Source organism: Alligator mississippiensis, chromosome 4 (assembly GCF_030867095.1).
Source record: "Alligator mississippiensis isolate rAllMis1 chromosome 4, rAllMis1, whole genome shotgun sequence".
NCBI lineage: Eukaryota > Metazoa > Chordata > Crocodylia > Alligatoridae > Alligator > Alligator mississippiensis.
This window is the reverse complement of record NC_081827.1, coordinates 126,629,831-126,918,188: the sequence shown is the minus strand read 5'-3', so window position 1 is coordinate 126,918,188 and position 288,358 is coordinate 126,629,831. Positions and strand designations below refer to the sequence as shown.

Genomic DNA, 288,358 nt, shown 5'->3' with positions numbered 1-288,358 from the left:
GTGCAGGGGGAGGAGGGAGGCTACTTGACAATCAGCCCAGTGGGGAGCTGTCAGAGAGCCCTGCAGGGACTAGCTTCCAGGCAGCTGTGTTCTGATTGCAGCCCATTAAAGCACCTGCAATAGGAAAGGGGAGCACTGAAACAGAAGGGGAGCATTTGCAGCCCTATAAATTCCATGTATGCATCCTGATGAGCGCGCATGTGCCTCTTGCCCTGTCTTAAACCCCTTTGAGACGGGGCAAGAGGCATGTGCAGAAACAAAAAAATGTTCCCTGTGCTGCAAGTTTGCAGTGCAGGGATATCCAGGGGTCTAAAAAAAACAAGGTTTAAAAAAACAGGGCAGGGCATGGTCCAGGACCATGCCCGGAGACAACTGGAGGCTGGGTCCTCCATGGAGATGCTCTGGCTGCCAGAGCATCTCTGTGGTTGGCCTCTTGCCATGGTGCTGAAATGCATAGCCAGCCAGGCCACATGTTCAGCACCAGGGCTCCAGTGCCTGTAAGTAAGGGGTTGAGGGAGCTGGAGGAGGGGGGGAGGGGGGTCCCCCACCAGTCCCGCCTGCTCCCCCGGCTCCCTGCCCTGTCCGGCCCCACTCCCCACCAGCTCTCCCAACCACTTTCTGGCCCTCCCCCTGCCAGCCTCCCTGGCACCCCAAACACTGCCCTGCCCCCCCACCCCTGCTTCTAGGGTAAGTAGAGGAACTTTTTTCCATTTCATTTCTTTTTTTCTTTAGAGTGATGGTGCCTGGGGTTGTGGGGGCAGCTATGGGGGCCTGGGCATGCAAGTGCAGGGTGGGGCTGGGTGGGGCAGGCATCAGGGGGTCTGCGGCAGCTGGTGGGGGATGGGGCCAGGTGGGGCAGCTATCTGGGGGCTGGGGTGGGGCATATTGGCCTTGCAGGGGGCTGGTAGCCCCTGTTGGGGGGGCCATAGCCCCTGTGTAAGGGCTGTAGCCAATGTGTGGGGGCCAAACCACCTGTTGAGGGGCCGTAGCCCATGTGGGGACCGACTCCCCTGTGGGGGACCATAACCCTTGTTGGGGGGCTGTAACCCCTGTGGGGTTAATACATGTAACATGTATTTAGAGTTTACTTTATTATTATGATAAGAGACTTGCTTTAACAGTGTAGATATATCAATAAAACATTGTCCAACTGATTGCTGTCTCTGTCTCACTCTGTCTCTCTCTTTCTAGTGGTCTTTTGTTTTACTTGTGGAGAAACATGGATTTGGGATATTTTACAGAGTGACTTTGGGGTTTTTTTTATCAGGGATTTTTCAGTTTTCCAATAGGGAACACGAGAATTCCTGCTAGGACTGTGCCTGCTCAGAGCTGGCACCTTGGACCCAGCTGGCTGTGGCTGACATCCTGGCCAAATGGGGCCAGGAGCACATGCTTTGACAATTCAAAGCAGGCCACCACACCTGGAACATCTTCTGGGTGATAGCTGCCCAGATGGCTGGGCAGGGGGCACACATGGCAGTAGTGCCACACAGAGACCAACCCTGCAGCCACAGCCCACTAACAGCTGGCCCAGAGGGGCAGATGCCTCTACTGGTTCTGCAGTCTCCATCTGAGTCTGGCAGGTGCACAGCAGATCACAGCCAGGCAGCAGCCCCCACTGCCAGACTGCTGTAGTGGGTAGAGGGTGCAGGGAACTCTCAGGGCTGCTTCAACAGTCCATCCGGCACAAGGGGTAGTATCCCCAGGTACCAATTGGCTGGGCTCCAGAAGCTCCTGAGAGTTAGTAGCCCTGAGCTACTTGCCAGGGCAGCTTTTTATACTGCTGGGGACAGCACAGGTGTTGGCCCCAAGCTCTAGCTCCCCCTGGCTGCAGATCTGGGAGGAGCCAGGCTGGGATATTTTGCCCCAAGTGGCACAATTTGCTCCACAACAAGGTGCATGTCCGAGCATGTGCACTGAGGCAAAAAGCCCCAGCTCAAATTTGCATCGCTTCTATTTGAGCTGCTGCAAGAGCATATGCTTGCATGTGTGGATGAACCCCATGAGGCCGAAGTTGGTTCCTTATTCCCAGTTATTTATTCCCAGTTCCCGGTTCCTTTTTCAAAGCTAATCGAGACCCAATAAAAACTTGTTATTAAAGAATTGCACATCCTAAAGAGAGAGGATTTCATTAGCTATGCATATGTACTAATTAATATGTAAAATAATATCCCACATCAAGTACAGAGCCCTAAATGAAGGTCAGATTAGGGTGGGATTATGGGGCAAAATACTTCATAGATTTCATAGATTTCATAGACATTAGGGCTGGAAGGGACCTCGGAAGATCATCGAGTCCAGCCCCCCGCCCAAAGGGCAGGAAGTCAGCTGGGGTCATAGGATCCCAGCAAGATAAGCATCCAGTTTCATCTTGAAGGTGTTCAATGAAGGCGCTTGAACAACCTCCGGTGGCAGGCTGTTCCAGACCTTGGGGGCTCGGACAGTAAAGAAATTCTTCCTTATGTCCAGCCTGAAATGATCTTGTAGTAGTTTGTGACCATTTGACCTCGTCATCCCTTGGGGCGCTCTGGTGAACAAATGTTCCCCCAGATACTGGTGGTCACCCCTGATAAACTTGTAGGTGGCCATCAGATCACCCCTGAGCCTGCGCTTTTCCAGGCTAAAGAGCCCCAGGGCTCTCAGCCTGTCATCGTAGGGTCTGCTTCCCTGACCTCTGATCATGCGCGTGGCTCTTCTCTGGACTCTCTCAAGCTTCTCCACATCCTTTTTGAATTGTGGAGCCCAAAACTGGACACAGTACTCCAGCTGCGGCCTCACTGAGGCCGAGTACAGGGGGAGAATGACGTCCCGGGATTTGTTTGAGAAGCATCTATGGATGCAAGCCAGCGTTTTGGTCGCTTTACTAGCCGCAGCATCGCATTGCAGGCTCATGTTCATCTTGTGGTCAGTGATGACCCCCAAGTCTCTTTCTTCCATAGTGCTAACCAACATAGCACCGCCGAGCCTATAAGGATGCTGCGGGTTTTTTTTCCCAAGGTGGAGAACCTTGCATTTATCGGCGTTGAACACCATCAGATTCTCATCCGCCCACTTGCTGAGCCTGTCCAGGTCAGCCTGGATCATCTGCCTGTCTTCTGGTGTGGATGCTTTGCCCCAAAGTTTGGTGTCATCGGCGAACTTGGCCAGTCCGCTTCTGACTCCAGTGTCCACATCATTAATGAAGATGTTGAACAGTATGGGTCCAAGGACAGAGCCCTGGGGGACCCCACTGGTCACAGGACACCACGATGAGTGACTTCCATCAATTACTACCCTCTGGGTCCGACCCCGGAGCCAATTTTCCAGCCAGTGGATCGTGGAGGACCCAAGGTGACAATTGGCCAGTTTCTCCAAGAGACGATCATGGGACACCAGATTGAAGGCTTTTTTGAAGTCAAGATATATGACATCAATCTCTTCTCCCTTGTCCAGGTGATAGGTCACCTGGTCGTAGAAGGAAATGAGATTGGTCAAGCAAGACCTACCCGCAACAAACCCGTGCTGGCTATCCCTTAAGATGTTGGCGTCGGCCAGTCCATTAAGGATGGCCTCCTTAATAAACTTTTCTAAGATCTTCCCCAGGATAGAAGTCAGGCTGATGGGCCTATAGTTAGCCGGATCCACTTTCCTCCCTTTCTTGAAGATAGGCACCACGTTGGCCTTCTTCCAGTCTTCGGGCACTACACCAGAGCGCCAAGAGTTTTCAAAGATCCGTGCTAGAGGCTGGGCTATGATGCTCGCCAGCTCCTTGAGTACCCTGGGGTGAAGATTGTCAGGGCCGGCTGACTTGAAGGTATCCAGCTTCTCAAGATGTTCCTTCACAAAGTCAGCATTAATGGAGGGCAGGGGATCACCCTCACCCGGACTTCCCGGCCCAGTAGCGGGCACGGGCATCCCATGGGGCTGATGAAAGACCGACGCAAAGTACCTATTTAATAGGTTGGCTTTTTCCTGGGCGTCAGTTGTCAGTTGTCCCATCTGGTTCAGCAGGGGTCCAACGTTGCCCCTGCTTTTCCTCCGGCTCCCCACATATCTGAAAAAGGACTTTTTATTGTCCTTGATGCTCAAAGCTAGCTGGAGTTCAGTTGCAGCCTTGGCTTTCCTGGTCTGCTCCCTACAGGACCGGACCAGTGCAGAATAATCCTCCTTGGAGGTGACTCCCATCCTCCATCCTTTGTAGGCCTTTCTTTTTAGCCTCAGGAGGTCTGCTAGGTCCCTGGAGAGCCAGGGGGGCTGCTGTGCCCTCTTGCTGCCTTTCCTCCGAGATGGAATAGACTTAGTTTGTGCATTGAGGATCGCTCCCTTGAGGAGCAACCACTCTTCTTGAACTCCCCTCTCCCTGTGGTCACAGTCCCTTAGGGCCTCACTGACAAGCCTCCTGAGCTTGTCAAAGTCGGCTTTCCTTGGGCCACCCCAAAGTTTGTGGCGATGCCACTGAGGGACTGTCCCATAGAACCCTGACCACAGTCCCGCCTGGCCCAAAGTACTGTTTGGCCGTGCCAGGCTGACAGCTAACAGCCCCCATGCCTACTATATTAAGTGTAATAGTTTGAATATGGAACTGGCTTTCGGTCTGGGATTATGGCTAGAAATTCTGCTTGGGCCACCCATCAGAATACCTCTGTGCCACCGGGGGACTTCCCTGGACACCTGTGACCAGAGACTTGCCCAGCCGAACGTGTGGTTTGGCCATGCCAGGCTGCCAACAGACAGCACCCCAGCCACTGTGCTAAATGGTTGGACCCGAATAAGGAACTGGATTTTGGGCTGGGATTATACCCAGAAATCCTTCTTTGCCCACCCCACACCATACCTCTGTGGCACTGCAGGACTGTCCTGGACATCTCTGACCAGAGTCTTGACTGGTGCAAAGTGCAGTTTGGCCATGCCAGGCTGCCAACTGACAGCCCCCCATTCCCACTGTATTAAGTGCATAGGTTTGAATAAGGTTTTAGGTTATAGCCGTGTTGGTCTAAGGATATAGGCAGACAAGGTTCCTTGGGTGAATTTGATATCTTTTATTAGACCAACCCAAATGGTTGGAAAATAGTTATTAAGCAAGCTTTCGGGTTCAAAAACCCAGTTGGTGTGTGCTCTTCCTGAATGGAATGAAAAGTAAAGAAGCCAGGGGCTGGGCTGGGGAGTCAGTTGCCAGGCAGATTGTAATGTATCAAAAATCCAATGTCTATGTTTAGGCCTTGATCTCTAGTATCCAGCAGGTTGATGAAATGGAGCTCATAGGCTCGTCTCTGGGATGTGTTGTGTAAATTTCCCGCACACCGGAAATCCATCAAAGACAGAAACACCCAATTACCGGTGGGGGCACATTTCTCACAGGAGGGCCACTCTCTCTCCAATCTCTCAGTCCTGATCCTCAAGGGAAATTTACACAACACATCCCAGAGACGAGCCTATGAGCTCCATTTCATCAACCTGCTGGATACTAGAGATCAGGGACTAAACATAGACATTGGATTTTTGATACATTATAATCTGCCTGGCAACTGACTCCCCAGCCCAGCCCAGCCCAGCCCCTGGCTTCTTTGCTTTTCATTCCATCCAGGAAGAGCACGCAGCAACTGCTGCAGCGTCCTTAGCCTGACGAAGGGTTTTTGAACCCGAAAGCTTGCCTAATAACTATTCTCCAACCATTTGGGTTGGTCTAATAAAAGATATCAAATTCACCCAAGGAACCTTGTCTGCCTAGGTTTGAATAAGAAATTGGCTTTTGAGCTGGAATTATAACTAGGAACCCTTTTTGGGCCACCCCGTGGTACACCTCTGTGCCACCGGGGAAATCTCCTGGATATCTCTGACCAGAGACTTGCCCAGCCCAAAGTACAGTTTGACCATGCCAGGCTGCCAACAGACAGCACCCCAGCCACTGTGCTAAGTATATAGATCCAAATAAGGAACTGGATTTTGGACTGGGAATATAGCTACAAATCCTTGTTGGGCAACCCCAGAATATGTCTCTGTGTCACCGGGGAATGTTCCTCAACATCTCTGATGAGAGACTTGCCTGGCCCAAAACATGGTTTGGCCATGCCAGGCTGCCAGCTGACACCACCCTCCCAGCCACTGTGCTAAGTACGTGGTCCTGAATAATGAACTGGATTTTGGACTGGGATTATCATTGCAAATCCTTTTTGGGCCACCCCACACCATGCTTCTGTAGCACTGGGGGACTCTCCTGGACACCCCTGACCAGACACTCGCCTGGCCCAGAGTGTGATTCTTTATGCCAAGCCCACTGCACTAAGTATACTGGCTTGAATAAGGAATTTCTTTTGGACCACAAGTGGTAGAGTCCTTGGATTGCAGCCATGGGTGAGACCACTACTTTGCCATAGCGGTGCACTAAAATGGGGGAGTGCACTGCTATAGTGAAGTAGCTGCCAGTCATGTGCAGATTCATGTGATTGCGACATTGCTGTAATGCATTGTATGGCGGTGTAGCACATTGATACGGTGATGTGTAGATGCACCCTAAAATGACATCTGCCAGAGTCCATAGCCATCCCAATCTCTTCCAAGAAGCCATTCACATAAAAACCTGTCTCTTTTCCACACAAATCTCTCTTTTTTTGAGATTGATAGTTCTAATTTTCCTATGAATACTATGTGATATAAGCAGGAACATAAAAGGCATAGTCCTCAAATCACTTGAGCCAGTCCCATGGAGTGCTTTTAGAATAATAACAAAAACCCTGAATCTGACCCTGTAGCCCAGCTGGGACCAGAAGAAACAGCCAAGCAGTGAACAGCTGTTTTTCCATTACTGCCTCAGCTGAATCCAGGAAATCCCAGAAGTCCAGGGAAGCCTCATCTCCAAGAGTTTAAAGCTAATTTGCAAACCAGTGAAATGTCAATAAACTACCATAATTCTACACATTGACTCAACTCATCACAAACCTCCAACCCACTGCTATTTTTTTTGCAGGTTTTTTTTGCACTCTTCCTTCTCTTCCATTTGTAGAATTGACTGTTTCTCACCATCTCAACTCCTTTGCAATTTGGATGTATGTGAACAATGTTATATGCACGTGAATCACAAGAGTTCACTCCTAGCTGCTGTTATACCTGTGAAGAACATGGCTGCTTTACATCAGAAATCCCATCATAACCCTACTCTATCAAAATAGATTAGCTGTTGTATTAATAACTGCATGCTACAGAAGAGTACCTTCATCAGTAAGAACAAGTTTGGTAGATGCTTGAGCATTTGTCAGACTTCTTATAAGTCTACTGAGATCATCTTAATCACTCCTGACAGAGCTTTTCCTTTTGTGAATGGTTCTTTGTCATGACTTGTTTACACAGTGGTTGCAGGGGCTGATCTGCATTTGCAAATACATGAGAATACATGCTTTGCAAGTCCATGGTATGACCTCTGAAATCCCACTGGTGCTCCCTTCCTTCATACTTCTCACAAGTAAGGGACTGCAGAAAGTGTTTCCTTCTATTGCTGGCTGATCCCACAGCTTTGCTAGTGCTGCTAATCCACTGCAGTCCTTGAACTCAGACAAGCACTATGTTTGCACTTGTGAACATCTCTATCTGGCAGCACCAGGAGGACTGCAGGAAAAGCTCTTTGCACTGTGCTGCTCTTCAACAGCCATGCACAGCATAGTACAGTTCAGCTACGACACTGTCGAAAAGAGTTGTTATATTGGCTACTTTAAGATAGAGGATGCCATCATGTAACTCAAGACTATATCACAGCTCACATGAATAGGGGCTATGTATAAGGGAACAGAACAGCTTGAGATTGATCGTAGGTACCCCTTAGTTAGCATTTTCTGACTTCTGAGCACTTAAGCATGAAGTTTTAACGTTCTGTTAGGACAGCCTCTTGATAGAATTATATAGTCCCCTAAACTGATATGAATATACCAAAAAAGGCCAGATTCTCCAGCCTGCCTCACTCATTTTAGGCTACTGTAAGTGCATGGACATAAAATGATGTTATGTTGACCTAAAATGGATGCAATGAGCAGAAAATCAGGTTCATTATTGAATCTTCAAATACCCTAGCAACTATTTTGACAAGAGCTTTCTGTAATTATGCCTCTCAGCTCTGGAGTATACTTAACATTGTCATTCAATTATCAGCCAATAGCAGCACTTAAAAGCCAGTTACATAAACAAGGCTGCTGTTTCTCATTGTTTCTATATGCTGATTTATATAGCTGTTGTATGAAATAAAAAGTCTATGAAGGTCTTTATTTTTTCAAGAGACCAGAGATAAGTGTTTGAAGTATGTAGTTATTTTGGATGCCTCAGTTTTAGGGTTCCTAGCCTGAGACAGCCTAGAGCGTCCTTATTTTCAGAAAGCATTTAGGACCAATTTTTTGAAAAAACAAGTCTTCTTAAAGATTTTTAATCTGTGAACCCAAAAATATTTAGTTCCAAAAAATTATTAAACCTTTTGAAAAATGTAAAGCTACACACTCCTTGCTATAAATATGCCAATAGCCACCAGGCATTATGAACTAATGTATCAAAAATTTATAATGTGTCATAGGGGAATACCAATAACACGCAAGTCTCAATATTTCTAGTGAATCATATATTAGGTACTCTAAGGCCATGATTCTCAACTGGGGATTAGGGTGTAGTGTGATCCTTTTAAGGGTGGTCAGTATTAGCACTGGTAGGTGTGCAAACACCTACACACAATTCACAAGCTCAGCCCAGCTTTCAAATTGGAATCCATAGTGTCATAAATATTCTGACTTGTCTTTCTGCATTCTTTGCAGCAGAAGAATTACTATATTATTTTTCTGCAGTTCAAAAACATGTGCAAACTAAGATCTGGCATCTTCCAGGGATGCTTTGAGTTTAAAAAGGTTGAAAACCACAGCTCCAAAGTTATGTTTACAGTACTGCAACAAAAAGCTCAGACTCTCCCCTGATGCAATAAGTCACATCCATCCACTCCACAAGTCAACAGAAATGAAGCATTAATAATGCTGTAGGGGTCCCCCAAGCAGCTGCTCTTAAGCATATGAGAAACCCAGATTCTGAGTACTGTGTTGAGAGCATCCTCAAAGCAGACTCACCACCTAACTTCCAGAATGAATGTGTGCCAAGGAAAAGTAGGTGGGAGAGGTTTATTACTTCAGGGCAAGAATTGATCTGCCTCTGCAATGCAAACATATCTTAACCCTGACCTGCAACTTATTTAGTTTATTAGCAATATTACTCCCTAATTCTTTCACTGGGGAGTGTATTTTTTATTCAGACCTTCACAACAATTCAGGTTAACATTCTACACTGATGGTCTAAAAACAACAGAATTATCTCAGAGCGGCCACATCTACAGGAGACGCTGACTGTGCAGTAGCTTGTTATTACTGTGCAATAGCATCGCGTGGCATGAAGCATGATACGACACTACTGCGCAGTAGTAACAAGCTACTGCTCAGTAGTAACAAGCTGCCATGCAGTAGAAACAAGCCACTGTGCAGTCAGCATCACCAAAAAAACTGTTTACAGATGCTACTGCGCAATAACTCCGGTTATTGCACAGTCATTTAGTAGTTGTGCATGCAAGTACTAGATGACTACACAGTAACAACTGCGCAGTCAGCATCACATGTAGACACAGCCAGTTACCTGGACTGCCAGCTCTGAAAATCCTAGCAAACCACCTGTTATGAACTCACCTTCATGATAAAGTTGCAGCATCTATACCCAGCATGTACCGCATCAACAAATGCTCATGCATAGCTAAAGCAGCAGTTCCTGTATACTGCTATTTCTCATGGCCAGCAGTCAAAGCTTTGGTGTAGCTATCAGGAAAGGAGAAGAGAGTGCAAAAATAAGTGTGAGGGAGGGGCCCTCTTCACTTTAGTTCTGCAGAAGGCAGGGAAAGGTACTACCTTAGGACATTTTAGAGATTTGCTCCGGGAGTGGGAGGGGATACTTTAATTATAGTGGCTCTAAGAGCTGCTTTAAGGTGCCCAGAGCATCATATGTATCAGCATCCCTGAGCTGAAAAATGGTAGTGGGGATGCTTTAACTAAAGCTCGTCAAACGCCATTTTTGCATGTGGGGACGCTGATACATGTGTTACAGGTCAGTTGGGTACTGTGAATATATTTAGTTGCAGGCTGACCACGTACTACAACTTTATTAGTCACTGGGCTTTTTGGTTTGGGATCGAGGAGGTGATGCTGGGAGGAAAGCAACGACAAGTTTTATTTATAAAAAAGAATAAATTTTATTTATAATAACAAACGATATAATTTGTACATATAACAATTAGTAAAAAGGTTAAGCTAATAAACAGATAACATAATAATAAAAGTTAAAATTGACAATGATAATAAAAACAGACAGACAAATTAACTAAGAGTTCCCACTTGGTTAGTAACTTGTCAATAGTCCCTCAGTGTCAGGTACACGTCAAGTTGATTCAGCGAGGTTAGGTGTTTCCGATTCACGCTGTCGGAGGAAAAACCGGGGGAAGTCCCTCAGTCAGGATTTGGTCCTCACTCACGCAGGGAATAAGAGATTCATGGGGGCATGGAAGAGTAATGACTCTTGTTTCATCTTTTTTGCGGGTTACTTAACGTGCATTTTTAAAATATTTTGTCTATGCTAATTTGTTGGCTTTATAGCCACTTACAATTTTATTTTATAGCTGTTATCCTATGGGGTTAAAAGGTGTTAGAAATTATTACAATAAGTTACTGCTTAAATTTGGGTTTATTTAATAAGCAAATTACACTACATTACTTTGGGGTCTGAGATTAACATGTTCCTACCTAAGTTCAACCCACTATGTTAATTACACTTTGTGGTTAGGTTTGTTAGTTTTACTGACTCTAAGCAAAAATTATTAAATTAGCTAAGTTTGCAGTTTTATTTTAGTTTTGCTTTTTAAAACTTATGCTAATCCCATGATCATTGCAACAGCGGTTATATTTCAGACAGCCCGGAAACATCTACAGGAAACAGTTTCATAAGCGCTATTTCAAATATTTTCAAAAAGCAGATTTTTTATTGCTATAAGTTGCTCATTAACCCTTCTGGTTCTGGCCATCACAATCCACCCCTTGCTTTTTGAAGTATTTGCTTTATAAATATGACTTCTGCCAGGTTGCATATGTAACATCAGTGTGAGCAATAATATTTATTTTGGCATAAGCACAAGGTCTTATTTTATAATAACAATATTTGAGGATTATAGTAAATAGTATTAGTTTTATGATTAAATTTATTACTACTGTAAACCAAGGAAAGGGAGCATTTTTAGTGAAAGTATACATTTGTACACTACAAACTACTTTATATTATTTACACAGCGGGGGAATGTTAGTAATACACTTAAGAATTTGCTCTTTTTTGGGGTTATGAGAGCAAGCTGTTTACTTTTTTGGGCATTTTTGAATAAATTGTTGATGTAGGCTGTTACTTTATTTTACTCTTTTAGTTGGTGCATGTATACATCTTGAATTTAGGATTTTGGAAGACTTAGGTTAAGGGTGAGACTTTCTAGCTGGGTTTTTGGCTACATTAAAATTGTTTCTTGGCCTTGGATATTTAAAATAGCTGATGCCCCTTGAAAATTTTTAGCTTCTGCACAACACCTGGTGCAGGAGGTCCAAAACATTTTGGTGGGATAGTACAGGCGGCCAGGACTTTCTTAACAAACCCGCTGAGCTAGGGTAACATAGGGAGTTGCTGGTAGGGGTGTTATACAAACCATGTCGGGGGGACTATTGAGCCACCCCCTCCATAAAGTTTTTAAGCTCATTAGAATGCTATTTACAGGGTACACTGGAGATTGAGCTAAATACTTGGGGCCTTTTGGGGTTATATTTTTTTAAATGGGACGATGCAAGTCCCAGTCCTACATACATCCTCCTCCCAGTCTTGTTGTTAAGAGATGGGTAGTGGACCATGTGCTGTTTGCTATGCTATGTACGACAAAAAAATATTTTGTCTTGGTATACTTTTCTCATCATGTGCTTTACATGTCTCGGTAAACTAACCATTGGGTTAAAACTGGGGGTAGTTCATGGCGTTCTAGGCCTGCAGGCTATTTTTTGTGTCTGAGATTCCTCGTTACTTGGGAAAAGTGAAAGTTAAGTGAAAGCTGCACTTGGGCGCACACAGTGCTCCAAGTTTGATTAGCATTGGCTTGAAAGGCTGCATGCATTAACAGGTAACTTATTTGTGCTGCTTCACGGCCCATGGTTGCTACTAATTTATCAGTGTATTTTAAGGCCATGTTATTAATTATACCCCCTTTAGTGCGAAAATTTATGGCTTGTTGAATATTTATGATTTCTTTGGTGTTTTTTGAGATTTATTTATGTTTTAAACTCTCATGGTTGAATTAAGCCTGTTCCACACATGGTCTAAGGTATCTCTTTTTTTTCAGGCACTTGGAGGCTGTTGGGTTGTGGGTTGGAAAACAGTTGGCCAAGTCCACTGCAACATTTTCTGCCAACCGGGTGCCGGCAGAACAGCTGGGGAATGCTGTTCTGATAAACCATTGCTCAGGGTTAAAGGTAATATGGGCATTAAACAAGGAGGCATTAAGAAGAACTGGAGCCCTGGTTTGGGACCTCCACCATGGGGTGACATTACACAAGCGAGGTAGCGGATACACTTGTGGTGGCTCTTTTTGGATTAACAACGTGTATCCCTGCTTAATGCAAAAAAGGACAGGGGTTCTCTTGTTTGGGTGCTTAACTATTTCTCTTTTTGTTTCTGGGATTGGTAAACTTTCCAGTGGGGTTGGTTTATTCGTGAGAATGCATCTCTATTGCGTACTTGAATGCACACTGTCTAGATACAATGATGGCATGGGTATCTTGTAAAAATGATTTTGGCACAGTGCCCCCCATGGGCTCGGCCAGTTTTTCTGGGTTAACTAGGGTTGTGTCTTGTAGACTTTCCCAGACTGTTTGGTGATATGCGGCTATGGTATATTCAATTCCGTGAGTATGTCCCCCTTTATTCATATGGTGGAACCACAAAATACCCAGACCATGGGACGTGTTGGTTTCCCATTCCGTGGACCACCACTTAACAGCATAAGAGCCATTTTTAAACTACTATAGTACCTTGCTATATTTGGAGGACCAATGTATTTGGTGAGCTGTACACCATTGTGCCAAAGTATCATCGGGTAGGAGAACTGCCGGAGCTATTGTTTCCCATGGAGGTGGGGTCGGAGGTTTTGGTCACCTCTTTGGGCTCTGGGTGGTTGTAGAATTTTGAGCTGCAGGTGGGGTTGCAGCAGTGGTCACGTCGGGACCCAGGGTGGGCAGCGTACCTGCAGGCAGAATATAACAGCACCAGGGCCATTGGAAGAAACCACAACAATTTCCCCCTGTTCCATATCTGTTTTTTTTGATTCTGGCATATGGGAGGAAACCGAGTAACCACCCTGTCTCACAGTAACATTGACAGGTTCCCCCTTGCCAGTCCATCGCTGATGACTGAGAGGCCAGTTGCACACTTCTTCGATTGCAGCTGGGCGTTCCCAGTATCCCAGTGTGTCTGAGACCTTGGCAGTGGGTGTGATCTGGGGTGTGGGAGCATGGGAATGCCCCACATTAGTCAAACAATAGCAAATGACTAGCAGTCCCATCATGATGGCGTTCTATGCTTTCATTGCTGGATGAGGGTGGCGGCATTGCTCTGGAGCAGGATGATGACTCCAGAGCACCCTGAGGTTGTTATGGCTGTGCCCGCGGATGGACTCAATCTGCAGGAACAAGGAAAAATGGAGTCCGTCTCCCATTAGATAGCTTTGACCTTGACACCCACCATGAGTTATATGTGTACCATGGTATTAGCACCCATTTCTATTTGTCCCCCTGCAGATGCTTAACTACTACTTGGTCTCCCTCCTGGAGTTTCCCCCAGCTACCCCTTGCCTGTTTCACTGCCAGCTCACGGGGGCCCACTTTGACCAAAAGCTTGCTGCATGGGGCTTCCTCCAGAGCGGGGCCGATTGTTGGCCCAGTTGACTGAGCGATCCAGGTGCAGGTCCCAGTCCTGGAGGGCTGAAACAGCGGCTATTCACAGATTGCACTTTAAGATACTGTTGGCTTGTTCTACTAGTTTATTAGATTGCGAGTGATCAGGAATGTGATAGGTCCATAGCACATAGTGTTTTGCGGCCCACTTATAGACAAGATGGTTGTGAAAATGTGAACTGTTGTCACTTTGCAGCTCTACAGGAGGTGGGTAGATGGCTAGCAGGTTTTCCAGTGCTGCACAGGTGTCCTGTGCAGTGGCCTTGGCAGAGGCCCGGGTAAACATCATTCTGGTGACTGTTTTCACTGCTACAAACACATACTGTTGCTTTCTGGGGGTGCGGGGAAGTGGGCATATAAAGTTACATTGCCAAACTTGCCATATTACTTTCCCATTATGTAACGACAAAGGGGTAGTTGAGGCAGGGGTTAGTTGGGCCCTGACTTCCTGGCAGGTGATGCAGGAGTTGACTAATTCTTGTGCTTCCCTTTTAGTTAGGTGAATGCCCCAGGTGGCTGCTAGGCAAGCAGTGCCATCGTGGCCAGGGTTCCCATGCTGTCAATGCAGCCATTCTGTGGCTAGTACTCCAGGGGTCTGCTGGAGGGAGGGGCCGGGCAACTTCTCTGGGGGTGGCTGAGCCTCTGCTTCAGCAACAAGGGCTTCTGTGTTGTTTTTGGCTAGCTCATTTACTTACAAGCTCCACTTTGTTTTGGGTCCTTTAGTTTTTTTGCTTTCATGTGTTGCACTAACATGTTGTATATGTAGGGGAAGGCCTCCCTGTGTCATTGCTTACAAAGACTTTTATTTATTATAGCTTTAAATATTTTTGCTTTGTTTTTTGAAGTTTTCCTTTTTCTACAGGGTAGTTACTTGGTGCAACCCTCTACTACCATCCATGAATCATAGTAGATATAAATGGATTTTCTATAGCCTGACCCTTGTAATAGTTTATAGTTGGTCACGTAGACTACAGTGGCCAGTTTAGCATATTGCACATTTTGGCTGTTTTCCCCCATTGTAAGTTGCTTATCATTTTGAACTTGTATGGCAGCACTCCTCTAGCTGTGGCCTTTGGCTGAGCTGTCAATAAAACAGACTATTGTTTTTTGATGTTTTTATGTTGGGTGAGAAGGGAGGTGCTTCCTTGATGGGAGATGGCTCATCAGAGCTTGCTGCATCTGAGGAAACGTTGACCGTGCTTTCTACGAGCTTTTCCACTAATGCTGGACGTCCCTTTGGGGTTACCCACTGAGCCTGACTTAAAATATAATAGATTTATTTTTGCATTGTTGTTTCTTGGGCCCTCCCTCTGGGTGGGAGGTGTCGGTCAGATAATGCCATTCCCAGGATGGGTACCGGAGTGGTTATGACAGTGGGAAACTCCCCACTCAGGGCCTCTGTGGCTTCTAAAGCTGTGGCTGCTGCAAACAGCATTTGTTCTAGCATGGTGTATCAGGCTTCAGCCCCCTTTCTGCCTTGGCTCCAAAACTCAAAGGGCTTTCCCTCTGCCTTAGGTGTATCTCTCTGCCATAAGCTCCAATGGGACCCCCCGTTGGACACATTTACATGGAGCCAGAGCTCCCCTTCTGGGTGTCATGCTGCTAGGGAGGTGTGGGTGGTTACTGCCTCCTTGAGGGCCCGCATGGCATGTTGGTGCTTGGGGCCCCATTCTCACTGTGACTTTTTCTTGCACAAATTATACAAAGGCTGGAATAACACACTAAACTCAGGGACATGCAGGCATCAGAAGTTAAGTGCTCCCAGCTGGGCTTGCAGTTCTTTTACATTGTTGGGGGTAGGAGTATATACCAGGCTCTGCAGCTCTTTAGCCAGTATGGTGGGTCCACCTTGTTGCCACTGGATTCCCAGGAATTCACACTGGAGCCCAACTTCTTGGATCTTTTTGCTGGACAGCATGAATCCAAATGCCTGTACCGTCTCCTTCATAATGATCCGGAGGCAGGATGATTCTGCCTCAGGCAGGGGGTTGAAAGAGATGACCTCTGAAGGTACCTTCCAGTCCTACTTCTCTATTATTTGTGTGATAATCAAGATTTCCCCAACTTGACAACACCAGTGGTTCATCAAATCCCATATCCTGCACCAGCAGGCCCCACAGCACCCCTCACACCATCTTAGGAGGCTAGGGGATCCTAAGCAGGTCCACTTCTAAACAGCCTACTGCTGCCAGCTCTCCTAGACCAGGAAGGAGGCTCTGGCCAAGGGGAACCCAAGCAACTGTGGAGCTGTTTTCCTGTCACATCTCTATGCATGGCTCTGGGCAGAGTTTCACTGGTCAGCATCCACAGGCTTCTTGGACTCATTCAAAGGGCAGTGGGCACTCGCTGGTATTCTCTGCTTGGTGTCTCCCTTGGCAAAATTCATTATTAACCTCTGACTCACACTCCTGTCCCTGTTTTCTCATTTGCTGTACACAGTACTCAATTGTTATGCACCTACAGCGCTTGTACATGTGACGGGGTGATAATCCTTAGTGTTGCATTCTATGCTTCCTAAATTGAAATGGTGAGTTTTTAATTGAAACGGTGCATTTTGTTTTTCTGTCACTGTATATATGTTATTGTCCGGGGAGCCACAGGTGCCTGGTCAAGGGAGAAACTACAAGGAGCCTGATTCTTTTTTTTTCTTTTTTTTCTTTTTTGGCATAGCCTGCCCACCTCTCCAGGTGGACATTAATCTGTGCCATTAATCTGTCAGCTCTCCCTAGCCATGGGAGAAGGGGGCAGGCTCCACAGAAAAAAAGAATTGGGCCCCTCACCTTTTCTACCTTCATCAGACTCCTGCAGGAGGCAGGACACCTGGGGCCACCTGGGAACAGGCTGGCTTGTTCCTGGGGAGGCGGAAGGAAGATGTTTGGGTGTGCTGGTGGCCAGAGAAGGTGGAGGGGATGGTGCACAGGATTCTGGAAGCCCAGGCAGATTTGGGGAAGCTAGCAGTCCACTTGGGTAGCCCTGCACCTCATGCACTGTCCCCTCTGCTTTCTCCAGCTGCCAGCACACTCAGACACCCTCCTACTGCCTCCCTGTGGTGCCCCAGGGGCAAGCCAGCCTGTTCCTGGGTGGTGCCCGGGTCACAGGAGCCTGCTGAAGGCAGAAGTGGTAAAGGATCCAATCCTTTTTTTCTGCAGAGCCTGCCCACCTCTCCCATGGCTGCGGGGGTGAGCTGACTAATGGCTGCAATGTTCCAAGTTCCAATATTGCAAACTGAACTACACCCTGATGTAGTTTAGTTTGCAACAATACAAACTCATTTAAGCCCCTCCCAAATTCACAGGCATGTAATGTGTGGCACCATTAAGCCACACAAAGGGAAATTTTCATGATGTGTACATCATGACATTGTCATGTTTACAAGTACCTCTAATTGCCTCCCTAACTGAGGGAGTGGTCATACATGTCCTTTATTTGCATAACATATAAGCTTGCTTCCAGCAGACACAGATACTAGATGCTCAGAAGCAGCTTATAATTTAGCATAGAGAGATTTGGGTGGGTAAAATTTCCAATTCTACATGCAGCTTCCATTTTTTTTTCAGTTTGGATAACATCAGCATTTCCTACTCACTTGCCTTTGGATTTTTGGTGAATATCTGTAAATAGGTTGGTGTGCTGGCTCCCACATAGATGGACTTTTTCTCCTCAGGAGCCCCTCAGCCAATCCAAACCATAGTCCAAAATACAAACAGAAACCTTTGACTAAATGAACAACCAAATAAGAAAAAACAAAACCTTTGTCTTTTCCCCAGGTCAAAGGGGAGGGCATGTCAGCTGTGACTCTCCCTAGAAGCAAACTCTTCTGAGTTTCAGTCTGTTTCTGGCCCACAGACTGCTTCTTCCCCAACTAAAGGTGCTTGCTCTCACCTTGTCTGAGCTTTTAACTTCCAGCTAATCCCTCCCAAATGGGCTTCTATCCCAGGGCTGGCTGCCCCACTTAAAGAGCCAGACCACCACATGAACTCAGCTTACATTTTTATTAATAGTATGCAATTTCCTAAAAATCCTACTCCACACCTCTTTTAATCCAGACCATCCACCTGTTAGCTTCTTTAACAAAAAAATTAAAATAATAAATTTCATTCTTATGCATCAGTTTCATATGGTTCACATCACATAGCGATCTGAAACCAGAAAATATTATTTCTATTCTATAGTATCCTGTATACTATAGCTAATCAATTATAAGAGAAATTCATTTCCTGTCATTGAATTCTGTCTTGTGTAATGCCCTATTACCCAAACTGCAAAAAAAGTCCCATCAAATCCCTAAAGTATTCTAATTCCCTTCCCCTTTTAAAAAAAAATTGAATTCAGTATAAATGGATGCCACACAGGAAATACCCCACTAGCATCCTTCAGAAGTATATCAAAACTGGTGTAAGGTAAGAAATATAGAATGGAATATCCAAAAAAAGAAAGCTGTGATTTTCAAAAAAAATCCAAGAGCTGTGCTAATTAAAGCACCTGGAGCATCATGGGTATCAGTGTCCCTACACTGAAAAATGGTGGCAGGGCACTTTGAACTAAATCCTGAACTAACTTAAGCTTAAAGCACCCTGCCACCATTTTTCACCACGGAGACACTGATACATGAGACGCTGAAGTCTGCTGGAGTGAGGTAAATGCCACGCTCCAGCAGACTTGATTAATCAAGTCTGCTCCAACACAGCATAATTACAGTGTGTCAGAGCAGCCTCCATGCACATGCATAGGAGCCCTTAGATTGTATAATTCTTTTTATATTAAGTTTCCTGGCTCCATTTGGGGAAAATATGTTGAAAGCCAAACAACTAAAAGTTGTTCTTGTGATAGTCTTGGCCCATATCAGAAACATGTAGCATTAGACATGTTATTGGAGGCAAGGCTTTTTTGTGATACCTTCCTCTTAGACAGATTTTCAGGCATCAGATGCTCTGACCTGAGGAACAGCCCATGATGCCCAAAAGCTTGCCTAACGGCTCTCCCAACTACATAATTGGTCCAATAAAAGATATCATAAAAAGCCTGGCCTCTGAGACATTACCTGGACCATCCCAGCTATAACACTGCAACCCTAGTACAGAAATGTTATGAAAGAGTTTGTTCTTACAAGACCTCTAGTCCAAGGATTTGATCCTACAAGTTCATATACATGCTCAACTTTAATAGGAATAAATCCAGTGACTACATTTTCATGAAGGAGCTGGGTATGCAGTGGCAGATTCAGACACAATATTACATAGTCAAGAAGATCAAGGTTTGGTTAAGAAGAAGGAATTCTGGCCTATACCTAAAGAGAATCTCAGAATCCTTTGATTTCACTAATAGTTAGTCGTTAGCTAATAGAGATGATTGACAAGAAGTCCTTTTTTAAATACATAGAGGGTAAAAGAAGGTACCGGGTAATGTGGGACCTCTGCAAGGCATGCTAGGAAATCTGGTCATCACTCCAGATGACAAAGCTAACCTATTTAACAATTTCTTTGTCTCCATTTTTTTGAGCAGGGACCGCCCCCACCAGGACCCCTGTAGGCCCCAGGGGAGATGCACCCAGGCCTAGGGTCAGTGAGGATCTAGTCAGGGAACTTCTGGAGATACTGGACATATTTAAATCAGCTGGTCCTGATGATCTCCACTCCAGAGTGCTGATGGAATTAGCAGAGGTCATTGCAGGACCCCTGGCACAACTTTACGAGCACTCATGGTGCTCTGGTTTGGTGCCAAAGGACTGGAAAAGGGCCAATGTGGTTCCCATATTCAAAAAAGGGAGGAAGGAGGACCCAGGAAACTAAAGGCCAGTTAGTCTTACCTCGATCCTGGGTAAGCTTTTTGAGAGAATTATCCTGGCACATGTCCGCGAGGGGCCAGCAGGGGAGATTATGCTTAGGGGAACCAACATGGGTTCATTAGAGGCAGGTCCTAGCAGACCAACCTGGTGGCCTTCTATGACCAGGTCACAAAATCCTTAGATGCAGGTGTAGCAGTGGACGTAGTCTTTCTGGACTTTAGGAAGGCCTTCAACACTGTCTCTCACCCCATTCTCATTAAAAAACTAGGGGACTGTGGTGTTGACATCTACATAGTCATTGGGTCACTAACTGGTGGGAGGGGCACACCCAGAGAGTGATGGTGGATGGGTCGTATACGACCTGGAGGGATGTGGGCAGTGGGGTTCCACAGGGCTCAGTCCTTGGGCCTGCACTGTTCAACATCTTCATCAGCAAAGTGGAGAAGTGGGTAAAAAGCACCCTGTTCAAATTCACAGATGACACTACGATGTGGGGGGAAGTGGGCACACTAGAAGGGAGGAATAGGTTGCAATCGGACCTAAACAGGTTACAGGGGTGGGCGGATGAGAACAGGATGGGTTTCAACATGGAAAAGTGCAAGGTACTGCACCTGGGGGGGAAGAGCCAGAAGCATACCTACAGGTTTGGGAACTCCCTTCTCGTCAGTGTAGAGGCAGAAAAGGATCTTGGAGTCATTATTGATGGCAAAGTGAACATGGGCCGACAGTGTGGGGACGCAGTCAGGAAGGCCAACCGCACCTTGTCATGCATCCACAGATGCATCTCAGGCAGGTCCAAGAAGGTGATCCTCCGCCTCTATGCAACAGTGGTCAGGCCGCAGTTGGAGTACTGCATCCAGTTCTGGGCACTGCACTTCAGGAGGGATGTGAACAACATGGAGAAGGTCCAGAGGAGGGCCACGTGCATGATCAGGAGGTAGCAGGGCAGGCCCTACAAGGAAAGGCTAAGGGACCTGAACCTGTTCAGCCTCCACAAGAAAAGGCTGAGGGGGGATCTAGTGGCCATTTACAAACTAGTCAGAGGGGACCAGCAGGCACTGGGGGAGTCTCTGTTCCCCCGAGCACTACCAGAAGTGACTAGAAATAACGGTCACAAGCTGGCAGAGGGTAGATTCAGACTAGACTTCAGGAGGTGTTACTTCACTGTCAGGGCGGCTAGTGTCTGGAACCAACTTCCAAGAGAAGTGGTGCTGGCTCCTACCCTGGGGGTCTTTAAGAGGAGGCTGGATGAACACCTTGCTGGGGTCATTTGACCCCAGTACTCTTTCCTACCATGGCAGGGGGTTGGACTTGATGATCTGCTCAGGTCCCTTCCAACCCTACCAACTATGAAACTATGACAATTTGAGGGTTGGGGAAATGTCCCAATGAACAAACTTAAAGATTTCCTCAACCCCCAAGAGATAGGATATTTCTGGAGAGAGGGTTCACAGTCTTTCTGATGGCAGCTGTGCTTTTGGATGCATATGTAAAAGTGTGCCCAAGAGCAATAAGCACTAGGGCTGTGTGAAGCTTCAGGTGCTGATTTGATTCGGAGGAGATTTGGCCCAATTCGGTGGCCAAATCTCCAATTCCAAATCAAATCAGGGGACAAATTAAAAGATCCAAATTGATTCAAAGCTCTCCAAAGCTTCAGAAAAGATTTGGAGAGCTTTGATGATTTGGGCAGTCCCCGGTGGCTGCAGCAGGGAGCTGTAGCTGGACTCAGAGCCGGTAAGTACTTGGGGCAGGGGAGGTGGGGCTGGAGGAGGGGACCATGCGGGGACCACTGCCAGGCCTCATCCCCTGCCTACTCCCCCAGCTCCCCAGATCCACGTCCGTTCCCCCAGCCACCCCATGGCTGCCCTGCCAACCCCAGCTCCTGGTGCTTTGAAAAAAAGCCCCCAATCACTGTGTGCTGCCGAGCAGGGAGGTGATTCCTATTGCCCCCCACTGCTGCATGGGGGACTCTGCCACGAGCCCCCAGCCCCCCCCCCCCACTCCCGCAGCCCCTCCATGGCTGCCCTGCCCACCCCAGCTCCAGCTCTTAAAAAAAAAAAAAAAAAAAAGGGAAAACGCCTAGAACTGACCACTCCTGCAGCAGCCTCAGGGCTTTGTGAGGCTCATGCAGAACCCCCCATGAGGCGTGGGGCAGTGGGGGGGCAGTGGGGATCGCCCACTGCCAGCAGGAACGGTGAGTCTGGGGTTTTCTTGTTTTTTTTTAATTAAAGGACTAGAACCGCAGGGGGCGGGGCAGCTGTGGAGGCACTTAGGGAGCATGGGAGGGGTTGGGGGCTCATTCAGAGCCCACCACGCAGCGTGGGGCAGTGGGGGGCAGCAAGGATTGCCCTCCCCCCAGCAGCATCCGGTGAGTTGGGGCTTTTTTTTCCCAAGTGCCAGGAACTGGGGTGAGTGGGGCAGACATTGCTGGGGCTGGGACAGTGTGTGTGGGAGGGGCCTGCATGATTCGGAGATTTGGCAGCAGTGAATCTCCAAATCAGATTCAGCCGAATCGATTTGGGCAAGTGATTCAAATCACCGAATCTAATCACTGTCCCCTGAATTGGCTGAATCCGGAGCGAATATTAGCCACTTCACACAGGCCTAATATGCACTGGAGTTTATTCAAGGCACATTAATATGCATGTGTAGATAAGCCCACTTTGTACTACCATTGTTGTATTATAGGTCACCTGTGGCCCCATTTCAGTCAGCTGATAGCTGGTCAATATTTCCACAATTTTAAAAGAAACCCTTGGCCTGAATTACAACTAAGGAAAAGCTATTTTAGGCTATAGAGTCAGTCAGCTGAGATAAAAATAATTGCATACATCACCTCACTTTACTTACTGAAATTGCACAGATACCTATCCCTGCATCCATCTTACTAAAGCCCTCCCTGACCAGGCACTGCTGATATTGACCTTAGTAATCTCATTTTTCTGCTATCAAACTGCCCTTACTGTGGAGAATGTTTATTAACTTCCATCCTAAATTGTACCGTCCTTAACCTCCAGACATTACTCATTGTCCTACCATCTTCTGAGGTGGTAAATTTGAGCATACTGCAATTTTGGATGTGCTTATTGACTGTAAGCACATGTTGGCTACCCACACTGTCTTCATGACTAATTCAGCTGCTTGGTGAAAAGTTAAAGTTATGAAGGAGACTCCCAGAAGTTTTATAAAACACAAAATGGTTAAGGGAGAGTTCTTTTGTATGCTTTTTTTAGGGCACACAGCAGTCAGCTCTGCCCCAACAGCACCTGAGGAGCTTTGAAGGTTGGGAAGATTTACTGCTGCTCTCTAATGGCTGGACCAGCAAGATGCTGAGCACTTTAGCTCAACTCTTGGATGTATGTGCTTCACTTTAAGTGCAGAAGTCGTTCATTTGGCTCCAATGGAACTACTCCCAGGAACAGAGCTCCCTACAGGCAGATTTAGCCATAATTTCCACTTTAGGGTTTCTTGCACCTTCTTTGGAGGCAGCTAAGCATTGTTCCTTTTGGGACAGCACATTACACAGACTACTGGCTCGATCCTCAATATTCAGGGTGTCAAAAATATGGCTCACAGTTCCTGGAGGGTCTTAGAATTTAGGGGCAGAGCTGGCCACTGTAGCCCCACTGTGAACATGGTTAGTGGTAGTAAGGCAAGCAACAGCCTTGTTAAACCCTGCAGCTCCCTGGTGCCACTCTTCCCACCTCAGGAGGCAGGTCTGGATCTGGCATGTAGGAGCCCTGAAATCTCGATCCAGCCCAAGGGGCTGAACAAATTTGACACCCCTACTCAATGGTATCTTTATTTTCTTGACCACTTAACTTGGATGTTCCTTTCATATAATTGCTTAGTTTGGGATACAGTTATATAGATCTATGGAAACTATATCAGCAAACTGGGTTTTTTTGTTTTATTATTTTTTTTAATAATCCAAGGATGTAAGAAATACTCTCACTGACTATATTTTTCTCTGTAACTTTCTTTCAGCATCAGACACCAGAGATCAAAGCAAATTCTTTTCTTATTATACTGCTATAAAATGTTGCTAGTTCAGGAACTACCCTAGGGACAAACCCTATTTCATATGGGCTTGTTAGCATTTAGAATTAGAGGCCTACACTCAAGTTCTCTCCCTAGCCCATGATCACTAGATATATATAACAGACTGACTCTCTGTGCACAACTTCAGGGTGAGCTCAGTGGCTATGGGCCTTGCCTATTTGGCATTCCAAGAACACAAGAAGTGAAATAGAGAAAAAAAATCAGGAAAAGGAGCTGGTAGGAAAGATTGTTGGTATAAAACCTGACACAGATAAGCAAAGAAAAAAAGGAGGCTGTGCCAAGAGGGGCTGCAGGTTCTGAGAGAGCATATGCTCCAGCACTGGATACTAGTAGAGTAACCAGCAGTGATTAGCACCATTCAATGGCCCTATATGAATGGGTTACTAGTGTAAGTGTGAGGCCACCTCTACCCGCACTACACGTATGCAAACTCTGCTATCACTATGCCACAGAATACAGAGCTGAGAGAGCTTAACTCATCCTTGACATAAGCATTATTCGATGACAATGAATCTAGCCTAATCAATATTGCTCAGCTGTAACTACGTTACACAAAAATAATTATATGGTTCATGCATTTAAGATGGAAGAAGGTAACTGGTCCTAACGGTCTCATAAAGGGGAATATTAACACCAATTCTGCATTTAATACCACATAACCTATAGACAGTTGCCTACTGGCCCAGCAAATTATGCATTGAATTTTGTCATTGATTTTAAAAGACTTAAGCAAACGTAGCAAGCATCCCTTTTTTTATTGTGCATTGTGATATCACTTCTCAGTTTGCTGAGAAATCAAACACAGGTTCATGATAAACAATAATCCTACCCAGCCAATACTGAGATCTAAAAGAGAAGCCAAGAGTGCATGCCCACGCGTGCGCGATAAAGAATTCTATGGGTAACAGTCTGAATCTTTTTCTGCAAAAATCAGATAATAATTTGTGCTTTTCAGGTCTTGGTTCAGCAACAATTATATTGGATAATGCTTATACAGGTCAGTAATCTAGCTCAGACCCAGAGGACTATATTCCTATCAATGAATAATGGAGGTGATCAGAAAAATCTGAAAGCTGTAATAAAAAAAAAAGAGTGGACAAGGTTTGAAAAATATATATTTTTTCAGTTTTCTGACTAGCTCTAGATCAAAGGGGATTCAGCTTTAGTAAGGTCTGCAAAAGAAGGCCCATAGTATCTTCAATACAAAGTATGCAAGAGTTTTATACACACTGGGCTCGTCTACACAAGATGTTACATCACCATAGTGAAAAGCTACGCAGCATCGGCAAACATTAACCATAACACCCCTGCTACTGCATAGTAGCAACAAGCTACTGCACAGTAGAGTCAAAAACGACCCATAAGCCTCTGGGACTGCGTAGTACCGGCACGTACTGCACAGTTAGGGGCATGTGTAGATGTGCCCATTAAGTCTCATTACAGCCTTATAAAGTAGGTAATATACAGTGTTGTATGTGCACGTATGTAAAAAATGTGACACTGGAATCATCTGTGAAAAGTGCTTTATTAACAGCACTGGGTCCCTCCAGTCCATAATAGGTCCATATCTGGGTATATGGTTTATATTCACGGAGGCCTGATTCATCATTCCAAAATAACAGTCTTATGGTGGTTATAACAAGATGTAGTGATGCTAGTATAAAACAGATGTATCAGTGACAAATCAAACCCTTGAATGTTTGGATCCAAATGTCTTGATTACAACTGGGGTGGATTGTATGGTTATAGTATTTTAAGTGGTTGGGAAATTCTGTGACACTGCATAGAAATGCAGAGCTGCTCTGCTGAGCCATCATGTCACAGTGGCAGGTGCATCCCTGGCCAGAATATGAAAGGTTTGAATAGCTTTTAGGGACACAGGGGGTCTTCAATGTAAAAGAGAGAGATCCTGCCTTCTTTTCAGGCTCAGAGAAAGGATAAATTAAGCACTGAAAGCAATGAAGGCTGCTGTTCAAGGCACTGGTCCATATGAATGAGTCTCTTCCAAATTAAGCCTGGTGGAGTGAAGAGGTTACTGGTTAAAAATACAAGGAAGAGTTTGGTGTTGTTGCCTCTGGGTTTGAGTATGCCAGCAGAAAAGAAAAGAGAGCAATTTTAAACACAACCCTAGAGAGAAGCAGAAAGACTGGCTTTTTGGACACAGAGTTTGTTACATGGCACAACTGTGATTTTCTAAACAAGGAAATTGTCCACTGCTGTCCTATAGTTTCCAGGGACTCAAGCAACAAGAGCATACTGTACTAAAGAATGTAACTGATTGACATTATCCACGGCTCTTTCTAATGAAAAGAAGCATGCAGTGCTTCACGCCAGTGGAACAGACTTTGAGAGTTACTATTAAAGTCAAATCCCATGAAAGGAAAAGTTTGGATTGTATACAATGGATGAAATACTGATCTCATGGGTACTAATGGCAAATTTCACATTAGCTTCATAGCAGAGACACCGTTCCATTTGTGCATGTGTGTATATTCTGGTCAGAGCAGAATGTTAAAGGTTTTGTCCTCCAGAAAATTAGAAGAGCAATCATTAAGCAAGAAAACTGGTGAGTTTGGAACAGGATTACTGAAGGGGGAGGCTGCTTATTTTGAGCCATTTATTTGCTTTCACTAGCAAATGAAACTTCTTGTTAATACCAATAGAAATTCCACATCTGGATTAAAGGAGATGTTGGGTCTTTCCCTGTGTTATAGAAAGGGAACAGAGTTCAGTATTGAGGGAGTAAGAACCTCTAAAACAGCAGTTGATTTTTCCCCATCATGGTGAAGACAAGGCACAACTCAAAGAAATGAATTTCAAGTACTTATCCCAACCACAAAGATAGTGATAATCCAATCAAATGAGCCCCATCATGAATGCTGACACCCCACTGAATTTACAATCGTCTAACAGACTGAGCTCTTGTGAGTGTTATTAGATGGGTTGATGATGCAAGCAGTGAGACGTCATGAGATTTCACATTAAATCTCAAGATCTCATGTGGCTACTGTAATTACTGCCTGCCACTAGTGAAGCAGATGCTATGTGTTGCTGCACGCCGACAAGCTGCAAACAGAAAGCATCATGACATTGCTTTCTTTTTCTTCGCTTTAATCTCTTGCCTGACTTTCGCTGCTTCAGAATGGGACACTTCAATGAACAAGACCAGTAACTGGATCTACCCGTTTGATTAAAGAGAACTCAGCTTTGGGTTTGCTATCTTTACTCCTCCACTGCCAAAGGTGACATTTGATGACAAGTTATACTTCAACAAACCCAGTTTCTAAAATTAAATATCGATTAGGAGAGATTACACTGCACTTAGAGTCAGCAATGTCAAGTATTCAGATTACCTGTTCTCACAAAGTATCTCATCTGCCAAGCTCCTGCTACAATTTTGATACAGACTCTACCAACCTACTTTAGAATGTTATACTGCTACCTGTTATGACAGCATTTAACATTTCATGTAAAATTAGAAGCAGTAGATTCTGAAAATAAATCTTGCTTCCTAAGAATGTCATGCTATAATTCTCTGTTTTCCACTTACAATTTAAGATAAAGTTTGGGCAATGAAAACGGTTTATTTTTAGATACTTTGAATATGAATTAAGCCTTATAAGTCAATGGTGCACTTATTTTTGGTGTACTTATTAGCTGTACTTAAAAAATATTTTTTTTGTTTTCATAGGCTGTGCTACGTTAAGAGAGATTCCCTGAACTTAAAGTGGAAAAGCTGCTCGAACCAGGAGGAGCTGTCATAATAGAAGAAACTTATAAGTGCAACTGCTGCCTGTTAGTTAAGTTAGAACATATGTCAGTGGCCCCAACTGATATTGAACCCTAGCATGCTTAAGCCCCTGCATATACACATATTGAAAGATGGACTCTGCATCCTGAAGAATGTAGTGTAGGTATATGCGACAGGCTTGAGTTGGCAGAAAGTAAGATTATCCCTATTTTTCAGATGAGGAATTTACACAAAGAAATTGAATGTCTACTTTATAATAAGACAGAAAGTATATGTCAGATCTAGGAACTGAAACCAAATCCCATAGTAACAGTCACAAACCCTATGAGCATAACTATCATTTTTCCCTTATGTGTTCACATGTAAAATCTAATTCACAGTGATTTACTCGGTACACTGTATATTTAATAGATCCTAGTCCTGTTTTTCCTGCAAGTTCCTGAATTCCTTCAATTCCCATTAGCTTCCCTGGGAAGGGAAGGTATTTCACACTTTGTAGGAGGTCTTTGCTACCAGGCAGAACAGGACACTATGATGATAGCAATGGCTTTTGCTAAAATATCTGGATGCTTTTCTTCAATTAGGAGTAATCCCAGTATTAAACACAAAACCCAGACAAATTACTTTAAAGTATGTAATTTTTTCCCTAACTGCAAAATGAAAAATACCTCTTCAGTTAAAAACTGCAACTCTTTGGAAACTTCTGGTTAAGACAACCAATAACTGTTAATTCTTGTTAATCAGTTGGTGGCTTAATAATTCCTATGGTCTTTTAAGACGTGGTCTTAGTTGGCCAAAATTAGGGATACTAGGGAGTGGTTAAAAACAATATGTGTCTTTAATCAGAACAGGCATAACCAGTCAGGACATGGATTCTTTTATGAGAATATCAAATTGTCCTGGTAGACAAAGATGCAGTGCAGTAGCATGGTATGAAGATCAACACAAAGTTAAATCTTATTTACCTTCCCTTGTCAGTATCACCTTCTATCTTTCCTTCCTGTGTCTGCTCTCCGTTCAGCCTGAAATTCAATCCAACATCGAGGGCCTCCTCTGTCAACTTTGACCTTATTTCCTTGGCAAAGCACTGAAGGAGAGAAGCCTACATTAGTTCCTGCTGGAATTAAAAAGATAATCTAATCATCTGTTTCACCGCCTTGTGTCATAATACTAACTGATACACAGTATCTTTTTTGGACAACTGGAAAAAAAATCCTCGATTGACATGGAAGAGCAAGGTCTCTCATCATGAATTCCTCTCATCCTGGAGTACATGTACAGGAGATACAAAATATCGCAGACAAGAAAAAGAGCCTGAATATAAGATGTTGCAATCACAACATTCCAGATATCACTAATGGGAAACTGCACTTCATGTTGCACTGGTATTGTTGTCTCCATGTATGTTATATACCTGTACAAATGTTTGCCTAGATATTTAGTCACTATAGCAGCTAAACAAAGTTTAACAGACAACATGTAAGCAGAGCCCAAAATGACACATTCTTCAGAGAACCCAAGGGCATATCACTGTCGCACATGATTTCCTTTGTGTCATGTCATCATCATTCTGCTCCATCTTGTAAATATGGATGGCCTATCACCAAAGGTGGTCCTTTTTGCATGCTCTATAGCATTTTTCACGGGGAAGCAAGCTCATTGAGTCTGAACTGTAAACTGTAGTGATGCATGGATAAAGCACATTAAGGCAAAGGAAGAGATCTTCCTTGAAACTACTATTAAGAAAAAAAATGGATGCATTTCAATACCATTTTAGCAGAACATTTTGGCAGTCTTGAACTCAACTCCTTTTACGGCTTATGAAGGACCGGACTCCACAAAACCTGAGACTGATCAGTAATTCAGAGGACCTAGAGCTAAGTGAGTAATTCAGGCTCATACTGTTTAAAAAAAAATGTATTTCATATTACTTCTAAACAGACATTTTACATGTTTAATCATTGTTGCTTATGGTATGCTAATAACTAATATGCTAAATTTAAGCTGAAGTAGACTATACCAATTCTTGAATCAATCAAATAATGTGCAATAATTTATATTTATTATTTTATTTGATATTGTTTTATATCTATAGATAGATATAGATATATATAGATATATAATCATATTAAATTATATTAATAGATATAATTATGAAAAAAACCCTGTGCAATAATGTGTACCCTGATAAATTATAGGAGGACAAATACTGTTATTACTATTATCATGAAATCACCTGGCAGAAACAAAGCTCCAGATTCTCCCTTACCTGGATGTTGTATAGGTCATTTGCACCAATGTGAAGGTGTCATGAAATGCTACAACATCAAAAGCATACACTCTGTACTAAATTAGATGGCTGGACAGTGTGCAGGACAAAATCTCAACCATTTTGGTTCTGACTTATGGAATGCAAGCCATTACGCACAAAACATGAGCAAAAAACTTTTATCAGTCTTTCAGATATAAGCACATGGAGCAAATTAATTAAATTATCTCAGCTGTATTCCACTGCTCAAAGTGCAGGTAGAATGGGCCCAAGTCATGGGCATATAATGTTAATTTAATGTTAGCATAACTCTACTGAATTCAGACCCTTACATGTGGGAAGAGTGCTCAGCTAAATCTGAGCGGTTGCAAAGCTTCCTCTCATGCGTGGATGACCTCTATCTGACACAAGAGGTCTATGGGCCAACGAGAGGTAAAGCACTGCTCGACCTGGTACTGGCAACTGGGGATGACCTAATCAGCAACCTAACAATCGATGGGAAGCTAGGTGACAGTGACCACGAGCTGATCACCTTCACCATCCGCCATAAAGCTGGCAAGTCAATCAGTAATACAGAAATCCTTGACTTCAGGAAAGCTGACTTTGACAAGCTCAGGAGGCTTGTCAGTGAGGCCCTAAGGGACCATGATCCCAAGGGGAGGGGAGTTCAGGAAGAGTGGTTGCTCCTCAAGGGAGCGATCCTTGATGCACAAGCTAATGCTATTCAGTCTTGGAGAAAAGGCAGCAAAAGGGCACAGCAGCCTGCTTGGCTCTCCAGGGAACTAGCGGACCTCCTGTGGCTAAAAAGAAAGGCCTACAAAGGATGGAGGATGGGATCCACCTCCAAGGAGGAATATTCCGCACTGTTCTGGACCTGCAGGGAGTGAACCAGGAAAGCCAAGGCTGCAACAGAACTCCAACTATCTATAAGTATCAAGGACAATAAAAAGTCCTTTTTTAGACATGTGGGAAGCCGGAGGAAAAGCAAGGGCAACATTGGACCCCTGCTAAACCAGATGGGACAACTAACAACTGATGCCCAGGAAAAAGCCAACCTATTAAATGGATATTTTGCATTGGTCTTTCATCACTCCCATGGGACTCTCCTGCCTATTACAGGACAGGGAGGCCCAGGTGAGGGAGATTCCCTGCCCTCCATCAATGCTGACCTCATGAAGGAACACCTTGAGAGACTGGACACTTTCAAGTCAGCTGGGCCTGACCATCAACACCCCAGGGTGCCTAGCATCATAGCCCAGCCCCTAGCATGGATCTTTGAGAACCACTGGCACTCTGGTGAAGTGCCCGAAGATTGGAAGAAGGCCAATGTGGTGCCTATCTTCAAGAAAGGGAGGAAAGTGGATCCAGCAAACTACAGGCCCATCAGCCTGACCTCCATCCCAGGGAAGGTCTTAGAAAAGAATACTGAAGAGGCCATTCTTAACAGACTGGCTGACGGCAACATCCTGAGGGATAGCCAGCATGGGTTTGTTGTGTGTAGGTCTTGCTTGACCAATCTCATTTCCTATTAGGACCAAGTGACCTACCACCTGGACAAGGGGGAAGAGATTGATGTCATATATATTGACTTCAAAAAAGCCTTCAATCTAGTATCCCATGATCACCTGCTGGCAAAACTGGCCAACTATGGCCTCGGGTCCACCACGATCTGCTGGCTGGGGAATTGGCTCCATGATAGGACCCAGAGGGTGGTGGTTGACGTAAGTCAATCATTGTGGTGCCCGGTGACCAGTGGGGTTCCCCAAGGCTCTGTCCTTGGACCTATATTGTTCAACATCTTCATTAATGATGTGGACATTGGAGTCAGAAGTGGACTGGCCAAGTTCGCCGATGATACCAAACTCTGGGGTAAAGCATCCACACCTGAGGACAGGAAGCTGATCCAGGCTGACCTTGACAGGCTTAGGAAATGGGTGGATGAGAACCTGATGGTGTTTAACACCAAAAAATGCAAGGTTCTCCACCTTGGGAGGAAAAACCTGCAGTATCCTTATTGGCTCGGCAGTGCTATGCTGGTTAGCAATACAGATGAAAGGGACTTGGGGGTCATAATTAACCACAAGATGAATATGAGCCTTCAACGTGATGCTGCAGCTAGTAAAGTGAGCAAAACGCTGGCTTGCATCTATAGTTGCTTCTCAAGCAAATCCCAGGACACCATTCTCCCATTGAACTCAGCCTTGGTGAGGCTGCAGCTGGAGTACTGCGTCCATTTTTGGGCTCCACAATTCAAAAAGGATGTGGAGAAACTTGAGAGAGTCCAGAGAAGAGCCACACACATGATCAGAGGTCAGGAAAACAGTCCTTATGATGACAGGCTGAGATCTATGGGGCTCTTTAGCCTGGAAAAACACAGGCACAGGGGTGATCTGATGGCCACCTATAAGTTTATCGGGGTGTTCACCAGGATCTGGGGAACGATTGCTCAGCAGAGTGCCCCAAGGGATGACAAGGTCAAACAGTTATAAGCTCCTGCAAGACTGTTTCAGGCTGGACATAAGGAAGAATTTCTTCACTGTCCGAGCCCCCAAAGTCTGGAATAGCCTGCCACCAGAGATGGTTCAAGCACCTACATTGAACGCCTTCAAGAGAAATTTGGATGCTTATCTTGCTGGGATCCTATGACCCCAGCTGAGTTCCTGCCCCTCAGGCAGGGGGCTGAACTCGATGATCTTTCCAAGGTCCCTTCCAGCCCTAATGTCTATGAAATCTATGAACTCTATGAAATGTAAACAAGCATATGTACACAAGAGGCTTACCTTCCTCTCACTGAACATAAAGGTAAAATCCTCATTGATTTCCTAGAGCACAAGATCAGACAGAAATACTGCACTTCATTAAATCATTAAACTAGTACAAAATAGCATAGAACCTGCCCACTATCATTAAAACATCATATGTGTAAACCTGTGACTTGAGCAGCATCCACTGAAGACTCTCCTTTGAGTTCAGCAGTTATTAGCTTAGCTCTATTCTTTCTTTTTCTTTTCTTTTCTGCTTTTTTTAATGACCAGTACAATTAAAATTACTTTTAAGTAGCTTCAGCTCTAAAAGGGCAACACCAAGTATTTTAACGGAGAGAAAAATTGCATTGTTTACACCAAAATATTCTGTTGGAATTATGTCCATCATTCTCTCCCCTTTCCCCTGCTTTCTCCTACTGCTTTCCTTTTCTCCTTATTTCATTTTAATAAACATTTTTATATTTATTCAAATTTTACATGCATAGCCTGTTAGTGACTTGGGATCACACACCATTTTATTAGAGTTTTCTTTTATATAGGAGCACGTCAGATCATTTCTAAAACATGGAGTCAGTGGGTTTGTTCATTGTAACCTGGAACATTGCTGCTGCAATACATTTAGTAAATACATTAAAAGAATATTCAACATTTTTGTAGTAATTCACGATCAAATTCATCCACATCATAACATCTGCATTGGTCAATTTTAACAGATACTTTTGTAGCTCCACTAGAATTTTCTACCTACTACCATTAAAAGGTTGCTTGAAAGTCTTTTTTTTTTTTTTTTTGCAATATTAAATTTGGGCAATAGATGTACAACGTGCAAACTAACATATCCTACATTTTATTTACATAGCCAGTACTGTGCCTGAGCAAACTCCATATATTTACATTCATATAATTTATAAGTATATGATGAGACTGAATAGGGGGAATGGAGAGATCAGAGAGTTGAAGATATGACACAGAGCCGTTTGAGTGCTGGATTAAGTTAATCATAGATTGGCAATGACTGAAAACTATCAGTAACTGATGACTGTTCAATGCCTATGTGAAACAAGTGATCTGCTCTGCTCTAACTGCCGCTGTCTCACCCTACACTAAATGGAAGCTAATCCATAGCAGCCCAGCTCACAGTGAAACAGGGATAAACAACTACAGGTTAACCTCTGCTAACCATGAGGTGAAAACATGCAGGCAGTCACCATGGCTAGGCACAGACATCCAAAAAGCCTGAGCCTGAATTGAGGTAGATAGACATTCCCTTTTCATTCCAGAAATGCAGGCATGTGCCTGGAGTTGCTCAGGCTAGAAGCCAGGAGGCACTAGAATAGCTCCCCTTCTCTTCTATAGTGCTGAGCTGGGGGGGGGGGGGGGGGGGTTATGGACAGGCCCTAGCAGGATGCTCTGATTAGGGAGGGATTCCCCCCCACCTCCTAAGCAGCTCAGTAGGGAGTTCATAGCACAGTGTTTATTGCCCCTAGCTCAGTGTTTATCAGCCCATTAAGAAAACAAAAGGATCTCTAATTAGTTCAAGCTCTTCTTAACCAATTTTTCCAAGGAAGGAATGGAGAGATGTTACCAACTACCTGTTGATTACCTCCAAAAAGCCTTAAACCAACACAGTCCTGTTTGCCTTTGTCCTATCTCCCACAGCATGGACTATAGCCAGCATGTAATATGCTAGGTAATGCTGAGAGGTGTCTGTGTAAGGCAGAGGGGAAGAGGGATTCCCTGCTTCAGCAGGGAGTGGTAAAGGGGTGGTGGGGAGCAGGAGGAAGCCAGACAGACCCTGCTGTACATGCAGTCTCTGCTGGAGCTCCAACCAGGGAGCAGAGGGTAGGGGCCAGCCCAGCTCTCTAGAGCAGAGAGCCCTACCCAGCCCAGAGAATATGCCAGGATGTTGGGGGACTCTGATTTAACTTAAACCAGGAAGGGATCTGGGACAGACACTGCGTAAACTGGTTTGACCCAAATCAGTTAAGTCTGATACATTCAACCAGGTTTATCTCAAACCAGTTTCAGCCATTTTCAAACTGGTTTATGTACACTGAACAACTGTTCTGTTACAGATTTAAGCCAGTTATTTATCACTTAAACTGGCTTAAATCTGTATAATGTCTATTCCTAGCCCATGAAGCAACTGATGCAGAATAAGGCCCTGCTCCATTTTACCATTGGTAAATTGTTAGTCGTTTGGTGACTTCTTATACTTACAAAAGTCAGAGCCAAGGCCATGAGCTTAAGCACAACTCTCAAGTTATGGAATATGGGAAGAACACATTCTAAACATTGACTTCCATATGCGTTTGTGCCTTCCGTCCATCTCTGCTTCTTTGCATTATTCTCAGTAGTCATGCATGAAACCTATTAATTTTTTTCTCTAGAGAATTTGGTTTTTTTGCTTTTATTGTTCACACTGGGTGCGTCTACACATGCATTTATGTCATCTTAAATTTACTGTGCAATAAATTACTGCACAGTAAGCGGGAATAGGCCAGTGTCTACATGCAGGCGTTAAAGTACATTAATGCTGTGTGTGGACTAACTTGGGACTAAAGATGGAAGATGGCACCAGTGAAGCATAAAACCAGTCAAGACAAACTTAATGAAGTATTACATGGTTGTGGTCCACTTAGACCATCTTTGGCCAGATATGGCAAAATTGATTACCATAGTGACATATGTCTGGCATACAGTTGTGAATTCACATCTATATGAAACAGCTTATCAAGTCCTCTGTGAATATTTCTACAACACCTGTCATCTGAGGATCATAAAGAATTTTTAAAATATTTAGTCTCTACACCTGTGAGGCAGAAAGGAACTCTCCTGGTTTATAAATGGAGCAGAGCTCAGGCTAAATGAGTTGCCCAATGTCAGATGTGACATCCACAGCAGAGCTAGAAACTGATTTTCTTCCTTCTGCCTTCCACCCTGTGTAGTTAGTATTCATGTTGTATTGAGGCATCAGCTGCAATCAGCCACTTCTATAGCAGTACTCTTTGGGCTGTTTCTCTTTTTTGATAATATGCCTAGGGACTGTGTTGTATGACAGCCTTGAGTGGGCATGTCAAAGTTCCCCTAAATTGAGTCTCTGTATAACAAAGCATGGCTCCTTTACTTAAGCTTTCATGAAGCAGGGCAGCTCTCACTGAAATTAATGCAGTTGGGCCGATGTACCCCACCTAGAGGTGTTTTCCCCCACAGACTATTAGTGGTAATCTCAATAATGTCTACACTGGAGTTCCCATTCACTGTGCCTCATATATCTTTTAATTTAGGATGGTATCTTTCACTGGTCCTCTCACCATTGGTCACAAATAGTGATGGGAGCTATAATTCAGGAAAATATACCTCACTTGTGTTGATCATGGTGACATAAGCTGTGTAAGTTTTTAAGTTACTTTTATTTAGGTTGCAAATATCTCAAAAGGGAAGGTTTTCCATGACATTCTAGCATCTCCAGTTCTGATCCAACTAAAGATGCAGAGAGAAGACCTTTATCACTGCACTGGTCATACTTTGCATTTCTAGACAATGTTTCACACAAGAAGCTCAAACCTCTTTACAGGTGTTAAAATCCTTATAACTTCTCTATGAGGTCTTATAACTAAGGAAATTAAGGCACAGAGTGACTAAATAACAGTAAGCAGCATAGCTGCCGATACAGGATCCAATCAGAGCACACAAACAAGAGGTTTTAACTAATACTCACTGGGAGCATCTACATGAGACATTTATTGTCAAGTTGCCTAATTAGTGTACCTGTAAATACAAGTACTGTCCTGCTACAGATATTTTTTTATAAAACACACATGTAGATACTGTCATAGTTGACTGGGGCATGATATGCACCATAGTTTATTGCTTGCAAAGCAATAAACTATGGTGCATATCATGCCAGAGTTTATTGCTCCTGGGCACTACCTCTTCATGTGCACCTGGGACTGCAGCACATTGAGCAGGGTTGGAGCAGCTGTGGCTGACAATTGACCTGGAGGGTCGACTTGCCAGCCTGAGGCTGCTCTGACCCAACTTAACATGTTGTGGAGGGGCAGGCTAGGGCATGAGTGTGCTTCAGTGTGGAGCTTGCAGGCAGCCCCTGCACTGAAGCATCTTCATGCCCCAGTCAACTAGGTCAGCATCTATATGTGTGTTGCTGCACATAAAAAAAAATATCTGTAGCAGAACAGTACTTGTATTTACAGGTACACTAATTAGGCGTCTTGACAATAAATGTCTCATGCACCCATCCAGCTGAGCCTTAAATCTAACTTCATGGAGTTGAAATTTTGCCCTTTGATTTGTGCAACCCTAAGTCCTAGAGACCTCAGTCAGAGAAGAGTTCATTGTAGTGTATAAGCACATTAAAACTTCAGTTTATGCTCTGAAAAGCTTACAATCCATTGCAAACTCAAAGGATAGCAATGCTTAACTGAACGGAGCTCCCAAGTAAATTGTCCCCCATCGTGCATACAACGCTCTGATCCAACTCCTTTACTGAAGCTATAGAAAGCTAGTAGTAGGTGGTCAGAGGCACAAAAGAATGTATGTTGAAAATTTAGAAATAAAAAAGAATGGAGCAGGAAATACTAGTTTTCTAAATGAGAAGGGAAATTTAGGGGTTCTGAGTCCTTCACAGAACCAGGGAAAACTAAGGCATCTCTGGCCTATCACATCTTTAGTAATTCTCCAGCAGAGATAATCATAGCAGCTAGCTCTTCCACTGGTGTAAATCATCTTGCTTCCTTGCTATCAGTGGTAAACTGAACCAAGGGTTAGAGTGTCCCTCATCTTTACTAGACTGCTTCAGGAGGAAGTCATACTGTCTCCTCAGCAACTAAAAGAAGTGTAGCTCTGTCTCCTTCTCTGTCCCTAAAGAACTCCACCTTTCAATGGTTTATGAGGTATTTCTATCAGTGCTAAATCAGGATAAACAGAGATGCTCAAATCTTTATTTCTGGAGTCTCAAAAACATTGTTCTATTGTCTCTGGAGCAGAACAAACAGGGTGTGTGCCCTGGACAAACTCTGCAGGAGGTGGGGAGGAGAGGGGAAGCAACAGGAGTCTTACCTATGCCAGGGACTCAAAAACCAACCCCAGCTGCTACTGCATAATCTGCCCAGTTCAGCTGCAGGGTGTCATGGTCTTGCTACCAGGGCTACCAGGGCACACCTCCAGTGGGAAGTGATTCGGATGCCCCCTAAGCACTTGGGGCTAGTGACCTGCTTGTCCACCCCTAGTTACACTACTGATTGTCTCAGAAAGAAAAGAGGAGCTATCATCATTTCCTGTGATGACAGAAGGCTGAAAAAGCCATACTGAAATGAATAGTATCTCTGAAAAGATTAGGGACAGAAATGTGCTCAGGTGAAGCAGTGAGATACATTTTGACTGAAAAAAGAAGAAAGCAATGAACCACTGATGTTCAAAGTGGCCTTTTAAAAAACTGCTTGTTTTACTTGAATAAAAAGCCCAGGAAAGCAGATAGAGAAACACCTTATGGAAAGGAATAAACCAAGATGAGAGAGGCTAGCTTGTAACCAGAGAAAAGATTGTCCAAGGATTTTGAGAGAGATTGTGAGTGATGGGCAGTAAGATACAGCAGCGTTTCCAAACCTTTGCCATTCCACGTCACACTTACCTGGCCTTTTCTGTCCCACAGCACACCAGCTGAACGTGGAGTGGGGAAGGGGTGAGGGACAAGTGGCCAAACTGTGGAGTGGGGGGAGGATATTGGCATGGGCCCGGCCGGGGCGCGGTGGCAGCATGGGGCTGTGGTGGCAGCACTGGCTGTAGCCATGCCCTGCCGGAAGCCATACCCCCCAAGATTCTGCGGCACACCTGGATGTGTCCAACAGTACACCTATGTGCCACGGTACACCAGTTGGGAAACTCTTGAGATATAGAACACCTCCATTGCTGCTGAATTCTGAAAAAACCTAAAGAAAAAGTACTGCAATCTTTATGAGGCCATATCTGACATTACTTGAAGTAAGAGCTTTGAGTGTGACCGGAGCACAGTTCTAAATTTTCAAAAGAAAGAGTTAATTTGGATGTATAGTATCACACACCATGACTGGGCCTGATTTTCAGAAAGCACTGAATGCTCAAGCCTTTGAAAATCTGACCCTGTAACGGTGTCTGAAGGGCACTCAGAAACAATGACATCCAGAGTCACTAGTGACTATTGGAAAAGCTAATACTTTTGGCTCCCATCTTGCTATCATATTCCATGCCACCAGACCAGTCTTCAAAACCCATGCAAGTGCAGGGTCAGAACCCTTTTTTCACCCTTTGTTTATATATCCCTGGGATTTTATGCCCACCCTCAGTAACACTGTGGATTAGTTCTGTTCAAATTTCCACAAAGGGCAGGGTTGAATGCACGCCACTGGCTAAGCTAGAAAAGGTGGGAAAAAATGAGTAAATGAAATGATCAACGTGAAATAAACATCAAATGCGAGCAATGAATATAACTATGAATGTGAGAAAAGACACTGGAAAATAAAAAGGAAATAAAAATTACCTGGATCTTTGGACCACAGAGAGTTAGAAAATGGGGAAAAGAAGAAAAAAGGAGTCACTAACATTTTCATTTCTGAAAATGAAGATATTTATTTGTTAAGATAATTAAATCCAAATTATAAATAACATTTTTTTTTAAGTTCCATCAAAATTAAACAAAACATGAGCCTGGTCCTTATGTGTGTGCTCATTATGAGTCCTCAGCTATGAACAAAGGCATGAAATTCTATAAAATCTGGATTCACCATTATCTACTTACATGAATTTATAAATAAGACTTCCCTTAAAAAAATCGCATGAAATGTTTATGGTATAGCCTGTAAAATGCAACTAGAAAAAGACAACAAAATGCAGTTAATAAAGAATAAGATCACTAACAAATTACTCCTTGGTATTTTGAAACATCTAGATGTTGTCTGGGCACACTCATCATCCATCAGAAGAAAGACATTCTTTAAAAGTCGCACTGCATGTTATTTGAAAAATAAATAGGATCTCCAGAAAGAATAGAAAATACATTATTGCCAGGCAAAAACCCAGTAAATCCAAGTCCTTGTAACAGTTTTAGCCATCAGCAAATATTTTGCTACATTGGAAAGGATTAGATTGAAGCTCTAATCACTAGACTCTAAACAACAATACATTTTGTTATGGTTAGACACTCCACACAAATACTTTTGCCCCTGAGCATGCTAAAATGATGCTGATGCAAGGAGATATTCACCCAAGCATTCACATCATTTTGGCACAGCATCCAGCCTGCAAAGGTTACATACATTATAAATGATACAATAAATATTAGATTTCAGTTGCTCAAGGTAAGATGAATCCATGGAATTATACAATCTCAGAGGTGTAAGTGCTTGCTTTTCCACTTTAGAATACATGAAATATTACATGATCATCATACCTTCCACTAAATAGGGTAAGATAGAAAGGAACACAAATTTTAAAACTATTGCAGTTGAAGGATTAAATGGACCACAGTTAATAATGTCAAGGAAATGGCCACGTCGTACAAGACCTTACCTTTTCCAGGATAGTTTCTGTCACTAAGGAAAGAGCCAGGAGCCATGATTTGCTGAGACAGCAAGTACTATAATTGTGCTTAGCCCCATTAAGGTGGAGGACATTTCTTGTATCAGTCCTCCTTGTCACTTGTTCCCCAGTACAGCCACACTGGCACAGATGAGCTCATTTGAAGCACACTAAGCTCCCGCTGACCAGAGATGCATGAAATTTCATATCAAACTTCAAAAATCTCACATTTAGTCTTCATTTGCATTTCACCTACTTTTATGCTCAATCAAGTATCACAAACAGGGACTGTGGTTGTTCACCCAGCTGGGAAGCCGGCAAAATTCTCTTTCTCTAGCCAAGTAATTTCATGGCTATCCAGAACACTCCATTTACAAATAAACCAAGCTACAAGCTGCTTCAATTCTGTTTCACAATTTAGTTCACAAAGCAAAATGCTGGAAGCATTCACACACCCCTACCACTCACCCCAGTGGACTTTGTGTGCTCATCAAACATAGAACTGCTATTTTGGTGGGAGTGGGTTGAAACCCTTCAAATTCAGAATTATCAAATGGGGTAACAAAGTCATTTTACCCAGCTTGATTCGAAGTTGGACCACTTAAAGAAAATGTTGGCCTTGTCCCATGCCACAGTAATAGCAACGTTTTTTCTAAAATCTTTACCAGGACTTATGCACATAAACTATCTATAATGAAAGGAGTAAGTTTTGCACTGTTTCACCTTTCACCGCAATTTCAAACTAAAAGGCACAATTTGCTGCCATCTGAATTCACTTATTCCTCATCATTACAATAGAAAATTAAATGCATTCAAATGCACAATATGAAATTGGTACTAAGTTACAGACAGAGGCCTAAGTCAAAATGTTCATATTGGTTCAGTATTATCTACTGTCAAGTTTGATATCATGATACCATCTCAGACAGTCTGGAGATACAAGAGGGTATTCCTTTTAGAGGCAGGAAATAAGTGTATTTACTTTCTGAATATTTCATCTGCTTTTTCTTGGAAGCTTATTTATGGTTATAATGAAAAAGATTTATGTTGTAATACACCAAAATCTTAGTCATTTTTACTAAAGAGAAAGATAATAGAATAAGGTGTAGAAAAGCACTTTTCTTTATCATTTCACCTTTCTTTTCAGTATTTCTACAAAGTGAAGCAGAATTAATCGTTCAGCTTGCAAACACAATGGTTTTGAAAATGACATGCAATCTTTTACATTCATTATCATTCACATGCTATATTGATTCATTATCAAATTAGCTTACCACTTTATTTCTCTTAAAAATATTCACAGCTAGGCACCTTTAATTTTCCCCTATTTGCTTTTCAGAGGAAACCAGTATTAAAACATTACAAAATGCAAGCATAAAGAATGTATATTGTATGTTAGATGCAACAACAATTTTTAAGGCCTGAAAAGTTGCAGACACATGCACATAATTTCCAAAACATGTCACCAACTAAATGCAGTAGGAAAGCTGGGATGATAGAAAATGACTTAGCTCAGATTATATTTTTCTCATTTAGGAATAAATGTTTTCCTTGAAATTGTAAACAAATAAAGGGAGTTCTCAGAATGGGGATTGGTAATATTTCTATAATATACCAGGCAGCATATCAACACTTTGACCGCACAAAGGACTTCCTGATTATAATACTTTAGTGGGTAAAAACATATAGAAATGATTTGAACCTTCTTCAATCCCCCTTGGAACAAACAAATATACATATTTGTGATTCAAACATGACTGATAGAACAACCCACTTAGGCTATGTACAGACATTCAAAAAGCCCATGGCAGATTTGATCTAAGTTATGTGGTTTTCTGTAAGCCAGATAGTTAAAGTTTCTTCAGTTTTGAAAGAGTCATGTGGTTTGATGATATTCTCCAAAGCTAGGTTTTCTGACTCAGTTCCAGTTCCATCAGTTTTGGCCTTTGTGGTGTAAATCTGGTCACAGGCAAGAAGTAAATCCCCAAAGTGCAAAGCTGGCCAAGCCAGCTCCTCTGACAATTGTACCTTCCCCAAGGCACAAGGTCAAGTATGAAAAGGGCAGGATGAGCCAGAGTTCAACTCTACTCTGCTTTTCATAACTAGCAAAGTATGAATATGTTAAGATCCATACTTGGTTGGCATAAGTCAAAGCATAGTTTCTGGGTACTCAAACTTGAGAACCAGGAAGAACTAACTGGCTCCTTATTTTCATTGCCAAGCATATCTTAATGGAGGGGGCGAATCTCGGCTCCCTTATATAAAAGGTGGAATAGGTTAATCTCTCTCAAATCAGAAATGTTGTACAGTGTGTCCACAGTATAAAGGAGGCATAAATTATACATTTAAGACACAAAAAAGACGTATATAAACTCATAAAAGACCACAGAAAAGTGTTCTCTTTCACATATTACACTCCATAGTAATAAATAATATGTATACATATATGGCATAATAACTATGTATATGAAACATATTCTCCATAGGACTTTACAGACATTTGCAAAAATAATTGTGAGCAGAAAAATAAAAACATGTAAGACAGAAAATGACTAGAAAAAACATGTCACAAAAGCAGGAAGGTAACTAGAATATTACAAACGGACATTACAGAAGAACTAGAGAACAGAATTACTAGAGAACAGAAGATTGTAAATTCTTGCCCAAGAAAGTAATTATGATAATGCAGAATAGCAGTGAACAATATTTTCCTATAACAGTAAGGGACTATTGTTAAGACAGGTTTATGATGGAGTCTTTTTTTCTAAATTGTTTGAAATAAACTGGAACTCCCAATACCTTACTGTGAATGCACTAAGCTTACCAGAAGCTTTCCTTATTTGACTGCATGTAGTCCAGAGCAAATGCCAAAGACTTCTATTGACATATGAACTATCACAGGTAATTTTTCATCTACTAGGAAGAAGTAGAATGCCCATGGACAAGTCCCATGGAACAACTGACACAAAATAAATCCCTGCTTCTTTTAACCTCATTGTAAGTAGTCTGTCTCAATGGCTAGGTCAAAAAGCTCGAGGGTGAATTGATTCAATTTTTGCAGGTTAGTGTAAATTGCACAGACTAAATTGAAACAGAAGTGAACAGACGTTTAAGAAAATGCAGCCACATGCCTGCAGAGGCTTAGGCCAGAAGCCAGGGGGTGCTAGAGCATGGATCTCTGGCTATGTGCTCACTTCCTCTTCCTGCTGCCCCCAAGGTCTCTGGGATTTGCAGCCCAGACTTACAACAGGAGCACTCTGCAGGGTTGCTCATCATTTCCTCTTCCTACTTCCAGGTGCCTCTGGGATTTGCAGTCCACAGTTGGAGCCAGCAGTAAGTTAGAGGGGGGTTTAGAACTGGCCCCCCACCCCATCCAGGGTTTAGCCAAGTGGGGGCAGTTCCCCCTGCAGACTGGGCTGCATCCCCAGCCAGGCTTTCCCCTTCCGCCCCCTTGTCGGCCAGCTGGGAAACAGAGGGGCAGGGCCAGCCCTGCTCTCTGGAGCAGACAGCACAGACCAGCCCAGGGCTGGAAAGCATGCTGGGAAGCTGAGGGATTCTGATTTAACTTAAACTAGGAAGGTGTCTTGGACAGAAGTTTCATAAACCAGTTTGACCCAAATCAGTTAAGTCTGGTACTACTTTCAACCAGGTTTATCTTAAACCAGTTTCAGCCATTCTGAAAATGGTTTATGTGCACTAAGCTTCTGTTCTGTTACAGGTTTAAACCAGTTTCTGATTGCTTAAACCAGTTTATGTGTAACTTCTGTCCCTAGTCCAAATACATTAAATTACAACCAGTCAGTTTTCAGTTTCTGGAGAGCTAGTTGGACTAAATGATCTAAAATTGGAATTAAAAACATAAATTCTGGATTGATAAAGTCAGCTACTGTAAATAGCAGTTCATTGCTTGTATTATTTAGACATTTTTATAGAGATCTGCAGCAATAATCCATCACAATTAATAGCTCTAACTACGCTTAGTTACTTCTCTACATTGTTATAGTGATCATGGGCAGAGAGCAAATATTTAAAAAAAAAACAACCTTTTCCTGGACAAAGAACTTTGGGTGTGTTTATACAGCAGAAATTTTTAAAAATTCTCAATGCAAACTTAACTTTATACCTATTAAAGTCAGTGGGAGTCTTACCACTGACTTCGTCAGAGAGAGAGTTAGGTGAATGATGAGTCTTTTTAAAAATCCCAGCCATATCTTACCATGCATTCAACACCCTGATCACAGTTGGATTATGACTCTGTAGCCCCTGTGATTAGGGTACTCCCACATGTTATGGGAGAATGAGGTCCAAAGTCCTTGCTCAGTCAGTCATAGCATAGCAGAGACTTCATTCTGGTTTTGGACACAACTTCCATCTTGAACTTGAAAACAAAAAATAAATTAAATTGGTATTTTTCAAAAGAAGTGGTTTTGTCAAAAACTTTCAAGTCACTCTGTTTTGGAAAATGGGACCTCTGCACAGGGGCTATGGACAGAAATTACACATAGCCAGCTGGCTGACTCCCCTACCCCACCCCCAGCAAACCCCAGCGGGGGTCTGGGCTAGGGAGGGGGGTTAAATTCCCCTTGCCCTGAGTATGAAGCTGCTCTGCCCTACTAAACTTACTGCTGACTGTGACTGTGGACTACAAATCTCAAAAGCACCTGGAAGCAGGAAAATGAAATGCTGAGCAAGCCTGCAGAGTCCTGCTGCTGTGACTGTGGACTGCAAATCCCAGATGCCTGAGGGGCAGTAGGAAGAGGAAGCAAACACACAGCCAAGCTGTATTTCATGCTCACTTCACAGGATTATTCTTGTTCAAGCTTTTATGAATTCAATGTCACTACCTTTCTCCCCACCCACCCCCTCCTCAGGCTGACCCCTTTCCCCCCCCCCACCCAGTTACAGCATAAGCTGGGGCTTGACCATTCCCCCTCAGTTCCAGCAGGGAGGGGGAAGAAAGCTTTGGAGGGCTTCTTTCTTCCCTTCCCTTTGGCAGTGGCTGGCAGGCATGCTCTAGCACCCCCTGGCTTTGGGTTTAAGCCACTGCAGGCTGTATTTCCTGAATCAAAAGTGAGTGTCTGTTCATTTGCTTATCAGTTCAATCTCTGCAGTTTAGACTAAACTGCAAAGACTGTATCAATTCAGCCTCAGGCTTTTTGACTGTCTGTACTTAGCCAGGGTGAATGTCATGGTACATGCCAGTCAAGTGTTTTAATTTCAAAGACATTAAAGAAATAAGAAGCCACTCATTAAGCATAAATATTTCGATGTTCTGCCCATAATATACTATAGTCCTATAAGGGATCAATTCCAATACACTGGGGAGATTAGATCACAGAACACATTCACCAGAATAGTTAGTTAAATACTTAATTTTAAGTGAGATGGATTTTGGCAGATATTTAAGCATTTTGCTGAATAGAGTCCCATTTAGCAGACAGGAGACTATTCAGACATGATACTACTTCAGTGAAACTTTTTCTATATTGAGCTACAACATTTAGGTTCAGTTTAAAAATAACAGAATTAGTTTTAGAGGGGGGGACACTGTGTAAATTGTAAACACTAGAAGAGCTCAGTCTGAGGCATCGCATGTCTTAGAGGAGTGAATGTTGAATAAGCATTGAGTTGAAGGGAGATGCCCAACTTAGTAATGGCAGGAAGCAGCAGCAAGCATTTTAACATATGGTTCAAACAGGTCTATTTGAGACTGAAGTGTTTCAGAGCTGTAAGTAGGCTGATTGTCTGAAGTGATGAGCTTATGCCAACACCCCTAATAAGCTCAGCAAGAGCTCTGTTTGCTCCGCTCTTTTGAAGGTCAGGACAAAAATGTATTAACTTTGCAATCACTGTGCATTTTACTTGACTTCAATTGTCTTCAGTCTTGAACAAAGCACAAGGAACCTGGTTTGTGTTCAGTGTGATTCATATGATGTCAACCCAAGCCATTTTATTTGAATATACTGTATCACAGGTTGATTTGGATAAGCCATTATTTCATGCTTTCATGTGTCCACCAAATGGGAGATGGTTCTGTCAGGGATCAATATGTGGAAATAATCAATAGGAATGGAGAGCAGTAAGTGCCATTCTGTTTTCAAGTGGGAAAGAAGGATATGTTTAGGTTAGAGAAGGTTTAGCCTTTTTCAACTATTTGTGCTTCAAGAATACATACTTTTATAACATGTATTAAATAGGTTAATAAACTTGTTAGTTAATTTTATAACCTAAAAACTACCAAAAATATCACAGCATTTTAAAGCTGTACAAAAACAAGTTTTTAGATCTGACACATTTTTTAGGCTGACAAAGAGCATTACTAGTGATAAAACATCCTTGCTCACACAATCAAAGCAATTTAAACAAATATAAAACATAAAAAATATCCAGGAAAATCCCAGAAGACACAGAGGTTTGTTAAAAAGTAATCACTATGCAACAGTCTTGATACATTCATTTTTAGGTCAGAATTCTCCATTAATTTAGACCCTGGTGACTACATTATCTGCAGTGGTCTACATAGAACTTGTGCTTTTCAGATCCAGCATTCTGTTAGTCAGTAGGACTCGTACCAGATTATAAAATCTCCTTCAAAAAATAAATTTTAAAAAGTATGATTTGGCTGATTTTTTAAACAAAGAAAAAATGATTTTGGAAAAATTCTCTCCTGACCCTAAGAATAAGGTAGAGTAATCAGGACAGGAAAACTGGAGGAATCTTTTAGGAAACCTTACTTCTTAGCGAGTCAAGATAAGCCAAAGAAAACTCTAGAGAGACTCTCAAAGAGAGATTCACTGCTTGGTATTCAGTGATGGAAAGTCCCTCTGCTAGCACAGAGGTCATAGCAGCACAATATATCTGCCACCACCAGGCCACAAAGATCCTTCCTGGCAGCCTACAGTTAAAAAACAAATGGATGGTAATAGACAACAAGGAAAAAGGCCAGGGCACTTTCCCTTGGAGGAATTACTGGGTGCAATGCAATGCCAACTCTCAGCCGTCTTACCACGGTGGAACATACTATAGTGAATCAAACTTAGCATGATTGTGAGGTTACGAAGTCATCATTGTTGCCTAACTACAGAATCTAGTAAGAGATGGCAATAAGCTAATACAAATACATTCCAAATGTTCTTTACAATGTGTGCTAAACTATTCTAGAGTAATGGTCCAAATCACTACAGCTTACAAAACTGATACTGCAGCATTTGGGGCTATTACTGTAATATTCATTACATGAATATTTTGATATCTAGGTGAAATGGAAAAGAAACAGATGGGAAACATAAGCTATGCAATGAAAAGCATTTTAAAAATATAAGACCACTAGCATACCTAAGCACTAGGGCTGTGTGAAGCTTTGGTCGCTGATTCGATTTGGCAGAGATTTGGCCTGATTTGGTGGCCAAATCTCCAAATCCAAATTGACTCAGGAGACCCTTTAATCTCTCCAAATCGAATTGGAACCCTCTGAATAAATTTGGAGAGATTTGATGATTTGGACACAGACAGCTTTAAATGCTTTTTCTACCTATCTTAAGGTACCAGACAGCTTGTGAATGCTGAGATGCTGGGGTTGATGGAGCATCCCACAGTAGCACCAGGTGGGTCCCCAGAATGCTCAGCAGTGGACCTGGAAGTGAACCAGAAACATTTCTGGTCCACTTCTGGGTCTGCTAGGGAGCATGTGGGGGACCCCCCCCCCGCCCTGGCAACTGGTGCCACCCAGGTCTGGGAGGGCACCCAGGGTCCACCCATGGCTGATAACCAAGCCAGGGGGTGCACATGGGAGTCCCCCGTGTGCTCAGCGGTGAAGCCAGAAGTACCTCTGGTCCACTTCCAGGTTCACCCCTGAGCATGTGGGGGGCCTCCCCACACTCCTGTGTGATGCTCCATCCGCCTCAGCATCGCAGCATTCACGAGCCGCACCTGGTACCTGAAGGTATATAAAAAAACATTTAAAGCTATGTCTACGGCCGAATTGCTGATTCTCTGAATCAGCATCTAATCTTCAGATTCTGATTCAGCTGAATCAAACTGGGACAGTGATCTGAATCAGCAAATCAAATCACTGTCCCTGATTCAGCCCGAATCCAAATTCAAATCAAATACAGCCCATTCCGCACACCCCTACTAAGCACCTAATCCAGTGGCAACTGTAGTCAATGAAATTAAATCCTTTGATTTTAGTGGATACTGGATCTTGTCCTTAGTAGAGAAATAATAGCTTTGCATACCACACAATGTAGGTTTATAGAGGTTAGTTAAAAAAAAATTATGTCCTCAGACCACACTGAAGATTTTTTTTTTTTTTTTAATCCAGAAAGTCAAACTCTGCTGCATATTCTGCTGCCAATTCTATATCTGGAATTTCTATTAATACCAATAGAGGAACTGTGTGTATTGTAGACTGTACCTTTTAAGGTGTCAAACCTTGCTGTGAGAAGCTGAGGTTTGCCACCTTCTACTAACTTCAAATGGGAGCTGAAGGCATTTCACACTTTGCAAGATACTCTGTCTACATTTTGGTTGCCTCTGAATGTTGTTGGAAAGTCTCAGGCATGACGTGAAAGCAAATTACACAGAGCTCCTCATTATAGAACCAAGACAAGAACTTGCCCTTATGCCCTAGTCTTTTTTACCCTATTTTTACATAAGCAAACTTTAAAAAACTCTAGATCTGCTTTAAAGATAGAAACAGACATCAATATGCATTTAGAACAGTATATATCTGAACTCCATGTAAACTCCCCCCACACCTCGCCCACTGAGTACTAAGATATATAATCAAGAGGCCCTCATTTTTCTAACTGATGTGTAGCAAACTTCTACAAACAAAAGAGCCTTTACTAGATTTAAGTACAGCTTGCCTCACAGACATACTGTAGTTGTTTACATGAAGGGAGGAGGTGCTCTCCCCTACCCTAGGGGTCTTCAAGAGGAGGTTAGATAAGCATCTAACTGGGGTCATCTGAACCCAGCACTCTTTCCCGCCTATGCAGGGGGTCGGACTTGATGATCTATTGAGGTCCTTTCCGACCCTAGCATCTATGAATCTATGAAGACTGGAGGTGATGAAGAAAATACTCCATCTCCCTAAAGCGGTGGTTTTCAACCTTTTTTCATTTGTGGATCCCCAAAAATTTTTGAATGGAGGTACAGACTCCTTTTAAATGTAAACGTGGGTATTCACATACTTTTGATCGATCATAGTCATCCTTTGCAGCGTCCTTTGACATAGTCTGTGGATTCCCAAGGGTCCACGTTCCACAGGTTGAAAACTGCTGCCCTAAAGTATGAAGCTGCCTTGGGTATGGAGGCAGGTTTGTCAGGCTGAAAATACATGTTGGGAAGCAGAAGGGAACTGAATATAGGTTCCCATCAACATCTTCATTCTGTCATAGTCTCTCTCTCTCTCCACACTCCCCAAGAACCCCACCCCCAGGGTGGCAGCCACCACATTTGCTTCACAGAGTCTGTGATAGGGAGTCTTTTGAAACACCAATACTGGCAGAGCACAAAAACAGCAGCTGCTTTTCAACCTGTTTGGCTGTTGCCACTGCCAACAGTTCAGGCTCTGACACAAACCCACGTACTGCTCTCTCACCATCAAGTTCCAAAAGGAATCCCCTGTTCTTTGGCCGACACTACCCTAATCTGAGCTTCCTCCAATCTTTCTGAATCTATCACTCCAAGAAGATCTGGAGATCCAGAGAGGCAGTTCCAAACTGATATAGTTACCATGTGAAGGGTTCTGTCTTTCTTCATATCATAGTATCACGTAAAAAAATCCCAATTATTTTACCCAGTATTAACATAGGCTAAAGGATAACTGCATGACTTAGACCAGGGGTGTCAAAGTTATATGGACCTCAGGCTAGTTGAGGGTTGGTAGTCTGGTCTGGGACCAACCCTCTATGTACCACCTGCACCTTGTGCCAGTCCTTTATGTCATGTGCAGCACTGGGTCCAACCCACATGCTGTAGGCCACATGTATTCATTGCTGGCCATGCATGCCTAATGTACAGCAAGCCCTGGGGCCAGTGTGTGTTGCATATAGTGCACAGTACTGCAGTGGATGCACGCATTGCACACAGCAAAGGGGGCTGGCACAAGGCATGCTCTGTATGCAGCACACACTGGCTCTGGTGTGGCCTGATATGGACCAGCCCTGGAGTCACAGCCCAGAGCTGAGCCAATGGGGTGCTGCATACAGTACCTGCCTTTGACTGCATTGTGCAGGGACCAGCATGTGGGGACGGTTCAGTGACCCACAGGTTGGATCACACAGGTCCACAGGCCAGATCCAGCCTGCGGCCTGTTTGACACCCTTGTCTTAGACTGTGTTAATATACAACAACTATGTACCCACGTAGCTACTAGGTGCAGGGCCCTTCATTGTCTTCCAACTTTACCAAGCCACAGAACAATACTAATTTTAACATTTTCTTAATAATGCTTTTAAATCTGTTAAAAAATCTAGAGAACAATTAAGCGCTCTGTAAAATACAGAAACAAAGCTTCAACCCTCAAGACTCATGTTAGACATATGTAGCATATTAGATTCTGCCCAAACTAGACAATCTTCATTCTAATACAAGTCCAATCACACAATGTGGCATGGGATAAATTAAGCCACAGTCTATTTCTCAGAGGCAGGACTACAAAACAAACAAAAAGCAGTGTTTTTATTTATTTTTCACAGGTACACAAAAAACTTTTTTGTGATTTTAGTTTGCATGGTGTCTCTCACCTGTCTCTATATTTGAGGGAACTCTCTAGTCTTAAGCCCCCCAAAAAAGTTTCACGTAGTTTGGGCACAAATCCATAACTTTTTCCCAATTCTCCACAAAGCAGAGATGCACTTTTACTACAAAGGCTAGATCTGAGTCTCAGACAAGAGCTGAATTTCCCCAACATACACAGCAGTTCGACACAGCTTTTAATTCAACTGATTATAAAGTTGAGGCCAGCATTCCCAGGCAGTGTTTTCCATGGAGACCCACAGTACTAATGTTTCAGCCCCATTTCATCTTAACTACAGAATAAAGGTCTGTGAACCTTCACAAGTCTTTTGGCAAGGTGGGACTAGGTTTTATCATGGATGAATTGGAATGGTTTTCAATCTGGCAATAAAAGATAGGCACAGTTTTATTTACAGTGTGAGAGAAACCCAGGGACCTTGGGTTGGGACTATAGAACAGGGATCTTTAATGACAAAATAAAGCATTAAGCTTTCAGTTTGCTTCAAGACAAACATGGTAATTCAAGTGACTTTTCTGTCCCATAAATAAACCCAGACAGGCTGCAGACAAACATGTGGACTCTGCAGATGCAACACCCTATCTAGGGCTTGCCTTCATCTGGTTAAAAATGGACGGTAAACCTCTTGCACTGTGTCATGAGACACTGACAGATTTAAGTGAAAAATAGCTGGTAGTGACAGCTTCTTGAGACAGACAATGAAAACAGAGTCATAGGAAGAAAACAAATGTTTCTTCTTCTGGTGCAGCTGTTTCCACCTCTTTTGTAGGACCCCACATTAACCCCACTGCAAATGTCCCTCTCGTGTTGAATTATATTCCTTACACTCCTTTGGAAAGCATCTAAAGACTATTCATGGATCCCCCTGCAGGTCTGTTTAAATCCGAACAAGCCACACCTGGACTTCTCTCAGATATTTAAGGAAATCCTGTGTGGATTCACACTACACAATTTTTATTCAAGACAGCCCTCGTTATTCACCATAGTAACTTTGCTGGGAACAGTGGGAAAACTTTCCTGTTTTGGAGACATCTCAAGGACCATCTAGACCTAGCAATATTTCCAATACTAGAATTAGAGCGGGTGGGGGGGGGGGGGAGGTTGGGCGGGGTGTCTTTCATTTATTTATTTATTTATTTATAGAGTTGTCTGTGTAACTTGGGCCTCTCATTCCCTCAGCATTTCAAGAGAGATTTTTTGTGATTCAGCCTGATAGATGTCAAGCTTCAGGAAAGAACCCACAAAAAACACTGGCATCAGGATATCTGTGGCTTCAGTAAAACAGAGATATGGAATGGAATGCTTCCTCCCCATCAATGAGACAACGGCTGAATGTACTACAGAAGAGCTACAAGCCACACATTACAATCCACTGCACTAAGTTTTTCTATGAATATGCTTATTTCCTCTTGTGTCCCCGATCAAATTATTTCCTCAGAGCATGGGAGAATGGAATTTCAAACTGAGTATATTTTCTAGGAATAATGTTTCCCTTCCAAGTCCAGACACATACAATAAAAACACAGTTATCCTCTCTGGTCCAAGAAGAAACAATACAATAAAACTTGCTGCAATGCGCAGTAAAGAAGGCTATTTTCTTTGAAACCTTACTGACTGAGTAACCATGATATAAATAAAAATGAACAGATCCAGGAGGAAAGAAAGGCCAGATTAAGCAGCATTTGATCAGCTTTGTTGATTGTACATTTTTAATATGGACAAAGAGAAAGTGAATTATAGAAACCTATCATGTTTGACCACAATACTCTCTAAAGCACTGTTTAGCCCAACTTTTCTTCCTTTCTTTTAGGCACTACATTGCAAACCTAAGCAATGTTTTGAAATGTTCACTTTTTATAAGGAAAAAACACTTGTTTTGCAATGTCAGTTTGAAAAAAAACTAAAAGGCAAATATTTTCCTAGTTGTCCTACACAGACTCTTAATTATTTTTGCAGGAAGTATAAGAGCCAGCTAGTTTTAAAAAATAAATTTATTTTCATCCTGCGTGCAGGTCTCACACACACACGCGCGCGCGCGCACACACACACACACACACACACACACACACACACACACACTATGACAGGTCATACAAAACAAAATAAACAAAGCAAAATCTTCTATTATTTTGGAGATAATGTGTACAGCACAGGAAATCTTTATAGAAAGCCAATGTCAATTGTACTATTTCTACTGTTTAACTAAAGGTTGTGGCTACTGGGGATGGAATATAGAGTGACAGAATGAGGATACAGGCCTGAAATTAAAAGGCTAGTGTTGATACCATCTTGCAGCAGATACTGTGACACAGGCTATGAACATTTAATATTTGCTTCTTATTAAGAGTCCTAAAAATAAAAATTCACTCACAATACAGATGGGTTCTATGACCATCCACTGCCTGAGTAAGAACTAAAAATAAAACAGACCTTTAGGCAGTGCAAGGGCTAGAGTGAAATGTACACACTTACGTAATTCATTAATATAATAAGGAAAATGACTGCATTACATGAGCACCTAACATTTTCATTTACTTTATACTCACTACGTAGTTTTTACAGAGTGTTCCCATGGACTGTTTTATTTTTCAAAGTATCTTGGACCAGAAACAGACTGTGGGAAAAAATATTGTAAAGCCAATGTTGCAATTGCAACAGCAAAGGAACTATTTGTACAAAATTAAAACCAGCTTCAAAGAGATCATTTCTTTTGTTTTAATAAATTTTAAAAAGTTGCCTACATTCGCTGTTGTGTTTTCTCTGCTACAAGCACATGGACAACCTGATCCTGCGTTCATATGTACACATCAAAATCTCATTGTAGCCAACGAGCAATTGGAGTACAAAGGAACGCAGAATTAGTCCCACAGAATGTACAGTAAATTGGTCAAGAACAGATCCTATTACAAAAGTTACTATGGCATTCTATAACAACAGGCCAAAACTAAGCTAATGAAATTGTCTGTAGTTCAATTCTTTTCATGATTTAAATTTAATTTAATGTTCAATTTGTTTTTTTTTACTATTATATACTAATCAACCCCAAACCCTAATGCTATATTAAAAACAGCTGTTTGTTGCCCTGATCTGAACTAGCACTGCTGAATAATACAATAGGCAGGTCCCACTTCCTCCTGGCCCCCTGATAAGGAAATTTCTCTATTACAAAATCTGGGTATTATTCTACCAGATTCTGAGCACCCTTGGGTCTCCTTGAAGTCACTGGGGGCTGGTGAACCTCAGCAGCTGCAGCTTTAACAAAAAAAAGAAAAAGAGAAAATCGTATAGGTGCCAAACTGGAATTAAATGGAATTTGGAAAAGACAGTTTTATTTGGCACTGTCAGCAAAAGCCCTTTGTAGCCTCCCTCCAATCCTTAATGCCCCTTTTACACTGATCTTTTAAAATGCAGACCCAGCAAGCTCAGCTGTTTTGTTTTCAACAGTGTTTTGATAATACTGCTGACTGGATTCCATGAAGAGCTTTTTGAATTCCCACTTCCATAACCCATAATGTATAAGACTTGACTCTCATTTGGCCTTCAAGTCATCATCACTGTAACCAGTAGCATTTGTATAGTTCATGCAGATCTATAAGTATTTTCCCTTTTAAAAAATTATTTTTGGAGAACATGAAAGTAAAACAGGTAAGATCCTCAAGCTGTTCTCTACAGTTCTCAGACAGCAGACTGGAGTGAAGGCTTCTCACATTGTTCTAGCTGCATTCTCAAGACGCCACTTTTATGAAGGAACCAGAGCTGTAGAAATTCCTCTGGCATGGCATGGAATCCAGAATCAGGCAAAACGTTGTCATAGTAATGATGGCTAATAAACCTCCCATGCAGATCCACTGAGAAAGGCCAGAAGCCATAAATCGTGACTTCTTCACACAGACCTAGGGCTGCACTGACCAGGAAGAGGCCTGTGGAGAGCCGCTTAGCATGGATTCCTTTGCTTTTCCAGAACTTGCCAATGTCACGTAAGAAATTGGGATTGGCAAAAAGCACTGTTTGACTAGCACCAAAGTCCTCCAGAGTGTAGTAGACACGGAGTGATGGTTCTGTTCCTGTTTTCATGGAGAAGGCTGGCATGTAGATATAGCTGTGATTATAGACTTTAACGCTGTTCACAAATGCTTTTCTAGACCAAAGCAGATTCTGGAATCTGTAAAAAAAAGGAAACAAAAAACAAAAACAAAAAAAACCAACAAGGCATTTAGGTTATAAATATATATTTAATTTTAGAGCCGACCTCAAAGGTACCTTTCCTACCCACAGTTACAAATTCCATGTGCACTTTCTCTAGCCTACCACATAGACTGTTTTCTCACTGGGTCTACCCTTTCTTCTAATTGTCTGTCACAGACCTTCTTTCATTGCCTCCACTTGAAATGCAAGAGCTTTTTCTGATGCTGTCTGGACTAGTCTTCCTGAGTCTGTTCACTTCACCAGCCCTTCATTGACTTTCAGATCTCACCTGGAAAGTTTCTCTCCCACTGTCTGTTTCTTTTCATTTTAACTAAAATGCCAATTTTTCTGTCCTTTTCCTACTGTTTATTGGTTGTGTGAGGGGAAGAATAGTTTTGAAGTTGCTCTCCTTTGTTCCAACCTAGCAGAAAGTTCATTTCTTGACTCTGCTAGACTGTGCAATGTTGAATGAAGCACTTTCTCTCTCTCTCTCTTTGCTTTAGTTCCTTCTTTATAACAAAAAATGCTTCTCTGCCCCATAGATGCTTCATAAAGCAAAAAAAAAGTAATTCACATTCCTGGAACAGTCAAGTACTGCAATAATGAGAGGTGTAAATTAGATACCAGTATAAATGGGATCTGACAAATATTTTAAGATACAATTGATACAAATGCTACTGAAAGTAAGTGTTTCATAGCAATGAGTGGTACATATTTGGATAAAAGTTAGGGCTGGCTAGACAATGTATCTTCTCCTACTCCCTCTTTAAACCTGACAAAACAAAAAGTGATTTTTTTATTGAAACCTTCAGCGGGAAGTTTAGAACTTGCACTGAAAAATGCAAAATGGAAATGGGAAAAACACTCTAGGAAATCTTTTTGTTATTCAAAATCGAATTTAAAAAAAAATCAACCAAATTTGGGGAAAAGATTTTTGAGTATCCCTAGTTCTATTCTGTTTTTCAGCAATGATTTATTAAAAATTAAATAAAAAAGGAATCCAAGTCACATTCCCTATCAGCAACAGTAAGAAATACTTCTATAACTACAGTACACATATAAAGCTTCCAGACCTCATTTGGTTCAATTATTCTAATGTTATAAAAGCTTATGTCTGTCTGTCTGTAATGCTTTATTTGCACACTGATTGACTGATGGAAACAGCCAATCAGAGTGGTCCATGCATGGGGGAGCACCGCCATGATTCCAAAGCCATGCTGAGGACTGGACAGAGGTTGGCCTCGGCTCCCCCACCCCGCTCCCTGCATGTGGCAGAACAGCGGCAGCATGGGGCGTTAGGTGGCAGCACTCCATCCCAGCCCTCCCACCCCACCCCATAATTCTTGATGGGCAATTGGCTAGTATCTTTATAAAAGTGCTTGTGTTTTTAAGTTACACAGTAACACAGTTGTTAAGAGTCCTTATATTTCTGAAAAGAGAACTAAAGGATGACATTTCATACAAACAAGTAAAACAGAAGCCAGGGTATTGTTTTGTATAAAGGGCACCACAGAAATCTTAGCTGAGCACCACAAAGGGTACCACAAAGTTCTTCAAATTGCACCAGATTCATAGCTCATGTTTAGAGCTGTGTGTTGTTGCTGGTGTTGTTGCTCCACAGTAGGTTTAAACTGTAGTTTATATTCCTAAATTACAAGTTGAGAAGCCAGAAGACAGTATAAGATAAAGGAGGAACAAGTTGGTAACAACAAGGAGAGCATAAAAAGGCATAGAATATTTTCTGCTATATTCCTTTTCCAGTCTCTACATATCTAACCACTTCCACTTCCAGCCACTCACTGGGCATTGTCTACATGTGCACCTTAATGTGCAGTAGCCTATTTTACTGCGCATTAAATTATGTAAAAAAAGTGCTATTATGCTAATGCACAATAATATAGGCTACTGTGTATTAATCATCACTTAAAAAGCATGCGCTTGCACTACTGTAGATTAGGTCAGCATAATGAACATTTAGTTCCGCACACTGGAGGTACTAAATTTAATGTACATTAGGAAAAGCACATTGATACACATGTGGACGTGCCCACTGATGTGTATTTTACTATGTATTCCAAAGTTGTACTATCTGGTGAACATAATGATGTTCAGAGGTGCCAAGATGAGTGCACCACACAAAGCAGTTGACTGCGGGCTTCCATGACACTGATTGCATAAGAGTGAATTTACCTTGCACATAATTAATTTTTGGTACAAAAAGGGTCATCGCATAAGAGTGAATTCGTACATACAGAACTCGCATAAAGCGAGTGAAACCTGTATGTTCTACATAGCATAACACTATGGAAGTCATAGCATGTAAAGAAAATTATGATAAAACTGGCATTATTGGTATTGTTCCAGAAGGAAAGATATGAGGGGAAAAAGAGGGTGGCATCGTGTTATATGTCACAAATATATTTACTTGTTCTGCAGCCCAGGAGATAGAGGGTGGCAGATCTGTTAGGTGTGCCTGAAGATCCAGGGGAGAAAGAACAATAAAGATGTGATGTTATAGGGAAGAGGAGGTAGATGAGGCATTCCTCAAACAGGCAACAAGAATAACTAACAAATATGAGATAATAATAACAACATAATTTAACCTCCCCTATAAAACCCTAAATGGGCTGGGACCTACGTATTTAACGTATCACCCCCTCCCTGATGTTATACCGTTATCCCTAAGTTCAGCCAAGAGCCCTCCTGCACCACCTGTGCATCCAATTTGTTCAATGAAAACACAAGAGACCCTTCAGCTTTAAAACTCTTCTGTAACTCTCTTCCCTGGGTGTCTGTCAGAGCCTGACCCCAGGGTAGCTTCTGGAAATGATACAAGACCTTTTAATTTGGGCAGGCTTTTAGCAGAGGGTATCATTTGGGATGTTTGTTTTACTATATAATATTTTATTTTATTCCATCTGTTTTATAAATGTATCTTGTTTTTTGTTGTAAGCCACTCGTAGCCTTTTGTGTGGCAGGAGAGTATATAAATCCAATGAAATTAAATAAAATTAATTCTGAAAGAAATGTTACAGTGAAACAAAGTGTCCAGCAAGCTCAGCTAAGAATAGAAGTTACACCTAAACTCGTTTAAGTGATCAGAAACTGATTTAAACCTGTAACAGAACAGAAGATCAGTGCACTTAAACCACTTTAAAAATGGCCAAAATCAGTTTAAGATAAACCTGGTTTCATGTAGTATCAGACTAAACTGATTTAGGTCAAACTGGTTTATGGAACTTCTATCCCAGATCCCTTTCTAGTTCAAGTTAACCCACAGTATCCCAGCATCCCAGGATGATTTGCAGCCCTCGGCTGTGCTGTCTGCTCCAGCAGAGCAGGGTTAGCCCACCCCTTTTCTCCCTAGCCAGACCAGTATCACTGCTCTAGCTGGCTGAGAAGGAGGTGGAGGCGGGAAACCTGGCTATGAACCCCAGCCAGAGTCTGCCTGGCAGGGGCGGATCAGCCCCTCACAGTCTTTTCCCCTGCTCCCTGCTTGAGCAGAGGGGTGGGGGACATGGCCAGACACCAGTCACACCCTCAGACTGAGGCGGGGGGGGGGGGGAGGGAGATTTAAATTCCCCTCCCATCTGCATGGGACCCTAGCCAATGTCTGCCTGGCAGGGGCAAAGCAGCCCCTGCCAGGCTTTTGCCCTGCTCCCGACTTGAGCAGAGGGGCGGGGGTCATGATCAGATGCCAGTCAGGCTGGCATGCTGAGGCAGAGGTAAGGGAGAGGAGTTTAAACTTGATAGAGATGCCTACATTATTATTACAGGAAAATAGGGCTGGAAAGAACCTCACAAGGTCTAGTTCAGCCCCCAGTTCAACAATAATCTCTGACTAAACCATCTCTGTCATGTGTCTAATTTACTCCAGAAAATTTCCAGCAAGGGAGATTCCACTATTTCTCTAGAAAGCCTGTTCTGATGGTTAACCATGATCATAGTTGGAAAGATCTTGGCTGCCCTGTCCAGCCTCATCCTCCACCTGGCCCCAGCCTCCCAGCACTTAAAAAAAAAGGCCTCGCACTCACTAGCTGCAGCAGCAGTAATTGGGGCCTCTGAGGGCTCATGGCAGAGCCCTCCCATGCAGTGTGGGGCAGTGGGGGGCAGCAGGGATTGCCACCCCTGCTTGGCACCCGCACGGCAGCTGTCACATTGTGTGGGTGTAGCACAACTTGGCAGGGTGCCACATGCTGCCTGGGAGCTGGGGCAGCTCCACCTGTCAGCCAGAGCCTGGCAACGCTCAGCCCCAGAAGCCTCAGCTCCCAGATAGCATGCAGCACCCTGCCGAGCCGCACTGAACCCGTATGAGGCACAGCTGCTGCGTGGATGCCAAGTGGAGGTGCAATTCCCCACTACCCCCTAATGCCCTACACTGAGCAGGGGGGGCTCTGCCATGAGCACCCAGAGGTTCCAATCATCGCTGCTGCAGCTGGTGAGTGCAGAGCTTTTTTTTCTTCTTTTCTTTAAAGCTTCGCACTCACCGGCTGCAGCAGTGGTGATTGGGGCCTCTGGGTGCTCACGGCAGAACCCCCCATGCAGCGCAGTGCAGCAGGGATTGCACCCCCACCTGGCACCCACATGGCTGCTGCCCCATGTCACGGGTGCAGTGTGGCTTGGCAGGGTGACACATACTGTCTGGGACCTGGGGCCACTGGGGCTGAGCAGTGCTGGGCTCCAGCTGACAGGTGGAGCTACCCCAGCTCCAGGAAAGTGCGCGGCCCCTGCTGAACCACACTGCACACACATGATGTGACAGCTGCCACGCAGGTGCCAGGCAGGGGGTGGGGGGATATCCCTGCTGGCCCCCACTGTGCAGGGAGACTCTGCCATGAGCCTTCAGAGGCCCTGATTGCCGCTGCTGCATCCAGTGAGTGCAGGGATTTTTTTTTTTATTATTATTTTTAAGGTGTCAGGAGACTGGGGCCAGGTAGGGGATAGGGCCAGGCAGAGCAACCATGGGGGCTTCTCCCACGGCTCCAAAACAGATTTGACCAAATCAAAATGAAACAGTGATCCGAAACATCGAAACAAATCACAGTCCTCTGAAATGGCTGAATCTGAAACTAAAATGAAATATAGCCATTCCACACAGGCTTAGTATGCAAATCCACCCAATTTGGAGTTATCTGCAAATTTACTAAGCACACACACATTCTGATTATCTAAATCATTTATGAAGATGTTAAACAATACCAAACCCAAAGGAGGCCCTTGGGAACCTCTTCCCAACTACACATTGAACCATTGATGCTTATTTGTTGAGCACAATGATCCAACCAATTATGGATCCACCTTACAGTACTTTTATCTAGTCCAATAGTTCTCAACATTTTTAGATTTGAGGCACCCCTCAAAAAATGTTAGTTCTTAGTTTTATCTTGTTTTTTGACTATGGAAAAATAATAGAGTAATTCTTCTGTTGCAAAGAACTCAGAAAGATCATAACGAATCAGAATGTTGTTAATACTATGGATTTACTATTTGAAATCTCAGGGTTTATCATGTGAATCATGTTTTCACACTAATGGTGCTAACATTGCCTGGCATCCCAAAGCACCCTTGAAATGATAAAGGTACCCCAGGGTGCTGTCATACCCCAGTTGAGAATCAGTGATCTAGTCTGCATTTTCTCAACTTGTTTATGAAAATATTGTGGGAGATAATATGAAAAGCCTTGCTAAAGTCAAGGTATATCACATCCATACCCCATATCCACAGAGCGGAACCCCACTACCCACATCCCTCCAGGTTGAATAGGACCCATCCACCACCACACACTGGGTGCACCCCTCCAGCCAGTTAGTGACCCATTTGACTGTGTAGGTGTTGATGCCACAGTCCCCTAGCTTTTTAATGAGAATGGGGTGAGAGACAGTGTTGAAGGCCTTCCTAAAGTCCAGAAATACTACGTCCACTGCTACACCTGCATCTAAGTATTTTGTGACCTGGTCATAGAAGGCCACCAGGTTGGTCTGATAGGACCTGCCTCTAATGAACCCATGTTGGTTGCCCCTAAGCATAGTTTCTCCTGCTGGCCCCTCATGGACATGTGCCAGGATAATTCTCTCAAAAAGCTTACCCAAGATCGAGGTAAGGCTAACTGACCTATAGTTTCCTGTGTCCTCCTCCCTCCCTTTTTTGAAAATGGGAACCACATTGGCCCTTTTCAAGTCCTCTGGCACCACACCAGAGCACCATGAGTACTCGTAAAGTCGTGCCAGGGGTCCCGCAATAACCTCTGCTAATTCCCTCAGCATTCTGGAGTGGAGATCATAAGGACCAGTTGGTTTAAATATGTCCAGTCCCTCCAGCAGTTCCCTGACTAGATTCTCACTGACTCTAGGCCTGAGTGTGCCTCCCTTGGGACCTACAGGGGTCCAGGTGGCAGGGTGTGACCTGGTCCCTGCTCAGAAAAATGGAGGTAAAGAAATTGTTAAATAGGTTAGCTTTGTCATCTGGAGCGATGACCAAATTTCCTAGTGTGCCTTGCGGAGGCCCCACATTACCCGGTACCTTCTTTTTACTCCCTATATATTTAAAAAAGGATTTCTTGATGTCCTTGATCCAGGTAGCTAATTTGTCCTTTCCAATTATCCAGGACCTCACTCAACCTCTACGAAGTCTCAAAGAGGATAGCAATGGCTCTGAAATTACCTCAGCCAGTTTCCTCAGTACCCTAGGACAGTGTTTCTCAAACTTTTAAGTAGCAAGTACTCCCTCAGTTCTGAAAATTTTAATAAGTACGCCAACACTCAATTTTCCAGGGGATCTTATATTTACAGACTGTGTGCTATATGTTGATATGACAGATGTCTGATCTGGTGTGGATAGGGTTGCCACCTTTTACACCAGGGGTGCACAACTTAAGTATGTACCTGGGCTACAGGTGATGTTGCCTAAACCTAGGAGGGCTGAACCACATTATTAGTGGGGAATTTATTTATTGGCTGAACCAGATTATTACTGGGGAATTTAAAGCGCCATGCAATGTGAAGCACACCATATTTTTTGCCATAGTTTTGAGAGGAAAAGAGGGTGAGAGAGAGAGAGAGTGTTGGGGTACCTACGTACCCCCTGCCTGTGTGTTGTGTACCCCCAGGGGTACACATACCACAGGTTGAGAAACTATGCCCTAGGGTGCAACCCATCTTCTTCTTTTTCACATGCTTGTCCTTTCTAAACAAGTTATACCCATCCACAATAATATGCTGGTCATATGAACTATTCCACCATGTCTCTGTAATCCCAATTATATCATAATTCCATGATTGTACTTGGACCTCCACTTCTTCCTGCTTATTCCCCCTACTCACATTAGTGTATAAACACATCAGATAATTAACTGATTTGTCTATTTTCTTCCTGAGAACAATGCTAAGTCTACTGCTATTGCCTTTTCTTACTAGGTTTTTATCCTAGTCCCCTGACTCTTTGCTTACCTTCTGGCTTTTGTATCTATCCCCCAGTAAAGCTAGTCTAAATGTTCAGTAGAAGATTAAGAAATGTTGACATAACACATTAGATATTCTTCATTTTCCAGCTCTAGCCTTTTTAAATATCCATTATTCCAGATTACCTAAACTACCCGGATATCTGCTGGGAGACGCAGACAGCAAGGTCCCATCGCTCACGCAGGTTTCTAACCTGTGTACAGGACCTCCACCTGACACAGGAGGTGCATGGTCCCACTAGGGGGAATGCCATACTGGATCTGGTATTGGCAACAGGGGATGACATGATAGGGGACCTCCAGATTGGTAGCCATTTGGGAGACAGTGATCACCTAATAATAGAATTCAACATAAGATGGCGAGTGGGTAATGTAACTAGTAGGGTGAAAGTGCTAGACTTTAGGAAAGCTGATCTCAATGCACTCAGGAGATTAGTCAAAGAAGCACTGCAGAGTAGGAGTTTTGAAGGGATGGGAGCCCAAGAAGGGTGGCTGTGCCTAAAGGAAATGATCCTTCAGGCACAAAGCAAGACGATCCCCGAGCGAGGCAAAAAAGGGACAGGGGCCAGGAGGCTTCCATGGCTGACCAGAGAAATCCAGGGCAGCCTAAGGGCCAAAAGGGGAGCACATAAAAAGTGGAAACAGGGTGAGATCACTAAAGAGGAACATACCTCCTCTGCTCGTGCTTGTAGGGAGGCAGTTAGGCGGGCCAAAGCTACCATGGAGCTGAGGATGGCAACCCAAGTAAAAGACAACAAGAAATTGTTTTTTAGATATATTGGGAGTAAAAGGAAGGCCCAGGGAGGAATAGGACCCCTGCTAAATGGGCAGAAACAATTGGTGACAAACAGGGGGGACAAGGCTGAACTCCTCAACGAGTTCTTTGCCTCAGTGTTCCTAAGTGAGGGGCATGACAAGTCTCTCACTGGGGTTGTAGAGAGGCAGCAGCAAGGTGCCAGACTTCCATACGTAGATCCTGAGGTGGTGCAGAGTCATTTGGAAGAACTGGATGCCTTTAAATCGGCAGGCCCGGATGGGCTCCATCCGAGGGTGCTGAAGGCACTGGCCGATATCATTGCAGAGTCACTGGCGGGAATATTCAAACGCTCGTGGTGCACGGGCCAAGTCCTGGAGGACTGGAAAAGGGCTAACGTGGTCCCCATTTTCAAAAAGGGGAGGAAGGAGGACCCGGGCAACTATAGGCCAGTCAGTCTCACCTCCATCCTTGGTAAAGTCTTTGAAAAAATTATCAAGGCTCACATTTGTGAGAGCCCAGCAGGGCAAATTATGCTGAGGGGAAACCAGCATGGGTTTGTGGCGGGCAGATCATGCCTGACCAATCTAGTCTCTTTCTATGACCAGGTTACGAAACGCCTGGACACAGGAGGAGGGGTGGATGTCGTATACTTAGACTTCAGGAAGGCCTTCGATACGGTATCCCACCCCATACTGGTGAACAAGCTAAGAGGCTGTGATGTGGATGACTACACAGTCCGGTGGGTGGCGAATTGGCTAGAGGGTCGCACCCAAAGAGTCATGGTGGATGGGTTGGTCTCGACCTGGAAGGGTGTGGGCTGTGGGGTCCCGCAGGGATCGGTCCTTGGACCGATACTCTTTAATGTCTTCATCAGTGACTTGGACGAGGGAGTCAAATGTACTCTGTCCAAGTTTGCAGATGACACAAAGCTATGGGGAGAAGTGGACACGCCGGAGGGCAGGGAACAGCTGCAGGCAGACCTGGATAGGTTGCACAAGTGGGCAGAAAACAACAGGATGCAGTTCAACAAAGAGAAATGCAAAGTGCTGCACCTAGGGAGGAAAAATGTCCAGCACACCTACAGCCTAGGGAATGACCTGCTGGGTGGCACAGAGGTGGAAAGGGATCTTGGAGTCCTAGTGGACTCCAAGATGAACATGAGCCGGCAGTGTGACGAAGCCATCAAAAAAGCCAATGGCACTTTATCGTGCATCAGCAGATGCATGACGAATAGGTCCAGGGAGGTGATACTTCCCCTCTATAGGGCGCTGGTCAGACCGCAGTTGGAGTACTGCGTGCAATTCTGGGTGCCACACTTCAAGAAGGATGCGGATAACCTGGAGAGGGTCCAGAGAAGGGCAACTCGTATGGTCAAGGGCCTGCAGACCAAGCCCTACGAGGAGAGACTAGAGAAACTGGATCTTTTCAGCCTCCGCAAGAGAAGGTTGACAGGAAACCTTGTGGCTGCCTATAAGTTCATCATGGGGGCACAGAAGGGAATTGGTGAGCATTTATTCACCAAGGCGCTCCCGGGGGTTACAAGAAACAATGGCCACAAGCTAGCAGAGAGCAGATTTAGATTGGACATTAGGAAGAACTTCTTCAGAGTTGGAGTGGCCAAGGTCTGGAACGGGCTCCCAAGGGAGGTGGTGCTCTCCCCTACCCTGGGGGTCTTCAAGAGGAGGTTAGAATAGTATCTAGCTGGGGTCATCTAGACCCAGCACTCTTTCCTGCTTATGCAGGGGGTCGGACTCGATGATCTATTGAGGTCCCTTCCGACCCTAACATCTATGAATCTATGAATCTATGAATTATTCCGGCTCATGAGTCCCAACAGATGTCACCTAGTATGAGGATGCATGTGGCACCAATATGGCAATAATGTTGCACAAGAGGAATAGCATTCAAAGTGCTGTTTCAACCTGTCCTTCAAAAAATAAAAAAATTGACATTTTTTCTTGGAAACTGTTTGACCATAGTCAAATGATCTCAATCAAACTGTCTGTTTGTTCTTGAACAGCCAAAAAGCTGCTGCCCAACCTGTGTTTCTGGCAAGGGGGAGATTAGAAGCAAATGGAGCTTGCTATTTTCCAATCTGAAACTTCAGTGGAAAAAAATCCCAAAGAATCTTGGCCAGTTTTGTGACTTTTCACAAATGGCCCAAGCTGATAACTTGTAGGACCCAAGATTCCTAACAGCCAGTTTCTAGAAATCCCACTCAGGGCTAAATTGTTTGGTGCAGATGCACTTTATAAAGCACAAAGTTCTAGGTCTAACTCTACCACTCCCAACTGCAACCTTGCTCTCAGTCAGACTCTTTCAGTAGAAGATACTGTGAACCTCTCCTCCTAAGTATGCAGGAGAAATTCAGCTGCTATTACACACTTACAAGATGTGACAGGGGGAACTCTATCCACCTGTCTAGGGCAGTCTGCCCTGTCTTTCCTGCCGTGACTTTATCTAATATTTCTTGTTATTTGCAGGAGCCTGCCCATTACCTTGCCCCGATGCCAGCAGTACTATCCACAGCTCTGTACCTTCCCTACACCGTGACCTATGCCTCGCAGATAGCATCTCAGCCTAGCATCTGGCCTTCACCTGGAGGAACACACCAGGCCTCATAGCACCCAACCTCCCTTCTGGGGGCACATACCAGGCCTTAACATACATCACCAGGGTTGGCACACCAGCTGCCCTGCCATCCAAACAACTGCCACTCTCACCCCTCTGGGCAACTATTCACAAACAGCTCACATTCTCTCCCTATGGGGTTGGCCCATGTGCTGGCCTTCAGGATGCACATGTGCTCCTACTCAGCCCACCCTGGGACAGCCCTTCAGGCTGTCACTTGAGCCTTACTCAGCCCCCAAACACACAGTCCTTCAGGCTGCCGATGTGCACCCTACTCTGTGTGGGCCCTCACAATTACCCCCTCTCCAGGGCCACACAACTACCCCCTCTCTGGTTACATAACTACTACTGCCCCTTCCCAGGACTACACAACTACCCCCTCTTTGGGGCCACAACTACTACTGCCCCATCTCTGGGCCTCTGCCTGTGCTCAGGTGCCACGATAGGCAGACCTGGCCACCACCCTCATAATCACCCACAGTGGAGTGAAGGCTCAGGTTATAAGGCACCCTTCCCCGCCTTTCACTGGGGAGGTAACTGGCCTAGCATTTCTTGGGGACTCCCTCACCACGGGGAGCCCCACCAGGCCACTCTTCCCCAGCAGGGTGTAGTTTCAGGTCATGCCCGGGACTAGGAGTCTCCAAATCATCCCCATAGCTCCTGCCCTTACCTCCAGGATGTTCCAGGAGCAGATGCTTGGCAGGCTGATGTTTCTGCCTTGGCTGCTGGCAGCAAACTGGTGCCTGAGTTTGAAAATGGTCACCCTAATCACACACCTGCTGGCTACCTGCTCCAGCCCTTAAACTGGCAGGCACCAAAAGGTGCCCAGCCACACAGGAATACAAGTATTTGCCTCACTCCTTAGCTAAGCAGCTCTGCTGGCCTTTGCAGGGAAGGGGGTCCCCTTCCACTGACATCAGTGAGAGATATGTACATCAGTACAGTATATGTTGCAACAGCACAACCTTGAACTTAAAGTCTAAATATTATGGGTACATCTACACTGTGTCCTCACAGGAAAGGAAAAAAAAGCTACCTGCGCACTCCTATTTTCACAAGCCAAATCTGGAAATTTAGAAGTAAAATGGTTCCTAGGGAATTTCTTCCCTCCCCTATAGCGCTAAGTACAGACAGTCAAAAAGCCCAAGGCTGAATTGATTCAGTCTTTGGAGGTTAGCCTAAGCTGCAGAGATTAAACTGAGAAACAACTGGACACACATTTATTCAAGAAATGGAGCCACATGCTTGCAGTAGCTCATGCCAGAAGCCAGGGGGCCACTAAAACACAGCTCTCTGGCACATAGCTAGCATGGGGTGTGTATTCACTTCCTCTTCCTGCTGCCCTGGAGGTGTCTGGGATTTTCAGTCCACAATCACAGAAGCAGAACTCTGCTGTGTTGCTCATCACTTCCTCTTCCTGCTTCTGGGTCCCTCTTGGATTTCTAGTCCACAGTCGCAGCCTGCAGTAACTTCCAGTAAGCTTAGCAGGGCAGGCCAGCTCTGTACTTGGGGGAAAACAGGGTTTAACTGAGGGTTTAACTCCCCTCCCTGGCCCCAGACCCCAGCTGGTTTGCCTGGGGTTGGCAGTCCCTGCCCCCCAACCCTTCACTACTGAAGCAGACAGCCCAGCCCAGCCCAGCCCAGGGCTGCAAAGTATGCTGGGATTTTGGGGGACTGTTTTGACCCAAATTAGTTAAGTCTGATACTATATTCAACCAGGTTTATCTTAAACCAGTGTTGGCCATTTTGAAACTGGCTTATGTGCATTGAACTTCTGTTCTGTTACAAGTTTAAACCAGTTTCTGATGACTTAAACCAGTTTACCATGTGTAACTTCTATCACTAACCTAGATGTCTGAGACTTCTGTCTCCAGCTGTTTGAGAGCAGCCAAAGGGAACAGCCACTAATTTGCTTCACTGCTGCATTTCCAGGTCTGGCATGCATGTGAGCAAGAGTGCTTTAAATAGGGGCAGACAATTATTTCAGGTGGAGGGCCGCTTACTGTGTTTTGGCAAGCTGTTGAGGGCTGCATTGGTAGTCCCGCCCCTTGACAGGTGCCCTGCCCCCTGGTTGCCACCTTGTGACTGGAAGTCCTGCCCCCTAACCCCTGACTTTTGCCACCAGAAGTCCCTCCCCTTGCCTCCAGAAATACTCCTTTCAGCAAGGGGTTCTGCCATCTCAGAACCCAAAAAACACCAAATTATATTTCAAAAATTGAACAGCTACAACATTCATGAATATGAATATGTACACAGAGATGATTGCACAATAGCTTAAAATGAATTCTTATTTTTGTATATTGTGATGGGGCAGGGGGCATGGAGATAGCTTTGTGGGGGGCTGTTAGTGTGTGGGTATGTGGATATGTGGGGTGCATGTGGGTGTGTATGTGGACATGCGGGGTGTGGGGGGAAGGTGGCTGGGGTGTGTGAGGAGGAATGGGTGTGGGGGTCTGTATGTATGATAGTGTGGGCGAGGTGTGGGTGCACATGTATGATGGGGTGTGGGTGTGGGACTTGCCCTATGAACATACACACACACTCCCTCCCTCACTATACACAGAAACACACACACACACACAATCTCTCCCTCTCACACACAGTCTCTCTCTCTCTCACGTAGTCTCACACACATGCACAGTCTCTCACAGACAGTCTCACAGTCTCACACACACAGTCTCTCTCTCTCTCTCTCTCACAGTCTCTCTTTCACACACACACACACTCTCTCTCTCTCTCTCTCCCTCATTACTCTCTGTCTCCCCCTCCCTCACTGCATGGATGGACACACACACACACACACACACACACACACACACACACACACACGGGAACACACGCACCCTCCTGCTCCTGGCCCTGGGGTACCAGTGTGGGCCTCCTGCTCCTGCAGTCCGGTGATGCAGCCACGTGGTGCCAGAGCAGCCCAAAAGCTGTGGCAGGCATAGACTTCCAGTTGGGGGTAGGGATGAGAGGGGGCTGGGTTGGCCTTGTTGCTGGCTCCTGCCAGCTCCCCCTGGGCCCTATCGTCTTTGACAGGCAGCCAAGAGCAGATAAAAATACATTTTCTAAATTTTTTAGGGGCCCTGTGGGCCAGATAGAATGACCTGGCAGCCTGGATTCAGCCTGTGGGCCGTATCTTGCCCACCCCTGCTTTAGATCATCCATCCCTATTGTAGGGGTATGCTACATCCCCACAAACATTTGGCATTTCAAAAATCCCCTTTAAGTGTAGTTATTAAAAATTATAGGAGATACTTAGAAAATATCCCAGTCACTTGCCACACAGACATCTGTAAAGCCACAAAATCAGTACTCTGATTTAATTTCAGTTACTGTTTGTGGTGGCCAGAACCAGAGGGGTTACTATCATGAGCAATAAATATATGCTCATGGAGACATCCAGGCAATTGTCTAGCAGTTAAGATTAGTTAATGCAAAGCTTTCAAGTTTGCCACCTGCAAGTGGAATTTGTCTGTCACTATGTAATCAAAGTGTTGAATCTAACTGTTTGCACTGATCATGGGACTGACTGAGCCCCCAAAATAAGCAAAACTACAAGATTAGCTGATCTTACAGTTTTTTTAAAGGTCAGCCATAACAAGATCTGACCACCTAATTAAAACTAGCACATTCCAAGGAATCCAAGGAATAAAAAACCAAGGGGTTGAGCTTGGGCAGAGTAATGCTCATTTCAAACCTCAAAGTAATGTGGTGTAATTTGTTAATTGGGTGAACCCGAGTTCAGGCAGTAACCTTTCATGATAATTTCTAACACCTTTTAATCCCATAGGGTAACAGCTATAGGGCAAGATTGTGAGTGGCTCTAAAGCCAACAGATTAGCATAAGATAAGGCATAAAGGAATGTGCATGTCAAGTAACCAGTTTGAAGGATGGGACAGAGGACCATCGCTGTACCAAGCCTGGACCCCAGACTCCCAGTGTGAGCGAGGACTGGATCCTGACCAAGGGACCTTCCCGGTGACCCCTCAGACAGTGTTGATCGGGGACGCCTGACTTCGCTGGACCAACTTGGCACGCACCTGGCATAGAGGGACTGCCGATAAGTTGCCAACCCCATTTGGGAACTCTTTGCTATTTTGTCTATCTGTTGTTATTATTTACTATTAGCTCTTTATTAGTGTACTATTTGTTTGTCGTATTAACATTTCTGTTAACTGTTGTTGTATGGTAAGCTATAAGTAAATTTGCCTTTACTTCACTCCTGACTCACCTCCTCGATCCCAAACCCAGCAGCCTAATGGCTGATACACTCACAGTGCCTAGGCGGCCTGTGACAGCTGTTGGAGGAAAGATTGGCTTCATAGGAACATAGCCCAAATGCTAAAGAAATTCTACACTTTATTTAAAACAAATAGTAACCCTCCTCCCCACCCCCCCCAGAAAAAAACCCACTGGAAAATACCCAAGACTCATGCATTTTTTCCCTACTGTAAAGATAAACCTATAAAGTTATCCACAGTTCTTCAGCATGAACATTAACTAAGTTATTTTGTTATTTACTGCAATAGATGAAGCACGATTTAACAGGAATTCAGTTCCCTGATCTCATCCTTTTCAATAGCCTACCGGCCTGCAGTCACACACCTGATATACTGTTGTAGTCCAAGAGTCCCTCTGTACTGACAGATGTCTTTATCTCCAAATAAAGTTTAGACCTGTTTTTTATTAGTAATCCTCTCCTTAATTGATTTTCTCCACAGTTAGCATACCCTTTTAGGGCCTGTCTACCAGAAGAGGCTGCTATGAACTTAGAACACACCAGCTACTCTGCACCAAAACCCCATGTAGTTGGTCTTCCTTAGAGCACAAGTACACAACAGCAAGGGACAAGGAGCAGAGTAGCTAATTCACTGTCAACTGATATCCCTACCTTACTCTATAATACTTTTCCAATGTAGATATAAGCCCTTTGCCTTGTCCAGGCTCTTATTTCAGATTCATTCATAATCCCAAAGTTGAAAGCAAAACCAGAAGTGATTTCAGTGGGAGCATGTTCAGACCCTTACACAGTGAAAATGCAACAGGCAATGGACTTAGAATAAGGAATCAGGAAGCAAACTCAATCACAACACCATATAAAGGAAACTGGAAGTTAGATATGTCCACAGCCATCTTCCAGGAAAGGATTAATCCTTAAAATGTATTTTTCTAATGCCTTATTTAGTTTAATGTTAAATGTTTGAGGCTCCAATCAGTCCTTTCTTCTCCATGCTGAAAGGAACTTCTGTTCTTAAGGAACTCCTGCTTCTCTCAAATGGATCTGGAGTACTATGTTCAGTTTTGGGCCCCATACTACAAAAAGGATGTGGACAAATTGGAGAGAGTCCAGTGGAGGGTGACAAAAATGGTGAGGGGGCTAGGGGATATGACTTATGAGGAAAGACTGGGGGAATTGGGCTTATTTAGTCTAGAGAACAAGAGACTGAGAGAAGACATAATAGCAGTCTTCAATTACCTAAAGGGTTTGAAAGAGGACGGAGCTAAGCTATTCACAGTGGTGGCAAATGACAGAACAAGGAGCAATGGTCTCAATTTGAAGCAAGGGAAGTTTAGGTTAGATATTAAGAATTTTCTCACTCGGAGGGTAGTAAAATACTAGAACAGGTCACCCAGAGAGGTGGTGGAAGCTCCATCCTTGGGGATTTTCAAAACCCGGCTAGACAGAGCTTTGACTGGGATGATCTAGTTGGGGCTGGTCCTGCTTTGAGCAGGAAGATCGACTAGATGACCTCCTGAGGTCACTTCCAACCCTAACTTTCTATGATTCTATGATTTTATGATCTCCTGTTCTTGAACCCAAAAGAGTTGGGCTGTCTGCCTCCATTTTATAAACTACAGTAACTTTCTGGGAACTTTATATTAGCCCTTCCTTGGCCGCTCTTCTGCACTTTAATACAGCACTCAATCTAGGTCATCTCTAGATAGCATACAACCCTTTGCCAACCCCTTCTCTTGAATGACTACAAGATGCCCTACTACCTCCCAGCAGGCACAGTTCTTAATCATATAGTCTCCTTGTCAGGTGATCCTTATAAGCATTTAATTCACCTGGGGAGGTGGACTAAAAAACATGACATAGGTAATATAGGCCCTAATCTCCTATAAAAGCCAAGATCACCCTACAATAATGCTCAGTCTTAATTATCCTTTGATTAATTTCAGCCCATTATTACTTTTGCACTACATAGGCAGTCATCATAGACAGTTGTTTGGTGTAAGGGTGATGGCCTTCCAGTAAATAGGGAAGTCATCAGTGAATCCAAAGATGACTGAAGAGGGAGATCCAAGATCCACGTTTACCTGCATGCATTACAAATAGCTCCAGGAGGAAGGATTACATTCTGGTGATGTCAGGTCACAGCTCTTTCCCTTTGCCTCTCTCATCTATCTGCCTAGTCAGTAACGCAAGTTTGCTAGAAATGTTTGATGCCTTGGTTAATGGTGCCACTGGGAAAAATTCAGAGTTCAAGTCCCAATGGTGTTGATGTTAATATTGCATTTCTTCAGACTGGTCTTCAAGGTGTCCTTGAATCTCTTCATTTGCCCACCTGTGGAAGTGATCATCAGTAAGTTGAGAGTATAAGACCTGTTTTCAGAGCTGGTTGTCAAGCATCCTTATGACATGTCCTGTCCAATTCAGCTGGTGCCATATAAACATGGCTTCAATGCTGGTGATATTTACTTGAGCCAGAATTCTAGCACTTGTTCTTCTGTCCTTTTAATTGATATGGAGGATTTTCAGAAGACATGACCGAAGATAACGTTCCAAAGCTTTCTGGTGTTTCCAATATGTTGTCCAAGTTTCAAACCTATACAACAGGGTAAGGATAACAGCTTGGTAGACAAGAAGTTTGGTTTCAATCCAGATGTTGTGATCATCCAGGACACAATTTTGGAGATGTCCAAAGGTAGCAATGTCAGATTTTATCCAGTGTCATCTATGTTTATTTTTTTGGAGAGATGGCTACCCACATAGGGGAATTGATTTACATTCTCTAAAGATGACCCATGTATTGTGATAATGTGAAGGACCAGCTGGTTAGTTTGGAATGGGTTGGTAAAGTATCTTGGTTTTCATGAAGTTGACAGTATCTTGAAGCATTTAATACACTTCACAGAAGCAGTCAGGAGTGGCTTGGTACTCGTGTGTCCCTTTACCAACTTTACCAACTGACTGATCGGAGGCGGCAGCAGCGGCAGCAGCGGCAGCAGCGGCAGCAGCAGCAGCAGCAGGAGAGGAATCGGCAGCGGGGGCAGCAGCAGCTGATCCCCGAAGGTAAGTGGGGCAGAGGGACCCGGCACAGCTGAGCCGGATCCGGAGGGGAAGCCCTCCGGGTCCCATACAGCTGAGCCGGTAGGGAGCCGCACTCCCGAGCCGCACAGCATGAACAGAGTGTGCAAACAGGCGCGCTCTGTAAGAGCGTGCTGGCGTTTGTGCAGGTGTTCACACCAGCGGGCAGGCAGGAAGGGCCAGGAGACAGATTCCTGTACGGGTAGGGTGTAGACACCACACAGATCTACAAACAACAGCTTATAGAATGGTGTCAACGAAGAGTGCTGCTAGGGCCTCTGCCCAGGGGGCCAAGCCCACCCGGGGCTGGTCTGAGGCCTCCACCCAGACCGAGCCCATGGGGGAGCTGATGTCCCCCTACCTCCTGGCCTGCGGGGGATCCCCAGCAGGGTCCGGGGAGGCAGAGATTGGGGGCCCCCACACCTGTCCGGCAGGAGCCCGTCTTAGGGCTCTGGAGGCGCAGGTGAGGGAGCTCCGGGAGGAGGTTAGCAGGCTGAGGGGTATCAGGGAGGCAGAGGATTAAATTGACGGCTATTTCTTTTCCCTGCAGGACCAGGCACCTAAGGAAGAAGCAGCCCGGGGAATGCCCTCCACAGCAGAGTGGCAGACGGTCACATCCAGGACCAGAGCTGCTCGCAGCGAACAGGTACCAGTTCCTCCAGTCCGACTGGAGAACAGGTACGAGGCCCTGGCGACCCTGCAGGAGATGGAAGGAGAGGAGGAAACCCTTGGGCAGGAAGCAAAACCACATTCTCCATGCTCCGAACAGGTCAAAAGATCCAAGCAGACCCAGAGGAGGAGGCGACGAGTGCTCGTCATAGGTGACTCCATCCTGAGAGGTACGGAAGGACCCATCTGTCGCCAGGACCCCTCAACATGAGAGGTATACTGCCTGCCCGGAGCAAAGATTCGGGATGTGACGGAAGTAATCCAGGCCAGAATCAAGCCCACCGATTACTACCCCATGGTCCTAGTCCATGTGGGTACTAATGATGCGGCCAGGAGAACCCCCGATCACCTGACGGTGGACTACAGTGCTCTGGGCGGCGTGCTGAGGGAGTTCGGTGCACAGGTGGTATTCTCTTCCATCCTACCGGTGAACGGATGCGGAAGACGGCATGAGAACTGCATCAGAGAGACCAACTGGCGGCTTTGGCAGTGGTGTCTCGAGGCAGGCTTTGGCTTCCTGGACAACAACCCACACATTACGACGAGGGACATGCTCATTTGGGATGGGCTTCACCTGTCCCCCAAAGGTAAGCGTGTGTTTTCTTCTAGGTTGGCGGATCTCCTCTGGCGGGCTTTAAACTAGGCTTTTCGGGGGGAGGGGAAGAGGAAGGTGGGGGAAGCTGTGGACCACCAAACCATGTGGCAACCACAAGGACAGCCCAGCCAGAAGAAGGAGAACATTGGGAACCTTCAAGCCATGGGGCAGCCAGCACTACAGCACAGGTAAGCAACGAGAAGGTAAGAAATAAGGGGCCCCTTGGGACTCGGAGCGGGGGGGCAGCAAAGGATACAGTATCCCACCCCATACTGGTGAACAAGTTAAGAGGCTGTGACTTGGATGACTACACAGTCCGGTGGGTGGTGAATTGGCTGGAGGGTCGCACCCAGAGAGTCGTGGTGGATGGGTCGGTTTCGACCTGGAAGGGTGTGGGCAGTGGGGTCCCGCAGGGCTCAGTCCTTGAACCGATACTCTTTAAGGTCTTCATCAGCGACTTGGATGAGGGAGTGAAGTGTACTCTGTCCAAGTTTGCAGATGACATAAAGCTATGGGGAGATGTGGACACGCCAGAGGGCAGGGAACAGCTGCAAGCAGATCTGGATAGGTTGGACAAGTGGGCAGAAAACAACAGAATGCAGTTCAACAAGGAGAAATGCAAAGTGCTGCACCTAGGGAGGAAAAATGTCCAGCACACCTACTGCCTAGGAAATGACCTGCTGGGTGGCACGGAAGTGGAAAGGGATCTTGGAGTCCTAGTGGAACATGAGTCGGCAGCATGAGGAAGCCATCAGAAAAGCTAATGGCACTATATCATGCATCAGCAGATGTATGACGAATAGATCCAAAGAAGTGATACTCCCCCTCCATCGGGCGCTGGTCAGACCGCAGTTGGAGTACTGTGTGCAATTCTGGGCACCGCACTTCAAGAGGAATGCGGATAACCTGGAGAGGGTCCAGAGAAGGGCAACTCGTATGGTCAAGGGCCTGCAGACCAAGCCCTACGAGGAGAGACTAGAGAAACTGGACCTTTTCAGCCTCCGCAAGAGAAGGTTGAGAGGCGACCTTGTGGCTGCCTATAAATTCATCACGGGGGCACAGAAGGGAATTGGTGAGTATTTATTCACCAAGGCGCTCCCGGGGGTTACAAGAAATAATGGCCACAAGCTAGCAGAGAGCAGATTTAGATTGGACATTAGGAAGAACTTCTTCACAGTTAGAGTGGCCAGGGTCTGGAACGGGCTCCCAAGGGAGGTGGTGCTCTCCCCTACCCTGGGGGTCTTCAAGAGGAGGTTAGATGAGCATCTAGCTGGGGTCATCTAGACCCAGCACTCTTTCCTGCTTATGCAGGGGGTCAGACTCGATGATCTATTGAGGTCCCTTCCGACCCTAACATCTATGAATCTATGAATCTATTGCTAGATCATCATGAGCAAAATACACGAAGTGGGGTGGGTAAAGCATAGGGAACCTGAAAGTTTGCCAATCTCTTAAAATGTTTTAACATTTGCAGAAGGATTTTGAGTTAAAAAACCTTTTCTCCTCTTGTAATTTTATTCAAGTCATACAAATCAAAAGAAAAAAGAAAGCTTGAAGTTATGCTTAGAAGGAGTGAAAGATGTAGAAAATACTAGGTTTAAAGCAACTGCCTTCAAAAAGAAGCTGGAACTGAGTGCTCACTGCCTGGTCCTACCACACACTATTGATGGAGCAAAAGGAAACCTTTTAATTAACCTACTAGTTCACTTAGATTCCACATGCAAGAGGTTCAGTTGTGTTGCTCCTACATTATTTCAGAACCTTTCTAAAAGCAATCGGTTTCCTTCCCATTTCACATGTAGAAAAATATTTTTTTAATACTGCACATAGAGAAAAAAAGATCTATGTTCCATAAAGTTAATATTAGGTAACATCTGTAATCGTGATAACATCTATAGGTGAACCAAGTGGGAGCTCCCTTAATATAGAACATTAATTGACATCTGCTACCCCAGACTTTATAATCTAATATACAAATAGCAAACTTGCTCCAAAATGTGGTTTTAGTCATTCCAAACAATAATTATTTAAAATGGTTCATATCAAACCAAATTAAAACAATTGATTCAATTTCAGTTTCAGCCAAAAGAAAAAACCCAAAAGGTTTCATGTCAAACACTGTATCTGACCAGAAGAAATGAAATATTTCATTTTTCTAAGATGTATTTGGTAGCTGTGTTGGTCTGAGACAAAAAGAAATGCAAAACTCTAGAACTTTTGGTTCAGAGATTATACCTTTCATTAGACCACTTAAGAAATTGCAAAAAAAATATCTTTTTCTACATGCTTTCAGGTGCACAAACCCTTCCTCAGGCTCAGGAAAAATTAAAGATGGTTAATTTTCCCTGAACCTGAGGAAGGGCACATGTGCCCAAAAGCTTGCAGAAAACATATTTTTTTGTGATGTCTTAGTTGGTCTAATAAAAGGTATCACCTCTAAACCACGAGTTCTAAAGTTTTGCATTTCATTTTTCTAATGCACTAAAAAAAGGGTCAAATTCATGATTTCAATGATGATAATAGCATACCTCAGTAATTAGAACTTTCTCCCAAAACATGAGAGGCACAAGTTCATCTCTTCCCTCTGCCTGATGGGATAATATTTCCACTTGTCACAGCAGTATCACTATTACCCTAGTGAATACTTTGGTTTGAGATACATGGCTCGCAATGTCCCCTGCTGAAACTTTTCCATTCTTAGAAACATTTAAACATTCAGTGGTGAGAAAACAGAAGCTGGTGTCTTGGCCTCCCATGTAAGTGACCTAGTCACAAAGCGAAACTCTCTCTGTCTCTTTTGGCCCATGTCTCAAGTGCTTAAAGCTTTTCTAATAAAGCAGCATGCTGACAACAGGAATGTTTGAGATACCAACCCCCACTCCCCAAGGATATCCTGGGGTCCCAATACTAACTCAATAAGTAGGATAGACCTTTGAATCAGTCTGAGAATGGACATGAACTGGGGTCTCCATTTCCCAGCTGAGTGGCCTAACCACTAGACTTCAGACCGTTCTGGCCGTCAGACCATACCCTTGGCAGACCAGGTCCTCCATGGCATTGAAGCAGCCATCTACCAGAAATTAGACTGAAGTGATCAATTAATATGTCTCAGGAGACTGAGAACCAATCAGATGGAAAATGTGTTTTTTTCCCCACACTACTAACAAGAGATGGATTTAAAACAACAGCCTACGCATGATAATCTTTATGATCTCTTAACAATCCCCTGAGGCAGCCATTTCCCCTACATCAGAAACACTCCTACCATCACTCCTACCAAAGGTGTTCACTTTTTGAGTGCTTAAGAAAACAAATTCATATTAGCTACAGAATAAAAAAGGCTTTCTAATTCAGATAGCACAAAGAATATTCTGCACCCCTCTAATGATCTGTATAATTAATGCTGAATTACAGAAGAAATTCTGTCAAAGAATTTATGACAGTCACATTAATACTAAACAGGTCCCACATGTTTGATGCTATTATAATAAATGCCAAAGAACTGAACAAAAAGCATGCAATTATTCTGAAGCATTACTGAATAATCAAAGAGGAATGAAAGTCAACTCCAAAAGTTCTTTTTTCTCCAAAACTGGGGTCAATAGTTCACACAAAAAGGCCATGATGAAAGCTATGACGTTTGGCTGTGGTATGGGGTGATCAGTCCAACACAAAATGGCAATGATGCCAACAGCCCAAGAGCCACTAGGGAATCCAGACTATGACAAAGAACACTGACTGCAATGCTTTCCAACCTGAGTTATACCTGCTGTACTGGCTCCTGTGAGAGATGGTAGGGGCATCACTAGGATCTAGCTGTATTGGTACTACAGCTTATGTTCCCGAGAAGCAGCACAAATACAGCTGAAGATCAAGACAGTAGAAATTAGACAAATAATAGTATTTCATTCAACAGGAACAAATAAACAAATACAAATGGTTTAAAACAATGATGCTGCAACATTTGGGATTATTGAAATTTCTTTCTTTCTTTCAAAATGGCCACGGACAGGAGTGTTTGCTCAGAGCTCTGAAAGCTTCTCCCTGTTTTGTGAGCCTTTTTCTTCTCATTTTGTTTTCCGTCCCCTAGAGAGTCTGACCCGTTTCTCACTATAGTCTCCCACTTTTCATTATTTTTTTCCTGCCTTTTTCCTGCTTTTCTCAGCCCTTTCTCCCCTCCCCCTCCCCATCTTTCAAGACATATTTAGTTTTCCCTCCCTCTCCCTTCAGCTTTTCAGCTGCTTATTGTTTTCCCTTCCCCTCCCTGCCACCTTGCTTACTTTGCTCCTCTCCCCTGGGGTTAATTTGTTTGTTTCCAGCTTCTTTGTTCCTTGGGGGCAGAGGGCTGCCCACCCTCCACCCCTCTGGTTCCTTGCAGGGTTAACCCTTTTTTTTGCTGGAATGGCTGAAGGCAGCTCCCAGTGGTTCACTGTTGAGGCTTCTGCCCCTCCGGACCAGAGCTTTGGTCTCTGGCTTCATGCCCCTCCCTCCATTGGAATGGAGGAGTGTGCTGCTGCTGTGGGGTGCTCATAGGCTGTAAGCATGTCCTCTATGCTGCCCGGGTGAGTTTAGTCCCCATCAGCTTCCTCAGCTCCCCTGCTTTAGTGCATGAGGTTGTGGTAGCAGGTGTGTCAGTCAGGAGTGTTTTTTGCCTTGCACCCCCCTAGACACACCAGCCATTCATGTGGTAGCCTCGAACGTGCCTCCATTTCTCTCATACAATGACCTCACTAACCACCTGCACCCTTATGGCATGGTTAAGGGGCCAGTCCATAGACTGCTGCTTGGCAGCAAGGTCCCTGAGTTCCAGCATGGCTATCCTTTAAAAGGCAGCTGTTTATGATTCTCAACAGAGAGGGTAGTGGTTTGCCCCAGTCTATGTCCTTCCTGTTCAATGGGCATCATTATGAGATCTACTTCACCACTGGGGATACCTCATGTTTTCAGTGTGGCAGCAAGTCCCACCTGGCTACCCAGTGCCCGAAGAAGAAGCTGGGAGTGGCGGAGCCAACTGCAGCTTCCCCTGATGGTGGTTCCTCCAGCTCTGGTGCTGCAGCCTTCTCAGGTGGTGGGGAAGGGCCCTTCTCCCAGTCACTCCCCGTTTCATTGGAGTCAGCTAGCTCTGTGGTAGTGGACCTGGCCCTCCCTTTTCCTTCCTCCTCAGGGGAGGATTTGGCCCTTCCTGCTGGGAAGAGCAAATCCCAGAAAAAAGGGGGTCTTCTAAAAAGGCCTCATTATCCCTTCAAGGGGAACTGAGGTTAGTGAGCAGGGCCTGCCCCCCCCCCCACCTGCCTCCTCGGCATCTCCTCTGGACCCTGCAGTACTTGGGGGTGACCTAGGAGTGGGGGAAGTGGTGGTGGAGTTCTGTGGCCCTCCCCCACTTCTCAGCTCCTTGAGGATGATGACGTTGATATAGAGGTTGGACCCCTGGGAGCTGCAAGCAGTTCTGGAAGCAAGAGTGCCTGGCCCATAAGAGTGCCCCACCCAAGAGATCAGAGACAGATGTGCCCCCCAGGTCCACTTGGAGGACGCTGCTCCCAAAGGGCCTGATGCTGAGGATCCTGGTGAGGGGACAAGTGCTCCTCCCAGGACTTGGTGGCTCTCAGTGCCTGATGTGTACAGCTTCTCCTCAGGGTCGGATTTTGACTCTGCCTCTGAGGACGAGTTAACAGAAGTCCTGCCCCAGGAGGTGACATCCTCTGATTCAGCTAAGGTGCCACCCTCCATAGGGAGCATCCCCACCCTGGAGGCAGAACCTGTTCCTGCTTCTGAGGAACCTCCGTGTGTTGGTTACTTGGTTGAAAGCCTCATTACATTTCTTGACCAGACAAAGCACCACCGGAGGGTTGCACAACATATACAGAAATGGTTCCAGGAACTGGAGACAGCTGTGGTGTCTGCTAAGGCCACAGCAGCAGCGCTGCACTCCACTGTGGGGATGCAGTGATATAGTTTTTGCCTAAGCAAGATTGCAGGAGATGTCGGGTGCTTGTTGTGAGCAGTGCCAGCTGGCAAGCTGTAGGCCTGGTTTTTTCCATGCTGCATGCCTGCTCCTCTCTGCTGTTCCTCTCTGTTCCCTTGGATTTGCCTGTTTCCCTTTTCTACACCCTTCATGCATGGCTGCCACAACCTTTGGTTCACTCAATGACAACAGCTGCAGAGACCCTGTGAAGTGGATGGCACTCTTTGATTTCCTATGCCAAAAAGCTGGATGTCACCTTTCTGCAAGAAATTCATACTGATGTAGCTAGTCAAGCCGACTGGCATGCTGCCTGGAAGGGCCATACATTCCTGAGCCATGGCACCTCTCTCAGCGCAAGAGTCGCAATTCTCTTATCACCACAGCTGACGCCTGACTCAGTGGTTACCCAAGAGGTTGTCCCTGGCTGCCTAACTGCTCGTATCACGTTAGCACATCATCTCCTTCTAATTAATATCTATGCACCCACTACCAGGTGAGAACAGACAGCCTTTTTTGAGACCCTAGCTGACTTTTTGATGGGGTGCAGCTGACAATGATGACTTTCTCTTCCTGGCCAGGGGCTTTAATTACACAGTCGACAAACGGCAGGCCAGAACCCCATCACTCCTCAGCCTGGCAGTTGCAGACACCTTTGGAAGCAGGGGACCTTGTGGACATCTAGCGCCATTTCCACACTGACGCAAGGCAGTACACTTGGATAAAGGCAACCGCTGGTGGGATTGCCATAGCACGCCTTAACCATTTGTATGCCGCCAAGCATTGCCCACCAGTCCTGCATGGCAGCTGCATTATTCCATCTGGACTCTCAGATCACAGTCTTATTTGCTGTGAGCTGAGTGTCCTTGGCAGAGTGCATTCCTGGGCACCCTACTGGTGTTTTAACACCAGCTTGTTGCAAGATGCTCTCTTCTGTGAATGCTTTGCCTATTTCTGGCAGACATGGGAGACTGGAAGAACCACCTTTTCTTTCTGGAAGCAATGGTGGGATGTGAGGAAGGCACAGATCTGATCTTTCTGCCAGCAATACACAGAGCTGACAATGAATGAGCTCCGCTGCCATGTCTGGGGGTTGGAGGAGGATGTAGCAAAGCTCAAGGTGGCCCTACGTGATGCTGGCAGAGACACAGGACTACTTGAGAGCCTTAAGCTTTAGAAGAAGCACCTGCAGGAGCTGGTGAAGGGTGCAACATGAAGCATGAGGATTCGTGCCCGCTGCCAAGAGCTGGCAGAGGCTGATGCCCCGACCCAGTTCTTTTTCAAATTGGAAAACCAAAGGGCCCTGCAGAAAATCCTTGACCATCTCAAGACACCGGAACCTGTTGAGATCCACTATCACACTGTAGCCTTCTATCAAGACCTGTATGTGGCTGAACCTTTCTGCCTGGAGTCCACTAAGTGCTTACATAATGGCCTTCCCAAGCTGTGCCCAATGGCAGCTAATGAACTTGAGCGAGAGCTGTCCCTGGAAGAACTCTGCCTGCCCGGAGCAAAGATTTGGGACATGACGGGAATGATCCAGGCCATGATTCAGCCCACCGATTACTACCCCATGGTCCTAGTCCATGTGGGTACTAATGATGTGGCCAGGAGAACGCCCGATCACCTGATGACGGACTACCATGCTCTGGGCGGCGTGCTGAGGGAGAAAGGTGCACAGATGGTATTCTCTTCTGTCCTACCAGTGAGTGGACGTGGAAGATGACATGAGAACTGCATTAGAGAGACAAACTGGTGACTTCGGCAATGGTGTCTCGAGGAAGGCTTTGGCTTCCTTGACAATGACCCGCACATCATGACGAGAGACATGCTCAGTTGGGATGGGCTTCACCTGTCCCCAAAAGGTAAGCATGTGTTCTCTTCTAGGTTAGCGGATCTCCTCTGGCAGGCTTTAAACTAGGCTCATCGGGGGGAGGGGATGATGAGGGTGGGGGAAGCTGTGGACCACCAAACCATGTGGCACCCACAAGGACAGCCCAGCCTGAAGAAGGAGAACATTGGGAACCTGCAATCCATGGGGAGGCCAGCACTACGCCACAGGTAAGCAATAAGCAGGTAAGCAATAAGGGGCCCTTTGGGCATCAGAGCTGGGGGACAACAAAGGTGCCAGTCACAGGACTCAAGTGCCTATACACTAATGCTAGGAGCATGGGGAGCAAACAGGATGAACTAGCACGCCTGCTTGCAGAAAACACCTACGACTTAGTAGGGCTAACAGAAACCTGGTGGGATTCTTCCTGTGACTGGGTGGTACACATTGAGGGTTATAAGCTGTACAGAAAGGATAGAGTGAGGAAGAGAGGGGGAGGGGTTGCGCTCTATGTCAACGAGCGATATACATCGACCCTTATCAAAATGGAATTGGAGGAGGAGAAAGTAGAAGCAGTGTGGGTTAGGTTACATGGAGGTCAAGGAGAAAGGGATTTGGTGGTAGGGGTCTGCTACAGACCCCCACACCAAGGGGAAGAACTAGATTTGGGGCTCCTGAGGCAGCTCTCAGAGACCATAAAAACTAGGGAGGCGGTAGTCATGGGGGACCTAAACTACCCAGACATCTGCTGGGAGATGCAGACAGCAAAGTCCCACCATTCACGCAGGTTCCTATCCTGTGTACAGGACCTCCATCTGATGCAGGAGGTACATGGTCCCACTAGGGGGAATGCCTTGCTGGATCTGGTATTGGCAACGGGGGATGACATGGTAGGACACCTACAGATCGGTGGTCACCTGGGGGACAGTGATCACCAAATAATAGAATTCACCATAAGGCATCAAGTGGGTAAGGTAACTAGTAGGGTGAAAGTGCTAGACTTTAGGAAAGCTGATTTCAATGAACTCAGGTGTTTAGTCAAGGATGCACTGCAGAGTAAGAGTTTTGAAGAGATGGGAGCCCAGGAAGGGTGGCTGTGCCTTCAGGAAATGATCCTTCAGGCACAGAGGGAAACAATCCAAATGCGGGGAAAAAGGGGGAAAGGGGCCAAGAGGCTTCCTTGGCTGACCAGAGAAATCCAGAGCAGCCTACGGGTGAAAAGGGGGGCATATAAAAAGTGGAAACGGGGAGAGATTACCAAAGAGAAGTATACCTCCTCTGCTCGCGCTTGTAGGGAGGCAGGTAGACAGGCCAAAGCTACCATGGAGCTGAGGATGGCGTCCCAAGTTAGGATAACAAAAAATTGTTTTTTAGATATGTAGGGAGTAAAAGGAAGGCCCAGGGTGGAATAGGACCTCTACTAAATGGGCACAAGCAATTGGTGACGGACAGGGGGGACAAGGCTGAACTCCTCAATGAGTTCTTTGCTTCAGTGTTCCTAAGTGAGGGGCATACAAGTCTCTTACTGGGATTGTAGAGAGGCAGCAGCAGGGCTCCAGACTACCAAGCATAGATCCTGAGATGGTGCAGAGGCACTTGGAGGAACTGGATTCGTTTAAGTTGGCAGGCCCGGATAAGCTCCATCCGAGGGTACTGAAGGCACTGACTGATGTCATTGCACAGCCACTGGCGGGAATGAATGAACGCTCATGGTGCACGGGCCAGGTCCTGGAGGACTGGAAAAGGGACAATGTGGTCCCCATCTTCAAGAAGGGGAGGAAGGAGGACCTGGGCAACTATAGGCCAGTCAGTCTCACCTCCATCCTTGCCAAAGTCTTTGAAAAAATTATCAAGGCTCACATTTGCGAGAACCCGGAAGGAAAAATTATGCTGAGGGGAAACCAGCATGGGTTCATAGCAGGTAGATCATGCCTGACAAATCTAGTCTCTTTTTATGACCAGGTTACGAAACACCTGGACGCAGGAGTAGGGGTTGACGTCGTTTACTTAGACTTCAGGAAGGCCTTCGATACGGTATCCCACACCATACCGGGGAACAAGTTAAGAGGCTGTGACTTGGATGACTGCACGGTCCGGTGGGTGGCGAATTGGCTAGAGGGTCGCACCCAGAGAGTCGTAGTGGATGGGTTGGTATCGACCTGGAAGGGTGTGGGCAGTGGGGTCCCATAGGGCTCAGTCCTTGGACCGATACTCTTTAATGTCTTCATCAGCGACTTGGACGAGGGAGTGAAGTGTACTCTGTCCAAGTTTGTGGATGACACAAAACTGTGGAGGGAAGTGGACACGCCGGAGGGCAGGGAACAACTACAAGCAGACCTGATAGGTTCGACAACAGGGCAGAAAACAACAGAATGCAATTCAACAAGGAGAAATGCAAAGTGCAGCACCTAGGGAGGAAAAATGTCCAGCATACCTACTGCCTAGGAAATGACCTGCTTGGTGGCACGGAAGCGGAAAGGGATCTTGGAGTCCTAGTGGACTCCAAGATGAACATGAGTCGTCAGCGTGACGAAGCCATCAGACAAGCTAATGGCACTTTATCGTGCATCAGCAGATGCATGACGAACAGAACCAAGGAGGTGATAATTACCCTCTATCGGGCGCTGGTCAGACCGCAGTTGGAGTACTGCGTGCAATTTTGGGTGCCGTACTTCAAGAGGGATGTGGATAACCTGGAGAGGGTCCAGAGAAGGGCCACTCGTATGGTCAAGGGCTTGCAGGCCAAGCCCTATGAGGAGAGACTAGGGCTCCTGGACCTCTACAGCTGCCGCAAGAGAAGGTTGAGAGGCGACCTTGTGGCTGCCTATAAGTTCATCATGGGGGCACAGAAGGGAATTGGTGAGGATTTACTCACCAAGGCGCCCCTGGGGATTACAAGAAATAATGGCCATAAGCTAGCAGAGAGCAGATTTAGACTAGACATTACGAAGAACTTCTTCACAGTTTCATAGATTTCATAGACATTAGGGCTGGAAGGGACCTCGGAAGATCTTCGAGTCCAGCCCCCTGCCCAAAGGGCAGGAAGTCAGCTGGGGTCATAGGATCCCAGCAAGATAAGCATCCAGTTTGCTCTTGAAGGTGTTCAACGTAGGCGCTTGAACCACCTCCGGTGGCAGGCTGTTCCAGACCTTGGGGGCTCGGACAGTAAAGAAATTCTACCTTATGTCCAGCCTGAAACGGTCTTGTAGTAGTTTATGACCGTTCGACCTAGTCGTCATCCCTTGAGACGCTCTGGTGAACAAACGCTCCCCCAGATACTGGTGGTCACCCCTGATAAACTTATAGGTGGCCATCAGATCACCCCTGAGCCTGCACTTTTCCAGGCTAAAGAGCCCCAGGGCTCTCAGCCTGTCATCGTAGGGTCTGCTTCCCTGACCTCTGATCATGCGCGTGGCTCTTCTCTGGACTCTCTCAAGCTTCTCCACATTCTTTTTGAATTGTGAAGCCCAAAACTGGACGTACTACTCCAGCTGCGGCCTCACCAAGGCGGAGTACAAGGGGAAAATGACGTCCCGGGATTCGCTTGAGAAGCATCTATGGATGCAAGCCAGCGTTTTGGTCGCTTTACTAGCCGCACCATCACATTGCAGGCTCATGTTCATCTTGTGGTCAATGATGACCCCCAAGTCTCTTTCTTCCATAGTGCTAGCCAGCGTAGCACTGCCGAGCCTATAAGGATGCTGCGGGTTTTTCTTCCCAAGGTGGAGAACCTTGCATTTATCGGTGTTGAACACCATCAGATTCTCGTCTGCCCACTTGCTGAGCCTGTCCAGGTCAGCCAGGTTCACCCGCCTGTCTTCTGGTGTGGATGCTTTGCCCCAAAGTTTGGTGTCATCGGTGACCTTGGCCAGTCTGCTTCTGACTCCAGTGTCCACATCATTAATGAAAATGTTGAACAGTATGGGCCCAAGGACAGAGCCTTGGGGGACCCCACTGGTCACAGGACACCATGATGAGTGACTTCATCAATTACTACCCTCTGGGTCCGACCACGGAGCCAATTTTCCAGCCAGTGGATCGTGGGGGACCCAAGGCGACAATTGGCCAGTTTCTCCAAGAGACGATCATGGGACACCAGATCGAAGGCTTTTTTGAAGTCAAGATATATGACATCAATCTCATCTCCCTTGTCCAGGTGATAGGTCACCTGGTCGTAGAAGGAAATGAGATTGGTCAAGCAAGGCCTACCCGCGACAAACCCGTGCTGGCTATCCCTTAAGATGTTGGCGTCGGCCAGTCCATTAAGGATGGCCTCTTTAATAAACTTTTCTAAGATCTTCCCCGGGATAGAAGTCAGGCTGATGGGCCTATAGTTAGAGTGGCCAAAGTCTGGAATGGGCTCCCAAGGGAGGTGGTTCTCTCCCCTACCCTGGGGGTCTTCAAGAGGAGGTTAGATAGGCATCTAGCTGGGGTCATCTAAACCCAGCACTCTTTCCTGCCTATGCAGGGGGTCGGACTGGATGATCTATTGAGGTCCCTTCCGACCCTAACATCTATGAATCTATGAATGAATCTATGAAACTCACGATTGTGGTGGGGAGCCTCACTGTGGGCAAAGCCCCAGGGCTCAACAGGCTGCCCACTGAGTTTTATAAGACCATCTGACCTCTCCTTGGCCCCTGTTTCTTGCATGTGTTTCATGAAAGCCTCGCTGATAAGATCCTGCCTGTCAGCTGTTTCTGGGCAGTTCTCACCCTGCTACCAAAGACAAGGGACCTGGGCTGCACTGACAGCCAGTATCCCTTCTGTGTGCTGACTACAAGATTCTGACCAAAGCCTTAGCCAATCGATCCATGCAGGACAATCTGTTCCTGCTTCATGACCTGGTGACAGCCGCAGACCTCTTTGGACTGAACATTGGCCTCATCTCCTTGGACCAGGAGAAAGCCTTTGATAGGGTTAGCCACAACTACGTTTTTCAGACCCTAGAGGCCTTTGGCTTTGGACCAGTCTTCATCTTCATCCTCTGGGTACTGTACTGAGATGTCTCCAATCTTTTGAAAGTGAATGGCGTGCTCTGTGCTCCATTCCTGGCTCACAAGGGAATCCATCAGGGTTGCCCCCTCTCTGGAATGCTGTACTTTCTGGCCATTGAGCCCCTGCTTCATGCACTGCGATGGTGCCTGATTGGCCTCATTCTTCCATTGACCTCTAGGTTGGTTGGTGGCCTGCTGATTAGGCTGATGGCATATGCAGACGATGTGGCCATTCTCCTCAGCACCCAGGGCAATGCCCAGTCACTGGTGGACTGTCAGCATGCTTATGAGTGCGCTTCCTCAGCTCGCGTTAACTGTCCTAAGAGCAAAGCCCTACTCCTTGGTGCATGGACCAATCATCCCCACCAAGACCTGGCTGGAGGTCTCACCTGGCAGCACGAGGGCCTTACAGCTCTGACGGGTGCTTCTCGGCCCATCAGTCTTCCCATCCTGGAAATGGGAAGGCCTCAGTGCGGAGGTAGAGGCATGCCTGCAGCTGTGTGTGGGGGGGTGCCCCAGTCCAGGAGGGCAGGATACAGGAGAAGCCCATCAGTAAGCAAAACCAATGTATTGAATGTATGCCAGATATTCCACTGGGTTTTTTCCAATACTGTTCTCTGCATCTTTAGGTACTAAATTACTAAGGACATGCAGTGCAGGTGTCCAGTCTATATCAACTACCTTATCCCATCAGAACATCTTGGGATATTCTTCTTAAAAGGTGACCTGTAAATTGTTTACAGAATATTCTTTCACCTGTAGCAATATGCATTTACACAACAACCATGGTAACAAGAACATTTGACGCACAATTTGTTTAAAATTCTTTTTACTTTTATCCCATGATATCTGAACTTTAGTCCAACTTCTGTTTCCCAGCTTAATGTCACAGCCTTGTCTTAAATCTATCTTAGATGTGGTTTCAGTCTGCAGTGCAGTATGAGAATTTTTTCAGTTGGTTTTAATCTCCCCCTCCCCCCCCCTTTCATATCCCTTAGTTTGTGGTTCAAATGAGGTCAGGACAAGAAGTGAAATACAGAAGAAATTATCTTTGGAGATGTTACTATAAGTAAGCCCAGACTTTCCTTGAATGGTTCATAAATCTTAGGGAACCTAGGCTGAGCTTTGCATACTATCCTGTGTAACACTGAGAAAGATACATGATTTGCCATTTATGGACTACTGCACTGGTTTCACATCCACTGTGGGTATCAGATAAGAAAAGGATCCTGATGTGGCATAGACATTGCACGGCTGTCTTATGCTATGCTTATGCTCTGATCAAAGGGAAGTCAGCATACATGAGAATGTAGGTTTAATCTATCTGTCATGAGTGTCAATAGCAAAGAAGCCATTGGTAGCATGAACTTCAATGCAGGCTGTACAAGCCCACATGGTATACCATGTACTTAGGTGAACAGCTGAAACCTATGCCACCAAGACCTCACTGATGTCAGCATTCTGAAGCTAGCTTTGATATACATGAACACCTGTTCTAATAACACCTGTGACTTCAGTACAGATATCGTCTTCTGCATGTGGGTAGGTTTTTGAGGCTTTTCTGAACTCTCTTGAAAGCTTGTCTGGATGTTGGGTTTAAGCTGGGTGTAGAGGGCAGACCCTGCTCTTTAGAATCTCTTTCCTTCCAGGAAGCCAGGAGACAGGAAATAATAAGATCAAGAAGGATAAAAAAATGGACACAGTGTTAATTCAACACACAGTGCACTTCGGTCAGGAACAAGCAGGGAAAGTAAACCTGTTCCTGTTCCTTTTGAACAGCTGTAGTAATTTACTTCACACTGGAGAAAAAGGAATAGGGAGGCATCCTGACTCTCTGAATATGAATGCCTAGGGCAGAATGATTACATAACCCCTTAGTAAGGGCTAAGCCAAAAAGCTCAATCTAGTCCCTACCACTCATGTTCTTCAAAATTTTAATTAGGAGTGGGGCTTTCATATAGATAAATGTCTTATACACATTTATAATTTTACAACATTTACCTTTTCTACTCAAATCTTTCATGCTTGGTTTCTACCTGGAATTCTTTGCTTTGGGATAAATCATGCAAAATCTATGTAGCTACTTTCACTATCCAGCGTTGAAAAAAGCAAAAATTCTTTCTTCTGCAGGGACATTTTGAAACTCCACAACCAATACCTAAATACTCCTCACCAAGGAACTAATGCTTTGTTCTTTTTGAAAAATACTGATGTTAAATAATGCATTAAAGTTTGTCATGCAGATTAGAAAAGTTAAGTTACTAGCTGTCAGGTATCCAAGTTGTAGCCATATTGGTCTAGAGGAAAAAGCATTCAGGACTTGTTGTAGAGGTGATATCATTTATTAGGCCAACTAGATTTTTGCAAAAAAAATTCTTTAATTGCAAGCTTTTGGACACAAGCACCCTTCATCAGGCATCATAGAAAAGATTGTAAAAGTTCTCCTGGGTAGAAATGAAACTTTGCATTTCATAAGAGAGTTGAAGGTGGTAAAATCTCCTGTTTGGAAGTGCATTTTATATGCAGATTAGGCTCAGAGAAAAGTTGGAATAGACTCTTTACCCCAAAGTTGTTTGTTGGTAAGCAGGATGTATTCATGTTTCCCTCTGGTTATGGCATTACATATTTCACAGAGTCGTCAGTAGATGGGATGCTCCTCTGGACGGGAATTTATATTTTGGTGAAGTGTCTCTAAGCGTTGATGTGAGGTTCTGTGCAAATGCAAATTTACTAGCTGCAGGGGTGTAGGTTGTAGCTGTGTTGCTCTACGGACATAGGCAGACAAGGTTCCTTGGGTGAATTTGATATCTTTTATTAGACCAACCCAAATGGTTGGAGAATAGTTATTAAGCAAGCTTTCGAGTTCAAAAACCCTTCATCAGGCTAAGGAAGTTTCAGCAGTTGGTGTGTGCTCTTCCTGGATGGAATGAAAAGTAAAGAAGCCAGGGGCTGGGCTGGGGAGTCAGTTGCCAGGCAGATTGTAATGTATCAAAAATCCAATGTCTATGTTTAGTCCCTGATCTCTAGTATCCAGCAGGTTGATGAAATGGAGCTCATAGGCTCGTCTCTGGGAAGTGTTGTGTAAGTTTCCCTTGATGATCAGGACTGAGAGATTGGAGAGAGAGTGGCCCTCCTGTGAGAAATGTGCCCCCACCGGTAATTGGGTGTTTCTGTCTTTGATAGATTTCCTGTGTGTGTTCATTCTGGTGCGCAGTTGTTGTTTGGTCTCTCCTACGTATTTTCCATCAGGGCATTTGGTGCATTGGGTGAGATATATTACATTTCTGGAGGTGCAGCTGTAAGATCCAGGGATGCTGATGGGTCTGTTGTGGGGTGTAGTAATAGTGGAGGTGGTGGAGATGTGCTGGCAGGTTTTGCATTTCTTGTCATGGCACGGTCTGGATCCTTTCGGTGTGTTCTGGGATTGAGGAAGTTTGCTTCTAGTGATGAGGTTGGTTGGCGAGGTTCGTTGCTTGTTTGAAGGCTAGGATGGGTGGCTCTGGGAAGATCTTTTTAAGAATAGGGTCTCTTTCTAGTATGGGATGCAATTTTTTGAGGATTTTCTGTACAGGTTCAAGGGAGGGGTGATACGTCATAACCAGCGGTGTGCGATTTGTGGGGGGTTTTCTTCTGTACTGCAGCAGTTCTTCACATGGTATCCGGGTGGCTCTTTCAAACATGCGATCTACCTCTCTGGAGGAGTGGCCTTGCTGGGTGAAAGCCTTGTTAAGATTGGTGAGGTGGCAATCCCGGGTGTTCTCTTCAGTACAGATGCAGTGGTATCTGAGGGCTTGGCTGTATATCACAGCTTTTTTGGTGTGTTTCGGGTGATTGCTGGTTCTGTGCAGATATGTGTGTTGGTCTGTGGGTTTCTTGTATACTGTGGTCTGTATTTTACCCTTCTGGATACTGATCCTTGTGTCTAAAAAGGGGATGTTGGTGCTGGAGTATTCTAAAGAAAGTCAGATGGAGGGATGGTGATTGTTGAATTTCTGATGGAACTCAATCAGAGATTGTAGGTTTTCAGTCCAAATGATGAAGATGTCATCGATGTATCTTAAGTATAGCAAGGGTTTGATGGTGCAGTTCTTGAGGAAGTCTTCTTCCAGGTGGCTCATAAAAAGGTTGGCATACTGTGGAGCCATTTTAGTGCCCATAGCTGTTCCCATCATCTGGAGGAAGTGTTGATTATTAAAAGTGAAATTGTTGTGTGTGAGGATGAAGTGTATAAGCTCAGTAATATCTTTGGGTCTGTATTCTGAGTTGTAATCTTGTTCCTGTAGATATGTAAGGCAGGCTTGGATGCCATCCTGGTGTGGGATGTTGGTGTATAGGCTGGTAACGTCCATGGTGGCTAGGAGTGTGTTGCTGGGAAGATGGTCTATGTTTTTAAGTTTCTGTAGAAAGTCTGTAGTGTCTTGCTCTAGCTGTGCACTTCTAACAGTAGAGCAAAATTTTCAGAAGTCCCCCAATGACTTAGAAGCTTGAATTTCAGTTTCTAAAACTGATTTAGAAAATTAAACTCTGGTGCCTTCAAATACAGAATCCTTTGCTTCTATGTATGCAGACCTGGCTAGAGCTAGCTTGTTAACAGGTCTCATCTTGGAATCACAGAACAGCATCTTGTTTCAAAGAATCTTTTCCCTCTTTCTCCTCTGTACTAGGGTACAGAAATTTGGTGTCACTTTGAATTGGCATAATCAATAAGGACTCTAAGAAAGGCTGGGTGCTTCCTGGTATTATAAAATATGAAAGGTAGACTTAGTTCCACAGGCAACTGGTGCCTCCTGGCTCTGGGGGTTCAACAGCGGCTGATCATCGAAGGCAGGGGGGAGGAAGGCGTCCCCCAGCAGCCGATTACCAACCCCGGAAGCACTGGCAGCAAATCGGAAGTGCCACCAGCACTTCTCGGGGGTGGGGGAAGGGCACCAGCTGGCACTCCCCACTACTCAGCCGGCAAGGGCCAATTTCAGGGGGGGCACATGGTCCCCATGCCCCCCCTACATGTTGCTTATGCTTAGTTCGGTAACCTGACAAAAGTTGCAGACAAAGTACCATGCTATTTCAGGAGGGAAAGTTAACTAATGCCAAATTGTTGTCGCCACCCAAGGTACCACAATGAATTGGATGTTAGCAATACAACTCCCACTGACTGGCATATTTGATCCGGAATAGCCAATTATTTTGATGTTTGTTGGGCTCACTTTCAGTCTCAACTGTAATTTTCTATATGCATAAGCTGGTAAAATATTAACCTGAACTCCAGTGTTCAAATGAAAAGAAACCATTGTTCCTTTTACTTCCTCTGGCAAAATCTAGTTTCTCTCATTGAATTTGCTCAATTCTATGATTTTATATAAAACTTTTCTGGTATGCTATCCACTGTATGCATTTGAAGGGGGGGTTTTTTTGGGGGGGGAAGGGGGTTGGAGGTGAGGGGGGGATCTGCAGCACCTGACAAAAAGGTGTTTGTTACAGAGCTTTCCAAATGTAGCACATTTGGCGCCATGTTGCTTACCACACCTGATACATGGCCTATCAGCTCTCTCTGCTTTTGCAGCTTCTTGCTAATGGGAAATTTCACTCTGTGAGGTAGCTTTTTACCAGTGTAAAACTCTACCCTGTGAGTCGGTTTTTTCTGGCCACATGGTTTCATGCCTACTACACAGACAACCTCTTTTAGTACATTCAGTTGTGCAGCCTGGGCCTTCACAGTTTCTGCTGCCCTCTACATTTGGAAAGTCTTCCAGAGACTAGTCTCCCTCATGCAGTTAGACAAGCTGTATTTTTTCTTGTAATGCACTGTCTGCAATGCCACAAATAATCCTATCTCTAATCAGAGATTCTGTCAAGTTCTGAAAAGCACAGTTCTTACTCAGCCTCTTTAGTTCAGAAACATACTGATCTATGCTTTGTTCTGTTGTTTGTTTACACACAAAAATCCATGTCTTTCAAGAAGCTCATTCTTTTTTTAGCATGTAGTACCCAAATGTGGATAGTTTTACACTTAGCTGCTTCTTTTGACCTTTTGCAAAGGTAAAAGTGTTACAAACAGCCAAAAGGAATCAGAACTCATGATACAGATGATACCTTTTATTAAACCAAGTAGATGTTTGCAAAAAAAATATTTAATTCCAAGCTTTGGGACACAAGCACCCTTCTTCAGGCATAGGAGCAAAGATTGTAAAAGTTCCCCTAGGTAGAAATGAAAGGTCATATTTCATAGGAGAGCTAAAAGGTGTGGTAAAATCTCCTGTTTGGAACAGTTCATTTTATGTAGGTTAGGCTCAGAGACAAGTTGGAATAGTCTATTTACCTCACCAAGACTTCCTTCCTACAATATGCAAGAAGATTGGGGACTTGACTTTTACCATTTTTCTCTTCTGCCGCTGTGGCTGGTAGGTACCATTCAAACTTGTGTCTAAATGCCCTACAGGTCTCTACTACATTCCTTGACAGTAGAAGGGAGATTTCATAGATTTCATAGACATTAGGGCTGGAAGGGACCTCGGAAGATCATCGAGTCCAGCCCCCCGCCCAAAGGGCAGGACGTCAGCTGGGGTCATAGGATCCCAGCAAGATAAGCATCCAGTTTCATCTTGAAGGTGTTCAATGAAGGCGCTTGAACGACCTCCGGTGGCAGGCTGTTCCAGACCTTGGGGGCTCGGACAGTAAAGAAATTCTTCCTTATGTCCAGCCTGAAACGATCTTGTAGTAGTTTGTGACCATTCGTCCTCGTCATCCCTTGGGGCGCTCTGGTGAACAAACGTTCCCCTAGATACTGGTGGTCACCCCTGATAAACTTGTAGGTGGCCATCAGATCACCCCTGAGCCTGCGCTTTTCCAGGCTAAAAAGCCCCAGGGCTCTCAGCCTGTCATCGTAGGGTCTGCTTCCCTGACCTCTGATCATGCGCGTGGCTTTTCTCTGGACTCTCTCAAGCTTCTCCACATCCTTCTTGAATTGTGGAGCCCAAAACTGGACGCAGAACTCCAGCTGCGGCCTCACTAAGGCCGAGTACAGGGGGAGAATGACGTCCCGGGATTTGTTTGAGAAGCATCTATGGATGCAAGCCAGCATTTTGGTCGCTTTACTAGCCGCAGCATCGCATTGCAGGCTCATGTTCATCTTGTGGTCAATGATGACCCCCAAGTCTCTTTCTTCCATAGTGCTAACCAACATAGCACTGCCGAGCCTATAAGGATGCTGCGGGTTTTTTTTCCCAAGGTGGAGAACCTTGCATTTATCGGCGTTGAACACCATCAGATTCTCATCCGCCCACTTGCTGAGCCTGTCCAGGTCAGCCTGGATCACCCGCCTGTCTTCTGGTGTGGATGCTTTGCCCCAAAGTTTGGTGTTATCGGCGAACTTGGCCAGTCCGCTTCTGACTCCAGTGTCCACATCATTAATGAAGATGTTGAACAGTATGGGTCCAAGGACAGAGCCCTGGGGGACCCCACTGGTCACAGGACACCACGATGAGTGACTTCCATCAATTACTACCCTCTGGGTCCGACCCCGGAGCCAATTTTCCAGCCAGTGGATCGTGGGGGACCCAAGGCAACAATTGGCCAGTTTCTCCAAGAGACGATCATGGGACACCAGATCGAAGGCTTTTTTGAAGTCAAGATATATGACATCAATCTCATCTCCCTTGTCCAGGTGATAGGTCACCTGGTCGTAGAAGGAAATGAGATTGGTCAAGCAAGACCTACCCGCAACAAACCCGTGCTGGCTATCCCTTAAGATGTTGGCGTCGGCCAGTCCATTAAGGATGGCCTCCTTAATAAACTTTTCTAAGATCTTCCCCGGGATAGAAGTCAGGCTGATGGGCCTATAGTTAGCTGGATCCACTTTCCTCCCTTTCTTGAAGATAGGCACCACGTTGGCCTTCTTCCAGTCTTCGGGCACTACACCAGAGCGCCAAGAGTTTTCAAAGATCCACGCTAGAGGCTGGGCTATGATGCTCGCCAGCTCCTTGAGTACCCTGGGGTGAAGATTGTCAGGGCCGGCTGACTTGAAGGTATCCAGCTTCTCAAAGTCAGCATTAATGGAGGGCAGGGGATCACCCTCACCCGGACTTCCCGGCCCTGTAGTGGGCACGGGCGTCCCATGGGGCTGATGAAAGACCGACGCAAAGTACCTATTTAATAGGTTGGCTTTTTCCTGGGCGTCAGTTGTCAGTTGCCCCATCTGGTTCAGCAGGGGTCCAACGTTGCCCCTGCTTTTCCTCCGGCTCCCCACATATCTGAAAAAGGACTTTTTATTGTCCTTGATGCTCAAAGCTAGCTGGAGTTCAGTTGCAGCCTTGGCTTTCCTGATCTGCTCCCTACAGGACCGGACCAGTGCAGAATAATCCTCCTTGGAGGTGACTCCCATCCTCCATCCTTTGTAGGCCTTTCTTTTTAGCCTCAGGAGGTCTGCTAGGTCCCTGGAGAGCCAGGGGGGCTGCTGTGCCCTCTTGCTGCCTTTCCTCCGAGATGGAACAGACTTAGTTTGTGCATTGAGGATCGCTCCCTTGAGGAGCAACCACTCTTCTTGAACTCCCCTCTCCCTGTGGTCACAGTCCCTTAGGGCCTCACTGACAAGCCTCCTGAGCTTGTCAAAGTCGGCTTTCCTGAAGTCAAGGACTTGCGTGTTGCTGACTGACTTGCCAGCTTTTCGGCAGATGGTGAAGGTGATCAGCTCGTGGTCGCTGTCACCCAGCTTCCCATCGATCACTAGGTCGCCGACTAGGTCCTCCCCAGTAGCCAGCACCAGGTCGAGCAGCGCTTTGCCTCTCGTTGGCCCATAGACTTCTTGAGTCAGGTAGAGGTCATCCATGCACGAGAGGAAGCTCTGCGACCGCTCAGATTTTGCTGAGCGATCCTCCCACGAGATGTCTGGGTAATTGAAGTCACCCATGACAACCATGGTCCTGGAGCAAGCTGCCTCAGCCAGTTCCTGGGCAAACTCCTGGTCTAGCTCAGGACTTTGGGTGGGAGGTCTGTAATAGACTCCCACCATTGTGTCCCCTGTGCCGTGTTCCCCACGGATTTTAACCCAGAGGGTCTCCAGCCGTCCACCCTGGTCGCCAATATCGGCTTTCAGGGACGCATAGCTTTCCTTAACATAGAGAGCTACACCCCCGCCCCTTTTCTCTACACGATCCCTCCTGTACAGGGTATAGCCATCTATCCCCGTGGTCCAGTCATGGGTGGAGTCCCACCAGGTCTCCGTGATCCCTATGACATCGTAATTGCTTGCACTGAGCAGAAGGTTGCAAAACTAATGGTTCTTAGACTATAACTGTGCAGGCAGATTGCTTACAGAGTCTCTTGTCCTTCCACATGCTTGTGTTGCTCCACTTATGCTAGTTTTCAACATCTGTTTCAGTTTGGAACTCAAATTCTTTCAAGTTATTTAGGTAATGTAAGAGTGATGCTTTTGTCATGATGACCTGAATAAGACTGTCTTGCATTCAAAAGCTTGTCTGACTTTATCTCATTACAGAGTTGGTCCAACAAAAGATATCCCCCTAAAAAGTGTTTGCCTCTCCAAGTTCTTTATCACTCATCACCCCTGACACTATGTACAGGCCACACAGAAATGACATTTGTCACATGATGGGCCCCTGGGAAGCACTCTAAAGCATGCTCAAACAGAAAAGCATGGCTCCAGAGGACTCGAATAGCATGACAAATTAACCCTCATTGTATGAGGATTCAAATGAAGATGCTCCAAAGTGGAGCGCCTTCAATAATTTCTGTCTGCTCTGGCTGCAGCACAAATGGCCCCAGCTGCTGTCTCTGGATGGGAAGGAGAAAAGACAGGGGAAGGAGGAACATTCTGGGGTTCTCTCAGCCCTGCTGGAGTCGGGGGGCAGGTGGATTGTACCCCCTCATATCAGGGGGCTCCAATTCACCCTCCCACACACACCCACACACTCTAGCAGGGCTGAGAAGGCTCCCTCCCCTGCCTTCTCCTCCCTCCCATCCAGAGACAGCAGCAAAACTGTGAGGGGAGGGGCAGACCTGGGGGCGAGGTTGCACAGATGCAACCTCTCTCCCTGGATCAGCTCCAAATTGGAACCAATCCTCTACCCTCAGGATCCAATAGCTAACTCCATTGGGTTGGGGGGGATCAGTTTAGCTCATGGTGCTTTCTGTGAATCACCATGAGTTAGACCCAGGAGCTGTATTTCTGTGATCGCCAGGTTCAATAAATGTAAGCACATGAAGAATAAGAACTCACAATGTGTTTTACTGTGGAGCAGCAGGTGAGCCTCTGCAGGCCTTTCTTTAGTTCCTCTTTCTCTGACTGACTAGCTATTCAACTGAGGGGCTATTTCCCAATTACCAACTCTGTTTCCTTAGTTAGGGATCATCTTTAAATTCTAACTTCTATCACTACACTTCCCATCCAGTCCTTTTTGCTCCTTTAATCAGGAACATCCTCTCTTTGTGACCAACAAGGCATCTTTTGATTATTTAAAAAAAAAAAAGTGGTTAATCAATTTCTCCAACTCCATCTATACTTTCTGCTCTCACCATCTTTCTCCTTGGAGATTATCATCATTAGTCATTTATTTACCACTGACAGCATGTGAATGGTCTCAGCTTCTGTTTATGAAGGAATTCTCCCACAAGAACCATTTTACTGTCTTCTCCATTATTCTGTTATGCACAGGATTATTTTGATTTTATTTAGCCAACTCATTATTTTTCACAGTAGAGATTGGTTCGGCCTCAAGACAATGATGACATTTGGCAGGTTTTGGTTTTCTTCTGTAACAAAGCAAGCTATTAAAAATGAAGATGGGGCCAAAGATGAGAAGTTTTGCAGATCAGTTTAGATGTTGAATCTAGCCAAATTGTCCATACATCTTATGTTTAGAAATAAGACTGAATATCCAAATGACCAGGTTATCAAACAAGATTTCAGTTGTTCGTGGTTTTAGCCAAATCAGAAATTCTGCTGGACTGAAGTAGATGGAAGCATAAACATGAAAAAGGAAGTTATCCAAAATGTTGTCAGACTACATGCAATTTGATTGAGATTTCTGCAAAAGTTCTTGAGATTTGTTGTTAACAAAACAATATGTTCTTCACTGTTTTTAATCCTTTCACTTCCCTCAAAAATCTGTGCAGCATAAAGGGATGGCAAATTCTGTAGCTCTTCAGGATATGTGCTTATCTAACAAGTTTAGAAGCTGTTAATGCAAAGTAACATTGTTACTTTAGCCTTCATTAGGCCAAATGCTTTTGCTTGCATAAATCATAAAGACAAAAACTAGATTTGGATACATAACCAGACCAACATTCAAGAGCAACATTATAGCCTTTTTAGTCTATATAGAAAATATATATAAAAATGTTAATATTATTCAGCTGGCCTACTTCTTGTATGCATAACTGCTGTTTTTAAGAGTAAAAATAATTTTTTACTGCATTTTATTCCTGTTGGTCCTGAGAAGCCAATAGGGATAAAAGAGTAAACTGAATTATCTTTTTTTTGTGGGTCTTCAATGGAATTTCTTAACTAGAGATTACTCTATCTCCCACTGTGGTATAATGGACTGGGCCTTTAGTTGCAACAGCGTATAACCAATTAATAGTATCAAAAGAGAAAGAAAGCAAGAGTGCCAGAATTCTCAAATGACTCTTCAAGTATTTGAACCCTCAGGACATGAATGGCACGTGTCCCCGGCGGCTGGGGGGGCACAGCAGCAGTGGGAGTGCAGTGGCGGCGGCAGGAGTGGTGGGAGCGCGGCGGTGGTAAGCGCAGAGCTCCCACAGATGCTGCTGGCACTGTCGTTGGTGGGGTGGAGAGCAGTGACCGCCCGCAGGTGCCACTGACAGTGTTGGCAGTGCCTTTTTGTAGGGGATGCACTGCCACGCTCAGGAGGTGCATGTGCACCCACATGCACCCCCTATGCATTGCCCATGCCTCAGGATGCGGTACTCAAGAGATTTATAAATATCCAAGAATAATAAACAGTAACATATATGGGACTGGTCCTATAGAGTATGATATGGTTCATATTCTGGAAGATATTAAACATGTTAATATCATTTCCAGATTATACTAGATTTGGATAGGAGCCACCCAGACACAGAAATACAAAGGCACCCAAATATCAAATCAGAGACATACAATTCTTACTCCTGTTTTCTTTATCATGTGTCTAATGCTTGAAGAGAGAGGCATACACTTTAGATATTTCCTGCCAGAATGACCTCATAATATTCTGGGCTGTAACCTCGGTTCCTAAAGCTACTTCCTCTAACATACTTTTTTTATGATTCTGTCTGCACCTTTTGTTATCTTATTTACCACTCATTGTCATTTCCTCTGTCTTCAACAATCTCTTTTTTTAGCTGATTCTTCCTTTTATGCTGAAAGTTTTAGGAAAAAAATTGTGCAAAATGACTTTTCTTCTTAGAAATTTTCAATTTCCCTAATCAATATATACATACACATATAGATATATTTATATACACACAAATCTGTATGATCCTTCAATAAATACTTTTAACATTCAGCTGCCAACTAAAATATTCTCCTCACTTAAAATTATATTTAGAAATGATGCTAAGGGATTTGTTTTATAAAACTGCAAACATTTTCCAAAGAGTACAAATAAATTTAGGGCATTTTATTTTTGTGTAGATTAAATAGAAAAGGAAAAACAAAATAATGTAAATACAAAACCAACCTGCCCCCTATCATAATACACAGCTTGTTTCTAAAAGGTCAAATGAAGAGAGCAGGAAGAGAGCCTAATCGTCAGCTAACCCCCCTTCTCTTTCCTGCTTAACTAAAGAACTGAAACCCTAGCTGCTGCTGCTAAAGATTAGTCTCCATGAGAGGATCTACGAATTTGAAAAGAGCTAAATAGTCTCTAGTACTGTGAAATAGGAGAAGAAAGACCAGAAGCAGCTAGCAAACAGCAAAATTGCCCTAAAAAATGTCATCTTGATTAGTGAACCATCAAAACCACTAAAGAAAACAGATGATCAAATAACGAGCCATTAAGTCAGTTGACCCACTCTGCTACCTAAATAGTAATGCCACAACTGCTGCACTGTAGAACAGGAATCAAAGCAAGGTACTTCGATCCTAGTCAGAAAATCAGCTTCCCTGCTTAATGCACACGCTCCAATTTTAGGGAGTTGATTTTTGGCAGAAAGGGTACATGTTGTATGCAAAAAAATGTGGTAGTTGATGCCTAGAACTGTCAGATTCAGAGACCCCAAAGGCTGGCTTTGCATTTCAGAAGAACATAGGACAGAGAAAGAACAAGCAGTGATGAGCACAGAAAAGTCAGTGAAATATTCACATAGGGCCTAACCATCCCATCATATGCACAACATGCATCAGTGAGAAGAACTTAATATGGAGGGCCTACCTAGAAATAAAGTGGTATGGCACAAAATGGTGAGGACTGCTATGGATAGTGAGCCTCTGTGTGTGTGTACACGGTGAATGAGGGCTATGAGGGGTTTGATCAACAAGATGGACTTGGATAATATGGAAGATGACTCCAGTATAGAGCCCCACAACAGAGAGATGCTTCCCCTGACCAACATGTGGAAACAGATAGAAGCCGTTGTGTAGACTTAAAACAGCTTTAAAACATGCATCATGCTACTGGGATCCAGGAGAACAGGAACAATAGAAGCAAGCTAGATGAGTACTGTGACTCATGCAGTCTGTAAGTGAGGTGCATCTACCTGATTAACTGAATACATACAGGAACTGCTGGAGAAAGAGTTGTCATGGTAATTCTGACCTGGAGGTCTTTCTTGTTTGCCCCTAAATAACCTTATATGGCAGGGACGAGCAATTATTTTGGGCAGAGGGCCGCTTACTGTGTTTTGGCAAGCCATCAAGGGCTGCATGACAGGCAGCCCAGGGCAGATTAATATTAATTTTCTAAATTTTTTAGGGGCCCCATGGGCCAGCTAGAATGGCCTGGTAGGCCGCGTCCAGCCCCCAGGCCGCATTTTGCCCACCCCTGTTATATGCCCACACTATGGCAAGAAGCATGATACAAATGATATTTAGCTATTGGATAATGCTATCTATTATCAAAGCACTGAGGTGGAATTATAACATGATAAAGGAATGGGGCAGAAGGAGCACCAAAATGCACACAGAAACTGAAAAGAGGTAGAGAGAAGCATAGGAAATGGAGCCATGGGGTCCTGAAAAAATATAGCTAGAAAAGCCTTCAAAGCAGGGCCTGATTGTACTCATGTACAATTCAATAATAAACCTCCCAAAATGGTGCAGAAAGACATATATATATATGTACACAAACACACACATATATATACATGCACATACGCACATGTACATTATATATATGTGTGTGTGTGTTTGTGTGTGTATACACACACATATGCATATGCACCATTGTCGGAGGTTTATTATTGAATTGTACATGAATACGATCAGGCCCTATATACATATATATGTTGTTTGTCCTTCGTGGGTGAAGACAACCATATCCAGTGCGGGGAGAGGGCGAGGAGGAAGAAGAGAGAAAAGAAATGGGAAAAAGTCGGCCATTTCTTCATTGCTTCTGTGTTTTGCTGTTTGAAGGCCAGTGCTCCATTCTGGAATAAGGACCTCCATGATGGATGGTCATGAGCAATTTGCTCCCATGACTCCAGATCAATGCCCAAACTCTTTAAGGACACCTTTAGGGTGTCCTTGTACCACATCTTTGGTGCACTGTGAGACTGTACTCCATTTGACAGTTCAGCGTAGAAGATTTTCTTTGGCAGGTGAGTGTTAGGCATTCTTGAAAGATGGCTAGCCCATCTTAGCTGTGCCAGTTACACAGTGTGAATACTGGGGAGAGCTAATTTTCTGAGCACCTTGGTGTCCGGAATTTTTTCCTGCCACTTGATCTTTAACATCTTTCACAGGCAGCACAGTTGGCATCTTCATCAGTGACTTGGACAAGGGGGTAAAAAGCACCCTATTCAAATTTGCTGATGACACTAAGATGTAGGGGGATGTGGGCATGCTAGAAGGGAGGGCCAGGCTGCAATTGGACCTAGACAGATTACAGGGGTGGGCAGATGAGAACAGGATGGGTTTCAACACTGACAAGTGCAAGGTGATACACCTGGGGAGGAAGAACCAGCAGCATACCTACAGGCTGGGGAAGTCCCTTCTTGGCAGTGCAGAGGCAGAAAAGGATCTTGGAATCATTATCAATGCCAAAATGAACATGGGCCGACAGTGTGGGGACGCAGTCAGGAAGGCCAACCGTACCTTGTCATGCATCCACAGATGCATCTCAGGCAGGTCCAAGGAGGTGATCCTCTCCCTCTATGCAGCACTGGTCAGGCCACAGTTGGAGTACTGCATCCAATTCTGGGCGCTGTAGTTCAGGAGGGATGTGGACAGCAATTGAGAGGGTTCAGAGGAGGGCCACCTGCATGATCAGGGGGCAGCAGGGCAGGCCCTATGAGGAGAGGCTATGGGACCTGAACCTGTTCAGCCTCCACAAGAGAAGGATGAGGGGGGATCTAGTGGCCTGTTACAAACTAGTCAGAGGGGACCAGCAGGCATTGGGGGAGTCCCTGTTCCCCCAAGCACTACCAGGAGTGACTAGAAATAACGGTCACAAGCTCGCAGAGGGTAGATTCAGACTAGACATCAGGAGGCACTACTTCACAGTCAGGGCGGCTAGGAGCTGGAACCAACTTCTGTGAGAAGTGGTGCTGGCTCCTACCCTGGGGGTCTTTAGGAGGGGGCTAGATGAACACCTTGCTGGGGTCGTTTTCCCCAGTGCTTTTTCCTGCCATGGCAGGGCGTCGGACTTGATGATCTGTCAAGGTCCCTTCAGACCCTACAAACTTTGAAACTATGAAAATATGGAAGTGGTTACGTTTCTTGACATGACGCTGGTAGATGGTCCAGGTTTTCGTAAATGGAGGTCAAGAGAACGATGGCTTTCTAAGCCTTCAGTTTTGTTGACATTCCGATGCTTCTGCAGTCCCAGACCAACTTACAGAGTCTGCCAAAGGCCATGTTAACTTTTGCTAGTCTCACGTTGACTTCATCTTCTATGTGGACAGGACAGGAGATCATGCTGCCTAGATAGACAAACTTGTCGACCATTGACAATTGTTGGCCATTAACTGAGACATGTGGTTCCTGGGGTGTTGTGCCAGGCATAGGTTGAAACATCACTTGAGTCTTCTTTGTGTTAATAGTGAATCCAAAGTTGTTGCAGGCTGATTAGAATACCTGGGGGTAATAATAGACCACAGTATGGATATGAGCCGGCAGTGCGTTGCTGTAGCCAGCAGGGCAAATAACACTCTGGCATTCATCAATCGATGCATCTCCAGCAAAACCAAGATGATTCTTCTGCTCTACTTAGCACTGGTGAGACTGCAGCTGGAGTACTGCATCCAGTTCTGGGCCTCACATTTTAACAAGGACGTGGGCAAGCTTGAGAGAGTCCAAAGAAGAGCCACCTGTATGATCAGAGTCTTAAAAGGCAAGCTGTATAAGCAAAGGCTGAGGGATCTGGGACTCTTCAGCCTGAGGAAAAGAAGGCTGAGAGGGGACCTGGTAGCAGCTTACCGCTACACTAGGGGAGTACATCAAGGGCTCAGTGAGCAATTGTTCACCAGAACACCCGAGAGGAAAACCAGGACTAATGGCCACAAACTCCTGGAATAGTGATTCAGGCTCAACATTAAGAAAAACTTCTTCACAGTCAGGGTGTCCAGACTGTGGAATAAGCTCCCTCCAGAGGTGGTGCAATCACCTACCCTGGAATCTTTAAGAGGAGACTAGACAGTCACCTTGCTGGGGTCACCTGACCCCCAGTTATCTTTCCTTCTTGATGAAGGGGGCGGGACCTGATGATCTTCTGAGGTCCCTTCTGGCCTTACAATCTATGAATCTATGAATAGGTCTATGGACCATTGCATGTCAGTCTGTGAGCCTGCACATAACACACAGTCATCAGTGAAGAGAAAGTCATGAAGCATAGTTGTCTGGACTTTGGAGCTCACTCAGAGCCTGCACAGGTTAAAGTTGTCTCCATCAAAATGGTGCCTGATCTCCATACCAAGGTCATCGTCTTGGAAGGCATCCAACAGCATGGCAGACAATACCATGCAGAAGAGGATAGGTGCAAGCACACAACCCTGCTTGATGCCATCTGTGACTGGGAAGGGGTCGGAGCATTCGCCATTCACAAGGACACGTGCCATCATGCCGTTGTGGAACTGTCAAACCATACTGATGAATTTTCTGGGGCATCCGTACTTTTCCATGATTTCCCAGAGGCCTTTGCGGTTCACTGTATCAAAGGCTTTGGTTAGGTTGTGAACATGAGGAGATCAATGTGCTGTTCCTGGCACTTTTTCTTGAAGCCGTCGAGCCGTAAACTACATGTTGGTGGTTCCACGTTCTTTTCTAAAGTCACATTGGCTCACAGGCAGTACGTTGTTAGATGATCAATCAGCTGGTTGAGGAGGACTCTCATGAGTATCTTGCCAGTAGTTGAGAGGAGTGAGAGGAGGGAAGGATGCCCATATGGTTGTCACAGAGTTGGCAATTTCCCTTCCTCTTATACCGATGGAGGCATCCTTGAATTTTTGAGGGACCACCTCACACACCCATATACTGCAGAAGATCTCAGTTAATTTCTCCATGAGGTCATGACCACCTGATTTGTAGACCTCCACTGGAATCACGTCAGCTCCAGGACCTTTGCCACTATATTTTTTTTTCTGGCCTTTTGGACTTTTGCAATTGTAGGTGGCACTTCAAATGAGGTATTGATGGGGGTATTGAGGCAGCTTGCACATAGTGTCCATGTTGACAGAGGAGGTCCAATTGAGGATGGCCCTGAAGTGTTCAGCCCATCTCTGGAGGATCTGGGCCTTGTCAGTTAGCAGCATGGTCCCATCAGCAGACAGCAGAGGGGAATATCCGAGGACTGCAGACCACAGAAAGCCTTTAGGGCACTGAAGAACTTCTTTGCATTGTTTCAGTCATCATAATGCTGCATCTCATCTGCTTTGTTCTTCAAGCATGTGTCCTGCATCCCTCACAAATTGCACTGAATGGTCTTCCATATCGAGCTGCAAGCATGTTGTGCTGACACAGACTTATCATAGCAGTAGACTCTGCAGAGATGTTACTTCTCTTCCAGCAGCCGTTGTATCTCCTCATCATTTTCATCGAACCAGTCTTGGTGCTTGCAGATGCTTGATCCTAGGGTCTCAAGAGCTGCAGAGTGTATAGCTGCGTGAAGTCACTTCCAGTTGGCTTTGATGGAGGCAGAATAGAACGGTGTAGTGTGAAGCTGATCTTTCAGATGGTTCACAAAAGACCGCTTGGTGCTGCTGTTTATCAGCCCAGCAGTGTTGAGGTGCTTTGGTCCACTTCATCCTTGCAGACGCCATCTGCCTTAAATCGTGATCTTTAGTGAGGACATGATGAGCCGATGATCAGCCCAGCATTCAGCGCCACACATTGTTTTGGTTACATGGACATCATGTCTGTCCCTCCTTTTGACGATGACATAGTTGATAAGATACCAGTGCTTGGAGCAAGGGTGCATCCACAATGTCTTCTTCCAGTTGGGGAAATGGAACGCAGTATTAGTAACTAGGCGCTCATGTTCAGCACATAGTCTGAGCAGGAGAAGACCATTGCAATTGCAGCTTCTGGTCCTGTGCTTCCCAATGATGCCATCCCATGCTTGGCAGTCAGAGCCAATCCTGGCATTGAAGTTGCCAAGGGTGAGATGGTACAGCAGCGATCACAAAGTGGAGTTCATCATAGAACTGGTTCTTGACTTTGTCGGAGTTGGTCACGGTAGGAGCATATGTACTGGTGATAGTGGCACACTTTTTGGCAAGCAGGGGAAGTTGGAACACCATCAGTCAGTCATTCACTCCCTTGGGCACATAGGTCAGCTTCTTGATGAGGTTGTTTTGTAGAGCAAAGCCAACACCTGTTTCCATTTCACTTTGTTTCCACGACCACTCCAGAAGAACGTGTAACCAGCTTTTCCTTCTGTGATCTGCCCTTCGTCGGGTAGGCGAGACTCACTGAGGGCAGCGATGTGGATGTTATATCTGCCCAGTTCTCTCCCAATGAGGGCGGTTCTTCTTTCAGGTCTGTTGGTGTTTCCATTGGTCAATGTACATACATTCCACATGCCCAGCTTGAGAGGGATTAATTTCTTTCCTTTTCGAACGCTGTAGTGGGACCCCTGCCAGCCGCAGTATGCTGGCCAAGGTAAGATGAAGCAGACACTGTTTGGGGCACCTTTCTAGCCCCTTCCTCATTCTAGGAGGTGAGCAGTGTGGTCCTGAATAGGGCTGCTCAGTTACTCAGAAGGCTGCCAAGTTCTACTGCTGCTTCTGTCCACTAGACAGTGACCCAACGCCCTGAGCCACCTGTGTGCAGGTTTGTCGCTACAGATTCCAGTGTGTCCACACCTTCTGCTTTGTCGCTGGCCCGTCACCACAGGGCTCATGTTGGATGTGAGTGGCACGGGATTTAAATTTAAGTGAGGAAGACTTATGCAGCATCAGCCTCACTCTCTCTTCCAAACCAATTGGTAACCAGTGGCAGGACAGTATCAAGATGGCTGGAGATTGGCCCAGATGCAGTGGATGATCAGGATGTCTTTTGTGCTTTGTCCTGCTTGTCTTTTGTGATCCACAGCATGGTGCCATCATGGCTATTAGACCACACAAAGGTCTCGTTTGCCCAGTCAGCCAGAGTCAGACTTTGCATGCAGAGATAGGCATGTCTCTATCTCCCCAGAGGTCTAAGACTGACTGGGGACCCTTACCTGGTTTGGCCTGCCCAACAAGGCACTTTACCAGGGTGTGGCTGCTGTTGCATGCAGACAGATACTTGGAGCCACAGGTGAGAATTGAGTGCCGGTGAGGATCAACAGAGGAAGAGTCACTTAGGCGAGTGCAACGTACTCTTTCCTTGGAGGTGCTACCTCTCCCAGATGCCCCTCACCTATATAGACAGAGTCTTTTGGTTCAAGCTGACATCTTTTATCAGACCAACTTGGAGGTGGTTTGATGTTTCTAGCAAGCTTTCAGATAACATAGTATCCTTTTTCAAGCTAAGTGGAGTGTAGAAAGGGGTGACTGCCCTGTGTATACTGGGGAATTTGTCAGTAGTCTATGCAAGTGGATATGACAGTTGAACTGCTCTGAGGCCAATCATACATTCCACATGGAGGGGGGAGGGCGGGGGAAGGAAATTTTTTTTGTGAGTTATGGTATGGGTACCTGGTATGGCTGGGGTTTAGGCAGACTATAGTGAGAAAGACAACTCATGCCTCTGTTCAGTCCATGATTTTTCATCTCCAGAGTGGTGATGAAGTTGAGTTTATGGGTACATCTTCTGAAGGTGCTCTGTAAATTTCCTTCGAGGATAAGGACTGAGAGATCTGACAGAGATATATAATATAATAAATAAAATATATAATAAATCAAATAGGCCATTGCAATACTGAGAAAAGTGAAGTTAATTTTGCTTGATATTAGGCTTGTTACCCATTCACATCTAAGCACTATAGAGCTCACTGTGACACACTTTGCCAAAACTGAGAAAGATCAATTCAGTATTATTATGATATATATCCCATGTGTATGTACTTCAGAGAAACTATATATTAGCCTACCTTGAGATATGGCATTTATCTTCATACTTTTAAGGGAACATGTGTAGATGTATACTGCATAAGTGGTATTGGCCCAAGTATGTTATGACAAGCAGTCTTCTAGGAGGCAAAGAAAAATATCCTATCTAAAGCTAAAGCCTTACTGTCACAGGGCACTAGGGCATGCCTGCTCTTTTAAGAGCAAAGCAGCCTAGCTAGAGAGCTGTGGGAGCTAGATGGAGCTCCATGCCTGCAGGTTGCCTTGGCAGCAGGCTAATGAGGGAATTAGCTGGCACCTGCACATGGCTGACCAAAAGTAGGTAGGGCCCTGGGCACATATAAGCCCCAGTGCTGGGGCTGGCAGGAGTTAGTTCTCTGTCAGCTGCCAGGGGAAGAAGCTGTTGTGGGAAAGAACTACTCAGAGACATCTGGTTGCCTGAGCTGCTGCTTGTAAAACTAATGGGGCTCCAGGAGCTCATAAGGAACCCAGGGATAGGAGACACACAACACTTGGGGAGAAGTTTGTCTTCTTAAAGGGACAGAGTGTGGCCTCCATCGTTATTGTTATGTTATAGCCTAAGGGCTTATATTTATGTTGTCATTTGCACCGGTGGACTGGGATGAGGCTAATAGGAGAGGAGGTCGCCTCATTGGGGCACAGTATCATGCAGAGCCCCAGCACCAGAGGGGCACAAGCATTAGGGGTACAGCAAGCCCAGCACCAGAGGAGTGCAGTTACAGGGGCCGCTGAACCCAGCACCAGAAGGGTGCAGTTACAGAGGATGCAGAGCCCAGCACCAGAGGGGCACAAGCAACAGGGGCACTGCAAGCCCAGCACCAGAGGGGTGCAGTTACAAAGGCCAGGGGCCCAGTGACAGCTGGAGGCCAAGTTTGGCCAAGACCCCAACAGAGGGACATTATTTCTATACCAGCTGCGAGGCATAGGGTGTGGTAAAGGGGAGGTTTTGGAGCCACACATCTAGCCCATAAATCTAAGGGTGTCCCGTGAGGCACCAACTTCGAGTGAGACCCCGCAGGGTCTAGTGGGCTCTGACAGGACCATGACATACAGAAACTCATGGGCAGCCTCCTGACTTATTATCTTTATCAACAGGACGTGGCCGGTGAGATTAGAAGGCACCTGCAGGACGAAGCTGGCACAGTCACGGAGCCCTAGGGGCATCACAGCCATTCCTGGGGACCCTGCACCATGATACATACACAGGATGAGCCATTTAGATAAAAGACATGGTAGAAATGACAAAGAACACTGCCAATGCAAACACTATCCACATACAAAACCCTGTGCTCTGCACAAATCACTGAGAATGCATTTATTCAGAACACATAACAGGCCAAATACCTTTTGCTGAAATAAATCCACTGATTACACATCTAACTTCCAAAAAGGGCAACTCCAGAAGAGAATTTAATTTGAGTTTTAAATCAATTCATCAGCAAGGTTACGAAACATCCAGACTTTTGAAAAAAACAGAAAAAAGATACTTTAGATTCTTTTAGATCTTTGCAGTGCTTGCCTCTGATTTCAGTGGGCATTGAACTGCATCCTTTCTGAGGCATTATACCCAAATTAAAGAATAAGCTTGCCTTTATGCACCTGACAACAGAAAAAAAATGGGGTGTGAATATTTAAGTGCGTGATTATAACTGTAAGGAACCAAAAAGAAAAAAAAGGCTACAAAAATGAACACTCCACTATCTTCTTTTCTGGGGGGGTGGGGAATCCCCCGCACCACAACCATCATCACTAACAAAACAAAACCCCATTAACATAGTCCAAAAGCCAGTGAAGAATGAGCCTGGGTCATCACAAACCAGGTATAATAACATCATCAAATCTCTAATTTCCTTAATTGGTGTTTTCCATGGCAGCTCATAACTTCTTTTCTTTCTTTATTCCTAATACACTGTTTGATGTTTCGCATTCTGTGACCCTCATTGTGTGTGGAGTCCCATGGTGTGTGCCAGAGTCATCTCTACATTAGAGCACCATGGGTATGCTGTGAACTGAGGTAGCAGCACAGACTGAGATCCAGGGGTGGATCCAAGGGGTGCTTACTGGTGCAGTTGCACCCCGTTTGATTGCTTCTCCACCCAAAGGTTTAAAACTGACCACCAGGCAGTGGCAGCAATATTTCTATTCAGGCAGCACTGAGGGAGTCAATTGACTTCATGGCTCATTAAAATTTATCTGATTCCTTTTAAACTCTGCATTCCACAGGTGTTAACGACCTGCTCTCTTTATTAATGGTCTTGATGTTCCACTGATCAAGCTATCCTTTGTTCTGCAAGTCTGCTGTCAGTTAGCTGCTCCTCTTGCTCAGGTAATGTAGCACCTATTTCACAGCCTTGCCAACAGTTTTTAACTAATTCCAATAGTATATTTGTTTTGCATCAATGTTAAACTGAATAATACAGTCCTAGGTCCCTAGTTTATTGGTAAAGCTTCTAGTTTCTTTTTACCTGGAGAAAAATATGTGTTTTTTTATATTTAATAATGCACCACACCAGCTGCACCCCACTTTTCAAAATCCTAGATCTGTCCATGTTAAGATCAGCCAGGATACATAGACTAGCTTTGCTGTGAAGGTGGGGGTTAGAATAAGAAGGGAGCATAGAAGACAGAAAAGACAAAGATATTTTGTCCATCTAAAGAATGCCAGATATCAGAGTCAGAAAATAGCTGCTTTTGAGAAATGCATCATCAAAGCAAGAAAAAAGTTCCAAACAAATTACCAAAAAGTAGGGAGGTGGAAGTAAAGTTATAAAACTAGTGATATGTAAAACTAGAGTGATGTATACATCTTCATTGATACTCCTGTTGATCATGATGAATTAAAAGGATCTCTCTCCCTTTCTTCAATTCATTTACTATTCTTATATCAATAAGTAAGCTGTACATGAAAAAGTCCCTGGAGTAAAAAGGTTAGTGTCTAACAGAGAAAAGTAGTCGCAGGTTTAAATACTGTACCAAAGGATACAGAGCAAATGTAGAATAGCATATGTCCTATTTATCAGAGTACTTCACAGAACAGGCAAGGCTTGATATCTTTTTTATGATCTTAATGACAAGGTAAAAATATCAAAACAGTAATCACAAAATAAAAACCCTTATAATGTCACAAACACAGTGGGATGTAGCTTTTTAAATAGATCAACACATCAGATTTTCATTTCACCATTATAATGTTTCTTCCTCAGAAGTTTTCCAGCAAGACAGATTTCTGTATGATAATAATGTTTAGTTTGCAACATCATCATGTTTTGTTGGTATGTTGTGTTGAGTTTACTATCCTCCACTCAACCTAACATCTTGATCACCTGATGATAGGATAATTATGGTGATGGTTGAGACCACTGCAGCCTTGTCTGGTCTCTAAGAGTGCCTCCTGAAGCCAGGGTTGGGGGAAGGTCTGGCTCCTTCCCACTCTGAGACCCTGGCCTTTTAGTCCCCAATTCTCCCTGGTTGTCCAGGGCCCTGACTCAAGGAGCAAGCTTCTAGTTCAGCTCCTGAAAGAGAGGAGACGAGGGCAACTTAAATTTCCAAGCAGCAGAGAGAGTCTTTTTTCAATAAAGACAATGCACTGTGTAGGGACTTTACCATACTGCTGAGTTGTGAAGTCCTGTTTCTTCATGCACTATAAACATAAATTCAGGACCTTTAAATATCTTTCAATTAGAAGGAAACAGTAAAAGCCCATCAAAAATTTTAATTCTCTACTATGACTGCTTATGTTTTACTTATGTATTTTTAAGGTGATTTCTAAAATTTCCCCACTCTTGCCGTTACAAATGATGCAAGTTTTCTTCCAGATCTTCAGCTGGCACAAATCTGCCAGAGCTATGGAGAGCTCTGAGAATTTATACTGGCTGTAAATCTGTCCCATATGTCTATCTTTGTGCATGTGTCTAGAAATATGTCCATCTGTAGTGGCTTGGTTCAAGGCTTACAGTGGGGCCTGATACTGTCAGGTGCTGCTGAACACTCTACTCCCATTACTTTCACACAATAGAAGGCACTATGATATCAAGGAAAAATGTTTGCTAATTTGCAGGATTGAGCCTTGTCAGTTGTGTAATTAGGGCAGGGTGATGGGGGCAGCTATCCTGGACACCATCTAGTGGTGGGGACGAAAGGAGGTGGGGGAGGCAGAAAAAGCCTGCTGTTGCCACAGCTGCATAATCATGCCAGCAGATGGTGGCAACTGAAAATAGCTGCTGCCCCCATGCGTCACAGCTGCTCTGGGCACCCAGCAGCTTTGTTTCACTTCTGAGCCCTATAGGCGCAATGGGTAGAATCTAGAGAAATATGCAAGCAAGCAAAAGCAATACATGGAATAGCATCGTTTCATAAATAAGACACATGGCAGGAATTTTTTGGAGAAAGAGGAGGGTGATTAATAAGTGTCCATGGGGAGGCAACTTGAAAGAGTAGGTGCCGTGAGACAAAGAGTGAAGGTTAAAAGTCAAAGGGCACAAATAAGCTTAGTGAAGTGGCAAGTTGGAATGAAATATTTTTAGTATTGGAAACTGGCCTAATAGGCTCCTACAGTTTTTAGATATTTTCTTATTCTTAAAAATAAGGAAAATTAGGCAGCCCTGAGGAGTGATGGTGGGGTGTTTTGTTTGCTTACTTTTTGGCAAACATGTAAAATCATATCAATCGATAAATAACTATATCAATAAATAAGTAATATTGATAAATCATATCAATAAATGAATAAGTATGAAGCCCAGAGTTTTGCTAGTGGGACAAAGGGGCAGGACATTTAAGGAAGCTCACTAGGGGCCTTTGTACAAGCCACAGAACTGGCATTTAAAGAAGCTTAAATGCCCTTTTGCACTGCTTTAATGGCGTTGCTGTTTGCACGTTCAGCAGCGTATTCTACTTTAAATGACTTTGATATGTAGCAAGATAAAACGCCTTCAAGGTGTTTTAGTTTGCTACCTTACAAAGTGCAACAGTGCATAGGGCACTGGAAGAGAACGTGCTCAGGGCTTGGCAGGCCCTGCACAGCTCAGGGGCTGTGGGACCCAGTGGCAGCCCATGTACGCAGGCTCCACTGAAGAAAAAAAGAAGCGGCAAGCCTGATCTTTTTTTTTTTCTCCCCGGAGCCTGCCTGCCTGTCTGTGCTGTGCGGGGGCCCAGTGCTTCCCTTCATGGCTGCAGATGGGGCGATGCTTCCTTCTGTGGCTGAGGTGCCCCCCAGAACAGCCCGGGCTGGATACCAGCATGCGGGTGCCACCTGGGGGACCCCCGCACAGTTCAGGGACAGCTATTCGATCCGGCTTCAGTTGTCAGGGATCTCCAGACCAGGTTTCCGCTTCAATCCGGCCAAAGCGGCTCTAAAACTTTGGAGCCGCCTCGGAGATCTGGCCATAGGGTATAATGGGGAATCAACGAAATATCTATAACTTTGTTGATTTTTGTCTTATTTGGATGAAACGTTCAGGGATGGTAGCCTCTGCTGAGAGCATGAAGACTACACAGTTTCAAGAATATTGGTGCAGGGGTTCAGGGGGAACTGCACCCCAAATTCTTGAAAGCAAAACTCATGTCACGTCTATGTGTTACAACACAGGGGGGTGAAAACTGCAGGGGTGGTAGCCCCTCATAAGGCCACAAAGCCTGCCACGTTTCAAGAAGATCGGTGCAGGGGTTTGCAGGGAACTGCACCTCAAGCTGCTGACAGGCAAAACTTGTGACATGGGTACTTGTGCAACTGACTGTCTCTGTCTTGGGGTAGTTGATTGTCTGTATTGATTCTTTCCTCTCCTTAGTGTGGGGTTTTGTAGGTGTTAATTGATGCTAATTAATGGGTTTAGGTAGCAACTGTGTATTGAGCTGGTCCCTGAGTCAATCATGACCGATTGATAACTGGTAACACAGTAGCTTAGCAGCCAGGCCTGCAGTAGTTCCTGCCCCCACCAAGACAGACACAGTTGCACAAGCACCCATGTCATGAGTTTTGCCTGTCAGCAGCTAGAGGTGCAGGGTCCCAGAACTCAGAAGCCCTGCACCTATCTCCTCGACAGCTGGCAGGCTTCATGGCCGCCATCCCTGCAGCTTTCACCCTGCTGCACCTTAACACACACAGGGTCATCTGTGTAACGAGTTTTGCCTGTCAGCAACTTGAGGTGCAGCTCCCCCCAAACCCCTGCACCAATCTTCTTGAAACTAGGCAGGCTTTCTGGCCTCACCAGGGGCTACTACCCCTGCAGTTTTCACCACCCTGTGTTGTAACACATAGACATGACACAAGTTTTGCTTTCAAGAATTTGGGGTGCAGTTGTCCCTGAACCCCTGCACCGATCTTCTTTAAACTTGGCAGGCTTCATGCGCTCAGCAGAGGCTACTATCCCTGTAAGCTTCATCCAACTCAGACAAAAAAACAACAAAGTTATAGATTTTCATTGATTCCCCATTATACCCTATGGCTGGATCTCGGAAGTGGCTTCAAAGTTTTTCCAAAGTGCTTCAGAAACTCTGAACCACTTCGGAAAGCCTAATGAAGCCAGCGCTTTGATCCTCAGCATCCAAAGCTTCTCCAGATCAGAAGCACAGTCCAAAGCCTCACACAGCCTTACTGCTCAGCCCACTGCCATCTTTCCCCCCCAGGACCTCTGCCCAAGAGGCAAGTAAGAATCAGGCCTCCACCCTTGTATACATGCCATGAGGGTCTAGTTTGGTTTAATTCTCCCTAAATTGAAGCAGTGTTTTTAAAAACCCACTGTTTCAATTTAGGGAGAACTAAACAGAATTAAACCACCATGGTGTGTAGAAGCAGCCTAGAGCTCCAGAGTTTGAACCTTGTTCTGGATTCATATGAAAGGCCATCCCCTTCTTGGCCCAGACACAAATAAGTACCTAGCAATTTAAGTTGCAGAGCCAAAGACAGCTGGACATAATGGTAATCATGACATTCGCCTTGTTACTACAGAAACTAACCCTGTCTTAACCATGTTTTCTCAGTGGGCTACTGGGCTCAAGTGGCCCCTTGGCCTTTGACCTATATTTTTACTCACTTTGTTACCCTTAAAAGATCTGCAGGTCTAGTGGATCCAGATGTTTCCTGCTAACAACTTCAAGCAAAGCCTAACAAGCACATTTATGTCAGTATGGAACAACAGAACTAAAGTGGAACTAAGAGTCTAAAGGTTAACAGTACATCCCCATGGCATGGGCAATAGAGCTGATCTGGCAAAGGGAGAAAAGAGCATCTGTCTCCATGCCTGAGTCTTCAAACACTGGTAACTTCTGTATTGGCACACCCAATCAGAATCTTACATATGCATCTATTCAGACACTTAAAAAAATAATACAGACCACTTACAGTGCCTCATCCATTCCTTCTAAGGGCCCTCTTACAAATTAATTTTAGGCAGCTCCTGGAGCTCCAGGTTCACAATTTAGCACCTGAAATTATTTTATGCACAATTTAGAGACCTTAAAGTTATACCACTCCAGGGCAGGTTTATTGCTGATCTGTGTTACCCAGCTCATATTCCATTAGTGTGTGGCCACTCACCCCAGATGACCTGCCCAAGTTGCAGTTCTTCAGCATCCCAGGATGCAGTGTCCTGTCCCCCACCCTCCAGTTCTGTGTGGACAAACTTTCCACCCCCTGAACTCTATCGCCACAAGGGGGGCAGTTCTGGCACAAGCCAACTCCTCCTCCTGCTCCTGGAGAAGGTGTGACCTTCCTACCCCCAGTGTTGCAATCCCATGCAAACAACCTACCAGCTAGCCAGGTTGCAGGGCACGGACAGGTCCAGAAGTGGGATCTGGGGAGGGTAGGCAGGAAAGAAGATAGGGGGCTGGATCAGGTCCCTAAGAACTGGTGCTTCCTTCATGGGGCAGGGCAGCTGCTCCCCCAAATGCACCTCCCCTTACCACTTCCACTTCCCAGCCACCCTGGGAAGCAACCAACACCCCCAACACTTAAATCCCAAATCCCAATTTATTGAAACAGGAGACCTTCTTAATTTACTTCCCTTCTATTTATATTTTTAATTCTTTTTATTTTGTCCTTCAGTGGCTGACTTCCTTTATTTCCCCACCCTTTCCCCACCCCCACTTCCTTTCCACCTCCCATTTCATTACCCACCTCCAGCCCATTTATTTTCCTCCTCCCAGGTTCATGTTCCTCCACCTCCCCAATCTCTCTCTCATATGCCCCCAGCTAGAGCAGGGATAGGAGCCTGAATCATAAGATCTGTAGTGGCAACTCACAGCTATAGCTCTTAGGCTCCTGTTTGCCAACATTACATTTTTCTAGGTTTATTCCAGACTACAGCCATCACTAAATACATCTGTATTCTGAATTAAAATTGGCTCCAGTCAGAACTAATTAACTAATCTTCATTGGATTGAAGTTAATGCAGACTAGTGTTGTCCAAATTAGGCAATTTAAACTGTATTTATTAATATGTATATATGGTGTTGCTTTTAGAAAAAACAGTCCTTAGGAACTCAGATAAGCATTCCTTAGGAACGCAGATAAGAATTGCAAATATCAGTCCCCTTAACGGAAACTAAATTGGGTTTTTGCAAGACAACAGAGGTTATCGGGCACGAAGTAATACCTTCAGAAAATCAAATGTGCCAACAGCACCTTACTGTGACTAAGTATCAGTTTCCTGACTAAGGCCCCAGCCTTGCCCAAGCATATGGGCTACTGGCCTATGAAGAAGGGGGCAAACCGACTTGATCAGCTATTAACCCTTAATTTGAATTGAAGTTTGATTCAAACTGTGTGATGCAAATCAGTTAACAAGGTTTAGAAAATAGTGAGCAGATCTACAAATGGCCAAGGTGTGACTGCTCCAAACTTGAGCTAGCACTAACATCAATCAACATTTAAGCAGCTCAAAGTGCAACATGTAACAAGGCCCTAACTACCTACCTTCCTATATATGAGCATCTTACCTCCCTAACCTAACAAATAAATAAGCGTCAAAACATATGCTACCTCTCAATTTAGGTGTGTTTGTGACAAGATGGCCATTCTGGAAATTGTTTCAATAGAAATGGAGTACCAACTATGGAACTGAAAGGCTAACGTTGTATGCCTGGAAACTTCAGGGTGGGCAAATATGAAACTTTAAATTAATTTTCCAGGACTGGTTCACTTCCCATACCAAACCACCAAACAATTACCAATTTCTTAGTCTGGTTAAGAACTTCATTCTGCATTCACTGAACAGTCCTGCCCATCACCTGAGATTCATGACTGCATTGCATGTTACAACAAGGGTCAATTCAAATGGGCCTGAGATTCTCTGCAACTGTTTTGTGCAACTCAAGGGAAGCATCTACAGCTCTCTTTTGCCTCAGCCAGCCCAACTGCAGCATGTTGAGCTGGGGGTAGCAGCCCCAGGCTGGCAGACTGGCCCTCCTGGGTCCCCTGCTAGCCACAGCTGCTCTGCCCTGGTTTAATGTACTATGGTCCTGGGCGCACATTCAAACGACAGTAACCTCCACAGTTAATTGCTTCACATTATTTTCATGTGTAGATGTGCCCAAGTAGTAGCAATTGAAACCACAGTGAACACTCTGTCAACACATCATTATTCAGGTTTGCCTATGTCTATGGGGCTGAGATTTATGAAAATATATAAATCAAGGCCATGATTTTATTTCTCACATTTAATTCTATAGCAAATATGAGTTAGTCAGCAATGTGGAAAACATTTTTTATGGTAACATTAGCAAAGTAATAATTAAACCCTCACAGTTCAATAGCATATTTCCCCCTAAAGGAATGCTCATCAGTTTCATTAAAGATACAAAATACAGTCTGCTAATGGCTTCTTATAAGTTATTCTACAAGACAGTACACAAAGAGTTGTGGTATCAATGGTAATTCTTCTTCCTCTTTTTTTCTCTCTCTTTCCTCCTTGTGTTCCACCTCCCTCTCCGGACTGGGCATGCTACTGAAATATTTGTAGGTGAGGTTTGGAATTGAAGTTACACAAGCAAGCAAAAAGAGCTCAGCAGCTAGGTCTGAAAGCCAGGGGCCAAGAGCAGAACATACAAGAACAAGGCAAATATCTGAGAAAATCTGTTGAATACCTTTCACAGCCTAATGGCTGTGGTAGGCTTAAATAGGGGCTCTGCTGCCCCTCTTAACCAAACAGGATGCTTACAGGCATGACCAGCCTGATGTATACCAATTTAACAAGCAGCCCAGGTAGGGCTACCTGCTACAGCAGACATTACAGACATTGATTTTTCTTTATCTTTATAGTTTCTTTATCTATATATATTTCTGTCACACATAACCAAAATCTTCCTTTTCTTGCTTGTCTTTTTCCTCTCTTTATTTACATATTGAAGTCCCACAGGCCAAACTAAAGGCAGGAAATTATTTGCATACTTAAAATGCATTGGTCAAACTGAAATGAAGCAGGAAGTAAAAAAAGAGAGAAAGCTGATTGGCATGCTTTTATTTGCTGTGTGTACATACTGGTATTTTTGGTTCTTTGTCCCCCAAAAAACTCACATAAACATCCAATAAGCAAAAGAGGTAGTTAGCTATGTTAGTCTGATGTCAGGCAGAAAGCCCATTAGGGCTGCATGCTATAGACTTTCTGAATCAGAGATGTATCTTATGTCACTGATTTCTAGATGCAGCTCTGATTCAGTAAGTCTGTAGAGTGCAACTTTAGGCTAAAGGGTGCAACTCTAGTCTATAGGGTGCAACTCTGTGTGAATATGACACTTCCTGAAATGGGCTAAAAACTGTCTAACTGCAAGAAATAGGCATGCACTTAGCACCACCACCAACAGTAGATTACACAAAGAATAAGCAGGGTGAGGAAAACTAGCATCAAAACCCTATCCTCTTTAATTTTCTCAACTTAACCTGAGACACTGAACTGCCACAGCAGGGAGCTCCCACATTGCCCTCTAAAAGCTTACTGCAGCCTCAGCTGCAGCATAATACCAATCTTTTCCCCAGAAAAGCACTGACTGAGCATGTCTACATGTGCTATTTATGCAAAGCAATAAACTCTGGTGCATATCTTTCCAGAGTTTATTGTTCCAAGGCGTGCCATTTGAACATGCACCCGGGACCGCAGCACATTGTTCTAGGTTGGAGCAGCCCCAGCTGGGAGGAGGCCTTGGGGACGGGGTCAGGGGGGTTCAGTCTGCCAACCCAGGACTGCTCCAACTTGGCTCAATGTGCTGCTGAAGGGCTGGCTGGGGCACTAGGGTACTTCAATGCAGAGCTAGCTGGCAGGCAGCCCCTGCACAGAAGCAACTTTGTGCCCCAGCCAGCCACATCAGTATTTACACGTGCACTGCTGTGGAGTAAAAAACTCTGCAGCAGGATATTACTTGTATTTACAAGTACTACCCTGCTGTGGAGTTAATTAGTTTCCTACAGCCTAATAGGGCCTCATGTGTAGACATGAGACATTTACTGCGGAGCTAATTAGTCCACTTGGCAGTAAACGTCTCGTGTAGATATGCCTGCTGATGCCACCCGTGTTTCTGCTTATGGGAATCATCCTGCAAACAACAGTCCTCGATAATACTTCATCTTTGGAGAAGATCAGTGAAAGAATGCCCCAGTTATGGATTGGATGATGATTCCCACCCTTGCTAACATTGTTATGTGGTACAACTTACTTTTAAACATAAAGTACATTTGTTACAAAGTTAAAAAGCATAACATATAAAAGGGTGAAATGCCATGGCACATACAACAAATAGACCAAATACAATAAGGGGGAGACATACCAGTGCAGAATACTATTTTTCACCCATAAAAGCACCTACAAAACATATTTTTATTACACGTACACCTTAACTATGTAACAAACATACTTTATGTTTAAAAGTAAGTTGCACCATATAACAATGTTAGCAAGGGCAGGAATCAAACCACCGCCTCCCTGTATTGAGCTGGTCCCTAAGTGAATCATGATTGATTGTGCAACACAGTAGCTAGCTATGATAATGAGCTCATGAGCAAGGATTAAACCTACCAAACCACAGACTAAGGAGGAGAAAGATTCAATACAGAGCTGGGAACTCTTTGAAACTTCACTGTTTTAGGTACATAAGCCCTGGTTTGAACTAATGAACGCTGGAAACCAACTCTTGGGATTGAATATCCCCCGATCAACCGCTCCCAGAGCCCTATTCATTACAGCAGTGAATTAATCAAAATTCATCAACAGACTCCCGAGATTGCACGTACTTGTGGATGTGACCTCTGGGGCTCACAGCTGCCATCCAGCAGCCACCAAGGGGGACATCCCATGAGGTCAATGACCCCTGGATTGGGTAAGCCCGAGAATTGGGGAGTCACCATAGTCTGCCAGAAAGGAATAAAAGGAAGTGAAGAATGACCCCTAATGGCGCCCTCTTTGACCTCACCAGCACCTTGCCTGTCCAGCCAGAAGGACCAGCCAGTGACCCCCTTCTGAAGCAACATCGCACTGAAAGAAGCCCCGACTGGCCACCAACAGAGGACTCCAGTGCTTGGGGAGAAGTAAGGGGATACACACCGGTGCTTAGTGTTCATAGCTAGCTACTGTGAGTGTGTGTTCGAGGGGATCAGCCCCAAGGTTTATGATCTGACTTTTGCATCCATCTAATAAACTAGAATTTTATGATGATCCTGCGAGTTGGTCCTTTGTAGCCAACCTCGTGGCTGCAGCAAGGCCTAGCAACCTACAGTTTTTACCCCCCTCTGCCCCAAGACAGACACAGTCAGTTGCACAGGCACCCACATCACAAGTTTTGCCTGTCAGCTGCTAGGGGTGCAGGTCCCCAGAACCCCCCTGCACGTATCTCCTTAACAGCTGGCAGGCTTCATGTCCACAGCAGGGGCTAGCGGGCCTGCAGTTTTCAGCCCCCTCTTCCTCAAGACAGACACAGTTGCACAAGTGCCCGTGACATGAGTTTTGCTTGTCAGCAGCTAGAGCTGCAGGGCCCCAGAACCCAGACTCCCCCTGCACCTATCTCCTTGACAGCTGGCAGGCTTTGTGGCCTCCGCAGGGACTAGCAGGCCTGCAGCTTTCACCCTGCTGCACCTTAACACACACAGAGTCACCCATGTCACAAGTTTTGCTTGTCCACGCATGAGGTACAGTTTCCCCCAAACCTCTGCACCTATCTCCTTGAAAGTTGTCAGGCTTTGTGGGCTCAGCAGGGGCTAGCATGCCTGCAGTTTTGACCCCACTGAGGCTTAACACATACATGTGAAAGTTTTGCTTTCAAGACTTTGGGGTGCAGTTTCTCCAAAACCCCTGCACCTATCTCCTTGAAACTTGGCAGGCTTCATGCCCTCAGAAGGGGCTACCATTACTATAAGTGTTGTCCAAGTCAAGCCAGAAATTACAAAGTTATAGGCTGTTTTGACCTTCCCCATTATATCCTCCAGGTGAAATGCTGAAACAGGGTCGAAACAGCAAAACTGTTTCGATGGAACTGAATGGAAGGGCTGTTTCAAATCAAAACAAAATTCAAAATGGAACCCTGTTCCATCAAAATGTTGAAACGCTGGTCGAAACGGAATGCTGCTGTTTCACACAGCCCTACTGTGTATCCAGCACTCCCAGCACAACCTCTAGATACTATAGTAATGCAAAAGATAATAACAGTAAGGTACAAGAGGCTGGCAGCTGAGCTACTTGGGAATTTTTTGATCAAATGTTCTTCTCATTGGAAAATACAGCTTGGTCAAAATGAAAAATGTGTGTGGTTAAAGTTTGATTTCAACTAATTTTTTCAAGTCAATAGCTTTTGAAATTGTTGCAGTGAATTATTTTGGCTTCCTAATTTACAATGATGTTTGTTTTAAATACAAGCTAATGTAGTAAAAATTCATAAAATTGAAATGAAATGAACATTCCTTCCCTAATTGGAGACAGTAATATTTTTTGGTATTTAAATTATTTTTCTGGGGATTCTCACCCAGTCTTAGCTTGGAATTCTTGTGTAAGATGGGAATAGTCTCCTTACTTTTGCAGACATCAGAAAACTAGCACGGTAAGCTCTTCCTGTGATTCAACTAAAGTAAAGGATCAAATGTTGTAAGTAAAAAAGTTGAGGCACTGAATACGGTAGTTCACTCTGCAGTGTTTGGAACTAGTTAGAACTTCTGGTTGTAGGGTCAATGACTACCGAGGATCTTTACACTCAAGTTCCATTGAAGTTCTGTCCATGCTTAGTACATTAAAAGCTGTGTTATCCGGCACTTTATTAACCGGCATGTTCTATTAACTGTCATGCTGGTCAACACGGCAAAAGCAAAACCAGAAGCCCCACTTCCAGTTTCACTGAGTCCACTTCACTGACTTTGGGCCATGGCCTGAGGTAAAGCAGCCTGCGTGGGGCCCCCCTCTCTGTCCCACAGCACACTGGGGGACTGGGAGGGGGGCCTTGCACAGGCTGATGCCTGTGCAAGGCCCCCCTCCCTGTCCTCTGGCACATTGACACCAGGGAGTGAAAGCCTGGTGCACCAGATGTGGTGGGAGGGGTGGTGGCCCGACGAGGCAGAGATGCCTCTCAGGTAACTGGTATATTTGGTTATCCAGCACCCTCTATTCCCTATGGGTGCTGGATAACAGAGCTTTTCTGCACATCTGATTTTTGCATAATCTTAACATAAAATATTATTTACTTATTCAGTGCGTTTCATTATGTTCTTTTAATTTGCTGATTATCCTTGTTCAAAAAAATGAATGTCAGTGGAAGTAACTGCCCACAGCAAGTTCAGCAAGAGATCTGTCCCATGTAAAGGAACCTTTAAGTGGGCGGGAAAGACTCCTTGAGAAGATCTCTTTTCTAAAGGTCTCTCTAGTGGGTGTTGCACTGCTGTGTTTTAATCTGAATCACTGATACAGAATCACAGAATAATAGAAAATTAGGGTTGGATGGGACTTCAGGAGGTCATTTAGTCCAGGGTTTCTCAACCCACGGGTCGTGACCCAAAAGTGGATTGCAAGAATATATGAAAGGGTCATGAACAAACTTTAAAAACAGATCAATAAACTTTAAAAATGGATTTTACTTTAAAGGAGAAAAATGTGGGAAACTGTGGCTTTTGCCTTGCAAGGGGCTGCTTGGGGCCCCCAATGCCTGCCCCCACACACACACCCTGCCCCACTGTGGGACTGGGGACTGGAGGTAGCAGGTCAGGAGTGAGGGGCACTGAGTCAGAAGTGGCTAGTGATGTTTACAAATGAGTCCTGGTACAAAAAAGTTTGAGAACCACTGACTAGTCCTACCCCCTGCTCAAAGCAGGACCATCCCCAAATAAATCATGCAAGCCAAGACTTTTACTAGCTGGGTCTTAAAAACCTCCAAGGATGGAGAGTCCACAACCTCTCTGGGTAACCTGTTCCAGTGTTTTACTACCCTCCTAGTAAGAAAATTCTTCCTAATATCTAACCTAAACTTCCCTTCCTGCAACTTGAGACTGTTGTTCCTTGTTCTGTCATCTGCCACCACTAAGAACAGTCTAGCTCCTGCCTTTTTTGAACCCCCCCATAAATATACAGATTTTCATATAATAAACATCTATTTGAATAATGTGAAAATTCATAGTTACATAAAGGGGAGGGGAGAAAAAGAGTGAGAGAAATCCTCAAGCTTCCTGGAAAAAAACCAGAAACTGACTGATGGAGGATTACTAAGAAATTCCTCTCTCTGGCAAATCATTCAATATTTGCCCATTATAGTGATTCATGCACCTTCCTCTGAAACAATTATAGTACTATATACAGCCATAGAGAGGATTCTGCCTTAATGCTACTGGATCAGTCCAGTGATCCATCTAAGTCTTATAGCTGCTATGTTTCCCAGCACTGAAACTGCAGGCGCCACAATAATTTTTGACCAATATTTTAAAATTCCTTGCTTAGAGGGGACCCCACAAAAAGTCATAAATTCGGTCAGCTGGGTTTGTTCAGAGAAAGTCACTTTAATTCTGTTTCTGTCTGTCCATCAGAAGATTTAGAACTCTTTTTCCCCTTCACGATCCCTGAAGTTACACTCCTGCCATGTAGCACTGTAAAACAAGAATCAGATTAGCAAAACTATTTTCCATGCCTGTTTAAATATTGGAAGGGGAAAGTTCCCTTATCCCTCCATGCAGCCTGAGAGTGGAATCTTTTGTTAGAAGCAGAATACAACAGCATCCCACCACAAGAGTAAGATAGGGGACTCCATTCTGAAATACAAGTACAATATGCTCAGAATACATGGCATTTATATGTACACTGCAGATCTATTTAAGGATAATGGGAGTACTAGAAATCAGCTCAAGATGTTTATAAAACACAAACTGTGACAAGTAACAGCAATTATAAATGTTTCCCAAGGGGCAGTATTACTAATTACTACCCCTAGAATACAACTTAGAGTTTCAAAGTTGTAACTGTTATCTGAATAATTCTGTTAAAAATACACATGTTGAATAGAACATCTCACTTAGACCTTCATATCATGAAGCCAAGACAAGACCAAAAGCAAGGCAGCTTTACTGTATGAGATCTTTTTAGCTGGTGCATAACCCATTAAAAGAACATATACCATGCATGAAATCTTTTATGGGTGCCTGAAAATGCATTATAATAAATTCAAGATGGGAAGCACAAGCTTCCTATTATAAATAAGGTGATACTACAGACATATGAACTAGAGACTTGATAATTCCTGGAAAAAATGAATGTTTGCATTTTATTAGCCAAAAACAGGCTGCTGATTTATAGGAAATCATAAAAATGTCATGTTTCAAAATATTAGACAACATCTTCTACTATACAGAATGAACTATCCAATCATATTTGCTTAGACCAGATGAATCTAAAATATAGAGGCTACAAAATACTATATCTACTTGAATCCAAGATGAGGCTGCCCCCCACCCATTTAACATAGGGAAAAAAAGCCTGTTGTCTTTGTGGCAGATCACCTTTGGTGCCTGCCACTTTAAGGGCTTAGAGTGCCAGTGGGGCAGCTGGCAGCTGCAGGTCAGCCCTGATGAGGTGGTAACATGACCGCAGGAGGGCTGTGTGATTGAAGGAGGGGGCTAAGCAGCCTCCATTTTAACTCAGGCCCTCAAGGCTGAGCCAGCAGTCTGCTATGGGCAGCTAAAAGAACACCACCTGGCTGACTGGCTGCTCAGAACATCCTTGGAGGTAAAGGCAGGACCTATGGGGATGGCAGGAGGCTCCTGGACCTACAGCATGACCAAAAACTACACCCTGATGGGGAAGGATGGCCTGGTGGGAGTGCCTGTGGCAGGGTAGTTCCCCAGAAATGCCAGGCCAGTTACCTTCCCAGTGAAAGGCAGGCAGGGACACCTCATAACTAGGAATCCTGGTTTTCTCTGACTAAAACAATTCCCAATTATCGGATATAAAAAAGTAACCCAAAATCCACATTTTTCCATGATTAAAATGAAATGCCACTAATATGTATATGTATATGTATGTTGTTTCATTTTAACCATGGAAAAAAATGTGGAATTTGGGTTACTTTTCTATATCTGAAATTTGGGGATTATTTTTTAGCAGAGGAAAATTAGGATTCCCTGCTTATAACCCCAGCTCCCACTACCCAGTGGGTAATTTTAGAGCAGGACCAGACACGCGGGGAGAGCGGGTAGGCACATCTGTGGACACCTGAGCCCATGGGGTGTAAGACCCCAGAGGCCCCCCAGCAGGGGCAGAGAGAGAGAGCAGCTCTAGTGAGGGGACAGAAGTATTTGTGTGGTGGCCCACACAGAATAGGGAGCACAGTGGCACTTGAAGGACTGTGTGTGATGGGTGTAGAGTAGGGTTGCAGGGGCCGCATGAAGGTCAGCACATGGGCCAATCCTCATATGAGTGACAACAGAAGCAAGTTGCCTGGAGAAGGCCTAGTGGCTGGGTTCAGCCCAGTGTGAGGCATAAAGCCAGTGGCCACAGGGTCTGAAGGGCTCCATGTGGGCTGGTCAGAGTGCCAGTAGGAAAGCTGGAAGGGCCATATAGAGTAGGGCCCAAGAGGGACCCAAAGGGGCTACATGGATCTGTGGTGGGTTGGGAGTGGCCCAGTGAGGGGCAGTATGACTGAGGCCCTGTGAGGGGGGTGGAGTGCAAGAGTAGAATGGAAGAGGCCCAGCAAGGGGCAGAATTTAGCCCAGCCTCAAACCAGAGCTGTTACCAATTTGCGATGCCATCTGCGAGTCATGGAACTGTACAGGAGAGGTTGGAGCTGTGTACAATGCCCTAGGCATTGAGGCACTTAATGGGCAGCCTCCCACATTCAACATCTAACTTATTACACCAAGTCATGGCAGGTGAGACAGGGCAAACTGCCCTAGACAAATGGGTGGGCCGACGTTGAGACCCGGCCCCAAGATGGCCTTCCTGTCAGTCTTGTATTCAAGTACAAGTGAGGGGCAGGCAGTTGGTGCAGCTCTGACTCCAGCCCTGAACTAGAGTTGGGGTTGAATTTGCAGCAACTGCCCCCTCCATTACCTCTGTCTCCCCTGTTGCCTCCCTCCCCACCCTCCAACACAGCTTCTGTTTCTTGCCACATTCTTTTCCCCCCATCTCTGGTTCCCCCACCTACCCCACACACCCTCCCACTACTGCTTACCTGTCAGCTCTGGTTCTGGCTCTATTCCATGGAGTACATGGTTGCCAGGCCCTGGCCTGGCCATACAGCATCTGGAGGGGGAGACAGCAGAGGAGGGCAGTTGGGAGGAGAGGGGGTAGATGACAGGAGATACAGGTACCACAGGATCCAGCAGGCTCCAAAGGGGACAGGCGTGGGGGTTGCAAGTGGTGGAGAAGGGCAGACAGGAGGGGGAAACTGTGGAGGGGACCACATAGGTATTTGTCAATGAAAACTTCACCCTGTCCACCCCAAATGCTATCTGAGAGGCCCTGAACTCTATACCTAAGCAAATGTCTAATCTTGATTTGGATCCACGCACTAATTCCTTGGCTACTAATTATTATTGATGGCAATAGTGTCTCTAGACCCCTTTCATAGGCCAGAACTGCACTGTTAGAAACTGCAGATGTGTAACAGAAAGGTAGTTTTCAATCTGAAAACCTGCCATGTAAGTAACCTATAGTTATTGCTGGTCTAAATTAGTTTTGAATTGGTAAAAGTGTTTCATAAATTAGTTTTGAATTGTCTAAGAGCAATACCTTTGTTATCTAGGCCCCCTTTATAAAAATTAAGTCTGATCAATAAATAGCAGTGGCCTCCAATTAGGAAGTTATTTCAGACTGTCGCAGGGCACTAAGGTGCCTGCTCCTCTTAGAGCAGAGATTGCCTGGGGAGGAAACACAAAGAGCCAGATAAGAGTCCAGATGCAGGTTGCCATGACAACTGGCTAATAAGGATATTGACTGCACCTGCACCTGGTTAGCTGGCCAGAAGAGGCAGGGCCCTGGGCCCATATAAACCCTGTCAGTAGCCAAAGGGGAAGGAGCCTTGAAGGAAGGGCTCAGAGATGCTACAGCCATTGGACATGCTACCATTAGGGCTAATGGGGCACCAGGAGCCCATAAGGTACCCTCACCTACAGGCACCCAGAATTAGAGAAGGAGTTTGCTTCTTTTAAAGGAGCAGAACATGCCTTGCACTTGGTTACGTTACAGCAAACATCCTCCGGGAATGGGGGACGCCAGATAACAAAACATTGAGTGGCCCTGGCAGCCGCTTCTCCCTCCACCCTTCCCGTGGCATCATCGCCCCTCCCATGGGCCCTGCGGGCCCCGTGGGATGGAGAGGTGGGTCCCATACAGTCCCGCGCATCCTGTTATGCCTCCGGGCCGTGGGGCTCAGCAGCGCAGGCTGCTTCACCCCGGGCTGTGGGGGCTCGGAGAAACTGGAAGTGCCACAGTGGGCATTTCTGGTTTCACTTTTCCTTGCGAGCTGGCATGCCAGCTAACAGAGCATGCCAGCTTGCAAGGTGCCAGTTACCAGAGAGTTTACTGTATTAATTTGTGCTACTATATTGCAGCAGATGTCTAAAACAGAATAGCATGGATAGCCTGAAGCTGTCTGCACTCTCCTTCAGCCTTGGGCAGACATTCCCAGGGCTCAGGAACCCAATCCTGTGCACCCTGGGAATTCCCCTGTGATCTTACATGCAAAAGTCCGAGGGCACACAGGATCAGGCCCCAGAAGCCCTGGAAGCACCTGCCCAGGTTTTCCTGCTTGCAAAAGCCAGAGATATATGGGTGTGTCTGCACTGATATTTAGAGTCAACCTTGAGATCACCTCAATCAGCCTGAGCCATTTGACTGCCCTACCCCAATCATAGCATGCCTTGTAGCCTGCCCAAAGCCATTCATAATGTGCTTCATGTTTCATGAACATTTTACTGGAAATGTAGAGCCCCTTTAAGAATGGATCTGTTGACTGTTTGTCTGTTTATTGGCCATAGAGAGGACATGAACGCCAAAAATTAGGAACAGGATATTGTGGGATTGCTGCTAGTAGGGTTATTGTATTTAAGGCCTGTACTCCTGGTTAATTTCCAAATTTTCTTATAGAAAGAAAAGAACTAGGAATCAGGCAGGACTTCTGCCAGAAACCCTCCAGCAGCCGCGGAGCCCCCCGCTGACCCCCAGCGGAGCCGGGGTAAGCGGGGCCCGTGGAGAGAAGGGGCTAACCCCCTTAGTGTGTGTGTGGGAGGCGGCAGCTGAGTGGAGCCGGGCCGGGTCAAGCCCCGCCCAGGCCCCTACTTCGCCCAGCCCCCCAGGGAGAGAGAAAGAGAGAGAGAAGGGGGGGTACTCACCAGCCCCCCTCCAGTAAGGCAGGGTCCCCCAAATCCCGGGCAGGGCCCCCTTATTTGCCTTAAGAGCAGCTTCCTCGACGGCAGGCCCACTGCGCATGCGCGCAGTTTAAAAGGGCCCGCCGACCGGGAAAAAGCCCAGTTAGACGCGGGAGCGGCAAGAGATGCGCGGGTGAAAGCTCGCTGCGCCCCCGCTCCCCCGAAGCCCCCCAGAAACCCTCCAGCAGCCGCGGAGCCCCCCGCTGACCCCCAGCACAGCCGGGGTAAGCGGGGCCCGTGGAGAGAAGGGGCTAACCCCCTTAGTGTGTGTGTGGGAGGCGGCAGCTGAATGGAGCAGGGCTGGGTCAAGCCCCGCCCAGGCCCCTACTTCGCCCAGCCCCCCAGGGAGCCACGCGACCGGAGCCGCATGAACAGGCTGCACAAACAGGTGCGCTTCTGTGCGGGCGTGTGAGTTAGCGCGGAGTTCGCGCGGGAGGGCGTGCGGGAGGGCGCCAGACCCTGCCTGCGCACCCCCCAGGGTAGACAGTCCCAGCCATAGCCAGCCTACCTGGGCCTTGACACGGATGGGCACGCGCTGCACCCCGAGGGTCCCCTCGGGCTCCACGGCCCCCCCCTCTGGCACCTCAGAGACGGCCACCCAGACGGAGCCCCTGGTTCCGGGCTCCACGCAGACGGAGCCCCTGGCTCTCGGCTGCGGGGGCTGCGTGTCCCTTTTTCAGGCTCTGGGGCTTGGGAGCATGGTGACCTCCCCTTGCGGGGTCTGCTCCCTTTTGGGGTCTCTGGCACGCCAGCTGGAGGAGCTCCAGGCCGCAGTCCACAGACTGCGTGCCATCAGGGACTGTGAGCAGGAGATAGACTCCTACTGCCAGGCCCTTCTCCCCCGGGAGGCAGAGGGTACATCACAGTCTCCCTCCAGTCCAGAGGAGGACTCTGGGACCTCCTGCTGTGTCCAGCCAAGGGCATGGACCAAGGTGGTCAAGGGCCCTAAGGCCCGCCGCACCAAGGCCCCTCCCCCGCCAGAACTGAGCAACAGGTATGCACCTCTTGCTGCCCCAACAGAGCCTGCTGAGTTGCCGGCCCCCACAGGCAACATGGGCCTAACTGCAACTCCCGCCCCTGCTCTCCCCAAGACAAAACGTAAGGTGTTTGTTGTGAGAGACTCCCTCCTGAGGGGGACGGAGGGGCCAATCTGCCACCCTGACCCCTTAGCCCGGCAAGTCTGCTGCTTCCCAGGGGCCAGCATCTGGGACATTGCGGAGAGGATCCCCAAGCTCCTCAAACCCACAGACCGCTATCCCATGCTCCTTATTCATGTGGGCACCAATGACACGGCTCGGAGCACTCCCAGCCAGGTCATGAGGCGCTACAGGGATTTGGGAGCGGGGCTTATGGGTCTGGGGGCACAGGTGGTGTTCTCGTCGATCCTCCCAGTCTCAGGCTATGGGCTGAGAAGGGACAGGAGGATCTATGTGGTCAACCAAAGACTGTGGCGCTGGTGTCGTCAGGAAGGCTTTGGCTTTCATGACCACAGCCCGCTCTTTGGCGAGAGAGGCAGCGAGCTGCTGGGAAGAGATGGTCTCCACCTCTCTCCCCTAGGGAGGAGGCTCTTCTCAGCCAGACTGGCTGACCTGCTCCACCGGGCTTTAAACTAAGCCCGCTGGGGGACGGGGGGACTACCGCCACTGCTGGCCCGCTGAACAATCCTTGCAAAGCCAGCGGATCACGGCACTCAAGGGAGCCCACCCCAGCCCCAGCCCTGGTAAAATCTGTGGGCAAGGAAGGAGCCCCCCAGGGGGCACTTGCCTGCCTGTACACAAATGCCAGGAGCTTGGGGAATAAGCAGGAGGAGCTCATCCTCCTGCTCAGTGCAAACAATTACGATGTCATAGGGATCACGGAGACCTGGTGGGACTCCACCCATGACTGGACCATGGGGATAGATGGCTATACCCTGTACAGGAGGGATCGTGTAGAGAAAAGGGGCGGGGGTGTAGCTCTCTATGTTAAGGAAAGCTACGCGTCCCTGCAAGCCGATATTGGCAACCAGGGTGGACGGCTGGAGACCCTCTGGGTTAAAATCCGTGGGGAACACGGCACAGGGGACACAATGGTGGGAGTCTATTACAGACCTCCCACCCAAAGTCCTGAGCTAGACCAGGAGTTTGCCCAGGAACTGGCTGAGGCAGCTTGCTCCAGGACCATGGTTGTCATGGGTGACTTCAATTACCCAGACATCTCGTGGGAGGATCGCTCAGCAAAATCTGAGCGGTCGCAGAGCTTCCTCTTGTGCGTGGATGACCTCTACCTGACTCAAGAAGTCTATGGGCCAATGAGAGGCAAAGCGCTGCTCGACCCAGTGCTGGCTACTGGGGAGGACCTAGTCGGCGACCTAGTGATCAATGGGAAGCTGGGTGACAGCGACCACAAGCTGATCACCTTCACCATCCGCCGAAAAGCTGGCAAGTCAGTCAGCAACACGCAAGTCCTTGACTTCAGGAAAGCCGACTTTGACAAGCTCAGGAGGCTTGTCAGTGAGGCCCTAAGGGACTGTGACCACAGGGAGAGGGGAGTTCAAGAAGAGTGGTTGCTCCTCAAGGGAGCGATCCTCAATGCACAAACTAAGTCTATTCCATCTCGGAGGAAAGGCAGCAAGAGGGCACAGCAGCCCCCCTGGCTCTCCAGGGACCTAGCAGACCTCCTGAGGCTAAAAAGAAAGGCCTACAAAGGATGGAGGATGGGAGTCACCTCCAAGGAGGATTATTCTGCACTGGTCCGGTCCTGTAGGGAGCAGATCAGGAAAGCCAAGGCTGCAACTGAACTCCAGCTAGCTTTGAGCATCAAGGACAATAAAAAGTCCTTTTTCAGATATGTGGGGAGCCGGAGGAAAAGCAGGGGCAACGTTGGACCCCTGCTGAACCAGATGGGGCAACTGACAACTGACGCCCAGGAAAAAGCCAACCTATTAAATAGGTACTTTGCGTCGGTCTTTCATCAGCCCCATGGGACGCCCGTGCCCACTACAGGGCCGGGAAGTCCGGGTGAGGGTGATCCCCTGCCCTCCATTAATGCTGACTTTGAGAAGCTGGATACCTTCAAGTCAGCCGGCCCTGACAATCTTCACCCCAGGGTACTCAAGGAGCTGGCGAGCATCATAGCCCAGCCTCTAGCGCGGATCTTTGAAAACTCTTGGCGCTCTGGTGTAGTGCCCGAAGACTGGAAGAAGGCCAACGTGGTGCCTATCTTCAAGAAAGGGAGGAAAGTGGATCTGGCTAACTATAGGCCCATCAGCCTGACTTCTATCCCGGGGAAGATCTTAGAAAAGTTTATTAAGGAGGCCATCCTTAATGGACTGGCCGACGCCAACATCTTAAGGGATAGCCAGCACGGGTTTGTTGCGGGTAGGTCTTGCTTGACCAATCTCATTTCCTTCTACGACCAGGTGACCTATCACCTGGACAAGGGAGATGAGATTGATGTCATATATCTTGACTTCAAAAAAGCCTTCGATCTGGTGTCCCATGATCATCTCTTGGAGAAACTGGCCAATTGTCACCTTGGGTCCCCCACGATCCACTGGCTGGAAAATTGGCTCCGGGGTCGGACCCAGAGGGTAGTAATTGATGGAAGTCACTCATCGTGGTGTCCTGTGACCAGTGGGGTCCCCCAGGGCTCTGTCCTTGGACCCATACTGTTCAACATCTTCATTAATGATGTGGACACTGGAGTCAGAAGCGGACTGGCCAAGTTCGCCGATGACACCAAACTTTGGGGCAAAGCATCCACACCAGAAGACAGGCGGATGATCCAGGCTGACCTGGACAGGCTCAGCAAGTGGGCGGGTGAGAATCTGATGGTGTTCAACGCCGATAAATGCAAGGTTCTCCACCTTGGGGAAAAAAAACCCGCAGCATCCTTACAGGCTCGGCAGTGCTATGTTGGTTAGCACTATGGAAGAAAGAGACTTGGGGGTCATCATTGACCACAAGATGAACATGAGCCTGCAATGCGATGCTGCGGCTAGTAAAGCGACCAAAACGCTGGCTTGCATCCATAGATGCTTCTCAAGCAAATCCCGGGACGTCATTCTCCCCCTGTACTCGGCCTTAGTGAGGCCGCAGCTGGAGTACTGCGTCCAGTTTTGGGCTCCACAATTCAAGAAGGATGTGGAGAAGCTTGAGAGAGTCCAGAGAAGAGCCACGTGCATGATCAGAGGTCAGGGAAGCAGACCCTACGATGACAGGCTGAGAGCCCTGGGGCTCTTTAGCCTGGAAAAGCGCAGGCTCAGGGGTGATCTGATGGCCACCTACAAGTTTATCAGGGGTGACCACCAGTATCTAGGGGAACGTTTGTTCACCAGAGCGCCCCAAGGGATGACGAGGACGAATGGTCACAAACTACTACAAGATCGTTTCAGGCTGGACATAAGGAAGAATTTCTTTACTGTCCGAGCCCCCAAGGTCTGGAACAGCCTGCCACCGGAGGTCGTTCAAGCGCCTTCATTGAACACCTTCAAGATGAAACTGGATGCTTATCTTGCTGGGATCCTATGACCCCAGCTGACGTCCTGCCCTTTGGGCGGGGGGCTGGACTCGATGATCTTCCGAGGTCCCTTCCAGCCCTAATGTCTATGAAATCTATGTTATGCCCAGAAACTCAGCAAACCTGTTACAGCTGAACTACCACCAAGACTCAGGGTAGGGGTTACATATAATTGGCTAGTGTGAATGATCCTGGAGGGGTAGGGACAGACATTCAAAAAGCCTGAGCCTAAATTGATTCAATCTTTGCTAAACCAGTTTGTAACAGGTCAGACATCCCCTCTGGACTGAAGATATGCCAGCACATGCCTGCAGTAGCTCAGGCTAGAAGCTGGGAGGTGCCAGAGCAGCCCTCCCTTCTCTTCTATAGTGCTGAACTGAGAAGGGGCATGGCCAGGTCCCGGCAGGATGCTCTGATTAGGGAGGGGTCCCTACCCCTCCTGACCAGTCCAGCAGGGAATTGATATTATGGTGTTTATCACCCCAAACTCGGTGTTTATCAGTCCATTAAAGAAACAACACAAGGAAATTACCAGCTACCTGTTGCTACTGCCTTTGTCCCATCTGCCACAGCACAGACCATAGCCAGCATATGGTCTGGTAGCTAATGCTAAGAGGTATCTGTGTAAGGCAGAGGGGACGGATGATCCCTGCTTAGCAGGGAGTGGCGGGGGGAGCACGGGGAAGCCAGGGAAATGCTTGCAGTCTCTGCCAGAGCTCCAGTCATGGAGCAGAGGGGAAGGACCAGCTTTGCTGTGGAGCAGATAGCCCCGCCCAGCCCAGAGAGCATGCTGGTGGGGTCTGGTTTATTTTAAACTAGCAAGGGGTCTAGGACAGACATTGCATAAACTTTGATTTGAACCAAATCAGTTAAGTCTGACACCACATTCAACCAGGTTTATATCAAACCAGTTTCAGCCATTTTCAAATTGGCTTATGTGCACTAAACATCTGTTCTCTTACAGGTTTAAACCAGTTTCTGATTGCTTAAACCAGGGATTGTCAACTGGAGCTACGCATACCCCCAGGGGTACTTGGGAAGGCCCTAAGGGTTAGTGCGGAAGGGCAGGAATGGAACGCCACCACCCATCACCCCGCACCACCTCCCCTCCCCCCACATCCATGTCTGGCCGCTGGGCTTACACTTATTAAAAAAGGTTGAAAACCCCTGACTTAAACTGGTTTATGTGTAATGTATGTCCCTAGCTGAGGTGACCTTGGAGGCAGCCCCAAGCTATGATAGTGGACACAGCCTATGCTGTTTCAACCATTGGTGATTTGAGATGCTTGCATTTCCCAAATACTTAATGTATACAACCATTCTTTGGTTTTGCAGGATTCAAACAGCTGGCAAGATATGTAAAAAGAAAGATGCATAGATCAGCCATTTCTAGATAGGAGAAGAAGGGTGTCAATGAGTGTAGTCTACATGCAGTAAATAGAAGCACAAGGATAGCCCTCAGTTAAAACATACAGTGCCTGTGTAGGAGGAGTCAGGTAAGATATAGTTTCAAATCTTTCTAGGGGACTGGCTTGGGTTTTGTGTTCAGCATGCACACAGCTAGCTTTACAAACTCAGTGAGTATGGGGAAGAAATATAGTGTAAGAGATTAAATGTACTATGACTAATAAAATATATAAGGATAGATGAAATGGCAGGATCAAATGCAAAATAGAAGAAAGTGAATTTAATTACCTAATGTTCCAGGTGAAATGTTTAAATCTACATGTTAGAACGGCAAAAGAAAAATTACTCAGTTTCCAGGCTCAAAGCAACTGTAATAATACTTTACAAGTATTTCCACATATTTCACAGACATTTGTTGTACACCTTCCTTCCCCCCCCCCCCCCTTCAGACCAATAAATACAGGGGACCCTTGCCATTCGCAGGGGATCCATTCTGGAGATCTCCAGGAATGGTGTAATCCGCAAATACGGCACTGTGTTCATGAACATCATGAACTCAGTGCCCCTGGCGGCTGAGGGGGGCATGGCTGTGCTGGTGACAGCGGGAGCCCAGAGCTGGTGGCAGGATACGGGTGGCGGCAAGCGCGAAGTTCCTGAGGAGCTCCTGTAAGTGTATTTAAGATGCGGGTTCAACATTCGCGAATATTTGAAATGGTGAATGCTGAACCCGCAAATAGCGAGGGTTTCCTGTTCTGATGAATATCTCACTGGTAAACAGGCATTGAGTTAGAAGTAGGCTTGCTGATTCTCAAACAGGTAGCAAACAACATAGAAGGGAATGTAATCCAGATGTCCTGGATCCAGTTCCCTGTTCTCATTCCTAGTGAAGACTCCATTCACTTGTAGCAAGAAAATGCAGTAAATAAAAATGAAAACCTTTTTGAAATGTTCAGCTCTTTACAGCACAAATGAACTGGGCTAGATTCTCATTTGGTATTAATTGGCAAAGCTTTATTGACTAACCAAAGCTAAGGTGATTAGACTTACCATATTTACTTGAATATAAGATGACCTTTATTAGAAGACAAACCCCCAATAATTAGTTTTTCTATATGGAAAATGTATAAACTTGCTATAATTTTCCAGGTGTAGAATCTACTTACTGGATGTCTGCCTTGAATTTGTCCCCCTCCTACTGCTTTAGCAAAGAAAATAAATTTGGCGAGTCAGCTCCTTTACCCTCTGCTCCCTTCCAATTTCTTCCCCCTGCAGCCCCACAGCGCCCCCCCGCCCCATCTTTACTGTCAAACCCTGCTTTCCCTGAACACATGGAAGTGAAAAGCAAATATGAAAGCAGTGACTTTGAATTTAAACATAGCTGTAGTAATTTGCATATAGAACCCATAGACTTCATTTCATCCAAAATCAATGCATGCTGCCTTTTTAAAAAACTTCTACAAGTTTTAGCACAGGTACTCCATAAACACACTTTAAAGAGGAACTTTCTTATATATAGTGCAGATTTCTTTTTGTAAAGAGATATGTCTATATATATATATATATATATATTAGTCCAAAGACTTGTGATTTACCATATATATCATTGGGCTGGGCCCCACCAGAGTCTACAGGATTTCAAGCCACAGTGACCCCACAGCTCAGTACTGCTTGGTATGTGTGTGTACTCCAGAGACCACCCCCCACTGCCAAGGATCCATGTGCTAATTACCCCCCCACACACACTTATAACTGAAACCAGGTGTTCTAGTCACAAGTCCTGGGATGCTGCAAAAATGTTTATGCAGATAAGGTGCAGGGCAACCTGGTCCAGCTTCACCAGATGGAGAGCAAGCCCAAACTAATCATATGTGACAAGCTAAGAGAGGGGGCAACAGAGGGATTCTGGGTAAATTGTTTGGGGCCCCATTTGATATTTGCCATGCATTTAAGGCTGGTGAAGAAACAGGAATAGCTGAGAAAAGCACAGCTCATCCGTGAGAGTGAATAAAAAGTCAAAATGTATTCAATGTAATGATTCACTGTGACTTGAAAAAGAGTCAGCACTGAAGGAGACTGCACTCAACGGGCACTACCATGTATCTTATTCAGGTAGGCTGCACTAAATAGGTTCCCATCAGCATCTTAGTCTTTTGACTAAGATCAAGCATTTTTGCCACCAAAGGGAGGGCTGTTAGGGCTGGATCTGGCTGTCCCAGCACCAGCCTGGTACTGTAGTACCTCTAGGACTGGTGCCAGTTCTCTCCTGGGGGAGCAACTGCCCATTTTTTTAAAAGCCAGACAAAAAAAAAAGTTCCTATTGGCATGCCCAATATGGGTCATGTGTTTCACAGTCATGTTCAGTCTTGGCTACGTTTAATCAACTTCATAATTGGTTTCTATTACTGAGCACATTCTGCTTTTGGCATCAGCTTAATGATAGCCAATGTATTTAATGAGGTTTTCTTGTATGTGAATGTAAGATGACAGGTTGTTTCCTCTATGCTGATTGGCAGAAAAAAAAAAACTTGCCTTGTATTTGACTAAATATGGTAAGAGCAGAGATCACACTCCAAAATGCATGAATGGCTTCTGCTTGAAAATTAACTGAGAATAGAATCTGTCCTTTAAAACAAGGTTCTCTCTAAGGGACAAAAGTATCCTTTGTAATAAGTGCTAAATCAAAGGAGCATTAACATCCTACACCCACTTTATTTAGAGTAAGTTAGTAAAAACAACATTCACTATCACCAATCAACATTTCACTCCAGTCTCCAGGGCTGCAGCATAGAAGTTTTTTAAAGTTTCAGCACTGAGAAAAAATTCTAGAAAGGAAGACAAAGGGCAATGTGAAGGGGAGTGAAAATATTACTACAGAACTGAGCTGATCCAGCAATACACAGAAACACTGAACAGAAAACAGGAACAATGTTTAAGGTCTTCCAAAGGGCTCCCCAGTGGTATTGCTGTTCAGTGATTGTAGAAAATAGATAGGATCATGGGGGTACATTGCAATCTAACAGATTATTACTCTTATTGCACAGGAAAGTGAAAAGCACAAGGTCCTTGCCAATATATGCTGGAGAAAAATTCCTTCAGACCACAAATTTGCTGATGAGTGAAACCCTATGCAGATAAGTAAGGAGCACCATAGATAAAAACCTAACACTGCAATATCCTACGATAATATTGGTGTCCAACAATGTATCAACAGTCATTAGCAATATTTTAGACAGATGTGGAATCCTTTAAATACAGCAACCCTTTAAATACTTTATGAGAATGTAATGCTGATAAGGCAGGCTATATGGACAGCCCTACAAATGGAAGTTTTCTCTTCAAAACCATTAGAAGGATTCCTTTCTGTACTGTGACACCGACTCATTTGGTGCCTTTGCATAAGCCAGAACTTCTTCATGCCTTCTCCATGTAAACCCATCTGATAATAAGAACAATGCCATTTATCCACCCCACTTTCCATTGCACTTCAACCGCATTGGGGTTTACAAGTTGACATCTTGATGGACCACAAACACTTACTACAACAAACCTACAACATAATCCCTTTCTAATGAGTCAGAGACCATATTCTTCAATTTACAGTACACACACAGGCCACATATTAGTTACTGTCCTCCACAACAAGCTTAGCAACTCCAGTTATTAGTCAGACACCTAAAAGTGAATCATCAACTCTATATGCATATGAACACACAGTCTGCAGAACCTTAATACTAAAGGGGTGAATCTAGACATGCAATTACAGTGAAGTGATAAATTCCAGAGCTGTTTGAGCTGGAGTAGACTGCTCCTGGGCACAGCATCTACACGTGCACCCAGGACAGCAGCAATCTGAGCTGCGGTACAGCAGGCCTAAGCCAGCAGCAGGCTTGTGGGGCTCAGCCCCGGGCTCTGGATGGTGTCGGGGCTGGCTGGGACCTGAGAGTACCTTAAGTGCAGAGACGCATGGCTAGGCAGTGGGCAGGAGTCTGGCCCCTGCTACCTGGGCTGACCAGGCACAATTTACACCCGTTACACAATTTACATACTCTCAGGGACAGTACTATCTTACAGCAGAGTTAATTAATTTACTGCACCCAAATACTAGTGAACGGGTAGACAGTAATGCTTTACTGCCAAGCCAATTAGTCTACTCTGCAGTAAAACACACATGTAGATGCACCCAAGATGTCCACAATACTTGCCTCAGATTCCTTTGCACCCAAGAGAGAAGCATGAGATCATACAGCATTATGGTCTTTGCTAGCTGAATACCCATTTGCATTGGGAACAGAGGGATGTGAGCAAGAAGAAAGGATTAAAGTTTGGGAAGCAACTTTAGCACTGTATTTCTTTTTTTACATTCCATTGATAATATTTAACAATCTGATGCTGTGGTACTAAAGCCAAAACCTCTCTTTTACCAGCTGTTATTTCAATAGTGTCAATATTTCCATATTCCTTAACGTAGTCTCTAAGGTGGTTCCTTGGTATCTTCCTCAAGAGAACATGCAATCATTTGCAAGTTTAATATGGCCTTAATTCAGTGTCTAGTCACTGGGCCAAATTCACTCTTACTTAAACAGGCTTCAGGGGCCCTAAGCCAGCATGAAAAGCCCTCACCAATAAAAAATTATCAGGAAGACCTTGCAATCTTCCTCCTTCCTCTTTGCTGAGAAGCTTAAAGTAAGCAAGGTGCCACCAAAAAGAGAACACTGGCTGGGATGAAGGAATGAGTGGCATATATCCCTACAGCAGCTTCTCACTATGGGAATTGTTAGACAAGCCTAATGGAAACATAAGATAACAGCCCCTTATAAAATTATCCTGGAGGACAAAAGCAGTCCTACATTCCAACAGGAGGAATCATTCAGAGCATCACAGGCTTCATTGGCTCAAGCAGCAGTGTTTTATCCCAGCCAACTGGCTGGAAACCCTTGAATCTATGTACAATGCTATTAAATTCCTATTTAACAGTGGTCTGTTCTGCTTTGCTCCATTTAGTCCTGAGCCATTTCAGATTTAGAAGGCCATCATCCAGGTTATTCATCTTGTGTCTCCTGAACAAATTGTGAAAGCCAAGAACTGTCATAATGCTGAGTCAGCACTTGTGCTCCAGATGGAAAAAAAGGGAACAGTGTGACTAATGTTAAAAAGACCAACAATCATTTGGGGTTTGGGGGGTGTTTTATAGTTGTTTTGGTATTTAATAAGATATAAGCCTCTTTTAAATCTCCTGCCCTGAAGAACTGCAAATACGGTTCAGCAAACAAGCTACCATTCACAAAGTTCTCATAGAGTCTGGGAATGTTATTTCCTCAAAATAAATATGAAAAGACCAGAATAGAATAAATCGTGGAAATGAATGAACAAGTGAAAGCAAAACACCTGAAGAGGCACTGTCAAACTATCAATAAGAGACCAAATTTCCCTTAACAGAGCCAAGGATGAATTTAGTCCCATGTATTTAAGAAACAAGTCTCTCTTTTTCTACCACTGTAAAATGCAAGTGCCAACTCAAATTATTAACAAAAGAATTTTTTTAAAAGGAAATAATTTTTTACATTTATGTTGCTTGCTACTCTTTCGCCTTCAGTTTTTTTTGAAAGTGACATTATCTGCTTATACTCAGTTTCAGTTTCTTTCCAGTTACGATGTACCCAAGTAGTGTTATTTAGTCTCCAATTCTACAGGGAAATGCGTAATATCCTCCAGCTCATAAGCAATGCATTGGGGGGGAGGGGGCACTGAGGGCATGTGTCCCCCCTAAAATTGGCCTTTGCCGGCCAGAGAGTAGGAAGTGCAGGCCAGTTCCCCCCACAAGAAGTGCCAGCAGCACTTCCAGTTTGCGGCCAGTGCTTCCAGGATGGTTGGCGATTGGCCACTGGGGACCACCCCCCGCATTAGCAATCAGCAGCTGGTGCCCCCCCAGAGCCAGGAGGCACCAGTTGCCCATGCTCCAGCTACCTACCTCCTTCCTTCCAAACTTAAAATCAAAACCATTTCTATTGCCTTTTGGGAGGGGGCAATAAAAATGATTCTAGACATGTTAAGACTGCTCCAAATGAAACCAAAACCCTTATGTAAAATAGATGTAAATATTTAGAACATGCTGTAGTGTCCCTTTTAATGTATGTGGGTGCACAAGGAGAGGAGAAGAGCAGGCATGGGGAAAGAGGAAAGATGTTACTCAGAAGCTAAAATGAAGGTTAAAATCCTAAAAGAAAAGCTCCAATTTTGGAGAGGTAATTGAGAATTAGCAATCTCACTAAGCCCTTACCTGGTCCCCAACACCATTTTGTGGCTCAATTTATAAGCCCCTTCACTACCAACCCAGAGTTGTTACATCTTCCAGCTAGGAAGCCTCATGTCAATCTCAAGCCCCTGCTTTTAGCTCAGGAGAGTCTTCCCATTCAATCCTCCATGTAGGAGTCAAGAGTGTGGCTTTCACATATCCACACCATACACTTGGGAGGTAGAATGTTGACTTTCATGAGAAACAGAAGCAGAGAGAGTTTTAAACCCCAAATTCCTACTGCCCTGCAGCTTATGTAGTCACTTACACATGAGCAAAAGGGAAGTTCAATTGGACAGCAATAATCTACCAATTGAATTAATTCCTATGTAATAGTATTTTACAGCCAGGTGAAACAGCCAGTATTTTGCACAGGTGTACTGCATTAGACAAAGTATAAGATAATGAAAACTGAGGCTTAAATGACTTGTTCAAGGTCAGGGAGAAAGACTGCAGAAAATATTAGAATGAAACCCTCATCTCTTAAGTCTGAGGTCAAATCCTTTACTACGAGACCCAGACAGAGGCCCTGATCTTCCACTACAGTATACAAGTTTCATGCCAACAGAATTCCACCAAAAACAATATGCTAGCATAAAGCATGTGTCAGTGAAAATTTGAAGCTAGCGAGCTTTTGAGCAGTGTATGGATTTCATTATTGCTATTAATTTAAAATATTTCTGTGGGTATAAACCTATTGAGAAATAGTGTCTCATTCCTGCCCTCCCCACCCAAAAAAAAGATTGCTCAGCAGCAACAGAAACAATAACTATCACATACACACACAAAAATTAGCAATTTCTTGCAGCCTGGCAATGGAAAAATGAATCGAAATTATGGGGAAAGAAAGAGAGCGATAGAGCACATTTCACAGGGCATTTCCCGTTTTCCTTTGTTATATATAATTCCTTACTATATTTAGTGAGGAAATTATTCAAAACACAAAACAAAGGAATAGAGAAACACTTTAATCTGGAAAAATACATTTAATTTCCTTTAAAATATTTAAATGTATAAGCATTCTCTTCCTCCAAAGAAAAGGAAACCTACAAACTCTATAGGATAATTTTATTCTAAGCTTCCCTATCTGAACCAAAAAGTGTTGGAGCTACTCTCCAGAGAGGCTGGCTGGGGTATGAGGATACTTCAGCATAGGGCTAGCCAGCAAGCAGCCCCCACACTGAAGCACTCTCATGCCCCAGCCAGCTCTCCAGCATCTACACATGTGGTGCTATGGAGTTTTTTTACTCTGCAGCAATAGGATAGTACTTGTATTTACTTGTAATACTTGTATAAATCACTTTACTTCAGCCTAAAAGGGGTGCACATGTAGACACCAAGATGTTAACTGTGCAGCTGATTAATCTACTAAGCGATAAATGTCTTGTGTAGATGTGCCCTGTGTTGTCTGGCCTAGGACCTTAGTGTTCTAAAGTTGTTACCATATCTTGACAGGAAGTTGGTGTTTTTAGTGGAGCTCTTGGTAGACAGGAGACAAAGCAGTAGCATAACTAGGTGTGGACAATGGAAACATGAACTCTGGGCAGTGGGTAAAGGGGGATGCCAGAATAGAAGCAGAGGGGGAGGGGAGAAGAGAGGCGGGGACTCAAGACTCCAGTTACAGGGATTGGAGGCAGGAGTCCCCTTGTTAGCCTCACACACACATAAAATGGGAGATGCTGTGTCTCTAGGGGGAGGTGTCAGCATGGCCAGCAGCCAGGAGGCTAACCGAACCCCCCAAGTTGATTTTTTTGCTGCAAAATTAAGAGTTTCACATTGTTGTTCAGCATGCAGAAAAACTGGCAGCTATACCTTAACTCCATAGTTGCTGGCTGAACCAACAGATACCTCCTCCTACAACATTATTTCCTGCTGGCCCAGGGTGTAAACACTGTCACGTACACCAATATATAGCAGTGTTGGGCCTGAATATCCACAGTGCAAAAAGCCTTGCTGTCCACATTCAAACCCCTCCTTAAAACTCTGCTTTGCTGTGATATCGATAAGAAACTAAGATGATAATAATAATAATAATAATAATGGTAAGAATAAACACTAGTACAGTGTGCACTCTTATTGGCAGTCTTCACCGAAATGGCAAGGACTGAACAGATATAAACAAACACTCATCCCTAAAAAGGTCCCCTCCATTGGTTCTACTATACAGGGAAACCTGCACTGTTCTGTAGATAGAGATCTTCAGTTTCCAAGGCTTTCCAAAAAAACCAAAAACACAGTAGTCACCATGAAAAAGTAATCAAAATTGTTAATGGATAGCAGGGGTATTTCCCTGCCTGGGTATTGGAAAAGGTCAGATATCTCAAACACTGGTGTTATAGATATTAGCCATAGTTGCGTTTACAAAAAAAGTATAAGGAATGAATATTCAGCAAAACATTGAGTGTTACAGATTTGGGTGGTCAGATACCCATGTAATGAGTTCAGTATAAAAACCTAGATAAGTAAATGGGAAAGAAACAGAAAATGAATAGATCAGGCAAATGTATTCCAGACAACATAAACAAAAAAAGCAATCTTTATGGTAGCATGAAACATTTTTCCATCCAGTTGGGAGCTGGCTTCCAGGATCGTTGAAAGGACTGCTAACAGTTTTCTTTCAAGACAGGGTCACGCATCAGAAAAATTAACCTCCCCACTTCCCTCCAAGGGGGCCACCTTGTTATTTTCAGCAGATAGGACCAAGAACAAATTGATAGGACCTGGAGAAGGCACGTTCCTCTAGTCCCCAAGGTAGAAGCACAAGCTCCTTACATCCTCACCTAATGCACCATATTGACTTCAATACAAGACAACCCTGACTATAACAGGACCTCCCAATAGCCAGATTCTATATATGGAAAAGTTTTAAGTTTCTTATCATTTTCCAAGTGTAGCATCCAATTATTGGAGTGTTGTCTTGAAATCATCCCCCTCCCGCTACTACAGCAGGGAAAATAGTGACTGGGGGTCAGTAGCTCCCTTGCCTTCTGCCCCTCACCCCACATCTTCCCACTGCAGCCCTCCTGGTTCATGTGATAATTAGCCCCCACTCAAGACTGGAACTGGGAGTTCTTGTCATGAGTCCTGGGACTCTCCAAAAATGTGCATGCAGATGAGGTGCAGGGCTGCCTGGTCCATCTCCACCCCACAGAGGGCAGGGCCACCCTAACCACATGCAACAGGCTGAGAGAGGGGATGATAAAAGTTTGATGATGTTTGTCATACATTTAAGGCTCATGAAAAAATAGAAGTCATTGCAAATGGGAATGAAAGGCATTGCTCAGGTGTGGGGGTACAGAGAAAGTTTAAATATATTTGATGTAGTGGTTCACTATGTCATGCTATGGAATATTTTATCCCAATTGTACATCTTTATATGGCAGTCTTTTGAAATTTTGTCAAGGCATTTCAAGATCCTTTTAAATGGTTCAGTGCTGTCTGTCCACACCCTTAGTTACTTCAGTGGGACCAACCCCTCAATAAGGATCACTGGAGCTGTACTACCAAGGAAAATGGAGCAGGACTGAGGCAGCCTAAAAGAGAGTGTAGAACCTATGTGCGGATGACCCTGGGTAAGCCTACTTTTCCATAACAAGGTTCTTAGTCTTGCTGCTGAAGAAATAAGCCCTGCCCACTCACTTCCACTCTGCATATGCCAGCTTAGAAATATGGTGGTGAAGATGGCCAGACAGCACCTGAAATTCCCATGTGTTCAAGAGCACTGGCTTGGCATGTCACTAGAGTGTCCTCACCAGTTCTTTTCCAGGGTTGACACACACAGAACACAAACTTTGGACTTGACTCCTTGGTGCTGATATGGAACCCCCTGCTGCCACATAGTCACACCACCTGGCACTTCAGCAGAAGATACCAGAGATCCAAAACAGTTTGGGCATAGAACCTGAGCACTGAACATGGTGTTTCTCTGAGAAATGAGGCAAAACCTATTCCAGCTGGATGAATCAGAAAGAAAATGATCTTGAGAGTATCCTCTGTTGGAGAAATATTATGGAATTCCCTCAGCTGGTTTTCCTTAAAGCAGTATGACCTAGTCACAAGTCCTTCATTTTCAAGCACATTAGATTCACCTGGAGATTTAATTAACTCACAGAAGGAGAAACAAAGAGAACGGCTATTCAAGGAAGTAATTCATCTTCATTAGGCTTTTATCTCTATTGCCTGTAATGATGTTTTGAAATGCCTGCTTCCATAATACAACCCTGTTCACACACACACACACACACACACACACACACACACACACACACACACACACACACACCCCTACTCATTCCATTAGCCTGAAAGCAGCATAGAACTCAATTATATCTGCAACAAATTCAGATTTTTTTCCCAGTAACCCTTTAAGAAACTACATATAACGTTTGTAGATGGAAGTGACAGTTATTTTTTCCCATTTTTTCCCAACAAGCACAGTAGCTTGTTACTATTGCACAGTAGCATAGCATCATGGTTCATGCCCAGTGACACTACTGCACAGTAGTAACGAGCTACTGTGCAGTAAGCATCTCATGTAGATGTGATCACAGAATGGTTAACAATTTGCTCCACCATATTTGCAGATATTGAAGCTAAGATGAGTGGTTGTTAATTCCCTGGGTCCTTTAGTACTTAACCATTCCTCCGTAGGTTTCTGAGGATATTTATTAAGGGTTCAGAAATTGCTTCAGCTAGTTCATTATGTGCTCTTGGATACATTTCTTCAGAGTCTGATAGCTTAAATACAACTAACTTTTCTAAATAAATATTCTTTAATCTGTTCTTTCTTTACTCTTCCTTGTGCTCTGCATACCATGTTATGGAAATTAACTGTGTGAAATATTTTATCTCACTTAAAACCATTTTGTAAATACCTCAGCCTTCTCTTGTTTACTCTGTTTCCCAGTTGAGTAAGGGACCTGTACTTTCCTTCACCTTTCTCTTACTTCTAGATGCTGCAGATTTGAATGCTGAAGATTTTGGGGGGGTTTTGTTTTTTGGGGTGTTTTTTTTTTGGGGGGGGGGGAGGTAGTTGTGCTACTTATACCCAACTGTGACCTTGAAACTGTTTTGTTTTTCCACTTTTAACCACTTTTTCTATCTGCCTCCTAGGGCTTACTACTGTACTTCCCTGAATTACTGCTAGAGCCCATTGAAAGAGGCACAATATATGGTATGCATCACTCCCCAGATATAACAGAAGATAAAAACTTTATTCAATGCACATCTTTCCTCCTAAGAGATATTTTTTTTAAATTTTCAAGTAACCATACACTAAGAAATATATGCTTAATCTCTGTGTTCTGTTTTGGCTTTTGTGCTTACAGCTACAGATCTGAGGAAGTGCCAGGTGCTTCCAGTAAAAAAATAAAATGCAATAGGTCTGTACTTACCCACAGTTTGATTTTGAAACATGAAAGGAATAAAGGGGAAGGGTGCTTTAGTTTGGAACCCAAACCCTTAGAATAAAGCAGCAAACAGCAGCCCCACCCTTCACACACATTATTCAGGAAGAAAAAGCAGATAGAGGTGGTGTCAATGGGTGTTTTTATGCATGTAAGCACTGCAGCACAGGGTGCTTTGAAAAGCACCCAGTGCTGCAACACTTGCAGTTGTATAAGTGGTGAAATGTGCGTCAGCATTGTGAAAATGGCAGCGGTGCGCTTTTGAATTAAAACACATAGAAGGTGCTTTAGTTCAAAAGTGCACTGCTGCCATTTTTCTGCATGCTGATGCGCATTTCACCACTTATACAACTGCATGCAATGCAGTGCAGCGTGCATCAGCTCACATGCGGAGCAGAATCGAATAAGTGAGTCTACTCCAAAGAGGTGGATCTCCAGCATATCATGGGACAAAAAAAAAAAATATTGCATATAAATGCCCATGTTATTCCAGGCTCAAAGAGGAAAGGAGACGTGTGATACACTGGCTGTCCTTCACACTCTGTCATTTCCCCAGTGAAAAAGTTCAAATTTTAATTCAGTCTGTATAATGACAGTACCTGACTAATGACCACATCTCAAAACCATCACTGAGGCCATTCATTCCATATGCTACTTTTAGTACAAGAACATGAATGACTGGTGTCTCCTGAGACTGGGGGGGCACCATGGCGGCAAGTGGCGAGTGGGGACCGCCCACAGCTGCCAGTGTCAGTGTCAGCGAGCGGCAAGTGGGGACTGCCCGCAGCCACCACCAGCAGGAGGGAAGGGGGTGGCAAGTGACGGCAGCGAGGAAGGGGTGGGTGCGAGTGGCAACCACCCACAGAAGCCGGCAGCTACTTCGGTGGCAGCCAATCTCAGGAGGGACACGTACCCCCCCCATGCATCACCTATGTACAAGGAGCAGCATATGCATCCTTTCCTTGTGGGCTAATGTACAGAGCAAAACAGTAGAGGGTAATTGTGCCTAATATGCCAAACTACTGATGCCAGCCTTCTCTTTAACATGAGGAAGAATCTTAGGCCTTTATGAGCCTCCCACACTGTCATTCTTTTTTGATTGTTCTTTCACTATAGCCATCTTTTATAGTACCAAGAAGTACTGCTACTCTGCAAAGCAAAAACATTTCAAGAGTGATTTTTCTCATTACTCCTCTTCCAGATACAGGGACTCTTTTCCATAAGCCCAAAAGCAGGGTGCCACAGCTGAGACAGCCCTTAATGAACACAGAAAGTGGTTGCCCTTGGTCATGGCTCCTGGCTATAGCTGCCTGACCCTCAGTGGCATTAAGTTATGTAGATAGCATCAGACTTTGGGTGGGTTATATTTGACTCTTCAAATATAAATGGAAATTTCAACCTCTCAGCACCCAAGAAATCTCTCCCCACCACCACTACAGAGTCAGGGAACCAGTGCTGAGAGGGAAACAGTAATGAAAACCCCATATCTGCATATGAAACCTAAGTAGATGACCTTTTTCAGTGGCTCTGGGTCCCCTACGCAGCATCAACTTACAGCTCAAAGCATGTGGTCCTACTGTGAATCACAACTTAAGTGAATGAATCATGTACTGTCCAAGTTTTCTGTGTACATAAATTCACATAATTCAGCAATTTGGAAAATACCACATAACAACACATATTCTATTTAAAGTTACAAAGTTACAAACCAGAAACAAAATTATTTTTTTAAGTGTTACAAAACTGAAAACATGATTTTTTTTATTTGGAAATTTCTAATTTCTCAACAAAAATCTGTGTTAAAAGAAACCTCTGACCAGCTCTATTTGTACGGCTACAGGCAATGAAAACATAAGTATACATAGGAAATATTTTTTTCTGCTTCTTAAAGTGACTTATTTCTAACATTCTAACACCATCCAGCTATGGAAAAAGAATATGATGAGTTCTTGCCAATTCTGACTCAGGCCAATTGCTCCTTCGCACCTGCTTTATTTTCCTGCTTGAAAAAAAACAGTTCATTATATAACTGCCAGATTTTAAAATTTAAAATCAAATCAGGTTTAATCCAACAGTTTTAGAATCTTGTGAAGAAACCTTTGTTTTTCATAGATCATAACACAATTTATTTATGGATTTTGATTCCATTAAATTATCAGCCTGCATCAGCCAAGCACAGCACATCAGCAATTGGATATATCAACCCGTGCTAGCTTTAGAGAACATAGGTAGCAAGTTTTGTAAGGACATGACGAGTTTTAGGACACCCTGGATAGCCCACGCTAAAACATGGGTTGTCTTGTGACCCTGCTGTGAGTTGGGTTAATGTGGTAGATGTTAATGTGGTATTTATATGCTTACCCATGTTAGCTTTAACTTTGTTAACACAGATATAAATAATAGTGAAAACAAGGCAACACAGGTTTCAGCATGGATCCTCCAGGGTGATTTACACTTTATGCTGAAGCTACATGTCACATGTTACCTATGCTCTCTAAACTTACCATGGGGGGGGTCAACACAGCCATGGCACAAAAGCATCTGTATTCGTTATGTCAATGTACCCCTGCATACACCTAGCCCTTCTGTTAAGAACTGCACATGGTGGCTTAGCTATAGCACTAGTAGCTCACATCTAGCTCACAGCTCCTTTCTGTAGACTCCCTTTGGGCTCTATCAGCACTGGTGCTTTCTGAACATCTTCATTAAAGTTTATTGGGTTAATTCTTATTTTACTTCCTTCTCACAGAAAACATACTGTGCTCCTAGCATATGTGGGCTGGGAATAAGTGAAGCTGGCATGGAAGACTAGAATTTCTACATGGACAGCCCTGGCTTCCTCCAGGCGGACCTTCATGTTGACATTGTTGGTGGCAGAGCTGAGCCTCCCTGCTGAGAGATCAAATAGGTTCTCAGATAGTGTAAATGGGCATACGTCCATTGACTTCAAAGCAGCTATTAACCAACAGTGTGCTTCTGTGAGGAAGGGAATCCAAAGTTTTCTCTCCTTTGGCTGCCTATCATTATGGGCACACACACAAGTGACAATTTTTGCCGGATCTGGCCACAGAAAGCAGTCTATAGCCATGACCAAACACAAATACATGGCCAGCCAGGTGAAAAACTCTGTAGGGTAAGAATGTCTACATGTAGCCACTGTTGCGATTCCAACCTGTGTAGATAAGCCTGAGTGAAGTACTCATACTAACTCGTTCAGGTATTGGTAATAGTACCCAATATATCTGAAGTCAAAATGTTTCTTACAATGAAGTGGGTGTTCCATTAAGAGAAATCTTCTAACAGTGTAACACAAAATGTGTCAAGCATAATGTATTGGCTCAAATCACTATATAAGTATGCATTTGCTTAAAATTCTCTGCAAGGTCACTTCACTGTTATACTTGCCATGTTGGTACAAGGTATGGCAAAAAAAGAACTGACAGACACACATAAAAGCAAAATGCAAAATAGATGCATTAATATCAAGAATGATGCTTCAAAGTAAAAGTGCCAAAGGGCATTTATACATATACCTTTTAGTTCTCAGACTCACTGCTTTGGAGCAGACTCAGTTAATCACGTCTGCACTGCCCAGGAGCCAACACACACCACGCTGCGCTGCTTGTAATTGTAAAAGCGACAAAATGCGCATAAGCACAGCAAAAATGGTGGCAATGCACTTTTGAACTAAAGCACCTCCGAGGTGTTTTAGCTCAAAAGCACACTTCCACCATTTTCTTCAAGCTGACATGCATTTTGCCACTTATACAATAGCAAATGTTGCAAGGCCAGGAGTTTTTTAAAGCACCTGGCACTGTAGCACTTGCATGTGTAAAAATGCCCAACGGTATCATCTTTTCCCAGAGGGCAACATCACGGTAGCTTTTTGACTCAGATCTTGCTGCTGATACAGGAAGACTTGATTATGCAAGGTGCAGAGTAGCCTAGATTAATCCAACAAAACTTTATGTCCCATTGATTTCAATGAGACTACTGACATACTTAAAACTTTAAGCACACATTCAAGTAAGTGTTTCTCTGGATTTAAGTCAAAGTCCCTTGTACCTTGTACCATCAAGCCACATAATGAAAATGAGTGGGAAAACTACTACAATTGAATTAAAAGAATCACTTATTTAAGACTCGAAACCTTCTGCTGATTCACAAACCTAATAAGGAAAATCAGACAGCTATTACATTAATAGCAAACTTTCTCTTTGGTTTTGCTGGCAATCTCTTCGATACCATACGTTGATGAGATAGCAGAGGGAGAGAAGTTTCTTGCTGTAGTTTGTCAGTAAAATGAAAACGTGCAAGACATTGTGAGAATGAGAAGAAAAAAAACAAAGTCTGGCCAAATGGTGATGATTTTGCCAAGACAAAATTTTGTCTTTAAAAGCAAAACACCTTTTTCCAGTATAGATTATGATTATGATCATTATCCAAATCTTATTGTAAAATGTGTGAGATATGGACACAAATATAAAAGACATTTATGCAAAAAACTATATTAAAATTGAATGGCTAAGCATCCATAAATGAAAAAATTGCATTTTTTCAAACCAGTTTATGAAACTTATGTCCCAGACCTCTTCCGGGTTTAAGTTAAATCACAGTCCCCCAGCCTCCCAGTATGCTTTGCAGCCGTGGACTGGGCTGTGCAGTCTGCTTCAGAGAACAGGACTGGCCACAGCTCTCTGCTCCCTACCTGGGGCAGTGAAGGCTAGCTAACAAGGGGCAGGGAGGATGGAGGGCAGGGCTGGCTGACAAAGGGCAGGGGGACAAGCCTGGTGGGGAATGCACCCGTCTACAGTCTACTGCCACCCCAGACAAACCCCAGCTGGGGCCTGGGGCAAGGAAGGGGAATTTAATACCCCTTCCCCTGCTCAAACTTACAGCTGGCTGCAAGTGTGGACTACAAATCCCAGAGACACCTGGAAGCAGGAACAGGAAGTGATAAGCAAACCTGCAGAGTCCTGCTGTTGCAATTCTGGACTGCAAATCCCAGAGACTTCAGGGGCAGCAGGAAGAGAACGTAAACACAGCCAGAGAACTGTGCTCTAGAGCCCCCTGGCTTCTAGCCTAAGCCAATGTAGGCATGTGGCTGCATATCCTGAATCAAAGGTAAATATATCTGTTCACTTCTGTTTTGATTTAATCTGTACAGTTTAGAGTAACCTGCAAAGACTGAATCAATTCAGCCTTGAGCTTTTTGTCTGTCTGGACCTAGCCAAGGGATTAAATTTCAATCTGCAGGGCTTGTTGGTGAGTTTGCTCTCAAGCTGCTGCATTAGCATAACTCTGCAACCCAGGGGTGAACATCACTGTCCCTCTCCAAACTTTCTTGCCTGCTGCTGAAGTCAAGGTCTTTGATCATATTGGGAATTAAAAATCAGCATCAGGGGAAGAGTAGGAAGAGAAGCAGCAGATATCACCTCTTGCATTCCTGAGGTATGCTCCGAGACTGACACTGTTGTAGTCCGATAAAGGGGCAGGTCTGGAAATTTTATTAAGACAACAGAGGCCTCTGTCATTTCACAGTACACCCCAAATTAAGCAAAGGAAAATAACTGGCTCAGTCACAAGGCTAGAATGTGGAGTAGTCTCCTAAAGCGACATGGACAAACTACATTGTCAGAAGTAATTTTTGCCCTTCCCTTACCCTTTACTCCTCTTACTTCTAGATGACCTAATCAGGGTTTAACTTGTCTACTTTCTATTTCTGATGTATCAGTTTATTGTATTAACCAAACCCTGATACCAAACTGTAGGCATTTAGGAAGACATGTATAATTTTTTACTGGCAGAGATTATCAACAAGAATTCTGATGTGCCATTCTGAATGCCTGGCCGACAAATCTAATATTGTATAGATGATTGAGCAAATATTAAGAAGGTTTTCTATCAAATTAAATAATTGTTTAAGGTATGCTTGGGAGATTTTTATTTCTATTGACTTAAGCAGATTGGACTCAAAACGGTCTTCAGGACCAGATCCAGGAAAGATTATTAATTGGCACTAGGATGCAGGGAGTGTTTGAAAGGAAATCTAATCTTAGCAGATTTCATGGGAACCTAACATCTGCAAGTTTAACTGACATTTCAGATCTCAGAGACAGCACCACAGCATTTGTAGAACCATTAATATTATTCCTTCATCTTGCTCTAGTGCTGTGAATTGGATTCAGTAAATAATGGACAAACACTAAAAAGGTCAACCCCCCTCCCCCCATCCAAATTAATTAATTCAATGTAAGAAGATAATTCAGATTCATATTGAGCACTAAGATGTGACAATTAGGTCTAGTCATTTGAGTTTCAGTCAGGCTTTTTTTCTTAGAAGTCTGATACTGCTTTTCAATGACTCTACTGTAAAGACAAATAAAAGACTGAAGGTTGATGCTGAGCATTCCATCTTCCTTTTATTCATAAGAAACATAATACCACAATGTAGCACTAGACAAACAGGTGGTCTTTTCCAGCATCCCATCTCTAACAGCAGCTAGTGTAGGATGTTTCAGGGCCAATGCTGGGTGGTTTCAGACAAATTCCTACAATGCAACAAATTATGGCAACCCACAAAGCTTCAAATGTGCATAAAACTGGGTAAAAAAGAATAACTTGCAAAAAGGCCTATCTGCCTTTGGGGTTGTTTTGCTTAATAGAGGTGACAGCTTTTATGTATAGACTGCACAGTTCAAACAAAGGGCCCAATTCTGGAGTCTCCGAGTGCCTAGAGTTCCCAGCCCTTACTTAGCTATAGAGTCGAGTCAGAGGGGGGTTACGTTCCCTTAACCCCTCCTCTCAGATGGTGATTCTGGCTAGGGCAGGGGCTATTATTCTGATGATTACTGCTGTGAAACAGTGGTCAGGGAGAATGCAGAGTGATGGAAGATATCAGAGGAGTACTGGCTCAGTACTGGCTAGAGTAGTTGTTCAGAGGCACAGAAGTGGATACATTTCTTTAGGAAAAGGAGTGAAACAACTTACTCCTCTTAAAGGGGAGGGAGGGTATCAGGGAAAATGTTATGGTTCCCTTAGTCCCCATTCATTCTGTCATCTGCTCCTGGATCTGTTACAATCTACCCCATTGACAGTAGTGAGAGTCCACATACAGAAAGTAGAAGGATGAGGTCATTAGCAGGGAGCACATTTCCATCCACTCTCCCTAAAGTCTCCCAAAAATAACAGCAATTGTACAACACCATAATCTGAAGGAAGAAAATAGAAGGGTTGGTATCAAGTGCAGATCCAGGGAGGGTGCACAAGTGTTAATGACCTTCTCTTCTTTTTAAATGTTTTAATATTTCATCAATCAAGCTATCCTTTGTTCTGCAATTCTGCTGTTAGGAGTTTCATTACCAGGAGCAGCTATTTCACAGCCCTGCAAATTGTTTTTAACCCATTCCAATCTTAAACTGAATAATACAGCCCTAGGTCCCTTGCCTATTAATAACGATTCTAATTTATTTTTAACTGGAGAAAAATGTGTGTTGTTTTTTATATGTGATGAGGCACCTCACCATCTGCCCCTCCCTTTTCAAAATTCTAGATCTGCCCATGTTTGGCACTATGCAACAGTTTGCTAGATTATTCCTGGAAGACTGAAGAGCAATCAGGTCTGACAGTATTTTTACCCTATCATAGGCAGCTACAGGGTTCTCCTGCATAACAATGTTGAATCCTTTTTTAAAAACTGCCACTATATTATTATTCACTACATTTGCTGAAGAAATTGTTCCTGCACAGAAAGGCTCACATATTCCAGCTCATGGCTAAAACATCCTTCAACAAAGACCAAATAAATAGTATTCACAGAGGTACTCTAAATACAATCTACCTGTGCCATTATGTTCAAAGCAATGACTATGTCGCTTCAGGTCAACTTAATAGATATTTTATGATTACTGAAAAAAAAAGAGATTGCCTACCTCCACAGCATTTCTCTCCTGATTTGGAAGTAATAATACAAATGAAAAATCAGGCACTTTTACACATGCTCTATGGATGGGGGGAGCGGCACTTTAATTAGAGCGGCTCCAAGAGCCATGCTAACTAAAATGCCACCATGTCTCCTGTATCAGCGTCCCCACACGCACTGATACATGAAATGCAGGAAGCTGTTGGAGCACGGTAAATGCTCATGCTCCAGCTGGCTCAATTAATCGATTAATCAAGACTGCTCTGATGCGCTGCAATTCTAGCACATCAGAGCAGCCTCAGCGCTCATGTATAGGCACCTGTGGAGCCCGTGCCTCGCTCCGCCTGGCCTATCGGGGTGTGGCCCCTCCCCTCAACTCGCCTGCCACGACTTGGATGTAATCGGTTACGTTCAGAGGGGTCTCCAGTGGAGATCTTTATCCTGGGTGGGACCTCCCGATAGACGGTGTTACTCACGGTTACGGGACGCGGTGATCCACGGGGCTCCGCCTCCCCTACACCCCGTCCACAAGCCAACCGCTGGGCGATGTTGTCCAGATGTTGCCAGGCCCAGTATGATGGCCCCTGACCGGTTCCGGTCGTCCTCCCTCCTGCTACGAGGGGTTTCTCCTTCCTCCTTCCTTAAAGGTAATACTCCTCCGAACCAGGGGGAGCTGGTGGGTGCTTCCCCTGGTGCCAGCCCCCTCCCGGGGCCTCCGCTGTCTCCCCTCTCCTCCCGTCCGCAGGGTGCTCCCCTGCCTCCTGTGCGTTTGCCGCTTCAGGACGCTGAGAGAGTGCCTCGGCGTGCACTCTCTGGCTGCCTCTCACTTGGCTGCCGGTGGCAGGCTTCCCGCTCCTGCCTACGCTGCCTGTTTGAGACCCGCAGATGGGGTCCTCGCTGCCCCGTGTGAAAGCCTGCGGCACGGGCAGCACACCCGTACTCTCTCTCCCTGGCTCCCGCGCGTTCCCTGTTCTGCCGGCATTCTTAAATCCTCCCGCCGTGGCCGCTCCGGCCGCTGGGATTGGTTCAGCTGTTCGCCGTGCGGGGAACAGCTGTTGCCAGAGCCGGCGTAATGGCGGCTTGCGCGGCTGCGGCCGCGGATGTGGCTCTTCCTCCCGCTGCCCCTCTGACGGTGCGTATGCCCTTCTGGGGGCTTGTTCTCGGGGTCTGGGGTCTGTGGGTTCCCTTTGCTCCCCCTCGCTCGCCTGTGGGGGCGCTTCGCCACCACAGCACCCATTACCTTAAAACCATGATATCATATCCTCCAGAGCCTCCAAATCGATTCAGACAATGATTCAGAGATTCGGAAGGCAGTCTTTCAGGGGAACAGAAACAAGGGGGGGGGGGAACTGACATCTGTAGCTGGCCAGTGACTGTGATCTTTCCCTGAGTCCCCTTCCAATCACGGTGCTCTGGGGGAGGGACATAGAAACAGTACATAACCCTGTGCCTGAAGCCTTTCTGTCCCTTTTGTGAGTTGTTCCTGCCTCACCACCAGGAAAGCCCCCTATTACAGGCTACCATCCCTGCTGTTTTCATCCTGCTATGCTTAACACACACACAAAATCACACATCACAAGCTTTGCTTTTCAGCACCTTAAGGTGCAGTTTCCCGGAAACTTCTGCACCTATCTCCTTGAAACTTGGCAGGCTTCATGCCCTCAGAAGGGGCTACCATCCCTGTTGTTTTCATCCAAATCTTCCAAAAAAATGACAGTTATAGGTATTTCAGTGATTCTCCATTATAGTCTATGGCTGAATCACCAAATCTCTCTGAATCAGCGCTGAATCGTCTGAAACCGATTCAGCCAAATCGATTTGGGACAGCAATCCAAATCTCCAAACTGAATCACTGTCTTCCAAATTGGCTGATTCTGAATCAAATACTTTCCTATTCCAACAGGCCTAATGGCAAATATTCCAGCACTATGGGAGACACTAGAGAGAAACTTGCTTGCACCTACTTGAAATTAAGTCACTGCCATGTCCAATATGCCTAACCATAAGTTATCTGGTTAGGATAAGGTTTTTCGGGAGGGGCAAATGGTGTTGCAGCATCAATTTCTAAATCTGCCATAACATACTTGAGAGAAAAATTAAGATGTCAAGCCTCATCAATATCAACCTACTTAAAGTAAGGGCAAAAAGAGATCAGAAGAATGAAAATGAGAGTAGAAACTTCCATTTGCTGAGGCTAGTTATCTAGACTTTAAGAGCCAGATCCTAATCAAAACCACTGATCTAAATGCCCTTGAATTTAATAGAAGCTTGAATCTACAACTAAATTTAAACATCATGGAGAAGCTTTTAACCATAAACTAGAATAAATCAAATTTCCCTATTTGTTATAAAAATGGAAGACTTGATTTGTAATTTACATTTGAGGCCCATACATATCTCCATAGCACAATTATGATCATTCTAATAAAACAGTCAGAAGGTGAAATCGTGAGTTTGGAAAATGTATCTAGGGAAGTTCAATAAAGTACTATATAATATTCAATCCAATTTTCATTGATGATTCAGAAAGAAGAGCTGGTTAAAAAATAGGACTAGACTTTCATAGAACTATAGAAAGGTAAGTATGAAAGGAACCTCAGGAGATCATCTTGTCCAACCTTCCGGACTCACTGGCAAAAGATGGAGAATCTCTTGATTAGTTTCAGAGCTCTCATACTTTCAACCAGATATAAAGATTTCTTCAGATTTTCAACATGTATATTTGTCTTCTGTCCTACCATCTACCTCATTAAATAGCTGTATTTCTTCTGACATATCCACAACCCCTATCACCACTTTTGGATCTCTCATCAAGCCCACTCCACATAACCCTTGCCCCCTCTTCTGACTTAAGATATTACCAACCCCCTATTTAAAACATAAATAAATAAAAAGACCTTTCCAATACAAACTCTCCTCCTCTCTCATTCACATGCCTCTCGGTTTCCCTTACCCCTCCTGCTGCACTTCAGCTTCCAAAGCCAAGTCCTCTCTCTCATTCTCCTCATTCAACCTTTCACTTGCATTCCATTCCAATTTCCATTTATAATACCAGTCATTCTAACTCCTCATTCCTGAAACTTCATTGCTTTCTAGCATTCTTCTTTTCCTTTTTACTGTCTTGATCAGAATGTTGCTAAATACCCTGTTATTTTTCTTACAAAATTATCTTTCTCCTTCCTAAACATACTTCTTAAAGAGAAGTAGTTATCTGTGTGTGTTAGCAGCTGAGAAAGTAGGTTGTTGCTAATGAAAGTGTATGCCTCTCTAAACAAGTCTCTCTAAGATGCCTGCTCTGCCTTCCATCATACCGCTTAAACAACCATTTTGACTTCAGTCTAATAATTACCTGACAACTATTGTAACCTCCTTCATAACATTCATGTTGCTAGCCAACACAATTCAATTTAGGTAGAATACCATGGCCAAGCTAATCCTTTTTTCTTGCCACTGTGACCATTCCACCTCAGTTTATACACCCCCTTGTCAGCTTTGTAGCATTTTCCATGGAAATTTTAAACTTCTCATCCTCACTTTCAGTGCTCTGAATTTCTCTGCATCTCTCCCATCATAAGTCACCTGGTAGTATCCTAGGCCAGTACTGCTTTGAACCAGTTACGCCTCCCTCCCTTTGCTCCCTGTTGCCACCATCATTTCAGTTCCTTCTCCCAGCCAGATTTCCCATGCCTGGAATGTGTCCCATATTTTTGACAAATACTAATCTCTCTTTTTTAAAATCTTTCAGAATCCACCTTTTCCAAAAATGTCCCTAACAGTAACTCTCCTTAATTCCCTATAAAACAGGGGGAGGGAGGCAAGATATCAAGTATCACCATAATCTCTTGTACATCTTTCTTCCAAATGCTACCCTTGCCTACTATTATTGGTTTAATTTTCTTTCTTCACATTCCTTGATGAGATTGATATCAGACTTTTTCTATATTTGGCCATTCTTCCCTTAGATTGTGGCATTTTCCTCTTCGCTGCATTTCAGTGAGTGTTGCAGCAATTACTTGCCTTGATAAAGGCCTACAACTTTTTGTGTGATAATGCAGCTGGTCAAAAACCAGGAAACATTGCATCTATAGTCTTTCCCATTTTTTACCCCATCATCAAAAACTGAAAATTTGGGAAATTTCAGCCAACTCTAGCAACTAATGTGATTTCCCCCCCCATGAGGCTACAATTAGAGTTCCATCTTGGATTGCTTTCACCTTTCTTCAAGCCATTCTTATTTATTCTTGCCCTTGGTTACAACACTGTGGCTGCATCTTCACAAGATGCTAACTATGCAGTGTATACACATGTACTAAATGACTGTGCAGTAACCAGCATTACTGCACAGTAGCTTCACCGAATAGCTTTTAGGTGATGCTCATTGCAGTATCTTGTAACTACTGTGCAGTAACATTGCATCACGCTTCCTACCATGTGACGCTACTGCACAGTAGGTAATGAGCTACTGCACAGTCAGCGTCTCATGTAGACGTGGCCTGTCTGTCTTTAATGAATGAACCTCTGCCACACCAAGGTCTTGAAGAAAAACATTTTCTTTGCTATTTCCCCAATTCAGACAAGAAGCAACAACACACTGTCTACCTTTTCCGAATTATACTGGGATTTGCAGTCACCAGCTGGGTTTTTGATCCAACATCTTTGCTGAATTCACTGGAGAGAGGAGGAAGGTTGCACCTGCGAAACAGACAGATATTCAAAATTTTTAACTGTCACATTCTATTTGCAGTATTCTTTTATTGTCCACATGTGAAAAACAGATTAAGTCATGAAAGCTAACCAAAAATGTACAAGTGCTACATGAATACTGGATCAAATAAGAAAACAATTATGGCCATGTACCTCCATGTAATTCCTCCATCCTGTCCAAACATATGAGGGTATTTTTGCACTGGATTATGGGCAACTGCAAAAGTATGCATTTTCAAAGAGATAATTCTATATTATTGCATAATTTTGAAGTAAAAAGAAAAAAGAAAATAACCCTGATTTATGTACTGAACTTCCTCATTAACAGGCAATAGTAGTACAAGTGTGTTTGGCACAAACTACCTGTCAATAAATCTCTGTAAAATTTCCCCCCCCCACCTCTGTACTGCTTAGTTCAATCACTGTATTCCAGAAAACCTCATTCTGCAAGACGCACAATATATTATGTTTGTGATGTCACAGAATACTAGATAACATTTCTGATGTTGTATTGATGGTATAGCTTCAGTGTGTTTGGAATTACCAAGAGAAGTCCAAAGATGGAGAGAAATCTTTACGTAGTTGAAATGGATTTCTACTTGACTGCCTCCTACATCCTGGCTGTGGGAGGCACTGAGTACAGAAACCTGCATTGCAGATTTGCCTGTCTTCTTTCTAAAAGGTAAAGGAGAAGCCTGAGAAAAAGCATTAAGTCTCAAAGAAAAAAAACTACTGTACACTTGGGCACACGTTGAAGAGACGGAAGAATATGGAGACATAAGTAGATGTAGATTGAGCTCTACCAAAATCTTATGCTCCAAATTTAAGCTAAGTAATTTTTTTTTCTGGATAATTAGGAAATTCACTGAAATACTGAGTTCCAGAGAGATCAAATTGCAACATAATAGCAACATGAAGTCAAGTTCAGTGGCTGAAAAAAAAGGAAAGATCCATATTGAAAATATTAAAGCATTGCAAAAATAGCATTTTCAATTTGAAAAATGACCAGAATTATTTAAAAAGTAAAAAGGTTTATAAAATCTTTAAATAACCTGAAAATGAAATCAAATATTTTGATTCGTGTCAAACAAAATGCTTTCAGGCAAACTTGAATGTTTTTGATTGCTTTGCTTCGCCAAAAAAAAAATCTTGATTTTTTTTTTTCTCTCTGATATTTCAGTTCAGCTGACAAACTAAAAAAATTCTTTGTTTGCCTGTCTCCATGCACAATTAATACTTCTACTGCATTGCACTGTCACTTGTCTGCAGCACTCACTGAAAAAGCCGCTCAGAGAAACAGACTCTGACCTTCCATCATAAAAAGGGGTATAGTCAAGTATATCACTCTGCTTTTTATGATTCCACTTATGTTCAGAAGGGGTACAGCACAAGAAAAAGGAAAAGTCTTTGTGTAAGGACTGGGAAGTAGGCAATCTGGCATAGTGGTTAAACCACCAGGGCTAGGGACAGAAATTACACATAAACCGGTATAAGTGATCAGAAACAAGTTTAAATCTGTTACACAACAGAAATTCAGTGCACATAAACTGCTTTCAAAATGGCTGAAAACAGTTTAAGATAAACCTGAATGGATGTAGTATCAGACTTAACTAATTTAAGTTAAATCAGTTTATTGAACTTTTGTCCCTGATCTCCTCCAGATTCAAGTTAACTCAGTCCCCCAGCATCCCAGGATGCTTTGTACCACCCCCTGCAAACCCCTCCTTGCAGGGTGGGTGAGCTAGTCTTGATCAAGCTGTCTACTCCAGCCAAGCAGGGAGGCATGCTCTAGCGGCCTCCGGATTCTGGCCTATAGGCATGCGGCTGTATTTCCGGAATCAAAAATGAATGTCTTTTCACTTGCTTATTGGTTCAATCTACGCAGCTTAGACTAACATACAAAGATTGCATTGATTCAGCCTCAGGGTTTTTGACTGTCTGTACTTAGCTCAGAGGCCACCAAGAGATGAGACAGAGTCCAAAACAGAGCCTGTGTCAGGGGTCAGGAATCAGGGACAAAATTACCAGATCCAAGTGGAAATCCAAAAACCTAGAGTCCAAGAATATAGACAAGCAGGGCAATGTCCAGACGAGCCCAAATGTGCAGTATGTGGTGCCACAAACATGTCTGCAGGACCACATGCCACACAGTTCAGTTTTCTCTGCACCTCAAGGGTGCACTGCCCATGCATGAGCTGCTCTGGGGTTTTTTCCTGCAGGTTTTTTTGACCCTGGATATCCAGGGGTCAAAAAACCCCGTGAGGGGGAAAAAAAAATTAGCTCACGCTGCTGAAAAGCGGAGCTGGGCCACCCAGAGCCGCACTGTGGCTGCCAGCCAGGCTCTGCCCAGCAGGATCACTGCATCTGTAGCTGTGGGAGGCCCCGAGGGCTCCAGGTGGCCAGCACAGTGCCCCCAGGGTAACTTACCACGTGTAAGGTGCACCACAGCTACTTGTCCCCAGGGAACCAAATGCCTGCCCTTGTCTGGACGTGCCCACAGAGTCAGGAAACCAAGAAGTGTAGGATCAAAGAGGCTTCCTAGAGCAAACCTTCAGAATAAAACTGTTGGCTGGCCTGTGACTGCAGGCTGAACTTAAATAGGGGGGGTTGCTCTCCCCAGCAGCCAATCAGGAGGCCAGCTGGTTCACAAACTGGGGTCGGGCTGCTAGTTGGAAACCCCCAGGCAGGTATGACCACCTTGGCAAATAGCCTAGCCTAGGCTGGACTGCATGCTAGGGCCTCTGACACATTGGCTGTTTTAGCACGGCCTGTGAGGACTCACAATTCAAGCAGGGTCAACTCCAGCATTACAACTTTCCTCCTGTTACCAGGGTGAAATAGGAATCTTCATCCAAATTATTTGATTGCTTCTTTGTAAATCTACCTCTCCATACTTTCCTCCAACATCCTCTTGCTTTCTCTTTTGGGTGACCTGTGTTTATAGGACTGAACAGCATTCACACTCCATAGGTGTATCCATACATGCAGGCACATGCACGTGCAGCAGCTCTAATAGCAGCAGCACAAATTTGTGCTGGAGATTTGTGCCTTAGCACAAATGCCTGAACATACACTTTGGTGTGGGGAAAATTGTGCCACTTGGGGCAAACTGACCCTGCCCAGCTCCTCCCAGATCTTCAGCCAGGGAGAACTAGAGGCTGGGGCCAGCACCTGTGCTAGTCACAGTAGTATAAAAAGCTGCCTTGCTGAGCAGCTCAGGGCTACTTGCCCTTAGAAGCTTCTGAGGTGGTGTTACCCGTATCAGAGACCTCCTGGACTACAATAGGAAGGAGAGGGTGGACCCGGCTGTGCTGGCCCAGTGCATGGGTCTACCCACATGTGAAACCTGCCATCTGGTCCAGGAGGTGAAATATGCCCTACCTCCCAATGCCCTTGTTCTTGTTGACCAGGCACTTCGCCCAGACTCACGGCACTTTACACTCCACCATCTGATCTGGCTGGAAGACACCAGACCAGTCCATTTTTCCAATGTCCATCGCCACCATCTCCTCGCACTCCTGTGCTGCACAATCCATCATGCCGCCCTCGCGTCCCGCCCAGACACCAAGTGGCAAGACGTGCTTGGCTAGGGCGTGGCTGGGGCACACCAGTGGCTGAGTCTGTACTGCACCCTCACCCCATGAGCCACTGGGGACCTCAGCTGGCAGCTCCTCCATTGAGCCATTGCCATGGGTGTGTATGTGGCAAGCTTCACAGACAGCCTGGTCTCCTGCCCCTTATGCGGGCAGAGGGAGACCCTGGACTCCTGAGTTTCTAGTTGAATTTCACCCCTCACCTTTTTGTTTTTGGTCACCCCATCCACAGCCTTACCAAGTCCCAGGACCTCCTGGTCAACCTCCTCCTGGCCCTGGCCAAGTGGGCCCTGTACTTGACCAGGAAGGAGGCTCTGGCCAGGAAGGTGCCCAGAGACTGTGAGGCCAGTTTCCTGTCACTTTTCTGAGCATGTTTCTGGACAGAGCACTAGTGGGCAATGTCCACCGGCTCCTTGGATGCCTTTGAGGACCGATGGGTGCGGCCCGGGGGGCTCTGCTCGGTGTCCCCTTCAGGCGCACTTATTTTCAAGTTTTGACCCTTTAACCCACACAGCACTTCTATCCTGTTTTTTTCATTAGTTGTCCCCAGAATTTAGTTGTACCACTCATTCATTAGCACCACACAGGGTTACTAGTTAGCCAGGTGGGCCTTAGGGCCCATGGTATGAGTGTTACTAATAGACAGGAACTTCTGAGGCCCAGCCAGTTGGTATCTGGGGACACTAGCCCCTTGTGCCAGCTGGACTGCTAAAGCAACTCTAAGAGTGACCCCTGCACCTTCTTCCCACTGCAGCAGTCTGATAGTAGGGGCTGCTGCCTATGACCTGTTGCCACCTGTGACAGCATGTGGCCCCATGGCTGTGCACCTGCCAGACCCAGACGGACTGCACAGTTGTCTGGACTGTGGTATGGGCACTTCAGTAGAGCCTCCTGCAGTTCTGGGCCAGCTGCCAGTGGGCTGTGTCTGCACAGCTGGCCTTCATGCAGAACTGCTGTCATGTCTTCTAGTGCCCCCGTCCTGCCATCTGGGCAGCTAACACCCAGAAGATGTGCTCGTTGCAGTGGCCCACTTTGAACTGTCAAAGCGTGTCCTCCTGACCCTAAATGGCCAGGTCAGCCACCTTGTCTGCCCTCCAGCTTGGTTCCCAGTGCTGGCCCTGGGAAGGCTCCTCTGCCCGGGTTTCGCCACTTGTCTCACCAGCAAAGATCCTGGTGTTTCCCGTTTAAAAATTGCAAATTCTCTAATTAAAAAAAATAAATTCTTTCATTAAAATACTGAAAATCTGTGTTCTTCTGTAATTAAAATGAAATGCCACTATATATAAAGAGATCAGCTGAGCAGTGTTTTATTGATATATTTACAATTTTTAAACAATTTGGAAGCCTACCAGTGCCTCTATAATCATAATAAATTAATTCTAAATATCTAAACACTTTGGCATTTGCTTTTGGTTTTTTTATCAGAAAAATCAGAGCTGCCCCTGCTCCCTTCACTCACCAGGATGTGGGGTGCTAAGCAGCACTGATATGCCAGTGCCCTGCCCCTGCCCATGCCCCTCATTCTCAACCCACATCCTCCCCCCACCGTAGCGCCCCTCATTCCTGACCCACAGCCCCTGTCCACCACCACTAGCTCCCTCCTAGCAGCAGCTCTGTCCCATCACCAAGGCATAAGTCCAGATGCAGCTGTTCCACCCGCTGCTTTGTGGCTCTGAGGAATGCCATCCCTTGCTGTTCTGCTTCCTGCATCTGTGCCCAGGCCCCAGTGATCCCCATGCCATTCCTGGGAAGTCCCTGACTGGGGCTCGGGAACTGGGCTAGGCAAGTGCCTTCCCTTCCAGGCCAGCCTCCCTCTGCACAGGCTGCTTTAGGGGGCAAGGGAGCTCTAAGCCTGGCTCTGGCAGCCTCTCCTACCCAGAGCGCTCCCCCACCACTGACCTCCATCTCTCTCTCTTTTACACACACACACACACACACACACACACACACACACACACACCTGCTGCCACCTCCACCCCTCCTCCCAACCCATCACACCCCCAAGTGACTCCTGGGACCAGAAGCACCCCCAGGCTGGGGCTGCATCTCCTAGCACTGGTGTGGGCATGGGGCAGGGCTGCAGTGTGGCAGTTACCTCTGCAACTGCAGCTCCTGTCCCATCCCATGTGGCCAGCTGGGTGTTCAGGGTGTAAGATTTGTGCAGGGGTGGGGGGTGGGCCTGGGTTTGGGGCAGGGTTGTGGGAAGTTGTGGGGGGTATGGTGCTTGTGCAGGGATTTGGGGTTTGTGGCTGGGTATGTGGGTGGGTGGGTGGTTTGTGGGTGTGGGGTTCATGGGTGGAGGTGTGGGGTTTGTGGGTGTGGGGATACTGTGTGATGGTGGGGAGGATTGCTCAGGAGGGGTGGGTCCCCTGCCCAGCCCCCTGCAATGTGCACAGCCCACCCACACAACTCACAGTCCCCCCTCCCCCCTCAACAGCAGCAGTGGCCATTAGGTGCTCAGGGTCCACTGCTGGCAGAGCTCCCATTACATGGCACGGCCCCAGCCACCTTAGACCCAGCGTTGCCTGACCACATGTTGTGAGCCCAGCCTGGCCCAGGGCTGTGCACCTTTGGCCAGGACCAGACCCCTCTTGCTGTCATCCGGGGTCCCAGCACCGCACGCAGAGGCCATAGATCGTGCCAGTCTGGATCCTGCCTCCATGGAGCTGGTCCAGTCCAACAGTGCACAGGGCACTTGGAGACAGAACCCGGCCTGGCCTGATGCATGACCCCTGCATGCGGTTCCAGGACCCTGGTCAACAGCAGCAGTAGCTCAGTCCTGCATAAAGATGCAGAGCTCGAGGGTCAGCCAGGCCCACAACGTGTGGCACAGGTGGCACTGGGTTTGAGGCTGCCAGGGCTGTGCTCTGCCACAGGGGGGCTTTGCCAGCAGTGAGCCCTGAGCACCCAATGGCTGCTGTTGCAGGGGGGCTGTATGCCATGCGGGGGACCCACCTCTCCTGAGCAGCCCCTCCCACCCCCACACAGTTCTCCTCCACAGTCCCCCCACACCCACAACCCCCCCCCACACAATCCCCCCACCCCCATGTCCCTACTTACCAGGGATGGGGCCTGGGCCTGGGTCAGGCTACAGCCTTGCCCCAGTCCTATTTGCCACAGCACACTGAGGCAGTGTGCTAGGGCAGCAGGGGAAGGGAGCAGCCATAGAGACAGTCTGGCCAGGTTTCCAGAGCATCTCCTTGGAGGACCCAGCCTTCAGTTGCCTCAGAGCATGCTCCGGGAGTGTGCCCAGTGCCACATTTTTTCCTCAGGTGTTTTGTTTTTTTTTTTATACCAGCATTTCCCGGTATCAAATTTAGAGTCCACACTACAAATATGCAGTGTGGGGAACATTTTTTTGTTTCCAGCATGCCCCTTGCAGTGTTTCAAACTGCTTTGAGATGCCGCAACCGGCACGTGCATGCTCGTCTGGATGCACCCCATTAGTCTATTTCCCTCCATACTGTTAAGATACCAATGATGAAATGTATGTCAGGCCTGCAATGAAAACTTGGTGCTTCTTCCAGTTAGATGATTTAAATTGCATGGGGCATGTCTCTGCCTTAGTAAAACATGGGAATTTGGGGAACAGGGAACAACTGGGCTTAGTTTCTATGCAAATTTCTAGTTTTACTATTGAGATGGTTAAAACGTTAAGGTATATGTTAAGGTATGTTATGTTAAGGTATAATATGTTAAGGTATATGCTGTGGTATGAATTGAGGCCACATAACAAGAAATGCTATCTTATTTCCAGTGTGGTTGTAGCCTTTTGAAATATTCTCACTGCCTTCTGCAGCATTCTAGGAACAGCCTTGTGTCCTTATGAGAAGGGAGTACAGTGGGTGAATTTCTCTGTACTCTGTATTGCCTATATATGAACTACTTTATGTGCAAGGGGAAGGAGATATTAGCATGCACATTATGCACCCATATTCCCCACACAATTCCAAGCACAGATGTTATGGTACAAATCTGCTATTTTAAAAATAAAACATGATAGTTCAAATGTGCATACATCCAGATGGAAGACATCAAAATCATGCTTAAACTCATGTTGTAAGAAAACTCCACTATGAAGCTTAAGTCCTTTGTACAGGGAAGCTATATGTGGTCATACACATGCACAGAGAAAAACTTAGACCTTCATGCCATATTTCTTTTTCATGATACTACAAAGATGAAAGGTGAATATTGCATGAGGCCTGGATTAGAGTAGTGTTTCCATTTTGAATACTATGTCTTAAGAAAAGTGCAGACAAACTGGAAAGAATCCAAGGGAGCTGTCCAGAGACCATGATCTATGTGAAAAATTCAAAAGGATTAGATATATATATTCCAAAAGAGAAGACTGATAACAATCTTCAAATATGAAAAAGTTTACTATAAAAAGAGGAGTGATTAATGGATATATGTGTTTATGTGCATTTAAATCATGTGTGTCCACAAAGGAAAATAGATTAATAAGCAACAAAGGAGATATAGGTTAGATACTAGGGAAGCCAAATTACCTTATAAGTATAGTGAAACACAGGAAGGGGCTACCTCAGAAGGCTATGGAATCTTGTTCACCAGATATTTTAACAAGAGCGTAAAACAAATATCTGTCAGGGATGGCCTAGGTATTTCTGATTTTTTCCCAGAGCAGGGAGATGGACTTCTTGAGATGTCTTCAAATCCTGCAGTTCTATGATACAATGATTTTAACAGACATAAACACATATATCAAGTTTTCATTGACTCAGATGCACTTATTATTCATGCTTGTTTAAATCATGGTCTTTCATAGCTCTATCTCCATAAAATATATCATGTAAATATGTGAATAAAGATATTAACTTTTATAAACCAGTCCCAGGTGCCTCATTTAAAAACATCAAAATCTCTTCATCAGTAAATCTCTCTTTCAGTGGATGTGCATGGAAAATTAAGAAATAAACTGAACATCCAGCTAGAACTCAGCAAGAAACAAACTGGTCAGATGAAGCATCTTGGCCATTTGGATTAGTTTTTAAGCTGATCAGCACAGTGTCAAGGGCCAGACCATAATGTTGCAAAAAAGACCATGATATGGAAACTTCACACTAGGGAGGAACGTGCATTTTGAATTATACTACAACACCTTATCAGTCACTTCATGACTCATTTGATGTTGGGGAATACGTATGCAGGGGTGCGAACAGAATTTCTTGAGGCAAAAAGTTTATGTAAACGTCCTGGCTTTTTGGTCTTAAGACAATTATGCAACCAAACATATCAGTCTATGGATGGTATTGATTGTGTTTTCATACTAACACCCAGACACTTGAGAAAAATATGATTAACATGCAAGTCCTTTCAGGGAGCAGTTGACTTCACCAAATATGCCTTTTTTACAGCTGAGACTCTACTGCTCAGGTAGGCAGGTAGGTAACTGCAGCTGTAACTGGTGAATATACATACTTTAGTCCTTCATGGGCAAAGACAGCTGCATCCAGCAGGGGGAGGGGAGGGAAGAAGAGAGAAAAGAAGTGGGAAAGAAAAACGGAAGGAGAAAAGAGAAAAGGAGAAAGAAGGAAAAGCAGAAAAAAAGGGAAAGGGAAGAAAACAAAGGGGGCATGGAGGATAGGTCACGTGAGTATGTAGGTGACTTGTAAGTCCAATCTTTGCTTTGAACAAGTTGCTGCAGCAGGGACAGGGGAGCGATAAGGGATGGGTACAGGAGGTTTTTGTTTTCCTGGCCACGCATTTCTTCATTGCTTCTGCTGTGCATTGCTATTCAAAGGCCAATGATCCATTCTGGATTTGAGAGCTCCAGAATGGACAGTTGCAAGTGATTTGCTCCCATGGCTCTAGGTTGATGCCAAAACTCTTTAGGGATACCTTTAGGGTGTATTTGCCGCAAAAGCATACTCCATTTGACAGTTTGCCATAGAAGACCTGGTAAATATTAGTTTATCTAAAGCAATAAGTGCTGCTTGAATTTTGTCCAAGAAAAAGGTTACCTTTTTCATATCTGATAGATAAAAAGCAAATGTTAACAAGGTAAATGTTATGGATGTACATTAGCAATGGCAGGCTGAGTTGGTAAAGGTGGTGAATTTATTTAAGTACAATGCTGTATAATCTACATCTCTGTTAAATGTATTGTCTTAACTGTCCTAGGCTAGGTACAGACATTCAAAAAGCCCGAGGCAGAACCAATCTAAGCTGCACAGTTTTCTGTAAGCAGCGTAGTTTAGATGGGTAGTGAACAGAACACACATTTACCTTTTGTTGGGGACTGGGCAGGGAATCTTAGATCAGGTTCTGCCATTTTTACACCAATCTGTGTGTACCAAAGTTCTGTTCTGTTACAGATATAGACCAGTTTCTGAACACTTATACCATTAAAAGTGTGATGTCTGTACCCGGCCCTATAAACAAGGGTAAAAAATAGCAAATCTAGATTATTTTAATGAAAAAGAATGTGATTTTAAATGTGCATTTAGATTTCTTATTCTAAAGCAATGGTTCCAAACTGTAGTAAGAGTTCCATTGCTAGGATACAAGCCACCACCACCAGGGGGTACCAATGTTAGTTTAAAGCCATGCTTCTCAACCTTTCTAGACTGGAGACACCCCTCAGAAAATGCCAGCTCTTAGCTTTCACTCTTTTTTTTTGACTATGGAAAAATAATAGATTAATTCTTCTGTTGTAAAGAACTCAGAAAATCCACAATCGATCTGGTTCTTGTCACTATGGATTCCTATTTGTACTCTTAAATCCTACGCTGTGAAGCACTTTGGAGTACCTTCAAAACAATCTATGGCACCCTAGTTGAGAATCACTGATTTCAAGTCACATTCACCCATAAGACCCTGAGGAATAATACAAAAGGCAAGTAAAGGTGAGTCATGAGGTACTGTAATTCTTTTTATAACCTAAAGCAAAACAAATTTTCTCCCCCATTTTACTGAATGTCCTCACCCTTTCAGGTCAAGTTTCTTCTTTCAGTCTCTCAAAACAAACAAACAAATTGTATAGATTTTATTTTTAAGACCTTTTCTTATTCTTTTTTTTTTAAATTAGGGTAAGGCCACTAATATTTTCCCTTCATGTAAAGGAATTGCTGGCCCCAGAATGTGTAGAAAGATTGGCTCCCAGTGTGGCATCAGAAGATCCCTTTACAACTACTTGGGATAGAAATGATGCTGGCTGCACTCCACATACTTTTGAGTTTTAGATGTGATGTACCATGCCTTAGATGAGAGACTGAGAACCAGGGTTCTACTATAAGTTTCATATAAGTGTAGTGGAGGAGTATATGCTCAGCAACGGAGAATGTTTAGACCCTTCCCTTTTGTATTTCTCTGTGTAACTAACAAGCTTCAGCAATTCCAACATATCAAAAAATATTGCTTTAATCTTGTGATGACAGCTTAGAGGCAGGGAATAGCACCTGAACACATTTAAACGAAATCTAGAACAATCTGAACAAAATAAATCAGCAATATTTCCAAAACTGAGATAATATTCACTTTTGAAGAGAGATTTTAAAGGAAGTTATTAGTGAATTGAAGGGAATGTATGTAATTTTTAAAGCCATCTTCATGAAGTGTTTTTTTTTTACATAAACAGCTATAGAATTAGAGATGGAAAAGGCCTATTCAATATTCTCCCTTATTCCACCTGCTAATCAAAAGATTTTTTCATCACTGTAATGTCCCTTACATTTAAGTGATCTGAAACATTTCCCCCAAAATATGTGTATGACTAAAACAATACTGCCTGTAATCAGCTCTTGAGATTTTGTAGGTGTTTTCCCATCACTTTTTTCCAACCCATAACAGACTTTGAATAGGCTACTGCCAGTCTGCTCTTTTTGGAAAGAAAATTATTTTCCTGATCAATCTGGCTTCTCATAAAATGTTTGTTGTCTTTGTAACTACCACGGTTTACATCAGTTACAAATAACTAAGCAGTGCAGCAAGCAAAATGAATACAGAGCCTACCAGAGTAATGGTATTTAGGTGCAAAGGTGAAACTGAAGTGCTTTAAGAGGCATAAATCCACTGAGTCTCTCCCTCTCTCCTGTGTCTGGTGTTTTTCTTCTGTGTATATTTCAGGTATATGTTTCCTTTGTCTGTAGCTCATTATAGTTCTCTGTTGCTTTATGGAAGATATTTTAGTCTCCTAAAATTATGGTAGGAATGCACAATTTGCACAAATCAGTGCAGTTTTATAATAAGCTATCAAATTCTGATAAGGGGACTTTCAAAAGTGGGACTTAATTATGCATCCATTTCAAAGCCCTGAGAAACTCCCATTGAGATGAGAAATGGAGTAATGTTCCTCCACCCTTCTCCCCCACAGTTTTTCTGGTTCATGTTTAACAAAAAGGAATTAATTTCTTTCTTTCTTCCATTATACAGTGCAAATCTAGAAAGTGCCAAATTCAATCAAGAAAGCACTATACGGTACTACCTCCTACTTGACAGATTCTCATGGTTTCAGAAATGCGAGTGAAAAGGGGAAGCAAGTTGTTGAAAGAAAACTTGGTCACGGAACAACTTTGCTCCAGTCTCGAGTGGTCAGAATGGAATATTTGGGAGAAAAAAAATCACAGGAGGAGACATTAAGCTCTTATGACTCATTTTAAGTATTTCTTCTTGTCAAGTGCTACCTGCTCATGTTAATTTCAATGGCTTGCAAGAATTTTGGTATTTAGACTTTATAGGTGATACTCTGCACCCACCAAGATTGTACCCTGTCTAACACAGGATAATTAGGAAACAAAAAAACAAGGTAGCTTTCACTTCCTTCTCACAGCTATTGTGTTTGCAGACTGATGTCCAGAACAGCCCTATTAATCTGTTTACATGTTTCCCAGAGATACAAGCTCCTGTATTGCCAGGGAGAGCATACAAGTCTGCAACTACTGCCATCTCCCTCCCTCCTCAACCCCACCCCAACCCACCCCAAATCACTTGTATAAATAACCCTGGGAAGAAGAAAGGCATTGATTAAGCACAAACAAATAGCTTTGAAAGGTCACAGGCTTTCACAGGGAGGAGAAGATGATGCCGCAGGGTGGGTTCAGTCTTACCGCATGACAAAATCTGCTTGATCTATTTGTCTCCCACAGCCGCTGTTTTTCAGGATCCCACCATTTCCCACCACGGAGCATTTCTTCAATGGCAACTGGAATGGGGTAGCCTAGCAACAGAAAATAAGACCGTTTTTTATAGACAAGAACATGTACAATCTTTGTTTGTAGCAGCAACCACCGAGGAATGTGGGGGAATTGAGAGAAGGCGGAAAAGAAACAGGGGAAAAGGAAGAAGCATAGGGATTAGTTCCAAGGCATAAGAAGCCCTGTTTCTAGCCCTACTTTCAAAACCAAAATGAGGAAGCTTGAGAGACCGGGATCACCCAGCTTTTTTTTATAAAGGAAAACTTTAAAGTTTTAAATTCCTGGTATACAGAGCCAAAAAACTGTGCATTCGGAATGTACCTTTCATTCAAATAGCATGAGCAAAGCAGAAGAAAACAGAAGAAAAGAAAACATTACCACCTTACACAAAAGAATATGAAAGTCACCTTCATCAACTTGTACACAAGAGACAGCTGACAGAAGTGATAGGGCAATAAACAAGGAAGAAGCAAAGAAGGGTGGTTAGACCAAGGACTGGAAATCAGGTCTTCTGAGTTCTGCTCCTAGTTCAAATTCTGGCATTGATTATTGTGTGGCTACAAGAACTATATTTAAGAGATCACTATAGTTCCCTAAACCCCCAGGGCCCTTCTGTCCTGGTTTAATTAAAGCTGTGAAAAAAATCCTTAACACTGATTTAAATTCAATTTTGACATGCTAACAGAGCATCAAATGGAAGGTCAAAGTATCATGTAGATTAACACTGCACCAGTGCAGGATAATATTAGATTGTATTTACATAGTCCCTTTCACCCAAAAGGATACCTAATTATAGATCAGAGTGCCCTAGAATCCATTCAGGATAGAGCACAACAGTAATTTAAACAGCATAATACATCTGTCTAGTACAGGAAGGTGAAAAATAAAGTATCCAAATGAAAATGCATGGAAATTTAAAGTAGGTAGGGATACAATTACCATTGATGGAGTTTATCCAGATTACTGAGGTTAATATTCTCCTCATGGGAAAACTGCGCTGTGATAACTTGTCAGGACCTTACTCTGAGGTAAAGAAAGAAGATACTGCACAACCCCAAGAGAATGTGGCATCACAAGGCTGGAAGGCTGCAGGATAAATCAAAAAGGAAGCAGCATTTCTTCTTGCCTAAGTATTGTAGTTTATAAACAGTATAATATTATGCACTGTTCTCTGTCTCTATACACATGCCAGGCACAACAGAATACTGCACCCCTAGGCATTGGACTGAACAGTTTCAGCCCAAATTCTGAATGTGCTGTGGTGACCCTGAGCAAATGACAACTCACAGGCTTGCTAAAAAAACAAACAAACAAGGATAGAAATTTGGAAGAGAAATCAGTTTTATAAATAGCAGTGTCTTTCTTATTCAAGGTATTGCAAAGCCCTTACACAAACCAATTCATTATGTAATGGTAAGTCTCTGACCATGTATAGGCAAAATATAGCAGTCATTAACTGTTTTGTATAAGTGTTGTGCAAAGCTATGTCACATAACTACAATGACTAATATTCACTGAGGGGCTTAATCCCACATCACAGTGAAAATTTAACAATTACTAGATGTTTAGATTACAGACTTTCTTGGATGCCACAGAAATGACCTGCTGCACAGTGCTTAAGGGTAAGCACTTTTGTGTTCCAAAGCAACACTTGTTTACTATTGTGAAGTATCTTTTATTTGAAAATGAAGTGCCATATGCAAGACCCAAGAAGGACAACTGTGTAAAGTCAGAAGCTGCAATGAATCCAAGGCATCCCAAAGCAAGTGGTGAAGGGCATGGAGGAAGCTAAGCAGCCTGCAGAAAAGGTCACTCACATCTTGTGGGGAGCAGGCTGTTGCATTCACTAAAACACAATCCCACCCTTCTCTGTCTGTGCTTACAGGATTCTGAACACACCTCAGATCCTGCACAGCAGCTGTGTGCTACTGTTTTGCCTTATGCTATTTAACAAAAAGCCTCATTTAAATCAAACCTTGTGAAGGCATTATACAAACACCTAAATCCAGTGCCACAGCAGTAGCAGTGTTTGTGAAGAGCTGAGGATTTAGTGTCCCTGCTGCTTTCTGGTAGTCAGGCTGTTCTTTAGCTTAATGAACAATTGTTTAGGAAGCTCCATAAGAGACCTTTATTTCTCATTTTACACATGACTTCCCTTCAAAAATTGCTTATGCTATAGGGCTGTATTATATTCCAATTGGTAGAGGCTTTAGAGGTGCTCTCCTTTCTGCCTTTTTGTACAAAAAGACCACCTGTCCATACATAAATCACACAAACAAGCATGAAAAATGTGGCTTCTCTGTCTCTGTGCAAAGGCAATTTTACTTCCCATCTCTTACAAAGAAACAGACTAAATGGCTTGCATTTCTGCTGCTGAAGGAAGAGGACACTGTCAGTTTGGAATCTAGTTAGCAGTAGCATAATAAACACCACTGAAAACTGTGAGGGGTGAGGAGTGTGGTAAAATGTTCTCCATGCCAAAAGCTTGGAGCTTAGCACTTGCAAGCACTCCACGCATTAGATTCACCCCACAGCAAGCTACCATAAACATTCATGTGTTGAGTATTTCTTCCGTTGGGTGGCTAAAAGCCACAATATGCTGTAGGAATAATTGTTTTAAGTTATCACTAAAAATGGAAACAACTGGGCTCAACCGGGCTTAATGGGCAGTTCCATGCAGAAAAATACAGCGGAATTCTTGCAGATCTTTCATACCATCCATTTTTATAGGAAAAATGATAGGTGAAAACACTGTATGTATATCTGTTCTAAATTCCACATATATTTTACTATTGCTGCCAAAAAATTACCAAAAGCCAGGCAGTGCCTTGCGCTATTTTGCTCCATATTTGACAATACTGCATTTGATTGACTTGCGTAGCAAAACTTGACTGTTCAGTTCTTAGTCAGTTGCACTAAAATTCTCATACATGTGGGGCATAATTGTTCTAAATGCTGAATAGCAATCATGGGTGTTTAGAACATTTGAAACATCAGTCCTAGTTGTTGTACTCCTCGGATTTACAAAACAGTCAGAGATTTGCTTCATCTTAAAGGTCACTAAAATAAATAAAAACAGTACTGTAGCATATTAGTTTCCTAAAACTTTTTCTTTAGTTCTGTTGACTAAAAAAACTGTTAGGACTAACCTATCTCACTTCCCTTCAAAAAGTGGGGAGAAAAAATAGAATTTGAAGATTTTTTTTTAAAGCATTTTAAGCCAAATTGGAACAATTAATTTTCCTTTGTTCAAAACCCACTGACTTCAGAGAAGTTACTCTGCTTTGCAGTTATATAAGAAAGAAAAGAATTAAGTCCAGAAACTCCATATAATGTAATGACAAGAAAGAATGAAAAACAATTCAAGACTCCCATTCACTTTGAGGCTAATTTAACAAAGCATCTATCCAGTAATTCACCAATTAGTTTCTTCATTCATCTAGCAGAAATAAATCATTGTCATCAGTCTAAAGGATTATGATGATAAAACCCAAAGAACATTTCACACTGTTAGGGAAATAGAGTTTATATTAGATAATACTGGTCTGATTCACTTCAGTTTCATTGTTCTTCTGCTAACACATTAATATTTGCCTGCTCAGTGATAAAAGCTTCAATCAGCAGCCAAGTCCTTGCTGGGAAAACAAGAAGCACTGGTACAGTATTCAAACTCTCTGGCCAGCAGAGACAATATTAAAAACAGAGAACTATAAATTACAATTGAAAATTATTTTAACAATATTGTTAGAGAATTTGCAAATAATATTGTCTATTATATTATCCCTGATGAGAAGGCAGCAGCATTAGGAAAACGAGAGTTTCAAGTGTTATTTTCAGGCTCAGCATCCATTGCAGGAGTGACAATCTTTCTCCTGAGTTAAAAGGGAAACAGAATTCAGCCCTTAAGGCTATTGCCCTGCATATTTGCACAAGGAGAAATAGGTAACACCCTAAATAAGAATTATCTCCTTGTGCCAACCCCATCTGACACTGCCTGTTACACATGGTAGGGCAGAGGGGGCTCTTTCTTCCTCATCTTCTTGTTTAGGAATCACCTTTAGTCTGGTGGGCCTTTTGTTCCTCCTTCACAGAGCTGTCAACCAGAGCAGAATGACAATTGTAGGGTGGTTGCCCTCCATAAAAAAGTTCCTCTCTGATAATATCAATCAACAATTCCCCATGTGTGGCTGGCAAGTGTGTTTTAAGCTCAGTGGGTCCCCCAAGGCCATTACTCTGAGCTGAATTGCCATTGCACGGTATTTTGATTGAACATAGCCACAGCCCTGCTTCAAGAAAAGCAGCAACTATGAGAGGCTGTATAATAACCATACTGGCATTTAGAAGTATCAATTCATATGAGGGAGCACTACCCTTTTGAACAGGGAGTCTGCAGCTTGAGAGCTATGCTGAATACAGCTGGTTGCATTTTGTCATTCAATGTTGTCTTTTTTCCATTTTTTAAAGTTCTTCCTTAACTTGAAAATTTCAAAAGGAAATGTTAATTTTGAAACAAAATGTTTGTATGTTTCAGAGGGTTTCTTGAAGCCTGAAAACTTAAAGAATATGCTGACAAAAACTAAAAGTTTGTTGAAATTTTGATGGAAATGCAAAACTAATGCACCCTTAGCTAGAAGAGACTCATACAGTCATAGACAAGTAGAGCTGGAAGTGACCTCCAGAGGTCATCTAGTCCAACCCCCTGCCTGAGGCAGGATCCTCCCTATCCAAACCATCCCATACAAAATCTCAATTCTACATAAAGACTACCCTCAACCCTAGCACACCATAGACCTAACATCCTAACCTTCCATGGGTAAAATGGGAACCACAGAAGCCAATACCCTACTTCTGTAAAATGTGGCCAATATACACTCAAGGGCTAGGGGCACACATCCAAAAAGCCTGAACCTGAATTGACTCAATCTTTGCAGGTTAGTCTAACCTGGCTAGGCTGAACAGGGTTGTAACCAGATAGACATTCCCTCTGGACTGAGGAAATTCAGGCACATGCCTGCAGTGGCTCAGGCTAGAACCCGGGGGATGCTAGAGCAGCCCTCCCTTCCCTTGTACAGTGCTGAGTTGAGGGGGGCAGGGCCAGGTCCTGGCAGGACATTCTGATTAGAAAGGTATGCCTACACCATCCCAGGCTTTTACCTGCTTACTGCTCAAGGGGTGGCAGTGTTTCCAGACCCCAGCCCCTGGCTAGCACTCTGAGGCAAGGGGGCGGGGGATTGGGGGGGCAGTGCATGCATCTGTTGATGATACAGAGCTTTTCAATCTCCCTTCAGGCTTCTTTATACTGTCTACAGAAAACTAACAGGCAAGCAAGACAGCAGATGGCTGATAACAGTGTTTATCACCTGATTAGCAAAACAAGAACCTCTCTCCATTAGTTCAAACTTCTTAAACAGCTTACCAGCTGACCTGTTGATTAGCTCCAAAAACCCCTAAGCGGTCAATGTTCTGTCTGCCTGTCCCAGTGAAATTGAAGACACACATACACAGACACCTCTCAGCATTAGCTAGCATACCACATGCCTGGGGTCCATGGGGTTGGGGTCTGTGCTGTGGGAGATGGGAGGGAGGAAGGGGGGGGAACTCCTGCTTGAGCAGTGAGGGGGGGTAGGGAAGGGGGAAGCCAGGCAGACCGCGCTGTACCTGCACTCTCTGCCAGAGCTCCAGCAGATAGCCCAGCCCAGAGTGCATGCCAGGATGCTGGAGGAGTCTGGTTTATCTTAAGCAGCAAGGGGTCTGGGACAAACATTTCATAAACTGGTTTGACCCAAATCAGTTAAGTCTGATACTACACTCAACCAGGTTTATCTCAAACTGGTTTCCACCATTTTCAAACTGGTTTATGTACACTGAACATGTGTTCTGTTACAGGTTTAAACCAGTTCCTGATTACTTAAACTGGTTTATGTGTAATGTCTGCCCCTATCCAAGAGGTCCTGGGTAAAGGGCCACCCCTTCCTCCACCACTACAGAGAAAGGCAAAAAACCCCATGGGGTGACTCATGCCTGGTACTCTGTTACACTCCTCTTTTCAGTCTCACCTTCTTATGTTTTAGCAATGGAAATAAATATTTGAACTCTTGAATACTTCTAGTACAATGCATTTCAGCAGTAATTAAAATCTCCTGCTTTTGTATGAAAAACAGAAACGAAATGTGTTAGAAAGAAAATGTCTTTCGATGAGCATTGGGAGGAGAGACAATAATGGTTTTTATATTACAAAACTATGACTGACTGTTATACGTACCTGCCAGCCCACCATTTTGGCAATGTATCATTAATCACTGGTAATACAGAATATATTATTATTTTAGGTTTTCCTCAAGCCCCACGGCTCCTTCTACTTCAGTGTCAGCCAATACTATATATTCCCAGAATGCTATTAATGCTATGTTGTGCAATTGTAACCATACTCCCCAAATGGTTTGAACCATTATGGATCTGTACTAGGTAACATTATTAGTCATTAAGTCATTGTAACCTCTGTTCTGTCTGTACAAAACCTGTCAAAAATAAGACGTATATTCCATTGAGACTTGGGTATGTGATCTGATCTACTAAATTAGCTACATTAATATAAATGTATTTAATGGCTTGCTAAAATCTAAAATGGTATGTACAAAAAAAAAGATAAGAACTGAAGGAACTCAGTGTCTAAGACCTTGGTTATGGAATATTGTATTTATCTGTTGCAAACAAAGGGAACCTAAATGTAAACACAGTCAATCTCAGTATGGAGCAGGCTGGAAATTAAATTGCTTGCAAGGTTGTTGCCAAACTGGTACCATTCAGACCTTTTAGTTTATGCTGACTGTTAATAAATATTACTAAATCAATTGAGCCTTGCTATCTGACATCTTGACCTACTTACTGCTGAGTCCTGACTGTTGACAAACTAGAGATAAATTACAAGTAACAGCAGCAAAACAAAAGACCCAAGAACCGCATTTCCAATGCTTCCTGAAGACTTGAAAGCATTTCTCCAGTGACTCTCTGGCTGAATATCTTTTTAAATACTATCTGTGTTCTTTAAAAGGTATCACTGATTGACAGCTCTAGAGATTTGAAGTCCTCTGCTTATGCACAGAAGTAGCAATACAGATAGGAGAGGTATGTGCTTCTCCACTGCCATGCTAATATGTTTGAGTTTTAGGGGGAAGCTGGGTTTCCCAGGTCATTTAATCTTTGTACTCTTTGCAGACACTTTCTGCCACTTAGAGCGCATCCAGATGAGCATGCACGTGCCTCTTTCCCTGTCTCAAATCCCTTTGAGACGGAGCACATGCAGGAACAAAAAAATGTCCAGGGGTCTAAAAAAACACGTTTAAAAAAGTGGGGCAGAGCATGGTCCCGGACCGTGCCCTGAAGCAACCAGAGGCTGGGTCTTCCATGGAGATGCTCTGGCTGCCAGAGCATCTCTATGGTTGGCCCCTTACCCTGATGCTGAAACGTGCAACCTGCCAGGCCGCATGTCCAGCACCAGGGCTCCAGTGCCGTAAGGGGTCAGGGGGCTGGATGAGGGGGGAGGGGACTCCCTCTGGCCTCGCCCACTTCCCCAGCCCCCCCAATCCCTGCCCTGCCCCCCGAGGCCCCCATCACTTCTCTGACCAGCCCCTCTCCCCGCCTGCCCCCCCGACCCTCCCAAACCCTGCCCTGCCTGACCCCATCTCCCCCCCAGCCCCCAATCCCTGCCCCCCACCCCAGCATCCCCATAGTTTTAAAAAAACCCAACAAAACCCTGGCACTTACCGGCAGTCTGGCTGCCATCTGTATCACTGGGGCCCCGCCTGCACAGCATGGGGCAGGGTGGCAGCCCCAGCGGTCCCAAGCTGGGCCCTCCTGTCCCCTGCTACCCTGTGCTGCCTGGGAGGCACTCTGCCGGGAGGCCCCAGAATCCTGCCACCTCTGCTTCTAGGGTAAGTAGAGGCTTTTTTCTTGGTTTTTTTATTCTTGTTTTTTATTCTTTTTTTTCTTTGAAGTGACGGTGCCTGGGGTGAGGGGGGGCAGCCATGGGAGCCTGGGGGTGCAAGTGGGGGGTGGGGCTGGGTGGGACAGCCATCGAGGGGTCTGGGGGAGTGGGGGGTGGGGCTGGGTGAGGCAGCCATCAGGGGGCCTGCAGCAGCTGGTGGGGGATGGGGTCAGGTGGGGCAGCAATCGGGAGGGCTGGGGTGGGGCATGTGGGCCTTGTGGGGGGGTGGTAGCCCCTGCAGGGGGCATTTGGCCCCTGTTGGGGGGCTGGAGCTCTTGTGTGGAGGCCATAACCCCTGTTGGGGGGCCATAGCCCCTGTGTAGGGGCCATAGGCCTTGTGTAGGGGCCAAATCTGCTGTTAGGAGGCTGTAACCCCTGTTGGAGGGCCATAGTCCCTGTGTGGGAGTCCTATCCCCTGTTGGGGGGGCGTAGTCCCTGAATGGGGACCGAACCCCCTGTTAGGGGGCTGTAACCCCTGTGTGGGGGCATTGCCCCTGTGGGAGGGCAGCAAAATATATATTCATGTATTCATGAATTCATGAAACATGTATTTAGAATTCACTTTATTATTATGATAAGAGACTTGCTTTAACACTGTAAATATATCAATAAAACATTGTCCAACTAATTGCTATCTCTGTCTCACTCTCCCTCTCTCTTTAAAGTGGTCTTTTGTTTTACTTGTGGAGAAACATGGATTTTCAGGTATTTTACAGAGTGACTTTGGGATTTTTTTATCAGGGATTTTTCAGTGTTCAAATAGGGAACACCAGAATTCCTGCTAGAGAGGCCAGTGGCAGGACTCTGCCTGCTCAGACCTGGCACCTTGGACCCAGTTGGAGGTGGCTGGCCTCCTGGCCAAATGGGGCCAGGAGGTCATGCTTTGTCTCCCGGAACATCTTCCAGGCAATAGCTGGCCAGATGGCTGGGCAGGGGGCACACGTGGAAGTAGTGCTGTACAGAGGCCAACCCTGCAGCCAGAGCCCACTGGCAGCTGGCTGTGCATTCCCCTCCAGGTCTGGCAGGTACGCAGCAGGTCACAGCCAGGCAGCAGCCCCCACTGCCAGACTGCTGCAGTGGGTAGAGAGTGCAGGGAACTCTCAGGCTGCTTCAGCAGTCCAGCTGGCACAAGGGGTAGTGTCCCCAGGTGCCAATTGGCTGGGCCCCAGAAGTTCCTGAGAGCTAGTAGCCCTAAGCTACTTGCCAGGGCAGCTTTTTACACTTCTGGGGACAGCAGAGATGCTGGCCCCGAGCTCTAGCTCCTCCTGGCTGCAGATCTGGGAGGAGCCAGACAGGGTTATTTTACCCCAAGTGCCACAATTTGCTCCGCAACAAGATGCATGTCCAAGCACGTGTGCTGAGGCAAAAAGCCACGGCTCAAATTTGTTTCACTTCTATTTGAGCTGCTGCAAGCACACATGCTTGCATGTGTGGATGCACCCTTATAGTGCTGATTTTCATGAGAGGAAGACCTCAATATAAATACATCAATATATTCTATTTAGGTAATCTGAAAGCCAGGAGACAGTAATTTACAATTCAAGCTAGGTTTGAACTGGGAAACAAAGTGGCCTGGTCCTAGACCTCTGAACTGAGAAGCAACCACCAAATTAAAGGAAAACTTGGAAAATTCCTACCATAAAATTTCATTTGGTGACATAAAGCCAAGATACTGGAGCACAGGATTTCCATGTAGTAATCCTAAATGAGGAGTGGTGGGACTTGCAAATTATATCATCTCTAAAAGGTTACCCACAACAACAGATCACTATTTTGGACTAATTGATAAACTCATCTTAGATTACTGGTATCTGCAAATTACCAAGAAGCTCAAAATCATGACAAAAGTATATTGTGTGATGAGTAATGCTTTGTTCATTTATTATGACAAATGTTGTCTGGTTTCAATTATTTCCAATAGCATTCCACCTTAGGCTGGTACACATGACTTCATCTGACAAGATTTTTTGACAAGTGAGAATTCTGGGTACCATATGGATGCACCAGATCTGCAGCACAGGAACTGATTTCAACTCCTGTGAGCCCTGTGCAGAGAAAACAAAGCGGACTTCATCACACAGGCTACACAGTCCTAGCTGACAAGCTATGTAGCAGGAAATTTTACTCATACTTCTTCAAGCAAGCCCTCCTCTGTTTGGAGAATGAGGAGCTCAGTGGACTGCAGGAAAGGACACATACTGCAGAATTTAGGGTCCTTAATAGGCTTCACCCCTTCAATAATTAGCTATGGCTCACAGCAAATGGGGGGTCTTACTCTGACAATGGTGAACTGAGTTTGTAATGTTGATCAAGACTCTGAGTCATGCTAACAGGGTTCAGTTTGGACAACTTGGGCCTGTCTACATGAGACATTTACTGTGGAGTTGCCTAATCAGTTCTGCAGTAAATGTCTTAGTATCTACACCTGCAATGCTATTAGAACAAGTAAACTAATTAACTCTGCCACAGGTTAGTATTTATCAACATAAGTACTGTCTTACTGGAGGTGTTTTTTACTCTGTAGCAACACACATATAAACAGTGATGGGGCTGGCTGGGGCACAAGGCACCCTCGTGCCCCAGCCAGTCTCTCTGCAGCACGTTGACCCGGGGCAGAGCAGCCCCAGACTGGCTGACTGTTTCCCCTAGCCCCTAGGCCCCTGCTTTGACCCGCCTCAATGTGCTGTGGCCCCAGGCACAGGTTGAAATGCAGCACCTGGGACCCATAAACTCCAGCGGGTGTATGCAGTATGTGCTAGAGCTTATTGGTGTGCATTAACTGCATGTGTAGATGCACCACTTGTGTTTACCCTGTAGATCCCCTTGCTGTTTTAGGCTATACTGGGAATCCAAGTACATGAATAAAGTTGATAGGACAAATCTCTGAATCAGAATTATTTATAGATGAATTCCTGCTCCCTGTTGCCTTCTACCTACAAAGTCCTCACCTTATGGAAAATATCTCTATGTGTTACTAATAGGGATGTACTCAATTCATGGGGCCAGCTGCTTTTTTTGCAGTGTCTTCATGGTCCCAAACTGATTTTTCACAGCTTCAACATGGCTTCCCCCTCATGCCTCTGACTGGCTGAGGGGGCTGGGAAACCCACCCTCTGCTGAGAGACAGACAGCCCGGCAGGGACAGACATTACACATAAACTGGTTTAAGTGATCAGAAACTGGTTTAAACCTGTAACAGAACACATGTTCAGTGCACCAGTTTGGAAATGGCTGAAATTGGTTTGAGATAAACCTTGTTGAATGTAGTATCAGATTTAGCTGATTTGGGTCAAACCAGTTTATGCAATGTCTGTCCCAGACCCCTTGCTGGTTTAAGATAAACCAGACTCCCCCAGCATCCCAATATGCTCTCTGGGCTGTGCTCTGCTCCACAGCAGAGCTTGCCCTTCCCCTCTGCTCCCTGGCTGGAGCTCCAGCAGAGACTTGCAGGCACAGGAGGGTCTGCCTGGCTTCCCCCTGCACTGCCCACCCCCCCCACTTGCTGCACAATGCTCAAGCAGGAAATCCCTCCCTCCCTCCCTCCCATCTCCCACAGCACAGATCCCTGCCCCACAGACTCTAGGCATGTGGTATGCTAGCTAATGCTGAGAGGGGTGTGTGTGTGTGTGTGTGTGTGTGTGTGTGTGTGTGTGTGTGTGTGTCTCCAATTTCACTGGGATAGGCAGACAGAACAGTAACTGCTTAGGGCTTCAAGCTAATCAACAGGTCAGCTGGTAAGCTGTTTAAGAAGTCTGAATTAATGGAGAGAGGTTGTTGTTTTGCTAATTGGGTGATAAACAGTATTATCAGTCTCCTGTTGGCTTGCTCACCTGTCACTTTGCTGCATACAGTATAAAGAAGCAGGGAGGGAGATTGAAAAGCTCTGTATCATCAACAGATGCATGCACTACACCCCCCCTTTCATTTCTGGAATGAAAAGAGAATGTCTATCCACCTCCAAATGGGTTCAAGCTTTGCAGGTTAGACTAACCTGTAAATATTGAATCAATTTAGGCTCAGGCTTTTTGAATATCTGTCCATAGCCCCTGAGACTGGGGAGCATATAATTAATACCACCTTATACTAACTGCCAGGTGTTAACTTTCTTTCCATTTCAAGTAATAACATTCACCCTCATTGCCCACTTAAAGCCCTCCAGGAAATGACAATCTCTTTCCTCTTCCCCCTCTCCCCACATTAAGGCTGCTGGTGGTTTGTTTGCAAAGCCTCTTCTTTCCAAAGCCTTTGTCACTTTGTTTTTTCCAGAGCCTGCTGAAACAACAGAGCTCTGGTTTTTCACAGATGATGGTGATTTTCACAGGGAACACCTGATTACACATTTCCTGTGAATATCACATAATCTTGAGTTAAGTATATCCCTAGTTATTAATCTCTAAGTGTATAACTTTGTATATTATAACTATTAAACTTCAGACCCTTTCTATCACTCCGCTCTACAAGGTTGTTTCATTCTTCCTGTATAATATCTTCATCCTCCTCTATACTGGAAATACCCCCAGTTTTGAGTCAGATTCCATAAGCACACATCTAGTTTTTGTACCAAGGTTGCTAATGAAAACATTAAAAAAGTCATGTCCCAAGGTCAGTCCTTGATGAACACCTCTAATAACCTCCCTCCTTTCAGCATAAGGTGTTAAAGCCACCTTTTTAACCAGCTCTTTATCCATCATACAGTTATAGCTATGATCTGTATCTTCTCCACTTTGGCAAATAACTTTCCATGAGGAACAGTGTGAAAAGCTTTATTTAAATTTATACAAATTTAGTTCAGTGCATTGTCCTGAACCATGAAATCAGTTATCCTGTCATAGATGCATATTAAACTTGTCTGACATGATCTGCCTTGGATAAAACCACTTTGTGTTTTATTACCATGTCCTTGATTATTCTTTTTTTCAATATTTTACATAATACTGAACTGAAGCTAATAAGCCTGTAATTGCCTAGGTCAGATAGATAGATAGATAGATATACACTATATTTGCTGCTCCCTCATCATACGGAACTACCCCCTACTTGGTGGATTCAGGTAAGATTCATGGTATTTATATATATATATATTTTTTTTTTACCTTTTTACCTGAATTCACCAAGTAGGGGGTAGTTCCGTATGATGAGGGAGTAGCAAATATAGTGTATATCTGTATATCTATCTATCTATCTGACCTAGGCAATTACAGGCTTATTAGCTTCAGTTCAGTATTATGTAAAATATTGAAAAAAAGAATAATCAAGGACATGGTAATAAAACACAAAGTGGTTTTATAAGGATGAATATATATGTATATTCATCCTTACTGAAAACTGAGGCAAAGTAATCCATCTGTACCTAGCCCAGACTTGGATTATCCATGATTTTCACCCCAACGTCACTCTCAAATGGCCTTATTTCTTCCCAAACAGCTTTATTTCCTCCACCTTAATTCTCTTTTTATATATATGACAAAAGACACTTATTCCTATGTTCCTGTGTGGGTCTGCTGCTCATTTACAATGGTGTAAATATGGCTTATGTCCTAGTAGTTAGTCTCATGTTTTTTAATATAGCTATTATGTCCTGGAAAGTAAGCAAAAAATTGTAGACAGCAAAAAGTTTTTTTTAATGAAACTAGAACAAGAGAGGACTGTGAGAAACTTCAGAGACTTAATCTAGTTGACTAAGAAGTATAATGTTCACAGTTTAATTTGAGACCTCTGCTGACTGAGCAGCTGTACTGAAAAAATCCCCCCAAACATGGTGCTATGTTACATAAGGACTAAGATGATGAATAATACATAGAAAGTTACAATGCTTTTTAATAGAAAAGAATGGTGCAGCCTTCATTTTGTGTAGTCCTGGTCACCCAGTCTCACCAAGGATAATCCAAACTTCAGGATTTGAGAGGAAAAACTGTGAGAATAATCAAGGGCTGTAGGATAACTCTCTTTTGAGGAGAGATTAAAATTGTTAGCCTTAGAAAGAAAAACCTAAGAGGGGACATCATAAAACTGCACAGAAAAACAAATGAGCAGAGCTCACTCTCTTAAGTGAAAAAACTAGGGGAAATTCAAAGACGTTAAAATGGGAAATTAAAAAATGAAATTAAAAAATACGTTCACATGAAGTAACTGCAGAATTCACAAGAAATCACTGAGGCCAATAATTTTGCAAAATTAGAAAAGGAACTGAACCTTTACATGCATACCAGAAAACCCCAGAATTATCATCATTAATGACAGCACAACATTGATGGAAGGGGCATTAACTTCTATGGCCATGTCCACGTGAGCATGGACATATTTCCCCAAGGACAAGAAGCAGTGGCACACCTACTGCTACTTGTTCCAAGGGAATGCCTGTGCCACACACCCTCTAGCGTGTGGCAGGTTACTCCAGGTGGAGTAGGGGAGTCTGGGACTAGCACTGGACTGGCACCAGGAGCTTTACCGGGGGTCCCGGGGGCCTCCTGGAGCTGCAGCAGTGGCAGTCCTGCTGCTCGGGGCCCAGTCAGCAGCCACAGCATGGCTTTGGCCAGCCAGGCTTCAATTTTGGATGACGCACACTTCCTCCACGTACATTGCTCCACTATTTTTGGGCAAGTTATTTTGACCCCGGGGTCTCCTGGGGTCAAAGAACCCCCCATCCTGCTACCCTGAAGCTCAGCAAGCAGCTGAATGTGCAATGTGTGGTGTTACAGACATGTCTGCGGTGCCACATACCGCACAGCTGCACTCGTCTGGACACAGCCTATGGCTCCAGACCTAATCCAGTCTCTGACCATTAAAGGTTAACAAGACAACAAATGCAGCAGAGAGATTATATTCTCCCATGGTTATCACAAGCCAAGCAGTGCTAACTCTGGTACATCCATACCTACTGCAATCACACAGACCATTAAGCAGCCTATGGAACTGCTGTAAATTAGACTGGAGGCTGCTTTAGCCTCTGACCAGCTCGACATGGGAATTTTTTTGTTTTGTTTTGTTTGGTAAGGCACTTAAAAAAACTAGCTTGATTTTTAGCACTTTGGGCACCTAACAGCATCTACTGACTTGGGTATTTGAACTGAAGAGATGTACTTTTAGCATTCATTTTGTTTAAATCTTGGCCCCCTGCTCTGATCTTAACTTACCATGTGTCTCAGCTGAATAGAAGATGGTAAATGTACCAATATGTACTTTCAGGAGTTCCACCGGTTTAATGTGCTTCACCTGAGCTGAAGTTATTAAATGTATTTCGCTACTTTTCACTTTGAAATGTGTATTTCATGAGAGCAAGTCAGGCAGATGTACTGGAAAGCAAAACAGAATAGGATTTTTTTTTAATCCCACACATGCTTATTTAATTGCAAGATATGTTATCAATTAATCTTAAAAGATGCTCTTCTGTAGGTCTGCAAAGGTCATTTGGAAGGGAAAACAATTTGCAATAAGATATTAACCAGCTACGGTGCAGCATTCAATTTTCCTAACCGAACACATTGCCATACAAGGACAAATTTTAACTAATATATTTTTCAGGGGTGAAAGTCATTGCTCAAGCAAATGACTGTCAGTATTATATTCAATTAGTGAAACACATACAGTTCCAACTCTACAATTTCAGCTCCAACTCTTCAGTGATTTCAGGATGAATCAATAGTATTAAGTTCAAATCAAAACAGCATGGGGAAAATTGCAGGGTATCTGCTTTCTTGTACCTGGTACAAGAAATAAATAAAAAATGCCATAGCAAGTGGATTGTCTCTCTTGCAAAAGGATCAGAATGCCAAAACAGGAAACACATGGTCAGCTAAGGAAGCAAAACATTTGGAAACTCTGCAGGATTCGCCACTGGGCAGGAAGAACTGTCATTTGTTTGTTTTCTGAGGATGGCAAAGGATCAGGAAACAAAAGTTCATATATGTGCAAGATTACCACCTGGACTTCCAGCCTAGCACATCCGGGGATCAATTGTGCTCCTATGGAAATCAACTGTCCAGCCTCCATTAGCTTATGTCATGGTACGGGCCCTAGCGTCCCTACAACCTGCATGAACACAAAACACAAGAAGGTTGTGAATAGTGAAGTAACCTGAACAGAACTTGGATAGAGGAACATCGGTTGGAGAAAGGAAGGATTTGGAGACGGTACAGTAGAACGCGGACATTTTGCAGGGTTAGATTCCTAACCCCTTGTGAAGATGAGGGTTTGTAAACTAGCTAGGGATACATAGAGCTGCAGCAAACAGCTATGTAGGACCTGAGATGCAACCAACTGTTTGCTGCAATTTTAATTCAAAGGGCAAAGTCTCTTTCGGTGCCCCTGGCAGAGCCCAAAGGAATGGGTAGGACTGCTCATCAGAGAGTGGGGGAGAGGGGGAATGTGAGAGCAGGGTCCTGTCTGCCACAGCATGGGCTCGCTGCACTCTGGCAGCTCCTGCTGTGGCAGTAGCTAATGGTGGACATTTCTCTTGTTATCCCACTGAAGCTTTTGACTTTCATTTTTAGAAAAGCCTGAACATTGCACGTTCCTATTTAATTAGTGTAATAAATAATGAGCTTCCACAAGGGAAAGAGCCACGAACTAGGAAACACATTTCTGTCTTTTATTTTATCCTTAAATTGTCAGCTCAATCAAGGAAACCCACTCAAAATGTCAATTTGGAAAGACATCAGGAACTACCGGCAAAGACAGGGGACATTTACAGTTATAGCAGAATTTAAATAATTAATTGGGTTTCTGGCATCAGGGAAGAATTAGTTTCTTTAAGGATTGAGGGGGGGAAGGGGTGCACATTAATAGAAAAAAGTTAAACCTCTTAACCTCCATTTATCTTGTAGTTAGAAAGAAACTGCCAGCTAATTTTAGGTTCAGCGTTTATAGTTTGTAAATTAAGCAGCAAATATGTTTACATTTTTAAAAATGTCAATAAAAATAAGCGGCACATAACAGTGACATTAAACAATGGCCTGAATCAATGGAATAGCCAACCTTTTTGGTAGGTGTGCCTCAAATTAGACTTGCACACCCCCTCCCCCAGGTGCCACTCCAGTCCCCTTCTCCTATCCAGTCTACTGCTCTGCTGTCTGTTCCCTGCCCTGTGTTCCCTGCCTGACTTGCTGCTCTCCTGTAAGTCATCCCTTGGCCTCACATGAAATTCACACATACATGATGGCATATAATACAACTCTGAAATACAGTTATACTAGAAATTCACAGGATGCTTGTGGCCATCTTTGTGCTGACTTCCTCCCTCCATGTGTTCTGGCCTGGGTTGTTTCTGGGAACATTAAAAATAACTCCACTTCTTGTCTTCTCCATTTCCTCTTTTGTTTTCTCCTTTTATAAAAAGATTATCTCACAAAGGAACCATTTTGCTGACACCACATTCTACATTAAAAAAATTGCCTTTATTATGTTTTATACTTCCAAAACCTTATCATCTAACTTTTCATTTGCGTTTCTTTGTTCACATGGAGAGGAACATAAAGAAACCCATGAGAGCCTGGCTGTTATCTTTTGATCATACAGGTAATCATATCCTCTAGCTTTACTTCCCCACTGTGCTGCTAAACTTATTTTTTAGTGTTTTGCGGACAGACAATTAAATAAAAATATTGAAGCAGTGGTGCTTTTTATACAGGCCTGCATAGCTTTAAAGTGCAGTTGCAATCAGAAGATAATTATTGTAAAATGATATGGTGAGGTTTCTACATTTAATTCCTTCACAATTGCATTCAACTAAAAATTACCCAGTTTAACATGAAAAAAAAAATTACTCTTAAAATATTCTACTGCTGAATACAGAAATTCAAACTGGGATCTGTGAGTCTTGCTCTGAAAGTCAAACCCAATTCTTTCCTCCTTCGCCTCTGTCATCTTAGAGATTCTGCAGAGAATGAAGGAGAAGAAATCTTGGAGACCACAACTCCTCATGTCCTGTACATTGTGGAGGGGACTGGTCTCAATGGCTCAGGACTGGCCCGTCCAGTCCTACATCTGACCCTTATCTGACAACATGATTTGTGACAAGAGAACAGAATTATATTCAGATTTTAGAGCAGCAGGACTAATAATAATAATTGCTTGGTTTTGTCAGTCAAATAAGGAGATAATGTTTTTAAGACCTGCAAAGAGGCTAGGTGCCATTTTTAGTATCCTTTTAATGCTCAGCCACACAGCTGATACTCTTTCTCATGCTGTATGTTAAATTTTCTGTATTCATGTCTTGAGTGTTTGTAGACTAACCTTGGAAACTATCATTCTTTCCAGCTCCACTTCATACTAAAGCCCAGTTCCTACAACTTGACTGTATTCTGTGGGCTATTCTGAGAGCCTCACTTTTTGGGTAGATTCCATGCTCAGTTTTCACAGAGTAAAGGACACTATTCTATTACTGTTACTATCCTCCGCTAGCTTGCCTCCAGAGCTAAATACAGACAGTCAAACAGCCCGAGACTGAATAGATTCAATCTTCACAGGTTAGTCTAAGCTGCATAAATTGAACTGATTAGCAAGTGAACAGATTTTTGATTCCAGAAATGCAGCCGCATGCCTGCAGTGGCTCAGGACAGACACTTGAGCATGCCTCCCTGAGCCAAGGCTCACCAGAGATGCTCCATTCCTCCAGCTGCAACAAGGAGCTGCAACTTAGGGCTGCACCACTTTTCACTGCATTGGGAACTGTGGCTGGCCAGGGGAAGGAGAAAACAGAGCCTCAGAGTTGGGAAACAAACCTGGCCTGACCCTCACCAAGACATAAACCTGTAAGTGGGGGGTGGGAGGGAGGTGGTCTGCATGGCTCCTTCCCCCCAAACTCCCCAGCAGCCAGCCCTGACAACAGCCAGCTGGTGGGGCGGGGGGGGGGCATGAGGCAGGACTCTGGAGAGGAACCCACTGGCCAATCAGGAGTGACCAGATGCTTGACTGGGCTCAGCGTTCTCCCACAGCCTCCTGGGAGGCATGTGGGAGCACTCCCAGCCTGCTGGCCTCAGCCACTGCAGGCAGGATCTAAGCTCCCCCTCCCCCACAACTGAACAGTGCACATGTATAATGTTCGGTCCCAACCTAATAAAGAGTACTTTGAGTAAAGTGCTCTGGCATTTTTGTCTTGGGTTTTCTAAATGTCTGTACTTAACCATAGGGTGTACCCTTGCTTGGAGAGGTTCATGCCTCAGGCCTAAAACTTCTGGTTAAGCCAGAGTGTTTTTTTTCAGTATATATCCAGTCATGAGTCAAGATTTCAAGAATGGAAAATCTACAACAATCATCCACAGAGCAATTATCAGAATGTTTTGTTTTCAGTTAACAAAATCCTCCATTAACAATTTTAAGAATATTTTATACATGTTTTCACATAACACACATTTTAGGGGAAATAATTGTAAGAACAAAGACATTTTTTCAATGACCCCGTCTTCTACATACATATCTACTTTTCATTGAAAGCATCTGTACTCCTACTCATGCTGCAACGAATACTACCTCTTACTTCTTCCTCTTCTCAGTAACAATGATAATGCTTTTATCATGAAAGGAGTTCCGTTAAGCTAGCACTTTGTGCAAAGCTAGAAAAGGGATATTCCTGACCCTACTGATCTAAGCATGTCCAGCTTCTAAGCCCTGGGGGGCACACCCTCAGGGGCCACACCAACAGGTGCTGTAAGCCACACATGCCGCACAAAATGAGGCAGAGGACAATGGGCTACATGCCTGTGCAGATGCCCTTCCCCCAACTACTGCATTAGGCAACCCTCCCACTGCTGAACTGCATGCCCATGTGGGCACCCCCTCCACTGCCACTGTACTTCCTGCCACTGCTGCACCACATGGGCACCTCCCCGCAGGCCCACCAGGTCGGACTCACCTTCAGCTCTCCACACAGTGCTCTGTACTGCCTACCCTCTGGGACAGAGGCAGGGAATGGCAGCCAGAAGGAAGGAACACCTGGAGACTCCAGCTGCTGTTGCAGCCTGAGCAATGGCGGGAGAGGTGGCAGCTAGGCAGGAGCCCAAGAGCCACAGATTAACACCTCAAGGGCCACATGCAGCTCACAGGACACTGGTTGGACAGCCCTGATCTGGACAGTACACTTATGAGGTGGACTGTCGTATTGACTGGCCCTTTCAAGGGAGCTGTGGTCAGCCTTTCATGTGATGCACCAGTGACTTCCCAGCTGAGAGTGATAAGGTGATTATAAAAGCCAGTAAATGGCCTGGTTGTTGGGAAGAGAGTCATATAAAGCATTCCATTTAACCCTTTATGAGATTAACATGGACAGTCTGTCCAGTCCCATGTAAAAGTCCTCAAAAATACACCCTGTGCACTTACAAAATAAACCCACAGAACATTATCATTAGGAAGCTGATTGACACAATAATAGATATCACAGCTGCCTGAAGACTCATCTTAATGTATGTAACATTACTCCCAGTTGTGGAAGTCACTCACTGGGAACAGAACAGGATGTGCAGTAGAGAACAGTAACCTATTACAGATAGAGTTTTTGTAGAGCCAGCACAACTGATGTGATGAACTGAAGTGCCAGATGGGAAAAGATAACTTAATTCATCCTCCCCAATACCACAAAGGACTGAGAGATGACAAAAGGCAGGGAGAGTTGGGTGTCAGGGGTGTCACAGATCTGCTCTGCACCCTGGGTGGCACATGGGCTGCCAGCAGCTGCAGCACAGCTAGGTGCCCTCTGTGATGGAAGTTATTTCTGCATACCCCAACGCCCTGAGGCAATGCATTTTTGAAGCAATGGGATCTGCTCTATTGTACTTTTACTCACAGAAATGTGTCTGAAGCATGTTTACAAGCATGAAATCCTCAGATGGCATGCACTTTCCAGCCAAGATAGTACTTGCAAACAGTAATATAACTAGATGTGGGCAAGTGGAGCACCAGCCCTAGGCAAGAATTTAGAGAAGGCATCAGAATGGTGGTCCCTGGGAAGCCTACATAATGGGAACAGCAGCCATGTATGAGAAGCTTACACAACAGCAGCAGCAACTGGGGTCACTGAGTCTCCAGGATAAGGTAAAAGTCTCCAATTCTCCTGCCCTCCCACCCCCACACACATTCTCTGGCACTTGGCACCCCAGCTCTCCAGCATCTCTGATCAGGGTGCCAAAATTTCTATTTACACTTTTGCCCATATTCAGGCTGGGTACGTTTCCAAAACAATTCATGTTCAAACTATTAAATGTATGAAATTAAGTGTAATATATTGAGCCAGATTCTCTCCCAGACCAAATCTATTTGGTCCAAGATTAAAGAGAGCCATTTATAACTCTCTGGGCATGTCTACACAAGATGCTAAATGTGCAGTAGCTTATTAATACTGCACAGTAGCACATCACAGCAGAAGCAGTGCTAATATGCTACAGCACAGTATTATTAGGCTACTGTAGTGCCAGTTACTGCACATTGATTTAGTACTTGACTTGGTTATACAAGTACTGAATTTCATGTGAAGTAACTACAGTGCATTAATCAGCGTGTAGATGCACCCCCTGATCTTCAGTTTTGCAGAGTCCTGGTCCCAATAATTCAAGGGACCCTGCACCAGCTGAGAATGCTGGAATACAGCAATGATCTATCACATTTCTTGAGTAACCTCCAGTTATTCCAACATGACACCATCTAAGATTCCCCACTATCCCTGCAAGAAAAATCTTAACAAAGATGTGGTATGTGCAAATAAATAGACTCCTGCAGGGGAGATTATCTGGCCCATTCTCTAAATTAAAAAATAAAAATTTTGAACATTAAAAAAGGAGCATACAGAATTCAAAGAAAAAGGGGGGGGGGGTGAATTATTATATAGACATAAACACAAAAGCTTAACATCAGCAGAAACACAAAAGAACTGCCAGAGACTTTAAAAAAAGGGACAAAGATTCCTATGAACATGGACTTGGGTTAAGGGGCAATGTTGATGGAAGATAAATATCTGTCTAGGTATATTTTGGGAGACTGGATTTATCTTTAAATGTCAAATCTATTATTTGATGTTGAATTAATTAATAAATAAAGTTTAAAAAAAAGGAACAACTTAGTTTTGCTCATCCAATAAATAAACTGTTTACGCAAGAAACTAATTCTATATGCATGATTCAATGCAATTTGTTTTAAATTGGAGTAGTTTAAAATAAAATTCTGTGGCATCCACCTGAAAGGAAATGGAAAATAGGAAGCTATATAGAGATTAAGGAGCCTGACTCTGTACATATTGACCAGTACCAAACAATTTACTAACTATGAAAATATGAGTCCAATATCAACAAATGCATGATACCCTTCCCCCACAATTTATACAATTACACCAAGAATCAGGTAGAATTGGGAAATTTTGACAGAAAGGCTCCTTACTAGAAAATGCAGGTTTGTTGAATCAAAAAACTTTCATGGGAATATTGTGATCATCTTTAATCAGGAAAAGCTTCTTCCATCCAGTATGGGATTCCTTGGTGGCAGGGAAGGGAGAAAAAGTATATGACAAACATTCTCTCCCTGGATAGCACCTGGCCTCATAGCCAAGCATTCAGCTAGGATGTTGGAGATACCCAAGTCCCCATCTACTCTACATGAATTGGAATAATTCTCCCATAACTTACATGGATGCCCTGACCACTGGGCTAGAGAGCTAATTTCTGCCTCTTGTCCCTGGCCTCCCTTGGACCCATTTCAGTTTGCATAAATGCACATTTAATAAGCCAGTAAACAGGAGCATGATCAACTGTTCAGCAGATGGTTCAAGCACCTCTTCCAATGTTTAAATTATTTGGGCCAAGTAGAAGAGCTCCAGAAGGGGAAATTAAGAAAGATAGAGCCCAGAACAACCAAGAGTCTGGCAACTGGGACACTCAGCCACAATGCTGGAGAACATCAGGCTAGAAATTTGAACATAGGTTTGGGATTGGGTATTTTGTCTTTATTTTAAATTGAGATACAACTTTTTTCCCTTTAATTTTATCCAGCCCACTTTTGCATACTCTCTATCTACATGTATAATGCTGGCAGAAAGATCATATGTAAGAATAGCCTTTAATTAAGCCTTGGCTTAAGGATATTTGTTTAATGAGAAGGAAAAGTCTCTAATGCAAATGATCACACCAAATGCAGGGTGTGTCAGGCATCTAATGGGAAGCATGTGTGAATATGAACAAATACCAAGCCTGAATACCAAGTCACAGCACCAGGAGTGTTTAGTAAAGATTTTATCAGTGTGCATAAAATTGTCAGTTACTTCCTGGATGCTGAATGCCTTTATTAATTTGTGTAAGACAAGCAACATGGCTTACTGAGGTATAAGCAATGAAAAGAAAGAAAAGGAGATAGGCAGAAATAGAGCTCTTGTGACTGGAGCTAAGCAGCTGCATGGAGGGGGGCACTTATCGATAAACTGAACTGAGGTAACAAGTTAAAAATAAACAAAGTATTGGAATGAAATGCACAACACTTGTCACTCTTGACCCTGCAAAGGGTAGTGCTATGCTACTGTTGATCCTATATACAAGAGGTCCTCATTATTATTGATATTAAGCATAAATATAATTTTCAACCACTTATACCACCAGAGTGGTGGCATAAGCAGATTATAAATGCAAATGAGAATCTGGCTGAGGAGCATCTAAATGGCTCAGTTGGAAATGCAAACAGCCTTGCTGTTGGAAAGATAAATTAAAACAATTTCTGCATAGATTTTTATAGTTACTAAACAGCTTCTATAATTATCTTTTTGTATATGTTAGAGTAATGACTAACAATCATTTTCCTATGTCTGGTATCTTTGAATGTGTAATATATTAGCACATGAAAATCATTCATCCTGTGATTGTTCATGTGTCACAAGTGCCTTTGTCTGGTTATTTATAGGATAGGTCTGTATAGTTTGTCTGTAAAGCAAGCACATTAAGCTGCAGAGGTCACCAAGTGATTTTTTTTTAAAGCCAAGTGTTTCAGGTCTGCTGATATATTCTAGTATCACCACAACTTGAGAGGTAATATTGGCAATTATTTTGCAACACTGATATATTTCATTGGGGGGTTGTTTTCAAACTGGAAATAAGATGTGCATTTTTTAATAATAGAAGCAATTAATCACTGGAACAGATTATCAAGGGATGCAGTCAATTCTCCATCTTTTTGGATACTTTTCAGTAGAAATTAATGACATGCTCCAGTTCAACTGCGAGTTGTTGAGTTAGATATAGGAATTGCTAGATGAAATTCTATGGCTGATGTTATGCAGGGGGTCAAGCCAGGTCACAGTGGTGCCTTCTGGCTTAAAAGCTATTAAATCTCTTGCAAACAATGCAAACATGCTCCCTTCACATCACTTCTATTGAATTCAATGGATACTGCACAGAACAAAGGATTTCCAGGATCTTCCTCTTGCTACAAATTGATTTTCTGTTTCTCTTGTAAAATTAGTCCTAAATTACTTGTGATTGTTGCATTTATATAGTAATGTCCTGTATTTTCTTTCATAAGGAAGACTATCAACAAGCAGTGCAAATTCTACTTTACACCCTTCCAAAGTACAATATAACTACAGAAAGGTCCCCCCCTGCAATTAAGTAGCTGATATCTATTAAAGAAAGAACTGAAGATAATACAATCCAAAACTATATTAAAAGTTTAACCTCTGGGTTTCAATATAGATTCCATGACACACATTTGTAGTGCACTGCCAGTAAACAGCAGAGATGCTTATGTCAGTAAAATGCAGCATGCCCTGGAACACAGATTGAAAGAAAATGTAATTCTAAAGACAGCCTTCCATGAGTTTTGATGGAGGTGCTTCTTTCTCTCGCTTATATTATGCTACATTTTTTAATGTAGAAATAAAATGGGATGTTATGAAATTTCAGCCCCATCTAGAGCTAAGATAAATGACAAGTTATGTTAATAGTGAGAGAAATGTATCTTTAGATAAATGGGTGTTTGGGTGAATTAGGAAGATAATTCTCATATGGTCACCTATTACAGAATTTCTAGAAACATCCTAAGTTTAAAGTTTGGGGGGCTGGAAATGCCTATCCTGCTTGTATGACAGAGAATCATCCAGATTTTTATACGTTTTTTTCAAAACTTCTATTTACAACACATCAGAATAGTCTCAAAAATGCTTCCTATAGATCAGTATATGTGTTATTTATTGACTAATAATGGGCTCAGCCCTGCTCTAGGTAACTGCAATTGAAACAGAAAAAAGTGGTATATACACCTTGAGACACTGAGAGAAGGAAGATAACACATGTATCTTTTAAAACAATGGAGTGGCGACATCATTAAAGACAGATTAATGCTGTTACATTGTAATATTATAACTAAATAGGATGTCATAAATGGTACAATACAATACTGTATTTTTTTCCAGGGGGAAAAAAATCAAACTGAAAGACTGATGGATCACAATTTTGGAAAAATAAACGGATGGAAAATATAATTCAAAGTTAGAGGTAAACTTATCAATATTCTTGGCTATGTGCTGTTTTCCCTTATAATAACAGTCAATTTGGCATTTGTTGGTTCTCATTAAACTCTTACTAAATGAGATAAATGTTTATAAAATGGAGATGATGATACTGACCTCTTTTGTAAATGACTGAGGTATGTGGCTTTAAAAAATGCTCTACAAAAGCTATGTATTGGGGTATACCGGGGCAGGCAAAGTCCAGCCCATGAGCCAGATTGGGCCTGCAGCAGACTCCATTTCCCAGCTGCCCCTTGCCCCCATCATTGCAGCCAGCTTCTACGGAGAACCCAGCAGTAGGGGTCTGGGTCCAGGATTTCCATGGAGACCAGACTCAGCAGTACCAGCAAGGCTTGCTGCTCCGGGGCTGGGATCTTGCAGCGGTGACAGCATGGTTCAAAGCCTGGACACAGCTGCAATCCATTGCCCACACGCCTGAGGCAGGGACATACAAGCATCAGATCACAGCTCTGTGCCGGCTCTGAACCATGCCATCACCATTGCAAGATCCCAGCCCCGACTGCAGAGCAGCTTCCCACCCAGCCACATGCCCTGCCAGTGCGGCTGGGGCTAGTCTCCATAGAAATCCTGGCCCTGTGTTGTCACGGTGCCACCACTGCTGGCGTCTCCATGGAAACCACCCACAATGATGTGGGAAATGGAGTCCAGCCACTGGCCAAATCTGCCATTTTGCCCACCCTTGGTATATACATTATCAGAAAAACACTACCAGCAAATAATGAATATCTACATCACAATTAAATCAAATTAAATCAGGTTAATTAAAGTTCCTAAAAAAGTAATATCCTGAGGTCTCCACACAAGGTTTTTCTTCTCCTATTTTTTTCAGCAGCTCAAGGAGAAAATAATTGTTAGGTCTCAGCACTAGAGTCCAGATGTATTGTATCCCAGCTGATACTGATCCTGGGCAAGTTGTTTAACCTCTTTATAATTTAGTATAGTATTGAAAGCCAAACAAAAAACTGTCCCAACACAATGGAAGCACAAAAAGAATGGCAAAAGAGCAATGCGGCTGAACAAGGAGCTTCTAAAATGCCTCAAATACAAAAGGAAAGCATACAGGCAATGAAAGAATAGGTAACCAAGGAAGTGTACCAGGAAATAGACAGAATCTGCAGGGACAAAATCAGGAAGGCAAAAATAAAGAATAAGCTGCACCTGGCAAAAGAGGTTAAGTACAACAAGAAGAGATTGTATAAGTGTGTTGGCCAGAAAAGGACAAAGGGAGCTGTTGATCCGTTATTAATGAGCCAGGGGAAACTCCTAACCAAAGATACAAAGAAGGCAGAACTACTCAATAGCTACTTTGTCTCAGCCTTCACAAAAAAAATTAAGCTGCAGCCAGACACTTAATAGGGATGATCTGGGTAAGGAAGTGGGCAAGCTGAGAGAGGAGATGGTCAGAGAGCTTTTGTTGGGTCTGAATGAATTCAAATCATTAGGGCAAGATGAACTGCATCCCAGGGTCCTGAAGGAACTGGCAGAGATCTCAGAGCCCTTGGCAATGATCTTCATGAAATCGTGAGAGACAGGTCAGGTACCAGAGGACTGGAAAAGGGCCAATGTAGTGCCACTCTTTAAAAAAGGCAAAAAGGAGGACCCAGGGACCTACAGACCAGTTAGCCTCACCTCAATACCTGAGAAGTTACTGAACCATATCCTAAGAAAGGCCATTTGCAAGCATCTGGAGGAGGAAACGTGACGGAAGATTCAGGACCTGATGGAAGTAATCCAGGCCAGGATTAAGCCCACCGATTACTACCCCATGGTCCTAGTCCATGTGGGTACTAATGATGCGGCCAGGAGAACCCCCGATCACCTGATGATGGACTACAGCGCTCTGGGCGGCGTGCTGAGGGAGTTCGGTGCACAGGTGGTATTCTCTTCCATCCTACCAGTGAACGGACGAGGAAGACGGCATGAGAACTCCATTAGAGAGACCAACTGGTGGCTTCAGCAGTGGTGTCTTGAGGCAGGCTTCGACTTCCTAGACAACGACCCGCACATCACGACGAGGGACATGCTCAGTTGGGATGGGTTTCACCTGTCCCCCAAAGGTAAGCGTGTGTTTTCTTCTAGGTTGGAGGATCTCCTCCAGCGGGCTTTAAACTAGGTTCATCATGGGGAGGGAAAGATGAGGGCGGGGGAAGCTGTGGACCACCAAACCATGTGGCACCCACAAGGACAGCCCAGCCTGAAGAAGGAGAACATTGGGAACCTGCAAGCCATGGGGCGGCCAGCACTACAGCACAGGTAAGCAACGAGAAGGTAAGAAATAAGGGGCCCTTTGGGATTTGGACCTTGGGGGCAGCAAAGGCACCAGTCACAGGCCTCAAGTGCCTATATACTAATGCTAGGAGCATGGGGAACAAGCAGGATGAACTAGCTCTCCTGCTTGCAGAAAACACCTACGACTTAGTAGGGCTAACTGAAACCTGGTGGGATTCGTCCCTCGTCAAAGCCACCTGTGTGCTGGGCATGCTGGCTTTTTATTCCTTTTGGAGACTCTGCCCCCCAGATTGAGAATGGACCAATTAGGGAGCTTGAGGGATTAGTGCCCTTTCAGGTCCTCTTTCTCACCTCACCCCTGGGTAGGGTGGGGCTGCCTTCTTCCTGCCATTCCATCGGAGCTGGGGGGCAAAAAAGGCACCAGTCACAGAGCTCAAGTGCCTATATACTAATGCTAGGAGCATGGGAAACAAGCAGGATGAACTGGCACTCCTGCTTGCAGAAAACACCTACGACTTAGTAGGGCTAACTGAAACCTGGTGGGATTCGTCCCACGACTGGGCGGTACATATTGAGGGTTATAGGCTGTACAGAAAGGACAGGGTGGGGAAGAAAGGGGGAGGGGTTGCGCTCTATGTCAGTGAGCAATACACTTCGACCCTCATCAAGACGGAAATGAAGAATGAGGAAGTAGAAGGATTGTGGGTTAAGTTACATGGGGGGCAAGGAGAAAGGGATTTGATGGTAGGGTTCTGCTACAGACCCCCACACCAAGGGGAAGAACTAGATTCGGGGCTCCTGAGGCAGCTCTCGGAGACCATAAAAGCTAAGGAGGCAGTAGTCATGGGGGACCTAAACTACCCAGACATCTGCTGGGAGACGCAGACAGCAAAGTCCCACCGTTCACGCAGGTTTCTAACCTGTGTACAGGACCTCCACCTGACACAGGAGGTACACGGTCCCACTAGGGGGAATGCCTTACTGGACCTGGTATTGGCAATGGGGGATGATATGGTAGGGGACCTACAGATTGGTAGTCACCTGGGGGACAGTGATCACCAAATAATAGAATTCATCATAAGACATTGAGTGGGTAAGGTAACTAGTATGGTGAAAGTGCTAGACTTTAGGAAAGCTGATTTCAATGAACTCAGGTAATTAGTCAAGGAAGCACTGCAGAGTAGGAGTTTTGAAGTGATGGGAGCCCAAGAAGGGTGGCTGTGCCTTAAGGAAATGATCATTCGGGCACAAAGGGAGACAATCCCGACGCGAGGAAAAAGAGGGAAAGGGGCCAGGAGGCTTCCTTAGCTGACCAGAGAAATCCAGGACAGCCTACGGGCCAAAAGGGGAGCACATAAAAAGTGGAAACAGGGAGAGATCACCAAAGAGGAGTATACCTCCTCTGCTCGCACTTGTAATGAGGCAGTTAGACGGGCCAAATCTACATGGAGCTGAGGATGGTATCCCAAGTAAAGGATAACAAGAAATTGTTTTTTAGATATATAGGGAGTAAAAGGAAGGCACAGGGAGGAATAGGACCCCTGCTAAACGGGCAGAAACAATTGGTGATGGACAGGGAGGACAAGGCTGATCTCCCCAACAAATTCTTTGCCTCAGTGTTCCTAAGAGAGGGGCACAACAAGTCTCTCACTGGGGTTGTAGAGAGGCAGCAGCAAGGCGCCAGACTACCATGCGTAGACCCTGAGATGGTGCAGAGTCACTTGGAAGAACTGGATGCCTTTAAGTCGGCAGGCCCGGATGAGCTCCATCCGAGGGTACTGAAGGCACTGGCCGACGTTATTGCGCAGCCACAGGCAGGAATATTTGAACGCTCATGGCGCATGGGCCAAGTCCCGGAGGACTGGAAAAGGGCCAGTGTGGTCCCCATTTTCAATAAGGGGAGGAAGGAGGACACGGGCAACTATAGGCCAGTCAGTCTCACCTCCATCCTAGGCAAAGTCTTTGAAAAAATTATCAAGGCTCACATTTGTGAGAGCCCGGCAGGACAAATTATGCTGAGGGAAAACCAGCACGGGTTCGTGGCAGGCAGATCATGCCTGACTAATCTAGTCTCTTTTTATGACCAGGTTATGAAACTCCTGGACACAGGAGTAGGGGTGGATGTCATATACTTAGACTTCAGGAAGGCCTTCGATACGGTATCCCACCCCATACTGGTGAACAAGTTAAGAGACTGTGACTTGGATGACTACACAGTCCAGTGGGTAGCGAATTGGCTAGAGGGTCGCACCCAGAGAGTCGTGGTGGATGGGTCGGTTTCAACCTGGAAGGGTATGGGCAGTGGGGTTCCACAGGGCTCGGTCCTTGGTCCAATACTCTTTAAGGTCTTCATCAGCGACTTGGACGAGGGAGTGAAGAGTACTCTGTCCAAGTTTGCAGATGACACAAAGCTATGGGGAGAAGTGGACACGCCGGAGGGCAGGGAACAGCTGCAAGCAGACCTGGATAGGTTGGACAAGTGGGCAGAAAACAACAGAATGCAGTTCAACAAGGAGAAATGCAAAGTGCTGCACCTAGGGAGGAAAAATGTCCAGCACACCTACAGCCTAGGAAATGACCTGCTGGGTGGCACGGAAGTGGAAAGGGATCTTGGAGTCCTAGTGGACTCCAAGATGAACATGAGTCGATAGTGTGATGAAGCCATCAGAAAAGCTAATGGCACTTTATCATGCATCAGCAGATGCATGACGAATAGATCCAAAGAGGTGATACTTCCCCTCTATTGGGCGCTGGTCAGACCGCAGTTGGAGTACTGCGTGCAATTCTGGGCGCCACACTTCAAGAGGGATGCGTATAACCTGGAGAGGGTGCAGAGAAGGGCCACTCATATGGTTAAGGGCTTGCAGACCAAGCCCTATGAGGAGAGACTAGAGAAACTGGACCTTTTCAGCCTCCGCAAGAGAAGGTTGAGAGGCGACCTTGTGGCTGCCTATAAATTCATCACGGGGGCACAGAAGGGAATTGGTGAGGTTTTATTCAGCAAGGCGCCCCCGGGGGTTACAAGAAATAATGGCCACAAGCTAGCAGAGAGCAGATTTAGACTGGACATTAGGAAGAACTTCTTCAGAGTTAGAGTGGCCAAGGTCTGGAATGGGCTGCCAAGGGAGGTGGTGCTCTCCCCTACCCTGGGGGTCTTCAAAAGGAGGTTAGATAAGCATCTAGCTGGGGTCATCTAGACCCAGCACTCTTTCCTGCCTATGCAGGGCGTCGGACTCGATGATCTATTGAGGTCCCTTCTGACCCTAACATCTATGAATCTATGAATCTATGAAAGGCTTATCACAAGCAGGCAGCATGGATTTATGAAAAACAAATTGCGTCAAACAAGCCTGACCTCCTTTGATAAAGTAACTACTTGGGTGGATGAAAGGAATGCCATGGATATAGTATTTGGACTTCAGCAAGGCTTTTGACAAGGTTCTGCATAACCTTCTTATAAACAAATTGGAGAAATATGGGCTGGACAAAACTACTACAAAGGTGGATAGATAACTGGCTCAATAGCCAGAAGCAAAGTGTAATTATTTATGGATCTATGTCAGAATGGCAAGAGGTCTTGAGTGAAGTTCCATAGGGGTCTGTCCTGGTCTGGTGCTGTTCTATGTGTTTTTTAACAATTTGGAGGCTGGCATAAAAAGTTTCTTGAGTAAGCTTGCAGACATGAAACTGAGAAGGACTGCAGATACATTGGAGGATGCGAGTGCAATTCAGGAGGATCTTAACAGACTGGAAAGCTGGGCTAAAGATAGTATGATGAAGTTCAATGAGGAAACATGCAAGGTACTACATTTGAAGAGGAATAACCAACACACAAATATAAAACACGGCCAACCTGGCTGGATAGCAGCTCTATAGAAAAGGACTTAGGAGTCTTGATAGATCACAGACTCAATACGAGTCTGCAGTGTGATGCAGTCACACAAAAGACAGATGCAGTTTGAGGATGCATCAATAGAAGCATTAGATACAAGACATGGCATTGGTTAGGCTTCTCTGCTTTGTATTGATTAGGCCTCATCTTGAGCACTGTGTGCAGTTCTGGGCTCCGCATTTTAAAAAAGACATGGAGAAGTTAGAGAGGATCCAGAGGAAGGCAACTAGATGATCAAGGGCTTGGAAAGCAAGTCATATGAAGAGAAGCTGAAGGAGCTAGGCATGTTCAGCTTGCAGAAAAGTCACTTAAGAGGGGACATGATAGAAAGCTTCAAATTTGTGAAAGACTACCAATCATCTTCTTCTTTTTCGCGTGTCCTTGCCATAAACTACACCTTTTTCCAGGATCATACATAAATGATGGTTCTTTCCATTGTTGCAGCAACATCCTCCTTCATACAGGTCTTGCTGAGTCAGCTAATGAGCAGCTCTGTACTTTCCCACACTCACATATATTCATGTCATTAGAGTAGCCCCATTTGATCGTGTTTGTTTTTGATCTTCCAGTTTTCATGCACAGGCAATTCAGGCATCACTATGTTGGCCAGTCTAGATCAGCCCCTCTGAGAAGGTTCTCCTGGGGTTCCAGGTCCATTTCAGAGCACCTGATTGCACATAATCTTTCCTTCCATGGCCTCAGTCACACCCTGTCAGCCACCGAGTCCAACAGTAAAATGCTGGTCATAAAGCTTTTTCTTGCTTTAAGCCATTTACTTATTTCTTTGTGACCACAGAGTGGATGCCTAGGGTCTTCCATTGGCCATGATCTTTCCTTTTGGCTTGCTACCTTTCTTCTGATATCAGGTGGTGAAATGCCAGCCAGTAAGTACAGGCTACCCTTTGGTTTTGGCTTTAGACATCCTGTTATTTCAAGCCAGCTGTCAATTAGAACTGGGTAAAGTTTTTTAGCATGCACTGATTGTTCCCATGTTGAACTAGCATACCCTGCAGTGGAGTAACACAAGGCAATAGCAGTGATTCATGTAGCTGGCTTCACTCCCCAGTTCGAGGTGACCAACCAACTTTCAAAGTATGTTGCTGCAAGCACTGACTTTCCCTTTTGTCTTCTCTACATGTGCTTTGAAGGTAAGTGTACAGTCCAACGTAAACCCCAAGTACATAGGATTCAGGTGATTAGTCTGTGGGATTCCATCCCAGATGATGTTTAATTTCTGCTTGGCTTCTCTGTGATGTAGTTGCAAAGCTATGATCTGCATCTTGGTTTGGTTGGCGTCAGTTGCTGCAGAGAGGAGGACACAGCCCTATGGCATGAAGTTGCAGCAAAGTAAATTTAAATTGGATATCCAGAAAAACTTCTTCACTGTTAGAATAATAACACAGTGGAATAGACTGCCTAGGGAAGTTGTGGACTATCCATCACCGGATGTGTTCAAGAGGAGGTTGGACAGCCACTGTCCAGGGATGATCTATGCCTATGTTCTACTATGGGTATTTCCTATACTTCTGGACTTTCCTGGTTGCCCCCACCCCTGCCCTTCTACATGTCTCAGGGTGATTTTAAACCTTCCTCAGAGGCATTTGGTATTGGTTACATCCAAGGCTGGGGACTTTGATTGGGGTGTGCCAATGCTCCTTCTGGGATCAAAGTCATAGGGGCTTTAGCTAGAGGGTCTCGCCCCTGATACTCAGGGTCAAACTGATCAGGAGGGAATTTTACCTCATGGTCAGATTGGTATGGATTATGGGGGTTTCTGTCTTCCTCTGTAAAGGGGGGTATGGCCCTCTACCCGGGGAGGTTCCCCTGCTTTAGCCGTAACAGGTTAGCATGGTAGGTCTGTGTTGTGTTAGGATTGAGAGTAATTGTACATAGAGTTTAGATTATGGTTTGTATGGGATGGCCTTGATAGGGATAATCCTGTCTCAGGCAGGCAGTTGGACTGGATGACCTCTGGAGGTCCCTTCCATCCCTACATCTCAAAGAAACATGAAAATCTGCATCCCAGTTGGTTATTTCATCCCAGTTGGTTATTTGGTTTCTACAGTACTTCAAATTCTACTCCAGAAGGGCAAAATAGTACAACTTTGGATAACTGAAAAGTTGTGATCCTAAAAATAAAAGGCCAAGAGCAGAAGACAAAGGCTGGTCATACAGGAGAAGACAAAGGCTTGTCTTTGGGGTTGTGTGTGAATTTCCTGTCACTTGTAAAAAGGGCAAAACCTAAACTGCATGGAGAGAAAGGGGTCTGACAAAATGACTGCTGTGTCAGACCTAGACACAAGGCAGTGCTGGAGATACTGACTAAGGTCTTTGCCAGAATTAACCTAAAATTGTGGCTGGGATCTGTGGTGAGAAGGTTTTTTTCCCATTTTCCTCCTTCCTCTTCCTTCACTCCCAAGCACAAAGTTTAAAAAATACTTACTTGACGGACTAAGACAGAAGTTAAACATCTGCTATTGCCAAAAAGTAAATTACTCTGTGGTTTTTATTTATTTATTTATTTATCTCCTTTCAATGGGCTTCCCAATTAAATAACAATTTACAAGTTGAAAGATTTCTGTTCGAATTGCCAAGCCAAATTTTACCCTTTGGGCACACAGGGAACAAATTCTGCTCTTTCTGTCATTTTAAATCAACATCTCTTCCCAGGCTTCTAACATATCTGGTCTTATGTAAGTCTACCTTTGATATTGTGGAGTCCTTGGGGCAGGGATGGTAATTCCCTGCATCTTGCAGAATGTCAGCTCTTGACAAATGCATAGTAATAAAAACTACCTAAGCTGGCAACTCAGAACAAGTCAATATACAATCCCAATTGCTTTTCCCTGACAGGATCTTCAGGGCTGACAGAAGGGAAACCTTGCTGCTGTAAGAAAAATGAGAAGATAGGTCTTAAGGCTATAAAAGCAACAAATCTATTGCATGAGAAGGTGCTGTTTTACATTTTTTTTTTTTGTATCTACGTGAATTTAAATGTTATCTGCCTAAAATAACCAATAACATAAGAGAAGCTCAACCTTTTTAGGTGGTGGGTTGGTCCACAGCTGGATCCAGCCTTTTAGCTGGCCACATGATTCATTCATAGGGAGAGGGAGCAAGATCTGGCCTCAACACAATTCATGGCATGGGGTTTGGGAATTTGGCAGTGGGGGACAGTGGCAATATTAACTGCCACCACTCCCCTGCCATAAACTTCCTGACACTTGGGGAGTCCCATGGGCTGGATACCATGGGTCTGTGGCCTGCTTTGGCTCTGTGGCCTGCATTTGGCCTGCAGAACAGAGGTTCAGCACCCCTGAATTAAACCAATCCCTTTTAATCTCAGTCCTCCAAATCTTCTGCTGAGCCTCACTGGTTAGCCATATCAGCTACATCATTGTCAGATTAAGTCCATCCTCAGTATTCTCTTACACCTAGTTAGCTTGCTGGTGAAAAATGTTGCCTTTTACATGAAACCAATGAAAACAATAATTACTTCCAGAGCAAACATAGCAATGCAATGCAGTGCAAGCAGAGAGTAAGAATGAGGGAAAGGGGTTATAGGATGACAAACAATAATTAAACAAACATGATAATTAAACCAAATTAGTGAAAAAATCCAGTTTGCACATAGCTAATCCATGTAACAGCTGGTTCACAACCTTTTTAGATTCAAGGCACCCCTAGACAGACCTGAGGCACCCCTTGGAAAATGCTAGCTCATAGTTTTCACTAATTTTTTTTACTACAGAAAAATAGTAGAGTAATTCTTCTTTTGCAAAGAACCCTGAAATACCACAATAGGTCAGAATGCTTATAACATTACAAATTCTTCTTGAAGTCTCTGGGTTTATCTTGTGACTCATGTTCATACTAGGCCTGTGCGAAGCAGCATGTATTCATTTCATATTCAGGTTCAGCCAATTCGGAGGGAGAGTAATTCGATTCAGTGATTTGAAACACTGTCCTGATTCGATTCGGCCGATTCAGAGATTCAGCACCGATTCAGAGATTCAGTCATAGATTATAATGGGGAATCACTAAAATACCTATAACTTTGTCATTTTTTTGCAGATTTGGATGAAAACAGCAAGGATGGTAGCCCCTTCTGAGGTCACGAAGCCTGCCAAGTTTCAAGGAGATAGGTGCAGGGTTTATGTGAAAGTGCACCTCGAACTGTTGAAAGCAAAACTCATATTGCTTGTGTGTGTTAAGGTAGAGCAGGATCAATGCAACAGGGATGGTAGCCCCTCATGCAGGCATAAGGCCTGCCAGGTTTAAGGCAGAGTGGTGCAGGGGTTTCTGTGAAAGTGCACCTCAAGGTTCTGAAAGCAAATTAAAAAAGCAAATAGGTGCAGAGTGAGGAGGGTGGCATTCACTTCATCTACAGATGGAGCTTGGGGAACCCCAGCAGCAGGAGGTTCACCTTCAGGAACACCAGCTGCTCTACCAAACCAGGATCCAAGGAGGTGGGGTAGGGTGTCACAACATCACCAGTGATGCTGAACACCCTCTTGCTCGGAACACTGGTTGGTGGAAAGAACAGGTGTTCCCAGGCAACCATGGCCAGATCCTGCCACACCTGGCTGCGGGTTGTCCAATAGGCCAAGAAGTCGCAGTGCAGTGGCTCCACTCACTCAGTGAGATAGGTAGCCACCAAGGCCTCCATGCTACCTGCCAGATGGTGGTGCCCGGTGTCTCTGGACCCCAACATTGAAGCCATGTCCTTGGCCCACATTGGCAGCAGCTGTGGTGGAGGAGATTGGCTGGTGCTGGGAGTGTTAGCACAGGAAACTGGATCCCCCTCTTCCACATCCCCCTGTTTCTACCTTTCTGCCTCCCTGCCTCTGTTCACCAGCACCTCTGTCCAGTGATCAAGGTTTTTGCTGTTGCAGACACTCCCCTTCACCCTCAGGTCATGCCAGCACATGGACCGTACTGGACCGCAATGGATCCAACCATTTTTTGATGCACTCCTTCAGCTGCTTCACCAGTACCTGAACCTTTGGTGAAAGCAGCTTGCCCCAGCTAGGAACATCTCTCCTGGAACTTCTCTATTTCATTCTCAAGCTCCTTCACTATGAGGATCGCCTAGCTAAGGAGGGCATTGCTAGCACTGAGGCTCTCAGTGGCCTCGAGGAATGGCTTGAGGACCACTAAGATCTGGGAGATGGTATCCCACTCTGCTTTGTTAAGGGGGCCACTGATCCCAATCTCCCCAATCAAGGCCATCTCATGGATGGCCTTCTGTTGCTTGCCCAGCCTTTCCAGCATCAGGTATGTGGAGTTCCACCGAGTCTCCACATCCTGCATGATTGTGTGCTATGGGATGCTCAGCTCTGCCTGTTTGTCCTGCAGCATCTTGTCCCTCTTGGTGCTCCAGTGGATGTAGCCCACCACCTTCTTGCATTTCAAAATGAGCTGACTGGCAGTAACAGTGCTCTCACTGGGAGGCCCGTCCCTCTCCAAAGCATCCCTGACTACGAGGTGGAACTTGTGTGCCACACAGAGAATGCCAACAAAATTGGCATCACGGACCACCTTGACCATATTGGCCCCATTGTCAGTGACCATTAACCCACAGGTGAGCTCACCCTGCCCAATGAATCACCCCTGCATTTGCCATGTGGGACCCATCCATCATCTCCGCTTGAAGGAGAGCCCACCGACGCCCTGACTGATCGCACCAGTGCCCTGTGAGGGAGAAGTAGGCACGATCTCCACCCAGACTGCTCCAGATGTCCAAGGTGAAGTGCAAGTATTCCCTGCATGCCTCATACAGGAAGGGCAGGACCGTCCTGCTAAAGGTGATGCATGCAGGCACTCAGTATAGTGGGGCCACAAACGCCATGAGCCACCTGAACCCTGGACACTCAACAAAGGAGAAGGGCTGGCCATCCAGAGCAAGCATCTCCCCAGTGGTCTGGGTGACCTCGCTCGCCTTTGGAACGCTCTCCGCTTTGTCTCTGCTGTTCCCCCACTTGTACAGGGTGGCCTGCCTCTGCTTCTTGGGGATGGGGGCTTTGGAGTGAAAGGGGGATTATTTTGGGGTACACTCACTGGTGCCAGACTAAGGAGGAACAAGGGCAAAGGGGTGCTGCTTTCTGAGATGCACCAGCATCACTGTGGTGGTAAAGTGTTTCACATCCTTGACCCGGCTGATTTGCCTTCCACAATGTAGCAGGTAGCATATGTGGGATCATCTGCCACCTCAAAATGATCCCACACTACACTACCCACTCACTTCTGGGTTGAGGGCAGGGATCCTGCCTGATCCCCCTCCTCACCAGGCAGAGGCACAACAACAGGAGAAGTTGAGCCACCTGCCTGCACAACCTCCTCCAAAGTGCCTTCCAGAGAAGAAGACCCGCTTCTATGGGAACTCTGAGGGGTGTGGAGCACTAACTCACATTCCCCCTCCTTCCCAAGAATTTCCTTCACTATGACCCTCAGCTCCTCTTCTTCCAGATCCAGCTCCTCCTCTGCCACTGGAAGGCTCATGCTGGTAACTGAAACTGGAGTGGGGAATGTCATGCTGCTGCTGGTTAGTGGTGTTAGTGGTGATGGTACAGGTGCAGGCACTGCTACCACCTCCTTGCTCCCACTAGTAGCAGAAGAGGGTGCCAGGAAAGAGGGTGCATCTATGTTTGGGGTGGGGAGAACTTGCAGCTCTCCCTCTGTCCCCTCATCCTCCGCTGCCAGAAGACCTAGCATGCTTTTGCAGCACACTTCATGTTTGGTGTGCTGCAAAATGTGCGTATGTGTGTAATACATGCTTTCCTGCACAGTGATGACACACTGTCAGGAAAAATACAGATTTATTTTTGTGGAGGGAAAGAATCCAGACAGACTAACAAGAACAAAGAAGAGGATTTTGGGGGAAGAAAAAGTTGATAGGAATGGATAGGGATAACAATAGGGACTAGGCAAGGGTAAGTAGGAAAGAAGAGAGACTAGCTACCACGAGACTACATAGCAAGCCCAGAGCCTTTCAGATGCTGCTGCTCCAAGAGAGAGACAGCTCACAAAAGGCACAGATCATTTCAGACACAGCTTGATATGTTGTTTCTACATCCCTCCCCCAGAGCACTGTGATTGGAAGGGAACTCAAAGAAAAATCACAGTCACTGGCCAAATACAGATGTCAATATCAGAGAAGTCTTCCCCCCGCTCCCCCTAGCCTTCTCCATATATGGAAGATCATCCCATCCCCCTCCCTCTTCTCAGTTTCTGTTTTCTGCAAGCCTTCCGAACCTCTGAATCTCTCCAATTCAGTTCAGAGGCTTCCAAATCAATTCAGACCTTTTAATGGGTCTCCCGATTCAATTCCGATTCAGAGATTCAGCCGCTGAATCAGGCTGAATCTCCTCTGAATCAAATAAGCTTCACACAGCCCTAGTTCATACCCCTAACACTGCTAGCATTGTGTGGCACCCCATAGCACCCCTAAAGGGATTTCAGGGCACCCTGATTGAAAATCAGAGGTCAAAGCACTTGAAAAAAGTGGGCCAGTGAGTAGGTAATAAAAATCTCCCTTACACCAGCTTGTCTGCTGCAGAAGTAAATCTCTTTGATTTGCATTTTTCAACCCTAGTGACTGCCAACATTTATAGAGCTCAAGATTTATAATAAAGAAAATGGGGGTGGGGGAAAGCAGGGTGGGAGGGAGTGATGATCTCTCCATTTCTAGTTAACCTAAACCAGGAGGCCAGCAGCTGGGGGTATGTATGTTTGAAGCATCTAGAAGGAATACAATCTGAGGCCTAGTTTTCACTACAAAGGTTTGCCAGTAGGGCTATGAAGCCCCTCTGTAGTAGCAGAACTCTACCCTCTGCCAAAGGAGTTACAGCACCTCTGCAGAGCAGCACCTAGCAGCCAGATGAAGACACACTACCTTGTCAGCCAGCTATGATGGTCCATTCAGCAACTGGTGTCTTTCCAGAGTGTACTTTGCACTTTCGCAGTGTAGTTGATGTGGGCAAGCCTGCATAGATAGCAGAAGTGCACAGGTATGCATACATTCTGGTGGCTTGTAGCAACAGAAACAGGTGAGCATAGATATAGCCTGAAAGAAATATTCTTATTTCCCCCTGTTCTAGATTATCCCTGACAGTAACAGACCTCTGAGGGTCAAAAATATGAAGTTTCCAGTCTGTGGTAAAACTGTTTGACAGTTCAACCTTATTCTGTGAAGCAGAGACAAGACACAAATTGGTCTCAGACTTACAAGTACCATCTACATTTCCCAATAATGCCAAGTCTATCACAATCAGATTGAGAAGGCAGTGTCCCTACACTCCAATATAACATTCTCTAATACAGTAAGGCTGACATTACTTCTTTTTAAAAAAAAATTCTGCTTTTTAGGCTGCAAAAGGCAGGGCAACCAGGTGATCTTATAAACCGTATACTTTTCACGTACCCCAGGGTTATGTCGTATGGTTGATTGTACGTGTTGCCACAACCTTATTGTTTTTCTTTATTTGAGAAACCCTGGTTCAGTAACTTGAGCTTGTGTGTGTATATGGCTGTATGTAGTCGAAATGCATTGAAAGAGCACTTGGTTTCATAACTCACATTTCCTTTTTTGAGTGTAGAGGATTCTGGAGAGCAGTCAAACAAGCTACCACACTTGTGAGTCTTCTAAGATTTTCCAGGCTTACATTCACAAGTAGCTGAAATATGTGACTATCTATCTATTTGACTCTAATGTCTCACCCTGTTGATTTTATTGTTAAATGAGGAGACCACATTGAACAGACCTCATGTATGCTTGCAGCCACTTCAGAAAAGACTACAAAATGTTACCATCATTACTGACACCTCATTCTCTCTATTGATTGTATAATCTCACCTCTTTGACTTTATCCAAGCTTTATTTTAAGAGACAAAATAGATCACTGACAAGACAGTTTGTCCCATAAAATTTTAATTAAAGTCTGCAAGGCTCTAACTCAGTATATACTGCTGCCTAACACTGTGTGACTCTGAGCATACTGCCATCAGAAGGAAGGGGCAACACACTGGCATTTTAGTACATTATATTCTAATGTGGTATAGCCTGTGGGGCTTCCTATGGGTCTGTACATTCAGCAACAGTAGCATGGTAGCAGTGTTAATTATACTACCAAATTTCCAGACCTATGGGGAGTGACATGGGCTGAACAGCATGGTCCTATGCACCAGATCATGCCAGTGGGCCGTTGGGTTGGCATGAGGGATCAAGCCATAGCTAGATCCAGTACACAAGGTCAGACCAGCACACAGAGGGTATCATCCCTGTGCAAGATGCCTGTAGCCCTAAGGGACCTGGGACTCTTCAGCCTGAAAAAGAGAAGGCTGAGAATGGACTTGGTAGCAGTTTACCGCTACATCAGGGGCTTGCTGAACAACTGAGCGACCTTGGGCAGAACAAGAAGTTATGGCCACAAACTCCTGGAAGACCATTTCAGGCCCAACATTAGGAAAAACTTCACAGTTAGGATGTTTAGACTGGAATAAGCTCCCTCCAGAGGTAGTGCAATTGCCTACCCTGAAAATAGCCAGCGATTTGACTAGTGGTGACTGCCTCTGCCTCCAAAACCTCCCACCGCCATGGCGGAGCCATGCGGCTGGCGGCAGCAGCGCAACACGGGGTAGTGGGGGGCATGGCTGCGTGCCACTGGGCCACCACCATGCTGCCAAAACCTCCCACCGCCACCGCAAACTGAAGCCCCGCCCCCCACCCAACGTAAAGTTGAATTCGTGCAAGTTAAATGCGCGTATGACGCGACTGTACTGTATGTATTTATTGTAACAGACCCTGAAACATAGTATTCCAACTCCTGCAAGTGCTGAAGCTGCCAAAGTTCACCAGGCAATCCTCTGGTGTTTTCTCCCCAAGACTGACCAACTTCAACGGACGCAAGCTGAACTCCCAGTGCCCCACACAAAATACCTGCTGATCCATTCCTGGTGATTATTTTGTTTCTTTCGGACTGTTTGAGTGCCTCGCTGTACACTTGGGGAGGTTTTTGCACTGACCACCTCCATAACTCAAGAAGGAAAATGAAACTTTGCATGTACTAACTACTCACATGAACCACAGCACATACTACCACCACACCAGGCAGGTGTTACTGGCATACATCCAATCTGAGTCATACATCTCTGTTGTAGCAGCACCTATGCAGTTCTACCTGTGAAACAGCCTCTCCTTAGGAATTCTAAGAATCACGAGCTCTCTTGACCAAGAAAGAGAAAGATCAAAATCTTGACAAACACCAGCAGCAGGTCAGAAGCTGCTCCATGAGTCCCTCAAGAAGGGCTATGATGCTGAGGATGAAGACTATGAGAAAGTCATGTTCCATCATTATGTTTGGCAAAATAAGCAGAGAAGACCCTGGTCTACTTTAAGAGTTGTTTGGATAAAAATAGTCCCAGATGCAATGTCCTTCTCAAATGGAATTTCAGTGACCCTGATTCAACCACACTAAACTACATCAGTCATATCCTTGAAACGTGTTAAACAGACCTCACATGCTCCCTGTGTAAGCAGATACAAAGGAACATCACATAGCTCTATAAAGGAGTTGTGTCCCTGCTACTTCTCACAAATACCTGCTCTATTCAGTTATTTTCTGAAGCCATTTCAAGTCTCCCAATGCTGCTAGGAAATAAAATCTTTGCAATTTAGTGGGACTCCCAAAAGGTCAAACTTACCAAACACCAACAAGCTATTCCAAAGACCTCTTTTCCCACCACCCTACTGTCCTGTCAGAGAATGTGTTTGCATTGGAGGATGGAAGCAACATGCATTGGAGGATGGTGGCTAGGGAACATGAACATGAATGTGTATGTTCAATGGAAGAAAGCTATAGAGTTACTGACAGTAGTACACTTGGACATAAGCTGATTCCCATATGTGATCACTTCTCCACATAAACACATCACATGAACCACATGAAGATATACAATAGAATAAAGTAATAAAATAAAACTGTGATCATAATGGATGAAAAATTAACTATGTGTGTGCATTGTTCCTCCTCAAGCTCTCACCAAAACAGATCTCAATTATACAGTCAATGAATGCACAGGAGGGGAGTTCAGTCCTAGGAGCACAGTATTCTAAGTTACCCCATAACTATGACATCAGGTACCATTACAAGGAATCTCTCCATCTCACCTCAGCCCCTGGGTGTCCCACTCTGATGGGCTAGTCTTTGCTATATTCACACATTTGTTTTTGAAACTTTGATTTGAGGAATTTTCTTGCAGCAGACCTTACACACTCATGCCAAGGCACTCTATCCCCTGGCAATATAAAGGTCAATAGAAGTTTCTACTCCAAAAGAAATTTCTAAGATTCGGGCTGCTCAAAATTACTTTCCAAACAGCATGAAACTTCTCAGGAAGTAACTGCATAATCAACGCTTAGTGGTCACAGATACAAATCTCAATTAAAAAAAAACACAGTTATTTCCCCTTTTCTTATAGCTATACCATTAACAGTATATTTTTCAATCGTTCAAAGTTCCCTTGTCTTAGGACCTACTTATACTGTCTCTGTGACATACCTGGGACAGTCAATGCAACCTCCCTCCCTCCAGCTCACTCACTGTTACCAAATCTTAGAAATGAGGTACCACGTCTGCCTTTGTGTAGTTGAGTAATAGTTTAGTAGCATGCCTAAGAAAGGGAGACTAAAGAGCAGCACTAGGTTACATGCTCAGCACACATTTCCAGGTAGGACACAGAGGCAGTATAGAAACGTCTATAAAAAAATTCTAGCCACACACCCAGCAATTACTCCCAGAATTTTGCCAAACACAGGGTTTGGGCTTGAAGCGTGCAAGGGGTTAACTGCTGGGGAGGCTGGGATTCTCCCAATACTCCTGCTGGAACTAAAGATCCTGGAGATAACTTCTGCTTCTCTGCTCATGGTCAAACAGATCACCACACTTGGGAACAGGAAGGAATTTTACCCAATGGTCAGATCATCATAGACTGTGGGTGTTTTGCCTTCCTTGCAAAAGAAAGCATGGTCCTTGAATTTCTCAAGCGTATTTTAACAAACTACTTCCTGTCCTTACAGCAGAATGACATTAACAGTGCCCTTGTCCCACTGCTTTACCTGCAGCAGTTTCAGGTGGTCTTAATGTTTTTGGTTACTGTACCTGGTAGCTGTGAGAGAAGGTTGTCTGGGCAGTTTTAAGAATAGGTTAGACATGCACTTGCACGAAATGGTTTAGGGAGATGATCCTGCCTTGAGCAAGGGGTTACACTAGATGACCTCCTGAAGTCCCTTCTAGACTTTTTTGTGATACTATTTGCAGCAATGCTCTTTCACATTTAAGTTTGGTGTATACCATACTGCAAAGCTCAATGTTTTTGCTAATAACATTTTCAACACCATCTCTCTAAAGAGGAAACAGATGCTGTGCACTGGCTGAAATAAATGTCTAGCAACATAGATCATTTGGGAAAGTGCTTTGAGTCATGGTTTAAGCTATATGTGCACGTTTTAAAAACCTGAAATAACTGGGTTGATTTTACGGAATGCTCCTGTGGTTTGTGTATGCATCTGTACAGGTTTTATCTTAGGAACCAGTTGATGAAATAACAAAATTTAGACCACCAAACTCTACCATGCCTCATTTGAGACACAGATTCCAAGTCAAAAGAAGCACAGAAATTTCAGAATCCTTAGTGTTGATCTTCCAAACAAAAAGCACTGCTCAGCTTTAAGTATAACAGAGCTCACGTTCCACTATAACTAATTCAGCATGAAGGAGTTGGCCACAATACTTCTATTTTTTGTTTTTAAATTCTCTCAATAGTTTTAATATCTCCCCATAACCTGGAGGCTAATCTATTCAAGTTCCTCTAGAACCCCAGATCAGTTAACTGCCCCCATCTCTCAGGAAGCAGAATTCTACATCTGCCAATATATCCTACAATTTCTGTCCAGGGAAGGGGTGGTTAGGGAGACAAGTAACTTTAAACTGTAGAATGTTTCTATTTTCACTTAAACATGGTTTGGTAATAGGGATGGGGCTAGTCCAAAGTGCTTGGAACACTTAAAGTATTGTGGGCTGGTGCAACTGTTGTGGTAACTCATCTAATTCTTCTGTTACACAGGAAAGGCAATCATTAACACAGATTACTTTAGACCATTAGTTTAGTTCTTATTCAGTTTGCATGCTCTCTCTATGGTAGTGTTTGTGCATGGACCAGCTTTTGACTGAGGACAACCACTATATGATTATCCTATTTCAGCTTTGTGAACAAGCCACAAAAGAAGTTTGGATTTTGCATTAGGCAATGCTCAGCCACAATTACAGTAGCCCCTGAGTGTTTATCACAAGAAGCACCTAACAAACTGGCTCATCCAGTAGGAGTTGGATTCTGATCTCAGTTACACAAATGGAAACAAATAGAATTTCCCCAGTGTTAAATAACAGAAGATTCAGGCCTAAAAGTTGGGCATTTGAAGCTTCTGGTCTTATGCCACCAATTTGATTGTATCCCTTTATGAGGGTCTCCAAGAGTACAAACTCATCTGAAAAATATAAAAGTACTGAAATGTTTCATTTTGAAATATACCAAAATGTTTATTTTAAGAGATAATGCCCCTCCCTGCCACTGCATTTGACCCAGAATTTTAATTTATCTTTTTCAATAGGAAATTTGGAAAATGTGCATTGGGCAAACTGAAATTTTTGGAGGGAGTGAGGGAGTAGATATCATAGGGTAGTAGAATTCTAAACACTCTGGGTCAATCTTAGCCCTAATTTTCCTTCTCCCCACCCCAAAACCCCCCCACAGCTGTAGTCAATATTTATCTGTTAAGTGATTTGGGATTGGACAGACAAATCATATGATGCATATAGGGAGATGCCAGGGGCGCACCTCAGTAAGTGGGGAAACCACAACTCTGCTTACAGAGATGCATCCTAGGGATTCCAGAGGGCTCATGTCTCTAAGCAGAGAAAGCTGAGTAGGCACTCGTAGGGATTGGGGCACCTGATCCTGTGCAGAAATTCCCAGGGTGCACAGGATCAAGCTCCTCACGCTCCAGAAGAATGCGTCACCCATTGTCCCACAGCATCAACAGGCACGACAATAGGTAATCTTTACTTATTTCAAACTGTAGATTAGTTGAATCCCAATCTGAACAAAAAGAACAAAAACTGGAGATACGGGGCTAAGTAGCCACAGAAGAAATATTTTATAGCTACTCTTCTGGCTATGTATGTAATTAATGTTGTTTTAAATTTATGGTACATCTAAATTTTAAAAAATTACAAGAGAATGTTCAGCAATGAAAAGTGAAGATGCAGTTTATTTCTTATAATCAGTCTTCTAGCCAGACTGATTTAGCTTTTACAGTGTTATCTTCTAGAGGAGAATAAAGGGATGAAGTGAAAAGAATAAGAATGTTACTAACCTTTGGGAAAAGGGAGTAAGTTGCATTGTCAATAGTGAAGGAGTATAAGAATTCCCCATCAAACCAGAGGTTCTTTCCCATGGGGGAATTGTGTTTTGTCATAGCAAAGAGATGACCAGGATCACAACAGTCTTCCAGCAGTTTCCTAATAAAAGCAACAAAAAGATAGGAAGAAATGTGTTCATTAGGACTTAGTGATTGGCTCCTCATTGAGAGACTTTTCATTTTCACTTGAAGTTCTAGCCAACTGATATTCCATACATCTTGTAATGTGGCTAAGTCAGGCCTGGTTACCATTAACTGTACTAACAACCAGCCAGAAAAAAGGAGATTTCTATGTTGCTGATACAACAGATAATGTACCCTAACAAAATATTCAGAACACAAGGTATTTAGAAATTCATATGCAAACCCAATTATTTCATGGTCATTCCTGCACTTCCAGATGAACAATTTTGATTTGCTTCAGGAAAGCCTTAGATAATTTTTCCACAAGCTTTTCCTGGATAAAATTTGATATTTATCGAAAAATATTTTTGTTTTTCAACTAGGTACAATGAATAAATAAAAAAAACCCATCAGAGCTCTCTAAGAATCACAGACATCAAAATCAAATAGATGAATTTTAAAAATAGGTTGTAAAGTACACAATGTTGTATTGTTTGTTACTAGAGATGAGCCTATAGAAACCCCCCAAAATTGTAGTTCCAACCATCAGTTCAGGTCCGAGACTAGATTGATCAGTTCGGGTCTGTTTCTTCTTCTTAGGAGGAAAATTGTTTGCTCCTCTACCTTGATTAAATTCTGTCTTGCAAAACTTCATTAAGTTGAAATTGTGCATGGCATTCTTCTCTCCTCTTCCCAAACTGTTGTCTCATTAAATACAGTTAAACAAAGATATTGTATTCCACTCAAGAAGTGTCTAGATTTTTGTGAGGGAAAAATTGTTCCTATTAAATATTTAATCAGTCCTACATATGCTCTAAAGAATAATCCTATTCATGGAATTAGCTGAATGGCAGGAGTATTCATGTGAGTAAAGTTTCAGAACTAGTGCCGCTGTCTTCAGTGCTCTAAGCAAGGCTCACAGAACTGGGCCAGGTAGAAGTATGTGGGAGTAGTACCTGGGGAAGCAGAGTCAATAAGCAGAGAACCACTCTTCCAGTTCTTGCAATTGAGTCAATAAGCAGAGAACCACTCTTCCAGTTCTATATATTGATTGCACTAAGTTTGACTGAACCTATGACTGGGGTTTGTGTGGGTGGGTATCGCTTTGGGAATATGAGTTCTGGACCTCAACAAGCTGAACAATTAATACTTGGAACTCTGGGAATTGGCAAAATTCTAGATAATCAATTGAGTTTTGATCATTTGATTTTAAATATACAACAAAAGTTGTGTTCTTATTTGTCCCCAAAAGCATTAGACTTCAAACCTTGACTGCTGCCACTAGCACCTGATAGAAAGGTTAGAAGTGGAAGGCACTATATGAACGTCAGCTGCTAGAGATATATGGCATATCAATTGTGAACAACTGATTTTCTGTCCAAAATGGGCTTTTATTCAAAACCTAAAATAATTCCCTAAAATGCTGACTTCATAAATTTCTAGGTTTGCAAAAAAGTTTATACCAAATCAAATTTTATCAAAAACCTGTTTTCAAAATTCTTCATTTACCAAAAAACTGCTGATTTTTAGTGAATGAAAAAAATGGTATAACTTTTAACAATTTTTTTAAAAAACATTTCCATTAAAATTAAAATGGGACCCTTTTGAGCCCTTGTGAAAACGGATACTACAAAAGGTTTCATAATTAAAAATATTCTACTGAGTTCTAATAAGTAATTATTTCCTATTTCTACCTGGGATGCTTATTTCATAGTTTCATAGATATTAGGGGCTGGAAAGGACCTTACAGATCATCAGGTCCATCCCCCCTGCACTTAGGCAGGAAAGACTGCTAGGATCAGATGACCCCAGCAAGATGGGTGTAAAGACGTTTTTTGAAGATTGCCAGGGTGGATGACTATACCACCTGTACCAAACCCTCAGCACTTGACTTGTAAAGACGTTTTTCCTTATGTCAAACCTGAAGCTATCTTCAATCAGTTTGTGCCCATTATTTCTCGTCCTCCCCTGGTGGCCTTGGTGAATAGATGCCCCCCCCTCCCCCCCCAAGCCCTGATGTATGCCCCTGATATATTTATTTATTGATATTCATTCTGTTGTGCCTAAGGCACTAACATGAAGGCACCATAAAGCAGCCCATTGAAGAAAATGAAAGTACACAGGAAGAATGCTAAGTAATAGAGAATGAAGCATAGAAAGTAACTAGAGAAGGTAGATTGAATGCTGGAACAAGAGCAAGGGGCTATTCAATGAAACTGAAATGTAGAAAATTAAAAGAGGTAAAAGGAAATAAGTTGCTTGTGGTGCATAAATAATATATGGAACTCATGGCCACACAATAATATTAAGACCAGGAGCAAGATTCCAAATAACAAAGGGAAATTTATAAGTATTTTAGCTCAGAACTAGATCCTCCCGCTCCAGGGCATAAGGAAACCTCTAGCTTATGAAAATTAGGAAGAAATTTTCTTTGAGGCAGCTTATCCTATAACCCCCTACTCTAGGGTTTGCTTACACTGTCCTCAGAGACACAACGCTAATATGATCTAGAATGGCAATTTCTATTCCTAGACATACTACTGGTTATGGTGAAAAATTTCTGATTTCCTTGTACTAAAGGAGGGATTTCATGTCATACCCATCCTGAAGCCCAAAATAAAACCTCCATCACAGATCTGCAGTGACTGGAAAGATTGAGATTCAAGAGTGATTGAGAGACATCCAAAATCCCTCTCTGAAGCACTTTTTGCCACATAGTGAAGGGTACAGACAGACATTTGTTTGAAGTGCTAAAAATTTCTAAAACGTTTGCAGTGCCACAAAAACCTGACAGGACAAGCATGTACAGTCATTCAATGCCTGGTGCTGAAAGCTGAAGATAATGGCAAGAGTATATACTTCCAGCACCCCCACAGCCTCTGCCCACTCCCCCCTTACTGTCAGATGCTGCTCAAACTCTGTTCCCTGCCAGGTCACACAGCCATTGCCAGGCCATGCAGCAGCAGTGGCACTGCTGACTGTCTGGGCAGGGGATGGAGCTTCCCTGTACTCCGTGCCCAGGAGGGAATCCAGTCCAAACTAGAGGCAAGCTTGACCTGACAATACAGGGAAAAGGTGTTGGGGGGACGGGGGAGGGTTGGGGGGACAAAAGCTGTAGAGGGCAAGCAGAAAGGGGAGGTGAGGAAAAAGAGGCAAAAGGCTACTGTGGGTCTGACTGTGGCCGCAACCCAGGCTCAGGGACAGAGTCAGAGCTGCAGCAGGTGCCTCCCCACTATGCTCTGTAAGCAAATCTAAGATGAGTAAACTCATTATTAAAATTAACTTCCGAGGGTGAGTGTTTCCCAAACAAAACAATATAGCACTGAACTTTCACTGCAACTGGGTTCACAGGTTGTAAGGACAAAAGGGATCATTGTGATGATCTACTATGACCTCCTGTGTAACATAGGCTATACTCCTTCCCCGAATTAATCCTTGTGTGAGAATCTCTTTCAGCAAAATGGCCAACCTTATTATAAAATGTTATAGCGATAAAGACTCCAACATAGACTTCGACTGGTTGTTCCAATGGTTAATTACCTTCACCGTTAAAAAAATATTATTTCACTATAAAACAAATTCTATGTACTTTAACATGCTTCTTTTCTGAACTTTATTCATTTTTTCTAGTTTCCTTATTGAGTTTAATTTCCTTTCCCTTTGCTGTGTAAAATTGCAAACACTATTTCTCTAGGAAGTATACCATATATGTATCTCATGTACAGGTAATGACTTCTCTATTCTTGCTTGGTATCTTCCTCGTTATACATCCAAGAACCTTATTAGCCCTTTAATAACAGCATCAAATTGGGAGCTCATGTTCAACTTAATATCCCAAATTTTTAACAGAATCACTGGGTCCCAGTACAGAATCCTTCATCCTCTATACCCTGTATTTGTTTGCATTTACTAAAAATTCTACCATTTCTCTTTAGTAATGGATCAGCATCATTAAAATTCCCTTTGTTCCTAATGCACTTAAAATCCCACCTAATAGTTCTTAACTCTGCTATTTATTTTTCCTTACATTTGTTAAAATGGGAGTGTTTATATCCTGTGCTAACACTAGAACCAGGAGAATAATTTGCAACAAATAAATTTCCTTAATGCATGTAATCCTATTTTTCTGCTTATGTAATGTCCACATGTAGATTTCAGTTTCCCCTAATTTGCTGGAAATATATTTGAAAACCTTAGATTTATACACAGAGTTATAGCAATGTATCCCAGCTGAGGATCTTCCCCCCATCCTCATATGTATTTGGTACAGAATATTTAAAATTCAAGCCACAGTTTGTTATGTGACCAATCACAACTGATCCACATGGTATCAGTTCTCTTTTAATCTTTTCTAATCTTGAGGAAAGCCTGAAGAAGCCACTGGGGTTTTCAGACCTCTCATTGAGAAGTAGCAGCTTAGATAAAGACAAAATTAATAGAATTAGGATTCTGGGCTATGCAGACCAGAGGTATTTTCCCATTAAATGTCAAAATAGTGTAAATGTTATAGTCCAGGCACAAAGTTACAATTTAGTTTTCTTTCTACTTGCATATAGTCCTATAGAATGTGGTCTGGTTTTAGGCTGGCTCATTTAATTGTCTTTGTTCTAGTACCCTACTATGGGCTTTTGGTTGCCAAGTACCCCCACTCCCAAGTAGTATCAAGATGATACAAAATATAAAGCACTTACAGTACAAATAGTCAAGCATATTGCTGTTCTGAAAGCACTGCAGGCAAAACATTCTCTGTTAAAAATAAAGGAACACTCTGAACTATTTTTTGGAAAAAAAATGCAGGCTGAGCTAAAACTAAGACACTTGCAAAAATAACAAATACATGGACGTGTCACATGAAATTAAGAAAGTACAGCTTTGCAAAAATTAATTTCTGACATTTTGGTTAAACTGTAATTCTCAGAGCTTAAGGAAAAAGTCTAACTGGAATGCATTAGAAATCATGAAGCAGAATATAGAAATGACCCAACATATTTCACAGCCAAGCTTGCTAGAATGGGACATTTTATGAAACATAAAGCCACTGCTAGCTTTTCCCCAAATGTTATTATTATTATTAATAAAAATAATAATAATAATGTTAAATGTCGGTCCTTCTCAGTACCTACTAAAGCAATTCATGATGAACAGATTTCAAAGCATTTGATAGCAATATGTCACATTTCTCTCTCTGTTAGAGATCAGAAGGATTTAAAATTGCAGACAGAATCAGTCATGGTACTGAATCCTAGTTATACCCATTTAACCAAACTCAGTAATGTAACCAGGGGTGGGTAAGCAACACACCAAATTTAGAAGAAGCACCAGAACAGCAGCCCTGTTCTAAGTACAGACAGTCAAAAAGCCCGAGGATGAATCGATTCAGTCTTTGCAGGTTGGTCTAAGCTGCAGAGATTGAACCAAGAAGCAAATGAACATTCCCTTTTGATTCAGGAAATGCAACCACATGCCTGCAGTGGCTCAAGCCAGAAGCTGAGGGGTGCTAGAGCACACCTCCCAGCCTGCCAGCCACTGCCAAAGGGAAGGGACTGAAGCTCCAAGGCTTCCCCCCCTCAGGCAGGAATTTACCATGGAGAAGAGTGTGAAAGATAGGGTTAGATTCTCCCTACTTACACTGTACCTCTGCTGTCTACATTGGCTGGAAGTGGTGATCCCTATAGAAAAGAAGAAATGGATACCAGGCTGTCAGTGGGCTTTGCATGTGGGGCACGGTCCCTTCCAAGCTTTCTCCCCCATAATCCTGCCCCCCCCCCCCCCACCTCCAGCAAGGAAAAGTCTGGCAGCAGATACTGGCATTTCCCCTAGGTGGTCCCCAGCTGGGATTCCCACCCCCACCTCTTTGTCAGCCATCCATCACTGCTCCAGAGGGGCAGGGCCAACCCTGTTCTCTGGAGTAGACAGCCCAGCCCAGGGCTGCAAAGCCTGATTTAACTTGAACCAGGAAGGGGTCTGGGACAGAAGTTTCATAAACTGGTTTGACCTAAACCAGTGAAGTCTGATTACTACATTCAACCAGGTTTATCTTAAACCAGTTTCAGCCATTTTGAAACTGGTTTATATGCAGTGAACTTCTGTTCTGTTACAGGTTTTAACCAGTTTCTGATCACTTAACCAATTTAGGTGTTACTTCTGTCCTTAGCCCTAGTAATCCACACAGTATTAGCAGCCTGCACCTGGGGAGCCTACACAGTGCCAGCAGTAGCACCTGGGATCAGGTAAGACTTTCCAGTGCTAAACACACTTGTCCCTCTAGTGCACAATACAACTCTTACCCTCTCCCCCTGGTCTTCAGTGGTCAGCATTCTGCAGCTCTGGCTAATAGGTCCAGGGCACTAAAACTCCTAATTACAATTGTATCCTCAGCTGTAAGCACACCTGCCTCAGAGAAAGATGGAAAGGCCAGAAGTGCCTGCTCAAGGGAGGGAATTCCTCTGTTCAAGCTAAGGAATAAAGCTAGGTGAAACTTCAGTCAAATCTATTTTTGGTGAAAACAATGCAGATTTGAGAACTCTTAAAATGGTCCACTAACTTGTTTTTATTTCACTCAGCTGTTAGCAAAAAAGTCATTATGTTCAAAATGTCTGAAATGTTCAAAACAGCATGTTTCCATTTTTTTATTGGAAATGGCTTTTCATTAAGAAAGGCCCTCCAGTTGTGTTCCTGAAGAAATAGCAGAAAGCTCAGAATAAAACCAAAATGCTTTGTTTGACTGGCTATGATTTTGTTGCTGTTGTTTTAAATAGTAGAAAATGTTCAAAGCTAGCTGTAACATGGAGAGTAGGTGAAGGTAGTGTTCATTATGTGGCTTGCAAAATTTGCTGGCAGCTGAACTGGGGACAGCTGCAAAGGGGCAGGCAACAGAAGGGAGTTAGGAGTCATAACTCCAAGGAAATAATATGCTGCCAACCATTTACATGGAGCAAGCAGGAATAGGATTGAGCACCAAACTCCAGGCAGCTATTTAAGTAGTGGCTGTGGGAGAGCTGGGGAGGCTAATGAAAAATTAGACCCAGGTAAGAAGTTAGAAACCATGTAACTGGAAAAGGGATGGAGCCAGGTCTCTATAAGCCTGGCTCTTGAACATGAGAGGTATTCAGGCTCTGGATATGGAGAGAGAAATGACTTTCCTGAAACTGCTGCAGAGCCACCCTTGTCAGCATTGGAAAAGGAGCACTGGGAGTGAGAGCTATCTTGGGAGTAACCCAGAAAGAACTGGGACTGCTTGGCTGGTGCTAGCCAGCAGCCAAGAAACCCTAAGCTATCTATGGAAGTGGGGAAAACCTCTGGGAAAGACAAACTCCAGACTATATGTGATAGAGGAAAGGCAAACCTCAGGATCCAGTGAAGCACTGATTAACAACTGTACAGTCTGGGAAATAAAAATTCAGTTGTTCACACAACTCTGCCTAGCCATTCCAAGTATCCAGTGTAGAACACCTTTGTCCCCCTTTGTACTGTAATCCCAAGATCATCTTGGACCAATACAAATAGTCCTTACTACTTTAAAGTCACTGGAGGCTCAAATCTTGCTTATTTCATCTTGAGGGTACACTATTTGGGGACTGAGCTAACTTTGTCCAGTTTCCTAGGTTTGTGGAACTATGTTATGATGGAGAACAGATGATTCTTTTTCACTATATCATCATGGAGAGATTTGGATTCAAAGCAAATTTACCACTCATAATTTCTGAGGGCTCCTATACAGAAGATAGACAGCATTTATGAGTTTCTCAACACAAATCCACCAATAAGCATCAACTGATCCTAAAGGACCATCTTTTAAGATAAAAAGTACTTCAGTTCTTAGACTCTGGACCTTCCAAAAAAAACCCTGCAAAAAAACTCATTAGCTTATGGCCCAGGTTCAGGTTTGTCTTTTAAGTTGAATGTCATCTACTGAAAAAAAGAGCTCTATTTAAGGAGGCAGGCCTCTTCTGTGAACTGTGTTCTCTTTATTTAAAAATAGTAAACAGATTAATAAACCTTTCCACTGGTCTAAGCACAGACAAGATCTCTGCTGCCCTAAATACTTTCATTCACTTCTGCTGTTCCTGAATTTAGAAATCTCACAGTACAACTGCATCCAGAAACTGTAAAGAGGAACAAGACTTGAATTTAACATAAGGTATCTTTTTTACTGACAAAGTTGTTAAAAAACAAAAACAAAACAAGAACAACCCCAGCTTGTCTCCTGATGCTTATACCAAGTGTGCAAGGCTGCCTACTAGAAAAAATAGATGATCTTGTGTCTACCATCCCACCATATTTATCTTGATACATGTAATCTGAGCAAATGTGATCAGGAAGTCACTGTAATAACCAGTGTGAAACAATAAACAGTATGAAAACAATTCCAGGTTGCAACTGTCCTGCGAGCCCACTCCCCCCCCAAATCTGCCCCTGACCCCAGGTGCCACAATAGAATAGGGGAAGCCTCTTTTCCCCCAATCCCTCTTCTCCTGCACTTCCTATCTCTAGCCCCACTAGGAAGTAGAAGCAATGTGAGCATGCATCAGTGAGCAAATGGCATGTTGGGAATTGTAGTTCTGCCCAAAAGCAGTGGGTAGCAGCAGTGAGTTTGCTGCTGCTGGGGAAGGGGGTAGGGAAAGAGGTAACCCCTTTTTTCCACTGAAAACATGTTTGCGGGGGTTGCCTGTTTGACGTGCATGTTGGTGGCAAAAAAGAGATGACATCAGCCCTCAACAGAAGCAAGCTTCAGTCACCACCTGCTGCCGGAGTTTCCAGTCAGAGCCCTGCAAGTAAGGTGTAGGGGAAGAAAGAGGAGGACTACCTTAGGTGTGGTCTTCACCAGTAACACCTTTGCCTAGCATCACGGTCTCCTGAACGCACAGTGTTCAATTTTGCCTCAAGATTCTCTTCAGAGGATCTATCTGCATTGGATAAAAGGGCATATCTACTCATTCCTGGACTTTATGCTGCAGAACTTGCACAAAATGGCATCTTCACTAAACCAGCTTCCAGAAATGTCAGTCTCTCTTGCTATGCTATATGGTACACTACACAGACCAGGAGTGTCAAACTCACCCTGGGCAACAGACCAGGTCTGCAGGGCCAGCAGCATCTACAGCTGGACCATATTTTGGTTGCATTGTGAATCCAGGGACAGGCAGCCGTACAGGGTTGCATTTGAGCAACAGCATAGAGCTTGGGGGGCTTCTGCTCATGGTCATGTCCATCAGAGGCAAGAGACCCTGAAGTCTGAAGCAGGCCATGTGTCTCCAACTGCCAACGGACCAGATCAAGCCCATAGGCCACGTATCTGACATCTTGTTATAGATAAACTCTGTAAGTAACCTAATGCTACGGTTTCAAAGATCCACTGACTTGACTCTCACTGCAGCTGTGGGAGGTTAAGGAATGTTACTGCTTGAACTGGTATCTTGGAAAACAGGAACATGGGGTAGAGGTTTTGTTGGAGTGAGGTGAAATTAAGGAATAAATTGTTGCCTCCCAAAACATCAGGACAATGAGCCAGCTTGACATGGGAGTCAGAAAAAAAAAAGTATATAACATTGTCCTACTACAGGAAGGGAATTGCTAGCTTTCACTTATTTTTCAGTCCTTTTTACCAGGTGGGGCTTCAAATAAAGAACTCTTCAGTCATGAAAATGGAGAAGCTTACTGCAAGTGTGTGCATTTTCCAACATCAATAAGAAATTAAACAGAAACCAAACAAAAATGAAACTAAATAAAATACTCAAAACATTTAACTGAAAACAGAATAAAGTAGCCAATGAACTGAGGAAACTGAGTTTATAACTGAGTTTATTTAGTCTGGAGAAGACAGACTGAGGGGGGGATTTAACAATAGTCTTCAACTACCTGAAGGGGGGTTTGAAAGAGGATGACACTAGACTGTTCTCAGTGGTGACAGATGACAGAACAAGAAGCAATGGTCTCAAGCTGCAAAGGAAGTTTAGGTTAGATATTAGGAAAAACTTTCTCACTAGGAGGATAGTAAAACACTGGAGCAGGTTACCCAGAGAGATTGTGGAGTCTCCATTCTTGGAGATTTTTAAGACCTAGATAGACAAAACCTTGGCTGGGATAATACAGTTGGGAATGGTCCTGCTTTGAGCAGGGGGATGAATTAGATCTCCTTAGGTCCCTTCCAAACCTTAATTTTTATGATTCTATGAATGAACTTGCTAATTCACTCAAGAAAAATGTTTCACTAAAAAATTAATTGGAAGTGCTACATCTTTGCAGTTGGCAAATAATATTTTTCTTTGAAATAGCAGATTCACCAAAAAAATTTAAGTGGCTGTAATCAAATGTAATTGGTAATATTTGAGAGCATGACACAAGCAAGAGATGGGAGAAGTCAGTGATCTACAATACTGTGATTTCTCCAAATGCTTCTGTATTTCAGCTTACCGACTCTGCTAAAATCAATTAGTACAGAAGTGTGGTCCACAAAAATGCTCCTGTGCTCTGAGACAGAACTCTTTGAGCTCAGTAGAAGTCATCCCATTGGTTTCTGGGGGTCAGATTTAAAACTAATTGAAGAAAATGCATCTAGCCAAAGAGAGGCATTTTCTCAGTAGCATCTTAAAGTATGTGAAAAACAAATGTTATTCACTGGGGCAGGGGAACGGGGAGGAGAGAGAACGCTTCTAGGAGAAAGCTAACTATTCTTTCACTGCATCTGCAAAGGCAAAGGTATTAGGCAATTGGTGGATCTTATCCATTTATTTTGCATAAGAAAATGTTAAATTATTTTGTTACCATTATATAACATGTTCCCATGGGCATAAACAACTGTGCCCATACTGGTGGAGAAAATTAATCCATCAAATACTTAGGGCAAGGCTGTCCAACTGATGGCCCACAAGCTGCGAGCAGCGCCGGTGAAGCCACTTCTTTCACTGCAGTGTGGTAGGGTAGGGCATGGGGTGCATTCCCTGCCAGCACAGCTCCTCTGACTGGAGGCAGGGGACTGTGTACAGCCTGTGCAGCCCATGTGATCAGAGGTAGGGGTTCACATACAGCCTGTGCAGCAGGGGATTGGGTGGAGGACCCACATGTTGCCAGAACAGCCTGTGTGGCTAGGGACAATCCTAGGAGTGCCCATTCAATGTGTATCCCCCAGGGGATTGGGTGGAGGATCCACATGTTGCCAGAACAGCCTGTGTGGCTAGGGACAATCCTAGGAGTGCCCATTCAATGTGTATTCCCCAGACACACCAAAATTGGGCAGTCCTGGTTTAGGGATTGCATTAATAAACTAATCACTGAGTTTGGAACAGAAGCTTAGTTATTTGGCCAAGTGGAAATGCTTAGTCAAAAGCAAAATTACCCATTAAGGTATTACCTTTTTAAACAACAGCTAAATAAACAGCATGCAAATTTGAAAACATACATATACTTACAAATACACTTTGCCTTCTGTTTCTTAGTTCATCAATGCCTGTAATCTGTAAATCATCAAAACTGTTCTATTGTGAAAGTAAAAATAACATACTAGCTGAATCAGGATTGTCCCATTTTGGATCAAAGCCATGCTTTAATGCAATGTAGATAACTTAAACTATGATTGTTCACAGTATGGATTGCTGGTACCATCAAAATCATCAACTTCATCAGTTTGGAAAAAGCAGTCCTCCGTTTGGCTAAGTCACTGATTCTCAACAAGGATACGATGTCACCCTTGAGATGCTTTCTCACACAATGTTAGCACTGTAGGGTGTGCAAACATAATTCACAAGCTAAACTCATGATTTCAAAAAGGAATTCATAGTGTTAAAAAAACCCACATTCTAACCTGTTGTGGTCCAAGTTCTTTGAAACAGAAAAATTGTGCTATTATTTTGTAAGAGCTGACATTTTTGAGAGGTGCCTTGAGTCCAAAAAGGTTTACAAGCAGACTTAAAAGATCTTTCTGTATGCTGACAGCTGGCATGCAACAATGAAAATCAGTTACACATCCCTGGTACTGAACTGTTATCTATTTAATAAGGGATACTAAAAACAACCCTGGTGCTCATCTCAATTACACTAATGTAAATCAGGAGTAACTCCACTTAAATCAATAGGGTGAGACCAATGTAAAACCAGTGCCGGAGTAAAAAGATTGAGACACTCGGATATTTAGCTCTGAAGCATTTCAGACTTGATTCACAAAAGGCCTCAAAGTCCACTGAATTCATGGAAAGTCTCCCACTGACTTTAGCTATCTCCTAATCATGGAGATCATTTGGGATGCTTTGATTAACCATCCCAGTATACATGACAACAGCTTGCTTACTCAAGGTACTGCATCTAGGGAACCAACAACACACCTATAGGCTGGGTAACACCCTTCTTGTCAACACGGTGGCAGAAAGGGATCTTGGAGTCATTGTTGACTCCAGGATGAACATAAGCCGCCAATGCGAGGAAGCGGTCAGTAAGGCTAACCACACCTTGTCACGCATCTACAGATTCATCACAAGCAGGTCCAGGGAGGTGATCCTTCCCCTCTGCGTGGCATTGGTCAGGCCACTGTTGGAGTACTGCATCCAGTTCTGGGTGCCGCACTTCAAGAGGTATGTGTCTATCACTGACAGGGTCCAGAGAAGTGCCACTCGCATGGTCAAGGGGCAGCAAAGAGAGGCTAATGGGCCTGAACCTACTCAGCCTCCACAAGAAAAGGCTGAGACAGGATCTGGTGGCCATTTACAAACTCACTGGGGGGACCAGTGGGAATTGGGGGAAGCTCTGTTCCCCTGGGCATCACCTGGGTATACTAGGAATAACGGCCACAAATTGTTAGAGAGAAGGTTCAGGCATTACTTTAGTTAGGGCTGCCAGGCTCTGGAATAGGCTCCCAAGTGAGGTGGTATGCTCTCCTACTGTGGGGATCTTCAAGAGGAGGCTGGACAGATATTTGGCTGGGCTGATATGATCCCGTCAACCGATCCTGCCTGGGGCAGGGGACCAGACCTGATGATCTGTTTAGGTCCCTTCTGCCCTAAGTGCTTCCCTGGTTGTTCTCCCATCTAAAAATCAAGTCCAAGGATATTGATTGTAAGGGCCCTGCCAGAAGATCTCTTTCTTCATTCAAGCTTTCATTTAAGGGGGAATTTCACAGAGTTTAATTCCTTTAGTGGGAACATAAACATTAGCATCCTGGAGGAGTTGACGTTCTGCCAGTTTGGCTGTCTATTCATTTATGATGCTTTGAAACTGATGTACAAGCACCTAGAGGCTACAAGAAACATGCATTATTAATGCATTCATTTATTCCAATTTCAAATACATTAAGGTCTAGGTAGAATGCAGAGAATTAAGGGGAAAAAAAGGCCGTGGTTGAATAAAGAAATACATCAATAAAACTACAGGGGAACTTAAATCTTTCATCTCCTGAGGGAACACAAAATGTTAGCCGATATGAGTGATGGCTCCATTGTGACCATGGGTATAAATGTCTTGGCACAACCCCTGCACCACCAATGCACTCTGGGAAAAGCCAAAGCAAAAAAAGAAAAATAAATCTTTTCAAAAAAGTAATGTTCTCCAAAGAAGAAAAATATTAAAATAGAGAAAACAAAAGTAATCTTCATGTAAAAGTGAGAGCGGATGGCTCCAGACAGAATCCATGGCTAAGGGTTCTGTTCTTAAATGATAAGTGAATGTATACCTTAGGCCCCCTCTATGCATCTTATCTATTTCACAATTACCTTGTTAACTGCACAATAAATTTAGACTGGCTACATGTGCAAGTTAACTATCCCACTTTAAAAAGCTCTAACCAGCTATACAGTGTGCAGGCCGGGGGCGAGCCGGGCCCGTCTTTGCACACGTGGGCTGTGGCCAGCAGCCCGGGCACATGTGGTCGGAGGAAACCGCGCGGCGGCAAGGCACGCGCGGGCGAGAATTAGTCACAGAAGCGTAATGGTTGATTGAAAGATTATTTACTTACACCCAAGATGGTCGCGGTGTAGGCTGGACAGTTTCCAGGTGCAGCTCCGCTTAAATCCTCGTTGGAGGACTACGACAAATTCAGTTCTTTGGCCCCAGAGTTGTAAGGCTCCGCGGGTTCGGTAATTCTTTCCCACGGAGTTGTCGAAGCTCCATGGACTCTGTTCGGTTCCCAGGCCCCGGAGTTGTTAAGGCTCCGTGGGTTTGAAAATTGGGCATATAGGAAAGGGATACGTATAGGATTGCACTCGGCGACGGGGAGAGGCTAGAGGATCAGACCTCTGTTGCCTGCTTAAGAAATGCGTTGGGTCTGTGAGGATCCGCAGCGCTTAGAGATCTTCACACTCTTTAGGTGATTTCTCTCCAAGTGATTTCTCTCCAACTTGGGCGGAAGCCACCCAAGCCCTTTATACGGCTAGCAAGCCAATCGCTAGCCGCCACGTATGCGTATATTAGAGTTGCCCAATAATGTGGCACGAACTCTTATACAAATGGTGGGAACTCCTTTGCACCGTGCATCTCCAAGATGCAAAAGAAATGCACCATGCAAAGAAGCTGCAAATTTGGCGGGAAATCCCCCGTTGCACCGGAGTTCTCTTCCGCAGCAGAGAACTCCACCGTGCAAGGAAGCTGTAATTTTAGCGGGAACATAATTTAGCGTTGCCGAAGCACACACAAACAAAAACTCACAACTTTGGGTTGTGACATCCCCTCTTGCTGAGAGCATAGCTAAATTATGCTATACACTCATCACTCTAGAACCTTGTCGTGAGTCGTCAAACGAACAGATAAGCAAACAAACAAATAAACAAACATAAAATTCGCTGCCCTGGGATTAAGTTACATAACAATCAAGAAACAATAATCAACACAAACACACAATCTGATTCATAACAAAATTGCACGATCAGGGCTTCAGTGGGCGTCATGGCGAAGTCACGAGTCAGGCCCTCACTTCTTTCGGTGATGTCATCCCTCTTAGGGCTCCTCTTCGCCATGCACTCTGAATCTCGGATCTGTAAACAAAAACTCTCAAAAATAGATTAATGATCTTATTCAACAAATTTAAGCACTTTCCATGGCTCAATTGGGTGAAATCGTTGAGGATTCATCATCTGGCTCTTCTAAATAACGAAAACCTAACTCATAAGCCAATTGCCATTGGCCTGCATCTCCTAAAATCCGAAGCTGCCTCTTGTTAAGTCCAGAACGCTGTAGGAGAAATCTAAACATGTATCACTCCTCTAGGGTTCTCGGTGGCAGTGGTGGAAGATCGGATTCACGACGTCTGGTGCCTTGAGGTCCGGTCGGGTGTCGACAGTCCCGATCAAGAGACAATCTTGGCTCCATCAGGATACGCAGTCGTGACAACTGACAAAGAAGATTACTCACAGGTTGGTTCACCATTGGACTGAGCAGAATCCGAAGGATGACGATGTTCTTTCACCCATAAACCTCGAGGCAACTGTCTAGGCTGTGAACGGTTAGTGGAACGGTTCCAGGATCTCGTAGGTGACGATGAGGCCATGGTCTTATTCGCTGGAGTGATGTCAGTCCCAGCGCACATGCTCTGGGGTTCCAGGCACAGTACGAGACGCCGATGATTGCTAGCATAAGATGCTCTGCGCCAGTATATTCTGGTCGTCTTGCATGCCATACATGGGCTTTCTGACTAATCAGTCCTGCAACAAGCGCGGGTAGCGGAATAGGCCAGTGAGTATTAACTGTTATCATGTCGATGTCAGTGACATGTCCTCTACTCCACGAAGCTTGTCTAATTAGAAAGCTTGCTTCTTCTTGATTCAGCAGGTCGGATCCAAGTTCCATTACTAAACGTCCTAACCATACAGCTAGAGTCTCTTCAGGTTGGATTCTTGATGCTCTACACAAATCCTGTAACTCAGCTCTGGTGCGAGCATAATAGGTGGTAGCAACTCAGTTAGTTGTTGTTGTAGAATAAGCTGCTCCTTCGGGAGTTGATACTGTTATAGGCTGAACTGCTGCCGCGGGAGTTACTGCTGCTGTTGTTGCTTCAGGCAGGAGGGGCCAATGACTCTCTCCTTCGTTGGCAGGAAGGTGTGGTCGGTAGGGGCATCGCTGCGTCGCTAGGCGGGGTTGCCAGCGACGACGCTGCATCGATGGGCGGAGTCGCTGACCGAACTCTCGCGGGTTCTTCAGAAGCTCCACCCTTCTTTCCCGGTTCTTCCACGCAGTCTCCCTCTTGCTCGGCGCCATCTTGGACCGGCGTTTCAGGCTCCTTTTTCTCAGCCGCTTCTTTGACCGCTTGGATCGCCATCTGCAGCTGGGCTTTCAAACTTAGATTCTTGTGCATTAGATTCATTATAGTATGAAAAGTTGCACTACGTTTTCCCCCCTTGTTGTACCACAGGGCAACCCTCTCATCTGGGGCTCGTTCCTCCGTCTCCAGATCTTCGCAGAGCTCAGATGGTAGCTTGCGACCCCTTAATCTAGCCACCATGAGGGGAGGGAACCGGCCGATCAACTCCGGTTCTTCACTCTCCTGAGCATATCGTAGGCATCGGGCACACTCCTGGGTGAAAGTTGGGTTCGTTTCGCCCGCCGGGTTGGGTCCGGCGAGGGACACAGTATCGAGGGGCCTGAACAGGACCCGCTCATCTCTCATTATACACCCGAACGCCGCGGGGAGCAAAAGCACTTCCCTCTCTCTCGGGGCTCCGTCTTCAGAGACTCCCTCTTCTCCGCTCAGCGACAGGCGTCCGCTGACAAATCTTTCACCCATTCTGCCGCCTGGTGGTAAGCGATATGCGCCTCCAGTTCCTCAAAGCTTTTCACTTGGCGTTGGTTGTCGCGCCAAGGGCAGTTCTGAACCAATTCTAGCTCTAGCGTGTTTTCTCCTGATCCCATCCTCGTCACCATGTGCAGGCCGGGGGCGAGCCGGGCCCGTCTTTGCGCACGCCGGCTGTGGCCAGCAGCCCGGGCACACGGGGTCGGAGGAAACCGCGCGGTGGCAAGGCACGCGCAGGCTAGAATTAGTCACAGAAGCGTAATGGTTGATTGAAAGATTATTTACTTACACCCAAGATGGTCGCAGTGTAGGCTGGACAGTTTCCAGGTGCAGCTCCGCTTAAATCCTCGTTGGAGGACTATGACAAATTCAGTTCTTTGGCCCCGGAGTTGTAAGGCTCCGCGGGTTCGGTAATTCTTTCCCAAGGAGTTGTCAAAGCTCCGTGGGCTCTGTTCGGTTCCCAGGCCCCGGAGTTGTCAAGGCTCTGTGGGTTCGAAAATTGGGCATATAGGAAAGGGATACGTCTAGGATTGCGCTCGGCGACGGGGAGAGGCTAGAGGCTGTTTAGACCTCTGTTGCCTGCTTAAGAAATGCGTTTGGTCCGTGAGGATCCGCAGCACTTAGAGATCTTCACGCTCTTTAGGTGATTTCTCTCCAAGTGATTTCTCTCCAACTTGGGCGGAAGCCACCCAAGCCCTTTATACGGCTAGCAAGCCAATCGCTAGCCGCCACGTATGCATATATTAGAGTTGCCCAATAATGTGGCACGAACTCTTATACAAATGGCGGGAACTCCTTTGCACCGTGCATCTCCAAGATGCAAAAGAAATGCACCATGCAAAGAAGCTGCAAATTTGGCAGGAAATCCCCCGTTGCACCGGAGTTCTCTTCTGCAGCAGAGAACTCCACCGTGCAAGGAAGCTGTAATTTTAGCGGGAACATAATTTAGCGTTGCCGAAGCACACACAAACAAAAACTCACAACTTTGGGTTGTGACATACAGTTATTGCTTAAAAATACATAATAACTTTATAGCTGGTTTCTATCCAGCTTTAATCTCCACATGTAGGCAGTTTGCAGAGGGACCACAGCTGCTGAAATCTCCCAGGTGCTAGGGAGCACAATGCACCCCCTCCTCCCCCCCCAAGCTGGGAGATAGCAGCCAATGCGGTCTCCCAGCTGCAGGGGTGTGGGGGTGCTCCATGCATCAAGCTGCCCCTACACTGACAATAATGCAGAACTGGATCTAATGCATGATCCCACAATAGCTCTTCCTGCCATGCACATGTCCCATGGCAGGAGGAGCAATTGTGCGGATCACACATTAGATCCAATCATGTCTTTACCTGCACATGAAGAGGGGGCCTTAGAGACACTAGTTTTGAACGATACCTAGGAGAATTCCCCCTCCACATCAACTGACCAAACATATAAGGCCACGTATTTCTTATGGGGTACCTCACATTGATTCCCCAGACCTAAGGCAACTTTAAGAATTTCAGAGAACATAAATCTGGCTACACAAAGCAGGAGTTTAAATAGAACGGAAGACAATAATATAAACTAATAATATAGATGTATCTTTCTCAAACTTCCAAAATTATCCTGATTTCACAGGCCTCTCACACATTCTCTAAGGACCCTTAAATAGTCCCAAATCACAATCCAGGCTTTGTAGGATTAGGAGACAGTAACAACCCCTTGTCTTACCATATCATATATTTATAACATAAGGTCACAGAGCACCATACAGGTTTTTGTCCTTACCTTGTAATCCATTGGGATAAAAATAATTACTAATATCCTGAAGCATCTCAGGATAGTGCATCTCAGAAGGACTGATCTAATCTAAATAGGTTACTACATTGCACTCCTCATAGTTGTAGCCAAGCACCTTTCAGTATTGCATGAATTCTGTTACCCATAGCAACAAAATAGCTTTCCTGTGAATAAACCTGAATTATGTATTAAGGTTTATACAGTTGGATCTGAATTCCTGGGATAAAAGCAGTATATTCACCTTTACCTCCTTCATGTAACTCAATGACCTTCATGTACAAGAGACCTGTTTGTCTCTAATTACACCAATTACTACATGCTGCGCCTCCTAACTAGCCTCACTGAGATGCTTGTTCCAGTTCTGTGAAATGACTTTTCTGTGGCTATTGGAAATACAACTGTGTATTGCAAAGAATGCATTTTTTAGATTTTCATTCCCCCCTAGTTTTTTAGATTTCTTAGTTCTATTTATGCTAAAACACCTAGAGATAGGACTTGGTGCAGCACAGATACTAAAATGTGAATTGTTGCTGTTTAGATGGCTGCCTGGTAAGCTCCATTAATGCAGAACATGCTACCTTGTAATGCCTAAGGGAGTATCATCATGGAGCATTATGAAATGCTAAATAAAAACCTAACCTGAAGTGTTTGGCATAAACATCACAGGAAACTACCTTTGCTTGGAGGATCCCTGAAGTCCAACATTTAATTAGTTGGCATGCTCTAATTTGAACAGACCATCTGTAACCTAAAAGACATCTGAATTAAACACTGCAATAGGGACTTTTAAAGGAACCAAGATACATTCATAAATCAATATCCCTATCACCTGCAATTTCGAGCAAAATGGTAAATTCTGAACCCAAGGACAGGTAGAGTCTCCCCACTAGTGGAAATATGGTTCTTCCATACAAGTGGAAAAAAGGATAGGATCAGGGTGTCTGCTCAAGGGCTGGGCAGCAATTTCACAGTCTGGAGTTCCAGATCAACGGCATCTCTGCATACAACAGGGTTAGACAGTAAATGTACGACTGCTCGTGTTTCATCTTTTGTTTCTGTCTCACGCAGGGCATTCACCAAGAGGACAGAAAGCTGCTTGGTCTGGTTGGCCTGTTTTAAAGACCCTGACTGCACTGGAAGAACACCTTATGCACACACTCTTGCTCTGGGTGTCAAATCTCAGAAACAAGGCAATGTAGCTATCTTAGAGAAATGCTGAGCACTCCTTGGAGGTGCTCCATCTTGGATATGCTTACCAGTATGCATTCAGTGGCAACCTAAGGCTGTGCTTTCAGAAGCAGCATAGAGGCTATGTAGATAAACCCTTGGTCTGCATAGTAGACCTTTACCTGGCGAGTTAGGCCTGTGGAGGAAGATTCTTCTTCGTCCCCATCCATCCTCTCACTCACAAGTGCCTATGCTTCTTGTCCAGTGACTCAGGGAGGAGACAATTGAGCAAGTCCTGTCTTCCTCTAGCCCACATTCAGATTATGGATTAGAGCTCACCCTTACTGAGATGACCCTATCTGCTGCTTCAGCATGGATGGTGGATACTGTTGACAATCGCCTGGAATATATCAGTTTTGGGGGAGAGAGTAACCTGCAAGCTACTTTCACCTGCTTTGGGAGAAACCAACTCATTTTTGTCATTCAAAATCTATAGTGTCCAGAAGATCCAGAAGCTGTGGACTCTCCATGACTAGAGATGCTCAAGAAGAGGTTGGGTAGCCACTGGTCAGGGAGGATCTAGATGTACTTATGTATGCCTATATTCTACTATGTGTATATTCCATGCTTCTGGGCTTTGCTGATTGCCAGGACGGAATTCCTGCTGCTGTGTGTCAAGGTTTTTAAAGACTTCTTCAGAGACATTGGGTGTTGGCTGCAGCCCAGGGTGGGGATTAGGACCTGGGTGTACCAAGGGTCTGGCTGGATTTAAACCCAGAGGTTCCTGGCTAACGGGTTTTTCTCCTCTGCTCAGGGTCAGAACAATCACCATATTAGAGTCAATAGTGAAATATTCGCATAAGGGGTTACATCACACACAATACATTTGCATAAAATATTTCATATAATAAAGACCAATACTAGGCAGCTTACAACACTCTCCCAATACAATAATAGAGGCACAGGGTTACCCCAGGGATCCCAACAACATAGAGGAGGGAAAAGAATAGAATGCAACTGTGGCACACAGCTGTGCCCAACGAAGAAATGACAACAGAGGGGAACCCCGTCACCCTATAGAGCACCCTTGACTCCGCTCAGGCTGCTTAGCTGGCAGGGCCCTAACCCAGGGATTTCCCCCTGGCAAGCCAGAGCCCTGGACTCCTATCTTTGCTCAAGGGCAAATTATCCCCCTCCTGTCAAGGCCTTCCCCTCCATTGCCCACAGCATGGTGGGCCCTCCTCCCCTGCGGGGATCCCTTGCCCAGGGGGTACTCACAACTCCTTGCAGCCTGACAGGGCTTGACTCGTCTCCAAGGGGGTGAGGTGTCTCCCCCCTCTGTGAGGAGGCCCCAGCTGACTCATGCAGATCTCCCGGCCTGTCAGCCCGCTCTCCACCCCATGCACCAATGGCCCTGTATCCTGCCTCATGCAGGGTTGGAGACCCACACTGCCTTGTGCAGCTGCCACAGTCTTATCGGCTCCTGAATCCTCCGTGCACCATTCTGTGCATCAGGCTCTTCAGTTCTGTGCACCGGTCCATGCCCCGAAGACTTCTGACCCTGCCCTGTGCAGAGTTGGAGACCCGCACCACCTCGTGCAGCTGCCAGGGTCCTGTCCGCTCCTGGACTCTCCATGCACAGACCTGTGCACCATCATCGTGGCTCTCTCTGTGGTGGGGCTGTGTTGCAGCTGCTTGCTGCTCCCATCCAGCGAAGACATCTTCTGGGAGCTCCTGGGGCAATTGCTGTGCTTCGCTGCTCAGCTATACCAGCCCTTCATCAGCCCTCTTCATTGTCCCTCGTCAAAGCCACCTGTGTGCTGGGCATGCTGGCTTTTTATTCCTTTTGGAGACTCTGCCCCCCAGATTGAGAATGGACCAATTAGGGAGCTTGAGGGATTAGTGCCCTTTCAGGTCCTCTTTCTCACCTCACCCCTGGGTAGGGTGGGGCTGCCTTCTTCCTGCCATTCCATCGGAGCTGGGGGGCAAAAAAGGCACCAGTCACAGAGCTCAAGTGCCTATATACTAATGCTAGGAGCATGGGAAACAAGCAGGATGAACTGGCACTCCTGCTTGCAGAAAACACCTACGACTTAGTAGGGCTAACTGAAACCTGGTGGGATTCGTCCCACGACTGGGTGGTACATATTGAGGATTATAGGCTGTACAGAAAGGACAGGGTGGGGAAGAAAGGGGGAGGGGTTGCGCTCTATGTCAGTGAGCAATACACTTCGACCCTCATCAAGACGGAAATGAAGAATGAGGAAGTAGAAGGATTGTGGGTTAAGTTACATGGGGGGCAAGGAGAAAGGGATTTGATGGTAGGGTTCTGCTACAGACCCCCACACCAAGGGGAAGAACTAGATTCGGGGCTCCTGAGGCAGCTCTCGGAGACCATAAAAGCTAAGGAGGCAGTAGTCATGGGGGACCTAAACTACCCAGACATCTGCTGGGAGACGCAGACAGCAAAGTCCCACCGTTCACGCAGGTTTCTAACCTGTGTACAGGACCTCCACCTGACACAGGAGGTACACGGTCCCACTAGGGGGAATGCCTTACTGGACCTGGTATTGGCAATGGGGGATGATATGGTAGGGGACCTACAGATTGGTAGTCACCTGGGGGACAGTGATCACCAAATAATAGAATTCATCATAAGACGTTGAGTGGGTAAGGTAACTAGTATGGTGAAAGTGCTAGACTTTAGGAAAGCTGATTTCAATGAGTTCAGGCAATTAGTCAAGGATGCACTGCAGAGTAGGAGTTTTGAAGAGATGGGAGCCCAGGAAGGGTGGCTGTGCCTTAAGGAAATGATCCTTCAGGCACAGAGGGAGACGATCCCAATGCGAGGAAAAAGAGGGAAAGGGGCCAGGAGGCTTCCTTGGCTGACCAGAGAAATCCAGGGCAGCCTGCGGACTAAAAGGGGAGCACATAAAGAGTGGAAACGGGGAGAGATTACCAAAGAGGAGTATACCTCCTCTACTCGCACGTGTAGGGAGGCAGTTAGACGGGCCAAAGCTACCATGGAGCTGAGGATGGCATCCCAAGTAAAGGATAACAAAAAATTGTTTTTTAGATATATAGGGAGTAAAAGGAAGGCCCAGGGTGGAATAGGACCCCTACTAAATGGGCAGAAGCAATTGGTGATGGACAGGGGGGACAAGGCTGAACTCCTCAACAAATTCTTTGCCTCTGTGTTCCTAAGTGAGGGGCAGGACAAGGCTCTCACTGGGATTGTAGAGAGGCAGCAGCAGGACGCCAGACTACCAAGCGTAGACCCTGAGATGGTGCAGGGTCACTTGGAGGAACTGGATGCCTTTAAGTCAGCAGGCCCGGATGAGCTCCATCCAAGGGTACTGAAGGCACTGGCTGACATCATTGCGCAACCACTGGCGGTAATATTTGAGGAGTCGTGGTGCACGGGCCAGGTCCCAGAGGACTGGAAAAGGGCCAATGTTGTCCCCATTTTCAAGAAGGGGAGGAAGGAGGACCTGGGCAACTATAGGCAGTCACTATGCCTCATGCAACTATGACTCAGTCTCACCTCCATCCAAGGCAAAGTTTTTGAAAAAATTATCAAGGCTCACATTTGCGAGAGCCCGGCAGGACAAATTATGCTGAGGGGAAACCAGCACGGGTTCGTAGCAGGTAGATCATGCCTGACTAATCTAGTCTCTTTTTATGACCAGGTTACAAAACGCCTGGACGCAGGAGTAGGGGTTGATGTCGTATACTTAGACTTCAGGAAGGCCTTTGATAAGGTATCCCACACCATACTGGTGAACAAGTTAAGAGGCTGTGACTTGGATGACTACACAGTCCAGTGGGTAGCGAATTGGCTAGAGGGTCGCACCCAGAGAGTCATAGTGGATGGGTCGGTATCGACCTGGAAGGGTGTGGGCAGTGGGGTCCCGCAGGGCTCGGTCCTTGGACCGATACTCTTCAATATCTTCATCAGCGACTTGGACGAGGGAGTGAAGTGTACTCTGTCCAAGTTTGCAGATGACGCAAAACTGTGGGGAGAAGTGGACATGCCGGAGGACAGGGAACAACTACAAGCAGACCTGGACAGGTTGGACATATGGGCAGAAAACAACAGAATGCAATTCAACAAGGAGAAATGCAAAGTGCAGCACCTAGGGAGGAAAAATGTCCAGCATACCTACTGCCTAGGAAATGACCTGCTTGGTGGAATGGAAGCAGAAAGGGACCTTGGAGTCCTAGTGGACTCCAAGATGAATATGAGTCGGCAGTGTGACGAAGCCATCACAAAAGCTAATGGCACTTTATCGTGCATCAGCAGATGCATGACAAACAGATCCAAGGAGCTGATACTCCCCCTCTATCAGGCGCTGGTCAGACCACAGTTGGAATACTGCGTGCAGTTTTGGGTGCCACACTTCAAGAGGGATGTGGATAACCTGGAGAGGGTCCAGAGAAGGGCCAGTCGTATGGTTAAGGGCTTGCAGGCCAAACCCTATGAGGAGAGACTGGGGCACCTGGACCTCTTCAGCCTCCGCAAGAGAAGGTTGAGAGGCGACCTTGTGGCTGCCTATAAGTTCATCACGGGGGCACAGAAGGGAATTGGTGAGGTTTTATTCACCAAGGTGCTCCCGGGGGTTACAAGAAATAATGGCCACAAGCTAGCAGAGAGCAGATTTAGACTAAACATTAGGAAGAACTTCTTCACAGTTAGAGTGGCCAAGGTCTGGAATGGGCTCCCAAGGGAGGTGGTGCTCTCCCCTACCCTGGGGGTCTTCAAGAGGAGGTTAGATAAACATCTAGCTGGGGTCATCTGAACCCAGCACTCTTTCCTGCCTATGCAGAGGGTCGGACTCGATGATCTATTGAGGTCCCTCTCAACCCTAGCATCTATGAATCTATGAATCTATTCCCTGATTGGTGGAAAAGAGAAACTGCCTCCACCAATGGGAACCCAAGCCCTTTGGGCTCAAGCTAACAATCCAGGCTGTCAGCGAGCCTGACAGCCAGCCTGCCACAAAGTCTTGTCTAAAACAGAGTAACTAGCTCAGAAGAAGTCTATTACATCCTGTATCAATATCAATCCCCAGAGCAAGCTAAAGGTAGATCAGGGAATCATTCAAACTGTAGGGAATGTAGCGAGATAGATCCAAGCCTTGTGACTTAACTACTAGGCAACATTCAATCAGAGAATGACAAAACAGGGCAACAAATGTTAGTGTTTTATCTACCTTAATGCCAACTATATGGACATTTTTCTCTGCCCTTGCTCTCAAGTAGGACAAGTATCAGAGGCAGCCAGAGTTGACTGAACATGACTCCATACATTTTAGCACTCAGCTCATTGAAGTCACTGCTTTAACAGAAATCACAAGAGTCAGTAGACACACCGGTTCCAATAATGTGGCATGGAACTCTTCTATCCTTTTCCCAGTTCTACCTGCTTACTTTCAGCATCCTCCTGCATCTCCCTTCCATGGACTGCTGAGCCTGGACACTAAGGGCCTTGTCACACTGTAATTTTGGACAGCTCCTGGGGTTCTTAACTCCTGAACTGTCTGAACATTAACACCTTAAAGTGGTTTTAAGCATTCATTATGTGGCTCAAAGTTACGCCGCTCCAGGGCAGGATTATGTCTGATCCACACTATCCAGCTTCTGTTTCATTAAGGTATGGCCACTCCTCAAAAATGTGCCACCCAAGTTGGAAGTCCTCCAGTATCCCAGGATCTCTCAGACCCCTGCCCATAGAGCAGAGATAGAAGCTTGTCCCAGCCCACCAATCCTCTAGTGGCAACTCACAGCTACAGCTCCTAGTCCTGCCTATGGTCACCAGGCCTCTAGTGGCACATCACAGCTGTGCAGGCAGAGAAGAGTCAGAGGAGGTTTCTAGACTAAGGGTGTGACTGCTCCAAACTCTAAGATAGCATTAACACCAATTAACATTTGTGCAGCTCACAGCCCTTAATATCCAGAATGGAGTAATGACAACTGACAGTCAGTTTACCTAAATGATCTCTTTCCAATGAATTGCCTAATTGCTTTCTTCTCTTAATTGATTCTTATAACTCAGCTGGTCATTTAATTGTTACCTCCTCTAATCATTTTGCCCAAGTGATCTTCTTACTTGCCAAAGTTATTGATTATTCCAAAACTGATCTATTGTTAATTGATTCCATGATTAATTGATTTGCCACATTAACTCACACTATTCCTAATCCTGACCTTTCTTTACCTGACCCGAAGTATCAGTCCAGTGCTTCTCAAGGTTATTATCTGTTCTCGCCCTCTATTTCCTGATCTCCCATCTCCCCCACTATTGCTCCCTCTGTCTTGACCCACACTACCTCTCCTTGCTGTTGGTGCCATCTTCTTTCTTACACAACAGCTTTGGCCAGCAATAAGTGTATCACAGTTCCTGTTTCACCAGTTCTACCCGGCTCCCTTTCCATAGCCCTCTCAACCCATAAAACAGAGTGCTCTTTCTTTATCTTTCCCTCTACTGTCTAGAATGTTCATTCCCACTTCACAAGGCTTTCATCAATCATTCCTTTCATCCAGGAGTGCTAAAAAAAAAAATCTGGTTACTGGGTTTTCAACCAAATGAAAATGCGTGTGGAAAATGGATACTTTACTTGAAAGAAGCCGGAGAAAGAGAGAAAGTAGTAAACAAGATAGTTTATATGGGATATGACTTTGGTGAGGAAGGAGCAAGCTTTTGTTCATTTAGGTTAGGAGTCCATGGGTGTAGACAGATGTAACAGTTGTATCTACAGTATATCAAATGATACTCATATAAGCTAGTGACCTACTGAACCTGTGACTTCATGATTTTCATGGAAATTGCAATTTTGGGCAGGCCCTGTGAAAAATGTGGGGCCTGAAAAAAATAACTCACCAAAAATAAAATGCTGGCTCCCTTTGGAACATAATGCATAATTATGGTGGATTAAGTTTAGCACCTGTGGGCACTTTTACATGTGCTCTCAGGGTGGTGGGGGGTGGTGCTTTAATTAGAGTGGCTCCAGGAGCCACTCTAATGAAAGCACTGCTACGTCTCCTGTATTGGCATACCTGTGCTTAAAAATGGCAGTGGGGATGCTTGAACTAAAGCTCATTCAACAAGCTTCAGTTCAAGTGCCCCTGCCACCTTTCTTAAGTACAGAGGAGCTGATACATGAGACACAAAAGGCTGTTGGAGCATGACAACTGCTACACTCCAGCAGACTCAATTAATTAAGCCTGCTCCAACACACTGGAATTCTGGCAGGTCAGAGCAGCCTTGGCATTTGTATATATGTGCCCTGTAATTACAGGTACTAACTTAATGTGCCATAATCGGTGCTACTGTGTAGTAGCACAAGCACATCCTTTTCCATAACTCTAATGTGCGCAGTAAACTAATTGTACTGTGCATTAGTGAATTAGCACAGTTTTTGCTGGCCATGCCAATGCACAGTAGAATCAGTCTACTGGGCCTTTAGCATCTTGTGTAGATGTGTCCTGTGTGGATCTAAAATACCCAAACTTCAGTGAAGCATTTTCTACAATGCCATGTGGAAAATTAAAAATCCAGCTAGAAAATGTGGGGATTAGTGCAAGAACTGTGGAGTAGGAAATGAACTAATAAAAGAAGCCTCAGACTGAAGGGCGTTTACTAGTGCAGTTTTTCAAGGACTTGGCTTAGGACCAATTTTATTCCATATGGTAACCAATCCCCATAGAACAAAAGCTATGAATGTGCTTTTGAACAACAGCTCATTGGATGACCATAGTCTTCCAATGCAATGAAGTCATTAATAAAGCAAATAAAATCTATGATCTATCGGACAAGGTATTTTCCACAAGAATAAGTGGATATAAAATGAGCAGGAATACATTTAGGCTGGAAATTAGGTGAAGATTTCTACGCAGAGTAGGCAATGTTCTGGAACAATTGTCCAATGGGAATAGTGGAGACAAGAAACCTAACTAGCTTTAAAAAGAGTTTCATTAGTTGATAGCACATCCCTTCTAGTCATATGTGTTTGTGTGTTGGGGAATGGAGTCCCAACCCCTTATCAAATCCTCTAGGTAAAAAGAGGTGGCAGTATGTCAAGGGTAGGCAAACAGTGGCAGGTGTGCCAGACAGTGACATGCGGAGGCATTTTGCTTGGCACGCACACCTCAAGGAAGGGGCCAGGACTGCGCTGCCTCAAGGATCAGACCCCTCACTGCTCTCCTATCACCCACCCCTGACATGCCAACATCTTATAAGTCAAGGTTGCAGGTGTTTTTGGCACTCTACCCAAATACAGTGCTGACCCTTGCAATACGTTATGAGTGAAATCTAATTGCTGTGACATTTCCAGACAACATACATATCACAATCAATAAGCGCAAGATATATAGAGAGAATTAAAAATGTTATTTTAAAAGAATCAGTAATTCATAACTATATCATTTCAACCTTCTAAAAAGATGCACCTCCATCAGTGCTCTAATTGCCCAGTCAAATCCCTACCAAACCAGTGAATACTTGACCACTCAGAGAAGTGCTGCCTGTGCCCCAACAGGCTGATCAAAAGAAAAGAAAAAAATATCCGCACCTAGAATCTATTTTCTAATAATTTTGAAAGAAAATTAAAATTCACTTTTTTCATGAAAATTAAAATGGATTTCAATTTAAAAGGAAAGAAACATTGATTCTCAGTTCTATAGAGTAGTTACGATTTCTTTTCCTTGCCTCCTACTTTAGAAATACCCAATATATTTTCTTTAAAATCAAAGGCTTTGCTTTTAAATCTGAAACTTAGACTATTTCAATAGAAAATACTACTACTACTACTACTACTAACAACAACAACAACAATAAATTTAAAAAACCCAGATAACAACATTTAAGAAGGGTTTTTTCTACTTCTGAACAATGCAACATTCCATTTATTACTATTATGGGCATAAAGGTTTACTAATAAGGCTACTAGGATTATCTGGGAGAAAGAAAAGTTAAAGCAGCATACACTTTTAAAAAAATCTGTGATCTGTTTCCAGATAATAAATTATCAGAAAGAGAAGCAAAATAAGTTAAGTACATTTTGTCTTACCGTTTCATTTACATATCTTTTACAATATGGACATTATTTTGTAATGCATCTCAACAAAAATTCAGACAATATACTGCATATATGTGGTCTGATGCCTCCCACCAGCATGAATGCATACTGTTAATTCCATGGCAGGAAACAGATCTGACAAGGATTAGAAAGTGCTCTGCTAGTTCACTAGAAACTCAGTAAAACTATTTAAATTGTTAATATGCTCTGGTAGCTGGCTGCAATTTTCTGGATTAGTTCCCAGCAGTAGTGCATTCTGGGAGATTTCTCAAAGTCACCAGTACATTTTGAAGCAAAGTAGTTGAACATTTTCAAGCTTGTTTTCATTTACTTTGGAACTGAAACTGTTCCAAATGAAATGATTAAACTATAACAATTTATTGAATTTGTTGAAAGACAGTCCTAACCAGTTATTAAACCATTTTAAAACATCTGCAGACTGTATGGGGCATTTAATGTAGAAAACCAAAGAGCCGTACAGGCTTTTTATTGTCTTTTTTAATTTCTATAGTAAGCCAAGGCAGAGTGTTTAAGCAAAAAGCCACAAAGGACACATTCAGGAAGTCTATAATGGAAACATCTCTAAGACTGAATTATGAAGCCAACAGTCAGGTGGAATTTGCCACTGTCTAAGACTTTTTGGGCAATGGGCTGAGCTATGGCTTCAACTGAAAGCATCTGAAAGGCATAGCTTTAGTCCTGTCACAGGGCAGACAGACCTTACCACTAGAGAGCCAGCACCACTTCCATTATCAGTCACCTAAGCATCGGCATAAAAAATAAGGATGATTCCATTAACTTCAGTGGAAAATACTGGGTTTACACCAAAAGGAGCAAGAGCAGAATTCATAAGCAAGTAATGAAACTTAACTTACAGCATTTTACCTTCAAGCTAATCTGTTTTTTCCAGAGAAAAAACAAAATATGCACACAATAGAAACAAAAACAACTGCAAACTTAAACAGACACACACCTCTCTGGCTGTGTATTTAGCTAGTTCACATATGAACACTTTCACTTACAGCAGTTGGTTTGATAAGTGAAGCACAACTTAGATCCTCAAAAACAGTTAATTTTATCTGGGCCATTTGGTAAGGAATGTCTGACAAAAGTGTACTGTCTGATTCAAATGCAGTGATTGCTGAAGAAAATGGCTTGAGACTATTCAGGGAGTTCTGCAGCTGAACCCAGAAGACATCCTCATCAAGTACAGTGTTCCTTACACTTCTGGCTACTTTAAGATCCTCAGTTATTACTGTTTCTTGAAGAGCTTCTTTGTTTTTTAGTAAACTTTCAAATGAGATCACCACTCCACCCAGTTTAGTTTTACTACAGAGTTTGTGTGTCACTATTTTATTCTTTGCATTCTTTTCTTCCTGCTTCTTCTTAAAGATGGCAGCTACAATATGAGTGACTTTTACATGTTTTATAACTTCTTTTGCTCTACTACAGATCTTCTGCAGTGTCCAACTTCATGATGCCCTTATGAAGCAAGTTTAGCCCATGGGCCTATTGCAGTAATAGGTGTATATTTATCTATTATGATCTCCCATGCTGCTTTTATGTTATTTGTATTGTCAGTCAGCAAAGCAAACACTTTACCACCCCAAAACTTCTGTAGGACTTCACATATGTTACTACTGATATTCTCTACAGTATGCCTGTTCTCTCCTGTTTCAATGCTTCTGTAAAAAAATGATTGAGATGTTATCACAAAGTTTATGATTCCTTCTCCCTGCACATTTGTCCATCCATCTGTAAGTACTGCAAGACACAGTGCTTCGTTGATTTTTCCTTGCACAGATTGCATTACACATTTATATTATGACTCTAAAAGAGGCTTGCTCAAAGAATGTGTGCTGGGCAAATGGTATGATGGTCCTAGTAATTCAAAAGCTTCCTGCCAGTATGCATTTTCAGTTACTGACAATGGCGTCTCAGAAGAATATGCTGCTCTTGCAAGAGCTTGGTCAACTTTTTCCTGATCTTCAGGTGTCATCTTGTCTACAAATGAAGCTATTGAGAGTCTTTTGTATACAGTTAGTTGCAATATTTGGTTACTTGAGGATGTTGATTGGGCAACCCTCTGTGATGCTGATGTTATAGAAAAAGCAGCAGTAGAAGGACTTCTGGATCGAGAACGTTGGGAAGAGCTACTTGCACTTTCATCATCATGATCCACCATCTCCTCACTTATACTTTTTAATGTCTGAAGGACACTTCTTACATACAAGAATGTGTTTGGTCATCCTGGTAGCATTTGGAAATGCATACAGGCAACCCCCCGCTTAGCACTTTTAATTGGTTCCGAAAAAAATAAGCACTAAGCAAAACTCATTTTCCCATAGGGTTTAATGTAAACAAATATAATTGGTTCTGCACCACATGCTGGCCCTGGCCCTGCGCTCCTGCCGACCCTGGCCCTGCTGCTCCCAGCAAAGCACTGCACGGGCTCTGCCAGGGAAGGCATTGGCTCCTCCCGACCTCATGGTTCCGCCACCACAATGGCACACCCACTGGTCACCAGCACACCTGTGCATGGCCCCAGCCACCCCAGCCACCCTGCCTGCAGGGCCTGAGTCAGGGACCCACCTGCCCAAGGATTAACGGCAAGAAGGAAGTGGGGCTCCAGCCAGCACAGGGGGAAGCTCAGGGTGGTGTCCGCACCCCTTGAGTGAGTGCGCACCCAGAACAGAACGGGTCACAGGCTGCAGCCTAGGGATGGGGGGCTCTGCGGGCTTGGCCCCACTGTGGCCTGGGGTGGGGGACACTGCACACATGTACTTGAGCAATGGCTTGCACCAGCCCAGGCCCCACATTCCTACCAGTCCTGGCCTCGGGCTCCGCGCTCCTGCCGCCCTGCCAGCCCAGGACCCGAGTGCCAGCCCAGGCCCTGTGCTTATGCCCCCTGCCCGCCCCTTCTCGCCACCACTGCTTCTTCTCCCCACCCACCAGCCACTCCAGCACCACATGCCAGAGCAGACCTCAGGCTCCTGCCATCCCACCCTGGACCCTGCCGGCTTGGGCTCTATGCTTATGCTGCCTGGCCCCCTGCCCACCCCTTCTCACTACCTCTCCTCCCTGACCGCTCCAGCCCCATGTGCCAGAGCAGACCTCAGGCTCCTGCCACCCCACCCTGGGCCCCACCAGCTGCTGCTCACTGATTCACTTGATAACAACACCACCACCGCTGCCACCACAAATTTAGTAATGGATGGAAGAGAGGCCTCCCCAGAGTTAACTGTGAACAACTTCCCTGCCCTGCAAGTCTCACTTCAGTGCTAAGGTTGGGTGATTTGTCACAAAACATCATATTAATAGGAATTCAATTATGAATTACATAGGTTATGAAACTATACTAATGCAGCTAAAATATAGTTTAATATACTGAATTCAGATAAATTTAAACTCTTACCTTTCAATAAAGAAGTATACTTTCTTTCAGCTCTTTTGTGCTGCTTCTGTACTTCTGTGGATCTCAAGGTCACAGGGCCAGGAGGAGGCAGGTTCCTTCCAACTCCAAAACCTTTAGACTTGTTCTGTCTCCTCTCCTAAGACTTTTGAGCAAGCAGGGCAATAAGCTCCTTGTTTCTAATCTCTACAGGAATGAATGGATGCTGCTGCCAGTGTACACTCCCAGTCCCTTGAGGCCTAGTCAGAAGGACAGGAGCAGATCCACCAACCTCTAGATCAAAAGTCAACAATAGAAGAAGTCCACAAGCAAAGAAGGTACTGAATCCTTCTTCCTTCTCTTGTGAAAATGGCAGTGCCCCTTAAGAGCAGAAATGCATCTTGAACTGTTGCATTTGAGAATTGTACTGAACTGCTTGTCCTCGGTGTACAGGAAATGATCTGATACTATAGACAGTCTAACATAAAAGTCTTCCTATTACACAGTTATTAGAAAACATTTTTGAGGAGTAAAAGGTAGTGATATATGAACACCTTGTCTTAAACAGTTTATTCATCATCCTAAAAGAAAATATTTCAAAAGAGTTTTTTTTTAATTTTTCCAAAAATTTTCAATTTTTCCAATTTTGGGGGGGGGGAAGTCCTTGGAAAAAAACTTTTTTTTCCAAATTTTTCTGTTTTTTTTTCTGGGCCTTCACATCTCTAAGAAAGGGAATGGAAAACAAAACCAGAAACCACCATCATACCACTATAAATCCACAGTATGCCCACATTTTGAATACTGTGTGTAGTTCTGGTCTCTGCATCTCAAAAAGGTTGTAGTAGAATCACCAGTCTATAATCACCAAGTATGAGCAAGTTGATTCCTCTTTGATTACTATAGTTTTAACTAGCCAGTGTCCATCTTGCCAAATTCTCATCTTGTAAAATCTTAGTTTTTTAACTGTGGAAGTAGCCTTGCTCCAGGTTTAATTCTACATCTGGTTGTACTTTCCCAGTTTTTCCACACTAAATTGCAGACTCATTTGTCATCCTTCAGGGAGTGAAGTTTTTATACACCTGTTGTAGAGGAGTTCCACAGGTTACTTTCCACATTATAGTGGTGTAGCTCTGAGGTTGAGTACTGCCAAATAAGGATCTTCACCTTCGTCCTCTGCTTTTTTAAGCAGGTTCTTCACAATGCATACTCCACATTCTGCCAATCAACTGCAGGTATTTGGGACTGGATGTCTAATGACAAAAGTCATGCAACTGAGCAAAGTCTTGAAATTCCCTATTCCTGAACTGCAGTCCAACAATAGTAATTACAGTTCTTGAAATTCCATGGACTGCAAAGGCAGATTTAATATGCCTGACAACTGTTGCTGCTATAGTATCTTGAAGCATTACTATTTCTGGTAAATTAGTGCGGTAGCCCAATATTAATTATAGAGACCATATGCCTTGATTTGGCCAGGACAGTCCTGGATTTCATAGGCCATCCTGGCATCCTGGCTGATTGGCTAAAATTGAAGCAAAAGTCCCACCTAAACGTGCCTGGTCTGGCTCTTCCTGAGCAATCGCTGGAGGTTGGGGGAGGGGGGGGGCAGGTTGGGCTGAGCACTGCTTCTCTTGCCTGGGGTGATAACCGGCCAGAGCAGGCCAGGCCAGGCCAGGGGAGGAGGCTATAGCCAGGGCTCAGGCACCTGTGTGGGGTGAGCTGGGATGGCTGCCCACTGCTGAGGCACAGGCTGCACGTGGTAGCCCTGAGCAAGCTGCTGGCAGCAGTGGGGAGCAGGCTGGCAAAGCCCAGGGGAGCCACACAGGGGATGCTCCCACCTGGGTCCAGCATCTGCGCATGGGGGATGGAGCCTGGTAGTGGGCCTCTGCTCTGTCCTGTCCCACCCTACTCTGCCATCAGAGATCTGGGACAGTAAGGTGCTCCTGGGAACCACAGGGTCAGGGGACAGTGTATGTGTGGTGGGGGATCTTGGGCACACCACAGCTCCTGCCCTCCCTGGATGCTGAGAAGCCCCTGCCAGCCCTACCTGGGCTCAGCTACCCCCTGCACCCTGGCTCAGAGCTGTGTCTGTGCAGAGCTGCCCTTGGAGCAGGCAGGTGGGCACCCCCAGCCTTTCCCATCCCCATTCAATACATCCCAGGGCAGCTCCAGCCCTGTCAGGTCTGGGCTGTGCACAAGCCACCCCTTCCCTGGAAGAGATTCTGTGGCCCAGGAGCCATCTGCAGCGGGCTCAAGGTCAGGATGTGTCACTAGGGCCAAGTCCTGGGCAGGTCCCTCAAGGGCAATCAAATCAAAGCAGCGTTGCTAGCTTTCCTCCCCTGAGCCCCAAGCAGTAGCAGTAGGCAGCGGGCACATGCTTCCATGATTGGGACTACAAACAGCCCAGGATGGCTGTGCCCCAGCAGGCTGCATTGGGTTCAGTCCCTCCGGGGCTCCCACCTGGCTGCCCGCACTACCCCCCACCAACCCTTCTCTGCTGCTCTCTACCAGCTTGTGCACCTGTGAGATGCCAACTGTTCTGCAGCAAGTGTCCTGTGTTCTGCCCCAGCACCACAAGGCAGAGACCAAACCCCTGCAAGTCATTGCAACGCACATTGCTTTCTGGACACAGCCTGGTGGCCCTGGAGACTTCAGAAGGGCTCAGCCCCTGCCTGCCTTGCTCCCTGAAGTACCAGCAGCTCCTTCCCGCAGGCAGAGAGAGAGAGAGAAAGAGAGAGAGAGAGAGAGTGGGTGTGTGTTGTCCCCTGTCCCAAATTCCCTTACCTCACCCCTCCCAGATTTCCTTCAAAATAATATAGTCACCCTAAGGATAATAAGTTGGTCATGTCTTCCACAACTGAACAGGTCAATTCCAACCTTGTCCCATGGAATAGCAAAATGCTCATGAGGTATGGTTAGTCCTTTTTGCTGGGCATCTCTGTACTTTTGCCATGTTTCACAACCCCTCTTCAATGTCACCATTCATCCATGGCCAAAAGACATTTCTGGCTCTGCTTTTTGATTTGATTGTTCTCAGATGTCCTTCATACATTCATTCCAAAATTTTCTCTTTCATCACTTATAGGAATTACAACCTGTGTACCCTCTAAGAGTATACCTGAGATCACTGAGAGTTCATTTTTATACTGAGAATTTGCAGGCAGGAAATGGTGACATTTTTCCCCTTTTACTTACTGCTTGTATCACCATTTGCAATGTTTCATCTTTAGCTCTTTCCATCATCAGTTCACTCCAAATGCTTGGAGATACATTGCATGATGCTTTAATCATAAACATGTATGATTACAGTTTGCTCTGGATCATCAGATTGTGGACTGTTTGACAGAGAGTATACTTTTGAAAGCATGTCTGCCATCACCAAGTGGCATCCAGGTCGGAACTCCAGTGTCATATCACACTTCTACAATTTCAAAAGTAGTCACTGCATCCCTGGTAGTACATCTCCAAGTCCTTTTTTTGAATATGTCAATCCGTGGTTTGTGATCTGTTTCTACAATAAGTCATGGAATCTTCTACATCCATAAGCCTGGCCAAAGGTCTCTTTTTCAAGTTGTGCATATCATTTTTCTGCAGCTGTCATAACCCTAAATGCATATGAGACTAGTAACCAATCAGACCCATGATGTTGTAATAATACTGCTCCCAATCCCTCTTGTAAGGGCATCTGTGGAAAGTTTGACGTTTTATAATGGGTCAAAGAATTTTAGCACTAGGGCTGATGTCAATATGTGTTTTTGATCTTAAATTCACTTTCATGTTCTGGCATCCAGGCCCATTCCATACCCTTGTGGAGAAGATGCCTTAAGTGAGCTCTGTAAGCCATGTAGTTGGGAATAAACTTTCTCACATAATTCAATATTTTTAGCAATCTTAGAATTCTGTTTTTGTCTTTAGGTTTTGCATGTTCAGTATTGCCTAAACCTTTGAGATGTACAGTAATATTCCCTTTGAAGTCAGTTGCTGGCCCCAAATATGTCACGTGTCCAAAACTAACATTTGTCCTTATTCAGTTTAAGATTATTAGCTCTTTCAATATCCAGTACTTTTCTCAGTTGTTCTTCATGTTCAATGGCACTACTGCCCCATATTATTATGTCATCCATACAGACCTTCAAAACTGTCAGTTCCTTTAGGATGTGGCTCATTGTGCAGTGAAGTACTTCTGGGGGCTGAGCACATCCCCAAAGGTAGTCTTAGGAAGCAGAATCTTCCAAATGGAGTTTTGAAAGTGCAGATCTTAGAGCTTTCGGTGTCCAAAGGGATCTGCCAAAATTCTACTGATACATCTAATTTGCTGAATAGCTTTTCTTAGTCTTTTGCTTAAGGTATGTGGGAGTTTTTGTATGGCATGTATCACTGGTTATGCATCTTTTCTTAACCACGTTTTATATGTTACTGGGAGGCTATTATATTAAAATTAGGTTCAGTGCCATTTTTCAACCACTCTATGGTATATATCCTCTTAATAAGAACAAGTACCTCACCTGTGTACAAGACTAAAACTGGTTGCTTTGCTGTGTATATCTTTGTGAACTCTTGTTCTGTTGTTTTACTTCTGTATACCAGTGTAAGGGTGCATACTCCCTGCACTGTAGTGGTCCCTCTATTATAGTCTAGCACAGACACGTTAGATTATCTAGGGTCATAGGGTCAGTCATAGAGACACTTCTATGATTGCATTTACTTGTGCCCCAGTTTCCATCTTGTAGGTAATCTGTAAGTGCCATTTGTCTAAAGTTTAATTAGCCAATCTTTTGAGCTTTGGGGTTCTTTTTTGAATCATGCTTAAGAACAGCTCTTCCATCCCACTTGAGTCTGTGTGCACTTATTGTAAATATAAGCACTATCCTGCTGTGGATTAAAAAACTCCACAGCAGCACACATGTAGATGCTGGAGGGGCTGTCTGGGGTACAAGAGTACTTCAGTGCACGGAATGCCTGCTGGTTTTAGCCCTGTGCTAAAGCACCTTCATGCCCCAGACAGCCCCACTGCAGCATGTTGAGCTGGAGGAAGCAGCCCCAAGCTGGCAGGCTGATCCTTAGGACCTCCTACCAGAGCCTGCAGGCTGTATCTTTAACACCCATGCTCTAAAACATCCACTCCTGCCACTGTCAGAGACAGGATACTGGGCTTGATGGGCCATTCATCTGACCCTGTATGGCATTTCTTATGTTCACTGTAAGGAAAATATTTTACCCAGATTTCTTTTGCTTCTCTTTTCTTCTCCAACTCACTTCCACTGTGCAATTCCTCAATTTAAAGGGAAAAAAAATAAAAGCATGCAAACAATTAGGATGTAGATTGTTATATTCACCATGCCAAATTAAGCATTCAAAGAACCTGAGTCTGGCCCCAAAATCATGGCACTAGCATAACACTCTTCATTTTTAAAACAATACATTTTAGATATGTTTGCCTTTTTTAACACTTAATTGCATTTGCAAGCTTTTCACTGAAGCTACGAGGAGTAGAACACTGCTATTTTAGAAAATGAAAGCTAAGAAAGTCACGTATTCACAACCCTAGGAACTGGGCAAATATCAAGAGAACTGCAAAAATAAGCATGATAATCTTCCCCAAGTAAGGAGTGGTAGGTAGCCAAAGGTGCCACAGGGTAGCTACAATGAACACAGCAGTACTGGCTGTTGTGCTGCTGGTGGTAGCAGCATGCCAGCTGCAGCGGCAACTATTTTTGCACCCTCCCCACAACCCTGTTACACTAGGTATGTAGTTGCACTGCTTGCAGAGCAAGCCTGAGAATAAATAGTGAACGAATTCAGTCACTACCCATACTGGGGGATACCAGTTGATGGCCTTCCACTAGATAGGGGATCTCCATTTAGAGGGGTGGGTCTCTGTTATATCTTTATATTTTAGTTCCCTTTTAAGTTGTTTTGGTCCTCTTGTCACTCTCCTGTTTTAAGTTATTCTTGTTCTTATTGCAAGCCACCCTGAGTCTTTGTTGGCAAGGGCAGCATATAAAGCCAATAAAAAAATTAATAAATAACCATACTGTCAACTCAGGTCCCAATATACCAAACCTCAGTTTGCTTCATAACTGAGTCTGAACAGAGTCCAGGCATTGCCCCTGGCATATAGTATCTAGGTATGCTCTGAAAGCAGCAGCTAAAGGCTTCATTCCAACTGCCTCTCCCCTAGGCCTAATGCAGACTCTTCAGAGTCCCCAGTTGCTTAAATGCAGCCTTTTCCTGAGAAGTGGGGAGGGGAGCTTTGGACAGGTTAGGAGAGCTTTCTGGACAATTAGCCCCCACTCTGCTGCTATTACTGCAACTGTAATCTGAGCAAGGCCAATAAGGGGAGTTAAGAGACTGGCAATCTCCTCTCTCCCTTCCCCTTACAGGCACCTGAGTAGGAGCCATGACAATATGGCAATCCAGTAAAGGCCATATTGCCTTTACTTCCAGGAAGTTTTTGGACAGTGCTGGGGACAACTTCCTGGTGCAAGTGTTGAGAAGGCCAGCTAGCAACTGTGCTCATCTTGACCTGTCGCTTATAAACAGGGAAGAATTGATGGGGAATGTAGTAATAGATGGCAACTTGGTCAGCAGTGACCTTAAGATGATTGAGTTCGGTATTCTAAGGAAAGGAAGGAAGAAGAGCAGTAGAGTAAGGACCCTGGACTTCAGAAAAGCAGACTTCAACTCACTAAAGCAAACTGATGAGCAGGATCCCCTGGGACGTTAGACTGAGGGGGAGAGGAGTCCAGCAGAGCTGGCTGTACTTTAAAGAAACCTTACTAAGGCTATGGGAACAAATCATCCTGATGCACAGGATGACTAGCAAATATGGCAGAATACCAGCTTGGCTTAGCAGGGAACTCTTCAGTAAACTAAACCACAAAAAGGAAGCAGATAAGTAGTGGAAACGTGGGCAAACTACAAGGTAGGAGTATAAAAGAATTGCTCAGGTATGCAAGGAAGAAATCAAGAAAGCCAAAGCACAACTGGAGTAGCAGCTAGCAAGGGATGTGAAGGATAACAAGAAGGGTTTCCATAAGTCTGTCAGCAACAAGAGGAAAATCAGGGAAACTATGGGTCCCTTAATGAATGCAGGAGGCAACCTAGTGACAGATGATATGGCTAAAGTATTCAATGCCTTTTTTACTTTAGTCTTCACAGGCAAGGTCAGCTACCAGACAACTGCACCTGGCAGCACAGGTTGGGGAGAAAGTGAGCAAGTTACAGTGATGAAAGAACAGGCTAGGGACTATTTAGAAATCTGGATGTGTATAAGTCCATGGGGCCGGATGCAATGCACCCAAGGCGGCTGAGGAAGTTAGCCAATGAGATAGCAGAACTGCTGGCCACTACATTTGAAAACTCATGGTGATAAGAGGTCCCAGATGATTAGAAAAGGGCAAATACAGTGCCCATCTTAAGAAAGGAAAGAAGGAGGATTCAGGGAACTATAGACTAGTCATCTTCATCTGGAAAAATCATGGAGCAGGTCCTCAAGAATTCCATTTCTAAGCACTTGGAAGAGAAGAAGATGATTTGGAACAGTCAGCATGGATTCACCAAGAACACATCATGCTTGACCAACTTGATTGCTTTCTATGACAAGATAACTGACTCTGTGGATGTGGGGAGAACAGTGGATATACTTTGACTTTAGCAAGGCTTTTTATATGGTTTCCCACAACTTTCTTGCAAGCAAGCCAAGGAAGTACGGGTTGGATGAAAAGACTGTAAGGTGGATAGAAAGCTGGCTGGATCATTGGGCTCAAAGGGTAGTAATCCATGGCTCAATGTCTAGCTGGCAGTCAGTATCAAGTGGAGTGCCCACGGGGTTGGTCCTGGTACTGGTTTTGTTCAATATCTTCATCAACGATCTGGAAGATGGGATGGAGTGCACCCTCAGCAAGTTTCCAGATGACACCATGAATAGTAGATACACTGGAGACTAGGGCTAGGATTTAGAGACCTAGACAAATTAGAGTATTGGACCAAAAGAAATCTCATGAGGTTCAATAAGGGCAAGTGCAAAGTCCTGCATTTAGGATGGGACAATCCCACGTACCAGGTACAGACTGGGGACTGGGTGGCTAAGTAGCAGTTCTGCAAAAAAGGACCTGGGGTTACAGTCAGCTGAATACAAGCCAACAGTGTGCTCTTATTGCAAAGAAGACTAACAGCATACTGGGCTAATTGCATTAGTAGGAGAGTTACCAGCAGATTAAGGGAAGTGATTCTTCCCTTCTATTTGGCATTGGTAAGGCCACATCTCGAGTACTGTGTCCAGTTTTGGGGCCCTCGCTATATAAAGGAAGCAGACAAATTGAAGAGTCCAGCAGAGGGCAACAAAAATGGTTAGCGGGTTGGGGTACGTGGCTTATGAGAAGAGGCTGAGGGAACTGGGCTTATTTAGTCTGGAGAAGAAAAGACTGAGGTGGGGTTTAATAAGAGCCTTCAACTACCTGAAGGAGGGTTCCAAAGAGAATGGAGCTAGACTGCTCTAAGTGGTAGCACATAACAAAACAAGGAGCAATGATCTCAAGTTGCAGCAAGGGAAGTTTAAGTTACATATTAGGAAAGACTCTCACAAGGATGGTAGTAAAGCGTTGGAACATGTTGCCTAGAGGGGTTGTGGAATCTCCATCCTTGGGGGTTTATAAGATCCAGCTAGACAAAGCCTTGGCTAGGATGACATAGTTGGTGGGATGGTCCTGCTTTGAGCACAAGGTTGGATTGGTGACCTCCTGAGGTCCCTTCCAACCCTAATTTTCTATGATTCTACAATTCTATGAATATAGCCGTAAGCAAGTAACAATATTTCCACCCTGCATTTCTAATTTGTCTCTCATTTGATAGCTTTCCCCACCCACAACCAGTGCTCTGAAGATTTGCAGCTCCATGCCATGCAAGCATTTAGCTAGTTCATGGACCCCACATAAAGGACCTTTTGTAGCTGTGGTTTTTGAAGCTAATAATAATGCCAAACTGTTCAAGGGATAAACACATAACTTTTAAATATAAGTTAATGATAGTACAAGAAACAATGCTACATGTTTATACATGCAAAGACAATTGTATATGTAAAGATCCTTCAAAAACAGATAGGTGTTTTCGTGTAATGAATCTGGGAAAGGCAGGCATCTTATCTAAATTGTGTAGTTTCATAGTGCTTAGGGTCGCAAGGGACCTAAACAGATCATCAGGTCTGACCCCTGGCCCTGGGCAGGAATGGTCATATCACCCCAGCCAAATCATATCACCCCAGCCAAATATCTGTCTAGACTCATCTTGAAGATCCCCAATGTAGGAGAGAGTACCACCTCACTTGGGAGCCCATTCCAGAGCCTGGCAGCCCTAACTGTAAAGTAATGCCTCCTGATGTCTAGCCTGAACCTTCTCTCTAACAATTTGTGGCCATTATTCCTAGTAACCCCAGGTGGTGCCCAGAAGAACATAGCTTCCCCCAATTCCTGCTGGTCCCCCCTGGTGAGTTTATAAACAGCCACTAAATCCCTTCTCAGCCTTTTCTTGTGGAGGCTGAATAGGTTCAGGCCCTTTAGCCTGTCTTCATAGGGCCTGCCTTGCTGCTCCTTGACCATGAGAGCGGCACTTCTCTGGACCCTCTCAATGCTAGACACATACCTCTTGAAGTGCAGCACCCAGAACTGGACACAGTACTCCAACGGTGGCCTGACTGCATATAGGGGAAGGATCACCTCTCTGGACCTGCTTGTGTAGGAATATACAAACACTTGAATTCTGGATAAAGCTTGGGATGAATCAGTAAAAATATTATCTTATCAAGGCTTTAAAATGTGTTAGAAAACCCTAATATATTCCCATCACCTCCACTTTTGGGAAAGGAAAAAAGGAAGCATGCAGAAGTTAAATGAGTTATTTACAGTCACATGGAAAGTCTGTTTCCAAAGAGGAAATAATATCCTAAAAGACACTATTAAATATTGTGTCTCCCTTTTGCAGGTCCGAGCCCGAGGGCAGCCATGATAGCCCCTGATGGCTGTGCGGCTCCTGCCCAGCTCTGACTAATATTGCCCTCCCTTGATTGCTCGCCTACCATGTCTTGATCCTGTTAAATAGTGAATAAGGGAGGCTATCCATGGGCCTTAGAGAGAGCTCCAGTCTAAGTAAATCTTCAACAGGGGTCCCCAACAGCCCATTAGTTTCAACTATGCACTCAGGTTCAATAGGCTCTCTCAGCCTGACCATGCCTTTGCAAGGCATCTCTAGCCTTAAGGTCTAATTGCATGGCTCCATTCAACCCCTACACCATGTCCCAAGCCTCACAGGTGTTACTGTACCATCCCATTCTATTGCAGGAGTTTTGGCCTTGTCAGCCTCCTCCCCTCTTGCTCTTGCTGGGCCCAGCAGTGGCCCCCTGGACCTCCTGTGGCCCCTCCTGGGCCCTGGCCCTGCTCTTGGGCCAGTTGACATCACCAGGCTCACTGGATCTGGCAGTCCCCAGCTACAGTCCCTCCTGGACCTTGATCCTCTCCCAAGCTCCTGGACCCTTGTGGTCTCCCCAGGCAGCTCCTGAGCTATCGGTTCTCTGAGTATGCCTTAAGCCACCCTCAGTAGGGTGGTTACCAGTGTAACCTGAATACAAAGCCTATCAGTCCTCTGGCATGCACTCCCTCAAAACTCTCCCTGGGTTAAACACAAAGCAAGGCCACTTGCTTGATCACAATCTCCTCTCTGCCCCAGGCAACTTCCTCTGTTCCCAAGCCAGCAGAGCTTCTTACCTAGTTTCAGTCTGTTCAGGAGCCTTGCTGCTCTGCTTCCAGGAGCTCCTACCTTCAAACTTTTCTGGGCTGGACTGCCAGCCCTCTTCCAGTCAGGTGAGTCCTTAATCAGCCCCCTTTTCCACCAGCAAGCCCCTCTCAGGCTGCTTCCTCTTGCACTGTCACACTCCCCTCCCCAAATCTACACAAAGGACAACACTTCACACCAAAACATTACTTATTTTCCAACCTCCAAGTCATGACATAAATAGAAGGAAAGATCCTCACCAAAAGAATTTGCCTGTGCAAACTCACAGCATAAGCATTTTGGATCACTCTTCTAGGGAAGGTGGCATGCCATTGTCAGACAGCCCAAGTATTTCCCTGGGATAAAAACTGTACTAAAGACCATCCAGAAGCAAAGGGTAAAAGCTACTCCATTAATCAAAAGTGCTGATCTGCATAATTGAGCCATATGTTGCTATCTGTCTTAGACTGCAGATTCTTCAGGATGGGGAACGCATTTCTGCATAATGCATGGTGTAAATTTATGGCACTATAAACGATAATTGTTAATCGCCACCTAACTTCATATAGAATCCCCACTGATTTAAGCAGGGAATTTAGCCTGTGTTAGTTCATTCTAGATCACAGTTTTTGCCTAGTTTCAGCCACATAATTTCCATGAAAGCATTTGATATACTGGATGAAATAGACTACCTTCTGGTAGTGTAGGATCCATGGATTCTGTTGGTTTCATTGTGGTAGGTGTTAATTGTGGTTACAGTGATGCGTTGACAGGTTCTGTATTTACAAAGTTGTGTTCCATTTGGTGTCTGTTGATCAGTGAGGAGTTTGTTTCTAATGATGAATTGGGCATGGTTAAAGGAGCTGTTTGAACGTCTGGGAAGGGAAGGGGAAGAGAGGAAGGTGATTAGGACTATTTCTCTCAAGGTGTGATCCTTGTTAAGTAAAGAACTGTTATGAAGAATCATCACACAAGTACAGTCTAATTTCTTTGTGAAACACAGTGTCAAATGATTTGCTTAAAACTAGAGATGAGATCCATTATGTCACTCCTGTCTAAGAAGCCAGTTATCAAATCATGGAAGTGTTGATAAAATATAATCTTCCCTGAATTAAACCATGTTGTGTTCTGTCCCATTTTCTGTTTAACTCCATGCCCTCAAATCTTTTTTCCTTCAGTATCTGTTCCAAGATCTTGCATAACAGTGAAATCACCTGGCTCACCTTCCCCCTCCTTTTTTATATATACCGGCATTACATTTGTAATTTTCAGACAGAAAGTACTGCCTCCAAATTGACAGATGCATGGAAGATCCATGTTATAGAACAGAGGTTCTCAAAATGTGGTCTGCGGACCACCACTGGTCCACAAGCTCCATTCATCAGTGGCAACAGCCGTCCCTTGGAGTCGAGGATGGTGATCATCAGGCTTGATGGGTCCTCAGGTAACTGAGGAGACCGATTCTGGGTACACACATTCTTTGGCAATGCAGGCATGCTGTTGCATGGGGGAGTGGGATATGCAGCCCTGGATTGGTCTCCTTCTCCTTCCTCTGCCACCACCGTTCTGCCTCTGTATCAAGTCATTGGGCCTCAAAGTGGTGCGTGCCTTAGTGGACCAGGTGCTGCCACTGTGGACGGTCAGCAGCTTGCTCCTCCCAGCCATTGCTGTTGATGCCTTCGTGCTTGAGGGCGACCTTGAGTGTGTCTTTGTACCATTTCCTTTGGCTGTCCTTTGAGCGTTGGCCATAAGAGAGCTGGGAAAAAAGAATCTGGTGAGAGAGATGGTTCTCAGGCATCCAGACACAGTGGCCTATTCATTGGAGCTGATTTCTCAAGAGCAAGGCTTTGATGCTGGTGGAAGCAGCTTCATGGAGGACACTCACACTCGTCCGGTGGTCCTCCCTTGATCCCTAGGATTCAACACAAACACCACTGGTGAAAGCTCTCGAGGGTCTTAATGTGGCATCAGTAGACAGTCTAGGTTTCATTGCAGTATAGGAGGATGGTCAGCATACCAGCCTTGTAAACCAGGACCTTCATCAATTTCCGAAGGTCTGTATTTTCAAAGACACATTGTCACAGCTTGAAGAAGGCAGCACTGGTGCAGCTGACCCAGTGCTGGACTTCTTCATCCCGTTAAAAGAGGTGGCTGCCGAGATACAGAAAGTGCTCCACATATTCCAGAGCCTCCCATCTACGTAGATAGTGTGAGGGATGTTCAGCTGGCCTGGGGAGGGTTGGTGGAGAACCTTCATCTGGGCGACATTCAAGGACAGGCCAAGTATCTTATATGAAGCATTGAAGAGATCTAAGGTTGCTTGCACATCCTGTGCAGAGTGAGCCATCACACAGCAATCATCTGCAAACTGAAGGTCGTGGATGTCCTTGGTGGTGAACTTTGTTTTTGCCCAGAAGCACCCAAGATTGAGAAGCTTCCCATCCAATCAATACTGGATACTGACGCCAGATGGTAGATCATCTTAGATGAGGTGAATGATGATGGTCAGGTAGATGATGAACAGGGTGGGGGTGATCACGCAACCTTATTTGACCCCCGTCTGGATGCAGAAGGTGTCTGTTTCAGATCTTCCACTCAGGACAGTGGCGGTCATATCATCATGCAGGAGCCTCAGCATGGTGACAAACTTCAGCGGGCAGCCAAGGCATTGGAGGATGGTCCACAGAGCTTCACAATTTAAGGAATCGAACACCTTGGTCAGGTCAATGAAGGCGACGAACAGCTCTTGATTTTGCTCCCGACATTTTTCTTGGATCTGCCTGGCACTGAAAACCATGTCTGCAGTGTCCCAGGATGGTCAGAAGCTGCACTGGGTTTCCAGAAGGATCTCCTTGGCGATGGGACAAAGGTGGTTCAGGAGGATGTGGGCCAGGATCTTACCCACAATGGACAGGAGGGAAATCCTCCTGTAGTTCCCACAGTCAGATTTGTCCCCTTTCTTGTAGATGGTCACAATATTCGCGTTCTTGAGATCCCTGGAGATGGTCCTCTTCAGCCCAAGGGCAGAGGATAAGCTGGTGGAGTTGTGATGTGAGCCAGAAGCCGCCAGCATGGTAGACTTCTGGGGGTATACCATCTGGCCCGCAGACTTTGTTGGTTTTCATCTGCTGGATGGCCCACTTCAGCTCTCTGATGTTTGGTGGATAACCAAAAGAATCCACCACAGGGCATTCTGGGATGGTTTGGAGGGTCTCCTCTGATATGGTGGACTCCCAGTTAAGGAGAAATTCAAAATGCTTCTTTCAATGCAGACAGATGGCATCATCATCCTTGAGGAGCCAGGAGCCATCCTGTGATAAGAGAGGGTTTTGTCCAATGGAGCAGGGTCCGTAGGTTGTCTTGGTACCCTGAAAGAAGTTACATGTGTCATGCTGGTTGGCGTAACCCTGGATCATGCACGCCTTCTCCACCCACCAGGTGTTCTTCATGTCACGGATGCATTGCTGGACCTCAGCCTTCAGCTGCTGGTACACTGCTATCTTTCGCCAAGTTCATGGATGGCTTTTTGCCAGGTGATGAAGCCTGCACACTTCTGCTCAAGGAGATCATGGATCTGAGCATTTACTGGCATCAAACCAGTCCTGGTTCTGTCGTGATGTGAATCCAATAGTCTAGGCGCAGGCATCTTGGACTTGAGTTGCTCCCAGTCTGCCTGGATTGAGTTGTCATCAGGAGTAGACTTGCCCCAGTGCACTATACAATTGGGCCTGGAACTCCTCCCACTCTCCAGGGTCCTTCAGAGCTGTGACGTTCAGCCATCTCTGGGTGGCATTCTGGGTCTTCCAGTGTCTTGGTGCCAGATGGATGTTCATCACTGAGCACACAATTAGGTGGTCTGTCCAGCTGTCTTCAGATCCCTTCATGGCCCTCATGACAAACACATCCCTCGGGTCTCTTCCTCAGACAATGATGTAGTCCAAGAGATGCCAGTGCTTCGACCTTGGATACCTCCACATGGTCTTGAACCAGTCTTTCTGGCAGAAGACGGTGTTCATCATGACTAGGCCATGTTGGGCGCATTTGGTCAGGAGCAGGATACAGTTGGCATGGGCCTTCTCTACGCCATTCTTGCCAATAGTTCTGCTCCAGATTTCATGGTCACGTCCAACCCGGGCATTGAAGTTGCCCAGGAGAATGACCTTGTCGTCCCTGGGGATAGAGGCGAGGGTGTTGTCGAGATCAAAGTAGAACCTTTCCTTGACTTTTCCATTGGAATCCAGAGTTGGAGCATATGTGCTGATGACAGTAGCACATTGGTTTTGGCTGAGGTGCATGCAAAGAGTCATCAGCCTTTCATTGACACCCTGTCACTGGTAGGTGTTATAAGGCTTTGGCCCCTTTTTGGTTGGTGCCTTGCCCCCCAGCAACATCAGGGTGAGATCTGGATTCAGTGCCACCTAGAGGGTTCGGGTGCTGCTCCTACTCATCTGCCATGTCTTTGATGTTCAGTGTTGTTCTCTTGAGAGGCAGTTCTCTGTAGGTGACCTGAGAGGATCTCGACCCTGTTCTTTCTCCATGGGGCTCCAATCTCCCCTTTACCCCACCCTCACCACATCCATGGCCAGGAATGGACTCTGCTCTTCCATAGGTCTTGCACTGGGAAGATCCCGCTTCATCCACTCTGCCCGCCTGCAAGGGTCGGGTCTTTCTGGCCATCCCTCCTCCCAGGTCGTCCTTAACCTTCGGACTGAGGCCTGGACAACATGCCCCAGTCTGGGGTTAACTGTAACTTAGGATAAGAACTAAACTTAAGAAGTCAGCATCCACTGACAGGCTCCTGGGATCTTGTCTCCCAGATGCCCACAGTCTTGCTGAGGACTCCACCATCCTTTCCGCCTAATGGCATTCGGATGGATCAGCCGTCCGGTGCCTGGCATCTGTTGGCCCTCTTGGGCAGGCCCCCCAGGGGTCTGCGTCCCTTCCCCCTTTTGCCTCGTATGACCTACAGCTGGGCTGTCAGGGTCCCACCAGCTGGTGGCACCTGCCACTCCCATGTGGGGCTCCATAGCTTCCTGTGCCTCCCTCTTTGCCATGCTGCCCAGGGTGCCAGCAGTCCCTCGTCACCACTCCCTGCTGCAGTACCTGTGCTCCCTGGTGTGGGTGTGGCTCCGCTGCTGAGTGTCCCAGGGGACTGCTTCCCCCCGACAGAGCTCCCCAGCATCCCTCCATTCCTGGGGCTTGGGCTCCTCATTCTGTCTGCCGGGGTCCTCCTAAAAAGGACTGCTCAGTCACGGATGCAGCTGCCGAAGGACACCTTTGTCCTGACACAGGTGCCCGATGACCATCACGCATCCACCACCCATGTGCAGATTCTTGACTGGGGGCCTCCAGGTATCACAGCCCTCCCCCATCGCCAATCCTCCATCGCCACAGAGTTTTTGGACCTGACAGAAGCCTACGCATGGCATGTTTAGCATGGGAACTCCAGTGAACAGTCAGGCCCATACGGCCTTGGCAGTTGGTGGCCGGGTTCTATGGCATGGTGAGCCACAATTATTGGGGCCACTTCTCCGTTGCAGCCTTCTTCTGCCTTCACAGCCATTGGGGCTGCAGCCTTCCTCCACCTGCTCCACCACTGAGGACTTCTTGGATCATTCTTTGTCTGGAACCTCCCCCTTGACTTTGCCGCCGTGGGTGGCCCTACCAGGAGCATGAGCTCCAGATGGAATTGCTGTTGGGGTCACTGGAACATGCAAGCCTCTCCACCACAACAAGGTGACGATCCTCAAAGAGAAAGCTCCATTCAGGTGGCCCACAGAAAGATGCCCTAAGGCTAAAGCTGACAAACATTACACCTGACTTCCCCAAACTTTGCTCAAAAAAACAGGCACATCCATCGCATTCAAAAGGTAAGACTACTGATACTAAAATATGAGTTATGTGCTTTGATCTGTAGAACAAAACAAAAGTTTATTAAGTGGTCTGCCTAGACCCTCAACAATTTTCAATTGGTCTGCAAAAAAAAAAAAAAGTTTGAGAACCACTGCTATAGAAGTTACTATTCTATGTGTCAATTCTTTCAACCTATCTGGAGCCCCTAATTTTGATACTGTGGGTGCATTTACATGTACTGTTAAGGTAACTGAATAAACTCTAACACAGTTCATGCAAGAGTTTGTTGTTCCTGGGTGTGCCATTTGCACAAGCACCCAGGACCATAGCATACAGAGCTAGCTAGGGTGGAGCGGCCCCAGCTGGCAGGGAGCCCCAGGGATCTCCAACTCAGCTCAATGTGCTGCAGAGGGGCTGGCTAGGACACAAGGCTGATACAGTACAGGGCTAGCCAGTAGACATGCTCCAACCATCCCTGTCGGTATCTACACGCATGTTGTGGCAGAGTAAATAACTCTACCATAAGATGGTACTTGTGTTTGGCAGTACTATCCTACAGCAAACTTAATTAGTTAACTCCATCCAAATAGCACTGCACATGTAGACAGTAACATTTTACTGCTGAGCAAAGTAGATTCCCTATCCTTCCCCTGGAAAATTATAACAAATTTATAAATTTTCCATAAACAGAATCTAATTATTGGGGGTCGTCTTATATTCAGGGCCCAGTAAGAAAAGTAAGTTCTTCTTCCATTTCAGTTGTGCTAATGTCCGTTACTGTATTCTCATGGCCATAAGGTATCTTACCATTATCCTCATTTAGGTTGCATTGTTACTGAAGGCTGAAGCAAAGCATTCATTTAGTACTAATGCCATACTTTAATTATCTGTGATTTCCATCCTTTCTTCACAACATAGCAATCTCATTGCTTCCCTCCTAGTTATTTTTTTATTTATATGACCTAAGAATGTTCCACTGTTTGTTAGGAGTCTCCTTGCAAGGTCCAGTTCAACAAAGATTTGGCCATCCTAATTCTATTTCTGCCGTTTCTGAACTGCAAAAGATTTGCTCCTAACTCCTTGCTTGTAACATCCCTATTAATACACCACCATAGACTGTTGGCTTTTTTTCCTCCAACAATATTACACTGACTTATACTCAGCTTGTAGTCCACTATATTTGCCAGATCCTTTTCTGTTGTACTGAAAACTACCCAGTAATTCCCCATTTCTTATTTGTGCATTGAGTCTTTTTTCATTCCTTGTGGTTCCACTACTTATTCTTTAAAGGTACTTATTCACCCAAGGATGTCTGTAGTCCTTCCCTATCCTTTCCCTGGAAAATTATAACAATTTTCCATTATTGGGGAAGGGTAGACTTATACTCAGGGTCATCGTAGATTCAATATGGTATTTAAATTGAACGGAATCAGTTTATGAAGACTTGATTCAAGATTATTTTCCACAGCAAGTTCTTCTATAAGATTGATGCTACTTGCTAAAACCAAATCTAAAAATAACATCATCTCTCATTGGTTTGGCACCCCTATGACAAAGGAATCTATTGCCCATCTTATTCCAAAGTATCTTTGTTCTACTTTAGTGGTCATATTTGTTACCAAATCGATATCAGAGACATTAAAGTCTCCCATAATTACTCAATTTCCACTATTGCTACATTCACCAATGATCTTATTTAAGAAGATGCATGCAATAATAAGAGCTGAAATTTGCCTATTGTATAATGCTTAGAAAAACATTAAATTCATACTTATAAAATGGAGGTTTTATTGTTTCATTTCACTGGTCTTTAAGAGAAAGTAGAGAGCAGTTCCTCAAATGCTGGAGTGATGGGCACTCCAAGCATGACACTCCAGACATGCCAAAAATAGACACGGATTTCTTGCAAGAAAGTGAAAGAAGTAGTTGATCTACTTGAATTGTATTTTTTAAGTTTGTACAAGTGAGTAGTTATGTAGCAAACTTTAAATTAGACCTCCCTATATATTGCATGAGATAAATTCTGATGAAGAGGAACTAAATCTCAGTACTACATTAAGCAAAAGTCTGCCATTTACCTTGGAAGTCTGATAACCAGCAATCTGGCACATAAGGAATGGAAGTCTCTGAGCCATTGAAAATGATTACTGTCTTAGTAAGAGAGGGAGAAAGGCAAACATTCTCTGTCCATTTGTCTAGATTGCTAGTCTGTATGCTGACTGGAGCTTTAAAGAAGGGTTTTCAGAGAGATAAATACCCACAGTTGTAGGCCTGAAAGCCACCTTAGCAAAATGCTGAGCATAAGCAATGTCATTTTGTGCCTTGATATAACTAATGCCACTAACTAAAAGCAGAGCAATTGGGTCACAGTTTAGGGTGACCTCTGTAAAAACCGGGGCAGACAAAATATAGCACGCGGGCAGAATCCGGCCCACCAGGCCATTCTATCTGGCCTGCAGGATCCCCCCCCAAAATTAGTAAAGTAATATTTATTTGTTCCTGGTTGCCTGTCAAAGCTGACAGGAGCAAGGGGCAGTAGGACCCAGGGGGAGCCCTCAGCAGAACTGAGCAACCCAGCCCTGCCCACCCACAGCCATTTCACTCTCTTCCTGCCCCTGCCCTGCTCCGGCACCATGTGGCTCCTGATTGCATCGCACAAGTGTATGTGTGTGTAGGTAGGGGCAGTGTATCTGCGTTTGCAGGCAGGGGCAGAGTGTACGTGCATGTGTGCATGTGCGTGTGTGTCTGTGTGTTCATATGGTAAGTCCCACATGCGCACCGCACCATACACATGCACTCACATCCCCCTCACACTGCCATACATGCAGACCCCCAAACCCCTTCATACACCCCAGCCACCCTCCCCCTACACACATCCCCCCCACAAACCCCATACCCACCCATACCCCACATATCCACACACCCATAGCCCCCCACAAACCTATACACACCCCCCACAATATACAAGAGTAAGACTTCATTTTAAAATATTGTGCAATCACCTCTATATACACTACACAAACACATGTAAATCAGGACAAAAGTATTTATTTTAATCAAATTAATGAATGCTGTAGATATTTGCTTTTTAGAATATAATTTGGTATTTTTCTGGTTCTAAGATGGCAAAACCCCTTGCTGAAACGAGTACTTCCGAGGGCAAGGGGAGGGACTTCGGGTGGCAAAGATTAGGGGTTAGGGGGTAGGACTTCCGGTCACAAGATGGTAAACAGGGGCGGGAGCACCTATCAAGGGGTGGGGCTACCCATGAGGCTCTCGACAGCTTGCCAAAGCTCGGTAAGCAGCCCTCTGCCTGAAATAATTGCCAGCCCATGGTATCAACTGTGTCAGCAAGAAAGTTAAAAGAGGATGTGTTTATCTGTCTGAGACAATGTGTGGACAGCAGTCTGACAGGAAGATGACTACTGTAAAAGGTAACTGGTGAATATTTATGACATAAACATATATGGGACATACAGAAGAGAACTGTAAAAAATATATAAAAACAAGGGGAAAAAAACTTAAAATTGGAGGAGAGCAATACACTGGAAAAGAAACAAGTACTTGAACCCCAGTGCTGTGACAGATGCCTGGCTAGCTGAAATCACTATATCCATCAGAAGACTCACGTAAGACTATCTATACAGGCACTCCTCACTTAACGACCGAGTTCTGTTCCTGCGACTAGGTCATTAAGCGAATTGGTCGATAAGCGAGGAGCCGCCCCTTGATACTGCGTGCCTTGGCTTGAGACGCCGCGCTGCTGTTTCCACAATACGTTTCGTACAATACCGACTGCTCGGAGAGCTGGTCGTAAGTCCACGCGGTCGTTAAACAGGTAGGTCGTTAAGTGAGGAGTACCTGTATTGACTTTTAAGGCTCACTCAGAAGTTGGTTACTGTATTTAAAGCCTTGCTTAAATATTGGTATTGCTTATGTGTTCAATAAATTAGGATTTGACACAGGATTAGTCTCACTGATTGGGCCCGGTCGCCGGAGTAGGCACACGTGTGCGGCAGCACACTTGAGCCCTCGGCTTCCCACCGACCCCACTGAGCGGAGCGGCAGGACCAGCAGAGAGGAGCCACTGCAGAAAGGTAAATGGGCATTCTTAGCGGCGCCAGCCAGGAGCTGTGGTCCCGAACCGGGCGAACGGGCAGGGCAAACAGGCATACTCTTCAGGAGCGCGCAGGAGTTTGTGAGGGAGTGGGCGCGGGTGTGGGGGCACCCAGGGAGGGCAACTGACCCCTGGCGGGGGGGAACCACTCACCAAGGGCTCCAGGTGGAGGAAGGCAAGGGTTGTCGGCAGACTCTTCTGAACAGGCTCAGGGCTAGCCACACCTATGCAGAACAGCTGATCGGCAGCTGTAAAGGAATGGGAACTTTCAAACCGGCCCCAGTTGGGCCCGGTTGCTGAAGTAGGCACACGTGTGCAGCAGCACACTTGAGCCCTCGGCTTCCCACTGACCCCACCAAGCAGAGCAGCAGGACCAGCAGAGAGGAACCGCTGCAGAAAGGTGAGTGAGCAAGGGGGGGGAAGGGCAAGGAGGAGCCAGGCCAGCTGTAGGGAATTGGGAAGGGGGTTTTTTCCCCTCCCTTCCCTACTTAACAGCACCGACTGGGAGCCGCGCTCCCGAGCTGGGCAAACAGGCCAGGCAAACAGACGCGCTCTTCAGGAGCACACCAGAGTTTGCAAGGGAGTTTGTGCAGCGGGGAGAGCAGGGGGGCCTGAGACTCCACGTGTCAGGAGTCCCTGCTGCAGAGGAGGACTCTGGACAGAGACTTAAGATAAGTTAACGAGGAGGGGGACAGCAATGGGGTTGGTGACTCAAAGATCAGCCAGGGACCTAGCCTTGATGTCACCTCTGGCTCAGAGCTCCTGTGGAGCTAGCACCCAGATGGGGCGTTTGGAGGGGTTAGCAACACCCCAGTCCCATCTGCGGCAGCTGCCTGGTGGGGGCTCTGGGGCCTGGGCAAACCAGGAGTCCCCTCACTTGTCCCATGTATGCCCAACTTGAGGCCCTGGAGGGGCAGGTGAGGGAACTCCAGGCAGAGGTCAGCAGGCTGCGGGGGATCAGGGCAGTTGAGAAAAAGATTGACGGGTACTTCCATTCTCTGCAGGACCACACACCTGGAGGGAAGGCGCCACAGGTGGCGGTTGATGCAGAAGGATGGAAGACGGTCACCTCCAGATTCAGACGTCGCAGAACTAGATGTTGTACTATTGGTACAACTCCCCCAGTGCAGCTGGGAAACAGGTATGATGCCCTAGCATCACTGGGAGAGAGTACAGCAATGGAAGCCATGTCCACAGCTACCAGCAGACAGGCTGAGAGGCAACCAGGCAGCCAGAGGAGAAGACATCTAGTCATCGTGGTGGGCAACTCCCTCCTCAGAGGAATGGAGGGTGCCATCTCCCGCTCAGATCCTACAGTGCAGGAGGTATGCTGCCTGCCTGGAGCTAAGATTCAGGACGTCACAGCGAGGCTTCCAGTCCTAATCAGGCCCACTGACTACCACCCCATGGTCCTCATCCATGTTGGAACGAATGATGCGGCCCAGAGTAGTCCGGGCCGGGTCATGGCTGACTACATGGCTCTGGGAGACAGGCTTAGAGGCTTGGGGGTGCAAGTAGTCTTCTCATCAGTCCTCCCGGTCAGCAGCCATGGCCAGCACCATGGCAACTGCATTGAGGTCAACTCATGGCTTCGGAGCTGGTGCCACAGTGTGGGGTTCAGCTTTCTATACCATGATCCTTACTTCCAGGATAAAACCTTGCTGGGACAGGACGGCCTGCATCTCTCTCCAAAAGGTAAGAGTCTATTCTCTTACAGATTGGCAGACATAGAGCTTTAAACTAGCTTCGTCAGGAGACAGGGATGCCGAGCTCAGGACGAGATCGGGTAGGACGAGCCATGAACCGCACACTGGAAATTACCAGGTAAATACTAAGGGACCCACTGAAAATCATGATAGGGGAATACTAAGGGCACCTATCAGGGGGCTTATGTGTCTCTATACTAATGCTAGAAGTATGGGAAACAAGCAGGAGGAACTTGCACTCCTGCTTGCAAACAAAGACCTTGACCTGGTTGGTCTAACAGAAACTTGGTGGGACCCTACCCATGACTAGGCAGTGGGCATTGAAGGCTACAGGTTATACAGGCAGGATAGACTGGGGAAAAGGGGGTGGGGGGTGTTGCTCTATATGTTAGGGAACAATATATATCCTCTGTTATAAAGATGGGGACAGAGGACAGGCAAATCGAAGTCCTATGGATCAGATTACAAGGGGATAGGGATGAAAGGGACTTGGTAGTGGGGGTCTACTACAAACCCCCATACCAGGGGGAAGAGTTAGACCTAGAATTCTCAAAACAGTTCTCAAAGGTAGCATGCTCAAAATACCTAGTTGTCATGGGTGACCTAAATTACCCAGACATCTGCTGGGAGGAGCAGTAGGCAGGTCTGCCCGTTCACGTAGGTTCTTAACCTGCATACAGGACCTGCATCTAACACAGGAGGTATGCAGTCCCACTAGGGGAGATGCTTTGACTTGGTGCTGGCCTCAGGGGAGGACTTTATGGGGGAGCTACAGGTACAAGGTAATCTAGGTGACAGTGACCACCAGCTGATAGGATTCACTATCTGGCATAAGGTGGGAAAGACAAATAGTAGGGCATTAGTGCTAGACTTCCAGAAGGCCAACTTCAATGAGCTCAGGAGATTGGTTAGGGTGGGTCTGAGGGGTAATCACATCTGTGAGATGGGGGTCCAAGAAGGGTGGGAGTTCCTCAAGGGACTGATCCTACAGGCACAGAGGGATGCCATCCCAGTACACACAAAGGATGGCAAAAGAGCCAAACAACCTTCTTGGCTGAGCAGGGAAATCCAGGGGAACCTTCAGAGGAAAAAAGAGGCCTACAGGCTGTGGAAGCAGAGGGCAGCCACCAAGGAGGAGTATACCTATTTGGCTCGCACTTGCAAGGAAGCAGTGAGAAAAGCCAAAGCAGATACTCAAGTTGCCAACAAAAATTAAGGATAACAAGAAGTCCTTCTTTAAGTACATAGGGAGCACGAAGAAGGCGCAGGGTAACAGGGCTGCTACAGAATGGATTAGGGAAACTCATAACTGGTAGGATGGAAAAAGTGGAGCTCTTAAATAACTTCTTTACCTCTGTTTTCCTGGACACAGACACAAATGCACCTCCCAATGAATCTATAGTCTGGAGTGAGAGTAGTACCAATCCACCAATGGTTAGCACTGACCTAGTGAAGGGGCACTTGGACGGGTTAGACGTATTTAAGTCAGCGGGCCCTGATGATCTTCAACCACGAGTACTAAAGGAATTGGCTGATGACATAGCAGAACCACTAGCACAGCTGCTTGAGCGCTCGTGGAAATTGGGACAGGTACCAGAGGACTGGAAAAGGGCCAACATGGTCCCTATCTTCAAGAAGGGGAGGAAGGAGGACCCGGGTAATTATAGGCCAGTTAGCCTCACCTCTATTCTCAGTAAGACCATAGAAAAAATCATTAAGGATCACATTTGCAGGGGCCACTAGGTAGCACAATGGTGAGGGGCAACCAGCATGGGTTTATAGCAGGCAGATCCTGCCTGACTAATCTGGTCTCTTTTTATGACCAGGTTACAAAGTGCTTAGATGCAGGAGCGGAAGTAGATGTTATTTACCTGGATTTTAAAAAGGCTTTTGACACGGTGTCGCACCCAGTTCTTATGCATAAACTGAGTAGCTGTGATGTGGATTTTTTCACAGTAAGGTGGGTGAGAAACTGGCTTATGGGATGCACCCAGAGAGTGGTGGTGGATGGGGTGGTTTCTTCCTGGAGGGATGTGGGCAGTGGTGTCCCCAAAGGCTCTGTCCTTGGACCAGTACTGTTTAATTTCTTCATCAGCGATTTGGATGAAGGTGTTGAAAGCACCTTGTCCAAATTCACAGATGACACTAAACTGTGGAGCATAGTAAACACACTGGAGGGCAGGGAACGAATTCAAGCAGATTTGGACAGACTGGGGAAGTGGGCAAATCAGAATGGATGCAATTCAACAAGGATAAATGCAAGGTGTTGCACCTGGGGAGAAAGAATCTCCAACACACCTATAGACTGGGGAGTACCATTTTGAGTACCACAACAGTGGAAAGAGATCTAGGAGTCCTTGTTGACACAAAAATGAACATGAGTCACCAGTGTGACGAGGTAATAAGCAAGGCTAACCGTACTCTTCCTTGCATCAGCAGGTGCATCACAAGCAGGTCTAGGGAAGTGTTAATTCTCCTCTATGCAGCATTGGTGAGGCTGCAGATGGAGTACTGCATCCAGTTTTAGGTACCGCACTTCAAGAGGGATATGGATAACCTTGAGAGGGTTCAAAGAAGGGCTGCTCGTATGGTTGAGGGCCTGCAGTAAGACCCTATGAAGACAGACTGAGAGACCTGAATCTCTTCAGCCTCTGCAAGAGAAGGCTGAGAGGCGATCTTGTGGTTGCCTACAAACTCATCGGGGGGGCCAGCAGGGAATAGGGGACAATCTGTTTACCAGGGCACCCCTTGCAGTTACCAGAAATAATGGCCACAAACTGAAGGAGAATAGATTTAGATTGGACATAGGGAAGAAATTCTTTACAGTAAGGGTTGCCAAAATATGGAATGGGCTTCCAAGGGAGGTGGTGCTTTCCCCTACCCTTGAGGTGTTCAAGAGGAGATTGGGCAGGCATCTGGTTGGGCTTACTTAACCCCAGCGCTCTTTCCTGCCTGATGCAGGGGTCATACCCGATGATCTACCAGGTCCCTTCTGACTCTAGAAATCTATGAAATCTATGAAATCATTTCATTTTCATTCACTGCACACCCCTTAACTAAATTTAGTACAATACAGTGAGCAAAAAATCAAGCACCAGAACAGCTCAAGGGCACCCAGATAGGTAAGAGAGAACTAAAGCAGCTGAAGGATGAGAAAGACCAGAAAGGAATATGAAAAGAAACAAAGCTATTCAAAGCAGTTACACAGTAGATGCCCAAAGCAAATAAGAAATCAAGTTGAAAGAGTACTGTAGCCTAGAGCAGCCAAAAGGAAAAGGTTAAAGAACTCACTGCCATCTTCTTTCTGCTGTAAAGTCTACCCAATCGAAGCTTACAAGGGTGATGTCTAAGCTGGTATGCACTGCAGGCTGGAAGGAGAAACCAATATAATCAGACTTGTTGATTTTACCCAAAAAACTACAAGGGACACTCTGTTACCTCTCGTCTCCTACCTCACAGAAAAGTAAAGTTCTCATGTTTGAGCAAGAAGAATGTTATTTTGCACCTCTTCACTATTTTTTTTTTTTTTTTTTTGGTTCCTGAAGGACAGGGGCATTTGGAAAACACCCTGGCTAGAGCCTTCAGGATTTCCTTCCTCCACATTTTTCACCCTGCTATTCATCCTAAATAGATTTCCAGTCAAACCCAAAGGCACAAGTTCACACCCTCTACAATATCTGCTCCCAAGAAAAAAATGTTTCCTGAGGGTAAGTAACTTACTGGCTCCACTGTCAACCAAATATTTTTTGTCCATTTTCTCATTATGGATTGTAAGATCTTTGGGGCAAAGACTCTCTCTCATTTGCACAACACAGTCTGATCTCTGCTGAGGACTGACAGTGTTATTATAATTCATATGTAATAGTAAGGGCAATAACAGTAAGCAGTAGATTGCAAACAGATATTGTATTTATCCCAAAAAACCCAGATTGTCCCAGAACAAAGTGTGATTGTACAGAGATCCATATCCAAAGTTTCCTGGCTAAGAGGTAGTAAAAGTTTATCCCAGGATATTGCAAATTACACCTGTACAGTTATCTCAGGATCCCATTATTGAAGCAGTGGCAGAAAAGCAGCACTGCAACAAGCCCTCTATTAAACCCCAATTAGGAGGGCAATGCACTTACACACCAATCTCAGGATATTTTCGTTCTGGGACAGACACTGGCACAACTTATGCAAGGACAAGTACAAGCTTTATTCCTAACCTAATATTTAGTAAAGGATTACAGAAAGTTATTATAATAAAAAAACAATCAAAGTCAGGAATATCAGAGTTTGGGGTTATGCTTTAAAAAATAATTATGAAAATTCAAAGTAAAAAAAAGAGATATTCAACTGAACATCTAATCAGCTAAAACACACACACACACACACACCTGAAATGAAAGTATTCTCAAACCTGATCCCTTGCTAACTGGTATACCACTTGCACTCCAATATTTTAAATGGTTTAAACTGTTTTCTTGCTAAAGAACTGTACATTGCTGCCAAGGAAGTAGTAAATCCTGACTACACATAATGCTGTCAAGCAACAACATTTGAAGAATTTTAGGTGCTACTTACAACATCATAGATACATCATTTTCAGAGGGAAATGGGGTTTTTAAATTGATGGTGTACACAAAAACCTTAATTCTGACTTCCTTATCAATACCACACAAGCAACACCAGCCAATCCAGTACAAACCCCAGTTATATTTGTAAAGCATAACTCTAAAGTCCCAAGACCATGTTTGCATTTCAAATCTTTTAATGTCAGATTTGACTTAATTTGTCAGTAAGCAAGCACTTAGGAAATTGTTCTTATAATAGAATGCTTGATGTTAGAAACCTAACGTCATATTTAGACACCTCAGTCAGAGCACTCTCTTTTCCAGAAGTGCTGAGCCCTCTCAGCTTCTATTGATTTCAGAGGGAGTTGTGGGTGGTTCAGCACTTCAGCAAGTGTCCTGATTTCTAGATGTGCCTGTAATGATGCCCCTACCCCATTTACTAAAGAAGAGAAAGAGCTAGGGGGCAATCAGCTGACTCCAGGATTTTAGAAGAACTAGCAGATAACCCTTTAAGAAGATGACTGCTCATGCCAGGTGCAGACAGTGCAATCAGCCCAGTGATTGATAGGACTGGCACAGAAGTGATGGATCAGGTGAGCCAGAGAGGTGGTTACATGATAGACCCAGGCTGGAGGTGAATTTTAGGTTTGATAGTGGTTAGCTTACACTTGTGTTTAAATTTAAACTGCAGGATTAAAAGCAGCTGCAAGGGGAGTCTAGCTATCACATAAGGACATGGCAGGTGAGATGACAAGGTGGACCCCCTGAGAGGTCAGAGTGGGCAAGAGGAAGGGGAGGTTCCAGGCGCTATCCCTAGAGGAGCTGAAAAGATGCAATCACCCCACTCTGGATCTGGATAAGCTACAGTACCTTAAATGAATATATAACTCTGTACATTTGAATTTGGGGAGGGAATGGGTTACTGCATTGTTAAGCCCAAGTATAGGTGATGCATAGGGGAGGCACTGGAGGGCATGTGCACCCCCTGAGATTGGCCACTGCCAATGCTGCCACCGGCATCTTGGCCCACCCTCACTGCTGCCACTGACGTCACCATGGCCACCTGTGGGTGGTCCCTGCTCAGCCCGCCCTCGCCGCCAATGTCACCGCAGCTGCCTGTGGGTGGTCCCCGCTCAACGCTGAAATGCCCCCACCACCAACGCCATCACCTGCAGGTGGTCTCTGTGTCCCCCAGCCTCAGGAGGCACAAGTTGTTCATGAGCACAAGCAGTTCATTTACACCCTAGGAGATTTATGTATTATACAGAAAAAGACAGAAATAGGCAAACTAAAAGTCTCAGATTAAGCATGGTAATTTGAAGTGCTTGGAGAATGAGCACAGGATGAAGACTTCAGTCCAAACAACTTCCCTGTCCTCTTGAACCTCATTCTTAACATGGGAAGATAAACTCTAAAAGCAAAAAGGCAAAAATCTGGCTCAATCCTCTGGAGCCTCACACCTGGCTCAAGCTTGTTCCCTAATACCCACAGGGTTATGGGGGCTTGGGGTTACAAGGTGCCCCACACTCACCTTTCCCTGGGAAGACGACTGGTCTGGCCTTTTCAGGGACTACCCCGCTACAGGTAGCCCCACCAGACCATCCTACCCCAGCAGGGTGCAAATTTCTGTCATACCCGGAACAGGGAACCTCCTACCATCCCCATAGTCCCCCCAGACCTCTGAGGTGTTGTAAGCAGCAGGTCTAGCCAGTGGTGTCCTTCCAGCTGCTAGCAGCAAACTGCTGCTTTGCTGCTCAGGGCCCTGTTCTTATAAGGAACAACTGGACCCTGTTCCCAATCAGGTAACTGCACCTGTTTTGGGTGGCAGCCACCTGCCAGCTGCTTGGCTGCTGCTCACTCCCCTATGAGTAACAGAGCATACCCTGTGCTCTATTACACATACCCACTGAAACAGTCCCATTTACTCAGGTGAGGAAAATGTGGTGGATCTCTCTCTTTAAAAGTACAAAGTTGGGATGTTATCATAAGGATTAAGAAAACTGTCACCAGACAAAGTGGAGTTGGCCTGGCTTCCTAGCTTGTCCACTCTTCTCACCTACTTCATGCAAGCTTTGGAAACAATGGTGAATAATTACTTGTTCTATAAATTAAATTTAAGTAATGGCTAAGCTTAGCTAGTCAACTTGAGCAGCTTGCACCTTAACCTCAGACTTAGCTCAAAACAAACCTTCAGATACTGACAGTTATGTAACTGTCATTGACTAGATCTATAGTGAACAAAAACTGACAGATGGGGCTAAAGAGATTCTCACTGACTTGATGCATTCAGTGGTACCACACAGCTGAGGAAGACACTATTCCTTGAAATAAAATCTTAAATCAAAGATTTACTACAAGATTACATTCTAAAGTTTGGTGTAGCAAAGTTCCAGGAGCGTGCATTTATGTTCAAGAAATAATAGAGAGCACAAAAAATGGTATAAAACAAAGCCCCTGATCTTGAGCGACACGGCACATAGGCAGATGCTATCTCTGTGTGAAGCCTGAGTTTAAAGAGGCTCTGTACAGGAGCAGCAAGCAGTCCATCCAAACCAACACCAGGCAGGACTGAAGCTCCATAAGAAGAAATAGATACCGATCCACACCAGGGCACTCTACCACTCAGCCACTGACCTGCTGGGTGACTCTGGACAAGTCATTTCCCCTCAGGTGCCATTGCTAATCCAACCTGTAAAAATGAGGAATGATGCTTGGCCACTTTTTTTATAATACTTCCATACAGAGCAATGCATTGCAAGAACATTATGAAGGTTGCAAAGGTTAGGGAAGTCCAGAATTGAATCCAGAAATTCAGAATTCAAAGGTTAGGGAAATCCAGAATTGAATCTGCCCGTGCAACTTTAATCCAGCCCCTTTGTATGCATGTTATGTTTCATTACTGTATCATAGTCACAAAATGATATGATAACATACTATTTTTCGCCAGGACCTCCAGTTTATACAGAATGAACAATACTGAATTAATGAGCAGCTGCTCAATATTTGGTTTTCTCTCCATTGTTCTATATGCGGCCCATGCCTTATTTATTGCCCACTATTCCAACCCTGCACTGTAAACAAAACTATTGATTTCTTCACAGAATCTTTTACTGCATTTATCATTATAGTGTTTCACAAACTTCAATCAATCTATTTTCACAACATGCCTCTCAGGCAAGAGAGCAATATCCTCCCCATTTTACAGATGTGCCACAGAGGCACAGAAAAGTTAAGATGTAATTTTCCCTCAGTTTGGATGCCAAATTTGAGAGAGCTAAACATCTAAGTATTACACAGCACTTTAAATGTTTAAAGCATCGCTTCCATTGATTCCAGTAGCATCTCCAAATGCTCAACTCTTCTGCAAGTTAGACCCTCAGAGTCTCAAAATGGTCACCCAGAAATGGAAAACATACCAGTAGTAACCACGTGTGAGAAAACAATTATTTAAGATTGATGCCCAGCATCACATAGGACCTTTTTACCAGAAGCAGACACAGAACCCAGTTCTCCAGGGCAGCTCCGGTTCTCCACAGTCTCCATAATCATGACACCATACCTTCTCTTCCTGCTATCCCCTGCCTCAATTACTACTCATCTTCCAACTCCAACAACAGACAAAGTAGGTATCCTAACAGACAAGTCTCCTTCATTACACAAATCTGATTAATCCTGAGTCCCCACTGTGCACCGAATGAGACAGAAGTGTCAGTCACTATTAACAGGCAGTACTACCAACCCACCCTATAACTATAATACCACGTTTTGGGAGTATTAGTAACAATATTGTATTTGACAACTGGTTGAGTCGGTTCCTTTATAGGATTATTTAATGTAAAGTTACTAACAAAGAAGTTGTTAAATGTATTAAGTTATAGTATTTACCAATGTAATCACTCTGAGGCTTCTTCAAACGGCTTCCTTTGTTGCATAAATAAAGGATGCAGGATTAAAATACTGAACTGAATGAGCCAAAAAAGGAATGGGAGGTAACAAGGTTAAACTTCTCAAGGGAAAGACAAGTCATTTTATTTGTAGACAAGCTACATGCATTAAACAAAGTCATTACAAAGTCACCAACTGCTAAAACTTAAATATCGCAGATTATACAAAGGTCAAAATACTAACTAAAGAAATGAGACAATTCTCCATGGGATTGGATAAAAATTATTAATGTCACAGATCAAAGACTTTCCCATAGCAGACATTTTGGCTATTCTCAGTCACTAGTCTATTTAAATTGCAAAGATGCCAATAACAATGCCAATAACAATGCCAATAACAACAGGTTGTAGGGCTGTGTGAAGCTTCAGTCACTGATTTGATTCAGCGGAAATTCAGGCCAATTCGGTGGTTGAATCTCCACATCCGAAACTGTTTAGGGGCTGAACCCAATTAAAAGCTTACAGCCTGTCACAAAGTAAGGGTAGCCTTGCCTGAGTTGGTGACCCCAGGAGGGCTGGGTTTGATTGTGAGCAGCCTTACCTGGGTCAGCAACTTCATGGCAGTTGGGACAGCATGTTGGGACAGCATGGCAGTTGGGTCAGGAACCTGGAGGATGAGATAGGGGAAGGCTGAGGCTAAGACAGTAAAAGCCTAAGCCCAAGAGGGCAAGATAGGTAGACTGAGAAGGCAAAAAACCTGAAGCCCAGTATGGCCAAAAGCAAAAGCAAGGGGCTAAGGTGGAGAAAGGTGGACAAGAACAAGTGGGCCAGAGTGGAGGCCTGCAGCCAGAATAATGGTGGGCTGAAGCCAATAGGACTGAGGCCTGAACAGGAAGGTAAAAATGTTGACAAAGTAACATCCACAGGGCATGGTAATGGGGAAGGCTGGAGGCCACAGTTAGAGTCCTTAAGGCACGGTTAGGGCCAAAAGGGCCACGATTAACATCCATGGCAATAAGCCAGGTAGAACCAGGATCCACCAAAGGGCTAGCCTGTAGTAAACAGGCATGAGGTGTTAGAAGGGATAAGTAACTGTGTCAATACACACAGGGCTCCATGATAAGCAGAGATCTAGGTTGTCCATTTGGCATGGAAAAACACAGATTTTCTCCTTTAAAGGAGAAAAACGGGGGAAATGGCAGGTTTCCCCTCACAGGTTGGAAGAGTTCCAGCCTGCTAAGGGATACTTGGGGCTGGGGGGAGTGGTACACAGAAGGTGTCACATGCATGTATCTGTGGTAGACAAGAGCCAGATCGAGGTGGAGAGTAGGTCCCCCAGCTGCCTGCAGGTAAGTCTATTGGGGGGGGAGGCAGCATAGGTGACATGGGAAGGCAGATTAAGGTGGCCATGGTAAGGGAGGCAGTGGGGCAGGGTTGGTGTCTGAAACGGGGGCTGGGGCACTGCACAGCTGGGGCAGTACGTGGGCCTGGGGCCTGGGGTCAGAGCCAAAATGTATGATTGTGGGGCCCAGCTGGGGGAGCAGGATGGAGCCATGGGAGACACATCTAAGGGGTGGCCCAGGGGCTGGCTGCCTGCCGCTGTGCGCTCTCCCAGGGAGGGGTTGAGGTATCAACACTGATACCTATATATAAAGTGGTGTTTCATAGATTTCATAGACATTAGGGCTGGAAGGGACCTCGGAAGATCATCGAGTCCAGCCCCTAGTACCAGGGGCAGGAAGTCAGCAGGGATCATAGGATCTCAGCAAGATAAACATCTAACTGTCTCTTGAAGGCATTCAAAGTAGGTGCTTGAACCACCTCTGGCAGCAGTCTATTCCAGACCTTGGGGGCTTGGACAGTAAAGAAGTTCTTCCTTATATCCAGCCTGAAACGGTCATGCAGGATTTTGTGACCATTCAACCTTGCCATCCCTTGGGGCGCTCTGGTGAACAGACGTTCCCCCAGATCCTGGTGAGCACCCCTGATAAACTTATAGGTGGCCACCAGATCACCCCTGAACCTATGCTTTTCCAGGCTGAAGAGTCCCATGGCTCAGTCTCTCGTCATAAGGTCTGTTTTCCCAACCCTTGATCATGTGTGTGGCTCTTCTCTGCATTCTCTCAAGCTTCTCCACTTCCTTTTTGAATTGTGGAGCCCAAAACTGAACGCAGTACTTCAGCTGTTTCATTTTAATTGTGGAAAAATGTGGATTTGGGGGTTTTTTAATCATAAAATTTGGGATTTTTATCAGAGAATTTGGGATTTTTTAACAGAGAAAACCAGGATCTGTGGTGATGAGAAGGACAGGGAGGGAGGGAGGTGGGGGGTCCAGCCAAGGAAGGTAAGGGAATCCATGGACAGCACAGATCTAAAGCTATCTGGGGCAGCCCTCCTATGTGCTAAAAAATTACATCAAGGCATGGCAGAAGAGTTGGCAAAAAGTGCATAAGCTAAAGAGCTGGAGTGAGGGGCAGGATTAGGTCAGCCTCAGGCCAGTCCTGTAACAGGCCTCTCTTCATTACATCAAACGTTGTGAGCCATTGGGGGCATAGGAAGGGTGAGACATATAGCTCAGACACTAAATTGACCCTCATAATGTCGGGGGTCTCATCCCTGACTGGCACAAACTTCTTCTGCAAACTCAGTAAGGAACTTAATTTCTCTGTCCCTCTCTGTAACATAGAGATAACACTCCCCAACTTACAAGGAGCATGATGATAAATTAACAATTGTGAAGCAGTTAATTTGGCAGAAGGGTTCAAATGAGTGTCTGGAGAGAAGAGAGTTCACAGAAGTGAAGAAGATGAACAATGGTTAGATATAAAACTAGGCATGTCAGAGGTCTAACTACTTACATGTCTGTGCAGCACAATGAATAATCACGGCTCTCTATTTTTAAAAAATACTGATAAAAAGTCTGCATTTTCTGAACCCTAAAATACATTTTCTAATTGGTTCTTGAATGATAATCAGTTGCATCCATATTCATTTTAAAAGTAAAATAATGCATTCAATAAAGCCAAAATAATAACACTGCATGGAACAGGGGCAGTTACATAGTATCAGGACTTTATTAAACTTATCATTATAAATTCTCATTATTAGCTATGAAAGATCTCGGCGTCCATGCACAAGACTTTAAAAAGGCTCTGTTGCTGCTCTCCTTGCTGGAGCAGGAAAGAAAAAGAGGCTTTCATTCATAGCCTTAGTTTCCAATTAAAATTGAAATAGAGGGCTCATAGCATGCTTACCTCTAAATATAAAGCCACAAAGATTCTTGCATTTCCCTATAATCAAAGACTTCATTGTTTTAGTTAATACTTTCACTGTATAGACAAGTTTACCTGCCATGGATTTAAGAGTATACCCTGCTACCAAAGTTAACAGGAGCAAACGTGCACAGGAAACATTCATTGCTTAATTATCTGTGGCATAATCATTTGATTGTTTTGTTATATTCTCATCTGTTACTTCCAGGGCAAACATCCTAGAAAAGATCCCCTTGTTCTTATTTCTCAGTAAGTGCCTGATCCCCAAAGCCCACTGAAGTCACCTTTGGGCCCCCTCACATCAGTAGGCTGAGGAATGAGAACAGAAACGGGCAGCAACAACTTTTCTTTTGAAGTGTTTCTTCCCTTTCCAGAGCAACTTTGTAGTAATTACTAGGCTTCACAAGTTTTCAGAAAATATGGGCATAAATGTAATAGGAGAGGAGTTGACAGAAACTGTTGTTTATAAACAGTCTGAGCAAAATGGCTAAAAATTAAGTTTGAATGTAAAAGTTGCAGCACAATCATCGAACCAAAACTCTGGTTTACAAAAGTGAAAAACACGAATATAGCCACCTTACTTCCCAAATCACCTATCCAGACCTTTAAAAAAAATCACCCATAGGGGAAAGTATAAAGTTGTGGCCCAAATCAATTAAGATGCATCTACATCTGAAAAGCTCAATCTGGTTTCTTCTCACCTAAAGCTTTTTTTTTTTTTTTTTTGCTTTATTCTCTGCTCAGTAACCTGGGACAAGGACCCTTTCTGTAGAGCTTCTTCCCTTTTATTAATACAGAGCTGGCAAATGTGGAGCCTGTTTCAGGCACAGGGAAGGAAATAATATGAACATATGCCCACTTCTCACTCCAGATGGGTCACATAGTCCCTGACACCCTGGAAGGCTGAGGACGAAGGTAGTATTAGAGGAACTGCACAAATCTGTGGAAAGTTTTTATGTCTCCTCCAGCAATCACATCCCAAACGGTGCCCAGCATAGGGTGGCTGACAGTCAATTTGCACCCAAAAAAACCCCAAAACCCCAAGGTTGTCAAAAGAAATGATGCAGGTTTCTGACACTGACTCTCTCATAGCTAATAATGAGAATTATTAGCCACCCTGCTCTGCCTCTTGAAAAGTCCCTGGAAATCCTAAGGTGATTTATTTATTCCCCAAAGAAAGAGGGCCCTTTTGGAGGGAAGCTGCCCACCATCGCCCCTCTACTAGGAAAGGAAGGAATCCAGATGTGGGGGGTTGTTTTTCTAGGTTTGTTTGTTTTTTCTGGAAGGAAAGAAAAACATCAGGCTGGAAGGATCAGGCAGGGGAAGCCTGGCTCGGAGCCAGGATGGAAGCGACTTTTCAAGGTGCCACAGCACCGGGCTTGCCTGACAGCCCCTCAGCTTTGGGCGCCGGGTCCTTCCCTCAGCACTGCAGCACTCACCTTTCCCGCTGCAGCGGTGGGCACACGGGCACATCTGCCAGCACCGGCTCTGGGGGGCCCGCAGCTTCCTCAGCCCCAGCAAAGAAAAACCACCCTCCCCCCAAAGGGTGCAGAGAGTCGGGCACCGCGGGCAGGGGGTCTCCTCAAGTTACCCCTGGATTACAGCGTGCTCCAGCCACAGGAAGAAGGCACACACACACACATATATGCACACATGCACATGCACACACACCCACACATATATATTCACACACACACACACGCAGATACACATAGATATACACGCACATACACACACGCAGATATACACACGCGCGCGCAGAGGCGCGCGCAGCACCCCGGGGTCTCTCCCTCCCCCGCTCCCTTTGTTGCCGCCACTGCGGCGGGAGCCGGGAGCCGGGAGCGCCCCGGCGCGGGCCAGCCCTGCCCGCCACAGCCCCGCGGCTGCCCGGGATGCTGTCCCGGGTCCCCGCACCAACAAACAAGCAATGTCCGCCCGCCTGCCCCCCCACAAAAAAACCCACCTCCCCACAAAGTTTCCGTGGCAAAGCCTGCAAGCGGCGCGGCCGGGGCGGCCCCAGGACCCCCGGAGCTGGGGGGAGGCAGCTCCCGGGTGCCCCGGGGGACGGGTTGCAGAAGGAGCGCAGGTACCTGAAGGCGGTGCCGGCGGTGCGGTTCCTCCTCCACGCCTTGCCCTGCTGCAGCAGCACCCCCTGCACGATGTCCTTCTCGGCGGGCAGGCGGTAGGCGGGGAAGACGTAGAGCCAGCAGAGGACGAAGGCGCCCAAGGCGCTGGCTCCCACGGGCAGGCGGGTGCGCGGGCACTTGCACGCCAGCCCGGCCATCCTGTCCCCGCGCCCCGCCAGGCCGGGCCAGGCTGCGCGAGTCAGGGGCGCCGCGGCAGGGGCCCGGGCAGCGCCGCCATCCCCCGGCCCGGGCGGCCTTCACGGGAGGAGGGGGCGCGCGGCCGGGGCCATGGCACCCCCGGCCCCTGCTCGGGCTCCTGCCGCCGCCGCTGCCGCCCGCAGCCGCTGCCGCCGCCTCCCTCCCCTCTCCTCCCCTCCCCTCCCCTCCCCTCCCGCGCTCCGGTCCCGTGCTCCCCCCGCTGCCGACGCGGCTCCCGCACCCCCCCCTTCGCCCCGCCGCCCGCGCCCTTGGAAATTTCCATGCTGCCCCTGAGGGGGGCTCGGCCTCCGCCCCAGGGCCCCGGGGGGCGGCACCAGGGTTTCCCCCCCGCCCCCCGCCCCAGCAAGCGGGCACCGGGGGGGCGTCCGCCCGCGCTCCCGACCTGCCCCTACACGTACACATGTGCACACCAGTATACACACACGCATGCACACGCGCACACACACAGGCATACCCACCAGTATATGCACATGCACACACACTACTGCACGCACACATGCATACACCAGTATACATGCATGTGTGCGCGCACACGCTGGTATACATACACATGTACACAACGGATACACACTCACACACACAGTAGGCATGCACACATGCCCACCTGGGCTCTGGCTACCCCACTCAGGAATGTGGGGGGATGATGCCCGCCCACAAGTCTCCGTGTCCCCAGTGGGCTCTTGTGCACAGGGCTAGCTTTCCCCTGGAGGACCCCCAGCCCCCTGCCACACCAGGCAGCACAGAGAAGGGATCCCTGCTCCCACCCCAACAGCAGCCCCACAGGGCAGCAGGTGTTGCCTCCCCCTCCTCAGCCCAGAGCACCCCGCATGCCTCCAGGTGTGCAGGCTAGCTGGGAACTGTCCAGGCACATCAGGGCACAAAACCTTTGCTGCATAGAGCCTTTGTACTGGAGGAGGGAAGAAATCCCCTTCCCAACCCCTAGGAGCCCCAGGAAAACACCAGCTGGGCACCTTGCCTCCCAAAAGTGTGGGCTAGCAAGGTGGGAGGCTGCAGCAGTTCCCACAGTGCCCCCTTCCCCCCGCTGCACACAAGGTTTTCAGGGAACTTCAGGTGAACCTGCTAATACCTTGTCAGGAAAAGCTCCTTTACTACTGCAGGGATCATATGGAGACAAGCTATGCCAGCCAGGAAAGGCAATGTGAACACATGGACCATTCCAAACCACGGGCAAGACTTTCCTAGTCAACACTACAAACATTTTCCAAAATCTTTGCAAAGAATGCATCTACATTCAAAACTGCCCTGAGCTGGGGGGAGAGGTGGGGTGGGAGAACCCTTCCTTGTATGGCCAAAGAAACAACCCCTGTCTTGACAAGAGGAGAGAAGGTGGCTTCTGTTGTCAACCCACAGAAGGTCTGTGTACATGCACCAGCATCTTCTGCTAGCTGCTATAGACCCTTTCAGAAGCAGGTACGCATGCTTCATCCCTGCCATAACTGCCATGCACAGCCAGGTGGATGTGACTGTCATCCGCAATCCCTCGATTCAAGGATGGTCTCTACCACAGCCCATTGATGGGTCTTGAGGTGACTTAAGAATCCAACCCTTGAGCCACGACTCCAGTCACAGAGGCTGTAGGTCTTTCCACAAAGGGAAGTAGCTCTAGGCTGGGATTCCTCTCCTTTTCCTTCCTCTGTTGTCTCTTCTCTGATTCGAGGGCAAGGCTTTACCTCAAAATGAGCTGCTATTTGGT

General features: G+C 44.9%; 1 protein-coding gene across 1 annotated transcript; it reads right to left on the bottom strand.

Moving 5' to 3' along the window:
* Positions 1-53,676: 53,676 nt before the first annotated feature.
* Positions 53,677-286,779, bottom strand: ST8SIA1 (ST8 alpha-N-acetyl-neuraminide alpha-2,8-sialyltransferase 1; the record flags this gene model as incomplete). Its single annotated transcript, XM_059726589.1, has 6 exons — positions 53,677-55,137; positions 158,984-159,076; positions 171,750-171,859; positions 217,861-218,005; positions 223,657-223,697; positions 286,390-286,779. Coding segments are annotated over 6 exons (1,266 nt in total), but the record flags the coding sequence as incomplete, so codon positions are not given.
* Between the last annotated feature and the right edge of the window lie 1,579 nt (positions 286,780-288,358).